The sequence below is a fragment of the Diabrotica virgifera genome, chromosome 9, assembly GCF_917563875.1.
Source record: "Diabrotica virgifera virgifera chromosome 9, PGI_DIABVI_V3a".
Classification (NCBI taxonomy): Eukaryota; Metazoa; Arthropoda; class Insecta; order Coleoptera; family Chrysomelidae; genus Diabrotica; species Diabrotica virgifera.
Window position 1 is genome coordinate 21,243,659 of NC_065451.1, and position 235,250 is coordinate 21,478,908.

Genomic DNA, 235,250 nt, shown 5'->3' on the forward strand with positions numbered 1-235,250 from the left:
TAATTTATTGTCAATGAAATTAAAAGGTAAAATTATTAGTTATGCAGATGACACAGCTGTACTGTATACTGCAGATAATTGGGAGAATCTAAAATTATTGGCTGAAGAAGATTTAAAAAATTGTTTTGATTGGTTTGCACACAAACAACTAACTGTTAACTTCACAAAAACTTTCTTTTTGCCTTTTGGATCTTACAAAACAAGTCTGCCTAACTACGAAACACTAATAATATCCAATGAAGGATATAAGGATCAACATATTCTGTCTGCTCATTCTGTAAAGTATTTGGGAATTACAATTGATAGTCATTTAAAATGGAACCTACATATTGCGAATGTGACTAAAAACCTTCGAAGTTTACTCTATAAATTTAAATACTTAAGCAATATTTTAGAACAGCGCCTTTTAAAAACTATGTACTTTGCCTTAGTAGAATCTAGATTATGCTATGGGATTCTTGGGTGGGGCGGGGCGTATGGCAATCATTTGGAACAACTAAATGTCGTCCAAAGAAAAATTTTAAAATCAATTTATCGCAAGCCCAAGCTTTACTCCACTGAATTATTATACAAGGAAACTAATATTTTTGATATTAGACAGCTTTATTTTAAAGCGGTTACTGTATATCAATATAAAAATAAACAAACACTACAGTTTCCCTTGCATGAATACTCCACCAGAAACAGGAATAAAGCGATACCCCCTAAAAGTGAAAAAACAATTGGACAGCGTTGTTTCACTTACCTAGGACCTAGGTCCTTTAACGTTTTACCCATAAATGTTCAGAATGTCAAGAACATAAAACAATTTAAAAATAAATTAAAGAAATATATTATAGATACGCCTCTTTCAGTAATACATGAATTAATTGAAGTTAGAAAATAAAACAAGTGTTTGAATATTGGACTCATAGTTGTTGTACTTAATTGTGTTTTTTTTTCTCATTTGTTGCTGTTATTTTTTGATAAATACATCGTAGGGATGCTGTATTTTTAAATTTTTTCCAGATTTTGAAATATAATTATTTTCTTTAATTATTTAAGTATTCAAAAAACAATGTAATGCTCTTTGCTTTTTCTTTGTTCTCTTATTATTAAGTAATAGATATTATATTATTGTATTGCCTGTGAAAAGATAGTGTGTACCTACTCAGGATATTTTTGTTACATAATGAACCAAATTGACCACTGCACAAGCATTCTGCTTCAAGTGGTATTTTTGTGTTTATTTATAGGGAATTATAATGATTTTAATGTATTACCATTGTATGTATTGTATCTTTTCTCTGAATAAACATTATTTATTTTTTTTTTATTTATACACAGATTACACAACCTATGACAGAAGCTCGAATCAAATAACAATCGATGAAAAGCCCTATTCAGACTGTGGACTTTGCTATTCTTTTTCTCATGATCATCTTTCAGTGCGTCACGGTTTTTCGATTTCTTTTTAACGCATTAAATTGTATGTGACAGAAAAAAACGCACGTCGGTGATTACATTTCGTCGGTGACAATTATAACATTTATTCTAGTTATTCTAGTTGTCGATAGATGGCGTCATAATAAAAAAAAATATTTTTTTTTTAATTAGATAATAATACAAATATAATCTGTATAATTTATAAGACTATACAAATCAAAGAAAATACCATTTTATAAATGCAAGAAACACATTTGATTTGTTTTTATTCCAAATTGAAAATAAAATGTGACAACTGTCAGATTTAACTAAAATGTCATGTTGGAATAAATGTCATAAATGTGTATTATCACGGACTTACCCTTTTTCCTATCATTTGTTACGCACTGAAAAATGCTCATGAAAAGGACAATATTACTTATTTTTGTGTTCTAAGCTATTGATTCCCTTAGAATTTGTGAAATATTTAAGACTATGAATTGATTATACATACAGTGTGTCAATTTTAAAACTTACAATGGCTATATCTCACGAACAAAAGCTGAAAACGAAAAATGCTTGAAACCGTTTTTAGGATAGTAAGGGGGAACTAAAATGACATGAAAGAGAACTCACCCCTATCAACCCCCTAGGCTCCACCCACCACAACCAAAAAAGTTTAAATTGCAAACCCCTACTTGTGATACATCATTGAAAAGGCTATAAAAAATGCTATCCAATGGTATACATAATAATTATACAGGGTGAAGCAATAATTGTGAAACTTTGGCTTAAATGAAAAATTTAATGAGGTTTTATTGAACTACAAATTTGATAAAAATGTCAATTAAGTAAATGTTCAAAGTAGGTTCCGTTGTTTTGTAAACAATAATACAGTATATTTTCAAATTCTGTACGAAATTTGACAAATGTTTTTCTAGTAATAGGGCGACATGCTTGAGTAATTATTTCTCGCAATTTCCCAAGTGACGCAAGTTAAGTTTTATAAACAACTGATTTAAGGCAAAAATGGCAAATTAAGTTTTAATTAACAAAAAAAAGTACGAGCGGACACTTACCATTTAAAATAATAGTCCGGGAGATAGCATTACAAATACAAAAGTCATAGTAAGCCAGCTGATATTAACACCCTGTATAATTATTATTTATACCATTGGATAGTACTTTTTATAGTAGGATAGTATATTACTTTTTTCTATGGGGTTACCCTAAATCAGTTGTTAATAAAACTCAACTTGCTTCACTTGGGGAATTGCGAGAAAGAATTACTCAAGCATGTCGCCCTATTACTAGAACATTTGCTAAATTTCGTGCAGAATTTGAAAATAGGCTGTATTATTGTTTACCAAACAACGGAATTCACATTAATATTTACTTAATTGACATTTTTAATAAATTTGTAATTCAACCAAACCTTATTAAATTTTTCATTTAAGCCAAAGTTTCACAATTATTACTTCACCCTGTATAATTATTATTTATACCATTGAATAGCATTTTTTATAGCCTTTTCAATGATGTATCACAAGTAGGGGTTTGCAATTTAAACTTTTTTGGTTGTGATGGGTGGGGCCTAGGGGGTTGATGGGGGTGAGTTCTCTTTCATGTCATTTTAATTCCCCCTTACTATCCTAGAAACGGTTTCAAGCATTTTTCGTTATCAGCTTTTGTTCGTGAGATATAGCCATTGTAAGTTTTAAAATTGACACACTGTATACCAATTATTATACATATATACCATTATTATACATATACCATTTATAGAAAATACAATATTTCTGAAATAGTTTTGTTTTATTTGAGCCCATCAGAATCAAAACCTGCTAAATCCTAAATATTTCGTTTTCCCCGTTTTATACAGTTTCAAAGTTCTAATCTACACTCATAAGTTTTCGGCTCAAATCAGCCACTTTATGACATTTATTGGTGCCACTTTGATTAAGCAATGCCGAATACTTTTTGGGAAATTTACATTTTTAATGTTTTTTAGTCTCCTTAAAATTGTAATAAAATGTATGTAGTAGGTTATGATGATTCTATAGGCCTCATTTGTCTTCTACCCTTTCCAAAACCAAAAAATGTTTAAAAATTTCGAAAAACATCGATTTTTTCTACTTTCTTTGCTTATAACTTTAAAACGATTCATTTTGGAACAAGGTCGTAGAGAAATAAAATAAAGATAATTGAATTTTGTATGATATACGACTGGTTAAAAATGTCTTAAGATTACCCTTTCTGCAAAATAGCAATAAATACAAAATTAGGGGGCAAAATAAGCCCGTTTTTTTTCAATCTTTTTCAACCACTTTGGTTGCACTTAGGACCTTAATAATTTGCATAGAAAATTCTTACACCATCATACTTAAACCTTAAACATACTTAAACCGTCCACCAAATTTCATTAAAATTGACCTAATAGATTTTGCATAATAATTTTGCAATCCAAATCTTTTTAATATACATAGTTCAAATTTTTTAAATACTTTCTGAACAAAAAGTAGACCATTTAGAATTTTTTTACATATAAAGAGGCTATCTACCTATCCATTACACTTTACAGAATTAAAATCGGATTATTTAAGCGGCCTCAGCACTGTTTTAAAAACAATTTTTTGGCTTATATACAATTACAGTGAGGAAGTTTGGGTGGGAATAAATTCATTTTCTCGAGAATGGGCGTCTCTGGAGATAAATCCCGAAACAGGTCGATTTTTGTTTTTAAATTCTAATTTTTTGAAAAATGAATTAACAATTTTCAATAACCAGAGAAGGTTCCCATTGTTTTCATTCTGGTGGGATGTTCTATATGCCATTAGAGTGAAAACTTGTCTCTTTCTAATTTTTTGGTATATATATCATACTAGTGACGTCATCCATCTGGGCGTGATGACGTAATCAATGATTTTTTTAAATCAAAATAGGGGCCGTGTGATAGCTCATTCGAAAGGCTATTTAATTTTGTATTCAATAATATAAACATTAACATAATTATTTATACAGGGTGCCCAAATTTTTTTTTTAATTTAATAATTGAGACAAAAAGAAAAATGTAGGTAATTTATTTAATGCAAAATAAATTTTACTGTAGTCAGAAAACAGAAAAAATGTTAATTTGAAAAATGAACATTGCTTTTCGCTTAAATTAAATGTTCAAACTGTTAAGAGGCTGGTGGGTGGCAACTTTAATATTGAATTTAAGCGAAAAACAATAGCTATTTTTCAAATAAACATTTTTTCCTGTTTTAGGACAACAGTAAAATGTATTTCGAATTAAATAAATTATATACATTCTTCTTTTTGTCTCAATTAATTTAATTAAAAAAATTTTTTTGGGCACCCTGTATAAATAATTATGTTAATGTTTATATTACTGAATAGAGAATTGAATAACCGTTCGAATGAGCTATAACACGACGCCTATTCTCATTTAAAAAATCATCGATTACGTCATCACACCCAGATGGATGACGTCACTAGTATGATATATATGCAAAAGAATTATAATTTAAAAATAAACATCGACCTGTTTCGGGATTTATCTCCAGAGTCGCTCATTCTCGAGAAAATGAATTTATTTCAACTCAAACGTCCTCAGTGTATTTGTTTATAAGCCAAAAAACTTTAAAACAGTACTGAGACCGCTTTAATAATCCGATTTTAATTCTGTAAAGTGTATTAGATAGGTAGAGCGCCTCTTTATATGTAAAAAAATTAGCAAACTTCTAAATGGTCTACTTTTTATTCAGAAAGCTTTTAAATAATTTGAACCTAAAAAAAATTAGATTGCAAAATTATTATGCAAAATCTATTAAGTCGACTTTACATTACATGATTTATCATGTGATTTGTCATATGATTTGGTCATGGAGTGAAATTTACATGTTTACACTGTGTGATTTGTCATATGATTTTGCATTGTTTATACGGCTCGTTTTGTCATAAGCATTGTCATGCGGCTCGTCATGGGAAAAATCATATGACAAATCACATGGTAAATCATGTAGTGTAAAGTTGACTTTAGGTCGATTTTAATAAAATTTGGTGGACGGTTTAAGTATGCTGTAATAATTTTCTAAGCGAATTACGAAGGTTCTAAATACAACCAAAGTGGTTGAAAAACATTGAATAAAAACATGCTTTTTGTCCCCTTATTTTGTATTTATTGCTATTTTGCAGGAAGGGTAATAATTTAAAACAGTTTAAACGAGTCGTATATCATACAAAATTTAATTATCTTTATTTTATTTCCCTACGACTTGTTCCAAAATGAATTATTTTAAAGTTATAAGCAATGAAAGTAGAAAAAATCGATGTTTTTCGAAATTTTTAAATATTTTAATTTTTTTATTAATGTTCCGGGCATATTTGAGAAGGAGCATAAGTCAATTATAATTATTGAAGTTGTCACCTAACTTTATCTACAAAAATCCGAATGCCACCTGCCACCTCTCACTTCCACCTCAAAACAGATCCGTTCTGGTCTATTAAGCACCAGGGAATGTTAGTCTGTAGTTATCTGATTCAAAACTAAAGAGAATGAATAAGGATTAAGCACCGAGGCTTGGGCCTCTTCTAGAGATTTGTTTCTTATTGAGTACCCACCACAGAATCCTTCGAGCAACTCAATATGCTTACAGTTTTACATTATGCTATTTTCATGCTAGACAAGAGCCATACAAGACAGATCGCGCTACTGCGCATGCCTACGCGCCATTTCCATGCAATTCCTGTGCTAGACGAAAAATTAAAACATGTTCTATTTTTCATGCTATTTTGATGCGAGTCCTGTCAAAATTCATGTTGTCAATATGACAAAATATATAGTTTAGAAAAAAACTTAACCTTATTGTGTAAATTTAAATGGTATTTATCGGATGTAATAATTTGTGATTTATATTTGAATATATTTAATTATTGACTGAAATTTCCAAGTGAAATATCTAAAGTTAATATTTTGATATATTTCTTCTATTGGCAACGATGAAAGTGGTATCTAAAATTGCACAGATATAGCTCTGGGACCAGAGCACGCCAAATAGAATTCTATCTTGCTGACGTCACAAAATAGAATTTCATAATGGGAGAATCGACGGTTGCTAGGCAACGTGACGTCACTAAAATAGAATTCTATTTGGCGTGCTCCCGCACCTGATGTAAAAAGGCCGCAGGCTAGGCAAGAGATATGCCATGCAAGACGGACTTGCATAGCATGAGACTTGCATAGCCTTAATGTAAAGCTGCTTTAAAAGCAGCTTAATAAGTTTGTTCCTACAGAAGTTTCCAACTGTCACCGACTGTCAGACGCATGCGCAATAATAATTTCGCCGTTCCAACAAGATTTTCTCTGATTACTAGTCAACAAAGTACACTGTTCCATGAAATATTTAATCAGTTTGAGATTAATTTCTGACAGTTTGAAAAGTTTCCGAACTTTTTGCAAACTGGTAATCACGGACATGCTCAATTAATTTAATTTTGATTCACTCACATATGTGCTCACACTTCACACTAAATAACTATTTATATCAAATAGGTACCTTTACCTTTGTTTTGGCTATTTGGTTGATTTAAGTACATATTGTATTTTAGTGTTTTTTTTTTATAGTCGATCGGATAGCCCAGTGCGACTAGCGGCTGATCCACACTTCACTTCGCCTTGAGGTATGTGAGTTCAAGCCCAGCCCATGATACTATAAATAAAGAGATAGTATTTTCCCGTAGCGCAAATACGTCCGAGCTCGCGCATTGATGATGTAACTGGAGACCGGAAATTGAATTTGAATTCTTGTTAAAGTTAAATGGGATTTGTATGCATTATGTGATGAAATTATTCAATTAGCAAAATAAAATTAAACTTCAATGTATTCGAAAAAAATTTAGTGTCGAGATTCCAGTCAAAATAACTGTCAAAGATAAATTATAAAATACAACCGCGAACAATTCAAAGTAATCGGACATTACGAATGATTACGAACTTGCCGGTCTCCAGTTACGTCACGACTTCCGGATGTGCAATATATTATTATCATGTTATTTATAGTATCATGGCTCAGCCCAGGCCATCGGAAAAACAAAAAGGCTAACGCGCCAGTATAAAATTCTAAATATGAATCTGGCGCTTAGACTGGAATATGCGGGCATCTGATCGACCTATGAGGGAGCAGTACGGCAAGGGATAAGGGCTTGCGGCTCGGTGATACTCCCCATAGATCCCTACCGAAGGGCGTTGACGCCTAAGAACGGTGTAATACAATACAATACTTTTTTATAATTTATGAAACAATGAGTGACAGTGAATATTTGTCATTATCCTCTATGAGCGGCTCCAGTGATGACTTTAGAAGAAATTTTATTGGAAGATACATGATACTATTCGCTCTGAGCGTTAACAAAGTGTCAAAGCAAAATCGACCGACCTGCTCATGGTGGCGGTTTTTTGAAACTTTATTAGGACGCTTTGTGTATGTTTAAATGAGACATTTAAAAAAATGCCGTGTCACGCTAGTGATATTGTATTAATATAAACAGAAAATAAAAACTCACTTAATCTGATATAAATTCTTCTATTTCCAATATTGATTATCAGTTTGATTTTGTATACATAACCTCACTATCGCAGTTTATGTCAATAAATCTTTATTAACGAAAAAGAAAATATTTTTGTTGCACTATAAATTACAGTATAAATTAATAACTAATGAATTCTAAGGTCCGCTTGCCACTATGCTAAATTTAGTACTGAAATTAGTACTAAAAATATTGTATCTACAAATTAGATGCGCGCGCCGATTTAGTACTAAAAATTAAAACATGTTCTAATTTCTTGTACTAAAATTGACACAATATTAAAAGTGAGGATATATTGTATATTACTTTTGTTTTGTTTATACATAATAGAAGTGTATCGTTTTTTTTTCTTAATTGCTAGCATCATTGTAATTACAGCTGCTGCAGATAATTTCAGCTTTCGCTTCCTGTTATTGTTCGCATTCATTATTTGCCTCTTTTAGCTCTTTATTTTGTTTACTCAAGAATAGATGCAAAAATAGGATTAGAAAGGTTTAAAATACTTCTTCAACATCAATATTATCAATATAAAATTAGTAGAGCGTATGCCTACATACTGATTATAATTCGGATAGTTGCAAACACAAACTTGACACAAACTGACATTTTTCATACTAAATCGACTCACGCAACTAACCAATATTTTTAGTACTGAAATCAGTACTGAAATTAGTATAATGGCAAACGGGTCTAACAATTGTATTCAGTTATTATCACTACAAAATAAAATATTCAAGTTTAACAAAATAATCCCATAAGACTCAATGTTAAAGCGTCCTGACAAAATCTGACAGCGTGTCACGTGACTGTAAGTAGAGGGGAGACGCACGGAGCCAATAAATAAAGAGATAGTATTTTCCCGTAGCTCAAATACGCCTGAGTTCGCGCATTGATTACGTAACTGGAGACCGGAAGTTGAATTTGAATTCTTGTTAAAGTTAAATGGGATTTGTATGCATCATGTGATGAAATTATTCAATTAGCAAAATAACATTAAACTTCAATGTATTCGAAAAGAATTTAGTGTCGAGATTCCAGTCAAAATAACTGTCAAAGATAAAATATAAAATACAACCGCGAACAATTCAAAGTAATCGTACATTACGAATGATTACGAACTTGACGGTCTCCAGTTACGTCACGACTTCCGGATGTGTAATATATTATCTTGTTATTTATAGTACCATGGGAAGATAGAATTCGTCCTAAAAATAGTTGAAAGTTTTCGTTTCCCTCGTTTTTCAGAAAGCTTACTTCTTCTTTCTTTTCTTTTCTCTGGGCACTGCCCTTAGGCAACTTGCCAGCTCGGTAGAATATTGTTCCAACAAAAATCACAAACTAGTTAGCGGCTGGTTGAATTCGCACATGCGTATTGTGCAGCAGTCAGAAACTGTCATGAACTAGTTTGTGATTCTTTGTAGGAACAATCCTAATAGGTTTGTTTATTGAGTGCCCACTACAGAATCCTTTGAGGAACTCGATATACTTTCTCTAGATCAGTGATACTCAACCTGCGGCCCGCGGCCGCATGCGGCCCTCTAGCGTTTTTTATGCGGCCCGAATGCTAACTAAAGGGCCCAGTGATCAAATGATTTGCCAAATTTCACGTGTTTTTTCAAATTATTTAATAGTGTGCCGATATGTTTGAGGCGTGTTTGGGAGTGAGGCAGACAATTTAATGACTTTAATTTTAAATATTATATTGAAATTTTTAAGAACTCTAATTAAAAGGCAATGTATTATTAACTTTTAATAATAAATTATTAAAGTTAATGAACAAATACTCATTTTACAAATAATCAATAATTATTTACTACATTGCAACGACCCATTTAGTAATTACAAGAAAAATTCAGGTCCGGATTAACAAAAAAAATTAAAATAATTGTGATCTTGAAACAACAACCTTATATTAAAATTTTCAAAATACGTCTGCACATTTAAAAAAAAAAGCATAAAAACTAAATTTAATTACTCGCTTCAATTTTTTGCGCCGATAATTTAATGACAATAATTTTGAAATACTTAATTATATCGAAATTTTTGTTTTGAAAGTATCGAGTACGAGTTCCTAAAAATTTCGACATAATTTTAAAATTAAAGTCATTGAATTGTCTGCGCAAAAAATGGAAGCTCAATTAAAGCTCTTTTCAAATATGCAAACGGGTTTTGAAAATTTCAATATACAGGTTGTTGTTTCAAGGTCACAATGGATTTATAATTTTGTTTAATCCGGACCTGGATTTTTCTTGTGATTAGTAGTTTGGTGGTTTGGGTTCTAAATGTGACATATCTGTACCAAATCTCAAAAATTATACAAGGTGGTTCTAAAGTTATGGGTCCGGAAAGAAATGGGCAAAATCGATAAAACACCCTCTAACTCGGTTATAAAGTCGGTGGAGCAATAAATTTAGTATGTCTAGAACCGCCTCATTTACCTCTATTCACGATTCAAGTATTTCCGTTTCCCAATGAAACACCCTGTATACAACTTCATCTTGATTGCGGCCCGCAAGCTGTGGCAATAGCTACTATGTGGCCCAGGAAAGAAAAAGGTTGAGTATCGCTGCTCTAGATCAATGAATACCATAATATGTTATAATAATACTCATATTATGACTGTTCGTTTCTTTATTCTAGTATCAGTTGCTTTATTACGACAATTTCATCTGTTAATTATTTATATGGGAAATAAGCCACAATTAAAATGAAAAAAATAATTTTATTAACGTTTCGACGCCCAAATCGGGTGCCGTTGTCAAAATACAAAATATTACTAAAATAAACTAAAGTGTTGTTGCTAAGCAAAAAAAATTCTTCTAATAATTTATTTAATCTCACTCATTTATATTGGCAATTCAGACATATATTATACATTTTAAAGTAGAAGACTTTAAAATGATATTGCCAATATTTATGAGTTGCGTTCCTATATATATATATATATATATATATAATATATATATATATATATATATATATATATATATATATATATATATATATATATATATATATATATATATATATATATATATATACAACGGCACCCGATTTGGGCGTCGAAACGTTAATAAAATTATTTTTTTCATTTTAATTGTGGCTTATTTCCCATATAAATAATTAATCATAAAAATGCCACAAGGAAATAGCTTCAGAATTTCATCTGTTGTTGATCTGACTTGCATAAAAATCCAATTTATTGATGTGGGACTCCCTCCCACATCACTGGATATTTCAGATGCATATTTATAAGTTTATGAACTTGGCAACGCTGTAACCAATCCTGACTCGTGACCAGCCAGAGTGACAGATGATTATCAAGGAACAACTTTGTTATACGTCAAATAAAATACGAAACGTCAGACCGCGTATTTTAAATTTAAGAAATATTTTCCAAAAATTTAATATTTCTAAACTAGACATTACGCTTTCGAGGTGTGAACAGTTTCTGTTTTGCAGCAGTTAAAGTTTGCCACTAGTTTAGGGTCTTAACCTAGCTAACAACCGCCGGTGTTGTTGCTTAAGTGTTTGCATATAGGTAAGTTGAGCATTTTTGCTTATATTTTTTTTTTCAAGCGGCTTTCTTTTATGCTATTTTGCTTGCTCTTTTTATTTCTTTTTGCTTTCTAGTTATTAATACTTCATTGACTGGTTTTTTCTTACAATGAGTGAGGAAAAGGGGGGCTCAGTCCCCCCTTATCCTGATACTTCTTCTCCGGCTAAAATTGCAATGACTAATATTTCCGAAAAAAATCAAAATCAGACTTCCGACAATAATTCTCAGGAAGAAAAAAAGGTTAATACATACTCCGAAAAAGATCATGGACCTTTTGTAGTATATCTTGAATCTACAAATATACCGAATATAAAAATTGGCACATTCAATACAATTAAAATAGCTCGAGATATATTCAACCTCAAACTTAATGACGTTAAAAAAATAGATAGTAAAGGGCTCAATAGAGTTTCAGTTGAATTTGCCAATTTTCACTCGGCTAACATGCTACTTAAGAACACTCAACTTCTAAATCAGGGATACAAGATATATATACCTTTTAACTTCGTAACCTGCAAAGGTATCGTCAGACAAATTGATACAGATATTGATGAAAAAGAACTTCTTCGGTGTTGCGATACAGGAAATGACATTGAAATTTTACATATAAAAAGATTAAATAGAAGAGTAATTAAAGATGGAGTAACTTCTTATGAACCCACAGGTACGACACTATTTACATTTCGAGGCGTTCTTATGCCCAAAACTGTGTTTTTTTATGGCATACCAAGACTAGTGGACACATATATTGCCCCAGTGACACAGTGCTATAACTGTCTTAGATTTGGCCACACAAAAACAAACTGTAAAGGGAAAGAAAGATGTTTTAATTGCGGGGAAAACAAACATGAAGACGTATGCATGACAAAATGTTTTTACTGCAAGGACTCTCACAAATCTATTGACAAGAGCTGCCCAGAATATACAAGGCAAAAGAATATTAAAGAACTGATGGCGTATGAAAATTTGACATTTTTTGAGGCAAGTGAAGCCATTCCAAAATCATACATCTCAAATAATAAATTTATTTATAACCCGAGAGATTTTCCAAATTTTAAAAATAACAGCAGGCCATTAGAAAATACTCCAAGTACCAGTACAAATAATTCTAACACCATAGAACCATCGCAACGAAGAACAAACAATTTTAGATCATCTACAGTAAAACGTTCCTTTCAACAGGTGGTTCTGAACTCCGACAACAAACGGAGAGTCGTGCAAAAACGTCAAGATAAGCAACCAAATGAAAAGAGTATATATACACAGCAATTAAGACCAGAAAAGCCAACCTCTTCCCCCACTAGCTCATTTTCTCGTTCAGAACCTTTCAAATCAAGAACCTCAGCTAATTTATCACAAAACTCCAATCAAGCCTGGCAATCCAGTGCATCGCAAAACTTTCAAAATATTGATACCTTTTCTTCAAATGACTTTTTAAACTCATGCCTAAATTTTATTAGTAATACATCATCAGAAAACTTAAATTTACTTAAAAACCATTTATTTTCCCGATTAAACGTAGAGTCCTATATGGACCAAGAGGATAAATCTGATTCTGATTTTAATTAATTAAACATATATCAAATCACATAATCATGAATTCAAAAAAGAAATTAAAAATTATTCAGTGGAATATTAGAAGTATTAAATCAAACAGGGAAAACATAACGAACTTAATTTTCAAAGAAGACCCTGACATAATTGCTATTAATGAAACTTGGCTTAAACAAGATTTTAATTTTTCTTTGAAGTATTATAATGTTGTCAGACAGGACAGAGATGACGGATATGGTGGAGTAGCTACTTGTATCAAGAAATCTATTATTTTTTCTACAATTCAGAAATACAACTCAGACCAAATCCAATACATAACAACAAAAATTGGTAACTTATACATAATAAACATTTACTCCAATACAAATAATGCCATAACTCTTCCTTTCTTGAGCTCAACAATAGAAAACATACCTACAGAAAACTTAATTATACTAGGTGATCTAAACTCTCACCATCCCCTATGGGATAAATGTCCTACCAATAAGGGAGGAAAAAATATTTATGATTTTATTTTTGATAAAGAATTAATTATCCTAAATGATGGGTCAGCAACATTGTTTCAACCTCCTAATAATAATCTTAGCGCTGTAGATCTAGCCATAGCAAGTAATAATATGGCTCTATGTTCTACTTGGGGTGTCATACAAGATTGTGGAAATAGCAACCATTTCCCCACCTTTGTCATAATAAACAACTGTGAGTTTAACAAAAATGATAGCATCTATACACAAACATACAAAATGAGAAATATTAAAAGAGCAGACTGGTATACATTCCACACTGGGATGATAACAGGAATGCTTGATTTACCGGTAAACTCTAATTACAATGAGTTTTTGGAGGTAGTTAATCAAGTAGCAGATAACTCAATTCCCTATAAAAACTGTAGAACACAGGGTAAACCTTCAAATCCGTGGTGGGATGAAGAATGTTCACTTTGGATTAAAAGCCGCAAACAGGCAATTCAAAACTTTAAACAATATGTTTCCTTAGAGAACTATATAAACGCTAAACGTATAATCGCCCAAACTAAACGAAACCTCAGAATTAAAAAAAGAAATAAATTCATAAACTTCTGTGAATCATTAAATAAGGAATCTAACACTACCTATGTCTGGAATAAAGTTAAAAAATTCTCAAATAACAAAAATTACGGCCAGACATTTCATAACCCAGCAGATAACATTAAAACAGAAATTCTACAGAACATGTCTGCAGTTTTTATTGATCCAAATTTTGAGCTTGACGATATAAACGAGCAAGTTTCCCCTTTTACAATCTGGGAACTTAACAATGCTGTAAATAATAAAAAAAATTCGGCACCAGGTATGGACGACATTCCTTACCTTATGATAAAACATCTACCACTACAAGCTAAACATTTTCTGTTGAATATCTACAATAATTGTCTAAATGGTGACAACCTTCCTGAAGATTGGAAAAACCATAATGTTATAAATATCTTAAAGCCACACAAAAATCCACTCTTGGCCAGTAGTTTCAGACCAATAGTTTTATCCTCATGTGTGCTTAAAACATTAGAAATATTAATCAAGAATCGCCTAGATTGGTCCTTAGAACATAACTGTTCATTCACCAACCATCAGACAGGTTTTAGAAAAGGAAGAGGCACTGCTGACAACTTGACCCTCCTTCATTCCACAATTGTGGAAGCCTTTGAATCCTCTCAATCGGTTTTGGCCATCTTTCTTGATATCAAAGCAGCATATGATAATGTCAATATATACAAACTTTATAGTAAACTAAAACTTCGAAATATTCCATCTGCAATAAATAATATTGTAAAACAAAAATGAATAACCATTTTCAATTTCGTTGCAAAACGAAAATACAGCCGAACCATATTCCAGTCCAATCAGAGAGTGCTGCAAGCACCTCTACCGGTTTCGAAACTTATTAGTCTCTCATCAGGAGGCACATATGCTGCTCTCCCTGATCCAACCAAAACAAACCCCAGCGTGCAGTCCCGAATTGCAACGAACGAAATGGCATAGATGCCCTAGCGGCAACTGCTAGCAAAAGACTAAGTTTTCACTCTAATGGCACATAACATATCCCACCAGAATGAAAACAATGGGAACCTTCTCTGGTTACACCTCCGAGGCTTCTACAATTTGCAAGCCATACGGATGCTGAGACTAAGGAAGATGAGGGAATTCTACAATTTACAATTCACGTCACATCTGCTCAGCGCGGTAAAGTTCCAACGAGACTGGTTCCCTTCATACTCCACAAAGAGTAAATGTAAATCAAAAATGAATAACCATTTTCAATTTCGTTGCAAAACGAAAATACAGCCGAACCATATTCCAGTCCAATCAGAGAGTGCTGCAAGCACCTCTACCGGTTTCGAAACTTATTAGTCTCTCATCAGGAGGCACATATGCTGCTCTCCCTGATCCAACCAAAACAAACCCCAGCGTGCAGTCCCGAATTGCAACGAACGAAATTGCAACGTTTCGTTCGTTGCAATTCGGGACTGCACGCTGGGGTTTGTTTTGGTTGGATCAGGGAGAGCAGCATATGTGCCTCCTGATGAGAGACTAATAAGTTTCGAAACCGGTAGAGGTGCTTGCAGCACTCTCTGATTGGACTGGAATATGGTTCGGCTGTATTTTCGTTTTGCAACGAAATTGAAAATGGTTATTCATTTTTGATTTACATTTACTCTTTGTGGAGTATGAAGGGAACCAGTCTCGTTGGAACTTTACCGCGCTGAGCAGATGTGACGTGAATTGTAAATTGTAGAATTCCCTCATCTTCCTTAGTCTCAGCATCCGTATGGCTTGCAAATTGTAGAAGCCTCGGAGGTGTAACCAGAGAAGGTTCCCATTGTTTTCATTCTGGTGGGATATGTTATGTGCCATTAGAGTGAAAACTTAGTCTTTTAAATAATATTGTGTTCAAAATTTTACAGAACAGACTTTTATATTCAAGATCTAATGATGGTGACTTTTTGGGACCTTTCATGGCAACTAAGGGGCTACCTCAAGGTTCTCCCTTAAGTACCATTTTGTTTAATATTTATATAGCAGAATTGTTTTGTATTAGCAATAATGAAGTTAAAATATGTGGATATGCAGACGACTTGGTTTTGTATATTAAGGGATATGATATCCAAAGCATGGTAAGTAAAATAAACAAAGAATTGGAAAACACATTACACTGGCTTGCAGAACATGACTTGTCCTTATCCAAAGACAAATGTGAAGCTGTATGGTTCACAAAGGGTAGGCGAAGAGATAATCTAACAGAAATCAAAATCAACAACACAGCCATTCCTCTAAAAAATGAAGTGAAATTTCTAGGCATAATTTTTCATAAGCATCTATCATGGGACTTACATGTTGACAATATTATACTCAAGGCAAAGAAAAATATTAACATCCTACGTGCAATATGTAGAGTCTGGTGGGGAGCTGACCCACGAACACTCCTAATGGTTTTTAATGCCTTGATCAGATCTCATCTCGATTATGGTTCCTTCCTATTCAACCCAATATCACAAAAATGCAACAACAAACTCAATGCAGTATTTTTTGAGGGACTTAAGATATGTTTGGGGTGCATGAAGTCTACACCAAATTTGGCAATCTTGGCAGAGTCTGCCCAAATGGACCTAGAACATAGAAGATTATTGTTAGCCTCTAAATTTTTAAGTAAAATCATCATTATTGAGAATCATCCCATAATATTACTCCTAATTGAAATACGTAAAAGACTTATAAACAAACCTAATTTTTATACAAGGCATAATGTACCATACTTGGTTTCGGCATTAGAATATTTTTTTCCATATTTTAAAAAAATATACAAAAGCCCAAATTTTCCATGCTATGAATTAGACTATGATACACTAATGAATCCACTTCCAATTCTAAATTGTAATATCAAAAAATATGACCCGATGATTAAAGAAAAATTCCTTATGACTACTGAACAATATGGAAAAGACCATACCTTTATATATACTGATGCCTCAAAAAACAAAGAAAGGGTAGGTTTTGGGATATGCATCCCGAGTATTGAATATAATTTCTCCTCAAGACTTCCTGGAGCTCTAAGCATAAGCAAAGCAGAGAGTATAGCAATACATCAAGCGGTGGAAGTCGCAACTACAAAACATCTAAAGAAAGCTATAATATTTTCTGATTCGCTCAATGCAATAACCAATATTAAAACATGTAACATATCTGCTTCAGCAGATATAAGGGCCCTAAAAACAAAGAAACTTATATCTTCAGCCAATGAGAATGGTACCAAAATTCTCCTTTCCTGGATACCTGGACACTCTAATATATTTGGTAACACCCAAGCTGACATACTGGCAAAAATAGGAAGAGACCTGAATGTACCCAAGGAAGTACAACTGAATTCCCAGGATGCCCTATCAGTCATCAGAGGAAAAATTACAAAAGAGTACCAAGAAAAATGGAAATCTTTAGTCCAGAAGAAGACTTCGCAATACAAAACAATTCAAGACTTCTTTCCTACAAAACCTTGGTATTCAAATTTTCCATATAGAAATAGAAGACACACTACCACCATCATTAGAATGCGCACAGGCCATTGTTTAACAAAACAACATCTGTATAAAATGAATATAAAAGATAATCCTTTTTGTGAATGTGGTCGTCTCGAGGATCTAAACCACATCTTTTTTGAATGCCCGATAAATGTGATTCCTAATTTTGATATATACACAAAATTTATTTCCATGAACTTCAAAACACCGCTCTCTATATACAATATTCTAAGTTGCGTAACGGAAGAATCAGTCAATGTAATTATGCGTTTTCTTGCAATTAACCAAATAAGCTTATAAACTGCAATGCGTTTTCTAGCAATTAACAAAATAAGCTTACAAATTGCAAGGCTCAACTGTTTATATGTATCCGTGTTATATTATGTTGCTATTTGTCATTTAATTTATGTTTTAATTTTTAATCATACTTAACCTGACCCAATTAATCTCATTTAATTATAATCATCACACCTCATCAAAAGCTTCCTTACAAGAACATAGTCGGCGATTTTGGTATGGCTTAGAGCCAGACTACGTCAAGATCGCTTATAAATCGTGCTGGTAATCGCCTTGCAGCGAAACCAAAAACAAAAAAGAAGAAGAAGAACTTTGTTATAAATGTCATTGTCATTTTACTTTTAATCTTTTTGTTGTTGTAGGCCCGGTACTTATTTATAATTATATAATTATACTTATTTATAATTATAATAATACTTCTAATTGCATTTATTACAACGCAAGAGACCCTAAAGAGCTCCCGATTAAACCTCCGTTAACTAACGGGATGTTAATCGAGACATAAAGTCAAAGTACCATAAAGTTGTAATTGTTATCGTTGTAGTTATGTAGTTGTAACTTGTAAATATAAAGTGTGTTTCCTTAGGGAATTGTTGTTGTGATTTCACTTTTTATGTGTGAAATTATTAATGAAATACATAAAATCAAATGGAGGTAAAACAAGAGATTAGTGATGAATCCTGTAAAGTAGAAATAGAGTATAATGACCTGGATGAAGCTCTTCTGGATGGCTTTAAATGTGAAATCAAGGAAGAATCCAATAGGCAGAGTACACCTGGCACATATGATTATTTAGACTTAAAGCAACACCCAATAAAAACTGAAATAGAAAAACATGGGAATAAACTTAACCCATTTGAAGGAAACCAACAAAATGAAACAGGTTAGTAATAATTATATTTCTATACTCCAATTCCAAAGTGTAACAAGTCAAAAATCATTCTCTCTCCTTTGGCGCTACAACCCAAGTCGGGCCCTGGCCTCTCCCAGCCTCCACCTCCAAGTATCTCTGGCTGCTCTCCTCCAGTTGTCCACCCTCAATGTCTCTTTAGCATCAGTTCTCCCTTCGTCTATCCACCTCTTCCTTGGTCTTCCCACTGGCCGACGTCCCACCATAGTTCAGCTAAGCGTTCTACTAGGGGTTCTGTTGTCCATTCTTATAAGGGGACCTGTCTAGAGCAATCTTTGTATTTTTGCATAATTTGCTATAGAGGGTTCTCTGTCTAATTAAATAATTTAGATAAGATATATTATGTTTAATATTATAAGATATATAACAGGGGTGGCCAAACTGTGGCTCGCGAGCCACATGTGGCTCTTTGAAGGATTATTTGTGGCTCTCAATGAATGTACTTGAATTACTTTTAATTTTTGTGTTTCAAAATGTCTTAAATTACTGACAACAAATATAAAAGACTAATAAGTGTAACAGCAGGACTCAGACAAAGAGGCACCTTATCACTGTTGCTATTCAATGTGGCCATAGAATATCTAATAATTGAAATATCATCTCAGTTGATAGGGCGATTTGCGAATCGAAAATCAAAACTATTGTTGGCCTTTGCTGATGATCTAGGTGTAGTCCCTCGTTCTACAAGATACGTGAGAGAGGTGTTTTGACAATTCGAGGAAGAAACAAGTAGTTTGGGCCTTCTACAAAACGAAGAGAAGACGAAATACATGCTAATAACCAAAAATCCAAGACCAAGAGTTAGGCAGAACATAACTATTAATGTCCACAACTTCGAAGTAGTAAAAGAGTTTAAATATCTAGCGGCGGCAACCACAGATGACAACCACATAAAAAAGAGGTCTCAGCAAGGATAGCTGCGTGGAATAGAGCATTATACTCCCTATCATCATTATTAAGATCTAAGTTGCTATAAAGAAAATCTAAAAGACTGTACATGCCAATTATTCGCTCAATTTTTACATATGAAAGTGAAACATGGACTCTACATTAGCGGAAAATAAATATTATGCTGCTGGGTTTAAAAGGAAAGTTCTCAGAATGATATTTGGCCCTCAAAGAGATGAACTGACAGGAGAATGGAGAAGGCGACGTAATGCTGAATTGGTGGCTGTGTATGGTACTGAAAACATATAAAAGCTAAGATAAGATGGGCAGGTCATGTGGTAAGATCAAAGGAACACAGAGTGTTTAAGACAGTGTTTTTTGAGGGACGGTAGAAGATCAGTAAGCCGTCCCAGAAAAAGATGGAAGGATGATGAAAAATCGAAGTATTTTGAATTAGTAACGACTACTTGTAGATTTATTGGCATATATTTGAAACAACGATTTGAACCAATTTATTTCACTTTAAAGTTCGTGTAGTAAGTTTTAACCAAACAGTAAGAGAAAAATTTAATTCCTTTTTTACACTTCTTTTTAAATAATTGTTTAATTGTGGCTCGCGAAAAATTTCAAATTTTGAAAAGAGGCTCGGACTATCAAGGAGCTTGGCCACCCCTGATATATAATATGGAAAAAACAAAAGTAATGGCAATATTGAAGAAAGATGTTAAGCTTAATATTAAAATCCAAGGCAAAACAATAGAACAGGTAGATACATTTAAATACCTTGGAATAATTTTAAATAAGAAGGGGACACAAGAAGACAAAATTGGAAATAGGATAAAAGCAGCCACAAGAACATATTCGCTGTATAAAAACTTCTTAAATAAAAAAGAAATAACTTCAACTTTTTTTTTATCAACAACAACCTACTTAAAAACATTTTAAATAACAACCTAAAGGATGGTTTATATGAACATTACAAAAACATATTCCAATACTCCCACCTTTTTGTTAAGTTGTTCAACCCATAAACAAACCTTTTAAATAAAAAAATATAACAAATGTTCACTTTATTGCACTCTGATTGTCTATCTCTTACTTGTCCAGTGTCCAAAACGTAGTCAGTGGTGGAACGACGAGTTTCTATATCACCTGCATAATCTGCGTCACTGTATCCATGCATGTTAACTTCATTGTATTTGTAGTAACAATAACTGATGCCATAATAATTATAGCGGCTGATTACTCCCACCGCATGTGCAATGTCAGGTCTTGACACTATGGCTGTTAAGTCAGCACTTACATCTTCTGGTATACTTACAGGATTTGCAATGTGTTGACCAAATCTATCTATTATTTGTTTTGTATACCTTGCTTGACTTAACATTGTACCAGCCTCTAAGTTTATTGTAATTTCTAGTCCGACAAAATAGTTCCCAACCGTCACGGTCATTTCAAAACATTGTTTTATCGCGCACAAAACTGTCTCCATTGCTAAATTTTTCTCAGAACATAACAAACCATCATCAACGTAAATGATTAAGATCATTTTAATATTGTCTACATGTCCAGTATAAACACACTGATTAGCTGATGATTTTTGAAAACCGTAGTTAGCCAAAAACGATTGGAATTTTCGATTCCAATACCATGGTGATTGTTTTAAACCGTACAACGACTTATCTAACTTGCACACTAGTCCGAGTTCACACTTTAGCTCCTGAGGTGGTGATATAAGAATGTCATCGTCAAGATGTCCATATAAAAATGCTGTTTGTATATCGAACTGCATGTCTTGCTTCTTAACCATAGTCCATGTTTCATTTTTCACTAGTGCATCAAACTCTTCATTTATGGCAGTTTTCCATTTTTCTTTGTCACTACTTGACACTGCTTCTTCATATCTCTGTGGTATATCAATTTCAGTAAAATTTACCTCTAAATCATTTAATCTGGCTGGTAAACGTCTATTTCGTTGTGGTCTCAAGTTGGGTATATTGTCAACATCTTGTAAAACTTCTATTTCATTATTAACATTTATTTGTTCTTCTTGTCTCTCTTCAAGTTCATTTTCTTGTATTTCAAAAATTGTCACATCATCTTCAGCTGCTATCTTGATCACATTGTTTTTCTTTGCACTGTACATTTTCTCATTGAAAAACACATTTCTAGATATCACTATTTTCTGTGTTGTTGGGTTGAATAATCTATAATTTGTGGAGTTTTTGTCATATCCAACAAATATAACCTTCTCACTCTTTGCATCTAGTTTCCTTCTTTTCTGGTCAGGAATATGTACATATGCATCACACCCAAACACTTTCATGTGGTCAAATACAGGTTTCTGCCCTGTCCACTGTTCATAAGCTGTAGAACCTGGTGTCTGTTTGCTTGTAATTCTGTTGCAAATGTAGATGGCAGTATTAACTGATTCTGCCCATAGTCTCTTATCTACTCCAGATTGGTATAACATACATTGAACCATTTCTACAATTAATCTGTTATCTCGCTCAGATCTGCCATTTTGCTCTGGAGTGTATGGTGCTGTGGTTTCTGACTCTATACCTTCTTGTTCTAAATACTCTTTGAAAGCATTATACTCAGTGTACTCAGTACCATTATCTGTATGCAGTTTTTCAACAGAATAGCCATACTTTGCCTTAATTTTTCTATTATATACTTTGAAACAATCTAGTACATCTGCTTTATGTCGAATAAAATATGCTACTCTATACCGGGTGTACTCATCTTTGAATGTTACAAAGTAACATGCTCCTCGTACAGATTCAGTTTGCATAGGTCCACAAACATCACTGAATATTCTTTTTCCAGGAGGTAACTTAGTGTGTATTCTATCTTTAAAAGTCTTCTTATGTTGCTTTCCCATCAAACAACCTTCAAACACAAAATCTTGTTTCTTTTCTGTAACACCTTTGATTAAGTTCATTTTTACCATTTCTTCTAAATATTTCTTATTAACATGTCCCAGTCTTTCATGCCATATCTTTAAATCATCTACTGAAGTCACACATGCATTATATATTATTGTGTGAAACATCATTTTATATGTGTTGTTTCTATCCTTTATACCAACTGCTGCTAGATTCTCATTTTCATATACTTTGGTTCATTGTTAATCTTAATTACACTCATACCTTTGTTTGTCAAAACACCTTCTGAAAATAAATTCTTTTTCAACTGTGGGATATATAGCACATCATTTATAGTGGATTTAAACCATTGTCCATTGATCAACTTCTCTATTTTAATAGTTCCCTTACCTTGTACTGGTAGTGTTTGATTATTGCCAAGTGATACCTGTGATGTAAAAGTTCTGTCAATATTAAAAAAATAATCTTCCCTGTAACACATATGTGCTGATGCACCACTGTCCATAATCCAATCATCACTTGTATCCACTTTTTCTAGCTGTTTTTCTTCTATGTTGAATGCATTCTCATTATTAACATTATAATATGCGCTACTCGAAGAACCACCATGCTGATTTTCTGTAGAGTTGCCAGCTTGTGCTCTGTCATTCTTTTTGTAACCTTTTCTGTAGTTACTAAAGCCACCTCTGCCTCGATTATGACTTCTATATGATCTGCTACTACTGTTTTCTTGTTCGTTCTTCTCTCTGCAAAATTTGACAATGTGCCCTCGGTTTCTACATCCAAAACATATTACACCCCTTTCTTGACCTTTCTGATCATATTTTCCTTTGAATGACATTGTTGCCAGTGCTTGTTCTGTCTCTTCATATGCAGTTAAGTTCATTTCTTCATCTAACAGTCTTGCGGTAAGGTTACCTATAGTTTGTTTAGCACTGTCTACGGACAACCATGCCTGTCTAACATTTTTGTACTTTTGGGGCAATGTACTCAGTATTTTTGTCATAATAGCAATATCACTCACATCATCACCTGCTTCTTTAATTCGCTTAGCAAGATTCTGCACTTTTGCTATGTGTTGAGCGATAGTATCTAGGCTACTCATCTTATATTGATGAAACCGTTCATGCAACATCATTTTATTTGATTCTGATTTCTGCTCATAAATCGACTCAAAGGTCTCCATAATCTCTTTAGCAGTATTACAACTTTCAATCAAAGTAATCTGATTTAAACTCACTGCAGATGTTAAAGTGAACATAGCCTGGGCATCCTTTTTAAACCATGCCTGTAATTCGTCTCCTGCTACTTCTGGTTTGATTAACGAGCCATCAATAACTCCATATATATCTTTGGCCCTTAAGGCACATTTCAGTTGGAACTTCCACTGTTGAAAGTTAACTCCATCAAATTTACCAACTGTGGATATATCTATTTTATCACCCATTATTTTTTTTTTGCTTCAAATTTCCAGCGACACACGCCACTCTAGTTCTTTCTTTGACTGGGTCTAGTTCTTTCTTTCAAACCCTTATACTTCGGACACACCGGCAAAGTCTTTAAATATACTTTCTTGCTTTTTCGGACACACCGATACTTTAAAATAAATATACGCAGTAGTTAAGTATGATCTTTGCCCATAACCTATTAGATTTTATATATTTAATTTAAGAAAGAACTAGAGATTTGACTTTTCATAAAAACTACTTTTTATTTATTCAACAACTTCAATTTTTTTTTTATCAACAACAACCTACTTAAAAACATTTTAAATAACAACCTAAAGGATGGTTTATATGAACATTACAAAAACATATTCCAATAAATTTACATACCTATCACTACATATGGAGCAGAGAATTGGGTATTGAACGACAAACAAGAAAAGGGATTGTAAGCCGCGGAAATGAGGTATTTAAGAAAAGTGGCGGGAGCTAGGAGAACCGATAAAAGACGTAGCGATGATATTAGAAGAGAATTAAAAGTAAAATCATTAAAGGAAAAAATTCATGAAAAGAAATTAAAATGAACTGGGCACTTATTCAGAATGAACGATGGCAGACAGGTTAAAATGACATGGGAACTGAGGCCGATAGGGAAAAACAGGAGACGCCGACCAAGGAAAACGTGGAATACCAGTGTGATGGAAATATTGCAGGAAAGAGGAAAATCGTGGCAGGGAGCCAAAGAATTAGCTAGGGACCGAAAAAAGTGGCGTAAGTTCGCAGAGAATAACGAGTAAAGAAGACACCTCGACACCTTACGGTATAAGAGGATAATCGATTATGTATGTATGTATTGTTATGCTCTACTTTATGCATTTATTTAGATTGATTAGCAAATTCTTAATTTACTGCCTATGTAAAAACTTCTACTTCTTAATTATTTACTGCCTATGTAAAAACAAAACTAAATTCAAATTAAATTTTACAATCAATTTTATTCTCAGGGCTAAGTTTGTATTTGATACAATACCTGTGATCTGTGGCTTCTAGTATTTCTAGTTGCTTACTTCTTCCAGGATGGAAACAGGAAGATTGAAAACACTCAAAATCATATAAATCTAATCTATTGTTTTTATCAAATAAGCCGTGTAGGTACATATGATTCAAAAAATACTAAAATTTACCGTTGTTGCAACAATTTCTAACTTAATAAATTAAACTCTAACTCTGATATCTCCTTGTTTTGACAAAAAAAATATTTAATTAATTTATTATTTACTCATACTAAATTTAATGAATTTTACTTTTCTTCTTTTGAATTGATTTCTCAAATTTGAAATGACTAACTGCGTTAAAAAAAATGTTCAATAAACAAATAAACAAATATGGTTTTGATGTAAACAAATTTTCTCCATTCCGACAAAAGATTTGAATAACCTTTTTATTTCTTCACTCCCTCGTTTTCTGGATTGCGCCGTCCTTGATTCTCCTAACACATACTCTCTGGATGTTGAAAAAAGTCCCCCTCGTCAAAACTGCTTCCAAGAAAAACACACAGGACTTGCTCGAATTCTATTACTCAGTTTTTCTTGTTCGATATCTTGTACACAAAAGGATAATAATCAGCTACTCATTCTAGACAAAACAAAGGAATCTCCCTCGGACCAGGAAAAATAACTCTTCAACCGGTCGACAATTTGGTTTCAACTTGATTCTGCTCGCAAAGGCTGATCACACCACTCTACACTTATTACTCACTTTTAAAAACTCAACTGCCTTCTATCGATGTTCATTACACAGTACCGCTTATTTCTCTCTCAAATCCAGACTCCAACATCCATTATCCCTTCTCCCGATATTTTCCATCCAATCAACAACAACCTCTCTCAAACCATTTATTTCTTAGGAAACCAAATATTCTTCCACATAACTTTTCCAATTTGTCAAATTTCAAGAAATATCATAATTAGTTCTTTTCTACTTTCTACTTTTACATCTAAAAACTAATACAATTTGTTTACCCAATTAAAACCTTCCCGGAAAGATCTTAAAAACGTTATTGTTCCCGTCAACGCTCTGTCCACTTTCTAGTCACCGAATTGTTTGTTAATGTCCCGTCCATTTCGTCGAATGATTATCACTAATCGTTTTTATTTTTCCGAAACACTTGTTTAATAGCAAAATTCAATTCTATACAATTTTGGTCATATATAGGGTGATGAAAAACTATGATCTTATGGTCTTTGATATAAATTTAAATTTTTTGAATTTCTTTAAAAAAAAAAACAATTCTACAACAGTATATTATGTATGTACTACTTACAGTGGAACCCCGTTAACTCGGATTAATTGGGACCGCGGCCGATCCGGGTTATCGAAAATCCGGGTTAGCCGGAGAAAATGGTAAAAATTAATAAAATATGGTATGCTTACAGATAAACCCCGTTATAATTGTCACACAGACACTGGTAAACCACGTTCGCATTCCACACAAAACCACACATACAAAGCGTCGTCAAAAGTCTCATTCTTAGCTTTATTAGCTTTGCACCGATTAAACTGTCTTTTGTTATCATTTTGAAAAAAAAAATTCTTCGATTTTAGTTCTATTTTTCTTCCAATCCGATACTGTAGATGTACCGACACCATAATATAATGCAGCAAGATTCACCTTTATCAATTCTACTTAATGCTTCTAGTTTCTTTTCCATTGTCACTACAACATTTTTACGTTTTGTTGCCCTTATAGACAAAAGACACGCAAACACAAAATCTGAATAAATTTACGAACGATTACAAAACGGAAGCGAACAATAATACGACTTTACTACACACAATACCGTCTCTGATGTTATGTTATTTAATAACAGTGATGACTAAGACCATTGTTAAAAAAAGAATTTTAATAGTCTTTTCTAAACAATGCTAACACAGACAGTTTCAAAAAAATAAAGGATAATACAGGTCCCTGTTGTTTTCGACAAGAATGTGGTGTATTATGAGTCATTTTTACAAATATTATATTACAGAGTTGGTACAAAACCTCGTGAACCTTGAAAATGCGTATGTATAACCGAAATAAAATGAAGCCAAAAACATACGACTATTTTATTTGCTGCGAATTGCGCGACAGGGTCCCATCTGCACCCTGATATTTTCAGTAATGTCGGATTCATCAATCGTTTCGTTCGTATATTGACGTCACCAAATGAATGAATTAGGTTCACGAGATTTTGTAGCAGCAATACATTTTTATTGTTGAAACGTTTGTCTGATAAAAATCGGTCCGGGTTAGCCGGAGTTCCGGGTTATCGGGGGCCGACTTATCGGGGTTCCACTGTACTTTGTTTCTGGCCGCATGGTCTAATCCTAAAGCCAATAAAAAAAGAGTTCTCTGTAATATAATATTGGTATAACTTGTGGTTGAACTTATTCTCCATATACTATTGTTGCAAATGGGTCCAAATATCCTCCTTAATATCTCTCTTTCAAAAGTATTAATAAGGTTTATTGTTCGTTCAGTCATGATGCACGTTTCTACACCATATGTTACTAGTGGCTGTTATGATTGTTTTATATATTTTAAACTTTACTTCCCTATGGATGTCTTTGGATCCGAACACCTGCGACAGAGAGAAGTATGCCTTGTTAGCAAGCATTATCTGTTTCAGTATTTCTTACTCCTCGCTGCCATTCTCATTTATCTGTACACCCAAGTATGTGAGCTGTTGTATTACTTCTACATTAGCGTCATCTATTGTTCAGTTCTGCAAGTTTCGTTGGTTAGGGCTTTAGTTTTATCAAATTGACGACCATCCCTATTTCTTTCACATTTTCTTCAAGCTCCACATATAATTCTATGACATCTCTTGCTGTTCTTCCCATTATGTTTACGTCATCTGCGTACATTGCAGTCTGCTTAGACTGATTAAACAGTAAATTTTTTGGGTTTATGGACATTTTTCTGATGACATATTCCATTTCATACATATAATAAACAGAGTCGACTTGCGCTTCTGTGTGAGTCATGGTGGCTTGAACTAACTTTACCAGTTTCGTTGGTATACCAAATTCTTGCATAATTACATATTTTTATCTCTATGTATGTTATCATAGGTTTGTCAAAAATCTACAACGATTTGGTAGATATCTATGTCGTGCTGCCAGGCTTTAGCTAATATTTGTTTCAAAATTCATTAGTTACAAGAAAACAGGGTAACAACTGGGAACTGTTAAACTTCGAAACTAATGCCTGGTGGCACCAACAAATCTTAAGCTCCAGCTTAGCCCAGCTCAGTTTATAGATAGGGCTGCTTTAAGTCTGACTTACATTACATCATAATTTTTTATTCTTATCTATGCAATCCACTTGGCAAACTGAAAATTTATCTAAGACTCAATGGTGCAATGTGTATGTTTCGTAAGCTGAGCTTAAGGCAAGTCTTAAGCTTAAGATCTGTTGGTGCAACAAGGCATAACATAATTACTATTTTATGACAAAATATATGTGTGACATCTTCACAGAACGTTATTATACAGGGTGATTGATTAGTGTGAGGAAGCTCAGTATATCTGTTATAGTAAAAATTACAAAAAAAAGTTATTGACAAAAATTGTAGGCAGCTTTAAACTCCACATTTTAAAATTAGCTACAATCTTACAGGGTGTTCCATAAGATGGTGGCAGACCAAACTTATGTTTTTTTAAATGGAACACCCTGTATTTTATTTTAAATTTGAAATCTGCTTCACTTTCACATCACAACAATGTAAAGTTTTATTATGTTATACCGGGTATTTAAAAAGTTATAACCAATATTACCTGAAAATCGTATCAAGTTTAACTCCCTGTATAATTAAAAAAGAGCATAGGAACATTGATCTATTGCAACCATAGTTTTTTAATAATTGTTAAAAATTATAAAACATATTCGTTTTCATAATATTCGTTAAATCAAATACAGGGTAAGTCAAAATGCACGTACATTATTCTCTTGGTAATTTTAAATAGAACACCCTGTATTTTATATCACTATCGAAAAGTACTAATATCGTACTTCAAATTTTATAAAGTACTCCCTATACCTAAAGTTATCAGTTTTCTAGATATTTTTATTTTTCCATCAAAGTATTAATTTGGTGGATATTTTAACGTTTACCAATAATTATTGTAAGTTGGCCATGATTGATTTGTCAGAAACTGACAGTTTGACATTATTGTTTATTAATTCAGTATTGGGGTACACCGCAAATTAGCAACAATTATTATTTAGTAATTCAGTAATTAATTCAATTTAAATTAGCAATAATGAATTTTACTACTGATGAAATGGTAGATATGATCTGGATTTTGGGGGAATGCAATAAAAATTCATTACTATCAGCTAGAATTTATCAAGAACGGTTTCCAGATAGGCGGCAACCTAGACAAGATACATTTGAAAAATTGAAAGATCGATTTAACCGCACTGGTTCAGTGAATTATGAAAAACATGAACGAACAAAAACTAGTGTGACAGAGTAAAACGAAATGAGTGTGTTGATGGCAGTTACAGAAAACCCACACACAAGTATAAGGAGTATTTCCAATGAACAAGAACTTAGTTACTACTCTGTTCAAAACATTCTATCTAAAAACAAGATGCACCCTTATCCTATTCAAAAGCACCAAGAATTAAATAATGATGATTTTCAGAAACGAATAGTATTTTGTGAATGGGCCTTAGAAAAAATTATTGAGCAGAGAGATTTTTTTGATTATGTCCTATTTGGTGATGAAGCTACATTCCATCGAAACGGTTCTGTTAATAGGCATAACTTTCACTACTATTCAACAAGTAATCTATACCACATAGTAACACATAGTCAAACAAGATTGTCTCTAAATGTGTGGGGAGGTACGGTCGGTAATCATGTAGTAGGACCATATTTTTTTGAAGATAATTGAAATGGTGAGATTTATTTAGATTTTATCGTAAATCAGTTACCGATATTATTAGAAGAGGTTCCACTTAATATACGTGAACAAATGTGGTTTCTACATGACGGTGCTCCTGCGCACCACAACGAATTAGTACGTGGTGAACTTAATGATCAGTTTGGTGAAAGATGGATCGGAAGGGATGGACCGGTAAGGTGGCCCCCAAGGTCACCCGAGGTTAAAAAAATGGACTCATTTTTTTGGGGTTACGTTAAGAACGAAGTATATAAAATACCTCCACAACAAGAGATGATATGAAAAATAGAATCCGAATTGTATTTCAAAATATTTCTTTACAAATGATCAGTAATGTAAGCAACTCTTTCAATGACCGCTTTCAAGTATGCATAGATGTTTTGCATGTTATAAGATAAGTTCAAATTACTGTTGTTTTTTATTTTTTTGTGTTGTTATTTTTCTTTAAATTTTCCGTCGGTTATTTTTTATAAATTTTATTTAAAATAAATTGTTTTCTTTTCTGTGTCGTTATTTCGTTACTGAATTAATAATAATGTCAAACTGTCAGTTTCTGACAAATCAATCATGGCCAACTCACAATAATTATTGGTAAACGTTAAAATATCTACCAAATTAATACTTTGATGGAAAAATAAAAATATCTAGAAAACTGATAACTTTAGGTATAGGGAGTACTTCATAAAATTTGAAGTACGATATTAGTACTTTTTGATAGTGATATAAAATACAGGGTGTTCTATTTAAAATTACCAAGAAAATAATGTACTTGCATTTTGACTTACTCTGTATTTGATTTAACGAATATTATGAAAACGAATATGTTTTATAATTTTTAACAATTATTAAAAAACTATGGTTGCAATAGATCAATGTTCTTATACTCCTTTTTAATTATACAGGGAGTTAAACTTGATACGATTTTCAGGTAATATTGGCTATAACTTTTTAAGTACCCGGTATAACATAATAAAATTTACATTGTTGTGATGTGGAAGTGAAGCAGATTTCAAATTTAAAATAAAATACAGGGTGTTCCATTTAAAAAAACATAAGTTTGGTCTGCCACCATCTTATGGAACACCCTGTAAGATTGTAGCTATTTTTAAAATGTGGAGTTTAAAGCTGCCTACAATTTTTGTCAATAACTTTTTTTTGTAATTTTTACTATAACAGATATACTGAGCTTCCTAACACTAATCAGTCACCCTGTAGATTTGTTACCCTTTGGAACTCTTAAATATTGGATATTGTTCACTTTCCAATACTTAACTGCAAATCACTAATGCCCGATTTCACCAACGATACCTAAATATTTAAAAATTACGTAAGTGGGTTTAAGTACTTCCTAACTCTAATGCCCGATTTCACCAACGATACATAAATATTTAAGAATTACCTAAGTGGGTTTAGGTACTTCCTAACTCTAAAACGCATTTCACCATACGATAAGAATTGCCTAAACCGCTTAAGCATTACCTTGCGTTAGGATACGGATTTCGATCTCCCTAAACTTTAGGTATTACTTATCGTTGACAGTCAGGTTATATTTTTACAATTTTGACTAATGTACTTGTGACGTTTGTCAATAATTTGCTTCTTACCTTAATTTTTCTGTTATTCTGTAATATTAGGTATATTAGTTGTAATTTTGTATTTTCTTTTATATTATTAATATAATATGTGTTGGAAAATATAGAAAATCCTTTGGAGTTTTTTACAGGTCTGTTGACAAAATTATGTAGTCTACCTACTACCTAACAAACTAGTGTTGTGTTTCAAAAACCGATTCATGATATAACTAAAAGTGTGTAATTAAAAAATTAAGAATAAAAAGCAATTTTCAACATATTATTTAATTTAAAATTATTTCATTAATGACAATTCAACTAACTTCAATTTTTCGTCATATGGGAAATTTACAACTCTTTTCTTTTCCTCCATTTCACTGTACATACACAAATAACATACCAGACTATATTTATTATATAGAAACTTAATGCACAAATAACTAAATACTAATTAAAAAAACTGTAACAGTACAAAACCGAATAAAATCAAATTGGCAAACAAACAATAATGACAAATAGTCGAAAAAGTAAGGAAATGTCATCTTATTCTTCTTTTTATTTATCAAAAATAGTTCAAACGTACCCTAGGTAATACCTAGGAAAGCATTTCCTAGATAAGCAATTCTTTTAGTTGTGAAATGCTATTGTTCCTAAGTATTGACTTAAGAAGTTCTTATCGATAAGAATTACTTAATAAGGCAACCGTTTAGGTATCGTTGGTGAAATCGGGCATAAAACGCATTTCACCATACGATAAGAATTAAATACCTAAACCGCTTAAGCATTACCTTGCGTTAGGATACGGATTTCGATCTCCCTAAACTTTAGGTATTACTTATCGTTGACAGTCAGGTTATATTTTTACAATTTTGTCTAATGTACTTGTGACGTTTGTCAATAATTTGCTTCTTACCTTTATTTTTCTGTTATTCTGTAATATTAGGTATATTAGTTGTAATTTTGTATTTTCTTTTATATTATTAATATAATATGTGTTGGAAAATATAGAAAATCCTTTGGAGTATTTTACAGGTCTGTTGACAAAATTATGTAGTCTACCTACTACCTAACAAACTAGTGTTGTGTTTCAAAAACCCATTCATGATATAACTTCTTCTTCTTCTTCAGGTGCCATCTCCGCTACGGAGGTTGGCAATCATCATAGCTATTTTAATTTTTGAGGCAGTAGCTCTAAATAGTTGTTTTGAGCTGCATCCAAACCACTCTCTCAGGTTCCTCAACCATGAAATTCACCTTCTTCCGATGCTTCTTCTGCCATCTATCTTTCCCTGCATTATGAGTCGTAGGATGCCATACTTCTCGCCCCGCATCACATGTCCGAGATACTGTAGCTTCTTTTCTTTAATTCAACTTCCTTTTCTTTACCTATTCTTCTCAGTACTTCATTGTTTGTAACTCTATCTACCCAGGAAACCCTCATAATTTTTCTATAGGTCCACATTTCAAAGGCGTTAAGTCGTCTCATTGTCTCTACATTTAACGTCCATGATTCCACTCCATAGTATAGAACACTGTAGACGTAACATTTTGTTAGGCGTACTTTAAGAGCTAATGTTAAATCTTTGCTACATAGGACCTTTTTCATTTTTATAAAATTAGGACGTGCTTTTTCGATTCTGACTTTTAATTCTGCAGTGTAGTCATTATTTTCTGTTATAAGTGTTCCTAGGTAAGTGTACTTTTTTACTCTTTCGATCTGCTGGCCCTGTACTATCAATATTTCGTTAGTATTATGGTTGTTTTTACTAATTTTGATAAACTTCGTCTTTTTGATATTGAGAGAGAGTCAGTACTCCCTACTACACCTTACTATTTTACTCATGAGTCTTTGCAGGTCTTGTAAACTATCGGCTATTATTACTGTACCATCTGCATATCTGATGTTGTTAACTAAGACTCCATTTACTCTTATGCCGACTGTTTCATCTTCCAGAGTTTCTCGCATTACCTCTTCAGAATAAGCGTTAAATAATAGAGGTGATAGTATGCAGCCTTGCCTGACTCCTCTCTTTATTTCCATTTCTTCAGATGTTTCTTTTTCAATTCTTACTATTGCTCGCTGATTGTAATAGAGGTGTGTTATTAGTCTTAAATCTCTTTCATCTAGGTTTTTATTTTTTAGGATTTCCATGAGTCGATCATGTTTTACTTTATCAAACGCCTTATTGTAGTCTATAAAACAGACGTAAAGAGGATGGTTAACATCCAAACATCTCTGTGTCAGCACGTTGAAGGAGAATAATGCCTCTCTGGTACCCATACCATTGCGGAACCCATATTGAGTGTCACTAATATCCAGCTCCAGTTTAGAGTGTATTCTGGCGTGGATAATTTTCAATAGAATTTTCAAGGTATGTGACATTAAGCTTATGGTTCGGTAGTCACTGCATTCTTTTGCATTCACCTTCTTTGGTAAACACACAAAGGCTGATGTCAACATTTCTCTAGGGATGATTCCTGTAGTATAGATAGCGTTGAACAGTTCTACTATTATGTCCAGGTTTTTCTCGTTGACCAACTTTATCAGCTCGCTAGGCAATTCATCTGGACCAGCAGATTTATTGGTTTTCATAGATTTTATTGCCTGACTAACCTCTGATTTGGTTATCTCTAGGCCTACATCTCCCGTTTGGCTATCTACGGATGTACTAGCTTCTCTCTGGTCATGAAATAGTTCCTCGATATACTCTTTCCATCGTCGTAGTTTTCGTTTTGTCTCCATTATAATATTTCCATTTTTGTCGAGCAATATATTTGAGGTTCTTCTATTTCCTATTCCGGCTAGTTCTTTGACTTTTTTATGTAGGTTGAAGTTGTCATATGTGTCTTGCAGTTCTTCTATTTCTTTACATTTTTCAGAGAAGTAGGTTTCTTTAGCCTCCCTAATTTTTCTTCTTATTTGGTTTTGAAGCTGTTTATAGCGGGTCTTATTAATGGTTTTGTTTTTTCTTCTTTCATTCATCAACTCTAGAATTTCCTCCGTCATCCATTCTTCTTCCTTACATTTGATTGTAGTAAGTACTTTCTTACTTGGTTCTAATATAGAGGTTTTGAAGAATTGCCACTGCTGTTCTACGTTGCAATTATTTCCTGGGTTTCTGTCTAGATTTGTGTTAATTTCGTGTTTCAGATTTTCTTTTGTTTCTTCTGACTTTAGTTTCTGTATGTTAAGTTTATTGTTGTTGCGGCTTTTTTGTGTCTTTTTTAGTTGAAGTTGAAACCTAGCAATAAGAAGACTGTGATCAGAGGATGCGTCTGCACCTGGATATGCCTTTACTGCCTGAATTGAGTTTCGATATCTGTGCTTTATTAGGATGTAGTCAATTTGATTTCTGACAATTTTGTGCTCTTTGTCAGCTGGTGATTTCCATGTATACAGGCGTCGCTTAGGTAATTTAAAGAATGTATTTGCGGCTATAACATTATGCTCCTGGCAAAATTCTATTAGGCGATCTCCTCTGTCGTTTCGTTCGCCAAGCCCATATGATCCTACATTAGGGTAGCATTTTCCTTCGCCAATTTTTGCGTTGAAATCACCCATGATCACTGTTATGTCTCTAGATGCTGTGAGATGTAATGGTTTCTGGAGTTCGCTATAAAAGTTTTCTATTTCTTCTTCATTTTTGTCAGCAGTTGTCGCATAAATCTGGATTAGGTTCATTTTTCCATGGGTTGTCAATAACTGCAACATTATTATTCTTTCGGACATCGGAACGAAGCCTGTTACTGATCTCGTTACTTTTTCGCTGAGGATCATAGCAACTCCATATCTGTGTTGGGTGTCGCTGCTTCCAAAGTAATAGATTCGTCCATTGTCTGTATTGAGTTCGCCAGAGCTGACCCATCTTGTATCGCTTATTCCTAATATATCGATATCTAGTCTAGTCGCATCATCTCTTGATCATCTCATGATATAACTAAAAGTGTGTAATTAAAAAAATAATAATAAAAAGCAATTTTTAACATATTATTTAATTTAAAATTATTTCATTAATGACAATTCAACTAACTTCAATTTTTCGTCATATGTGAAATTTAGAACTCTTTTCTTTTCCTCCATTTCACTGTGCATACGCGAATAACATACAAAACTATATTTATTATATACAAACTTAATGCACAAATGACTAACTACTAATTAAAATAACTATAACAGTACAAAACTGAATAAAACCAAATTGGCAAACAAACAATTTATGACAAATAATCGAAAAAGTAAGGAAATGTCATCTTATTGTTCTTTTTATTTATCAAAAATAGTTCAAACGTACCCTAGGTAATACCTAGAAAAGCATTTCCTAGATAAGCAGTTCTTTTAGTTGTGAAATGCGATTGTTCCTAAGTATTGACATAAGTTCCTATCGATAAGAATTACTTAATAAGGCAACCGTTTAGGTATCATTGGTGAAATCGGGCATCAAATTCATACTTGTTACTTTTTGGAACTGGTGTATCGATTTAATGTTCTCTCCCATATTTTAGAAGTACTTAGTATAAATATAATTTTGATCTTAAATACAATTTAAGGATGTGTAAGAAATAATTACAAATGAAATGCTTTGTTTTAATGATATTTTGTTAACAAAAAAAATATGAACCACATAAAATTATAAATCTATTATCTCCCGTGTATTTCTAGTATTTCTAGTAATTTCTAGTATTTCCCCCAAATAGTAATGTGTAAACCAGAACTGTTCCGCTTCATTTAGCCGAATCTTCAGAAATACATTCCAATACAATTTCCAATGAAAAAGGTAAGCCATTAATCTTCCAACTGAAGAAGAATGGACCATATTAAAAGAACTTTGCCATATTTTAAAGCCTGTTGAAGCAGTTACTGTTGAAATGACAAAAAACAAGTAACCCACTCCAAAGTTATACTCCTTATAAAAGGACTACTTCGTCTTTAGAACGAATTAAGGGGGGGGGTATGGTTTGAAATATTAATTTTTTTTATTATTTCCAATAAAAGTGTATACTTTCAAGAATACTCTCTGAAAATTTCAGATCAATCGGAGTAAAATTACCAGAGATACAGCGTGTTGAATATCCCCTACCTTTGATTCGCTTTGCCGCGTTTTCGCGCCAGCACGCTTGAGCGTAGTGAGAAAAGTTAAACAACTGTTTGTCTTCTCTTTTGTAGATTACTTCGCGATTCAAAAAACATATTAAAATGTGCATCACTTTACGATTTGGCAGACAAATAAGAAAATTAGGATGCCGTTGTCTAAACTTTAAACGCATTTTTCTCAAAACTGGTTTTTCAAATGCGGTGGACATTGTAACTGAAAAACTACTTGACCGATTTAGCTGAAATTTTGAATAGATTTTCTTTAGACATTTCATGAGGTAACAACGTCGAGATATTTTTCGTTTTGTGCCTATTTTTTCTTTAAAAATAATAAATCTGTTGATTTTCACAAAATTTTTACCAAAAATTTCGTATTTTTGATTTTTGAGTGATACCAAAAATTCAAAAATAATTAAAAATAAAAAAAAACTCGACGTTGTTACTTCGTGAAACTCATAAGCTAATTAAATCTTTTTGAATTTCTTGTTTCGTATGATCCAGTGATGAGTTCTGATGTCCACCGCAAAATCCATTTTTTTTAGCTGCCTGTCAAATTGTGTCACCAATGGCTTATTTTTCAATATTTTGGATTGAATTTTCTTTTAAATTTTCTTTTAATTGCACTGAATATGCTTATTTAATTTAAAAATAAATTAATTCTACCATAGCTTTGAAAAAAATTCACAAAAATGTGCTTGATATGTTGATTTCAAACCATACCCCCTCCTTAAAGTTAAAGCATTTAGTCAAACAGGAAGAACTGTAATAATTTCTCTGCTTGCCTCAATTATTGTCCGTTTTAAAGCTTCTTTCTTGGATTCAAGATTTACAACAAAGGCATTCAGCAATGAAGACAATTCAAAAAGAGGACAAAATCATATTCAGAATGAACTGGTTCATCTTATTGAAAAGCAATCTACTGAAAATGAAACTGTTAATGAAACAAATGAAAATATCCAGAATGTACTATTTAGACTATTGATTATGTTCAAAATAATGGAGCTAAAAGGAACTACAACGTTAAAGGGATTTTATTGTCTCATATCGCACCCTTAGTAAAGTATCGGCACAACTCCAAAATGTAAAATGTTGGGAAATCGCATTTAAAGTTTTGTGTGACTAGGATTTTAATGAAAATTCCCATAACGCCTGCGTATTATATAATTTTGAAAATATTTAAATTATCACCGTATATCATATATTGAATGTTAGATGTGTTTACAGTTATGATAAAAATAATATTTTTTACAAAAGAAATAATTTAATTTACCATTGTCCAAATAAGCCGTTTTATTACTAAAATGTTCGGATAGATATGGGTCTATATCGAATTGGGTCGATGTTTGATTACCTGGTGGTCTAACTTTGGTGTCACATTTCATAATAAGCCATTATAAGATGAAAGAAATAATGTTAAATACATTAATGGGCCGTATGTTGACATAAATGACAAAAAGAGTAGACGTAAGTACAACTTTATTGTTATAAAAAAATACAAAATAAACGTTGCTTAAAATAAAAACAATTTTTTTATTCAATTGGACGTCAGAAGACAAGTCAATATAAAAAATATAAAACTAAAACAGCGTTTAAAAATATTTTAAAAGGAACTAAATCATTACATTATTCTATTAAAAGACTAAAACCATTTATGAACAAAATTCTTATAAAAAAATACCTGTGAAAAAAAAACTTACAAAAATATTACTGTAACATTTTGTCGTAATAGTGAGCATAGTAAGGATCTATTAGTTTTTTGTTAATTTCTTTTGCAAGTTCTTTTAGATCCTTTTTTTTGCATCACTTAGGTTAAATGGTTCAAAATATGCTTTTTGTATAGATATCTCTGTGGCTTCTGACATTTTCTTTCTTTTATTTCTAACAGAAATTTTCTTTGAATTCGTCTTTGTAAGATGTTTTATAAAAAAACGAAAAGGGCTGTTCTTTTATGAATTTTAATACTTTGATGTCATTCCAAACTACACTGTTTTTTGCTTCATCAACATTAAAATTTTATCCCCAATTATCTTGTAGTCCTTTAATGTCATAAAAAAATCAAATGCGAGACTATGGACTGTAAAAGGAGTACCCGTTTTCCTTGCTCTTTTTATTGCATCCATGTATTGGACAGGAGAATAAATAGACCCAATTTTCAAGTCTCTGTTTATTTGTTTTTGTATTAGGCTGTGGACGTTATCAGCCTCGTTCTGTGTGTGACCTTTTGTCAGATAGGTACTTATGGGTACATACATACATACATAATCGGTTGCCTCTTTTACCATTAGGTGTCGAGGATTCCTCCTTTATATAATACTCTCTGCAAATTTACGCCACTTCTTCCTATCTGCTGCTAAAACTTTTGCTTCTTGCCACGATGTTCCTCTTTTCTTGAGTATTTCGTTTACACTAGTGTTCCAGCTTTTCCTTGGTCTACCCCTCCTGCTTTTACCCACTGCTTTGGCCTCCCATGTCATTTTCACTTGTCTCTCACCACTCATTCTTATCATGTGCCCAGCCCATTTTAACTTCTTTTCTTCAACTTTTTCGTTGAGCGATTTTACCTGTAATTCATGTCTTATATCTTCGTTTCTTCTTTTGTCTAATCTTCTTGCTCCCACCACTTTTCTTAAGTATCTCATTTCTGTAGCTTGTAATCTTTTTCTTTGTCTGTCATTAAGTACCCAGTTTTCTGCCCCATATATTGTAATTGGCATATATACAGTTTTATATACTGTCATTTTGGTTTTCCTCGATATTTCTTTTTTGTTTAGGAAATTTTTATACAGTGAATAATAAGTTCTCGTTGCCAATTTTATTCTGTTTCCAATTTCATCTTCTTGTGTACCTTTGTTGTTTAACATTATTCCCAAATACTTAAAGAGGTCTACTTGCTCGATTTTTTGCCCTTCGATTTCAATATTTACAGTTGCTTCTTTGTTGGCTGTTGTCATTACTTTAGTTTTCTCCATATTTATTATTAAGTTGTAGTTTTTTAGTTCTTCAGCCCAGATTCTAATGTTATCTGCTTATGGGTAATTGTTTTTAAATTTGTAATATTCGTTACGGCAAACATGTACAAAGAGGTTAAGTACTTGTTTTTGTTTTGGCCGCAACAATTGTCAGAAATGAATGTCACGTTTATTTCCTGATTACCTGCTTTTGCTGACACAATTTTTAAGTAATTCAGAACACAGCTTCCGATTTCCACAGCACCTCGCTTAGCTTGGGTCTCATCCCAAAAGTAACAATGTATGTCTCCGTAGCTTTTATAATCATCGACGTTATCGTCCTTCTGCTTATTTAATTCAGTAATTGTAAAGTTGTAGCTGTTTAGTTTGGACTTATAATAAAATTATGAAGTTTCACCATTTGGACTTTGCATAATTGCCTGAAGATCATAACAAACGCATAAATTATACCCATCTACGTTTATTCGGTCTCTACTTTTCTCTAATCGGCTCAATTTCTTTTCTTCCAAATGACTTTCATATGTTTCTGTAATATCACATCTTTGACTCCCTGATGAATTGTTAAACTGCAAACACAGATCACATTGATCATTTTTGGGCTGAAAAAATCCTAAGTTGAATTTAGTTGTAAATACTTCATAAAAAGTGTGGTAGAGCCCATTTTCTTGTCCTTTATGTCTCGGTATTTCTGTAAAATCTCTATACAAATCACGAATACTTTTACCGCTACTAATATACTCCAGGGTGGTGGCTGCTCTTAAATAATGAGACTCTATTCGAGGGATTGAGTTTATAAACTCTGTAATATCACTTATTAACTCGCTACTTACAGTTTTACGACTTGTATGCTTTCCTCTATTATCATTACCAGTGGCGTAGCTAGTATACGTGACACCCGGGGCGGTCATCGATGGTGTCACCCCAAATCCAAAAAATAAAGATTGTGAAAATCAACGAAAATCCGATAATTGTATGTTTTGAATAATGAAAAAAAAATAAGAATTATAGTTAACCCGGGAGCAGTCGCGCTCACTTCTGTAACGTAAGTAGTCGCGCGTAAAGAAAAAATCTCACAATATAGATTTAAATACGAATTTAAATGAAATTTCTATTTTATAATATTTTTATTTACTTATTATCTTAAAAATATCTATTTCTAATAATTTTAAAGCTAATTATTGGTTCTCACCAAAGCCATAAATTCCACAAAAAAAAATAAATAAAAAAATAAAAATTAATTAAAAAAAATGTCCACGCATTACGACGATCTTCCTCGAGGCACTTACGAGTGGAAAGCAATGTTAAACAATTTTTTATCAAGTTATCACGGAAAAGGATAAAATTCTAACGGCGCGACTGCTCCCGGGTTAATGAAATTGCACCGAGGGTATTTAGCCTTGTTCGAGTTATTGTTGCTGGCAAGTAATTCTTGATAATTTTAGTTACTAAAACTTCTCTTACATGAAGCAACCAATACTCAAATGACCATAAACAATTTTAATGCGATCATTAAGTATGGGAGAGATTTCATGAAATCCCATTCCGCAATGAATTTTAAAATGTCTACAGATAACCATTTGCCATTTAGTTTAGAGGCTGTAATATGGGCCGCTTGTAGATAAATGTCTTTATAAATGCTTCTAGCAGGAAGCCTGCTTCTAATACTTCTTCATGGTAAAAGTCACAAAATGTTGAAACAGCTAGTTTCAACTGTTCACTGTTTGTGAAAAGCAAAGTGTGCGTCTGCACAACCTCGAATAATAAAGCCACATCTTGAATGGATTTTAATCTAGTTTCGAGTTCAACATTGTATAGATCAAAACATTTCAACATATCCTTTTGAAGTTCGGCTTGAAGTGTGAGTTTTTCGCTGGGAATGTCTTCGTCCTCATATCTTTTCGTGGCAAAATATATTGCTTCATAATATGACGCCGTTTTTCTTCAATATAAAGACAAATTTCTCCTATTTTGGTCGCTGATTGATCAACGGTTATGCCTTTACTTTGCAAATAAATCTGACATAAATTGATTTCTCTTAGTACATCATTCCAAAAGAAAAGATAAAAAAGAAATGTGAAATTACACACAGTGGGCATAAGGTTATGTGCCACACCTCTGGTGTCTATATTTTCTCGTTGATGACATAATAATTCCTCAATTGCAGCAACAACAGTATCAAAATGGTTTGCCAATAGGTACATACTTTAACTGCAGCATAGTGAGCACTCCAACGCGTTGTAAATAGTCGCTTAACAGATGCTTTGCTGTGTTTAATGTTAATAACCACTTCCCAGCAGCTAGTGGAAGCAGAAGAAAAATTAAAACTTACCTCTAGTGTTCTGAAAAATGTTACACAAGATGTATTTTGTGCACATAAATTTACTAAATGATCAATACATCCAACGAAAATAGCCTTTTTGTTTTTTTCTTTAATAATAGCTTGTATTCCTCCATGTACGCTGCTCCTAACAGCTGCATTATCGTATCTCTGTGAACGGTACTTTATAGAGTCGAACCCGCTTATTAGAATCCCTGTTATAGGAATATCCCGGTTTATGGAATATAAATTCGAGTTCCCGAAACGTTTCCATTTACTCCTAAATAAATTTATCCTTTTATTGGAATAGATTCTAATTAGATAATACCGCTTATTCGCATATTTTGCAGGTCAATGACTATTTTTTTTTACAATTTACAAAAAATTTAAATTATGTTTGGTTATTATGGTCAGTCGTCAAGGGCCTGTAGTGCTGGATTAGATATTATTAGGGTAATAAATATTTATTACTTTGTTACGAGTACCAATTCGATTTTTAGCCGACAAATGCATGGGTCATAAAGTAATTTTTATTTGTCTACACAAAGGCACTGTTGCCTGCTATAAAATTGTTAGAAGCAGTTTATTTAGAATTCACCCAGAGAGTATTTACCTACCTGTTTGCAAGATGTGAATTATGGCTTTGTTAAATTCATCCATTTCTTGCCGCCAATAAAAGTTCCATTCAACCAATGGATTAAGGATGACCACACTGATTAACAACAAAAAGCTATAATTACCGATAATTTCTCAAGAAAAAATAAGTAATTTTGTTATATGCATTTTAATAAGAAAATATTTACATATTGCATACATTTTATATTAATTACCTACTGCTACTGTATTCATTCACATACATAATATAATGTAATTTGGTATTTAACACATACATAGATAAGTAGTAGTTACACTACTGTATTATTGACGTAAAAAGACCTAAAACCATTTACATATACTGATTATGTAGGTGTACATATATGATATACATACTGGCATATTATGTAAAACTACATATTGGCATAGTATGTTAAACTACACATTGGCATAGTATGTAAATAATATTATTACGTATATTCGGTACACTTATTTCGCCTAGCCACCAATGATCGGTTATTAGAATATCCCGGTTATAAGAATATTTTTGCCTGGTACAAAGGCTATTCCAATAAGCGGGTTCGACTGTATATCTAAATCATCAATTTCAAGCTTCTTGACAATTTCGTTACTTAGATCAACTACATTTTTGCTTTTAACGTAAAAAATCCAAGAAGAGCATCTTTGATCTCAAGTTCTCTCGGTTTCGTGTGTTCACAAAATAATATCGGATTGTATTTTGATTGTAAAGTGAGTAAAGTTACAAATTAACGATTCATTCTTTTGTGCTCGTGTCACCCTCGAACGGGTGACACCCGGGGCGGACCGCCCCCTCCGCCCCACAATAGCTACGCCATTGATCATTACCGATGTAGCGATCAGTATTTTTATTCTTCTGCACAACTGATCGAATCATTCTTTGTGTAATATCAAATGTATTGGTGAAGAAAGTCTTACACACCCTTATTTTCTCATTTCCACAATTCAAATAGAAAGCATTATTTGGTTGTCTTGATTGCTCAGCGTTTGTATATTTGTACCTAGGTGTGACTGGAGCAATACTAGATAATATAAACATTCGCTGTACTTGTATGTCTACTAATTTTCAAAACGAATTGAAATGTTGCAATCTTTGGTTTGCATCTATTTTGTCGTTGCATTTCAGTCTACATTTTTGTGAACATGGGGGTTTAATTTTTCTTGCTGCAACATATTTATTAGTATGGATAGATGTGTAGCTTTCAACTAAGTTTCGTTGAATTTTCTGAATATTATGTCTCCACTTAGTTGGATCAGCTTTGCGTTTTCTCGATCCTACTGCACTAACTGTAGTGGGTGTTTCAACATTATCATCATTGGAACTTATTGATGTTGTACTTGGCGAACTGCGTCTACTCATGGGTACATCGTTATATGTAAGATCATAATCACTAATAGTCTGGGCTGATTATCGGAGAATAGGCCATTTTTGGGAAAAGTTATTTACCAGCAATTTTATTGCTGGAATAGAATTATAAGATCCTATATATTAATAATATAGGTATGCAAAGTCCTCAGATAGTGTGCTACTTTTTTTATAAACAAAATGGCGCACGAAAATCGTGTTTCTTTCAATTATTGCTCTATAACTCCGAAGATTTTAACTTTACAACAAAAACACCAAAATAAAAATTCACTGTGATTAAATTCTGCATAGAGACGCCTTTCTCCCGATCTGCTTCGACGAAAATTTTCCTCGGAAAATGCGGGTTTTCCCAACAAAATCTTTAATTTTCAGATAAAGTTTTAGATAAGTAATTATCTACCAATAATTAAATAATTTGGTGACTTAAAAGCCTTTTTGGTTTATATTACAGTTACAGAAGCTGATGAAAATTAAACGAATATTTTAGCAACAATTCAATTGTTAATTAATAATTTACGGTCGCAATAATAACCAAAATAATTATGATACACTGATCAAGCTTTGAAATCTTATAAAGATGAGATGCCTATTTAATATTTTGTCGACAAAATATGAATTTTTTATTTTTTTGCATAATCTTTAAATGTTTAAAAAAAATAGGTATAAACAAATTAACGTTTCTCAGAAAGTTTTTATTATATTACAATTTTAAAAAATAGCTAAAATGCACATTTTAAATATCTTTAAAATAAATGCTTTAAAACTTTTTTGCAACCATTTGTAAAAAAGTTATGAAACAGCAAAATAAACATACGATTACTACTGTGTTTATAATTTTTTTTAATTCTTTCAAAGCGTAGAAGTGAGTTTAAAGTACAAGCTAATTATTTACAAAAAAATATCGGTTATCAGTTTAATAGTTATATTTTAATTAAAGATTATAAATATATTTTTTTGTAATTTACACGCGCGAAAGTAGAGTAACACAGTACTGTAGCTAAAATTTTCACTCGGAGCGACGACCGGCCGCATGATGTACCTACACTTTTAATAAATAATGCATGCTGCGTGTCAGTCGCTTCAAGTGAACATTTTAGCTCCGACTCTGTATCAGGCCTACGTTTGCGCTAAAAATTACAAAAAAAGTATTTTTAATCTTTGATTAAAATATAACCATTGCACTAATTTTCGACATTCTTTGTGAGTAATTAGGTTGTACCATAGACTAACTTTTAAGCTTTGAAACAATTAAAACAAATTATAAACAACGGAGATTTGCTATATTTACTTTGCTGTTTCATAACTTTTTTGCAAATGGTTGGAAAATTTTTTTAAAGCATTCATTTTCAAGACCTATGAAATACGCATTTTAAGTATTTTTTTAAATTAGAATATAATAAACAATTTCTGAGAAATGTTAATTTGTTTATAACAATTTTTTTTAAACATTTAAAGATTATGCAAAAAAATGAAAAATTTATATTTTGTCGACAAAATATTAAATAGGCATCACACCTTTATAATCTTTCTAAGTTTGATCAATGTCTCATGATTATTTTGGTTGTTATTGCGACTGTAAATTGTTAATTAACAATTGAATTGTTGCTAAAATATTCGTTTCATTTTCACCGGCTTCTGAATTTATAATCTATAACAAGAAAGCTCTTATTTCACCAAGCTATATAATTATTGATAAATAATTACTGGCCCAAAAAATTTATTTGAAAATTCGAGATTTTGTTGGGAAAACCCACATTTTCCGAGAAAATTTTCGTCGGAGCAAATCGGGAAAAACATGACTCTATGCAGAATTAAATTGGGGTGAATTTTTATTTAGTGTTTTTGGTGTAAAGTTAAAATCTTCGGAGTTATAGAGCAATAATTGAAAAAAATACGATTTGTCGGCGCCATTTCGTTTATAAAAGAAGTAGCACATTATATGCGGACTTTGCATACCTATATTAATAATATATAGGATCTTATAATTCGATTCCAGCAATAAAATTGCTAGTAAATAACCTTTCTTTGTACTTTACTAATTAGACCAGCGTATTATAACTATTTTTTTTTCAAAATTTAAAGATTATGCAAAAAAAAAAGAAAAATTTATATTTTGTCGATAAAATATTAAATAAGCATCTCATCTTTATAATCTTTATAAGTTTGATCAATGTATCATGATTATTTTGGTTATTATTGCGATCGTAATTTGTTAATTAACAATTGAATTGTTGCTAAAATAATCGTTTAATTTTCACCGGCTTCTGGAATTACAATCTATACCAAGAAAGCTTTGATGTTACTAATTTATTTAATTATTGATTAATAATTACTTACCTAAAACTTTATTTGAAAATTAGAGTTTTTGTTAGGAAAACCCGCATTTTCCGAGGAAAATGAAAAATGAGTATGAAAAACATATCTCTATGCAGAATTTAATTGCGGTGAATTTTTATTAAGGTGTTTTGGTTGTAAAGTTATAATCTTCGGAGTTATAGAGCTATAATTGAAAAAAATACGATTTGTCGGCGCCATTTTGTTTATAAAAAAAGTAGCACACTATCTGCGGACTTTGCATACCTATATTATTAATATATAGGATCTTATAATTCGATTCCAGCAATAAAATTGCTGATAAATAACTTTTCCATGAATTTTGCTAATTAGCCCAGAGTATAAGGTCTGCGTCACTTTCTCCTGAATTAATCGGAGAAATGCGGTAATTTACAGGAGGTCCTCGGGATGTAGAAGGTATTTGTTCTATATATTTTTCTGTTTCTACGTCGGTTTGCGATTGGACAGTACTGAGAGATTTAGAATTTTTTATGCTACCGCATTCTGTACTGCTAGAACTGCTACGAGATAAACTTGAGCTAGAAGAACTAGAAGACGAACTCGAGCTGCTGTACCTACTTTTAGATGATCGTGATCCACGGTGTACTGTTACGGATGTTACATTAACACTGTCACTAAGACAAGTATTTTGCTGTGAGATATTTTCACGCAAAGTTATATTAGAATTGTAGTAATGCGTCTGGTCTCTAATGATTTGTAATTCTTTTTCTGATGTTGTCTCTTCTATGTTCGTGTTGTTCCAATCAATATTCTCCTTTTCTTCTTCGAAGTCCGTAATAATCTGAAACAAATATGAAACAACATATACGGCAACACTGCCAAACGCAAATATTTGGTTTAATTTATAGCTATCTACACACAGACTCTCTAAATGTTATCCAATACTCAATTGCGTTAAAATTCAATAATTTAAGTAAAAACCAGTTTTGCAAACAAAATAAAAAGAGTCATAAATATATTCATTTCAGCGGGGTGTCAAGGTGTGAAATTCTATCAAAAGGGTTTACTTGTTTTATCAAATGATCCCTTGTTTATTTAAGAACACATTGTTAGACCTATTTACATTTTCATGTTCCGTTATTTGATTTGGTGTCACCAGGTCATCTGGTTTATCTAAAAAAATTAATAATTTTTTGAGCTCGTGTTCCCATAATTCTGCAACAATACATTAAATTGTATGTAGTTATTCACATTATGTATAATTATTTATGTATATATTTAGTAATATATAGGCACTAACCTTTATTTTTTATTACAAGTTTTATCTTACAGAGGCACAATCATTACTTGACTTTAAGTCTGTGGTTTTGTTTTTGTAATACCAAGACATAATTGAAAATACACGTAGAATGTGAATTAATAATTTGTAATATATAGAACCAATTTGACATACGAACACATTAAACCTGTAAGTTTCGTAATACAACAGCATAAAACTAAACACATCAGTTTAATAGAAAAAACAGAATGTGAACTTACCAGAGATTTCGTCATACACTGGCACAATGCTGAATTAGACAACACAATAACGGTTTGCATTCGACGAGTACTGATACGACACTGAATTCGTCGATATAGTAGGATGAGCGGGGGGAAAAATGCATAGTTGAAAAGAGACACATATAGGTTTCTCGCGAACTATTTTATCTTTCTTGCTTTCTGTGAAGGCCATTGGATAGAGTATTAGATTTTATGTCTATATCAGGCCAAAACTGGAAACTCGAAATTTTTGAGTTGTGCCTTTACTTTACTAAGGGTGCGATATGGTCAATGGAAATCTAAATGTGAAAAATCGCCAGAGTGCTACCATTTAAATGGATGCGTTTTTGAGAAAGAGGTGAATTAGTCCCTAGGCACAGGGTAAATTAGGCTGAGTTCTATCCACTTTTGGTGCAAACACGTCTACAGAAAAATTGTTTCAGGTTAAATTTACTATAAAAAAATCACATTTTAAAGTCAAAAATATTTTTTTTACAAAAATATATTGAAAAGAAAAACAAGAAAAAAACACGAAAGAAAGCAATTTTGTTTTTTGCCCCATAACTTTTTTCCACAGGGACATAGGTATGCATTGCTTCAGCTAAAAATAACTTCCATCCTTCATCTTTAAAATGGAGTTTGATAGAAGTCTCTAGGATTTACAGTTTCTGAAATAGGATTTTTCGAAGTTGGCCGCTCACAGCATTTTTGGGCCATTTTCTCCATTATTTCGCAAACAATGTTCTGTAACTTTTTTGTACGCATTTCTAGGTATATGCAGTGGTACATTTAGTAGAAAGAGAAGTCAATTACCTTTAAAATGGTCTATTGCTATTGTATAAGGTTATACGGCTCTTTTTAAGCAAGTTATGCTTTTTCAAGGTTTTATACTTTTAATGATTTTTGATATTTTTAATGATTATTTTTAAAATTTTTCATTTTGACAACGGCACCCGATTTGGGCGTCGAAACGTTAAAAAAAATCATTTTTTAATAATATTGTGGCTTATTTCCCATTATAAATAGTTAAAATTGTAAAAATGCCACAAGAAAATAGCTTCAGAACAACATTTAAATTTCTCATTATGACTTTTTTTCTTGTACATTTAGGTACACACACCCAAACTTATATGGAATCACCATATATTTCAAAGTAATATTTATTTCTTTTGAAAAAACTTGTTATTGTTGCGAAGATTAAAGGTTTTTATTGAAAATAAACAAATATATAAGACAATCGGATAGTACAGCCCGGTACGGTATAGATTATTTGCTTGAGTTGCAAGTTGAACGAAAATAAGTAAACTAACTTTTGCGTCCAAAAACGAAAATATGCCTCATGTGGGGTTATAAAACTTACAACGAGGAAATATTATTGGTCTTGTGGAGAAAGTAATGTTCTCAGATGGACATAGCTGAAGAGCTAGGAGTAATACAGGGCGTCTGTCCAAAACATATGCTAGGTAAAAGGAACTAGGAAAGCTCAAAAATAAAGCAAGGGAAAGTCGCCAAAGGTAATAACGGCTCTCCACAATCATTTAATTGTCCAATCATCTGTAAGACATCCAACCATTTCTCACCTGCAGCTCCAAAGGCAGATTTTGGAAGCTACAGGTGTAACTGTTTCAGTTGAAACGATAAGAAGAAAAGCTCGTACCAAGAAGTATACAGCAGGAGACAGTTATGGGTTCCCGAGTTATCCAGGCAGCACAAGATTGATCGCTTAAATTGGTGTCTTCACCACCAAAACTGGAACATTGGGAATTGACAAAATGTGCTATTTTCAAAAACAGTCAGGATTTAATGTAATCAGATGGAAAATCAGATGACCCACGAAATCGTGTACTTAGAGGTCGAGGAAGACAAGCAAGAACGAAAACTGTCAGATCTGTTCACAAATATACAAGGGGAAGTGTAATGTTCTGAAGAGGAATTATGATCCGTAAAAAAACTACTTTAATTTTCATCCAATCTACTTTAACTGCTCACAGGTATGTTGATAACCTGTAGTCAGGCTCTGGAGAGGTGCAACAGGAGAAAATTTAATTTTATTGCATGATAATGGACCTCTACATACCATTAGAGTGACTACAGACATCATTGAAGCAGAAGGTATCCCTTGTTTGGAGTGGCCTGCTTGCTCACCCGAGCTTAATCCTATAGAGTATTTATGGGATATGCTTAAAAGAAAAATTAGAGCTCGACGGGATAATCCACAAAACACCGCACGGCTAGTACAAGCTGCTTTTAAAGGATGGAGCAACCTACCACAACAAAATGTTGATAATTTGCTTAGGAGCGTGCCCACGCAACCTGAAGCTTGCATAAGGACTAGAGGTGATAACACTGACTACCACAAAATACAAAAAAAAAAACAAGTTAAACATCATTTGTTTTACATTGAAATTTTGTATGCTATTGACTTTAAAACAACTACTTTCAATTTGTTTGTTAAATACTTTATTGTTTTATTTAATTGTTATGTATTTGTTATTAAATTGCTTTAAAATAAATATTGTTTAACTTCATGTGTTCGTTTTTTTTTAAATTCGCACGGAATAGTAAGAAATATCAGATGATTTCATATAAGTTTGGGTGTGTGTATATACATTGTGCAATAGAAAAAAAGCTTATTTTCTTTACTCTAAAAAGGTGTATTGCCAAAAATTCTTGGACTGTTTTTAAAAAAGATATCCGTAGGATATACAAGGGTATCCATAAATTGAGAAAAATTTTTAATTTTTTTATTTTTTTCAATTAGAAGAATATAATTGCATATTATAACATAAATTTTAATTCCAAACAACTTTTCTTAATAAGACTTTTCGATATTGTGAAATATAAAGGTACTTTACACTTGAGCGAAATTCATATTTTTTAACATACCTCGTACACTATTGATACAATTTTATATCTAATGATTACATCTTAGGTTTTAGACTATACAGAGCATTTTATAAAGAATACTTTTTTTTTCATAAAGTTAATAATAAAAAAGTTTTCCATATCGTTCCAACCTAGTTGGACCTATTGCATGTGTATATGTCAAATTTTGAAAAAGCATATCTTGTTTTAAGAATAGTTCTAGAATTTTTTGCAATACACCATTTTAAAGTAAAGAAAATAAGCTTTCTTTTTCATTGTACAATGTACAGTGTGTCTGCGTAACTTGGAACCATATGGGAAACTTTTTTAATATCAATTTTACGAAAAAAAGTTATTCTTTATAAAGTGCTCTGCATAGTCTAAAACCTAAGACGCAATCATCAGATATCAAATTTTATCAACGGTATACGAGGTATGTAAAAAAATATGAATTTCGCCCAAGAGTAAAGTGCCTTTATATTTCACAATATCGAAAATTGTCATTGAGAAAAGTTGTTTGTAATTAAAAAATATGTTATAATCTGCATTTGCACTCTTCGAATTGAAAACATTTTTTTCGAAAATTTTCCTCATGTCACGGACACCCAACATCATTTTTATTTATGATAGCTCCGTTATTATTAATTTTACGGAAAAAAGTTATTCTTTATAAAAAGTTTTGCATAGTTTAATAACCAAGATAAAATTATAAGATATTCAATTTTGTCAATTTTATACGAGGTATGTCAAAAAATATGAATTTCGCTGAAGAGTAAAGTACCTTTAATTTTGACAATATTGAAATTTCTTATTATAAAAAGTTGTTCAGAATTAAAAACAATGTTTCAATATGCAATGGCATCCTTCTAGTTGAAATATTGTGAACTATAAAGGTATTTTACTTTCGAGCGAAATCCATATTTTTGACATACCTCGTATAGAATTGACTTGATTTCTTATGATTGCATCTTCGTTTTTTGACTATTTAGACATTTTTATAAAGAATAACTATTTTCGCAAAATTAATAATAACGGAGTTATCTTGATGTTGGGTATCCGTAATTTGAGGAAAGTTTTCAAAAGTTTTTTTTTTCAATTAGAAGAGTGTAAATGCATATTATAACATAATTCTTAATTACAAACAACTTTTCTTAATAACAATTTTCGATATTGTGAAATATAAAGGCACTTTACTCTTGAGCGAAATTCATATTTTTGGACATGCCTCGTATATTATTGATACAATTTGATACCTGATGATTGCATCTTAGGTTTTAGATTATGCAGATCACTTTAACAAACTTTTTTTCGTAAAATTGATATTAAAAAAGTTTCCCATATGGTTCCAAGTTACGCAGGCACCCTGTATATACCTAAATATACAATAAAATAAGTTATAATGAGAAATTTCAAAATAATCGAAAATATATCAAAAATCAACAAAAGTATAAAATTTTGAACAACCATATCTTGCTTAAAAATAGTCACAAAGCCTTCTACAATATACCATTTTAAAGGTAATTGACTTCTCCTCCTATTAAATGTATTGTATACAGGGTGTTTCAAAAAAAGGTACCCCCGTCTCTAGGGTAGGTAAAAAACTGAAAAATAATTGGGGTTTGCTTAGTAAAAAATTTTTGTAACGCCATCCGTTTTCAAGATACAGGGCGTTGAAGAAAAAAAATTTTACGCATTTTTTACGATTTTGCCGAAACTACTGGCAACATTATAATGAAATTTTATACGAATATGTTTTAGAAGCTGATACATCCCATGAATTTGTTTTTATATCTGATTCTCATAGAGGGCGCTTGTTACACGGATCGTACTAAGTATTATATAGTCAATATAACTTTTTTAAGAGTATAATAAATATTAATCAAAATTTCAAGTAAACTTAACGACGTTCTACACCTTAGTTGCGGGGTATGCCTCTCAGAGGAAGGGGGGGAAACTTATATGCAAGCGAAAGTTGGTAACAATGCATTTATAGCAGAATAGTTAAATCATGTTTCAGGATTGAATACTTTATAAAAATAAATTCTAATAAATTAGGCAAATTACGGAATAAATTACGGAATTAGTTATAATAAATAAATTAAAAATAAATGGTACCGTAAACAATCCTCATTTTTTAATGTTGATCCTTACAAAAAAACCTTTAATTTAAGCACAATAATTAAAAATCGTAAATTTGAGTCAAAAGTTATTAACTTTTTAAGAATTCCCATAAGAGCCCATGTTAAAATTTAACTTTGACCCTTAATAGTAATTAAACGGCACGGTAAAACAATTTTTAAAAAATCAAGTCTTAGTTTTTTGAAGTAAACTATAACATACTAAAATTTCATGCAAATCCTTAATTATTTGCCGAAGGTGTAGAACGTCGTTAAACATCATTCAATTTTACACGAAAAGGGTACTCTTGGTAAAACTCGATACTGTGTACCGTTTTCGGAATATTTTGATTTGCAAATTATGAAATAATAATTGATGCTGGTAGTAATGATAAAGTTCTAATAGGTATACCTCTATTTTCTCCAAGTGTGCCATGGAAATCTGACATTTATTGATTGTTTTGACGATAAATCAACAATAATTAGAGTTTTGAAACCTTGTTATTTGTAAAATCAAATCAAAATGTACTCAAATGTTGAATACACTGACATGTTATTAATTTTAGGCTAATGTTTAGGATGTTCTAGTGCAGCTGTGACACGTAATGCAGAAAAGTTTCCTAGAAGAAACTTACCAAGTAAAAAAACATTTAGAGCCGTTGAACGACGTTGTCGAGAAACTGGGAATGTGAGACCAAATAAAATAAATTCTGGTAGACCAAGAACAACAAGAACAATTAATAAAGAAAATAATATTTTAAATTTACTTGATCAAGATCCAACAGTTAGCGTAAGGAATATAGCAAGTCAAACAAATACTTCTTCTTCAAGTACTTGGCGGATACTGAAAGAACAGCAACTACATCCTTATCATTACAGACAAGTCCAAGAGCTCTTGCCAGATGATCTACCGGTTAGAGTGGATTTTTGTGAAGCATTGCAACAAAGGACAGCCCACAATCCAAATTTTTTAAAATGCATTCTTTTTACGGACGAGGTCACCTTTACACGACAAGGTATGTTTAACTCCCATAATGCACACTACTGGTGTGATGAGAATCCATGAGTCAAAACGGTATCACATTATGTACCAACACTCATTTAAAGTTAATGTTTGGGCAGCAACTTTAGGTAACAAATTAATAGGTTATCCTACCTATTGGTTATATTCTACCTGGAAATTTAAATGGTGATATGTATCTTGATTTTTTAAACAATTCCTTATTCGAGATATTAGAAGATTTAACGCTAAACGAGCGAAGATCTTTATTTTTTATGCACGATGGAGCTCCACCACACTTTGATAGAAGGTGTCGTAATTGGTTGAGTAATAATTTTCCGCATCGATGGATTGGTAGAGGTGCAGAAGCTCCGATTCATTGGCCTCCTCGGTCATGCGATTTTAACCCTTTGGACTACACAGTTTGGTCGTATATTAAGGAAAAAGTCTATGCTACAGAGGTAAATTCACGTCAAGAATTGGAAGAAAGAATTCAACGTCAATTTAATGACATCATAGCTGATCCCCTACCGTTTAGAAGATTAATGGAATCTTTAGAAAAAAGAATAGACTTGTGTATTCGCGAAAACGGAGGACATTTTGAACACTTACTGTAATTGAATTTTATTTTATGTTCTTAGTCATTAATTTAATTTTCTTCTTGTGAGTTTTGTTTAATTACTAACTACTTCATACCAGCATCAATTATTACTTCATAATTTTCAAATCAAAATATTCCGAAAACGGTACACAGTATCGAGTTTTACCAAGAGTACCTTTTTCGTGTAAAATTGAATGATGTTTAAGTTTACTTGAAATTTTGATTAATAATTATACAGTAGAGCGTCGATAATCCGAACTTATTGGTACAGGGGTAGTTCGGATTATCAAATTGTTCGGATTATCGAACATATGTTCAAAATATACATACAAAGCTCATAAACATTGTACATGTTATGTACATACGTTTTAGTTACAAGGAATAAAACACCTGCATAATAAACAAATATATTGTATGTATTTCTGCATAAACAAAACAAAAATCCGCGGTCATGTTTTGCCCATATTGTCATATTAAATCCAAAAATTCGGTCCGTGATCATATTTTTTAATTTTATAATTTTTTTTGCGTTCGGATTAGCGATCGTTCGGATTACCAGGGTTCGGATTATCGACGCTCTACTGTACTCTTAAAAAAGTTATATTGACTAATACTTAGTACGATCCGTGTAACTAGCGCCCTCTATGAGAATCAGATATAAAAACAAATTCATGGGATGTATCAGCTTCCAAAACATATTCGTATAAAATTTCATTACAATGTTGCCAGTAGTTTCGGCAAAATCGTAAAAAATGTGTAAAATTTTTTTTCTTCAACGCCCTGTATCTTGAGAACGGATTGCGTTACAAAAATTTTTTACTAAGCAAACCCCAATTATTTTTCAGTTTTTTACCTACCCTAGAGACGGGGTTACCTTTTTTGAAACACCCTGTATACCTATTCATTGTATATACCTAAAGCTATGTAGAAAAAAGTTACAGAACAATGTTTGAGAAGTAACAAGGAAAATGGGCCAAAATCGCTGTGAGTGGTGAACTTTGAAAAATCATATTTTGGAAACTGTCAATCATAGAAACTTCTACCAAACGCCATTTTAAAAAAGAAGAATGTAAGTTTTTTCTCTGTAAAGCAATGCCTATACATATCAAACAAACAAACTTGCTATCCTTCGTGTTTATTTCTTGCTTTTCTTTTGAATATATTTTTGTAAAAAAAATATTTTTGACTTTAAAATGTGATGTTTGGATATTAAATTTAAGCTGGAAAAATTTTCCTGTAGACGTGTTTGTAGCAAAAGTGCCTAGAACTCACCCTAATTCGCCCTGTGCTTAGGGACTAATTCACCCCTTTCTCAAAAAAGCAACCCCTTTAAATGGTAGCACTCCGCGGGTTTTTCATATTTAGAGGTCCATTGACTATATGAAATAATAAAACCCCGTTAACGTTGTGGTTCCTTTCTAAAATACATAATCAATATCCTATAAGGTAGTACGACTATTTTCAGGCAAGTTATGCTTTTTCAAGGTTTTATACTTTAATGATTTTTGATATTTTTTATGATTATTTTCTAATTTTCTCATTATGACTTTTTTTCTTGTACATTTAGTTACATATTGTGGAATGAAAAAAAGCTTATTTTCTTTACTTTAAAATGGTGTATTGCAAAAATTCTAGGACTATTTTTAAACAAGCTATCCGTAGGATATCCAAGAGTATCCGTAATTCCAGAAAAATTTTAAAATTTTTGGTTTTCATGATTGCATGTTCAACGGTTGAAAATAGTGTCGCGCCCACTTGATTAGCAATTGAAAAACAAAGGGGTTTTCGATATTGTATTGCAAAAAACTCTTCGGGATTTCATCAATCGATGTTTAAAGAATATCTACCTACCTTGGCAACATTGAAATTTTCAGTTTTTCACATAGTTTTTGAGGGTAAAAAATGGCATATTTAGAAATTTTTAATCGCTTATATGTCAAAAGCTATCAACTTTAGAGAAAAGTCAGTAAAGATCTTTTATGTTTGGAATGATCCAAAAAACATAAGAAAACTTTGTTAGTTGCAAAACAAATAATTTTAGGAAAAGAACAAAAAAAAAACTTTAAAAATGTTTGACCCACTTTTGGACCTGGCAACACGCAAATTTGTTAAAAGGGGTCCTTTTTGAGTAAGATTGTGCAAAAAATCTTAATCAGAATATTTTTCCTGGCGGATGCGCAGTGGCTTTCTGGACTACTATTGCTGCATTACAATCCCAATCTTTGCAGGCAATAGTAGTATCATCAGTAAAAAGAGTAAATGAACTGGTAAGGTCTGTCTGTGGAAGATCATTAATATTAATTAGAAATTTACGGAACGTTCTATTTAACGGAACGAGAAGTGATTTGGGCCAAATCTTAATATTTTGAGCTCTAGAATCTACAACTCATGAGATTGGATATTCCTAATAAATCACCCTGTACTGAATTTGTGTCCTTGAGTACATTTCAGCTGCCTTGAATTTTATTAACCTTTAATTTGATTATTTCTTTGTTTTTACATTTATTTTCCATTGTACTGAAATATTTATATTATAGGCAGTTTGATTTTTAGATTGTCTCCAAGACACCAAAATGGAAATCATGGAAGCACTAACTGAACATCCATCACACGAAGCAAATTATAAAAATCCTAATGTTGAAGGATTAACATTAACTAAAGACATAAAAGAAAGACCTAATAAATGTGAAATTTGTTTTAAGCAGTTTAGTGAAGCAAGTCGTTTAGAAATACATTTGAGAGTGCACACTGGAGAAAAACCTCACAAGTGTGAAATTTGTTTTAAGCAGTTTAATCTATCAGGTAATTTAAAAAAACATATGAGAGTGCACACTGGAGAAAAACCTCACAAGTGTGAAATTTGTTCTAAACATTTTCGTCAAGCAAGTCATTTAAAAACACATTTGAGAGTGCACACTGGAGATAAACCTCACAAGTGTGAAATTTGTTTAAAGCAATTTTTTCAAGAAAGTCATTTAAAATCACATTTGAGAGTGCACACTGGAGATAAACCTCACAAGTGTGAAATTTGTTTAAAGCAATTTTTTCAAGAAAGTCATTTAAAATCACATTTGAGAGTGCACACTGGAGAAAAACCTCACCAGTGTGAAATTTGTTTTAAGCAGTTTAATCTAGCAAGTTATCTAAAAAAACATATGAGAGTGCACACTGGGGAAAAACTTCACAAGTGTGAAATTTGTTTTAAGCAGTTTAGTGAAGCATGTAATTTAAAATTACATTTGAGATTGCACACTGGAGAAAAACCACACAAGTGTGAAATTTGTTATGAGCAGTTTACTTCGTCAAGTCATTTGAAATACCATTTGAGAGTGCACACTGGAGAAAAACCTCACAAGTGTGAAATTTGTTTTAAACAGTTTATGCAAACAAGTAATTTAAAAAAACATATAAAAGCGCACACTGGGGAAAAACCCCACAAGTGTGAAATTTGTCTTAGACAATTTATTGAAGCAAGTGATTTGAAAATACATTTGAAATTTCACACTGGAGAAAAGCCCCAAAAATGTGAAATTTGTTTTAAGCGATTTACTACAGTAGGTAATTTGAAAACACATTTGAGACTACACACTGGAGAAAAACCTCACAAGTGTGAAATTTGTTTTAAGCAGTGTAATCTAGCAAGTAATTTAAAAAAACATATGAGAGTGCACACTGGAGAAAAACCTCACAAGTGTGAAATTTGTTTTAAGCAGTTTACTGAAACAAGTAATTTAAAAACTCATTTGAGAGTGCACGTTGGAGAAAAACCTTACAAGTGTGAAATTTGTTTTAAGCAATTTATTCGATCTAGTGATTTGAAACGACATTTGAGAGTACACACTGGAGAAAAACCTCACCAGTGTGAAATTTGTCTTAAGCAATTTATTCGATCTAGTGATTTGAAATCACATTTGAGAATACACACTGGAGAAAAACCTTACAAGTGTAAAATTTGTCTTAAGCAATTTATGAGAACAAGTGAATTGAAATTACATTTGAGAGTACACACTGGGGAAAAACAATATAAGTGTGAAATTTGTTTTAAGCAATTTTTTCAAGCAAGTCGTTTAAAATCACATTTGAGAGTGCACACTGGAGAAAAACCTCACAAGTGTGAAATTTGTTCTAAACAATTTTCTGACAAAAGTCAATTAAAAAGACACTTGAGAGTGCACTGGAGAAAAATCTCATAAGTGTCAAATTTGTTTTAAGCAATTTATTCAATTCAGTCATTTAAAATCACATTCGAGAGTGCACACTGGGGAATAACTCCACTCGTGTGAAATTTGTCTTAAGTAATTTATTCAATCAAGTAATTTAAAGACATATGAGAGTGCACACTGCGGAAAAACTTCACTCATGTGAAATTTGTTTTAAGCAGTGGTAGTAGAGCAAGTAATTTAAAATACCATTTGAGAGTGCACTTGCCTGCCAAAGTAAAACAGTATATGTGAAAAAAATCGATTTTTGAATTTGCCGCCGAAACTGGATAATTTTTTCCGCTCTTATGCAATTTTTAGTTATTTCTATCTCATTTAGTTTTCAAAATGTGACACTGGTAAAATAGTATACCTCGTCCAATTTACTTACCGTTGCACGTCATCTGCGCCATAGCCTGTGACACGATACCAACACGAAATATCTAGGCGGTAGGTGTGTTCCCCTTTAGAATCATTTTGATTCTAAAAAATTACACACCTACCGCCTAGATATTTCGTGTTGGTATCGTGTCACAGGCTATGGCGCAGATGACGTGCAACGGTAAGTAAATTGGACGAGGTATATATGAGTACGTGTACTTGCGTCTCTGCTATGGTAAAACAGTATATTCGACAAACTCTACAAAGGCAGAATAGTATACATCATCATACACTGCTTATCCCTGGTATTATGTTATATCTATTTTTTGAAACTCTACTGGTAAAACAGGATATATGTGGTATATGCTGTTATACGGTAACGTATTTCATAAAAACGGTGTCCCAATTCCAATGGTAAAATAGTATAAACATTTCATATACTCTTTTACCGTAGTATGACCAATGGGAATTTTTATCTCCCCCGACGGTATATACGTATAAAGTCTTTTATATACTCTTTGGGTATACTGGAAAAATGGTAAAACAGTATATGTCATTTTTCAAGCACATTTGAAAAAACTATACATATTTGCTGTTATAATAATTATTATAATAACGTGCTTTTTTATATTCCAAATTTCACTTGTCTAACTTTATAAATCAGTCTGTTTCGGTTCCTCAAATTGATAAGACGTGCGATACTTAAAATCTAATTAAAGAAATCGGTGTTTTCACCTCGTAATTAAAAAACTAGTTATTCATATTAAAGTACACATATCGATATTAAAAAAGTGAAATCTAAGTGGTTTTAAATCATGAGCGTTAATAGCGGGGGTGGACAACCCCCCGATAAAGATGAGTTAGAGTGTGCAATGGATGTGTCCCGTCCGGATCATCCAGCTTCGCCAGTGCCGGATCTTCCAGCTTCTCCAGTGGAGGAATTTAGAGGATTCCAAAATCCCAATTCACAGATAAGTACTGTTAATGATTCTGATGTTTCCGGGAAAAATGTAGACGTAAATACGGTCATTAAAAATATTAATCAATATTCTTCTAAAGATAATGCTCCATTTTTTGTTTATGTTCAAAGTAAAACAGGGAGAATAGGGAATCTCCATAGGGTAGCTACCTCTAGACTGATTATTAATTCTGTTCCAGAAATTAAACAGGACATAGCTAACATATCAATAATAGGAGCTAATAAAATAAAGGTCGAATTAACTTCTTATACAAGCGCAAATAAATTATTAACAGCACAGACCTTAAAAGATAAATACGATACATACATCCCAATGTTTTTTACACATGTAAGGGGGGTCGTAAGACAAATAGACTTAGAATTATCGGAACAGGAATTAAAAGAAATTATTAAACCGAAATTGGGCAACAATTTTGAAGTAAGTCACGTAAAAAGAATTTCACGTAAAAATGACCAAAATGAAATTGTTCCAACAACTACTATTATAGTTACATTTAGAGGTCAACTTTTACCCACAAAGGTAATAATAGAAAAAATGGTGTATGATGTCGAAAAATACGTGCCAAGAATAATTCAGTGCCTGAATTGTTTAAGATTTGGGCACGTCAGTCTGCAATGTAGATCAAAAGAACGTTGTAAAAACTGCGGAGAAGATCATAAGGCAGAAAGCTGCCAAAAAAATGAACCAATATGCATTTATTGTAAAGAAAAGCATTGCGCTACTGATAAAAAAAATTGTTCAGAATTTATTAGACAGAAGAATATAAAAAGAACTATGGTATATGAAAACCTATCATACGCCGAGGCGTCTTCTAAGCATGAAACAAGTTTTTCAAGTGTAGCAAAAAATAACACAAATTCTAACCGTTATACTGTTACTTTAAAAAGAAGGAGGTTAGCTATGTCCCCAGAGATCGATGAAACATTCGAAAAACGTAAAGAAATAATTTCAAATCCAAAAACTTTAACAGAACCTGTTTTCAATAAGTTTAAAAATATACCAAATTATAATAATGGTTGTGATGACTCTAACACGGTAAATAAACAGATAAAAACTTGCGAATCATTATTAAACCTTATCAAAGATATTTTAACTTTTTCAAATGTAGAAATTAAAAATAGTACACTTATTGAAAACATAAAAGACAGTATAACGCAAATTTTATCTGACTATGAGTAACTTAAATATACTGCAATGGAATGCTAGATCAATTTTGTGTAATAAAGGTCACTTTGAAAAATACATTTTCGACAATAAAATTAATGTAGTTTTGCTTTCGGAAACTTGGTTAAAGAAATCTTCACATTTTTTTGTTAATAATTTTAATATATTTAGACAGGACCGTAATGACAATTTTGGAGGAGTTGCAATCTTATTAAGAAAATACTTTACCTTTTTTCCTAAGCCAAAATTTACTCCGATAAAGGATGTCGAATGTGTGTCGGTATCAGTTTCAATAAATAAAAATATAAAAATCCATCTATACTCTATATATGCCAAACCAAAACTAAACATTAGAGAAACAGATTGGGTTACCTTTTTTGATAGCTTAGAAAAGCCATTTTTGGTAGGAGGAGATTTCAATTGTCATCATACTGCATGGGGAAATAGTTATTCAGACATAGCGGGTTCAAGTCTTCTCGGTGCTATAGAGGAGTGTAACTTAAATTATTTAAATACAGGAAGCGAAACATTAATACCTAGATTTGGAAGTAATAACAAATCTGCTATAGATATTACAATATGCTCTAGAGATATAACTTTAAATTGTGATTGGAAAACTGATATTACACCATTAGGTACTTCCAATCATTTTCCTGTTCTAATTGAAACACATTTTAATACTACTAAATTATCCTTTAAGTGTAAAAACCAAGTTAATTTAAATAAAGCTGACTGGTCTTTTTTCTCTCAGATAGTAGATGAACAATTAGATGGAAGTAATAACGAAAGGTCATATAAAAGTTTTATAGAGTCAATAAATCATGCTACAAAACTAGCAATCCCACAGAAGAGAACAGAGATCAAATCAGAATTTAGCAAAGTTTGGTGGAATCAGAGATGTGCAAATGCTATTAAATGTCAACAAGAAGCTTTTTTGCTTTATAAAAGGCAGTCAAATTTAACTAACTATTTAAAATATAAAAATTCAGTAGCAGTAGCCAAAAAAATAATATTACAAAGCAAAAAAGATTCTTGGCAAGATTTTTGCAAACAACTTAACAGAAACACACCAATAAAAGATATATGGAAGTATATAAAGAAAATAAAAAATACATTTAATCCCCCAAGAAATAGGATCCAAATAGGTGAGTGGGTAGAAACATTCTTTAATAAAATTGCTCCAAGTTGGGTGGAAACAAATATTCGGCCGACTATTTCACTAAGCACGGATGATATAGATAGTGAATTTTCAAGTATGGAAATAAAACAAAGCCTTAAAACAAACAATAACACAGCACCTGGAGTTGATAACATTTATTATAAAATGCTCGCTAGTTTGTCAGAATCAAGTATTGAAATTTTTCGCAACATAATTAACTCAATATGGAATCGGGCAGAATTTCCAACAAGCTGGAAGGAATATAAAGCAATCCCAATTCTGAAACCAAATAGAGATGCGGAAGATCCAGAGTCATATAGAGCAATTTCTCTAGCTTCTTGTGTATTAAAAACTGTAGAAAGAATGATCAAAGTCAGACTAGTTCATTGGCTCGAAAATAATAAAAAATTACCTAAATTACAGTTTGGCTTCAGAAGAGGATGCTCAACTATTGAAAATATCGGCAACCTAGTAAGTGATATAAATATCGCCTTTACTAATAACAACTCCGTTCCAGCAATTTTCGTAGACATAGAATCAGCATATGATAACGTCATATTAGACATTCTCTATGAAAAAATGGAAAAAATGGGAATCTCCCAATCTTTGACCTCACGTATAAGATTACTATATTCCGATAGGTCAGTGTCAATAAATATAAATGATGAAACATTGGGACCTAAAACGACCAATATTGGGTTACCACAAGGAAGTATACTAAGCCCTGTACTATACTTAATATATACAGCAGATCTGGAAAGTAAAATTAAATGTAGTGAGACCGTTTCTATACTACAATTTGCCGATGACATTTGTATATATTCCCCATGCCAGTATATTGAAGAAGGGTGCAAAAAATTAAATATAGCCTATAAGAACCTTAATAAATGGTGCAATGAAAATGGCCTAAAAATTTCCAGGAAAAAAACAGAAGTCTGCATTTTTACGAGGAAAAGAAAACACATTCCAACAGAAATAACATTGGATACAACAAAGTATAGTGTACGGGCATCTGTAAAATACCTAGGAATGTATCTGGATAAAAAAATGACATGGAAAAACCACATAGATTATTTAATCAAGAAAACTGAAAAAGGAATTAACATCTTACGGTCAGTGTGTGGAACAAAATGGGGATCAGATCCAAACGTAGCAATCCTTTTGTACAAATCCTACATTAGGTCAATACTGGATTATGGTAGTTTCTTCTATGACCAAGCTTCCAAAAGTCAACTAGAAAAAATAGATCACGTAGTAAATAAGTGTCTAAGGCTATGCCTAGGGGCTTTAAAAAGTACACCAATTGATTGCTTATTTGCCGAAGTAGCAGAAACTCCACTAAAATATCGCCGAAAGATTTTAGCTTCCAATTTTATAGCTAAATTAAGTTCTAAAAATAGCAACTTAGTCCAAAAAATCAATATACTGTTTACATCGGATCTTACCCATAGTTATTGGAAGTTGAAAAAAAGTTTAACTATTACTGAGTCATATTATGTAATAAATAACGTAATAGAAGAAATATACTCTTCAGATATAGATCCATTATATAGCATAAATATTTATAACATCCATCCAATTAACTGTGTTTTTCTCCAAGACTATTCAAAATTTCACCCAAGGATTAGACAATACATATTTGAGGAGGATTTAGAAAAGTATCTTCCCAGATGTCAATATATATTCACGGATGCATCAAAGAACAACAAGAAAGTAGGTTGCGCTATATTTGATCCACATAAAAATCATAAAAAATCCTTTAAATTAAATGAAAAGCTTACAATATATACTGCAGAATTAATAGCCATATTAGAAGCTCTCCTGTATATAAGTAATATGAAAATTACAGCAGAATCATTTGCAATTTGTTCTGATAGTAAAAGTGCTATTATGAAAATAAAAAATATCCACCAAGTCAGTAGTAATTATATTTTGACTACTATAATTATTAAACTTCAAGAATTACAAACAAAAAAAATCAATGTATCATTAGTTTGGATTAAAGGACATTGTGGAATAAAAGAGAATGAAGAAGTGGACGAAGATGCTAAGAAAGGAAGTAGAACTGGAGAGCTTTTAAGTTATAAATGTCCCCACAGTGAAATTGCCTGCCACGTAAAACCCATAATACTAGCCGAATGGAGAGAAATGTATAGTAACAGTCCAAAGGGAAAATTTTATAAAAACATAGTTACCAAGCCTCCTGGCCAGTCTTGGTTCTCAAGACTGTCGGGAAGCAAGCGGTTTTTCTCTGTTTTGTGCAGGTTAAGGTTCAACCATGTTTTAACTCCCCAGTACAAATATAAAATAAAATTGAGTGATTCTCCTAATTGTTCATGTGGAGAAGAAGGTACAGCGGAGCACATGATCCTAGGCTGTTCTAGAATAATAAACGAGGTTAAATTATTAAATGAAGAAATGGCCAAAATACCCAAAATCACCAGACCATATAACCTAACTCAACTATTAAGAGCAGAAGATTTCAATGTTTATCAAATTTTGTACAAACATATTTTATGTATTAGATTAAGTTTATAACCTATGTTTTTTTTTTCCTTTCGTGTTAAGCCCTACGCCTATCCGAGGTCCACCTGTCTCGTCTAAATGCTCTGATCGACCCCTGAGCGTCAAATTGTGTCCTAGTCTAATATCCCAAATTATATTGAAAAAGACAATGAAAAATAAAAAAAAAATATATCAAAAAAAATATATATATATAAAAAAAAAAAAAATAAAAAAAAAAATAAATAAATAAAAAAAAATACATAAAAAAATGATAAAAAAAAATCAAAATGAAAAGAAATAATTCCAAATAAAAACAAAAATCGTTGAAAATTAGATATAGGTATATAAAATAGTTCTTTGTAAAATTGGAGCAGGATTGTGATTGGATACATACCTGAACAAATCAGTAGAAAGCAGGAAGCACTCCTTTGGAGCTTCCGCATAAATAATACAAATAATCCCAAAAAGGTAGGATGGCGAATGGACATTGACTCCGAAGCCAATAATGCTCAAACACACACACACACACACAACTTTATAAATGACAAAACGGCATAACAAAAGAACAAAAAGTCATTTATCTCAAAACTCACTTTTTTCACATATACTGTTTTACCTTTGCAGGCAAGTGCACACTGGAGAATGATCTGAGAAGCAATGTTGGCAAAAACCAAGGTTTTTTTTCCAAAAAAACCAGGTTTATTTGATACAAAGTATAATAAGTCTAAATACTTTAAAAATGAATAAATTATTTTTTAAAATAATAGTAATAAACACTGAAAATAATTTTTAGGACAACTTTTATTTTTATTTACACACACAAAAAGTTAACATAACCAAAAAAAAACATCTTCAAACATATTAATATTCAAAATCACTGAGTTCGAAAGTAAAAAAATAGAATTTATTTATCTTAATTTTCTTCATTTGTGGCAGCTGTATTAAAAACTTTAAATAAAAACACCAGTTTGGAAGCTCAATAAAAACACAGGTCTTAAAAAATCAGTTGGTTAAATCCTTGGTTTAAACCTACCAACCCTGCTTAGAAGTGTGAAAGTTTGTTTTCGGCAGTTTTATCAATATTTTGAAGTTCAATTTGCAATTTATATTAATTTTGCAATATATTGGTTTTGTTTTTTGCTCCACTTTTTTAACTTGAATATTTTTTTATATTGACGATTTATCTAATTTCAGAAAATTGTATTAAATACAATAATAATTGTATTAAATACAAATTGTATTAAGGGGATGGGTAAGTATTTTCGGTTGCAATGCTATTCAAATGGGGAATCATTTTTTTCGAATCCTGAAAAAACTAAAAGTTTTTTTGAAAATTTCATCGCAGAATGAAAGATTACGTTCTTACCGAGGGCCGAAAGTCCATGAAAACTTCTATAATGTTTATTTTAATAAATTACAGGGAAAACTAAGAGAAAATGTAGTGTGATTGTTAATTTCAAATATCTCATTCAAAAGAAACTTATTTATTCTAAGGGAGTTTCGGCCCTCGATAATAATTTAGTCTTTCATTCTGCGTTCAAATTTTTTAAAAATATTTATTAGTTCAGGATTCGAAAAAAATGGACACCATGTCCGTGGTGATATTTTCCAAATCGAATATTCGCTATCTTTGTCATACAACGCACTTAGTCAAATAGAATATGATGACAAGACACAGTGACAGTTTTAAATATTTGACATGGCATCGGGAATATTTTGAGTTGTTGATTAAATAATATTGAGAGTGTATTTTTGATAAATAATTGGTTTAAGACGTGAACTGAATAAAAAGTTATTTATTGTTTATTATTTATGTTCCAAGCAGAGAATACATCAGGATATATTCTGTGATCCAAGTATTTTTTTGTTAAAGATGTTCAAAATTGTAAGCGTTCCATAGTAACAATATATTATTAAAAAATCACTTTAACACTTTTCCTTTGATCTCGATTGAGTATTAGTTTTTTTGTACATATAAATTATTACAATCACTGAATACATAGTGAAAAATTATCTCATTTATTAACTGAATTAATAATTTGCAATTAGGGAGCGTTCAAGTATTACGTAACGCGATTTTTAAAGATTTTTAACCCCCCCCCTATGTAACGCACTCTTATGGGAGTTTAACTATTGCGTAACGCAATTTTTGAAGATTCTTGACCCCCCCCAAACCTGCGTTACGTAATACTTGAACGGTCCCTTATACAAATAACAGTTATCCAAGAACATTCAAAAGCCATCTCTTTAAAGTTAATGATGACATTGTCAAGTAGAATGACGTTCTAGTAATGTTTACATATCCATACCAGTGTGAATTTTACTACACGTAATTTGCCGTGTAAAGACAGAAAAAGTAGGGATAGCCGTAAAATATTTGCGAATTATGTACCGATGGTCTTAAACAACAACAAATTTTGTTATTTTTTTTTTGTGACTATGTTAAGCTTTGTCCATAAAATTGTATAATTTTCAGTGACAATAAAGCATATTAAAAAAAGAACAGAAGTATCATTTAAGTACGCACACTGGACAAAAACCTCAATAATCATCATCATCTTGGTGCTACAGCCCTTAGAGGGCCTCGACCTTCTCAAGCTTTCCACGCCATTCTGTTCTGTCTCTTCTCGACATATTGTGTTATCCCGTCCATCCACCTCAGCTTTGGTCTACCCCTTCTTCTCATTTCCACGGGTTGCGCTGTTAGAATCTTTTTTATCATGTTCGATTCAGGGACCCGGGCTACATGTCCTGCCCACTGCAGGCAGTTTCGCTTAATTATAGTGGTAAAATCTTTTCCACCAAACATATGCTTGTAGATATTCTGACGTTCAAAGTTATATCTACGCCTCCATATTCCGTTTTCACTTCTTCTTCTTATTATGCAATCCACTAATGGATGTTCGCGATCACGTTTGACCATTTTTCTCTATCCCTTGCAGTATGTATTAGGTCTCCTATGTTTTTTAGTCCTGTCCATTGTTTGACATTACGGAGCCATGACATTTTCTTCCTGCCCACTCCCATTCTTCCTTCGATCTTTCCTTCAATTAAGGTTTGCAGAAACTGATATCTTTCATTTCTAATTATGTGTCCCAGGTATGCCGTTTTTCTCTGTTTAATTGTGCACATCAGTTGTCGTTCTGTAACAATTCTTCTCAGGATTTCTTCATTTGTTATTCTTGCGGTCCAGGGAACTTTAAGGATTCGTCGATAGATCCACATCTCAAATGCCTCTAGCTTATTCATTGTGTTTATTTTTAAAGTCCATCCTTCCATGCCATATAGGAGCACCGACCATATATAGCATTTTGTGAATCTTAGTCTTGGGTTTAGGTCAAAGTCAGAGTTCGTAAAGACGTTTCTGAATTTCATGAATGCACTTCTGGCTCTTTCTATCCGACATTTAATTTCCATATCCGACATCCAGTCTTCACATAGCCAGGTTCCCAGGTACTTAAACTTTCTTACGCGCTCTACATCTTGGTTGTTATATGCTAGTCTTGCATTTTGATGTTGACATAATTGACGGCTGATTATAAGGAACTTCGCCTTTTTTATGTTGATGCTAAGTCCCATGTTCTCGCTATGCTCTCCAATTTTATTAAGAAGGTTTTGGAGGTCTTCTATATTGTCTGCTATTAAGACCGAGTCATCCGCATATCGTATATTATTGACCCAGGTACCATTTACTTTGATGCCGCTTTCGCATTCCTCAAGTGCTTCCTGGAAGATACTTTCTGAATATAGATTGAACAGTAGTGGGGAGAGAATGCATCCCTGTCTTACACCTCTGAGAATTTTTTTAGCTTGCGTTGTTTCATTATCCACCTTGACGACAGCTGTTTAATTCTAGTAAAGAGCCTCTATGCAACGAATGTCTTTTTGATCTGTGTCGAGTTGTTTTAGTATATGTACGAGTTTATGATGTTGTACTCGATCGAAGGCTTTTTCATAATCTATAAAGCACATCATTACATCTTTCCTTTGATCGTAACAGTTCTGAGCTAGCACTTGGGTTGCAACTAGTGCTTCCCTGGTACCCAGGCCTTTTCTAAATCCAAATTGTGAGCAACCAATAACCTTATCGCATTTTGTGGAGATTCTATAGTGAAGAACTTTGAGGAATATTTTTAAAGAATGGCTCATCAGACTTATCAGTCGGTGCTCTTGACACTTTGTTGCGTTGTTCTTTTTTGGCAAAGGAATAAAGGTAGATACAAGCCATTGTACAGGGAATTTTCCTTTTTTATAGATTTGGGTGAAAAATCTTTGGAGTATCGTAATTCCCTCTTCATCTAACAATCTGAGTAACTCAACAGGACTTTTATCAGGTCCAACTGCTTTCCCGTCTTTCGAGGTATTTATTGCTCTAGTAATTTCTTCAATTTTGATCTCGGGACCAGATAGGTTGTTAATATCTATCACTTGTTCCTGAACGACTTGTATCTCAGGCCTCTCGTCTGCAAAGAGATTTTTGATGTATTTTTCCCATGCGAGTTTCCTCTCTCTATCATCTTGTGCCATTTTTCCTTGTTCATTTTCTAAGTTAGAAAACTTCTTTTTTCTGTATATTCCAGCTACCTCCTTTAGTTTCTTATGTAGATTGTGGTCATCATGTTGTTTTTGTAACTCTCTTCTTATGCGTTGTTGTTGTTCTCGATATTTGTCTCGGTTCCCTTGGTTTTTATGATTTCTTCTTTTTTCGAACATTGCCAGGATTTCGTCAGTCATCCAACTTTTCTTTTGTATTTTTTGTTTATAACCTAATTCTTTTTTAACTGTATCCGTCATTGTTTCCTCTATGGCTCTCCATGTGTTATCCAAATTAACTTCTCTTTCTAGTTCTACTTTAGTATTCTTTGTTAGTTTTTTGTTTAATTTCGTACTTAATTCTCTTCTGGTATTCTCATCTTTAAGTTAAGCATAGTCTATTGTTGGTTCTGGTTTGCGTCTACTCATATTAGTGATTTTTATTTTTATTTCTGCTAAGAGAAGGACATGGTCTGATGGAACATCGGCGTCAGGGTATGTACAAGTTCTAGTTATTGATGATCCAAATCTTTTGTTAACCATTATGTAATCGATCTGGTTTCGAACTATACTCTCGGGGCGGTCCGCTGGGGCTTTCCATGTATATAAGCGTCTAGGTGATAGCTTGAACCAGGTATTAGATATTTTCATATCTTCCTCTTGGCAAAATTGATATAGTCGTTCGCCTCGGTCATTTCTTTCTCCCATGCCGTACGGGCCTAGTAAATCATCGTCTCTACCTCTCCCTATCTTGGCATTAAAGTCGCCCATTATGAGGTTTACTTCATGCCTCTTCACGTTACTAAGCAGTTGTTTAAGTTCTGCGTAGAACATTTCTATATCTTCTTCTGTTGAGTCCGATGTTGGGGCATAAACCTGAATTATGTTGATATCGACTGGACTGGCTTTCAGTTTGAGTAAGGCCATACGGTCTGAGAGTGGGAAGAACTGTATTACCGATGCAGATAATTTGCTCGTGATTATTATACCTACTCCCTTTCTATGGTTTTTATCCTGGTTTCCAGAATAGTACATAACTGCCCCTTCGACAGCACACCTTCCTACATCTGGCCACCATGTTTCTGCTATCCCCAAGACATCTATCTTCAATCTCTTTACTTCTTGGATTACGTTAGTCACCTGGCCACCATGTTTCTGCTATCCCCAAGACATCTATCTTCAATCTCTTTACTTCTTGGATTACGTTAGTCAGCTTCCCAGCTTCATACAAACTTTGCACGTTCCATGTTCCGATCTTTATTTTACTTCGTAAGTTCAATTGGGTTAGGCTTTTATCATTTAACTGTGTTCCCCCCGGAGATCCGATTGGGGAACTGTTTATAACTCCGGAAATTTTATAATAAATGACGTCATTGTGATTCTCTTGGGATAATAAGTAATGAAGGTGGTATCCCGTTGCCTTCCTTCATGCCATTTCTTGGCTTGAGTTTCGGCCGCCCACTCTGGGTCAGACGCCGTTTGTAACCGCCCACTCTGGGTACAGACGTTACAGTTTCACCATATCTGGTTACCCTCACTTAGTTTAGCCTGCAGACCAATGCAGTTGTCCGGGGTGTGGCACGTGGAGCCATAAGTGAGAGTTAGGTGTCTTGCGAGGACCAGTTATCACGAACCATCTCTTGTCTATGACACTCGATGTGGTCGTTCCGATAAAAGGTACTACCTCTGCAACACAACCCTACACCTCTCCGTTTTCACAGACCACTCCAAATATCTTGCGCATCTTTCTTTCAAAAATCGATAGAGCGGATTCATCTGTTTTAGTTTTACTTTGGGTAGAAGACAAATTGGGCCTATAGAATCATAACCTGTCAGATCCATTTTATGAAAATTTTCAGGAGACTAAAAAAGAATGTGTGTGTACTTTGTACGCACGTAAGAAGATATTCTTCTATTATATAATAGGTAATTTAAACGAAGTAAATATACTTAAAAGGTTATTTGTACTTATTTTATTTAAAAATCAAACTAACTTTCTTATCTACCATTTTAACTATTTATAATGGGAAATAAGCCACAATATTATTAAAAAATGATTTTTTATTAACGTTCCGACGCCCAAATCGGGTGCCGTTGTCAAAATACAAAATACTATTAACATAAACAAAAATGTTGTTGCTTAGTAAAAAAAATTCTTCTAATAATTTATTTAATTTGACTCATTTATATCGGCAATTCAGATACATATGATACATTTTAAAGTAGAAGACTTTAAAATTTTAAAGTAGAAGACACTTTTTAATGATATTGCCAATATTTATGAGTTGCGTTCCTGGGACGACTTTACTGAAAGATAGTTCATTCGATTACATGAAATCAAACCCAACTCAAGAATATCCGTCACAAAAAATCATAGCATGTGATCTGTCTTTAAAAAGACAACCACATGCAACGGTGACATTAAAATTCTCGCGTTAGAGATCTCATAGTAAATCACGAGGGAAAACCAGGAAAAACCTCGTGATACTATCCCGACATCGTAAGTATTTGGTCTTACATTTAATTTACTCTCAAAATTAATATCAAATTCTGACTTTACTATAATTTTGTTTAAATTATAAATAATATCAATAATACATGGATATATAAGTAATACTAAAATATAAAGTATGTACTAACTCGACTATTGACTTACTAATTGTGGTATTTTCTTTCTATTGACTTCCTCTTTCAGTATGGGTATCCACATCCTACTGCATTCCACCGAGGAATTTGCGACACAGTTGGTTTCGTTTAGCATAATTAGAGCCGCTTCTTTGATTTTTCTCTTTTTACTATCTGTTTCTTTCAGGACTATACTTGAATCTCTCCACTGAACTCTATGTTCATTATCCCATGCGTGTTGACATATTTGAGATCTATCAAATTCTCTATTTTTAATATAAGATTGATGTTCACTTATTCTAACGTTTATTGGTCTTGATGTTTCACCTATATAAAACTGTTCGCATTCACAAGGTATTTTATAAATTCAATTCTTTGTCCTATCTTGTTCATTGTTAGGTTTAGTTTTAGATAGAATAGATCTCAATGTATTGGTTGTTTTGAATGTTGTTGAAATGTTGAATTTATTTCCTATTGTTTTAAGTTTCTCGGATAGTCCTTTTATGTATGGTATTGATATTTTCCTCGTATTATTTCTTGTGAATGTTGTAGGATCCCGTTCTATGTTGTTCTGTTCCATTCGATCCAATCTTGACAATTCCTTATTTATAAACAATAAAGGATAATCATTTTTTAATAAAACAGATGTTAAGAATTGTTTTTCTTCTAAAAATGAATTTTCGTTAGAACAAGTAATTTTGATTATGATTCCCTTTTTAACGTTGATGTTGTGATTTGATTTGTAATTGAGATATCTGTTGGTTTTCTATACACTTGAGTCTCATATCCATTATCCTTCTTTAAGACTAAAACATCGAGGAAAGGCAGGGTGTTATTATATTCCTTTTCCATTGTAAATTTTATTGTCTCTTCTTGATCGTTTATAATATTCAGGAGTGTATCCAACAATTCTGATCTATGAGGCCATATTGAAAACACATCATCTACATATCTCCACCATACAGTGGGTTTTAAATTTTGTTTAGAAATGATATTAGTTTCGAAATCCTCCATAAATATATTAGCCAATAATGGAGATAAAGAGGAGCCCATTGCTAGACCAAAATTTTGTTTATAAAATTCATTATTTAGTTGAAAATAGGTATTATTAGTACATAATGTCAATAACTCCATTATAGCTGATACATTTAGTTTTGTCCTAGTTGTCAATGTATCATCATTCTCTAATTTCGTTTTAATTATGTTTAAAGTTTTATCTAATGGCACATTTGTAAATAAACTGTTTATGTCAAAACTTACTAAAATATTATTTGGATTAAACTCAATAGTTGATAATTTGTTTAAAAAATGTTTTGTATTTTTTATAAATGTGTCATCATTATTAGCAAATGGTTTTATAATGTTTAATAAAAATTTTGATAGTTCACTACAAGGAGAACTGATGGTACTACAAATGGGTCTAAGTGGTATGTTCGCTTTATGAATTTTCGGCACTCCATAAAAATGTGGTGACTTACTGTAATGAGGTGTCATTAATTTTCTTTGATAGTATGTTAGATCATTTTTAAATTTGAATAAAGTTCTATAGATTTTGTTTTCCAGTGTTTTCGTTGGATACTTCGTTAATTTGGTATAAATAGTTAAAATTGTAAAAATGCCACAAGAAAATAGCTTCAGAACAACATTCTTATCTACCACTTTCAAAAAAGAAGAATATCTTCAAAAATTATATACATAATAATATACGTACAATCATAAAATCTATAAAAAAAAAATAAAAAAATAACTTGCTTGGGGCTTTAACCCACTTCACGTCTACCGCGCCGTACGAAAGTTGACGGCATTTCAAACTGCACCACATTCGCGTATACGTCATGTGGGAATATACACAAACTAAACGTTTACACCATAAATTTATATGAATTTAATAAAATTATTAGTTTGATTTTTGTCGAAATAAAATACAACAAAATATAGAGTAAGAAAACGATATATGAGATGAAGATTTGTAGAAAGTTTGTTTGTAATCAGATTATGTAAATTAAAGCATTGCCTACTAATAGGTAACTACATTATTTTGTTTACATTTTCCAAATAGATAGGTATTGAAACTATTATGTATTTCCAACTGAAATATTTAGAATTACGTACCTGCGGCTTTTCAAAACTATTTAAAAAGTCACTATAATTATAAATTTGATTTTATTTCTGTCCACACATCAATAAAAACTAATATACAATATTTTTGTTTACCGATAACCTCCATATTGAACAATTATTATTGACAGATCATTTCAAAATTTCAACACCCAATCAGAGCCCGTATAACGACTAATACCATACTGTCGGTGTGCGCATGCGCGCGGATCAATCAAATTTTACCCTCAATCAATTCGCCGCCAAAGAAGAATATCTTCTTTGAAAAACATTAAAAATGTAAATTTCCCAAAAAGTATTCGGCATTTCTGAATCAAAATGGCATCAATAAATGTCATAAAATGGCTAACTTGAGCCGAAAACTTATGAGTGTAGATTAGAACTTTGAAACTGTGTAAAACAGGGAAAACGAAATATTTAGGATTTAGCAGGTTTTGATTCTGATGGGCTCAAATAAAACAAAACTATTCCAGAAATATTGTATTTTCTATAAATGGTATATGTATAATATATGGTATAATAATGGTATATGTATATAAATTCATAGTCTTAAATATTTCACAAATTCAAAGGGAATCAATAGTTTAGAACACAAAAATAAGTAATAGCAAAGTCCACAGTCTGAATAGGGCTTTTCATCGATTGTCATTTGTTTCGAGCTTCTGTCATAGGTTGTATAATCTGTGTATAATATTAGTATCGAATTATATGACATATGACAGAATCTCGAAACAAATGACTGAATGAAAAGCCCTATAACGCTAGGTTTACCTACTCTAAAACTGGTAATTTTGATTATTGTGCCTAGCATTTTTTAATTTGTAACGATATGATACCTCGACAACCGATGAGCTGCCTTACCAGAGACGACCGGAGGAGTGTCAGCGTTGGCACATAGCACCACTGGGGGAAACCGAAGGAGAGGGCATCGAGAGCATATTTAAGGCGAGCTAGGAGAATGAGAAAATCAGTCGGTGGTTAGCGTATTGAACTAACCATCGGCTCAACAGCTGCTGCTAGCGTGTTGAGCTAGCATTAGCTGGCTTGGCAAAAGATGCACCGTTTGTGAGGTGGGACTATGCCTAGGCGGACGCCACAGTAGTGACGTGGGTCTTGCCATGATCGTTATCGCAGTACGCGGTAGTAGCGAGGAATGATCTCCGGATCGGAATATAGGGCTATGTTGATTTAACGTAGCGAGATTGTTAATGTATATAAATATACTGTTTATCGTATTATTTTAATGTTGCTATTATGATCGGATAACTGTAATAAAGTTTAATATTGTTTTTCCTTTGCAGAAGACGGAATTATATTTTATTTTATTTGTTTTAAACTGTATATAATTACCTTAAATAAATTTACTTTATTTTTAACTTGTGTTTTACTGAGTCTGTCGTCTTGCAAGGACTACCCGTTACAAATTATTTATTCCTTATCAACCCGAATCCATAAATAACAAGATACATTAGATCAAGATCACTCAGATCAAGATACATTATGTTGTAGTCATTACATTGGCTATATACAGTGAGCACGTAAAGGTTGGAATAAATTCATTTTCTCGAGAATGGACGATTTTGGAAAAAAATCCCGAAACAGGTCAATTTTTATTTTTAAATTACGACTTTTTGGCATATATGTCATACTAGTGACGTCACCCATCTGAGCGTGATGACGTCATCGATGATTTTTTTAAATAGGAATAGGGGTCGTGTGATAGTTCATTTGAAAGGTAATTTAATTCTCTATTCAGTAATATAAACATTTACATAACTATGTACACAGGGTGTCTAAAAAATTTTTTTAAATTAATTTTATTGACATGAAAAGAAGAATGCATGTAATTTTTATTTAGTCCAAAATACATTTTAAGGTTCTTAGAACACAGAAAAAAAATGTTTATTTGAAAAATAATCATTGCTTTTCCCTTAAATCAAATGTTCAAATGTAAAAAAATTAAATGTTCAAAAAGAGGAAGGCGAGTGGGCGGCTAAAATGCTAAAACGATATTTATTTGTTAAATAAACTTTATTTCCTGTTTTCTGATAGCAGTAAAATGTATTTTGAGTTAAATAAATTACACACATTCTTCTTTTTATGTCAATAAATTTAATTTAAATAATTTTTTTTGGACACGCTGTATAAATAATTATAGTAATGTTTATATTACTGAATAGAGAATTAAATTACCTTTCAAATAAGCTATCACACGAGCCCTATTCTCATTTAAAAAAATTATAGATGACGTCATCACGCCCAGATGGGTGACGTCACTAGTATGACACATATGTCAAAAAGTCGCAATTTAAAAATAAAAATTGACCTGTTTCGGGATTTTTTTCCAAAATCGTCCATTCTCGAGAAAATGAATTTATTCCAACCTTTACGTGCTCACTGTATATAGGGTTTCCCAAAAGTTGCGGGATGGTCGAATATTTCACGAAATGAACATCGGATCGAAAACCCGAAAAACAAGTGTTTCATACTTGTTAGGTTGAGACTTTTAAATTCGTACATGTACGAATTTACAATAGAAAGCTGCAAGTGTATGAAATTAAACCGGAAGAAGGATACGTGATCGTCCAGATGGAGAGGATCTGGTCTGCTGCTATGTTTCTCCAAACATAACAGTGTTATGTTTCTCCAAACAGACCAGTGGGTGAGTACGAGAGGAAGATGGACGAAATCATGCAGGAAGTGGGGAACACAGGAGGAGAATGCGTAGTGCTGGGAGACTTTAATGCAAAAGTAGCGGAGTGGGGATCTCCTATCACCGACTTTGGGTACTGTGGATCTGGTAGTACGTTCGTTAGGAGGGGTACGGGTACGTACATCCACGTGACTATGGCGACACAAGTGATAGCGGCGAAAGCAAAAAGGCTGGAAGGTTTTGCCAGACTACACCGGAATGACTGGAAAGTATACGAGGAGCTAATCAAATGGAGAGTGAGCATGATGCAGGGTAATAAATCAGGCGACGGTCGAAAAACTTGGTGAGAGTACAAATTGAAGAGTCTCAGATGCAGAATCCACCAAAAATGGTAAATAGTTATTTAAATCTGAGACTATTCGTGTTGAAAGTTCTTTCTGGTACATCTTTAATCTGCGACTTTTTCAATTAATAAGACCGCAGACGACGAATATAGAAAACGAAAAGGAAACGATCACATTCCGTTTTCATTCGTCTAAGAAAAAAGGACAGAAGAGGAACTTGCAGTACTCAAATCCGAGTAAAGATAGAAAAATAATAAATGATGGTTTTGCTTGTTTTCGATTCAGAGGGTTGCACACCCGCTGGACAGGCTGTTTCTACCATTGCAGGCGTCATCAGCAGCGTTCGTTAGCGTGCACTCCTCTGAATCGAAAAACAGCCAGACCATCAATTTAAAAGGAATCTGAAAGATAATTCAAAATCCCCATTATGACGCGATACAGCGACATCTCTTAACAAATTGAAGAGTCTCAGATGCAGAATCCACCAAAAATGGTAAATAGTTATTTAAATCTGAGACTATTCGTGTTGAAAGTTCTTTCTGGTACATCCTTAATTTGCGACTTTTTCAATTAATAAGACCGCAGACGACGAATATAGAAAACGAAAAGGAAACGATCACATTCCGTTTTCATTCGTCTAGGAAAAAAAGTTCCTCTTCTGTCCTTTTTTCCTAGACGAATGAAAACGGAATGTGATCGTTTCCTTTTTGTTTTCTATATTCGTCGTCTGCGGTCTTATTAATTGAAAAAGTCGCAGATTAAGGATGTACCAGAAAGAACTTTCAACACCAATAGTCTCAGATTTAAATAACTATTTACCATTTTTGGTGGATTCTGCATCTGAGACTCTTCAATTTGTTAAGAGATGTCGCTGTATCGCGTCCTAATGGGGATTTTGAATTATCTTTCAGATTAGGTACCTTTAAATTGATGGTCCGGCTGTTTTTCAATTCAGAGGAGTGCACGCTAACGAACGCTGCTGATGACGCCTGAAATGGTAGAAACAGCCTGTCCAGCGGGTGTGCAACCCTCTGAATCGAAAACAAGCAAAACCATCATTTATTATTGGTGAGAGTAATTAAAGAAGCGATAGAGGGAAGCAGGATGGTTCGCCGAGATGTAAACAGGATGCCCTACTGGTGGAATGCGGATATCGAGGCACAAAGAAATGAATGTATAGTCATGAGAAGAAGGTTAACGAGAGCAAGGGACAGGAGCAGGAGTTGATGCTGATGTCATCGAGGAGATTGAGGAGTACCGCGTACGGAAGAAGAAACTCTACAGCAAAATTCGTACAGAAAAAAGAAGGCACTGGAGAGAACTGTGTGAAAAACTGGATGAGGACATCTGATGTCAGGGATAAAGGATCGCCATGAAGAAGTTCCGTGCATACCCCTCATATGAAATGGCTATAGATAAGAAACTCGAGGTAACACGAGATTCCAGACCCCAAAAAAAAGTTGAAACTTGTAAAGGTGGATAGTGATTCTCCGTTTGGATTTCGGATGGAGTGGGCACAAGGGAGGCATCATTTTCTTTTCACGCGCTAACCCAAAGATGCTTGGATGTTAACCGAGATCTTTATGTACGCTTTATAGACTACAACAAAGCATACGATAAGGTAAAATATGACCGACTTATAGAAGTATTTAAAAACAAGAATCTGGATGTGAGGGATGTAACATTGATATCAAATGTATACTACAGAAAACGATCGAATGTGAAAATTGGAAAAGAAGTGTGAGAAGAAATAGAGATAACGAGAGGGGTCGAGCAAGTTTGCATACTGTCGCCGTTATTGTTTAATGATTAACCTGAAGAAATAATATAAGAAACGTTGGTAAACGAGAGAGTCGGCATAAGATTGAATGGTAGTTTAATTAATAACATTAGATATGGCGACGAAATAGTCATAATAGCTGAGAACTTGGAAGATTTAGAAAGAATAATTAACAAAATGTTAAGATATAGTGGAGAATACGGACTCTCTCTTAAAATCAAAAAAACCAAATTTATGAAATTTAGCAAAAACAACAATACAAACGAAATATTAACGGTAGGCGGCCAGAACATTGAGAAAGTAAAAAATATATTTAATTGGGAACGATAATCAAAGAAAATAACGATTACACTGCAGAATTAAGAGTGCGAATTGAAAAATCAGGTGCCAACTTTGTGATATTGAAAAAGATTTTATTAAACCGAAATGCAATAAATCGACTTAAGTGGGAGTAGAGGGGGGTATGGTTTGAAATCAACATATTAAGCACATTTTTGTGAATTTTTTTCGAAGTTATGGTAGAATTATTTTATTAAATTAAATACATATTAAATACAATTCAAAGAATATTTAAAAAAAGTTCAATTAAAAATATTGAAAAATATGCCATTGGTGACAAATTTTGACGGGCCGCTAAAACAATGGATTTTACGGTGGACATCAGAACTCATCACTGGATCATACGAACAAAAAATTAAAAAAGATTTAATTAGCTTATGAGTTTCACAAGGTAACAACGTCGAGTTTTTTATTTTTAATGATTTTTGAATTTTTGGTATCACTCAGAAGTCAAAAATACGAAATTTTTGGTAAAACTTTTGTGAAAATCAACAGCTTTATTACTGTTGAACAAAAAAATAAGCACAAAACAAAAACTATCTCGACGGTGTTACCTCACGAAATGTCTAAAGAAAATCTATGCAAAATTGCAGGTAGATCGGTCAAGTAGTTTTTTCAGTTACAATGTCCACCGCATTTGAAAAAGCAGTTTTGACAATTGCATCTTCATCTTCTTATTTGTCTGCCAAATCGTAAAGTGATGCACATTGGAATATGTTTTTTGAATCGCGGAGTAATCTACAAAAGAGAAGGCGAACAGTTGTTTAACGTTTCTCACTACGCCCAAGCGTGCCAGCGCAAAGCCGCGGCAAAGCTAGTCGAAGGTAGGAATATTCAACACGCTGCATCTCTGTTAAATTTATTCCGATCAATCTGAAATTTTCAGAGAGTATTCTTGAAAGTATGCACTTTTATTTGAAATAATAATAAAAATTAAATATTTCAAACCATACCCCTCCCTTAACGCGTTTGAAATGTGGATATTTAGAAGAGTTATAAAAATTTCATGAGTAGATATAGTCACGAATATAGAAGTGTTAAGGAGAATAGGCAGAGAGAGGAAAATGAAAAACACGATAAAAGAACAAACTACAAAAAACTCGAAGAAGTACCACAAAGGTTTTTGAAGTTATTCTTCTTTTGGCGCAGTTGAGAGTAAAATTTCATAAATCTGCGCGCATGCGCACACAGACAGTATGGCGTTTAGTTGCTAATCTTTCAAGACAGGTATTATGTATGTATATTATGTATCAGCGCAAATAAGTCATTAACAGAATATATTAGTGTTTTTAGTAAATATATTATTTATTATAATTTTTGGATTTGTCTTTCTCTGTAGTAAGATAATAAAATATTATATACCTAGGTATAACATTTTTATATGTCTATTTGTCAGCGTGTTGTGTAATTATATCCGAAACTTACGTGTCAATTCACGTGGTTCGCTGGCGTAGTTGGTAGAGCGGTGGGTCAGAGAACGGAAGGTCGCGGGTTCCAATCCTGGACGATTCATATTTTTTTTTAATTTTTGGTTGTTTTAACAAAAATGTTTTGAAAGTGGTAGATAAGAAAGTTAGTTTAATATTTAAATGAAATACAAATAACCTGTTAAGTATATTTACTTCGTTGAAATTATATAATAGAAGAATAACTTCTTACGTGCGTACGAAGTACACACACATTCTTTTTTTTTAAAGATCAATAAAATTGAACGCGTTTCGGTTTAACAACCCACATAACAATTTCATGTTCTTAGTAGATTCATAGAACATACTTTTCAGAAAAAGTATATACTACATTACAGTACTTAAACGTTCTATGTATATACTTAGAATGTACTACCGCACTTCTTTTCAGTATATATCAAGAACATACTTTTTAGAAGATTCTAAGGAGGTGCTATAAACCTTCTATTTATATACTTAGAATGTACTATCGCACATATTTTTAGTATATGGGAAGAATATTCCAAGGAAGTGCTATATACCTTCTAGTTATATACTTAGAATGTACTATCGCACATATTTTTAGTATATGGGAAGAATATTCCAAGGAAGTGCTATATACCTTCTATATATATACTTAGAATGTACTATCGCACATATTTTTAGTATATGGGAAGAATATTCCAAGGATGTGCTGTATTTCTCAGAAGTATGTTTTCAACATCACCCAATCTCATCCTATAGGTTCTACCAAAGAATACTACCCACTGGGTGTGTTAGTATTCTTTGGTTCTACTAATATATTATATTTACATATTCCAATTGCATATGAGAATGTAGTTATTACATTCTACAATATTACGTAAAAAGTAAGTATAAAATATATAAACTTTAGTTAGTTATATAGGTACCTATGTATAATAAGTATTATATGGGTAAGTAGTCTATATATAAAATATAAGTAATATATTTAGTTATATGTGCACATCAAAATAAAAATGCTGCTTATATAATTATATAATGGCCAAATATATATAATATGTATGTAAATTACTAAAATTTATAGGTATCTATATACATTATACATACTTTTACTTACTAGGTATTTAGGAAATATTGAAGTACCAATATGAATTTATTATTTTCAAACTGCTTTTTATGTTCTTAAAAATGTTTTAGTCCTTGTAGCTAGAAATACTTGGTCCTACCTAACAGCGTAGACATAAATGCATAACTGTACACTGTACTGGAAACTATTTTCATATTTTGCTCTTTTGTTACCTACCCCCTTCCCTTGTGCAGGTATAAAATGCAATGCAAGGGTCAGAATGACAATGAATGGCCGTTTCCGGATTCCCGAAAATTATAGGTAAAAATACTTATGGTATAAACTCAAATCAAAATGGTATATTCATTTCAACTGAAAACGAAACGAGAATTTCTCATTTTTCTTCAATAGAATTAAGTTTTAAACTTTTTACCATACAATTAAAACGGTTTAAAAAAATGAATTAGATAGTTCACTAGTACCTACCAAAATACATAAATTTGATTAATTATTCTTAACGCGAAGTTGATAATCTATAGGCTAACATTATTCTTCTTCCTATAGGTACATACAGTATATTCTTTTTAAGATATTTTAAAAGTATATACAAGTATGTGTTAAGCATATACTTTTGCATATACTAAGAATATTCGATTAAGGTATATTCTAAGAATAAACTTTTACGAACATTCCGAGATACTACGTACCCGAATGTGCTCAGTATATTCGGTGCAAGAATATTCTTTGAGGCACATGCAAAGAACATGAAATTTAGAATGTTTTTTATGGTACATGCTATGCTTGTACTACGCATATACTAAAAAGGATATACTTCGACGAATGTTGGTAGGATATGCTTAGAACATGATGCGAACATCATTGTTATGTGGGAAGAACCATCATCCGCATATAAGTGCAGTAACACAAACATAAAGAACTGATCAGGGGAAGGAGGAAGAATCAACTAGTTTAAAAGACAAACATTACTGCACAAACATTCTATTGGTTTTGCTGTTAAGCGATTTTTACATTGCATTGTAAACAAAAAAGTAATTGTGTAAGTTAAAGTAATGTTAAAATAGTAATGTTTGTCTTTTAAACTAGTTGATTCTTCCTCCTTCCTGTTCTGGTCAGTTTTTGATGTTTGTGCTCCTGTACCGATATGCTGATGATGGCTCTTTTGAGCCGAAACGAGTCCAATTTTATTGATCTTTTTAATAAAAAAAAAACTGTGTGGTACTTCTTCGAGTTTTTTGTACTTTGTTACCTCGAGACCACATTTGTGAAATATGGATACTTCTCTTCACACAACAAAAGAAATGAAATTGCAATATCTCGGACATGTGATGAGAGGCGAAAGATACATCTTGAGACTCATAATTATTCAAAGAAAAATGGAGGGTGGGAGAAGCGTAGGAAGGAGGCGCGTTTCCTGGTTGAAGAACCTAAGAGGATTGTTTGGTTCCAGCTCAAGGCAACTGTTTAGAGCCGCTCCCTCGAAGGTCAGAATAACCAAGATGATTGTCAACCTTCGTCACGGAGATGGCACTTAAAGAAGAAGACGGTTTGTCTCCAGTGTACACTATCAAATGTTTTTTTTTAAATTACCTGCTTGACTATACTGCTTAAAACAAATTTCACACTTATGAGGTTTTTCTAGTGTGCACTTTCAAATGTTCTTTTAATGTGCCTGCTTGACTAAATTGCTTAAAACAAATTTCACACTTGTGAGGTTTTTCTCCAGTGTGCACTCTCAAATGATTTTTTAAAGAACTTAAAACACTAAATTGCTTAAAACAAATTTCACACTTGTGAGGTTTTTCTCCAGTGTGTACTCTCAAATGTGTTTTTAAATGATGTGCTTGAATAAATTGCTTAAAACAAATTTCACACTCGTGAGGTTTTTCTCCAGTGTGCACTATCAAATGTTGTTTTAAATTACCTGCTAGACTAAACTGCTTAAAACAAATTTCACACTTGTGAGGTTTTTCTCGAGTGTGCACTCTCAAATGTGTTTTTAAATCAATCGCTTGAATAAATCGCTTAAAACAAATTTCACACTTATGGGGTTTTTCCCCACTGTGCACTCTCAAATGGTATTTCAAAGAATTTGGTGAAATAAACTGTTTAAAACAAATTTCACACTTGTGGGGTTTTTCTCCAGTGTGCACTCTCAAATGTCTTTTTAAATGACCTGCTTGAATAAATTGCTTAAAACAAATTTCACACTTGTGAGGTTTTTCTCCAGTATGCACTCTCAAATGTTTTTTGAAAGTACTTAAATCACTAAATTGCTTAAAGCAAATTTTACACTTGTGAGGTTTTTCTCCAGTGTGCACTCTCATATGTCTTTTTAAATCACTCGCATGAATAAATTGCTTAAGACAAATTTCACACTCGTGGAGATTTTCCCGAGTGTGCACTCTCAAATGGTATTTCAAAGAATATGCTGAAGTAAACTGTTTAAAACAAATTTCACACTTGTGAGGTTTTTCTCCAGTGTGCACTCTCAAATGTATTTTCAAATCACTCTCTTGAATAAATCGCTTTAAACAAATTTTACATTTATAGGGTCTTCTTTTTATTATGTATTTAGTTGATGTTTTTCCTTCAGCATGAGCGTTTGGATAATTTGCTTCGAGAGATGAATGTTTTGTTAACACTTCCGTAACTTCCATCTTGGTGTCTTGGAGAAAACCTAAAAATCAAACTGACTGTAAAATATATAAATATTTGAGTGCAATAGAAAATGAATGTAAAAACAAAGAAATAATCAAATTATAGGTTTATAAAATTCAAGACAGCTGAAATGTGCTCAAGGATACAAATTCAGTACAGGGTGATTCATTAAGAATGTCCAATCTCATGAGTTGTAGATTCTGGAGGTCAAAGTATTAAGATTTGACCCAAATCACTTAAGACCTTGTTCCGTCAAATAGAAAGTTATTTAAAAACTGTTCCCGCTGGTAACGTGTTATTTTCAAGATTACTTTTATTAATAATTATTAATGATTAATATTATATACTGGGATTTTATTAAACACAATATCGCCGGTCCGGTATAAAAATTACGTAACTGCAAATTTTATCAATTCTTGTTTATTGCGTAATTAGCTTCTAAAATACTGTAGACAGATGATACAAAAGCGCAAGAACTGTAACTATTTGCTGAGCCACTACAGGGTAGTTGCGTCGTTATTGAAATACGCGCCATTTTAGACCTTGTTTTAGATGAATAATGACGCAACTGTAAATAGGTTTGAAAATGGGGGACTAAATTAAAATGATGAATTTCGGACCAGTAGGGATGAAAATAAAAGCCACCGCTGTAAGAATAAACGGCATACTAAATATTTAAAAATAGTTTTTTTGTAGAGAAAAATTTTCAGATCAAGAATGATGCAACTGTAGATACGGTTGAAAATGGGGGGGATTAAATTCTGATAATGAAATTTTAACCAATAGGGATGAAACTAAAAGCCATCATTGTAAGAATAAACGCTGTACCGATGCTCCGGACGGTTACTCTTTATTTAATCACTATTTTAAACATTTAAAAAGTTTTTAGATGAAGAATGAGGCAACTGTGAAAAGGGTTGAAATGGGGGGATTAAATTAAGATAATGAAATTCGCACCAAGAGGGATAAAAATAAAAGCCATCATTGTAAGAATAAACGCCATACCGCTGCTCCTGGACCTAAATGTTTAAAAATAGTTTTTTTGCTCTCCTGAGAAATTTGGCTTTTTGAAGTTAGTTAATTCTTATTCCGGAGCGGCGATATAAACTTCTGCAATTTCACAAAACAAGAGAAAAATGCAAAATAAAATATTATCAACAAATCGAAAAAACAAGAATTGCTTATTTTTAGAAATCATTATTACAATGCAAAAATACTTATAATAAAATAATATAATAATATGTACTTATATTTGAAAAATTCAATCCTATTTGTCATTGTAATAATGGAGTTATGATATTTACAGTATATTATTGTGTGACCAAGTCCGAAAAATCCGGGACATGGCCCGAATTACGAAATCGTGTCTCGGCGTCCCGGGCAAGGCTGCCGGGCCATCCGAATTTTCAACGTTTTTGGTAAAATCCTATTTTAAAATTTTGGATATGTTATTCTTCTAACGCTCGGTTTCATAATCAGTTGACTTTAAATTTTAAGTTGGTACCTTTATCAATGCAATTCATATGGGTAAATGTCAACTTTAAAGTGAACTTTAGTTAATTTCACTTTAAGTTGATTATGAAACCAGGCGTTAGAAACTGTATTTTAATTATCGTCGTCTGAAAAGACGAATCAATCAGCTGTACCAGGCATGCCGCATGCAACGATATAATGATTGCTGATAATTGTTTTTTTTTCGGTTTTGTCAACAATTTTAAGCAAACAAACTTCTTGGTTTCGTTCGCGCTATATTCATGAACAATAAAATCAATTCGATCGAATGATTTATTTCTAAAGCATTATGTGGTTTGAACCAAAATCAAATCTGCTGCGTTGCAATATGATTTTATTTAAACATTTACTTTATGTCAGTAATCATTTTGAACCCGCAAATAATCAAGTTACCTACATAATATAATCAATAAAATGAGGATATTAGTTCTATATTTCAAAAATGGCCCGATTTCCATTGAAAAGTCCCGAATTTCAGGTATTTTATTTCAGCCCTGTCCCGAATTCGACTGAATTGGAGTTTCTTCAAGTTGGAGGTTTTAAATAAAAAAATAGATGCTTTCTTATATTATGTATGGATTTAAAATTACACATTTTTCCTCAACAGTAAATTTTGTTTTTTTGCTCTTTTTCTTGGAGGCAAAAGAGAATTTCCATCCATATTTAAAACAACGGAAAATCTAACACAAACTGATTTTATTTAATTACGGTGTGTTGTGTACACGGCTTCTTCCGTTCGGTTTCAAACGCATGTCAGTCCGCAGACAGCCCATCGCAACCCTGCAATTCTGCGACACTCACCCGATCACGCGTCCTTGAATTTCTATCTATTGGATGGCCTGACTATAGTAGCTTTTCTACATTTTTGAAGTTATACTTCTTTAGGCGCGATTGAGAGTGAAATTTTATTATTCTGGGCGCATGCGCACACAGACAGTATGTAGTTCCTTGCTAATCTTTTAAGTTATGTATGTATCAGTAAAGTCATTAAAAGAATATATTAGTGTTTTTAGTAAATGTATTATTTATTATAATTTTTGTGTCTTTGGATATGTCTTCCTCGGGATTAAGATAATAAAATATCTATGATACCATGTTTATACTTCACTTGATCTATTTGTCACCGTGATGTGTAATTATATCCGAGACGTCACGTACACAGGGCTTGATAGCTTGGTTGGTAGAGCATTGGACCAGCGATCGAGAGGTCCCGGGTTCAAATTCCGGACGATTCATATTCTTTTTTTTTATTTTTGGTATTGTTTCAATAAATTTTTTTTGAAAATGGTAGGTAAGAAAGTTAGTTTAATATTTAAATAAAATGTCAATAAACTGTTAAGTATATTTATTTCGTTGAAATTATATAATAGAAGTATAACTTCTTACGTGCGTACGAAGTACACACACATTCTTTTTTTTTATTTTAATCTGTTTCTGCATTTAGTTACTATTTGACCAGCTTTAGAAATTATGTGTTCGCATGGAACAGAAGTGGCGCATACGCATACATAATTTGAACCAGGGATACACTCTTTGCCTCTGGCACCACAAAACAAAAATATCCTTTTTTTTCTAGGTTTGGCTCATCGGAAAACATTTTGATTTCGGCGATGGCAACTGCTATTGCACTTGGCACATGCAAAGAGTTTTTTACACATGTATCAAAATCCTGCCAAATCATCACATCAATAGGTCCTTCTGGATATTATCATTTGTTTCATTTTCAGTAATTGATTTTCTATAAGATAAACTAGGTCATTCTAAATATGATTTTGACCTCTTTTTAAATTGTCTTCGTTGCTGAATGCCTTTCAAGAGCGTCATTTGAAATTTTTATTGGGGTGGGGGCAAGCATTATATATACAATACATTATATATGATGTAATGATGAAAATTGATGTATTTTTTGTAAATATCAGTCATTTTCAGGGGGGCATTTGCCCCCCTGACCCTATCAAATGACGTCCCTGATGCCTTTGTAGTAAATCTCGGATCCAAGAAAGAAGCTTTATCCAGCATAAGATTGTTTTCAGGATTTCCAAAACGGACAATAATTGAGGCAAGCAAAGAAATTATTACAGTTCTTAATGTTTGACTAAATGCTTTAACTTTAATTCGTTCTAAAGACGAAAGTAGTTTATAAGGAGTATAACTTTGGAGTGGGTTACTTGCTTTTTGATGTCATTTCAACAGTAACTGCTTCAAAAGGCTTTAAAATATGGCAAACTTCTTTTAATATGGTCCATTCTTCTTCAGTTGGCTTAGCCAATTAATAGGTTAGCTTTTTCATTGGAAATTTTATTGGAATGTATTTCGGAAGATTCGGCTCAATGAATCAGAACAGTTCTGTAAATACTGTAAACTAGATTTGTAATTTTCCGTGGTTCATATTTATTTTATTAACAAAATATCATTAAAACAAAGCATTTCATTTGTAATTATCTCTAACACATCCTTAAATTGTATTTAAGATCAAAATTATATTTATACTAAGTACTTCTAAAATATGGGAGAGAACATTAAATCGATACACCAGTTCCAAAAAGTAACAAGTCTGAATTTTAGTAATTTGGAGTTAAGTATTAAAAAGTGATTCAATAACCAATATTTACGAGTTCCAAAGGGTAACAAATCTATAATAACGTTCTGAGAAGATGTCACACATACAGCGTGTCTACCTAAGTTGGAAACATATGGGAAACTTTTTTATTATTAATTTTACGAAAAAAAGTTATTCTTCATAAAAAGTTCTGCATGCTCTAAAACCTAAGATTTAATCATTCGATATCAAATTTTATCAATATTAAGTATACGAGGTATGTCAAAAAGTATGAATTTCGTTCAAGGGTAAAGTACCTTTATTTCTCTGAATATCGAAAATTCTTATTATGGAAAGTTGTTTGGAATTAAAAACTAAGATCTACATGCTTCTAATTGAAAAAAAAATTATAAAATTTTCTCAAATTTATGAATACCCAACATCGTTTTTATTTATTACAAATATGATAACTCTTTTATTATTCAGTTTACGAAAAAAAGTAGATCAATTTTCAGTTTGCCAAGTGGATTGCATAGAAAATAATCAAAGATTATGATGCAATATAAGTGAGACTTAAAGCGGCCCTATCTATAAACTGAGCTGGGCTAAGCTGAAGCTTAAGATTTGTTGGTGCCACCAGGCATTAGTTTCAAAGTTTAACAGTTCCGAGTTGTTACCCTGTTTTCTCATAACTAATGAAGCTAAAGCCTGGCAGCACGACATAGATATCTACCAAATAGTTGTAGATTTTTGACAAACCTATGATAACATACATACAGATAATATATATATGTAATTATGCAACAATTTGGTATACTAACCAAATTGGTAAAGTTACCATGACTCACACAGAAGGGCAAGTATGAGTTCAAAATGAATTGACAGATCCCTTTCAGAGAACATCTTCTCAAATGCCTCAAAAAATATGGGCCTGAAAGTAAACGAGGAGAAAACTAAGATGATGGCATCAACACCCAACAATAGAGCCAGAAACATCGGTCACCAATTCTCTGTTGATAACTCTACCTTTGAAGTCACCAATTCTCTGTTGATAACTCTACCTTTGAAAATTCACATACTTAGGCTCCCTGATCACCAAGGAGTATGTCATGACGGAAGAAATCAAGCGAAGGATAATCCTAGCGAACAAATGCTATTTTGGACTGAGTAGATATATGAGAAGCAGAAACTTAAGCCAAAAAACAAAAATACCCATATACAAAACCCTTATACAACCAGTGTTGACATATGGATCGGAGACATGGACCATCTCCAAGGCAGATGAAAACCTTCTGCTTATATTTGAACGAAGGATCCTGAGAGGCATATTCGGTGGCATCTGTGAAAATTGTATTTGGAGGAGGAGGTACAACTACGAGGTATACCACAGATATAAACATATATTTGGTGGTAAAGACGTAGTATCTCTTATAAGAATAGGAAGACTAAGATGGGCAGGACATCTAGCAAGATCACAGCATAACAACCCTCCTAGAAGAATCCTTATGTCACAACCTGTGGGAAGTAGAAATAGGGGTAGGCCAAAACTTAGATGGAAGGATGGTGTAGATGAGGATGGGAGAAAAATAGGCGCAGCAAACTGGCAACGGTTGGCAATGGATAGGACTGACTGGCGTAATAGACTTAAGGCTCTTTCATAGGGCTGTAGCACCACTGATGATGATGATGATAACATACATACAGATAAAATATATTATGTAATTATGCAACAATTTGGTATACCAATGAAATTGGTAAAGTTAGTTCAAGCCACCATCCATGACTCACACAGAAGCGCAAGTACAAGTTCAAAATGAATTGACAGATCTCTTTCGGAGAACTAAAGGGCTAAAACAGGGAGATGGGCTGGCATTGACTCTGTTTATTATATGTATGGAATATGTCATATAAATGGAATATGTCAAAAATGTCCATAAAGCCAAAAAATTTATTGTTTAGGGCCGGTTTTTCAATGCTGGGTTAACCTATTTATTTTTTGGTCACCGAAATATTCATGTTTAATCAGTTTTTCAGTACTAGGTTAGAGCTTAAACTCGTTTAAGGTAACCAAGATTTTAACCGATCCTCGTTAGATGGTTTAACTCCGAATTTTGCGGTTACGCTTGGGCATAGGTGCAGTGAATGCATCATGTTTATTTTTTTGAGTAGGTACCTGTCTGACAGAAGAGATTAGTTATGTTATGTTATTTTGTTTCATCGCGGGAAGTATTCTAATAAATCCTTATTATTATAAGGAAATTATTATTATCGAAAATATAAATTATTATCGTTACTATATAGGAAGGAATTATAAGGAAATATATTTAAATATAACAGTAACAGGTACATATGTTTACACTTACTGTAACAGGATTTAATGCATGATTCCTAGTAATATTTTAAAAAGGGTATTTTATATTTGTCTACACAGCAAAATAATTATTTACCAAACAGTTTGACTCCTTATTTCCTGGTCAATCTGTTCAAATAGTGATAAGACCGCGGTCTTTGACAAACAAAATCGGAAAAAAAGTCTAAGTCATCCCAGTAATTGTAATTCTCTTCTGTTATGAAACCGAGGTAGACGTTACGAACTAAACAAAGATTCCGAACTTGATATTGCATTGCATTAATCATTTTTTAAATTTGGTTATGAAATTGTTCCTTATCATTTTTTTATTTATTTTTCTGTCAAATTGATCATTATTTCTCAAATTGCGCATGCGCAAGTACAGTTACTGCTGCCAACAGAAGAAAAAAAGTATTTAGCTAACCCAGATTTTCTTAACTTGGTTTAAAACACTGAACAACGGTATGAGGGTTAAAATAGTGGTTAAAATTTAAACTAGGTTAGCTAACCAAAATTTTAACCGCTCACTGAAAAACCGGGCCTTAATCAGTCTAAGCAGATTGCAACGTACGCAGATGACGTAAACTTAATGGGAAGAACAGCAAGAGATGTCATAGAATTATATGTGGAGCTTGAAGAAAATATGAAAGAAATAGGGCTGGTCGTCAATGTAGATAAAACTAAAGCCCTAATACAAGCAAGGAACCAACGAAACTTGCAGAATTTAACAATAGATGAAGCTAATACTGCTGTGCTTAGCGAAAACGCCGTATCTGCAAAAATCTGAAAAAATGAAATTTTTACTTCTTTCTAACCCAAATGTGCATATCTATCTTATTTGCTTACTAAAAATGACATAAGTTAAGCCAAAACACATTAAACACCGCATCTTATGCTGTATCCTGTGTAAATGTATACGAATTCTTAAATTAAAATCGATTTTACTCGAATGTGATGTATCTGCAGATACGGCGTTTTGGCTAAGCACAGCAGAATATAGAAGTAGTACAACAGCTCACATACTTGGGTGTACAGATAAATGAGAATGGCAGCGAGGAGGAAGAAATACTGAAACAGATAATGCTTGCTAACAAGGAATACTTCTCTCTGTCGCAGGTGTTCGGATCCAAAGACATGCATAGATAAGTAAAGTTTAAAATATATAAAACAATAATAACAGCCGATCAGGGTTGGCAGGTTTAAACCAACATGCTTAAACCAAGGTTTAAACCAACTGGTTTTTTTCTTAAAAAATTAGAAATCTGGGTTTCTTATTAGTTTAAATCTGGGTTTTTTATTTTTTTACTGAGCCTCCAAACTGGTGTTTTTATTTGAAGTTTTTACTACAGCTGATTAAGATAAATAATTTCTATGTCATTTTGAATATTATAACGTTTGATGATGTTTTTTTGTTATATTAATTTTTTGTGTGTGTAAATAAAAATAAAAGTTGTCAGTAGTAATTGCACAAGAGCTCTGAAATTATTGAATTTTTCCCGAGTGACACTTTGACAGTTTTAATTTCACGAGCCGAAGGCGAATGAAATTATGTCAAAGTTGAAATTATTATCAACACGCATAACAAATACAAGTAAAACGTTAGTTGATTATGTACTTACAAATGAGGATCAAATCACATCCAACGTTCATGATTCTCCTAAAATTAGTGATCACTCAGTAATATCAGTAAATCTTAATAATACGAAATCCACATCTAATATGATTATTAAACAATATAGAAATTTAAATGAAAAAAATTATTTGAAAATAAAAACTAACTTAATTTCATATAACTGGAATTTGGATTCTACTGATGTGGATGTTATCTACCAACAAATACATGAAAATTGTAAAATTGAAATTGATAATAATGCACCTATTCAGACTTGTAAACATAATCCTAAATTACCATGGTTTGATAATGAGGTTTATAAAAAAATTAAAATTCGTGATGATGCATATAAGAATTTCAAATCATGTGGTCATGAAACACAAAAACAAGTTATGTGGAATAATTTCAAAAAACATAGAAATGATGTAGTTAGTACTTTAAAGTCCAAAAAATCTGCATACTATTATAATCAAATAGATAATTATAGATCAAATCCTAAAAAAATTGGTCAATACAAATACAAAAGATACACCTAAATGTGTTCAATTTCGATGTAACATCACTGGTGAAATAGCCGTTAAAAGAGACAGTATGGACATATCTATGAGTTTTAATGAATATTTTGTTGAGAGTATTTCTAGTATTGTAAGTCATACAGATTTTTTTAATGATTGGATAAATGTAAATTGTAATCTTTATTTGCCATTTGACAATTTTGTACAATTAACTTTGAAAGAGTTAGGTTCATTTATGAATGTGTTGGATAATAAATATTCTAACTATGAAATTTTAAATGGTAGAACGGTAAAGGAAATTTATGAGACAATTGGTCACATCATACTAAACTTAATTAATACGTCACTGGATGCTGGTAAGGTGCCAAATCAGCTTAAAACTAGTACAATTATTCCTATCCAAAAGATCAGTAATACAAATAAGGCTGAGGAATTTAGACCTATTAATACATTACCGACAATTGAGAAACTCCTGGAGATAGTTGTTTATGAGCAATTAATGGAACATGTAAAAAGGAATTCAATTTTAATAGAGATACAATCTGGGTTTAGAAAGAACCATTCTTGTGAAACTGCATTACAACTAACAATCTGCAAGCTAAAGAATGATATAAAAGATGGTAAATATACTATTGGAATTTTTTTGGATCTGAAAAGAGCTTTTGAAACCATTGATAGGAACATTTTATTAGCTAAAATTGAACAATATGGAGTTTCCGGTAAGGTTTTAGGTTGGTTTGAAGATTATCTAAGCAATCGCAGGCAAAAAGTATGTTTTAATAATACGGTATCGACTGAGAAAGACATTTTGGTAGGGGTACCTCAAGGTAGGGGTACCTCAAGGTAGGGGTACCTCAAGGTAGTGTCCTTGGACCACTCCTCTTCATACTGTATATAAATGATATAGATTTGTTTTTGGATTGGGAATTTATCAATCTTTTTGCTGATGATACTTTGATAGCATGTAGTGATGTTAAGTTAGAGAATGCTGTAGAGAAGATGAACAGAACACTTGATCGAGTTAATAAATACCTCAACATGAATAAATTGACTAAATATTGATAAAACCAAAGCTGTTATTTTTACTACTAAATATAAGTATAGTTTAATAAATTTAAATCTGATTAATTTACACATTAACAATGAAGAGATCAAAATTATAAGAACGGCAAAATATTTAGGTTTTCAGCTTGATAACGTGCTGTCATTTGATGGACATTTTGAGTATATAAGTAAAAAAATTTCAAAAAAATTGTACTTTTTCACCAGAATAGCTCAAAATCTGTCGACTGAGACTAAATAACTGTATATAATACAATAATACAGCCACACTTTGATTGCTGTGCATCGATTGTATATTTGTTCAGTCTTAATAAAATTAGTCAGTTACAAAAACTTCAAAATAGAGGGATGTGCATCATATTAAGAACTAGTAGAATAACGCCAATATTGACTATGTTAAATCACTTGAATGGTTGTCAGTTCGTCAACGTTTGCATTACCTAACCATGGTTTTTGTGTATAAAATATTGAACTCGTTGGCTCCATCTTACTTTCAAAAATATGTTTCTTTTCAGAGAGATGTACATGATTATAATACAAGGGGTACAAATAATCTACATATTGTTGAGTTTAAAAATAGCTTTATGATGAATTCTTTAATTTGCAAAGGGTTTAAAGAATATAATGAACTACCTCTCGATTTAAGAACTTGTAGAAACATTAATACATTCAAGTACAGTTTAAAAAAATATATTATAGAGAATAGGATATGTTGAATATATTTGTGTTGCCTTATATGTATACTTATTGTGCTTACATTAATCGCATTGGTATTTTATTCAAATGTTTGTGGCTTTCGATATTGACATTTTAATTAGTTTGAGTTTTTTACTTTTTAAATTTTAAATTATCAAATGTATGTGGCTTTAGGTATTGACATTTTAAATTAGTTTTAGCTTTTTACTTTTTTAAATTATGTTTCCCCGACGGGAAACAACTAGAGCAAGTGGAATATTTTAAATACCTAGGAGTAATAATCGAATCAAATGGTAAACAAGACATGGAAATAAACGAGAGAATGGGACGAACAGGAAGCTTATTTAACACTATAAAAACAACATTTTTTGGGAAAAAAGAGATACCGGAAAAAGTAAAAACGGCAGTCGTTAAATCGGTAGTTAGACCAACAATCATGTATAGCAGCGAGACATGGACATTGACGGGGAGACAAAAATCCAGAGTCAATGCTATGGAAATGAGGTTCCTGAGGAAAATAGCAAACAGAAAGAGGACAGACAAAATACGAAACGAAACAATTAGACAAAACCTAAAACTAGAACCAATCAATGAAAAAATAGTAGAAGGACAACTTAGATGGTTCGGGCACGTGTGTAAAATGTCGAACGAGAGGCTAACAAAACGAGTGTTCGAAACGAGAGTGCAGGGGAAAAACAAAAGAGGGAGACCAAGAATTATGTGGGTAGAGGAAATCAGGAAAGAAGTTGAGAAGAAGGGATTGACATTGGAAAGTGCAAGAAACCTAACGCAAGATCGGAAAGCATGGAGACTACAATGCCAAACTCAACTCCACCAGCCTTACACCTAAAGGTAGAAAGGCTTAGGACTAAGTAAGTAAGTAAATTATGTTATGGACTATATCAATACTTGTATTGTTTTGACTATATGTACTTTAGCATGTTTATATTAGGTTATCATATTTCAAATAAAGTATTATTATTATATATAGTGTCACGAGAGCAAAAATTCTATATTAATTTCAGAGCTAGAGTGCAATTTGTTGCGATTATTTCATGAATAAAACTGTTCAAAACCAAAATTTTATTGTAATTTATTTATGTAAGTACAAATTAGTACCATTAAACACACAGTTTATTGTCATTAATGTCACTGAATGTATTTTTTCGTAGCAACGAAGGGTATCTGACGTAATATACTTAACGACGGGATATTATCAAAAATTATCACCTTAATTTGCATTTCTGTAGCTTTCTATTGGTCAGAATCTCCTATGAATGAAATAATCTTAATCATTTTTTTCATTGTTTGTTAGTTAATTTTATAAAATAATTTATTCATTTTTAAAGTTTTTAGACTTATTATACTTTGATCAAAAAGACCTGGTTTAAACCAAATAAACCTGGTTTAAATAAAAAAACCTGGTTTTTTGGTTTTTTCGAAAAAAACTTGGTTTTTGCCAACCCTGCAGCCAATAATAACATATGGTGTAGAAATGTGCATCATGACTGAACAGACAATAAACCTTATTAATACTTTTGAAAGAAACATATTAAGGGCCGGTTTTTCAGTGCTGGGTTAACCTGTTTATTTTTTGGTCACCGAAATATTCATGTTTAATCAGTTTTTCAGTACTAGGTTAGAGCTTAAACACGTTTAAGTTAACCAAGATTTTAACCGATCCTCGTTAGATGGTTAACTCCGAATTTTGCGGTTACGCTTGCGCATGGGTGCAGTGAATGCATCATGTTTTTTGAGTACCTGCCTGACAGGAAGTGGGAAGTATTCTTCCTCCTTATTATTATAAGGAAATTATTATTATCTAAATTATAAATTATTATCGTTATTATATAGCAGGGGTGGCCAAGCACTTTGATAATCCGAGCCATTTTTGAAAATTTGAAATTTTTCGCGAGCCACAATTAAACAATTATTTAAATTTAGAAAGTGTAAAAAAGGTATAAAATTTTTCTTTCATTGTTTGGATTTCATGAATTTTAAAGTGAAATAAAATGGTTCACATCGTTGTTTCAAATATGGAAATAATTCTACAAGCAGCCTTTACTATTTCAGTATATTTAGATTCTTCATCATCCTTCTATCTTTTTCTGGGACGGCCTACTGATCTTCTACCTTCTCTCAAAAAACACTGTCTTTTACTCTCTATCTTCCTCTGATCTTACCACATGACCTGCCCATATCTTAGCTTTTATAAATATGTCTTACGATGTTTTTAGTATTAAAATACCATACAGTCACCAATTCAGCTTTGCGGCGCCTTCTCCACTCTCCTGTCAAAATTCATCTCTTTGAGGGTCAACTATCATTCTGAGAACTTTCCTTTTAAAACCAGCAGCATATTTATTTTCCTCTGATGTTTCATTTCCATATCTTAACAATGATGACAGTGAGTAAGATACTCTATTTACCGCAGTTATCCTTGCCGAGACCTCTTTTTATATATGTGGTTATGATCCACCAGTGATCCACATGGGTGATCCACCCCCAGATATTTAAACTCTTTTACTACTTCGAAGTTGTAGTCATTTTTAATAGTTATGTTCTGCCTAACTCTTGGTCTTGGATTTTTGGTTACTAGCATGTATTTCGTCTTCCCTTCATTTATTCGAAGGCTCAGACTACCTGTTTCTTCCTCAAATTGTGAAAACACCTCTCTCACGTCTCTTGTAGAATAAGCAACTGCTCCTAGATCACCAGCAAAGGCCAACAATAGTTTTGATCATCGATTCTCAAATCCCTCTGTAATCTCAGATGATATTTTACTTATTACATATTCTAAGGCCACATTGAATAGAAATGGTGATAAGTGGTCTCCTTGTCAAAGTCCTGATGTTACAATTAGTCTTTTGTATTTTTTGTTGTCAGTAATAATTACTTACTTAACTTATTTAAGACATTTTGAAAGAAAAAATTAAAAGTAATTCAGATATTTATTGAGAGCCACAAATAATCCTTCAAAGAGCCACATGTGGCTCGCGAGCCACAGTTTGGCCACCCCTGTTATATAGGAAGGAATTATAAGGAAATACATATATATTTAAATATAACTGTAACAGGTACCTATGTTTACACTGTAACAGGATTTTATGCATGATTCCTAGTAAAATTTTAAAAAGATTATTTTATATTTGTCTACACAGCAAAATAATTATTTACCAAACAGTCTGACTCCTTATTTCCTGGTCAATCTGTTCAAGTAGTGATAAGACCATGATCTTTGACAAACAAAATCGGAAAAAAGTCTAAATCATCCCAGTAATTGTAATTCTCTTTTGTTATGAAACCGAGGTAGACGTTATGAACTAAACAAAGATTCCGAACTTGATATTGCATTGTATTAATCTTTTTTTTAATTTGGTTATGAAATTGTTTTTTATTTATTTTCCTGTCAAATTGATCATTATTTCTCGAATTGCACATACGCACGTACAGTTACTGCTGTCAACAGAAGAAAAAAAGTGGTTAGCAAACCGAGATTTTCTTGGTTTAAAGCACTGAAAAACGCTATGAGGGCTAAAATATTGGTTAAAATTTAAACTAGGTTAGCTAACCAAAATTTTAACCGCTCACTGAAAAACCGGGCCTAAGAAGGACATTTGGACCCATTTGCAACAATGGTATATGGAGAATAAAGTTCAACCACAAGTTATACCAATATTACAGAGAACCCTCTATAGCTTCTTATATTAGGCCTCTTGGCCTGTGACCATGCGGCCAGAAACAAAGTAAGTAGTACATACATAAACATAAGATATATCTTATCTAAATTATTTAATTGGACAGAGAACCCTCTATAGCAGCGGTTCTCAATCTGTGGTACATGTACCACTGGTGGTACATTTCATTTTTGAGGTGGTACACAAAACGCAAATACAGCCAAAATCAGCACCACTATTATAGTTAATTAGATCACCTGGTTAGATATGTATTTCAGTTAGGTGGTACCAAAAATAATAAAAAGTATTTGGTGGTACATGGCACAAAAAGATTGAGAACCGCTGCTCTATAGCAAATTATGCAAAAATACAAAGATTGTGCAGGGCAGGTCACATCATAAGAATGGACAATGACAGAACACCCAGTAGAACGCTTAGCCGAACTATGGTGGGACGTCGGCCAGTGGGAAGACCAAGGAAGAGGTGGATAGACGTGAGAACCGATGCTAAAGAGACTTTGGCGGTGGAAAACTGGAGGAGAGCAGCCAGAGACAGAGATACTTGGAGGTGGAGACTGGGAGAGGCCAGAGACCGACTTGGGCTGTAGCACCAAAGGAGAGAGAATGATTTTTGACTTGTTACACTTTGGAATTGGAGTATAGAAATATAATTATTACTAACCTGTTTCATTTTGTTGGTTTCCTTCAAATGGGTTAAGTTTATTCCCATGTTTTTCTATTTCAGATTTTAAGTCTAAATAATCATAGTTGCCAGGTGTACTCTGCCTATTGGATTCTTTCTTGATTTCACATTTAAAGCCATCCAGAAGAGCCTTATCCGGGTCATTATACTCTATTTCTACTTTACAGGATTCATCACTAATCTCTTGTTTTACCTCCATTTGATTTTATGTATTTCATTAATAATTTCACACACAAAAAGTGAAATCACTACAACAATTCCCTAAAGTCGACTTTACATTACATGATTTATCATGTGATTTGTCATATGATTTGGTCATGAGTCATGGAGTGAATTGAAATTTACATGTTTACACTAGGTCTGTTCCTTTGTTTTAAGTGTAACACTAGTTCTTGAAAAGTGTAAGAAAAGTGTAAAAGTGTTACACTTTCTTGTTTCTTTGTTTTTCTAGTGTTTACACTTTTTTTCACGATACACTCAACTTCTGTCGTAGAACGCGTACAACTCGTTTCTTTGAAATGCTGTAGGAAAAAAAGTGTAACACTTTTCTACACCTACCTCCGAGACGGTGGTGGATATTACACTCGTCCTGCGCAGTATCATCCAACCGGAGCCAGCTGTTTAGCCGTTAAATGTGTTTGTTTACAAAAAAGATATATTTCTTTTTAGTTTAATTTAAACTAGATTTATAAATTGAAAAAACTAAAGTAGCTACAAGTTTTAATTTAATTTTGCTTAACCTCCGAGTGGCACTTTCCTGTAATTTTAAAATTATCACTTTTCAGTGATTTTTTTAATATGCTTTTATGTGCTTTAATATGCTTTTAAGTTCAACAAAGCATTTCCTTTAATTACAATTAAGCCAAAACATCGCAAATCCTGGGCCCTGGACTACTAAAGGTATCCGGTATCCGCATATCAGCCATGAATATGCGTTCACTACTCTACATCAAGAAATTTACTTTCCAATGGCTCTGTCACTGCATATATCAGCAAGTATAGGAAAACCTATTTAAAACTTATAAAGTCAGCTAAAAAATCGTACTATCAAAATTGTCTGAGAAGCTCTAAAAGTGTTGCAAAAGAAACTTAGTCCATAATAAACGATCTTCGAAATAAAATTCACCCAGCTTAAACATTTTTCCTTTCAGACCCTGGAAATCTAAATGAATACTTTGTTAATGTGAGTAAAAATATAACATCAACAGCTTCGTGCAATTGTACTTGAGACACTGTGTCAGGTGAGGTGTTTGAAAATTTGAGTAACTTGATTCTGGGGTGTGAATTTCTAAAACTTTTAAGTGTGGTTTTTAACCGTTGAGAAAAATTATTTATTTAGTGTTGTGTTTATAATTTAATATATGTTTTAAAATGAGTTTTGTTTTATTTTTTGAGAAAAAATTAAAAATACAGCATACTTACAGTACTTTTTTTGAAATGCTATTTTCCAAAGTTTATAAAATTTCTTACGCTCGATTTTATATTAATAAAGTTAAAGTGGACTTTAAATTTAAAGTTTTCTTTAACTGTAACAATTGCTTTTTTTAAGGTAACACACACTTTAACTTTATTATGAAATCGAGCGTTAGTCAAAATTCTAAATGCTCAGTAAATAATAACAACAATTAGGTACTTGTATTGAAAACAACATATTTTGTAATTTGAAAAAAAAAACAACATATTTGCAACATAGATAACAAAACAACATGCTTTGTTACATATTTTAAAAAACTCTCCATCATGCATGCTCCATGAGAAAAGAAAATATAAAACTAATTTCATCCTTATTATGTCTCAGATGGCGTAGCTACTTTTGCTATAACTACTCAATGCTTTGCTACTCTACCTACCTACATACAATTTGTATTGTTTTATCAAAAAACAAGCATTTACATACTCTGCAAATTGTATATTTTTTCTTTGCATTTTCATATGAAAAAACCGCGGTATTTATCTTGAACTTTTTTTGAACAAGGTGCAATACTTAGGTAATATTATTATTAATAAAACAAAGTATATTAAAATACAATGTTAAAAACTTTAATAATATTAGCAATATTTAAAAACTTCAATATATTATATTATAGTATACATATTATGAATCAGTAGAAACGATTATATTTAAATTTGGTAAATTATAACTCCAATCGACCAGAGCACGACCACACAACCCAAAACACAAGTACGCAAATATGGTTGTGTGAAGCGTGGCTCGAAGCCGTGCAATTTACGAGACTCGCTCGATCTGTAGATCCTTGTGTCCTCATCTCGCCAATTAATGATTCTTTTGAGAAAGGTAAATTTCCAGAGTACCTAAAGACAGCTATCATTATTCCTCTTCATAAGGATGGTGAAAAATCTAATTCCTGCAAGTATATACCTATTGCATTACTACCGGTACTCCAAAATTATTGAGAGACTCATAAAAGCATGACTTATGTCCTTTCTTGTTGAAAACAACATTTTATTACAAAAGTTCGGCTTTTTAAAGAATAAATGTACTGCTGATGCCATGTTTTCTGTACTACATGAGGTTTATCAAGCACTGAGCAATAATCTTCACACTGCCACTGTTTTTTGTGACTATGCCAAAGCTTTTGATTGTGTAAATCATGAAATTTTGATAAAAATAACTAAATTTATATGGAATTCGAAGAATTTCTTTGAATTGGTTTCAATCTTACTTGGATAGTTGGAAACAACTGGTTAGAGCAAATAATACAGACTTTAGTCTCCAAAATATTGTATGTGGGGTCCTCTACAAACCACAAGGTTCAGTATCAGGTCCTCTACTTTTCCTTACGTTTATTAATGACATCCCTAGTTTAAAAATTAATGGAAAAAATTTTCTTTTTGCTGATGATACCAGTATTACTTGGAGCAACTCAAATATTGCTACTATACCTTCTGATCTACTCACGATAAAAACCTGGTCCGATTCTAATTTACCTTTTTTTAACATAAAACAGTAGCATTATCCTATACAGGAGCTCGTCAATCTTTACCTCTTAACACATTCACAGACACAACTGCATATGAAGCCACTTACTCCATAAGATGTGTCTACATCTAAAGTGTGTCTGTGAATGTGTTAATAACAGCCAGATCAGTATCGTTGATTCTGTAAAGTTTCTTGGTATTTTTTTTAGATAGCAATCTTAAGGGTTAAAAGGGTCTAAAGGGATAAACATTCACTGAAAGCGATATTATCTTTAATACCCGTGGTGCCTTCAACATTTAATGTCTGACTAAATTATTCTTTATAGGCAAAAAAATTTAAGGAATTTTGAATTAATTAGTTTTTAAATAAGTACATTTACCAGCAACAGTTGTAACGTAATTGTGTCAACTCGACAGTATTTAACTAGTTATTTGAATTTAATACCCTAGCTAGGGCATTATTTTTCAAAATAAATATTGAAAAATAACGCCCTAGGGCATTATAATATAACTTACTTTGAAATCATGTACAGTGGAACCTTGATTATCCGTCTCTCCATTAACCATCACCTCTGTTAACCGTCAGGGTACATACAGACGTTGTATTGAGTTATACATTAGCAATCATTTAAATGCAAAAAAATAAAAAAAAAGGTAATTTGATTTGTGATGAGGACACAAACGGCTATCCATTGCTGACAGATAAAGAACTCATTGAAATGGCAACAAAGGCGGACCAAACCTATTCGGAAGCTGACACAGTAGCTATATTGATGCTTGGACACAAGGAAGCTTGACTGTAGCTATATTGATGAACCTATTGTAACTGACAAAGATTTGCGTAAATAATCTAGAGAAGCTGCATCGCATATGCAATAATTCATCGAGTGGTATTCTCAACAAGAAGAAGCCAATAAAGTAGATTGCATGATCTTATGCCTTATGCCGATTAAGAAATTCAGCCGTCGCAAAATATGAAGCAGCAGTAAAACAAACACAAATTTCAGAATATTTTAAATTGATTCGATTGTATGAACACAAATCCCTCTTATATTGTCAAACAAACCATACAAATGAAATTTGAGAGTTGTACTATGAATTTTTATTTTTTTTTAATGTTCTGTTAACCGTCTTTGCGATTATCCGTCATACCCTTGGTCCGGTGCCCTGACAGATAATCGAGGTTCTACTGTAATAATATTAATGTCCGACTGGTATATTATTTGACAAATAATGACATGATTTTGAAGTCAGTTTGATAAATAATGACATGATTTCGAAGTCAGTTAAGTATGATATAATGCCCTAGGCTCTAGGGCATTATTTTGAAAAATTACGCCCTAGGGTATTAAATTTAAATAACTAGTTAAATACTGTCAAGTTGACAAATAACAACCCAAGTAAAACTATGGTTACCACAATTACGTTACGACTATTGCTGGTAAATGTACTTATTTGAAAACTAATTAATTCAAAATTCCTTCAACTTTTTGCCTATAAAAAATAATTTAGTCGGACATTAAATGTTGAAGGCACCACGGGTATTAACGATAATATCGCTTTCAGTCAACTTATATCCCTCAGGCCAAAGGCCCTCGGTATATACACCATTGACCTCAAGTGTTATTATCCTTATAATACCCTTGGTACCTTAACTATAATCTCACAATCAGCCCATAGAAGGTGTCAAACAAATAAAATATTTGGGAATCATACTTGATAATTTATTAACAATTAAACGATTACTTTATTGATTACAGTTAATTTATTTAATGGAAATTAAGGTAATAATAATAATAATGTTTATTCAAAAATAATCAAATATAAAATCTTACTGAGACTAAAAACATATTTAAGTGTATAATTAATAAGAATTAACATGAAATAACTCCTGTTATTTATCCAAATCTTTACTAGTCAAACACATTTGTTTTGAAATTCCAGCAGTTTCTTCTTTTTATACCTTTTAAATATCTGGTGGTTGTTCCTAAAACAAAGACATAAATAAAAATTCTACATTGTGTACCATAAAAAAATCATAAAAATGTGGAAAGTATCACAAGAATAAAGAAAAGTCCCAGATATAAAATTCACTATTAAAATAAAAATAGTAAATAATTATTTATATCTGACACTTTTCTTATTGGAACTTCTTTCTGGTAACATCCTTAATCTCTGACTTTTACAATTTATAAGATAAGAGATGATGAATAAAGAAAGGGAAAAGGACTCTGCAGTATACAGTTACATTCTGCTTTCATTAATCTAGAAAAAAGATCAGAAAGATAATTCAAAGTCCGAAATTGTAAAAGTCAAAAAGAGATTAAGGATGTACCAGAAAGGGGTTCCAATAAGAAAAGTTTCAGATTTAAATAATTATTTACTATTTTAATAGTGAATTTTGTATCTGGGACTTTTCTCTTTTCTTTAAGAGATATCGCTGAAGCATCCTAATAGTAGATAACTATTTTTGAAATTCCACTTAAATAGACAATTTGATTTCGTTTTGATTCAGAGGTGTGCAGGCAGCTCCACTGGGGACGCCGTAAGGCAGAAACAACTGTCTGGAGATTGTGTATCGCCTCTGGATCGAAAGGAAACATAAACTGTCTCTTCACTATCACAAGAGTATTTTAATATTTTTATTGAATAAAAGTAGTCAAAAAAAAAGGACTAGTTGGTGGAGCGAAGAGATAAAAATAGCTGTGAAAGAAAAGAAAGTACCATGGAGAGCTTATCTAGAAAATAACAGTTAATAAGCAAGGAAGCTTGTGAAAGAAAAAGTTAAAAAAGCTAAATTGGAACAGTGGGAGAGATTTGGAGAAAAGATGGAGCAAGACAGTAGTAGGACAAACCAAAAATTGTTCTATTAAGGTCTGAAAAAATGAGAGGTAAATCAGGTAGTACTGTCGTGCAAATAAAAAAAAAATAAAATGGAGAAACACTTACCCAACCACAAGATATAGTTAATAGATGGAGTAAATATTCCAAATAGTTGAGTAATGAAATAACAATGGAAGAATTAACGGAAGCCATTGCAAAAATAAAAAATGGTAGTGGCAGGAATAGATAATATCAAAACACGATTGTTGAAATATATGGGGGAATCTGCATTACACTACTTACACAAATTACTGATAACAATTTGGAAACAGAAACGCATCCCAGAAGATTGGGCAACAGCAGTAATGGCTCTTCTGGTAAAGAAGGGAGGTAAAAAAGTAATGTTCAAATTATCGAGGTATTTTCATGCTAAGTGTACTGGCTAAGATTTATGAATGAACACTGGAGATGAGACTGAGAAAGAAAGTGGGACATCAACTAGACGATGCACAAAAAGGTTTCTGACCGGGCACAGTGTCCAAGATCATATCTTTACTATAAGACAATGGAAAAAGCCTTTGACAAGGTACCTGGACATCACATTTGGAAAGGGCTTGAACTGTTCGATGTTGGAGGAGAACTAATTGATGCAAGTAAAATTTATGTACTGGAACATTGTGCGAGCATTAAACTGTGAATCAAACAAATTTGCTAATACACAAGGAGTAAGGCAAGGTGGAGTTTTAAGCTCACTACTATTCATTATATTATACATATGAATGAACCAATAAAAAAAATGCAGTAGAGTCCCGAAAATTAGATTTAGGTTACCATTGATTAAAAAGTATAACTCTGAGTAAATGTGTATCTGCAGATGACATTGCATTGATACCAAGTTCAGAGAAATCTTTACAAAGCAACCTAAATTTATAGATGAGAGAACTTGCAGACAAAGGAATGAAAATAAAATTAGCAAAGACTAAAACTTTACTTATTTCCAAGACACTGAGAGAAATCCATATAAACCTAGACGGAAATTTAGTAGAACATATGAATGCTTTTGAATATTTATAAACTATAATAGACAAAAAATGCAAAAAAAATGAACAACAGAATTGCTAAAACATCACGATTATATCACTCCCTCACTACAGGTTTCATTAGCAAAAGAGAAATTAGTGAGAAGACAAAAGGGACAGTATATTATATACCTCCCTTCTCTGCTTCATGGAAGTGAAACATGGCTGGCTTTCCTAATAATTAAGCTTGAATTATCACATCTTTATTATTATTGTAGACATTTAAAATCCTTATTAATTGAATTACATTAAACTTACCACTTATAAAATGTTTACTTTTCATATTTTAATTTTAGTTCCCTTATATCTGTTCTTCTTGTGGCTTTTATCCATTGTCCCCGGCTTTGTTTGGATAATTCATTTAAATGTATTGCATGGGGAGCCTTGGGAACAGTACAAAATAAGACTTTTCCCTGTCTGCCCTGCTCCCACAATTTACAACAATACAAGTTACATGTATAAGCTTCCCAAGAAAGAAAAACTGATAACTGCTATGGACTAATTCAGTTCTGTAGGCGATAAACTACTTTATATTTGATTTGCTGCACACAATTTCGCTGCACAATCGACAATAAAAACAAACAGGATATTCTTTACAAATGTAAATATTAGGATTAGGTTATGTTATGTTATGTGCCCCCAGTTAGGCCATATTCGGAAGTTCCTTGTCCCTTTGCTTGATTGGCACACCGATAATTTTCGTTTAATACTGTCCGCTGTCATGAGCCGCTGTCACATCCGCTGTCATTTTACACTCAAATGTCCATAGAATTTCGTACACTTAGGGCCGGTTGTTCGAACGCTAATCAAAAATGATCATTATCAAATATTTAATTACTGTCACAACTGTCAATGTCAACTTTGATTTGGTTGCTGAAAACACAATTATTGATTACAATTATGAAATTAGTTAATCAATTATGTTAATAATTGTTATGTTAATTGATTAACTGATCTTATAATTATAATCAATTATGTTTTCAGCAACCCAGCCAAAGTTGACATTGACAGTTGTGACAGTAATTAAATATTTGATAGTGATCATTGTTGATTAGCGTTCGAACAACCGGCCCTATCACTCAAAAGTGTAACACTAAAAAACAAAGGAACAGACCTACTGTGTGATTTGTCATTATACGCACAGATCACTTAACTCTCTCACTCAGATTATACCATAGATAACACAAACCATACATACTCATAGACGTTTCACGTAAATTGTCAAGGTCAAGACAGCAAATTAGTTACCATTCCAATCCAGAGATGTCGCCGTCAGTCAATTCTCTTGTCATATTTAACAACTGACAGTTGACAATTAAATTAATTTGTTATTTACTTTTTATTTTACAGTTTGTGGCTTAATTATTTTATTATAGTGGTGTTACGTTTTTAATTAGATTTAATCACAATTTTAATAAGTGTATTAACCTCCTCTCCATTTTTATGATTAGAATTTTTAGTTTACATTGATCATCCCGTGTTGTGTTTCTCACATTAAAAAAAACAATATAATAGATCCTGAAACAGTTTATTCCAGTAGACAAGTGTGTCATCAACATTTCGGACCTATATATTTTTGGAAGTTTGTAAAAGATTATAAGGTAATATTTATCTATAGTATTTTTACTACAAAAACGTTATTACGTAGGTCAAAATTTTTGACGTAAGAGAATTGTCAAAACATTAGAATGTGACTTTTCATTATCGCCATGTTTATTATAAACATGCCAATAATGAAAAGTCACATTCTAATGTTTTGACAGTTCTCTTACGTCAAAAATTTTGACCTACGTAATAACGTTTTTGTAGTAAAAATACTATAAACAATCATCCTATGTACAAGATTCTTTCAAAAATTTTCATTCAACTCGATACACATCAGTGCTTTCACGTGACACTGCAGTAGTGTTTAGCATTTTGAAAACAAATTGGAATATTTGAAGTTTTCAGTAAAATATGGAATAAAACATTGAATTGTCTTTCTGTTGTTTTAATTTCCTGTGAAATTTCATCAAAAATCCCGAAAAAATTTATAATTTGAAATTCTCACGTAACTAAAATTTGTCAATTTAGTTCCCATTCCAATCAAGAGATGGCGTTAATTCGATCCGAAAGATTAACATGGTCGTGAAACGTCTATAAGTATGTATGGTTTGTGGTGAAACATCTAGAGGAGGTAGGTGATCTGTGGACTTGGCTGAGCACCAAGGTCCCTATACCATTTATGAACCTTGGCTGAGCACGGCCCTATACTGTGGCACGGCCTCAAGCCTCAAGCAGGGTTACCATGTCTAGGGATTTTCCCCGAATCTAGGGATTTTTTGGAGCTCTGGAGGGATTTTTTTTGAAATCTAGGGATTTATTAAACTGTGCTGCCGCCATTTTTTGTTGTTATTAAATATCTTTTTGTTCAAATATTATTATTATTGTCATTATTTATTGTTCCCTGACATAAATATTCCTAAGTAAACATTAAAACATTACCTAATCAATGATTAAAGTGGATTAAACACAGTGTTTAATAGGTTATAAATTAAATTGACAGCTTTCATCTGTCAATTTCTTCTTTTTTAGGTAAAATTAATACGATTTAGGGATTTCTAGGGGAAATTGAAGCTCCCGTCTAGGGATATTCTGAAATTTCATCTGGCAACCCTGGCCTCAAGTATGGCTTGAGTTTGAGTACCGACTATGAATACGGAGCATAATGTAAAAATGTAAATTATAATTTAATTATTGTAAACACAGCATTTGTCCATTGTAATATTTTGTAAATGTAATGTAAAGTTGTAAAGTGTGTTCCTTATTATTCCATAGGGAATTGTAGTGATTTCACTTTGTGTGTGTGTTAATTATTATTAATGAATTACATAAAATTAAGTGTAATAAAATGGAGGTAAAACAAGAGATTAGTGATGATTCCTGTAAAGTAGAAACAGAGTATAATGACTTGGATGATGCCCTTTTGGTTTTGGATGGCTTCAAATGTGAACTTAAACTTAAAGAGGAATCCAGTGGGCTAAGTACACGTGGCACTTATGATTATTTAGACTTGAAGGAACATTCCATAAAAACTGAAATAGAAAAACTTGGGAGCAAACTTAGCCCATTTGAAAAAAACCACCAAAATGAAACAGGTTAGTAAAATATTATATTTAATCCTTTCTTCCATATTTAGACCTAGTATAAATATAATTTTGATCTTAAATACAATTTAAGCACAGTCTGTCTGTATCCTTCATAGACCTGAAATACTGTTTTATTTAACCCTTCTTATGTAACGCCCTGTCTAGTGGACTGAAAAATATTATTTTTTAGTTCCTTCTGCTCGTTTATGAGTTAGCTGCCTTCCATTTTAGGTATTCCCAGAAAGTGTCAGTTTGTACCCAGACGGCTATAAACTGCTGTTGATGCGTAATTGTATTTTAAGTATTTGTAGTTATTTGTAGGTATTTGTAGAAGAAAAAATTTTATCCTTGTGTTGTATTGTGCTGAGATGACATTTTATAGAGAAATCAAAGAATAAGATACTCAGTCACCCATGACCTAGTTTACGAACATCTTTTCCGAAGAATCCAACAAAGCAACCTCCCAAGAGCTCTTCAATCTTCAATTTTGTCAGTGCTTGTGTAAATTCTTCCCATGTTATTGCAATGTCTTGCATTCCTTTTATGGTTTCTCCGGTATTTGACATGTTAATGGTATATTCTGGTGTTTCATTTTCTGTTGAGTTTTTGAAAATACAGTACAACCTGCCATACCCGGACCTCTCCATATCCGGACGGTTCTGCCGTCCGCATCTACCGGAATCTACCTAGAAAGGCAGTCCTGCTGTTGTACAATGCACCCTCTCGTCCCGACCCAAAAGAACTAAAAGTGTTAAATCAGAGGATTCCAAATATTCTTCTTATACACAGTATATTTTAGCGTACAACTTTATTAGTATGAAAGATATTTATTATACATTAAATTAAACAAAGCTTAACAAAATGACAACCATTATTACATTAAAAAGATCAGTCAAGTCAGACATATTGGATCATGTGTCAAAACAGTGTTACCAAGGTGACAGAAGAAAATTAATAAATTACTAATATTGTACCGCTTGTATTTAAATGTACCAACTTTAACACCCTCACTTAATTCATTAATTTTTTAAACCCAATCCTACTGCGCATGCCCAATGTTTCTTCTTTGACAGCACTTTAGTCAAGAAATCAGCTATCATTTCTTCACCTGGTAAGTAACTAACTTCGATCTCACCCCTTTTAACCCACTCCTTTATCTGGTGATATTTAACATCTATGTGTTTACTCCTGGCATGTGACGTATGACTGTTGCAAAGTTGATTTGCACTACTATTGTCATTATAAATAGTGACAGTTCCTGTAGGTGACTTCAGTTCTTTCATCAGCTGTTTAAGAAACATGCATTCCTTTCCACATTCGCTTATTGCCACATACTCTGCAAACGTAGTACTATCTGCTATTGTTACAGATGTTTGCTTTCTAGCTTTCCAACTAATGGCTCCTCCACCTAGCATGAAAACATAACCAGTAAATGATCGCCTATCTACAACACAACTACCATAATCTGCATCGGCATAACCAACCAAATTTTTGTCTTTCTTTGAATATGTGATACCTAAACTGGCTGTACCTTTAAGGTACCTAACAACCCGTTTAGCTGCACTGAAATGCTCCTTGCTATTCGAATTGTTAAATTGGCTGAGATAACTAACAGCGAAACATATATCAGGTCTAGTCCCAACTGCCAAATACATTAATGCTCCTATGAGCTTTTGATAATCTGGGTTCATTTCATTATTTTCAGGTTTTTGAAGTTTAATACCTGATTCTAATGGAGTTGAAACTGAGTTACAATTCTCCAATCCAAATCTTTTTATTATGTCTAAAGCATAGTTCTCTTGATCCATTTTTAAAAAATTATTTTTTCTATCCCTAGTAATTTTCATTCCAAGACATTCCTTAACTGCCCCTAAATCTTTAATTTTAAAAGAGCTTGATAATTTCCCTTTTAGAATTTTAATTTCATGTTTAGAGTTTGAAAAAATGTAAAAATCATCAACATGCAAACCTATAACTATGAAAATACCATTATCCTCTTTTATATATACACAAGGATCCATTTTTGATCTTACAAATCCTATTTCTAATAAAAATGTATGAATTTTGTCATTCCATGACTTAGCAGATTGCTTAAGACCATACAACGCCCTCTTCAATTTGCATACTTTTTCATTTTCCTTTATGAACCCTTCGGGTTGCTCCATGTAAATAGTTTCTGTTAATTCCCCATTCAAAAATGCAGTAGTTATATCTACATGATCTATTTCGTAATCATTTATCGCACTCAACGCAGACAACATTCTTAATGAGGACAATCTCACTACTGGTGCGAATGTTTGATCATAGTCTTTTCCAGGGATTTGTGAAAAACCTTTGGCTACAAGCCTTGCCTTATAACGTTTAGACCCATCTATTGCATTTTTCAATTTATATACCCACTTGCACTTGACAACGTTTCTATTTATTGGTCTATCGACAAGTTCCCATGTATTATTTTCACTTAAAGATTCTATTTCCTCAGCCATAGCATTTTCCCATAAGGATTTATCTGACCTTTCACAGATTTCAGCATAGGTCTTTGGGTCATTAGGCCCAACAGAAAGAAATGAATACTCAAAATCTTCATCCCTTCTAGCTGTTCTAATCCTATTAGGATACCGACCACCAAATGTGGGAGCTATCTGTTCACCCTCACTGACATCATGGACTGTGACTGAATCTTCACCCTCACTGACATCATGGACTGAGATTAAATCTTCACCCTCACTAACATCACCATTCGTATAATCAGGAAATATTTCGTTTTCCTCTTTTTGACCACTTATTTCAGATAATATACAACCTTGGCCATCTGAATGGTCCAAAGTTTCAGATCGATGTGGATTATCTTTACAACTTTCATGAATATTAATATTTTTACTATCAATATTTAATAATTTTGGAGAAAAGTTACTTTTAATTTCATTTTCAAGAAATACTACATTGCGTGCAATAGTTACATGTTTTGGATTGCTTTCAGATACAAACCTATACCCTTTTGTTTCTTCACTATAGCCTACAAAAATCATTGTAGAGGATTTTTTATCAAGTTTATGTCTTTTTACATCAGGAACATGTATCTGTGCTTTGCAACCAAAAATACGTAAATGCGACAGATCTATTTTTTCTTTCCGCCATACTTCTTCAGGAATACCTCCCTGCAAAGCTGCTGTTGGTGAATGATTTTTGAGATAAATCGCTGTATTCATAGCTTCCGCCCAAAAGCGCTTATCTAAATTAGAATCAAATAATAGACAACGTGTCTTTTCAGTTATAGTTCTATTAGTCCTTTCTGCCACCCCATTTTGTTGAGGTGTATAGGATACTGTTAACTGGTGAATAATGCCATTTTCCTTAAGAAAATTTTCCATTTCCCTAGAAGTATACTCACCACCACCATCTGTCCTAAGACATTTTATAGTTTTCCCGGTTTGATTTTCCACCATACTTTTAAATAAGCGAAATGTTGAAAAAACTTCACTCTTATATTTTAGCATGTACCCAAAAACCTTCCTAGAATAATCATCAACAAATATAAGACAATATGCAGCACCTCCCCATGATAACACTTCAAAAGGTCCTTGCAGGTCACTGTGAACGATACCTAAAAGATCCTTTGCCCGTTTACCCCTTTTCGGAAAAGGTTTCACAGTTTGCTTGCCTTCAAGACAAGTAACACATACCTGGTTTGGTTCGTCAACAAAATTAATCCCACCTGCTGTATTTTTTAGCAATCTTAACCCTTTACGATTCAAGTGACCAAGTCTTTTATGCCATAATTCTTGGTCTGATAAAAATCCCTCTTTTACTACCATCATTGATTCTTGTTTCAAATTATGAATACCATACAAACCGTCTTTTTTATTACATGAAAATTCTACTTCACCCCTAACTGAAAAATCAGAACTAGCATATACTGTGCATGCATCTTTATCAAAAACAACAGCATAACCTTTTTCTGTCATTCTTCCAACAGACAACAAGTTAGCTGACAAGTTAGGTACATATAAAACATTAGTAGCGGTTTTAATTAAATTGTTACCTTGTTCAAACTGAATGACAGCCTCACCAATACCTTTTGACTTGACTTCAGAATTATCAGCAACACAAATAGAAGTAGTTGTACTGGAATTCAAATTATGGAAAACAGTCTCATCACAGGCCATATGGGAAGTAGCACCACTGTCAATTATCCAAGATGAAGGGGAAACTGATGTCATCATTGCTCTAGTTAAAAGAGTAGTATTCTTTACACTTTTGTTTGAACTGTCTTTATTTTCTTCCTTCTTCTTTTGGTAAAAATTTGAAGTAGAACCTTGACACAATTTTGGGCAATCAGATTTTTTATGATTAGGGTCACCACACTCATAACATGCAAATTTCTTGGTTACTTTATGCTTATTATATTTCTTCTTAAAAGTTTTATTTTGCAATAGAAGAGCTGTCGTTTGTGGTAATTCTTCCTTAACTCTTCGTCTCTCACTTTCACCAAGTAAAGCATTTTTCACATCTTCAGATGTTGATTTGTCACTTAATTGCTGATTTAGTGCAGCAATAAAACTTTCGAACTCCTCAGACACTCCGTTCCTCATAACAAAAGATATCCATTTATCTTCTATGGCCTCACCTATGTCTGCCAACTTTTGTACTGTTACTAAAATATTGTTTAAATATTCTTCCATTGAGGAACATGAATTTTGGCGCATATTGAAGAATTTTCGTGTGAGTTCATATTTCGTCGCCATACTATTACCTTCAAAGGCTTTTTTAAGATTATCCCATGCTTCTTTGCTACATTTAGCATTGTGAACATGAACATAACAACTTGGTTGGATGCAAAGACATATTTTTGCTAATGCTCTTTGATCTCTTGCTTTGTCAATATCTGATACAATTGGTAATGAACCATCAGCATACCCATAAATATCTTCCAAGATTAAACTCATTCTCATGGCAAATTTCCAGCTACCATAGTTTACCTGTCCTTCAAGTTTATCAATGTTTGGTACGTTTGAAGAAACTGAAGTTACCATTGTTGTGGAATTATTTGAATTACTTGGAGTTGTCATATTGATTAACAAAAACAAGTTAATAAAAAATATCTGTGTGCTTGTAGGAACTGAATGACAAAAATTAGGTTTATCACTTTACAACCTACACTCTTCTACCATGTTAAATCAGAGGATTCCAAATATTCTTCTTATACACAGTAAATTTTAGCGTACAACTTTATTAGTATGAAAGATATTTATTATACATTAAATTAAACAAAGCTTAACAAAATGACAACCATTATTACATTAAAAAGATCAGTCAAGTCAGACATATTGGATCATGTGTCAAAACAGTGTTACCAAGGTGACAGAAGAAAATTAATAAATTACTAATATTGTACCGCTTGTATTTAAATGTACCAACTTTAACAAAAAGATGGCGAAATAAAGTGTCTTTTTTGCCCATCCCTTTGTCAGCATATCGATCAAGGTATTATAGAATCTATAAAACGTGTCTATCAACAAAAAATATTGACGGCATTTATTACTGGAATGTATGAAGGAGAAAACGTTTATAGAGACTATAAAAGAAGTGGTCTTGATATCCGGATTTTTTCATGTCTGGTTCGGTTTGTCGCCACATTGATCCGGATATCGCAGGTCTTACTGTACCTTTCTATTATTTTTCTTTGTGTGTCAAAATATTTCCTGTTTCGTCTCTAATTTTTAATTGAACTCTTTTATTTCCCCTTCTTAGAGTTTTCATGGTCTTATAAAACAACTTTTGGTACTTTTACTATCTTCTTCTAGTTTTCCCCCAATTGTTTCCAACTTTCTTTTTTTTGCATCTTTTATCAAATTTTTACTATTTTTCTCTGTTCTTTATATTACTCATGTTTCAGTTGTTTTGCTTGATAGGTATATTTTCTGTTCTTTTCCTTTATTTCTGATTTAATTTGTTCATTCCACCATGCAGCACCGGATTAACCATAACCATGGGGCTTAACCACTTGATGGGGCCCGCATCCCGCTCAAATGTATTAATATTGAATCATTTAAGCAGTAATTAAAAAAATGTAGAATGTTAAATAAATCCAATAGGGCTAACAGAGACAAAAAAAGATAATGGTTAATTTATGATTTCCAATCAAACTCAGTTTTTTGCTTTGTCTTCTGTCAAATATTAGGAAAATACAACCAACTTCAAGACAAATTAAGCAGTTATCTTCAAAGGCATTTTTATATTCCATGTTTTAATCATTCCCTCAATTTGGTAATCAGTTTTGCTTAGAAGCTGGTAATTATTTGGTATTATTTCTCGGGGGTGAAAAAATATACCGTCAAAATATGTGCGGAAGTAGATAAACTGACTAATTCTAAGCAAGTTTTGTTCAATAGTTTTTTCATCAAGTCAATATATTTCGTCAAACACGTTTTAGACGGTTTTTCGCAAATAACTCAAAAAGTAAGTATTTTATCAAAAAAATATTCTGAGCAAATGTATAGCTTTTAAAAAATTGAAAAAAATGGTGTATGTGTGCAGTCGGTAGACCCAGAAGAAGCAGAGTTGTAGCTAATGAAAAGTAGGTTCTTATTCGTCAAATTCCAAATCGAATATTTCAACGTGAAATAATCAAAAAATGAAGCACTTTTCATGGAAAACTGATCATAACTTTTTTAAATGTTAGAAAAAGCATTATCCTTGTTTTGTTTTAATTTCTAGCATAACAATTAGCAAGATACGCTCAGAATAAAGTTGATCACTCTTTTGGGTAAAAAAAAAACTGGTGAAAATAAGCCCCTAATTAGTATCCCAAATGAAATTAATCCTTACCGCTTCATAAGTTATTTTACTTATGTATTGTTTATACGCTCTGTTAAAACCGATAAAACTTACTTAAGTTTTATCGGTATAAAGTGCTTATTTATAAAAGGGCTGTAGTAGAAAGGGCTTGAACAAGTCACTACTCACGAGTGTATGCAATTTTTTTTTATTTAACTTAATGCCTCGACAACTAATGACCATTGCCATGGTACAGTGGATTTTTCCAATCAGGTACCTAGTGTAATGTGTAATGTGTAGTGTGTGTTGAGTAAATGTGTTACTTAGCAAAGTCGACGTCATTGTTTTTGCAAAGAGACGCTAATTGTATCCGAACGTCTGCGGTCCTTCCAGTGAGTACCGATCCCACAAGGATAAAAACTATTTTCATTTATTAATTTTTAATAAATGAAAAATACTCTACCCAGAGTATGTAAATTTTGAACAGTCATATCTTAACCAATTTTTATCTTCCAAAAAAGCAAATATCTGATATTCAGAAAAGAAAACCTAAGTACATTTTTTTACTCTTTAAGATTTTCGGTATCACTAATAATTTTTAAGTAACATATTTTGAAAAGAAAGACATTTTTTTTCATAATTTAAAAAAAATTATTTTACTTTAAATTCCAATGTTTTGATATTATAAGAAGCACTCTGAACCGGTGAAACTTACAGATCATATAAATAATATATAAGTACAAACTAGGCGTGATTTTCAAGATTTTTTTGCAAAAAAAAGGAATCAACAATATTTTGAGCTTTAATTGCTGAATTTTGATACTAGAAACTTGTTAACCAAAAACAAAAATTAAGCTTCTTTAACACTTTGTGATTAGTTTTCACCGAAAAGTGCTTCATTTTTTGGGTATTCACGTTGAAATATTTGATTTGGGATTTGTAGAATAAGAATCTACTTTTCATTAGCTCCAGCTGTGCTTATACTGGGTTTACATACTTCACACATACACCCTTATTTTTACTTTTGTATACGCTATATTTCTCCTAAGAATATTTTATCGATAAAATACTTAATTTAGGAGTTATTTGCGATAAACCGTCTAAAATTGTGTTTTTTTTTGTTGAAAAATAAACATATTCACTCGCAAATAACTCAAAAATATTGATTTAGTGAAAAAACCCTTATATTGAATGTATGTTTTTTCACCCTTAACCATTAGTTATGTGGTACAAAATTTTAGAACGTTTTAGTGTTGTTAGTAAACATTAAAAGATCCAACTATAAATTTATCAGGTAGGCTTAAATCTTTAGCAAAGTAACAGAAGTAAAAAAAAATAAAAATTATCTTTTTTACATTGTCGTAATATAATTTTGGAGTAACTACTTTCCAAAACAACATAATAAACCGGTCTATATAGACATTTGAAATAACAAAAATTGCCGGAGAGCCAAATTTTGGTGGAGAGCTAGGGTATACCATAACAAATAAAGCTTTAAAAGTCCCCATCGATCCCATGTGTGCAACAAAAGTTATTTGGGGTCAAAGGTCAAAATTTGAGATTTTTTGGATTTATTTCGAAAACGGTAAGTTTTATCAAAAAAGAACCTTAAACCAAAGTTGTAGATCTTAAAATTCTCTACAAAAATAGTCCTTACTATTTTTTTCCTCATTCCTTAGATATCGAGATTCTAAAAGTCACATTATACATGATATGCACACGTTTCCACGCCACCTGTGAGGTAGTGTACTCGCCGCTTTTTTTTACTGTGGTTTCCCCTGTAGGCCTACTCCACTAACTCTTTTGATAATTTTAGGATAATTTAAGGAAACAATACCAGTCAAGTTCTAGATATTACCATATTATTGATATTGATTATTGATATTGCTATTGATTATTAGGTTAACTATTATTTGATTTCTTTAGATATTTTAATCAGATTCATATTCTTGAAAGTCTACTTCAACAGTCAAGTCTTCTTCGATTTCATCTTCCTCTTCCTCTTGCTGGATGTTCAAAAATTGTTCAAATGTGACTGAGTTATTGGTCTCTTCATTAAAATCACAGGAGTCTTCCTTTGTTGTACTAAACTGGACATTTGAGCAAGACTAACCTTGGCAGTTGGTACACGCTAGAGAACACAGCAACCCGACTTTTTTAAATCCACATTAGGCACTACAACCTTTTTGGCAATTGCAAAAAATAGTGTTAAGGAGTTTTTCTGGAGCAGGTGGGAGTAAGGTTTTAATTTTAATCGGTTCCAGAGTATTATCTATTAATTTCCAAACCCAGTCTTCTGGATTCAGTTCATTGCCTATCCATGTTTGAACTTGATAATATACTCGATACAAATGTTGCAAAGCAGATGCTGATGTTGGAGGAAGACATGATAGTTGTACAGTGGAACCCCGATAAGTCGGCCTCCGATAACCCGGAAGTCCGGCTAACCCGGAACGATTTTCATCAGACAAAACAAACATTTTTTCACTTTAACTGAGTTTTTTATCAAGAAAAAAACAATACGTATAAAACTGTACACCATTTAGATGTACTGTGCATATGTATTTCATGTTTTGCAATAATTATAATGGATTTTATCTGTAAGTATACCGTATTTTATTAATTTTTACCATATTTTCCGGCTAACCCGGATTTTCGATAACCCGGATCAGCTGCAGTCCCGATTAATCCGACTTATTGAGGTTCCACTGTACTTGTTTCTTGTTTCGCGTATTTTTTACAAAAGTTAAGTATCAGTATTTATCAAGACAACTAATTTTTTTTGGAGCTCCATAAACCGCAAGAAGAAAGCGAATTCCTTCCGTAATTATTGTTTGCAGTGTGGAATCAAGTTTTGTAAAAACTTTACAGCAGTCAGTTAAATCTTTTTCGAATAATTTAAGTTACCGCATGTAAAAATAAAATGTACTTTTGGCATTTGGGATAAAAGTCGATAAACTTTTCGAAGAATATATTTCTGTTCGCTGTTGAGCCCTTCCAGGTTTCAGAAAATAAATAACTTTATTTACAGGAGTCCTTGCAGTAAGCAGTACTAACAAATCAACATCTTCACCAACTACAATAGGGAACTTGCACTAAAAAATTTTTTTGCATAAAATTGTTAATTTATGTTTAAAAATGTTATATTCAAAATATTACGTCTTAACAATGAACAGTGTACGTACAACATCTGATCAAAGTTCTGCGCCTAAAATTTCTGTTTCAAACAACTTCAAAAGCGCGAGCTTGGGTCTGACGTCACAGACCACCCTTATCGTTTTTGCCCGTTCGGTGGGCTATTGATTTGAATGCAGTTTGCCATTGCCAGTTGTGAGTGTCGAATAACTGTGACGTTTGCTCGGTATTTATGTTATTGTATTTAGTGTAGTTTAGTGTATTTATTGTGTAATATACTTTATCAAAATGGAAAACAAATCTGCGCAATGTAAGTACTGTGTAGTGCCGGGATGCAAAAGCACAACTGTCAGAACATCCAACAAACATTTTTTTACTCTACCAAAAGAACCAAAACGTCGATTAAAATGGCTAAAGGCATGCAGGCGAGATAAAAAGGATATTTCACAAAAAAGCATAGGTCTTTATGTCTGTGAGGATCATTTTGATGTAAGTATTTATCTAATTAGGTACCTATTTTCTACTTAAAAAAAATATTAGTTATCGTTTCATGAAAAGTGCCTACTTATACTTGTTTGTTTGTTGCAGTTGGAACAAGATATGGATAACTATATAAAATTCAAGATTATGGGTGGTCCCAAAATTATTAAGTCAGGTGTTGTCCCGCACATATTTGATTGTCAACCAGACAGAAAACGAGCTTTTTCTCAGCCTGTGAGGGAAGCAGCCCTTAAAAGGGTTAAACGACAGCTTCTTGAAGATGCCGCTTCTACATCTAAGTCTGTTTTAGAGGACAATGATGATAAGAGACAATGTGATCCTAGTTTCACAAACTTAGTACAATCAGGACCTGAATTAAACCAATCAGCTTTACATCAAAAACTGAATAATGCATCAACACAGACTCACATCAAAATAAGAAGTAAAGGTATTCAGTGCAAATTTTAAAGGAGTGTTACAGTCGGGTTGTCGCCATTGAAAATACATAATAAGGATGCAGGAACTTCACCTATAAAAGACTTGCAAATATTTGAAGATACAAAAAGTGAATCAGGAAGTTCTGTATTTGAAGAGTATAGTGAATATAGTGGTAGTGACGACTGTTGGTACAGTGAAAGTGATTCTTTATCTTGTGATGAAGATACGAAAGAAGAGGAAGCAAAACAATTTAAAAGTTTGCCTTTGAAGTGTACAGTGATGAAGTTACAATACAGACCTAGACTGTATATGGGGCTACCAGAATATGCATTTTACACGTTTCAATTAATGGAAAAATATTGTAAGACTCAAACAATGCATCTATTTTTAACTCTTAAAAAGATAAGAACAGGACAAACATTTATGTCTCTTAAAGATGATTTCGGCATAAGCGAAAGCAATGCATCGAGAATATTTGCAAAATCTGTTCCATTACTTAGTAAATATTTAAGATCTTGTATTTTTAATCCACAAGTGAATTCAGTTAAATTAAACTTACCCTTAGCATTTCGAGCTCGTTATAGTAAAGTATTTTGTATTATCGATTGCTTAGAAATTGAAATTGAAAAACCCTCAGATTCTGTTAAACAGTCCTTAACATGGTCTGAATACAAAAAGTTCAATACTCTAAAATATTTAATTGCTTGCACTCCTGATGGGATTATTAATTTTATTTCTACTGCTTTCGGTGGAAGAACGTCGGATGCAGTTATTCTTGAACATAGTGGTTTTTTAAATGTTCTTCCACCGAAAGTGGCGGTAATGGCTGACAGGGGTTTTAAACCCATAGAGCATTTGTTTGTTAGCAGAGATTGCCAATTAATTAGACCACCAAGTGTATCTTCAAGTACAAAACTTACAAAAAGTGAAGTATTTGAAACAAAAAGAGTAGCTAGTTTAAGAATTCACATTGAACGAGTTATACGTAGATTAAGAGAATTTGCTTGCTTAGCCCCTCATACCTGTATTGATAGCAAATTGATATAACATACAGATAATATAACAAAAATTGTTTGTGCACTCATAAATTTACAGTCAGGAGTAATATCGGGAAAATAATTTTAAATTGATTTTTTGGTATGTCTACTCAATGATTTTGTGATCGAAATACAAGGAAAATACGATCGAAATACTAGGAATTTTCAATTAAAGACGATTAAAATGTACTATTGTACTTAATCGCTTTCTTTTGAAAACCCCTCGTGAGTAATACTAACTTATACGTTATAAACACATTAGTAATTTCTAAAGATTTATAAATTTCAGTTTAAAGTAAATAAACTGATTGTAGAACTATGCAAGAATACAAATAATAGCTGGTAATTTCCATTTAAATACGATTAAAATGTAATATACCCGTAATACCTAATCGCGTTGCTTCCGACTGCTAGCTAGCCACGGTTGACCGTGGCCTCTGACGTCAGACGAATAGAAGGACGTTCAAGAGCCTCCTAAGATATTTGAATTTTATAGCATTTTCAAAACGTCGTAATTAGCGTACGGGTTAAAAATATTTGTTTTTTTCGCATGCAAGCGTTTTAAGATCATGTTACCTTATGTTTTTTAATATTATTTTAATATTTAAAAATTTATGCAAGTTCCCTATTGGTGTGTTTGTTGCCTTAAATTTTTCAATTGCTGTCTCAATTATAAGGACATCTGCGTCATTTTTAGCTTGTTTCACTTCAATATTCGCAGCTGTTAATTTGTCAGTTAACATGGAAATGAAACGAGATTTATTATTAATGTTAGCGAAAAATTGTTGTTGATTCGCTAGAACTGTTATATTTTCATCAAAGATAATCTCGGAACCCGATGATGTTTTTGTAGTTCGACGACGTTGTTCTGTAGCTTTAATATTCTTTGTCGTCACTGTAGCCGTCAAATGCCACTCACTGTAAGCCAGTAATGTATGCTAAATGGTAGACGCTTGTAATAAGTACATACTTATATTCACTTGAACTGAACCTTTAGCACTAAAAGAAACAGATAATATTATGAACAAGACCTACGGACAATACTGTAGCCATTGTTTACAATAGACAATCTGTTCTTTTTTAAACAGTGGTATAGCCAAATGTTTTTCAAGGCCATGTGGATAGAGGAAATTCAGTTTTGGACCGATTATCTTTTGAACAAATATGTTCAGAATAGTATTATATATTACATATATAAAAGAGACACAAATAGGCATTTATACTTGTCTTAAGTGCCACATTATGTATATACGTGGCTTAATGTGCATATAATGTAGGTAATAAAGTTTAAAATCGCGATATCTCAGGAATGGAATCTCTTAGGAAAAAAATTGTAGGGACTATTTTTGTAGATCATGTTAAGATCTACAACTTTGGTTTGATGTTTTTTTTGATAAAACTTGCTGTTTTCGAGAAAAATCCAAAAAATCTCAAATTTTGACCTTTGACCCCGAATACTTACCCTACGAACTTTTGTTGCACACATGGGATCGATGGGGATTTTAAAACTTTATTTGTTATGGTAAACTCTATCTCTCCACCAAAATTTGGCTCTCCGGCAATTTTTGTTATTTGCCAACTATTTTGATGTCTAAGTTGACCGGATTATAAATATCTGTAAATTTGTATTAAGTAAATGGTCGCTATAAAGGGGCCTACTTCTTATGGTCGCCTAGGGCCCCATGATGCCTTAAACCGTCACTGCCACCATGATGTCTGTTTCTTGTTGTTAGTTGTTCTACTTAAGCCGCAAGCCTCCTTGGATGCCTCAATAATAATTTCTTTTATACTATTCCATGATTGGTCCACATCTGCATCTCTCATTTTTAATTGTCTTTTTTCAATTTCTCGATTTATTATTTCTTCATATTTAGTTCTCACATTTTCTTCTGCCAACTTGGATAGAGAAAAATGGTCAAACGTGATCGCAAACATCCATTAGTGGATTGCATAAGAAGAAGAATTTCTTTTCTGTTCCTCGTTCTTTATAATTTGGTGTTTATTTTTTGTTACAACAGATAGTGATTACTATTGATTTCTGCACCTCTTCTTACTTTGGAGTCGTTAATGTTTGCCCTGTAGTCTTTTTCCACTATTACATAATCTATTATTGATTTTTCTCTGCTTATAACTTTCCGTGTGTATTTGTGAATATTTTTATGTTCGAAGAATGTGTTTATTATTAGATTATGTAGTTGACAGTATTCAAGCAGTCTCTTGCCGTTATTGTTCCTCGTATCTTCCCCATGTGCACTGATTACTTTGTTATATTTGTGATCTTGTTTACCAACTCTGCTGTTAAAGTCTCCAGCGATGAATATTCTTCCTTCGCATTCTTATGTAATTATTGTTAGCTCGTCCCAAAATGTATCTTTTATTGCTGAGTTCTTGTCTTCGCTTGGTCAATATACAGCTAATATTGTGCAGTTTTCTACATGAATGCCTGTCAATTCTACTTTTAATATTCTTTCGTTAATTGCCTCCCACGTGTTGAAAGTGGAAAAAAAAATAACTTTGGCGTTAATTTGATTAGTTCTTTGTTTTTACATTCAATTTCTGAATGTAAATATTGTACTGAAAAATTTATATTAGTCAGTTTGATTTTTAGATTTTCTCCAAGACACCAAAATGGAAATCATGGAAACACTACCTGAACATTCATCGCACGAAGCAAATTATACAAATCCTCATGCTGAAGCAAAAACATTAACTAAATACATGAACGAAATACCTTACAAATGTGAAATTTGTTTTAAGCAGTTTAGTGAAGCAAGTCGTTTAGAAGTACATTTGAGAGTGCACACTGGAGAAAAACCCTACAAGTGTGAAATTTGTTTTAAGCAGTTTACTCAACCAGGTATTTTAAAAAGACATTTGTTAGTGCACACTGGAGGAAAACCGCACAAGTGTGAAATTTGTTTTAAGCAGTTTAATCTAGCAAGTTATCTAAAAAAACATATGAGAGTGCACACTGGAGAAAAACGTCACAACTGTGAAATTTGCTTCAAGCTGTTTAACCAATCAAGTGATTTGAAAAGACATTTGAGAGTGCACACTGGGGAAAAACCTCACAAGTGTAAAATTTGTTTTAAGCAATTTATTCAAGCGAGTGCTTTGAAAATACATATGGGAGTGCACACTGGGGAAAAACCCCACAAGTGTGAAATTTGTTCTAAGCAATTTATTCAAGCAGGTCAGTTAAAAACACATTTGAGAGCGCACACTGGAGAAAAACCTCACAAGTGTGAAATTTGTTTTAAGCAATTTAGTCATGCGATTGATTTGAAAATACATATGAGAGTGCACACTGGGGAAAAACCCCACAAGTGTGAACTTTGTTTTAAGCAGTTTAGTCTAGCAGGCAATTTAAAACGACATATGAGAGTGCACACTGGAGAAAAACCTCACACGTGTGATATTTGTTTTAAACAATTTTCTGAAACAAGTCATTTAAAAACACATTTGATAGTGCACACTGGAGAAAAACCTCACAAGTGTGAAATTTGTTTTAAGCAGTTTAGTGAAGCAGGTAATTTAAAAAGACATTTGAGCGTACACACTAGGGAAAAACCTCACGAGTGTGAAATTTGTTTTAAGCAATTTATTCAAGCACATCATTTAAAAACACATTTGAGAGTACACACTGGAGAAAAACCTCACAAGTGTGAAATTTGTTTGAAGCAATTTATTCAATCCAGCCATTTAAAATCACATTTGAGAGTACACAGAAAAACTCCACTCGTGTGAAATTTGTCTTAAGCAATTTATTCAATCAAGCAATTTAAAAAAACATGAGAGTGCACACTTGTGTAAAACCTCACAAATGTGAAATTTGTTTTAAGCAGTTTAGTAGAGCAAGTAATTTGAAATACCATTTGAGAGTGCACACTGGAGAATGATCTGAGTAGCAGGGTTGGCAAAAACCAAGGTTTTTTCCAAAAAAAAAAACGGGTTTTTTTGGTTTAAACCAGGTTTATTTGATGTAAAGTATAATAAGTCTAAATACTTTAAAAATAATAGTAACAAACAATGAAAAGAATGATTAAGACAACTTTTATTTTTATTTACACACACAAAAAATTAACATAACCAAAAAAAAACATATTCCAACGTAATAATATTCAAAATAACTGAGTTCGAAAGTAAAAAAATAGAATTGATTTATCTTAATTTTCTTCATTTGTGGCAGCTGTATTAAAAACTTTAAATAAAAGCATCAGTTTGGAGGATCAGTAAAAAACCAGGTCTTAAAAACCAATTGGTTAAAACCTTGATTTAAACCAAGGTTTTAAGCATGCTGGTTTAAACCTACCAACCCTACTTAGAACTGTGAAAGTTTGTTTTTGGCAGTTTTCTCAATATTTTGAAATATCATTTAAGTAGGCACACTGGACAAAAACCTCAATAATCACAAAACGTAATTAATATTTTTTATACAACCCATATCGTCGGTACTGCGAAAACCAAATAAATGACAAATTTTCAAAAATATTGAGTTAAGTGTACCAAAATTCTCAGCTTTTTACGCTCTACATACAAGTAAGTTGAATGTACGTTCTATGTAAATGTTGCTCTACGTAAATGTTGAATAAACATTAAATGTAAAATTTAAGGTAAAATAAATCAGGGTTGTTTTGTTTTAAACATTTTGTTTTAATAAACTGTTTTAAACATGTTTAAAACACTTAAATTAAACAAGCGTTTTTTTCATTTTCTTTGTGAATATAGGCCTCTGAAGTTATAGGTACAGTGAGGACGTTTGAGTTGGAATAAATTCATTTTCTCGAGAATGAGCGACCGACTCTGGAGATAAATTACGAATCAGGTCGATTTTCATTTTTAAATTATAATTTTTCAGCATATGTATCATACTAGTGACGTCATCCATCTGGGCGTGATCACGCAATCGATGATTTTTTTTAAATAAAAATAGGGGTCATGTGACAGCTCATTTGAAAGGTTATTCAATTCTCTATTCACTGATATAAATATTAACATAATTATTTATACAGGGTGCCCAAAATTTTTTTTGAATAAAATTAGTTGAGACAAAAAGAAGAATCTATATAATTTATTTAATTCGAAATACATTTTACTGCTGTCAGAAAACGGAAAAAAATGTTAATTTGAAAGATAAACATTGCTTTTCGCTTAAATTAAATGCTCAAACTGCTAAGAGGCAGGTGGGTGGCAGCTTTAATATCTATTGAATTTAAGCGAAAAACAATATTTATTTATTAAATAAACATTTTTTCCTGTTTGCAGACAACAGTAACATGTATTTCGAGTTAAATAAATTACATATATACATTCTTCTTTTTGACTCAATTAATTTAATTAAAACAAAATTTTTGGGCACCTTGTATAAATAATTATGTAACAGTTTATATTAATGGATAGAGAGTTGAATAACCTTTCAAATGAGCTATCACACGACCCCTATTATTATTTAAAAAAATCATCGATTGCGTCATCACGCCCAGATGGATGACGTCACTAGTATGATATATATGCCAAAAAATTGTAATTTAAAAATAAAAATCGATCTGATTCGTAATTTATCTCCAATGAATTTATTCCAACTTACACGTCCTTACTGTACCTATAACTTCAGAGGCTTGTATTTTGAAACCATGATTTTTTGGAGCTACGCGCCCATTGAGACTTTTATTCTACACATCAAGGACTACCAGAACCCAAAGTTTCAGAGCATTTGACAGAGAGCCATTTCCCATAAGGTTTCTGCGGGGTCCTTTGTCAAAAAATGAACCGGGATCAATGCCATTTCCATAAGCTCCTTCACTTTATTCGTAACATTTACCAAAAACTCGCTATTTGCATGTTCAGGCTGAAATGCTTCCAGAAGTTCTAGTCATATCTCTGTAGCCTCTCCTTTAGTGCAAGTATTTGGACTTTGTCCCTGCAATATACTTTATTTTTATAAATACCTAGTCTTAGGCATTTGTCTTTAAATTTGTATCATTTACAAGCTTTATTACATCTTTGTCAATACTGTTTGAGCAAACGTGAAATAATATTGGCCAGTTTTCCAACTAACTTTCTAAGCATTCCCATAAAGTATTCCAATGAACATCCTGGTGCAATACAAGAGCAGAATCACCAGCTTCTCGGCATTTTGTGCTAGCAAAATGTATTTTTTATGTACATTTCTGAAATATTTGCAACTTTTTTTACTACTCTTTATTCCTGGCACTTCTATATCATGGGCAAGTAAGTTCAATATATGGGCCGAACAGTCATAAGTTATTATATGTATCTGTGCTGCCTAATTCCTCAAAAAGATCCTTCTCATTTTAAGAAAATATGATTTAAACAATGTTTTTTCTACGTTTTATTTGTTTAAAACATGTAATATAAAAACAAAAAAAAAACATGTTTAAAACAAAAAAAACCGTTTAAAACGAAAAAAACGTTTGTTTTGTATAAAATAAAAAAAACATGTTTTTTTGCAACCCTGAAATAAATGATGCAACTTACCATTGAGTTGATAATTTTTGTAATAAACAAATAAGTTACACCTAACCAACTTTTCGTTTTTAAATCATCATCATCAACGGTGCTACAGCCCTATGAAAGAGCCTTGACCTTCCCAAGTCATTACTCCAGTCAGTCCTATCCATTGCCAACCGTTGCCAGTTTGCTGCGCCTATTTTTCTCCCATCCTCATCTACACCATCCTTCCATCTGAGTTTTGGCCTACCCCTATTTCTACTTCGCACAGGTTGTGACATAAGGATTCTTCTAGGAGGGTTGTTCTGCTGTGATCTTCATAGATGTCCTGCCCATCTTCGTTTTTAAATAAAACAATATATTGCTACTTCAACAATATATCGCTATATTAACAATATATCGTTTAAGTTTAGTTTCAAACTTCTTAAAATATTTCTCACATTTTCAAATTTTATTTACCCGTTTTCGTCATAGTAGGCACTGCCAATGTTAGTCGCTTAAGTGGTTCCGTTAGTAGATCGAAATAAATTATTTTAAACAATTTTATTTGGAGGTTTAGTTATTCCGTCTGTGTTAACTGCTCAAAGGCGATTGTAAGTACCTATTTCCAGCTTAATTTTTTTTCATTGAGGTAACATTTTTTTTCTTTCGTTTTCTTTTAGAGAAAATCGCCAATCAGGTTAGGGGCGTGGGTGGGCTCTTATTATAAGGTTGTTAAATTGCCTAATTCAATTTTTGGGGATGTTTGGAGGAATGATACCTATTACCGCTAATTAAATTATGGATTTAGCGACGAATGCATCTAATTCGGACATTTGAGTTTTTTTGTATTATGGTTTCCGTTTTCTACCTGGTATTCCCGTATGGAGGAGATTCCGTAGGAGTTGGTTATTTTTGTTAAATTTGGTTCGAGCTTTATGGTCTCATCCCGGCTTTCAGCCGGTTTTTTTATTGATTGGCTACATCCACGTGTCATGGTTGGAGAAATAGGAGCATGGCAATACTAAGATAAGTACTTTAGTGCAGGGGTTCCCACCGGTGGTACGCGTACCACTGGTGGTACGCGGGAAGATTTCAGGTGGTACGCGTCGCGTTGGTGAAACAAGCGATTACGCTGGTCTGCGAAACTGTCAGTGCAGTTTGTCGGGTCGGGTACTGCTTTCTACGCTGTTATCCAGTGGCGGCTCGTCAGAGGAGGCAAGGAAGGCTTAGCCTCCCCATAAATTTTTTACACACGCGACACTGTTTTTTTTATCATGAATCGCGAAAACAACAAGCACTCTCACTATTATACAACGTGTATATTCCATATTATCACTAAATATCCATACGCACGGAGCATTAGCATTAGAACACATGATTACGTCTCAGTTTTTTTATTATTATTGTAGGCAGGACCCTGGGTTATCCCGAGATGCATGAACGGAGCCGAGAAGTGGAGCAGCCTCCGTAGCTGAAGCACCACGCAGCGCAGCAGGCGTTTAAGGAGACGCGGTCTCCTAACAGTGGCATCTACGGTGCCATCACACGCTGCCCGGAGATATACCAAGGGAGGCTAAGTAGCTTCTCGGCTCCGTTGCATGCATCTCGGGACAACGAGTTTTAGGGTCCTGACTAAAAATATTCAAAAAGCTAAAAGTGCGAATTTTGTTATGAAATTTGGTATGAGGAGTTAGACTAATATTTGGAACAACTTGTTTAAATAACTTTTTCCGATATCTGTAACTCAAAGCAAAATATCGGTAATTTATCGTGTTTTTGAATTCGCAGTAGGCCGCGTTTAGAATTAAAAAAATTCAGTTGAGTATCTTAAAAAATGTGAAGCTTCATCCTGTATGGACTGCAAAACTTCAAATCTGTATTTATTTTGATATATATATATATATATATATATATATATATATATATATATATATATATATATATATATATATATTATATATCTACTTACAAAGATGGAATTGTTAACAAATAAACGACACAAACTTTGGTATTAAACTTTTACAATTAGACTAACTATTTTTAAAATATGTTATCATGAAATTATAATTATCACGATATTATGAAATGTAAATAAAAAAAATGGGGCCCTAAATTACATCTTTTGGCGCATTTTTTTGCTAGTGCAAATTTATATAGTATCATCATTTTTTTGAAGAAAACGAAATATCTCCAATAACAGGTGTGGTTGCTAATATAATCATTATTCACTTGGAATCTCTTCCAGAAAGATTTAATAAATATTTCTCTGAAGATTATTCCAAACTTGACTGAATTTGAAAACCCCACCAAATAATAATATAATATCGTATGGCATTTTTGCCGGGGAGATCCTTTCGGATAGTTCCAGCGCCAATTACATCTTTAACCCTGTTTCAAGTAACTAGTGTCGATGTACACTAGCCCAGGGGGACCGACGGCTTAACGTACTCTCCGAGGCACGGTGAGACGGCTCGTGTCATTATTGGAAATGAAAATGGTTTGTCTTTGGCAGGGATCGAACCCACGTCTACTGGCGTATGAGGCCAGCGTTTATGCCGTTACCCACGGCCGCTCACGTACCCACGGCCGCTCACACCCCACCAAATGAGTTGGAATTACAGGAATCTTTCATCGACCTAACAGAAGACAGTTCTATGGAGAGTATATATTCTTTGGTTCTATGAAAGACAGTTTTAAAGAGAAATCCTTAATTGACTTCTGGATGAGACGTAAATCCGCGTATCCAATGTCCTTCCGGCAAGCTATGCTGTTTTAATGCATTTTGTCACTAGTTACTTGTGTGAGACTGGTTTTTCTGACTTATTGTGTATAAAAAATAAATATAGAATCAGACTAACAAGTGTTGGAGAGGACTTAAGAATAAAATTAAGTTCAATAAAATTACTCCTGCAATTGGCACTTTAATCATAGGCAAACTGCAACAAGTTTCGGATTATTCTCGATATATGTACAATGACTAATGTAGATTTTTGTTGATTTGTATTATTTTTGGATGGTAGTTTGTACAAATAATTTTTTAACACAGCACTATATTTTTGTATTGGGACCGTGCAAGTTTGGCAAAGCGACACCTGGTTTCTACGCTCCGCAACATTTTTCGCACTTAATTATATTGGCCAATTATATTAGTCCTGGTTACTGGATAATTGTCAAAGCCATAGTCCAAAAAATAATAAGAAAAAATACGATTCAGGTTATGTTATTTAAAAACGTAAACAATTGTATGTAGTAAATAAAATTAGTTATTAAAATGCAGTACTGCAAGCAAAATACAATTAATTAAATTTACCTTTATATAATAATTGCATATCATATCAATATTGTGGAGCAATGTATAATTTTTCTTCTTCAATGACAGTAGGTATGAAATATACGTCAATTTGACAATTTCAATTGACAATATGAATTATTTAAGAATGTTGCAATATTTCAGAAACCAGTACTAGGTTATCGCTTAAACCCGTTTAAGTTGACCAAGATTTTAACCGATACTCGCTATCATAGGTGGTTTAACTCCGAATTTTCCGACAGACGTTTGTATTTGCTGAAAGAAGAGGTTAGTTAAATTATGACATTTTGTGTTATCGCGGGAAATATTGTATTATGTATTATTATATTCTTGATTATATCTTCATCATCAGATGAAGAATCGGAACTTGAATGCATTAATCATTTTTGTAATGTTATGTTATTTGTTATTTATAAAATAGGTTATGAAATTCTATTTTGTTTATTTTTCTGTCAAAAATCTATAGAATTGCACATCTTGGTTTAAAGCACTGAAAAACGATATAAGGGTTAAAATATTGGTTAAAATTTAAACTAGGTTAGCTAACCAAAATTTTAACCGCTCACTGAAAAACCGGGCCTATGAGTAATAAATTATAATGTGCATAATTATTATTCTATTTTTCCTTTATTGTCAAAATTTTATTAAAAAACGTATATCTGTTCATATTTTTAAATAAAATTTAGTAAACATAGACAAATAGGTGTCTTGATAAAGGCTTGGAAAAGTGAATGAATAAATAAATATAGAGTTATATTAGTTATTTAATTGAAATAAAACAAGCCAATGGGCATGTTTCTGATAGTCAATATGTTTCTAAAAAAATAGGATCAGGTGGGCTTCCTTCCATTCCAGCCCACCCGGTGTTTGGTGGTACGCCAAAATCTTCAAAATACTTCAGGTGGTACGCAGTTGCTAGAAGGTTGGGAACCCCTGCTTTAGTGTGTTAATCTGTTGGGGATTTAATTTGGATTCAATTTACAAATTCTTTTCAACATATTATTTATATCTGTTCCGGGCCATAAATGCACTAAGCATATTGGTACATTTTTTTATTCAGTTAATTTCGATCGGGCGACCAGGCAAGAAACTATCTGATAATTTTTTTTGTCTGGTCATTAGCAATCGATTCCAAGGTTCAATGTATATCTGAACCGCTCAACCTTGTAATTACCTTCGTTAATATAATATAATAAAATATTTGTAAATTTTTATGTTGAGGCAATACGTAAAGTATTCTCAACAATGATAACCTGTACTTATTGTACGGTTATAGAGTATATTTCCATAGGTAAGCTGGTTAAGAGTAGATAACGATTTTTCAAATTTAATTTAAAGTATTATCTGCATAAATGGCACAAAGAATATTTGCTACGAGAGGTATATGGTTCAAAATGCATACAGTATCACGACTAATAAGTTATGTTAACATATATGTAGAGTACTCACAGTTTTATTCCTTGATGACGTCACATCAGAGCTCTGATTGAATTCCATAATCCATTTGGTTCATTTGTAAGGCACTCACTAATACGCTAAATAAATCATCGTCGATAATACTGAGCAAATTGAGTTATCTAAGCGGTATTAAAACGAATAGCAAGAAAGACCGGTATGCGGCCTTTTTCAACGAATAGCGGGAGAACGATTATGAGAGATGATTTTAGTTTGGAAGCTATTTACGATCTGCCCCGGCGAGGGGTTGAAATGCGAGTCTCAACAATAACCTGGAGTTTCCAGAAAGGTCTACATAAATACTACTTGAATTTTAAGTAATCAGTAGTACAGGGGCGTAACTAATTATTTTAGTGAGCCGTGTATAATATATTTATTGTACATATTGCCGGGGGCGACAGGCGAGGGAGATGGCCTATATCACCTCGAAGAGAGGGGATTGGCAAAGATGTGCACAACGATAAGAAATGTTTGAAGAAATTAGAGTTTATATACACAAGGGGTAACAACGATAAAATGGAGGAAAACGATAAGTTTTCCCCCTAGGGATACATTTTAATCTTCCAGGGGAATCACAGCGATTTTCGTAATACCACGAAGAAAATCACCGTGAGTAGTGTGAATCTTGACAGTACGAACTAGACCATCCTTACCAGGCAATACATCTATTACCCTGGCAGTTGGCCATAAGAGTGGAGGAGTACCATCCTCCTTCAACAGAACCAAATCCCCGATCTTGACAGGGTCAGTAGGGTCGGTCCATTTATTTCTTTGCTGCAGGAGGCAAAGATAGTCTTTTTTCCACAATTTCCAAAATTGCTGTTGAATTTTACTAATACGCTGAAAAAGATTCAACCTATTTTCAGGTATCTCTGAAACACTTGGTTCAGGGGGCGCGGTTAAACTTCTTTGAACTAAGAAGTGAGCTGGAGATAGGAAAGCGAAGTCATTGGCGTCAGACGACATCCTAGTGATGGGTCTCGAATTTAGAATAGCCTCGATTTGGCATAATACTGTGTTAAACACTTCAAAGGTGAAGTGGGAATTTCCTATAATTCGATAGAGGTGATACTTCACACTCTTTATTCCTACCTCATGGAGGCCGAATTGATGGGGGTTGCGGGGAACACCCATCTTGAAAGTTATGGAGTTTTGAGTACAGAATTCCTTAATCTGTTCCGAATTATTTTGATTTAAGAAAAAATCATATAATTCGCGCATTTCATTTTTTGCCCCATGGAAATTTGTGGCATTGTCGCTCCAAATAACACTGGGCGTGGATCTTCTGGCAATAAACCTTTTCAGAGTAAGAATATAGGCTTCTGCGCTTAATCCTGTGACGAGTTCGATATGAACACATTTAGTGCTCATGCAAATGAAATAGGCTACGTATGCTTTGTAAAGCGGTGCCTTCCTCAAATGTGAGGACTTAATTAAGAAGAACCCCCCATAGTCCACCGAGACGACTTGGAATGGCCTAGTGGGGAGTACACGATCGGGATGCATATCTGCCATCTGTTGAACAGAATTGGGTGTCATGAATCGGAAACAGTTTACACACTTACGAATTAAGCGTTTAATCTGTCTTAATCCGTCAATTGGCCAGTACTTCATTTTGACATACGAAAGTACTGTTTGCGCGCCTGAATGTAATAACTTATGATGAGCTTGAGTCAACATTAGTTCTACAACTCGACATTTAGAAGGAAGTAGAATGGGGTGTTTTTGATTATATGATATGGGGGCGTGTCGGAGACGTCCTCCCACACGAATCAGCCCATCATTATGTTGTAGGAAGGGGTTGAGTTTACGAATGGCTTTATTGGTCACGAGTTTAGCATTTTTCAATTCAAGAATCTCTTTTTTAAAGTAGATACTTTGGATATACCTGATGATCGCGTGATCAGCGATCTCCATTTCGGGTGGCGTCAATATATCCGTATCTCGTGGGGAGTTATTCATTTTCTTTTTAATATTACTGATGAATCTAAAAAGATAAGCGACAATTCTTTGAATTTTACGAAAAGAAGAAGATTTAGCGAATAGATTTTCAAAGGTGTCGTTGAGTTCGTGATTTGTTGCTATGTTTGAGACAACTGACTTCCTTAATTCAGGAAGATCATCCTCAAGATGAGGAATTTGATGAAGAGAAAAATCGATGGGATTGTCTCTAATAAAGCTAGGTCCGCATAACCAGTCTTCGGTGGTCTGGGGATTATCAAAGACATTTATCCCTCTGGAAGCGGGGTCAGCGATGTTTTCGTGACTTCTGACGAAATAGAAATCACAAGGAAAAGTTTCCAACAAGGAATTGACCTTTTGAATTCTGTTTTGTACAAAAATGTTCCAAATGTGTTTTTTAGAAAGTATCCAAGACAAGGCAATTGTAGAGTCAGCAAAGAGATGAGATGAAGATATACTCAAATTTTTCTTGAAGATGTGAAAAAGTCTATGAGCCAGAGTGACTCCCAACACTATTCCACAAAGTTCCAATTTGGGAATAGTGCGTTTATTTTTTAGCGGAGAAATTTTGTTTTTAGAAGCGATAAGCCGCGACGATACAGAAAAGTCTGAGTATGTCGCTTTGAGATACACACAAGTGCTGTATATTTTTTCCGATGCGTCGGTGAAAATAATTAATTGAACATCAACAACTTTCTTTTGTAAAAGTAAGCATCGAGGTACCTTGACCTCTTCTACAGTTTTGAATGTCGATAAGAGGTTTTGCCAATTTTTCATAATGATGGGTGAGTCAATGGGTTGATCCCAGTCCAATTTCTGGGACCATATTTCTTGTATCAAGAGCTTAGCGTTCACAAGGACAGGGGATAAACATCCTAGCGGGTCATACAAAGTAGCAATGTAGGAGAGAATAGTACGTTTAGTAACAACATTAGCCAATTTGAAGATAGGAGTTTTAAACGAAAAGTGGTCGTGTTCTGAATCCCAGAATATGCCTAAGACTTTATCAGATCCCGTGAAGTTAAGACTGACTTCAGAGACGGGATTTAAATTGTGTTGAGACAGAAATTCTGAAGAACTGCAGTTCCACTTGTGGAGGAGGAAACCATGGGTTTCTAGCAAAGAAGTTAATTGTTCGAAAAGACAATTTAATTCATGAAGACTATCAGCACCGCTGATCAGGTCATCCATATAGATAGATTCTTGCAGAACACTAGTAGCAAGTTCGTGGGTATGTTTGTTGTTGTCAGCGATGTGCTTGACAACTCTTTGAGCGATAAATGGGCTACTTGGGAGCCCGAAGGGTAATCTTTGAAATTGATAGCACCGTAAAGGCTGCTGAACATTGTCCCTAAAGAGAAAATTTAACAGAAATGTTTCAGTGGGACAAATGGCGATTTGTAGGAACATAGCCTTGATGTCGCCTACTAGTGCGAATTTAAACTGACGAAACTTAGCGAGAATGTCAAAGAATTCATGTTGGACGACATAACCTTTGTCTATGACGTCACTGAGGGAGATTCCCGTAGACGATTTATTGTTTGGATCGAAAACTATACGAGTGGAAGTAGTAGAGTTGGATTTGAAAACGGGAAAGTGAGGGAGAAAGTAATTAGGTTTACCTGAGTCATTTAGCATTTTTAACGGCACTTGAATTATTTGTCCGTTATTGAGATATTCCGATATAATGTCCTGATACTTTTCCAATAAATCAGGGTTGAGTTGAAAACGTTTCTCGAGACTTAGAAAACGTCTTTTTGCCGAGAGAAACGAATTTCCCATGTCTATATCTTCGATAGGGAGTTTGAGATTGAGTGTGGACTCATATCGTCCATTGGGGAGAACATTAACATGCTTTACAAAATTAATTTCAGCGGGGTGAACATTAACGAGATCGGTGTTCTGAGGAGCGGCTTCTTCCAGCTCCCAGAATTTTTGTAAATGATCGAATAGTTCCTCGTTGGACACTAACGGCTCATTTACGGCGGAAGGAATGTTATGAGAACAACAAGTAACGAGAGAGTTTGAATAAAATTCCAAAGCCTTTTTAGTATTTTTCGACTTGAGAGCAAAGTCTGGAACTGACCCTGATATCGTGTACCCGAGTAGAGTGCGTTGAAGAACGGGAAGACCTTTTCCCAAACGAATTATTTCAGGTTGAATGATATCGTTATACAGGTCTGCACCGAGCAGGATACCAATTGGGGATGTTACATGGAACATCGGATCACCTAATGGTATCTCTGAGGGTATGTTTAGTTTGCTCGCCGAAATAGAAATTTGAGGAAGCGGATTTGTTATCTTTGGGACTACATAAGCGATTTAGAGTTGGCGTACCTTTGTGTCAGGTTATCCCGGGCTGTTTTGTAATTGTCACCTGTGAGTGGGATATGCTCGAGAAGCGGCAAAGGCTCGGAAGTTAGAAAACTTTTGAGGTAAATGAGTTTTTCCAGATCACTTAATGTAGTATCAGATCCTATTATTGTATCAAAGGTCTCAATGAATGAATTGTATTCAGTAACTAAGCCACTAAATGGTTTTAACTGAATACGAGGGAGGTTTACTGTTCGTTGCCTAGCCATAGACTGTGAGGTTAGAGAAGAATTAGGGTCAAATTGGAGGGAGGGGGTAGCAGTCACATTAGAACTTTCAATGACCTCTAATCTTTCTTCCAATAGAGAAATTATATCCAAATATTTATCAAAAACCATAGAGGAATCAGTAGAGGGGGTAGGTTCCTCGGGAATCGTCTCCAGCACATTTTGAGCATCGCGGAAAAGTCCGTAAGAATGTTTGAGTTGTGAAATTATTTCACGAATTTTATATTTGTTTAGAGAATTAAGAGTTGTGGGAACCGAATCAGCCAACTTGGTTATATCAAGTTTTGCGGTGAGCCTCTGTCGGTTATATTTTGATCGGGTCAGCCATGTTGCGAGAATGGGAGATTAGATAGATTATTTGCAAATGTCTAAACCTATAAATCTATGCGAATATGAGAGAATATGTACAATATATTATATATTACACGTTTAATAGTGTGAGATTGGCTTAATAGTATCACCCTGTATGAGTGCAGATTAGTATATGAAATGCAAAACTATAAAATTTCAAAATATATGCAATTTTCCAAAATGGGTATTTTTCAGCAAGTGTGAGACACCCTTAACAAGTATTTAAATTAATTAAATTGAAGGAAAAAACAATTATTTATTTTCTATAGTTTTCTAGAAGTGTAAAATGAGCTTAAGCGAAGCTAAATGCAGCAAAAACTTACAATTTATGCAAGAAAACAAAATTATTTTTAATAATTTTTGTAACCTGTGAACCAGGCTTAATTGGATTCAAAATTATAAATTTAATTTAAATCAAAAGGTTGAACAAACAATGTTAAAATTATAACACCCGTACTATCAGCCAAGAAATGAGTACACTTTTTGTATACTATAAACAGAAAAATATATTTACGAAAATAAAATAAAGTAATGTGCCCTGTAAATATTTTTTCATACAAATAAAACGACTCCTTTATTTGAACAAAGCAAGTAGTTTCTGAAATTGCACGTGTAGACCGGGCTTAACAACCTACCAACTATTGCAGAGACGTGCTGGGTTAAATACTGAGAATTTGACTGCAGAAAGAGAGGAATATTTTATTTTTGTGCCGGCGCGGCGTGGCTTGGAAATTTCCAAATGCAACAGAAAGACACTATAAATGAAAAACCGTTATTCTCAGAATAGAGATTATCAAAATATGCAAATACGAAGGACCTTGAGGATTTAATTAATAAATAATTAATATGATACGGCTCGATGGATCAGAAATGTTGAGGCAATACGTAAAGTATTCTCAACAATGATAACCTGTACTTATTGTACGGTTATAGAGTATATTTCCATAGGTAAGCTGGTTAAGAGTAGATAACGATTTTTCAAATTTAATTTAAAGTATTATCTGCATAAATGGCACAAAGAATATTTGCTACGAGAGGTATATGGTTCAAAATGCATACAGTATCACGACTAATAAGTTATGTTCACATATATGTAGAGTACTCACAGTTTTATTCCTTGATGACGTCACATCAGAGCTCTGATTGAATTCCATAATCCATTTGGTTCATTTGTAAGGCACTCACTAATACGCTAAATAAATCATCGTCGATAATACTGAGCAAATTGAGTTATCTAAGCGGTATTAAAACGAATAGCAAGAAAGACCGGTATGCGGCCTTTTTCAACGAATAGCGGGAGAACGATTATGAGAGATGATTTTAGTTTGGAAGCTATTTACGATCTGCCCGGGCGAGGGGTTGAAATGCGAGTCTCAATAATAACCTGGAGTTTCCAGAAAGGTCTACATAAATACTACTTGAATTTTAAGTAATCAGTAGTACAGGGGCGTAACTAATTATTTTAGTGAGCCGTGTATAATATATTTATTGTACATTTTATTTGAATAATTTGATGATTTTGTAACTTTTTATATTTTTTGACTATTAAATTATTTATTATATATTTATTATATTTATTATTTTTTATAAATATATACCTTTTTTATATATTTGATGATTTTGTAACTTTTTTTTTCATTCAGGAATTTATACTTGATCATTAAGAGGATATTTTTATTGTTCAATAAATATATTGTTCGTTGTCTATGAAGGTATTTGTTTTATTTTTTATTTATCTAGCCCTGGACGTATTTGTGCATTATGGATAAATATTCTTTTTGGGTTTAGAGTAGGAGTAGAGATTTAGTAAATTTTAAGTAATATTTTTAATAATTGAATACCTCGCGCCCTTGAAGAATATTTATTGGTGAATGGATTCTTTTGAACCTCTCGAGGAAGAAGCAATTTCCCTAAGAGTATACTCCCCTTGGAGATGTAAGAGTACTCAGTAAACTTTCAGTTTTATAGCCGGAGCTTTTAAATTTTTCAGTTTTGAGTATGTAGTAAATTTTTTTATTCTGTAATAGTCTAACATCCGAATAGGAGGTCAAAATGTACCAATCTGCTTGCCGGATGAAACATTTTTTTATTAAATTTCATACATAGACAAATATTTCTAGCATGGGTTGCCTATCAAAATTGTGTCATAGCTATCCTTAAGGGGGGCCGAAGCAGTTGAAATCAATATTCCAAACACATTTTTTTTAAAGTATGGTAGAATTATTTTATTTTTAAATTAAATAGGCATATTCAGTACAATTCACAGATTACTCAAGAAAAAATTCAAGCAAAAATACTGAAAAATAAGCCACTGGTGGCAAATTTTTAAGACACCTCAAAATATATTGATTTTTGCGGTGGACATCAGAACTCATCATTGAATCATGGTAGACAAAAAATTCAAATAGATTTTATTAGCTTATGAGTTTCTCGAGGTAACGCTGTCATTTTTTTAGTTTTATCTAATTTTGACTTTTTGATACTACTCAGAAGTTAAAACAACGAATTTTTTTGTAAAAATGGTGAAAATTAACATATTTATTATTGTTAAACAAAAAATAAGCATAAAACAAAAAATATCTCAACAGTTTTACCTCAAGGAATGTCTAATCTAAAGAAAATATATACAAAATTCCAGGTGGGTCGGTCAAGTAGTTTTTGAGCTACAATGTCTACAGCCTTTGAGAAAGGAGTTTTGAGGAAAACGAGTTTAAAGTATTGTAAACTTTTATTTTCAATTTCTTTTTTGTCTTTCAAATCGTAAAATGATGCACACCGGTATATCATTTTGAATCACGGAGTAATTTACAAAAGAAAAAAAAACAGCTGTTGACACAGCCTTTGAGAAAGGAGTTTTGAGGAAAACGAGTTTAAAGTATTGTAAACTTTTATTTTCAATTTCTTTTTTGTCTTTCAAATCGTAAAATGATGCACACCGGTATATCATTTTGAATCACGGAGTAATTTACAAAAGAAAAAAAAACAGCTGTTGACGGTTGTTCACTACGTGACGCTGTTGACGCAAAAGAAATTGAAAATAAAAGTTGACAATACTTAAAACGCGTTTTTCTCAAAACTGCTTTTTTCAGGCTGTAGACATTGTAACTCAAAAACTATTTTACCAACTCACCTGGAATTTTGTACATATTTTCTTTAGACAGTCCTTGAGGTAACGCTGTCAAGATATTTTTGTTTTATGCTTATTGTTTGTTTAACAATAATAAATATGTTGATTTTCACCCTTTTTTGCAATAAAATTCTTTGTTTAGATTTCTGAGTGATATCAAAAAGTCAAAAATAGATAAAACTAAAAAACTTGACAGCGTTACCTCGAGAAACTCATAAGCTAATAAAATCTTTTTGAATTGAAGACCCTGGTGCAAGAAGGGGATAAGTACCAAATTCTACAAAAGCGATATAGGTGTTTATTTAGGCTGAAAAAGTAACTGTTCTTGCCTGGCGCAATTATAGGATATGTACAGGTAATATAGATACTGAAATTATAAGAGAAAACTACTTATCCCCTGGTATGGTCTGGTGCAAGAACAGTATAAGAAATGTGTAACTTATCCCGTTCTTGCACCGAATTTTGAATTAATTTTTATATGTGTGTTATTCTGTCCCACTATTGCACCGGTGGCTTGCCGCTATTGGGTAAGGTACTGGTATCTGCACGAGCCACAAACTCGAACGCAAAATATCAAAATGTAATGTTAGCTAATGAATATGTCGGAAAGAACGAAATGTATTTTTATCAATCTCTTAAATCAGACAAAGATACATTAGAAGAGATAGAAGTTGATTCAGATGTCACGGATACATATAGCTCTGTCGATGATGAGTCTGATTAATTAATTTTATTTTATTAAAACGTTTATATTGGATACCTGTTTGTAAAAGAAATATACTTTATGTTAAAATTTGCGTTGCTTTATTTTATATTCATTTTTATTAATAAGTATTCCACATTTAATAATAAAGTATTTCTTCTGAAAATGGGTTTTAATGTAACTTATCCCCTTTTTGCACCTGCTGTAAACTACAGTACAAAAAAGGTTTAAACTTATCCTGTTATTGCACCAAAATTTTGTTTCCTTAATAGCATTGCTGTTTGGCTGTAGAATGGCGGCAAAATCATATATCTGTTGTATTAGTTCGGCCCTACTTCATGGACAACATAAATTTTAAATTAAAAAACAAAACTTTTTTTGCTTCTCCTGTAAAATTTACATATTGTTACTTATCCCCTTCTTGCATCAGGGTCTTCAATTTTTTGTTTACAATTATTTAATGAGTTCTGATGTCAACCGCAAAATTCATTATATTTTGAGGTGCCTTTTAAAAATTTGCCACCGTTGGCTTATTTTTCAGTATTTTTCCTTGAGTAATCTATCTATGAATTGTACTGAATAGGCCTATTTAATTTAAAAATAAAATAAGGAAAAATAAATAAAAAATAATATCTCTAAAATAATTCTACCGTACTTAAAAAAAATGTGTTTATTTCAACCCCTTCGGCCCTCCTTAAGGATAGCTATGACACGATTTTGATAGGAAACCCATGCTAGAAATATTTGTCTATGTATGAAATTTAATAAAAAAAAATGTTTCATCCGGCAAGCAGATGGGTACATTTTGACCTCCTATTCGGATCTCGTATTATAATATAATAGTAAAGTTTTTTATGCCGTAACACTCCATAAAATTAAAGTTTTGTTGCATATAAAACAAAGGAAGCCCACATATCTTATTTTGTCGGGCAATATATTTATACTATTGTATACCATATTCAGTAAAAAGGTGATAAATGCCTTTAATACATTTTACATGTACAATTTATTAAAATTTCTCTTTTATGTCGACTGGTAAAATCGATAATATCAACTACGTTTCTTTGAATGGTTAGGAGATACAGGCATCTTAGAAGTTTTTTGTAAGACATTTTGTATATCAGCATCGTTAATACAATATGTTGTAAGAAAAACAGATAATCTAGGTTACTGATCAGATATGGATCACAGAGGCAAGCATATACCGCCAAATAAAACAAGCAATGATAACCGAAACGTTGTGAAGGCTCATATTAAGTCTTTTTCAACCATGGGCTCACATTATACTGTCCAAAGTTCGAAGCGTAGATATTTGGACAAGAATTTGAGTATTAGAAAAATGTATCAACTTCATATAAATGACTGTGAGCAGAAGAAACCGGAAGATGTTAGCGAAATTAAATACCGAAGAATGTAACACTGGAATTTGATCTCCTTAGATGGATAAGGGAAACAGCATTGCCAGAAGATGTTAATATGTCAGAAGGGGATGAAATTGTGCCATAATTGAGAATGAAACAAAGGATCTGATAGCTCAGAATCGGAAGAGATATGGGGTGGACTTTTTATCGTGTGTTTCCTAATATTTTCTTATTAGCTTACAGGTGTAAAATTTGTATTAAGCAATTTACGCGAGTAAGGGAATTCATTTTCTATATAATATATATTAATTTAGGGAATAACGGAATTTTCTTCACACTGGAGAAAAACCTCCCAAGTGTGAAAGGACCAGGCAACACTCCTTATGGAAGAATGGTCCCGGTCAAATTTAATGAAAGTTTGGTCAATGATACTTCTTGATGTGTAGATTAAAAAAGTCCATGGCACCTGGGTCTGAATAACTACTATTCTCGAGTTACAGCCCTGTGAAGTTATTGGATTCGAGTGCTCGGTTTACGTTAAGTGCACTAATTTACGGTCAAGTGAACGAAAATATTTATTATTAGAAGAAGAGAAACTCATCTTCTTCATACATACTGGCTTGTATATGAATTCGTGGTCAAAAATAGTTGGATCGTATTTTAGTCTTCAGAAAACCTCCGAAAAGTCTTCAGAAAACTAAAGAAGTGCGGTATAAAATGTGCTACTAGATCGATATAAGCATTATCATGGTTTCAGGAATGCTTCTCAGTTATGGAATACCAGCAAAACTACAGTTCCGCCTTATCTTTGGAAAACTACTGAACAGTGGCGGATCTAGGGGGGATGGGGTAATTCCACTCTTAACATGTTCCAGAATAATTAAAGAAAAAATTGTTGAAACATAAAAAAATACATGAGTTGACATGAAACTTGTGCCGCATATCAGATATAAGACAGGTAGAGAACATGGACTTGATTTCAATAGAAAAAAAAAACAAAGTAAATGGTAGTTTGTAAATGCTAAATATTAATTACAATTGTCTATGGAAAAATCGGGTTTAAATCATCTTCGACTATTCGTATGTTAACATTTTGCTGATTTCGGTTAGATGCATCATATGTCGTGTTAACTTTAACTAACGACCTATCAGGATACTTAACATTGGGTTGATGTCGTGCAAAGCCTAAAAACCATAACACACTGGTGATATGAGCACAAGTACCTACAGTTCTCGCACCAGATTGACAGGTACAGTAGTACCCGTTAATCGGTTCTTCTACAGGCTCATCTTCATCATTATCTTCATCAACCGTATAGGAAATGAATACTTGGTGTTTTGTAGCTTGCCGAAACCTAGAAAATATTCGAACTCTTATGAATCCCGGTTCATCCATATTCTCACCGATTTGAAACTCTTCGTCATTTTCTCTTATTATTTTATCTTGTATGTAAGATGGTGCCAGTTTAATTTGATATATCCCAATCGTAAGGTCTTTTAGGTACTCTAAGTCGAAAACAGGAAAGTTGGCAAAATCATGATTATGAAGCCTTCTCCATTGACCATTTCTTCTATATGATTATACCTCAGTATGAATATTATAGTTATTATAAAAATAACCCTACAAAATTATTCTCCATAACATTTTGTATTAAAAAGCTCATCATCATTGGCTGTAGAACCCCTGGTGGACCTCGGTCTGTTCGAGAATCAGCTTCCATTCCATTCTATCCTCCGCCTTGGTTTTACAATTGAAGACCCTGATGCAAGAAGGGGATAAGTAACAATATGTAAATTTTACAGGAGAAGCAAAAAAAGTTTTATTTTTTAATTTAAAATTTATGTTGTTCATGAAGTAGGGCCGAACTAATACAACAGGTATATATGATTTTGCCGCCATTCTACAGCCAAACAACAATGCTATTAAGGAAAAAAAAATTGGTGCAATAATAGGATAAGTTTAAGCATTTTTTGTACTGTAGTTTACAGCAGGTGCAAAAAGGGGATAAGTTACATTAAAACCCATTTTCAGACGAAATACTTTATTATTAAAATCTCCATATTTTACTAAACCGTACCTCTCGTACTAGCACTATGTTAACTCTCCAGTTTCTCGGTGACTACGTGACTTAGATCGCGTTCGTGGCTCGTGCAGATACCGGTACCTTACAAAAATCGCGGCAAACCACCGGTGCAATAGTGGGACAGAATATCACACATATAAAAATTAATTCAAAATTTGGTGCAAGAATGGGATAAGTTACACATGTCTTATACTGTTCTTGCACCAGACCATACCAGGTGATAAGCAGTTTTCTCTTATAATTTCAGTACCTATTACCTATACATATCCTATACTTGCGCCAGGCAAGAACAGTTACTTTTTCAACCTAAATAAGCACCTATCTCGCTTTTGCAGAATTTGGTACTTATCCCCTTCTTGCACCAGGGTCTTCAATTTCGTCCTCTTAACACCCGTAACTCATCTTCTCTCGTCCTTAAATCGTATTCTGGGCCATGGGCGCCCATACCCATGGGCAGGGGGGGCCGTGACCCACTGGCTTTTCGGGTGCTTTGATTTATATATAAGCCTTACACCTAAAGGTAGAAAGGCTTAGGACTAAGTAAGTAAGTTGAATTATATATGGTTATTCAAAGTATACAAAATATATAATGTGCAACATCTTCACGTTTGCCACCCCCCTAAAAATTTTTATATGTGCGCCCGTGCTCTGGGCTTACGTCTTTTCGTCACACTATATCCGCTCTTGGTTATAAATGTGTTTTGATGGCTCCATCTCGTTCATTTTCGTTAAATAAAGTTATTTCATTAATTCTGGAACATGTTACCGGTGGAATTACCCCTATCCCCCCCTAGATCCGCCACCGTTCAGTAGTTTTCTAAAGATAAAGCCGAACTGCAGTTTTGCTGGTATTGCATAACTGAGAAGCATTCATGAAAACATGATAATGCTTATATCGATCTAGTAGCACATTTTATACCGCACTTCTTTAGTTTTCTGAAGACTTTTCGGAGGTTTTCTGAAGACTAAAATACGATCCAACTATTTTTGACCACGAATTCATATACAACAAGCCAGTATGTATGAAGAAGATGAGTTTCTCTTCTTCTAATAATAAATATTTTCGTTCACTTGACCGTAAATTAGTGCACTTAACGTAAACCTAGCACCCGAATCCAATAACTTCAGAAGGCTGTAACTCGAGAATAGTAGTTATTCAGACCTAGGTGCCATGGACTTTTTTAATCTACACATCAAGAAGTATCATTGACCAAACTTTCATCAAATTTGACCGGGACCACTTTTCCATAAGGAGTGTTGCCTGGTCCTTTGTTTTAAGCAGGTTATGCAAACAGTAATTTAAAATCACATTTGAGAATGCACACTGGAGAAAAACCTCACAAGTGTGAAATTTGTTTTAAACAATTTTCTGACACAAGTAATTTAAAAAGACATTTTTGAAATTGCACACTGGAGAAAAACCTCACAAGTGTGAAATTTGTTTTAAACAATTTTCTAACACAAGTAATTTAAAAAGACATTTGAGAGTGCACACTGGAGAAAAACCTCAAAAGTGTGAAATTTATTTTAAGCGATTTGTTCTAGCAAGTCATTTAAAATCACATTTGCGAGTACACACTGGAGAAAAACCTTACAAGTGTGATTTACTTTCTTATTCTGTGAGTGTTCAAGCCATCAATACAAGCGGACACAGGCGGTTTACCTACTGTTACTTTTCTAATAAAAATTTTTTTATGACAACCTATCAAGTGGCTTATTATGTTATTTAAGGTTAATTATTCACAAGTTTTAGGCACTAATACTTTCTGGTTTATTTGCAATATACTTCTATAAAAATATGTTCCAGTGCACATTGGGCAGCATATGTGGGGGGGGGGGGAATTAATTTTAAATATGATTTTTGCTTACCTGGGCCCTAAAACAATAAAATGCTAAAAATAAATTATCATAGGTTGAGGTTTTCTTCGCTTGGGCAAAAGAGGAGGGTTAATATTAAAAACAACTTCAAAAATTCTTTTATATATTCTTTGAAGAAAAAATAGATAAGTACATTCGATGATTAATATGTTAAAATCTTAATCATTAATATTATTAATAATTATTAGAAGTGGCATTCACTGATTGTTAATAATAACAGGTGAATCAGTGAAACGGTACGAAACACAAGAGTGTTAAAAGTTGGTGTGAACACAAGTTGATTTGCGCTCTGGTGGAAAAAGTTGTTTTAGTACGGAAGTAAACATTGGTTTTTGGTGAAATTTTCACAAAGTGTGTGGTGAATTCAACATTTCAACTGTAAGTCAACTTTTTGTTAATTTGATGCACGTAAGAGAGGAGATTTGCAATAATATTATACAGAACAATATTTTTTTAAGTTACAAATACAACAAACATTGAATATAACAAAAACGTGTATAATTAAACATTAATGAATATTTAATTACTGAAAGCCATAAATAAATTAGCAAACAGAAGTACGGCCAAATATTCTGCGACGTTGCTGGCGTGTGCAAAATATCTGAGACCTTGCCAAAACGTAATTAAAAATAAGAAGATAATAATAATAATAATTACTATTAGACACAGGTTACATTTTCCTATTTTTTGTGTATATTATAAGCTTTAAGTGAACTAAAAATATATTTTTCTCGCATTATATTGATAAAGATTTTCAGTCTAGAAAACAAACAACAAGACAAATAGATGAACAACGAAGAAAATAAAAAAGAAGGAAAAAGACACAAACCGGAGCACGACAGCTCGATTGAAGAAGACAAAGAAGAGCAACATAAAAGCAAAAAAGCTCCAGACACGCGCATAAAAAAAGTAAGTACAATATTAACGGACATGGAGGAGATTAAGATATTGCTGAGCCAGATGAGGCAAGAAATTAAAGAAGATATCCTGGAAAGCAAAACAGAGATTAAAGATGAAATCAAGGATATGAAAAACGAACTGGAAGATATTAAGCAGAAGCTTAAGCAAAACAAAGCAGAAACAGAAAATTTAAAAAGAGAAGTAGAAAAAAAAGAACAAAAATGGGAGAAAGAAAACGAAGAACTCAAAAAAGCGTTAACACTCATGGAGAATAGATTAGAGAAGATCGATAAAGAAAAAATACGCAATAAATTAATCATAACAGGAATTCAGGTAGATCTGGAAGATGAAGTTAGACTAAGAGAAAACATACAAAAAATGATGGAAATAGAGCTGCAACTGAAAATAGAAGTTAAAAGTGCGTTTAAGATAGGATACAAGAAATGTATAATAGAAACGAAGAGCTGGGAAGACAAACAGAAAATACTGCAAGAAAAAGGTAAACTCAAATACACAAGAGACTGTAGAGAAATATACATAGATGCAGCGCTGACGTTCAAGGAAGCAAAGATACAAAAAGAAATCAGAGACATAGCAAAACAACAGAGAAGCAAAGGAGCAAAAGTAAAAATCAGATACCAGAAATTAGAAATAAATGACAAAGTGCTAAAATGGAATGCAAGAGAAAATAAACTTATAGAAATTGAAAATGTCCCAAAAAACTAGACAAAAGAGAATGGATGGATGAAAAGGAAACAGACAATGCAAACGAAGAGGTAAATGAGTCACGGTATATTCAAAATAATAAGAAAAATACAAAAAAAAAGGAAGAGAATTAAAAAAATGACAAAAAAAATTGGAACATGGAACGTCAGGACACTGCTAGAAGAAGGAAAAATGGAAGAGCTAGCGACACAGTTGAAACAATACAATATAGATATTGCAGGAATTCAAGAAACCAGGTGTGGGGGGGGGGACATGGAAAAATCGAAAAAGAAAATTATACAGTATGGTATGCTGGAGAAGAAAAACAAGGATATGGAGGAACTGCTTTTATTGTGTTAGGGGAAATGAGGCATAAAGTTATGGAATTTAAACCCATAAGTCAAAGATTATCATACATAAGAGTAAACAGCAAACCGAACAAGTTGTCCATAATAAATGTCTATGCACCCACAGAAAACAGTGATGACTTAATAAAACAACAGTTCTATGAAACACTAGAAGAAAATGCCGAAAAAATCCGGGGAGAAGATATATTAATTATTATAGGCGATTTCAACGCACAAATAGGTAAAGAAAAATGCTTTAGGGAGGTTGCAGGGGAAAACTCATTACATAGCACAACAAACAATAATGGAGAAAGATTATGTAATTTAGCAGCGGCATTAAACATGGACATAAGTAGCACGAGATATAAACACAAAAACATACACAAGATAACATGGATGAGACCAGGCAGTCTGGAGGGGAATCAAATAGACCATGTACTTATTAAAAAGTCACACAAACAGTCGATAAATGACGTGAGATCTCACAGAGGGGCAAACATCGATTCGGACCATATGCTAGTGATTGCAAAATGTAAAATAAAAACAACAAAGAATGAAAGACGAAAGGCACAGGGAAGATGGGACGTAGATAAATTGAAAGATAAAGGAGTAAAAAGAAGATTTGTAAAAGAAGTAAATGTAGAGATGCAGTTCAAGGAGGAACAAGAAATGGAGGAGCAGTGGAAAAAAATCAAACAAGGAATAAACACTGCAGCAGAGAAAGTAGTTGGAAAAATGCAAAAAGAAAGAAGAAACAATTGGTTTGACGAAGAGTGCAAACTAGCAGTGGACGAAAAGAATAAAACAAGATTGAAATGGCTAAGCACAGGTAAAGAAGAGGAACGAGAAAAATACCAAGATCAAAGGAAAAAGACAAAGAAATTGTTTAAATCAAAGAAAAATAAAAAAGTAGACGAAATTATGAACGAGATCGAAACAGAAAATAAGAGACACAATTCAAAACCACTGTACCAATACTTAAAGCTAGGTAGTAGAAAACGGACAGCTAATGTAGCCATAGAAGCAGAAACATGGCAGAAGTATTTCGAAGAAATGTATCAAGAAACGGATGTAGAAGAAGAAAGAGAAACAATAATGAACCCGGAACAAGGTGAAGAAGAAGAATTGACCTATACAGAAGTAAAAGATACAATATGCAAACTGAAAAACGAGAAAACAGCGGGAGACGACGGAATATGTGCAGAACTTATAAAATACGGGGGTGAAGCACTATACAGAAAGATTTATGAACTAATACAGAATATATGGAATAAGGAAACAATGCCCGAAGAATGGAAGAAAGGAATTATTGTGACAATCCCAAAACAAGGAGACCACAGGATATGTAAAAACTACCGAGCAATTAATTTACTGAATGTAACATATTAAGTACTGACTGGTATAATTAGAGACAGACTAACAATATACACAGAACAAAGCATAGGAGACTACCAGTACGGTTTCAGAAAAGGAAGATCCACGATAGATGCTATCCATACACTAAAACAAGCGATAGAGAAAACATACGAGTACGACGGAGAAGCACATATACTTTTTCTAGACTTTAAACAGGCTTTTGACAAACTAAGTAGAAGAAAAATGATCCAAGACTTACAAGAGAGCAAAATACCAAATAAAATTATAAGAATGATAGAAATGACAATGCGAGATTCCCAAGCAACAATAGACACCGGAAGAGAGAGAACAGAAATAATAAAAATTAAAAATGGAGTAAGACAAGGAGATGCGCTCTCAACTGTACTATTTATTCTATCATTAGATAAGATAATAAAAAAGTTGTCAAACGCAGGAACTATAAATAAAAATACAGTACAAATAATTGGATATGCGGACGATATAACCATAGTAGCAACAGATAAAAAGGCATTAAAGAAAACCTTTCAAGAAATAGAAAACGAATCCAAACTAAGAGGACTGGAAATAAATGAAAATAAAACAAAATACATGAATGTAAGTAAAAAAAAGAAGACGCAACTGACAGAAATGACAATAGACGCACACAGCTTCGAAGAGGTTGAAACATTCAAATATTTGGGAGTATTAGTCAACAGAAGAAATGAAAGTGTAGATATGAAAAGAAGAATTCAAGCAGGAAACAAAGCATTCTACAAATAAAAAATTTTTCAAAGATAAGAAGATAAGCCGAAATACAAAAATGAAAATCTACAAAACGACCATAAGACCAATAGTGCTATATGCTTTGGAGACATTCACATTAACAGCAAGAGAAGAAGAGCAGCTGAAAGTTTTTGAGAGAAAAATTATGAGAAAAATTCTGGGACCAAAGAGGGAAAACGAAGAGGATGCAAGGCTGCAATGGATGGGTCAAGAGAACATAGTAAGAGCAACAAAAGCACAGAGAATTAGATGGTATGGACACATAATGAGAAGAGAGAAGAACAATCCGTTAAGAGTTATAACCGAATGGATACCACCAGGTACAAGAACCAGAGGCAGGCCTAAACTCAGATGGAGACAACAAGTGGAAGAAGACTTAAGAAGTATGGAAATTAGAAATATAGGAAGCAAAATCAGAGAGAGAGAAGAATGGAGAAAGGTAGTGGAAACAGCGAAGTCACACCAGCAATTGTAAAACCAAAGTCAGAATGGGATGATCCCCCACAAAAAGGATCTTCAAGTGAAAACAGCTTCAGCTTCCTCGGGAGCGTACAGCTTGTATATATATATATATATATATATATATATTGATGTGATCTTGATTATTGATATGAGATAATATTCTTATATGTTACTTAATTTAATCAATGTATTAATACTAATCCAATTAATTAACCAGATCACATATCAATATGTTTTCAATCTCAGGGCGAATTATAAATTAATTACTTACTTCCGTGGCTTCTAAATATTTCTTAATGGTTCCTAATCGGGATAGAAAAGAAAAGAGTAAAAAAAATACACATATGGGTTACAATTATAATCAAAATATTTTTTATTTTATTTAAAAGGCAATCAATGCTTAATATTTGCTATTTCTTATCATTCTTAAACATAACATTTACAAATGGGAATCTTATTTCCTTTTGGTTTTCAATTGAAAGTTTTTATTAACATTTAACTATTAGGAGTTATTAGGAACAACTCTATTTAAGTTTGATGAAGCTTTTCTGATATTATTGATTATGTTATTCAATTTTTTATGTGGAATTTAATACGAAAAACCCATATATTCATGTCCAAACAAATGAGACTGACCTTTTCCTGGTGAACTGAAAATGTCCTCACACAAAACCCTTTCCTGCTATCCTTGGCTGCGATCAAACCTCGTCCTGGCTTCCAGTGATGTTCTCCTTTGAAAAACTAGCTCGAATAGCTCTCGTTCCTGCTTTTGTCGTGATGCTGTGTTCTACCTTTTTCGAAACTGCTATCAGCTACCGGGACACTCTGGGCTCAAGGAGGTTCTTTTACTCTCGACCTGGCCTACTTCTCGTTCCACGATAGATACTCCACACTCACGGAACTACACCGGCTATCTCACTCCTCGAACACTACCGTCTACTACTCGACTTCACTTCTCGACAGCTCAAAACATTCTGATCTCACTTTGTCATCCATTCCCCTACTTTCTAAATATCCCTTCCAGATTCACAAATCAATCTTCCACCACCAACTCTCATTCGTAATATTCCTCAAAACCAATTTTTAATCTTTCTAAATATGCTTAATGGATTTCAAAAGAAAATATTTAATTCCCATTCTAAAATACTTTCTAACTATTTACAAATTTTAATGACCTATTCTCTCTTTCAAATGAGTCTTATTTAGCATAGGCTAATGATCGTAACCTTCCGCGAAAAACGATAATGAACTATCATCTATTTCACTGAGTTTTATTTAGCATAGGCTAATGATCGACCTTCCGAGAAGAACGATAATGGTACGCGTCATTCACTTTGTTTATCTAAGCACATTGTTCCGAGTTTCGTACGCTTATTCTAATCACTTCTTAAAATTAAATATAACAATTTGTTGTATACAGGTTGTTCTAAATTTATATGCCCGTGGTTGAGAAAATTGAAAATATTTTATATTAAATTGAACTCTGTTTATAATTATCAAAATTTAATTTTCATATCAAATAGAAATATAACAATATATATATATATATATATATATATATATATATATATATATATATATATATATATATATATATATATATATACATTCGATGATTAATATGTTAAAATCTTAATCATAAATATTATTAATAATTATTAGAAGTGGCATTCACTCATTGTTAATAATAACAGGTGATTCAGTGAAACGGTACGATTTGGCAACGCTGCTGACGATAAAATAGAGATGTCCCGGGCTTGAGACGTAAACGTTGTGAATCTAGAGAGTGGGAAGTTTAGTTATCATGGAGACGTGGTCGGATGAACAGCGCGCATTTGCTGTGAAAGATTATTACAAAAATGGTGAAAGCTTTGTGCGTGTGCAACGAGCGTTTCGTTTAGACTACCATTTGTCGCTCCGCGCTGCAGTTCCGTCTAACATGGCTATTAAGACTTGGGTTAAGAACTTTTAAAGTAGTGGTTTAACATCACAGAAAAGAGGTGGCAGCGTCAGAACTGCTCGTACACCACATTAAAGAGGTACAAAATTCATAACACGCAAGTCGTCACAAGTCAAATGTTGGATCGGAAATAATGCCAAAAGTAACAATTTTAGAGGTAACTACATAATTGGGAAACATGAAGAGAAATAAAGCTGCAGGAGAAGATAGGATTACCACAGATATGATATTAGAAGGAGGTAAGGAACTCACTGCAATTGTAACTAAGCTTATAGACAGTTGTTTACAGCAGAGCAAAGTCCTTAAGAGCTGTACCAACTCTAAAGTAATCTTATTACACAAGAAAGGTGATAATCGAAAGTTGGAAAACTACAGGCCCATCAGTCTATTGTCACACCTATTTAAAATACTCACCAAAGTCATAACTACCCGACTAACAAGAAAATTAGATGAATACCAACCATATGAACAGGCAGGTTTTGAAAAGGCTATTCAACTTCCGATCACCTGTTAACCACAAAAATATTAATAGAAAAATGTAACGAATACAAGTTTGCAGTTTTTATAGCATTTGTAGACTACGAAAAAGCTTTCGACACTATAGAACACACGGCCGTAATAAACGTAATGCAAAATTGTAGAATAGACAGCAGATACTGCAAGCGCCAGTTAACTTGGCGACAGCGAATACGCACAACGACACTGAGACTGATGATCATCCCATAAGCCACTGTGCAATGCGTCTCGCCAAGTTAACTGGCGCTTGCAGTATATTAACTTAATAAAAGAAACTATGAACTAAGCTACAGCTACATACTACCTAAATGAAAATGAATACACGAACCCTGTACCATTAAACAGGGGAGTCAAAAACAGGGAGACACTCTATCACCCAAACTGTTCACCTTAGGTTTGGAGGACGTTTTTAAAAATCTAAATTGGAAATATAAGGGAATAAACATCAATCGCCGCTACCTCAGTAATCTACGATTTGCGGATGACATAATCCTGATAGCCACTGACCTACAAGAACTGCAAACCATGCTTTCAGAACTACACACAGAATCTTCTAAAATAGGACTGAAAATGAATTTAAACAAAACAAAAGTCATGCACTTCGCGAAGAAACGATGATAATAATAAACAACAAAGTTATAGAAAAAGTTGAAGAATATACAGGGTGTCCCGAAAAGATTGGTCATAAATTACACCACACATTTTGGGGTCAAAAATAGTTCGATTGAACCTAACTTACCTTAGTACAAATGTGCTCATAAAAAAAGTTACAGCCCTTTGAAGTTACAAAATGAAAATCAATTTTTTTCAATATATCGAAAACTATTTTTTATTGAAAATTGACATGTATCATTCTTATCGCAGGAACATCTTAAAACAAAATTATAGTGAAATTTGTCCACCCCATAAAATTTTTATGGGGGTTTTGTTCCCTTAAACCTCCCCAAACTTTTCTGTACGTTCCAATTAATTCATTATTGTGATACCATTAGTTAATCACAACGCTTTTAAAACTTTTTTGCCTCTTAATATTTTTTCAATAAGCCAGTTTTTATCGAGATGCGGCTTATTTTTTAATATATTTACATAAAAACTTTATGGAGGTTTTGTTCCTTTAAACCCCCAAATGTTTGTGTACGTTCCAATTAAACTATTATTTTGGTACCATTAGGTAAACACAGTGATTTTAAAACTTTTTTGCCTCTTAGACTTTCTTTGATAAGTCACCTTTTATCGAGATGTGGCTTCTTTTTCAAAATATACCTAGTAAAAAAATCCCGAGGAACTGCAAAGAGTAAAACAAGTTATTGTAGAGGTAAAGATGGTGTGCTTTTAGGAGAAACAACAGAAAAATTGAACAGATGGGCGGAGTATTTTGAAGAACTATTAAATGCAAATAAACAAGCAGAACCCCAGGAAATAAAACAACATGAACAGGATAACACAGAACAACAACTTGAAGAAGAACCTACACTACAAGAAGTAAAAGAAGCAATATTGAATCAAAAAAATAACAAAAGCGCAGGAGAAAGCGGAATTCCGGCAGAGATTTTTAAAGCAGGAGGAGAAAAGCTGCAAGAAAAAATTTTCCGACTAATATTAACAGTCTGGCAAAAAGAGGAAATGCCGCAACAATGGAACAGTGCACTCATCTGTCCAATCTACAAAAAAGGTGATGAAACAAGTTGCGAAAATTATAGAGGAATATCGCTATTAGAAGTGGCCTATAAAATACTTGCAAAAATCATCCGAAATAGATTGCAAAAGGAGGTAAATAAGATCATTGGAGAATACCAAGGAGGTTTTAGACCAGGAAGATCAACAACAGGTCAAATATGTTTATTAAAACTAATACAGAACAACAGCTACGAACAAAATTTGGGACTACACATGTTGTTCATTGACTTTAAACAGGCTTACGACTCAGTAGACCGAGATATGCTGTATGAAGCAATGAGATCCTTGGGTATTTCAGGAAAGCTGGTTAAATTAGTGAGAATGACGCTCAACAATACAAAAAACAGGATAACACTGGAAGGAAATTTTTCAAAACAATTCACAGTGAATAAAGGACTGAAACAGGGTGACCCTCTATCTACAGACTTATTTAACTTGGTACTAGAGCACATAGTAAGAAGGATAAAAATTAGTACAAGCGGTACCATATTTAACAACAGACAGCAGTTTATAGCTTACGCTGATGATCTAGTCATCCTAACAAGAACAAAGGAACATCTCCAAAAAATATTCCAAAAGTTCGAAGCGGAAGCAAAAAGGTATGGATTAAGAATCAACCAAGGAAAAACACAATACATGGTAATGAAAGGAGATATAAATAAAGAGGATAACTATATAAAAATGAAAGGAGGAGATGAATATAAATTTAAGGAAGTAGCAGAATTCGAATACCTGGGAGTGACCGTAACCAGTACTGGAAGGGAAGAAAAAGAAATAGATAAAAGATTATTGAAGGGAAGTCGAGTTGTGGGTGACTTAAACACGATATTAAAAGCAAAAAATGTATCAATAAACGCGAAAATCAGAATGTATGAAACGATAATACGGCCCACAGTGTTGTATGCGAGCGAAACGTGGGTAATGAATCAACAAGAGGAGAAGAAGATACAGATATGGGAAAGGAAGGTCCTGAGAAAAATTTTTGGAGGTATACAGATAGCGGAGAAAACCTGGAGGAGACGAACAAATGAAGAAGTAATGAGGATGTATGGGAGACCAAAAATAACGACAAAAATACGAGCCCAAAGAGTTAGATGGCTGGGACATATTACTCGAATGCCAGAAACTAGAAACGTCAAACGAATATTGAATGACAGAGCATTGGGAAAAAGGAGACGAGGTCGCCCAAGGAAGAGATGGTTAGAGGCTGCAGAGAGGGATTTGGAAGAAATCGGGGTGAAGGACTGGAGAAAGAGTGCAGAGGACCGAAAAGAATGGAGAAATATTATCCAGAATTTAGAAGCCGTAGGCCTATAAGGCCCGTTAGCGCTGTTATATATATAGAGACGTGTTTTTCCTGATTCACTTCAACGAAAACTTTCCCCGGAAAAAGCGGGTTTTTCCAACAAAATCTTTAATTTTCAACTAAAATTTTAGATAAGTAATTGTTAATCAATAATTAAATAACTTGGTAATGTAAAAGCCCTTTTCGTATAGATTATAATTCCAGAAACAGATGGAAATTGAGTGAACAGTTTAGCAACAATTAAATTGTTAATTAAAAATTTACGGTCACTATAATAACGACAATAATTATAATGCATAAGAATAACTATGATTTTTCATAAATAGACACTATACCTATCTAATGTACTTTACAGAATTGAAATTGGACTATTTAAGCGGCCTCAGGAATATTTTAAAATTGTAAACAATTTTTTGGCTTATAAACAAATAGAATATCTCGGAAAATATTAAACTAAATTAAATTTTGAAAACGGTATTCTAAAAACAGCGGCAGGGCGCTTCTTTTAAAAGAAAAAAAAACGTTTAATTACGACGAGTGGTTCCTGAGATACAACCGGTGAAAGTTGACCGGAATTTACGGCAAAGATATAAACAATAGGATCATAATTTTCAAACCATCACCTTTTCATTTTGTCCTCTTTCTCCATACCAATTTTCATATCTTTAAAATACTCATAACATATATTATTATAATAAAAACTATGTGTGAAAATTGCCAAAAATAGCAAAATTCTAATCAAAAATTAGGTTGCAGAAAATGTAACCCTCAAAGTTCAAAATCGGTATACGTTAAAAAAATGCATTTTCTCGGCTTCCCATGCAGCAATTTCCTTCATTCTTTTTTTGTTCCCTAATAACTCGAGTAGAGCCATCGAACTAACGCATTATTAAATGTCAAACTTGCTTTTGTTTTGTTATAATAGATTAATTTATTTATAAGAACAGAAAACTACATATTTTTTTCAGTTGTAGGCTTTTTCTTAGATAAACTTACTACAAGTGTACCTTTTAAAGTTAAAAACATAAATATTCTCATTTGAAAGCTGTATAATTATTTAAACAATTTTTATTTAAACAAATTAAAATTTTGTGTTATAATAAATAAATTAATTTATTATAACAAAACAAAAGCAAGTCTGACATTTAATAATGCATTAGTTCGATGACTCTACTCGAGTTACTTGGGAACAAAAAAAGAATGAAGGAAATTGCTCCATGGGAAGCCGAGAAAATGCATTTTTTTAACGTATACCGATTTTGAACTTTGAGTTTTACATTTTCTCCAACCTAATTTTTGATTGGAATTTTGCTATTTTTGGCAATTTTCACACGTATTATCCATAGTTTTTATTATAATAATATATGTTTTGAGTATTTTAAAGATATGAAAATTGGTGTGGAGAAAGGACAAAAATAAAAAGGTGATGGTTTGAAAATTATGATCTTATTGTTTATATCTTTGTCGTAAATTCCGGTCAACTTTCACCGGTTTAATCTCAGGAACCACTCGTCGTAAATAAACGTTTTTTCTTTTAAAAGAAGCGTCCTGCCGCTGTTTTTCGAATACTGTTTTCAAAATTTAATTTAGTTTAATATTTTCGGAGATATTATATTTGTTTATAAGCCAAAAAATTGTTTACAATTTTAAAATATTCCTGAGGCCGCTTAAATAGTCCAATTTCAATTCTGTAAAGTACATCAGATAGGTATAGTGTCTTTTTATGAAAAAATCATAATTATTCTTATGCATCAAAATTATTGTCGTTATTATAGCGACCGTAAATTTTTAATTAACAATTTAATTGTTGCTAAACTGTATACTCAATTTACATCGGGTTCTGGAATTATAATCTATACAAAAAGGGCTTTTACATTACCAAGTTATTTAATTATTGATTAACAATTACTTATCTAAAAGTTTAGTTGAAAAATAAAGATTTTGTTGGAAAAACCCGCTTTTTCCGGAGAAAGTTTTCGTCGAAGTAAATCGGAAAAAACACGTCTCTATGCAGAATTTAATGGCGGTGAATTTTTATTTGAGTGTTTTTGGTGTAAAATTAAAATCTTTGGAGTTATAGAGCAAAAATTGAAAAAAACACGATTTTCGGGCGCCATTTTGTTTATAAAAAAAGTAGCACACTATCTGCGGACTTTGCATACTTATATTATTAATACATACAATCATAAGCTTCGATTCCAGCAATAAAATGTCCTATTCTCCGATAATCAGCCCAGACTATAATCTATTATTGATTTTTCTCTGCTTATAACGTTCCGTGTGTATTTGTAAATATTTTTATGTTCGAAGAATGTGTTTATTATTAGATTATGTAGTTGACAGTATTTAAGCAGTCTCTTGCCGTTATTGTTCCTCGTATCTTCCCCATGTGCACCAATTACTTCGTTATATTTGTGATCTTGTTTACCATCTCTGCTGTTAAAGTCTCCAGCGATGAATATTCTTCCTTCGCATTCTTATGTAATTATTGTTAGCTCATCCCAAAATGTATCTTTTATTGCTGAGTTCTTGTCTTCGCTTGGTCAATATACAGCTAATATTGTGCAGTTTTCTACATGAATGCCTGTCAATTCTACTTTTAATATTCTTTCGTTAATTGCCTCCCACGTGTTGAAAGTGGAAAAAAAAATAACTTTGGCGTGAATTTGATTAGTTCTTTGTTTTTACATTCAATTTCTGAATGTAAATATTGTACTGAAAAATTTATATTAGTCATTTTGATTTTTAGATTTTCTCCAAGACACCAAAATGGAAATCATGGAAACACTACCTGAACATTCATCGCACGAAGCAAATTATACAAATCCTCATGCTGAAGCAAAAACATTAACTAAATACATGAACGAAAGACCTTACAAATGTGAAATTTGTTTTAAGCAGTTTAGTGAAGCAAGTCGTTTAGAAGTACATTTGAGAGTGCACACTGGAGAAAAACCCTATAAGTGTGAAATTTGTTTTAAGCAGTTTACTCAACCAGGTATTTTAAAAAGACATTTGTTAGTGCACACTGGAGGAAAACCGCACAAGTGTGAAATTTGTTTTAAGCAGTTTAATCTAGCAAGTTATCTAAAAAAACATATGAGAGTGCACACTGGAGAAAAACGTCACAACTGTGAAATTTGCTTCAAGCTGTTTAACCAATCAAGTGATTTGAAAAAACATTTGAGAGTGCACACTGGGGAAAAACCTCACAAGTGTGAAATTTGTTTTAAGCAATTTATTCAAGCGAGTGATTTGAAAATACATATGAGAGTGCACACTGGGGAAAAGCCCCACAAGTGTGAAATTTGTTCTAAGCAATTTATTCAAGCAGGTCAGTTAAAAACACATTTGAGAGTGCACACTGGAGAAAAACATCACAAGTGTGAAATTTGTTTTAAGCAATTTAGTAAAGCGATTTATTTGAAAATACATATGAGAGTGCACACTGGGGAAAAACCCCACAAGTGTGAACTTTGTTTTAAGCAGTTTAGTCTAGCAGGCAATTTAAAACGACATATGAGAGTGCACACTGGGGAAAAACCTCACAAGTGTGAAATTTGTTCTAAACAGTTTAGTCAAGCAGGTTATTTGAAATGCCATTTAAGAGAGCACACTGGGAAAAAACATCACAAGTGTGAAATTTGTCTTAAGCAGTTTCTTCGAGCAGGTCATTTAAAAAGGCATTTCAGAGTGCACACTGGAGAAAAACCTCACACGTGTGATATTTGTTTTAAACAATTTTCTGAAACAAGTCATTTAAAAACACATTTGATAGTGCACACTGGAGAAAAACCTCACAAGTGTGAAATTTGTTTTAAGCAGTTTAGTCAAGCAGGTAATTTAAAAGAACATTTGAGAGTACACACTAGGGAAAAACCCTATAAGTGTGAAATTTGTTTTAAGAAATTTTTTCAAGCAAGTCATTTAAAATCACATTTGAGAGTGCACACTGGGAAAAACCTCACAAGTGTCAAATTTGTTTGAAGCAATTTATTCAATCCAGCCATTTAAAATCACAATCAAGCAGTTTAAAAAAAACATATGAGAGTGCACACTTGTGTAAAACCTCACAAATGTGAAATTTGTTGTAAGCAGTTTAGTAGAGCAAGTAATTTGAAATACCATTTGAGAGTGCACACTGGAGAATGATCTGAGTAGCACGGTTGGCAAAAACCATGGTTTTTTCCAAAAAAAAAACAGGTTTTTTTGGTTTAAACCAGGTTTATTTGATGCAAAGTATAATAAGTCTAAATACTTTAAAAATAATAGTAACAAACAATGAAAAGAATGATTAAGGCAACTTTTATTTTTATTTACACACACAAAAAATTAACATAACCAAAAAAAAAACATATTCCAACGTAATAATATTCAAAATAACTGAGTTCGAAAGTAAAAAAATAGAATTGATTTATCTTAATTTTCTTCATTTGTGGCAGCTGTATTAAAAACTTTAAATAAAAGCATCAGTTTGGAGGATCAGTAAAAAACCAGGTCTTAAAAACCAATTGGTTAAAACCTTGATTTAAATTAAACCAAGGTTTTAAGCATGCTGCTTTAAACCTACCAACCCTACTTAGAACTGTGAAAGTTTGTTTTTGGCAGTTTTCTCAATATTTTGAAATATCATTTAAGTACGCACACTGGACAAAAACCTCAATAATCACAAAACGTAATTAATATTTTTTTATACAACCCATATCGTCGGTACTGCGAAAACCAAATAAATGACAAATTTTCAAAAATATTGAGTTAAGTGTACCAAAATTCTCAGCTTTTTACGCTCTACATACAAGTAAGTTAAATGTACGTTCTACGTAAATGTTGCTCTACGTAAATGTTGAATAAACATTAAATGTAAAATTTAAGGTAAAATAAATGATGCAACTTACCATTGAGTTGATAATTTTTGTAATAAACAAATAAGTTACACCTAACCAACTTTTCGTTTTTAAATCATCATCAACGGTGCTACAGCCCTATGAAAGAGCCTTGACCTTCCCAAGTCATTACTCCAGTCAGTCCTATCCATTGCCAACCGTTGCCAGTTTGCTGCGCCTATTTTTCTCCCATCCTCATCTACACCATCCTTCCATCTGAGTTTTGGCCTACCCCTATTTCTACTTCGCACAGGTTGTGACATAAGGATTCTTCTAGGAGGGTTGTTCTGCTGTGATCTTGATAGATGTCCTGCCCATCTTCGTTTTTAAATAAAACAATATATTGCTACTTCAACAATATATCGCTATATTAACAATATATCGTTTAAGTTTAGTTGCAAACTTCTTAAAATATTTCTCACATTTTCAAATTTTATTTACCCGTTTTCGTCATAGTAGGCACTGCCAATGTTAGTCGCTTAATTGGTTCCGTTAGTAGATCGAAATAAATTATTTTAAACAATTTTATTTGGAGGTTTAGTTATTCCGTCTGTGTTAACTGCTCAAAGGCGATTGTAAGTACCTATTTCCAGCTTCATTTTTTTTTCATTGAGGTAACATTTTTTTTCTTTCGTTTTCTTTTAGAGAAAATCGCCAATCAAGTTAGGGGCGTGGGCTCTTATTATAAGGTTGTTAAATTGCCTAATCCAATTTTTGGGGATGTTTGGAGGAATGATACCTATTACCGCTAATTAAATTATGGATTTAGCGACGAATGCATCTAATTCGGACATTTGAGTTTTTTTGTATTATGGTTTCCGTTTTCTACCTGGTATTCCCGTATGGAGGAGATTCCGTAGGAGTTGGTTATTTTTGTTAAATTTGGTTCGAGCTTTATGGTCTCATCCCGGCTTTCAGCCGGTTTTTTTATTGATTGGCTACATCCACGTGTCATGGTTGGAGAAATAGGAGCATGGCAATACTAAGATAAGTACTTTAGTGCAGGGGTTCCCACCGGTGGTACGCGTACCACTGGTGGTACGCGGGAAGATTTCAGGTGGTACGCGTCGCGTTGGTGAAACAAGCGATTACGCTGGTCTGCGAAACTGTCAGTGCAGTTTGTCGGGTCGGGTACTGCTTTCTACGCTGTTATCCAGTGGCGGCTCGTCAGAGGAGGCAAGGAAGGCTTAGCCTCCCCATAAATTTTTTACACACGCTACACTGTTTTTTTTATCATGAATCGCGAAAACAACAAGCACTCTCACTATTATACAACGTGTATATTCCATATTATCACTAAATATCCATACGCACGGAGCATTAGCATTAGAACACATGATTACGTCTCAGTTTTTTTATTATTATTGTAGGCAGGACCCTGGGTTATCCCGAGATGCATGAACGGAGCCGAGAAGTGGAGCAGCCTCCGTAGCTGAAGCACCACGCAGCGCAGCAGGCGTTTAAGGAGACGCGGTCTCCTAACAGTGGCATCTACGGTGCCATCACACGCTGCCCGGAGATATACCAAGGGAGGCTAAGTAGCTTCTCGGCTCCGTTGCATGCATCTCGGGACAACGAGTTTTAGGGTCCTGACTAAAAATATTCAAAAAGCTAAAAGTGCGAATTTTGTTATGAAATTTGGTATGAGGAGTTAGACTAATATTTGGAACAACTTGTTTAAATAACTTTTTCCGATATCTGTAACTCAAAGCAAAATATCGGTAATTTATCGTGTTTTTGAATTCGCAGTAGGCCGCGTTTAGAATTAAAAAAATTCAGTTGAGTATCTTAAAAAATGTGAAGCTTCATCCTGTATGGACTGCAAAACTTCAAATCTGTATTTATTTTGATATATATATATATATATATATATATATATATATATATATATATATATATATATATATATATTATATATCTACTTACAAAGATGGAATTGTTAACAAATAAACGACACAAACTTTGGTATTAAACTTTTACAATTAGACTAACTATTTTTAAAATATGTTATCATGAAATTATAATTATCACGATATTATGAAATGTAAATAAAAAAAATGGGGCCCTAAATTACATCTTTTGGCGCATTTTTTTGCTAGTGCAAATTTATATAGTATCATCATTTTTTTGAAGAAAACGAAATATCTCCAATAACAGGTGTGGTTGCTAATATAATCATTATTCACTTGGAATCTCTTCCAGAAAGATTTAATAAATATTTCTCTGAAGATTATTCCAAACTTGACTGAATTTGAAAACCCCACCAAATAATAATATAATATCGTATGGCATTTTTGCCGGGGAGATCCTTTCGGATAGTTCCAGCGCCAATTACATCTTTAACCCTGTTTCAAGTAACTAGTGTCGATGTACACTAGCCCAGGGGGACCGACGGCTTAACGTACTCTCCGAGGCACGGTGAGACGGCTCGTGTCATTATTGGAAATGAAAATGGTTTGTCTTTGGCAGGGATCGAACCCACGTCTACTGGCGTATGAGGCCAGCGTTTATGCCGTTACCCACGGCCGCTCACGTACCCACGGCCGCTCACACCCCACCAAATGAGTTGGAATTACAGGAATCTTTCATCGACCTAACAGAAGACAGTTCTATGGAGAGTATATATTCTTTGGTTCTATGAAAGACAGTTTTAAAGAGAAATCCTTAATTGACTTCTGGATGAGACGTAAATCCGCGTATCCAATGTCCTTCCGGCAAGCTATGCTGTTTTAATGCATTTTGTCACTAGTTACTTGTGTGAGACTGGTTTTTCTGACTTATTGTGTATAAAAAATAAATATAGAATCAGACTAACAAGTGTTGGAGAGGACTTAAGAATAAAATTAAGTTCAATAAAATTACTCCTGCAATTGGCACTTTAATCATAGGCAAACTGCAACAAGTTTCGGATTATTCTCGATATATGTACAATGACTAATGTAGATTTTTGTTGATTTGTATTATTTTTGGATGGTAGTTTGTACAAATAATTTTTTAACACAGCACTATATTTTTGTATTGGGACCGTGCAAGTTTGGCAAAGCGACACCTGGTTTCTACGCTCCGCAACATTTTTCGCACTTAATTATATTGGCCAATTATATTAGTCCTGGTTACTGGATAATTGTCAAAGCCATAGTCCAAAAAATAATAAGAAAAAATACGATTCAGGTTATGTTATTTAAAAACGTAAACAATTGTATGTAGTAAATAAAATTAGTTATTAAAATGCAGTACTGCAAGCAAAATACAATTAATTAAATTTACCTTTATATAATAATTGCATATCATATCAATATTGTGGAGCAATGTATAATTTTTCTTCTTCAATGACAGTAGGTATGAAATATACGTCAATTTGACAATTTCAATTGACAATATGAATTATTTAAGAATGTTGCAATATTTCTCCGCTATTCGCGTACCATCGTTTCTCGTATCCCCTCCAAGTAATTGCACACCGCGGCTATGGGCCGGTTTTTCAGTGCTGGGTTAACCCAGATTTTTCGGTCACCGAAATTTTTATGGTTAATCAGTTTTTCAGTACTAGGTTATCGCTTAAACCCGTTTAAGTTGACCAAGATTTTAACCGATACTCGCTATCATAGGTGGTTTAACTCCGAATTTTCCGACAGACGTTTGTATTTGCTGAAAGAAGAGGTTAGTTAAATTATGACATTTTGTGTTATCGCGGGAAATATTGTATTATGTATTATTATATTCTTGATTATATCTTCATCATCAGATGAAGAATCGGAACTTGAATGCATTAATCATTTTTGTAATGTTATGTTATTTGTTATTTATAAAATAGGTTATGAAATTCTATTTTGTTTATTTTTCTGTCAAAAATCTATAGAATTGCACATCTTGGTTTAAAGCACTGAAAAACGATATAAGGGTTAAAATATTGGTTAAAATTTAAACTAGGTTAGCTAACCAAAATTTTAACCGCTCACTGAAAAACCGGGCCTATGAGTAATAAATTATAATGTGCATAATTATTATTCTATTTTTCCTTTATTGTCAAAATTTTATTAAAAAACGTATATCTGTTCATATTTTTAAATAAAATTTAGTAAACATAGACAAATAGGTGTCTTGATAAAGGCTTGGAAAAGTGAATGAATAAATAAATATAGAGTTATATTAGTTATTTAATTGAAATAAAACAAGCCAATGGGCATGTTTCTGATAGTCAATATGTTTCTAAAAAAATAGGATCAGGTGGGCTTCCTTCCATTCCAGCCCACCCGGTGTTTGGTGGTACGCCAAAATCTTCAAAATACTTCAGGTGGTACGCAGTTGCTAGAAGGTTGGGAACCCCTGCTTTAGTGTGTTAATCTGTTGGGGATTTAATTTGGATTCAATTTACAAATTCTTTTCAACATATTATTTATATCTGTTCCGGGCCATAAATGCACTAAGCATATTGGTACATTTTTTTATTCAGTTAATTTCGATCGGGCGACCAGGCAAGAAACTATCTGATAATTTTTTTTGTCTGGTCATTAGCAATCGATTCCAAGGTTCAATGTATATCTGAACCGCTCAACCTTGTAATTACCTTCGTTAATATAATATAATAAAATATTTGTAAATTTTTATGTTGAGGCAATACGTAAAGTATTCTCAACAATGATAACCTGTACTTATTGTACGGTTATAGAGTATATTTCCATAGGTAAGCTGGTTAAGAGTAGATAACGATTTTTCAAATTTAATTTAAAGTATTATCTGCATAAATGGCACAAAGAATATTTGCTACGAGAGGTATATGGTTCAAAATGCATACAGTATCACGACTAATAAGTTATGTTAACATATATGTAGAGTACTCACAGTTTTATTCCTTGATGACGTCACATCAGAGCTCTGATTGAATTCCATAATCCATTTGGTTCATTTGTAAGGCACTCACTAATACGCTAAATAAATCATCGTCGATAATACTGAGCAAATTGAGTTATCTAAGCGGTATTAAAACGAATAGCAAGAAAGACCGGTATGCGGCCTTTTTCAACGAATAGCGGGAGAACGATTATGAGAGATGATTTTAGTTTGGAAGCTATTTACGATCTGCCCCGGCGAGGGGTTGAAATGCGAGTCTCAACAATAACCTGGAGTTTCCAGAAAGGTCTACATAAATACTACTTGAATTTTAAGTAATCAGTAGTACAGGGGCGTAACTAATTATTTTAGTGAGCCGTGTATAATATATTTATTGTACATATTGCCGGGGGCGACAGGCGAGGGAGATGGCCTATATCACCTCGAAGAGAGGGGATTGGCAAAGATGTGCACAACGATAAGAAATGTTTGAAGAAATTAGAGTTTATATACACAAGGGGTAACAACGATAAAATGGAGGAAAACGATAAGTTTTCCCCCTAGGGATACATTTTAATCTTCCAGGGGAATCACAGCGATTTTCGTAATACCACGAAGAAAATCACCGTGAGTAGTGTGAATCTTGACAGTACGAACTAGACCATCCTTACCAGGCAATACATCTATTACCCTGGCAGTTGGCCATAAGAGTGGAGGAGTACCATCCTCCTTCAACAGAACCAAATCCCCGATCTTGACAGGGTCAGTAGGGTCGGTCCATTTATTTCTTTGCTGCAGGAGGCAAAGATAGTCTTTTTTCCACAATTTCCAAAATTGCTGTTGAATTTTACTAATACGCTGAAAAAGATTCAACCTATTTTCAGGTATCTCTGAAACACTTGGTTCAGGGGGCGCGGTTAAACTTCTTTGAACTAAGAAGTGAGCTGGAGATAGGAAAGCGAAGTCATTGGCGTCAGACGACATCCTAGTGATGGGTCTCGAATTTAGAATAGCCTCGATTTGGCATAATACTGTGTTAAACACTTCAAAGGTGAAGTGGGAATTTCCTATAATTCGATAGAGGTGATACTTCACACTCTTTATTCCTACCTCATGGAGGCCGAATTGATGGGGGTTGCGGGGAACACCCATCTTGAAAGTTATGGAGTTTTGAGTACAGAATTCCTTAATCTGTTCCGAATTATTTTGATTTAAGAAAAAATCATATAATTCGCGCATTTCATTTTTTGCCCCATGGAAATTTGTGGCATTGTCGCTCCAAATAACACTGGGCGTGGATCTTCTGGCAATAAACCTTTTCAGAGTAAGAATATAGGCTTCTGCGCTTAATCCTGTGACGAGTTCGATATGAACACATTTAGTGCTCATGCAAATGAAATAGGCTACGTATGCTTTGTAAAGCGGTGCCTTCCTCAAATGTGAGGACTTAATTAAGAAGAACCCCCCATAGTCCACCGAGACGACTTGGAATGGCCTAGTGGGGAGTACACGATCGGGATGCATATCTGCCATCTGTTGAACAGAATTGGGTGTCATGAATCGGAAACAGTTTACACACTTACGAATTAAGCGTTTAATCTGTCTTAATCCGTCAATTGGCCAGTACTTCATTTTGACATACGAAAGTACTGTTTGCGCGCCTGAATGTAATAACTTATGATGAGCTTGAGTCAACATTAGTTCTACAACTCGACATTTAGAAGGAAGTAGAATGGGGTGTTTTTGATTATATGATATGGGGGCGTGTCGGAGACGTCCTCCCACACGAATCAGCCCATCATTATGTTGTAGGAAGGGGTTGAGTTTACGAATGGCTTTATTGGTCACGAGTTTAGCATTTTTCAATTCAAGAATCTCTTTTTTAAAGTAGATACTTTGGATATACCTGATGATCGCGTGATCAGCGATCTCCATTTCGGGTGGCGTCAATATATCCGTATCTCGTGGGGAGTTATTCATTTTCTTTTTAATATTACTGATGAATCTAAAAAGATAAGCGACAATTCTTTGAATTTTACGAAAAGAAGAAGATTTAGCGAATAGATTTTCAAAGGTGTCGTTGAGTTCGTGATTTGTTGCTATGTTTGAGACAACTGACTTCCTTAATTCAGGAAGATCATCCTCAAGATGAGGAATTTGATGAAGAGAAAAATCGATGGGATTGTCTCTAATAAAGCTAGGTCCGCATAACCAGTCTTCGGTGGTCTGGGGATTATCAAAGACATTTATCCCTCTGGAAGCGGGGTCAGCGATGTTTTCGTGACTTCTGACGAAATAGAAATCACAAGGAAAAGTTTCCAACAAGGAATTGACCTTTTGAATTCTGTTTTGTACAAAAATGTTCCAAATGTGTTTTTTAGAAAGTATCCAAGACAAGGCAATTGTAGAGTCAGCAAAGAGATGAGATGAAGATATACTCAAATTTTTCTTGAAGATGTGAAAAAGTCTATGAGCCAGAGTGACTCCCAACACTATTCCACAAAGTTCCAATTTGGGAATAGTGCGTTTATTTTTTAGCGGAGAAATTTTGTTTTTAGAAGCGATAAGCCGCGACGATACAGAAAAGTCTGAGTATGTCGCTTTGAGATACACACAAGTGCTGTATATTTTTTCCGATGCGTCGGTGAAAATAATTAATTGAACATCAACAACTTTCTTTTGTAAAAGTAAGCATCGAGGTACCTTGACCTCTTCTATAGTTTTGAATGTCGATAAGAGGTTTTGCCAATTTTTCATAATGATGGGTGAGTCAATGGGTTGATCCCAGTCCAATTTCTGGGACCATATTTCTTGTATCAAGAGCTTAGCGTTCACAAGGACAGGGGATAAACATCCTAGCGGGTCATACAAAGTAGCAATGTAGGAGAGAATAGTACGTTTAGTAACAACATTAGCCAATTTGAAGATAGGAGTTTTAAACGAAAAGTGGTCGTGTTCTGAATCCCAGAATATGCCTAAGACTTTATCAGATCCCGTGAAGTTAAGACTGACTTCAGAGACGGGATTTAAATTGTGTTGAGACAGAAATTCTGAAGAACTGCAGTTCCACTTGTGGAGGAGGAAACCATGGGTTTCTAGCAAAGAAGTTAATTGTTCGAAAAGACAATTTAATTCATGAAGACTATCAGCACCGCTGATCAGGTCATCCATATAGATAGATTCTTGCAGAACACTAGTAGCAAGTTCGTGGGTATGTTTGTTGTTGTCAGCGATGTGCTTGACAACTCTTTGAGCGATAAATGGGCTACTTGGGAGCCCGAAGGGTAATCTTTGAAATTGATAGCACCGTAAAGGCTGCTGAACATTGTCCCTAAAGAGAAAATTTAACAGAAATGTTTCAGTGGGACAAATGGCGATTTGTAGGAACATAGCCTTGATGTCGCCTACTAGTGCGAATTTAAACTGACGAAACTTAGCGAGAATGTCAAAGAATTCATGTTGGACGACATAACCTTTGTCTATGACGTCACTGAGGGAGATTCCCGTAGACGATTTATTGTTTGGATCGAAAACTATACGAGTGGAAGTAGTAGAGTTGGATTTGAAAACGGGAAAGTGAGGGAGAAAGTAATTAGGTTTACCTGAGTCATTTAGCATTTTTAACGGCACTTGAATTATTTGTCCGTTATTGAGATATTCCGATATAATGTCCTGATACTTTTCCAATAAATCAGGGTTGAGTTGAAAACGTTTCTCGAGACTTAGAAAACGTCTTTTTGCCGAGAGAAACGAATTTCCCATGTCTATATCTTCGATAGGGAGTTTGAGATTGAGTGTGGACTCATATCGTCCATTGGGGAGAACATTAACATGCTTTACAAAATTAATTTCAGCGGGGTGAACATTAACGAGATCGGTGTTCTGAGGAGCGGCTTCTTCCAGCTCCCAGAATTTTTGTAAATGATCGAATAGTTCCTCGTTGGACACTAACGGCTCATTTACGGCGGAAGGAATGTTATGAGAACAACAAGTAACGAGAGAGTTTGAATAAAATTCCAAAGCCTTTTTAGTATTTTTCGACTTGAGAGCAAAGTCTGGAACTGACCCTGATATCGTGTACCCGAGTAGAGTGCGTTGAAGAACGGGAAGACCTTTTCCCAAACGAATTATTTCAGGTTGAATGATATCGTTATACAGGTCTGCACCGAGCAGGATACCAATTGGGGATGTTACATGGAACATCGGATCACCTAATGGTATCTCTGAGGGTATGTTTAGTTTGCTCGCCGAAATAGAAATTTGAGGAAGCGGATTTGTTATCTTTGGGACTACATAAGCGATTTAGAGTTGGCGTACCTTTGTGTCAGGTTATCCCGGGCTGTTTTGTAATTGTCACCTGTGAGTGGGATATGCTCGAGAAGCGGCAAAGGCTCGGAAGTTAGAAAACTTTTGAGGTAAATGAGTTTTTCCAGATCACTTAATGTAGTATCAGATCCTATTATTGTATCAAAGGTCTCAATGAATGAATTGTATTCAGTAACTAAGCCACTAAATGGTTTTAACTGAATACGAGGGAGGTTTACTGTTCGTTGCCTAGCCATAGACTGTGAGGTTAGAGAAGAATTAGGGTCAAATTGGAGGGAGGGGGTAGCAGTCACATTAGAACTTTCAATGACCTCTAATCTTTCTTCCAATAGAGAAATTATATCCAAATATTTATCAAAAACCATAGAGGAATCAGTAGAGGGGGTAGGTTCCTCGGGAATCGTCTCCAGCACATTTTGAGCATCGCGGAAAAGTCCGTAAGAATGTTTGAGTTGTGAAATTATTTCACGAATTTTATATTTGTTTAGAGAATTAAGAGTTGTGGGAACCGAATCAGCCAACTTGGTTATATCAAGTTTTGCGGTGAGCCTCTGTCGGTTATATTTTGATCGGGTCAGCCATGTTGCGAGAATGGGAGATTAGATAGATTATTTGCAAATGTCTAAACCTATAAATCTATGCGAATATGAGAGAATATGTACAATATATTATATATTACACGTTTAATAGTGTGAGATTGGCTTAATAGTATCACCCTGTATGAGTGCAGATTAGTATATGAAATGCAAAACTATAAAATTTCAAAATATATGCAATTTTCCAAAATGGGTATTTTTCAGCAAGTGTGAGACACCCTTAACAAGTATTTAAATTAATTAAATTGAAGGAAAAAACAATTATTTATTTTCTATAGTTTTCTAGAAGTGTAAAATGAGCTTAAGCGAAGCTAAATGCAGCAAAAACTTACAATTTATGCAAGAAAACAAAATTATTTTTAATAATTTTTGTAACCTGTGAACCAGGCTTAATCGGATTCAAAATTATAAATTTAATTTAAATCAAAAGGTTGAACAAACAATGTTAAAATTATAACACCCGTACTATCAGCCAAGAAATGAGTACACTTTTTGTATACTATAAACAGAAAAATATATTTACGAAAATAAAATAAAGTAATGTGCCCTGTAAATATTTTTTCATACAAATAAAACGACTCCTTTATTTGAACAAAGCAAGTAGTTTCTGAAATTGCACGTGTAGACCGGGCTTAACAACCTACCAACTATTGCAGAGACGTGCTGGGTTAAATACTGAGAATTTGACTGCAGAAAGAGAGGAATATTTTATTTTTGTGCCGGCGCGGCGTGGCTTGGAAATTTCCAAATGCAACAGAAAGACACTATAAATGAAAAACCGTTATTCTCAGAATAGATATTATCAAAATATGCAAATACGAAGGACCTTGAGGATTTAATTAATAAATAATTAATATGATACGGCTCGATGGATCAGAAATGTTGAGGCAATACGTAAAGTATTCTCAACAATGATAACCTGTACTTATTGTACGGTTATAGAGTATATTTCCATAGGTAAGCTGGTTAAGAGTAGATAACGATTTTTCAAATTTAATTTAAAGTATTATCTGCATAAATGGCACAAAGAATATTTGCTACGAGAGGTATATGGTTCAAAATGCATACAGTATCACGACTAATAAGTTATGTTCACATATATGTAGAGTACTCACAGTTTTATTCCTTGATGACGTCACATCAGAGCTCTGATTGAATTCCATAATCCATTTGGTTCATTTGTAAGGCACTCACTAATACGCTAAATAAATCATCGTCGATAATACTGAGCAAATTGAGTTATCTAAGCGGTATTAAAACGAATAGCAAGAAAGACCGGTATGCGGCCTTTTTCAACGAATAGCGGGAGAACGATTATGAGAGATGATTTTAGTTTGGAAGCTATTTACGATCTGCCCGGGCGAGGGGTTGAAATGCGAGTCTCAATAATAACCTGGAGTTTCCAGAAAGGTCTACATAAATACTACTTGAATTTTAAGTAATCAGTAGTACAGGGGCGTAACTAATTATTTTAGTGAGCCGTGTATAATATATTTATTGTACATTTTATTTGAATAATTTGATGATTTTGTAACTTTTTATATTTTTTGACTATTAAATTATTTATTATATATTTATTATATTTATTATTTTTTATAAATATATACCTTTTTTATATATTTGATGATTTTGTAACTTTTTTTTTCATTCAGGAATTTATACTTGATCATTAAGAGGATATTTTTATTGTTCAATAAATATATTGTTCGTTGTCTATGAAGGTATTTGTTTTATTTTTTATTTATCTAGCCCTGGACGTATTTGTGCATTATGGATAAATATTCTTTTTGGGTTTAGAGTAGGAGTAGAGATTTAGTAAATTTTAAGTAATATTTTTAATAATTGAATACCTCGCGCCCTTGAAGAATATTTATTGGTGAATGGATTCTTTTGAACCTCTCGAGGAAGAAGCAATTTCCCTAAGAGTATACTCCCCTTGGAGATGTAAGAGTACTCAGTAAACTTTCAGTTTTATAGCCGGAGCTTTTAAATTTTTCAGTTTTGAGTATGTAGTAAATTTTTTTATTCTGTAATAGTCTAACATCCGAATAGGAGGTCAAAATGTACCAATCTGCTTGCCGGATGAAACATTTTTTTATTAAATTTCATACATAGACAAATATTTCTAGCATGGGTTGCCTATCAAAATTGTGTCATAGCTATCCTTAAGGGGGGCCGAAGCAGTTGAAATCAATATTCCAAACACATTTTTTTTAAAGTATGGTAGAATTATTTTATTTTTAAATTAAATAGGCATATTCAGTACAATTCACAGATTACTCAAGAAAAAATTCAAGCAAAAATACTGAAAAATAAGCCACTGGTGGCAAATTTTTAAGACACCTCAAAATATATTGATTTTTGCGGTGGACATCAGAACTCATCATTGAATCATGGTAGACAAAAAATTCAAATAGATTTTATTAGCTTATGAGTTTCTCGAGGTAACGCTGTCATTTTTTTAGTTTTATCTAATTTTGACTTTTTGATACTACTCAGAAGTTAAAACAACGAATTTTTTTGTAAAAATGGTGAAAATTAACATATTTATTATTGTTAAACAAAAAATAAGCATAAAACAAAAAATATCTCAACAGTTTTACCTCAAGGAATGTCTAATCTAAAGAAAATATATACAAAATTCCAGGTGGGTCGGTCAAGTAGTTTTTGAGCTACAATGTCTACAGCCTTTGAGAAAGGAGTTTTGAGGAAAACGAGTTTAAAGTATTGTAAACTTTTATTTTCAATTTCTTTTTTGTCTTTCAAATCGTAAAATGATGCACACCGGTATATCATTTTGAATCACGGAGTAATTTACAAAAGAAAAAAAAAACAGCTGTTGACGGTTGTTCACTACGTGACGCTGTTGACGCAAAAGAAATTGAAAATAAAAGTTGACAATACTTAAAACGCGTTTTTCTCAAAACTGCTTTTTTCAGGCTGTAGACATTGTAACTCAAAAACTATTTTACCAACTCACCTGGAATTTTGTACATATTTTCTTTAGACAGTCCTTGAGGTAACGCTGTCAAGATATTTTTGTTTTATGCTTATTGTTTGTTTAACAATAATAAATATGTTGATTTTCACCCTTTTTTGCAATAAAATTCTTTGTTTAGATTTCTGAGTGATATCAAAAAGTCAAAAATAGATAAAACTAAAAAACTTGACAGCGTTACCTCGAGAAACTCATAAGCTAATAAAATCTTTTTGAATTGAAGACCCTGGTGCAAGAAGGGGATAAGTACCAAATTCTACAAAAGCGATATAGGTGCTTATTTAGGCTGAAAAAGTAACTGTTCTTGCCTGGCGCAATTATAGGATATGTACAGGTAATATAGATACTGAAATTATAAGAGAAAACTACTTATCCCCTGGTATGGTCTGGTGCAAGAACAGTATAAGAAATGTGTAACTTATCCCGTTCTTGCACCGAATTTTGAATTAATTTTTATATGTGTGTTATTCTGTCCCACTATTGCACCGGTGGCTTGCCGCTATTGGGTAAGGTACTGGTATCTGCACGAGCCACAAACTCGAACGCAAAATATCAAAATGTAATGTTAGCTAATGAATATGTCGGAAAGAACGAAATGTATTTTTATCAATCTCTTAAATCAGGCAAAGATACATTAGAAGAGATAGAAGTTGATTCAGATGTCACGGATACATATAGCTCTGTCGATGATGAGTCTGATTAATTAATTTTATTTTATTAAAACGTTTATATTGGATACCTGTTTGTAAAAGAAATATACTTTATGTTAAAATTTGCGTTGCTTTATTTTATATTCATTTTTATTAATAAGTATTCCACATTTAATAATAAAGTATTTCTTCTGAAAATGGGTTTTAATGTAACTTATCCCCTTTTTGCACCTGCTGTAAACTACAGTACAAAAAAGGTTTAAACTTATCCTGTTATTGCACCAAAATTTTGTTTCCTTAATAGCATTGCTGTTTGGCTGTAGAATGGCGGCAAAATCATATATATCTGTTGTATTAGTTCGGCCCTACTTCATGGACAACATAAATTTTAAATTAAAAAACAAAACTTTTTTTGCTTCTCCTGTAAAATTTACATATTGTTACTTATCCCCTTCTTGCATCAGGGTCTTCAATTTTTTGTTTACAATTATTTAATGAGTTCTGATGTCAACCGCAAAATTCATTATATTTTGAGGTGCCTTTTAAAAATTTGCCACCGTTGGCTTATTTTTCAGTATTTTTCCTTGAGTAATCTATCTATGAATTGTACTGAATAGGCCTATTTAATTTAAAAATAAAATAAGGAAAAATAAATAAAAAATAATATCTCTAAAATAATTCTACCGTACTTAAAAAAAATGTGTTTATTTCAACCCCTTCGGCCCTCCTTAAGGATAGCTATGACACGATTTTGATAGGAAACCCATGCTAGAAATATTTGTCTATGTATGAAATTTAATAAAAAAAAATGTTTCATCCGGCAAGCAGATGGGTACATTTTGACCTCCTATTCGGATCTCGTATTATAATATAATAGTAAAGTTTTTTATGCCGTAACACTCCATAAAATTAAAGTTTTGTTGCATATAAAACAAAGGAAGCCCACATATCTTATTTTGTCGGGCAATATATTTATACTATTGTATACCATATTCAGTAAAAAGGTGATAAATGCCTTTAATACATTTTACATGTACAATTTATTAAAATTTCTCTTTTATGTCGACTGGTAAAATCGATAATATCAACTACGTTTCTTTGAATGGTTAGGAGATACAGGCATCTTAGAAGTTTTTTGTAAGACATTTTGTATATCAGCATCGTTAATACAATATGTTGTAAGAAAAACAGATAATCTAGGTTACTGAGCAGATATGGATCACAGAGGCAAGCATATACCGCCAAATAAAACAAGCAATGATAACCGAAACGTTGTGAAGGCTCATATTAAGTCTTTTTCAACCATGGGCTCACATTATACTGTCCAAAGTTCGAAGCGTAGATATTTGGACAAGAATTTGAGTATTAGAAAAATGTATCAACTTCATATAAATGACTGTGAGCAGAAGAAACCGGAAGATGTTAGCGAAATTAAATACCGAAGAATGTAACACTGGAATTTGATCTCCTTAGATGGATAAGGGAAACAGCATTGCCAGAAGATGTTAATATGTCAGAAGGGGATGAAATTGTGCCATAATTGAGAATGAAACAAAGGATCTGATAGCTCAGAATCGGAAGAGATATGGGGTGGACTTTTTATCGTGTGTTTCCTAATATTTTCTTATTAGCTTACAGGTGTAAAATTTGTATTAAGCAATTTACGCGAGTAAGGGAATTCATTTTCTATATAATATATATTAATTTAGGGAATAACGGAATTTTCTTCACACTGGAGAAAAACCTCCCAAGTGTGAAAGGACCAGGCAACACTCCTTATGGAAGAATGGTCCCGGTCAAATTTAATGAAAGTTTGGTCAATGATACTTCTTGATGTGTAGATTAAAAAAGTCCATGGCACCTGGGTCTGAATAACTACTATTCTCGAGTTACAGCCCTGTGAAGTTATTGGATTCGAGTGCTCGGTTTACGTTAAGTGCACTAATTTACGGTCAAGTGAACGAAAATATTTATTATTAGAAGAAGAGAAACTCATCTTCTTCATACATACTGGCTTGTATATGAATTCGTGGTCAAAAATAGTTGGATCGTATTTTAGTCTTCAGAAAACCTCCGAAAAGTCTTCAGAAAACTAAAGAAGTGCGGTATAAAATGTGCTACTAGATCGATATAAGCATTATCATGGTTTCAGGAATGCTTCTCAGTTATGGAATACCAGCAAAACTACAGTTCCGCCTTATCTTTGGAAAACTACTGAACAGTGGCGGATCTAGGGGGGATGGGGTAATTCCACTCTTAACATGTTCCAGAATAATTAAAGAAAAAATTGTTGAAACATAAAAAAATACATGAGTTGACATGAAACTTGTGCCGCATATCAGATATAAGACAGGTAGAGAACATGGACTTGATTTCAATAGAAAAAAAAAAACAAAGTAAATGGTAGTTTGTAAATGCTAAATATTAATTACAATTGTCTATGGAAAAATCGGGTTTAAATCATCTTCGACTATTCGTATGTTAACATTTTGCTGATTTCGGTTAGATGCATCATATGTCGTGTTAACTTTAACTAACGACCTATCAGGATACTTAACATTGGGTTGATGTCGTGCAAAGCCTAAAAACCATAACACACTGGTGATATGAGCACAAGTACCTACAGTTCTCGCACCAGATTGACAGGTACAGTAGTACCCGTTAATCGGTTCTTCTACAGGCTCATCTTCATCATTATCTTCATCAACCGTATAGGAAATGAATACTTGGTGTTTTGTAGCTTGCCGAAACCTAGAAAATATTCGAACTCTTATGAATCCCGGTTCATCCATATTCTCACCGATTTGAAACTCTTCGTCATTTTCTCTTATTATTTTATCTTGTATGTAAGATGGTGCCAGTTTAATTTGATATATCCCAATCGTAAGGTCTTTTAGGTACTCTAAGTCGAAAACAGGAAAGTTGGCAAAATCATGATTATGAAGCCTTCTCCATTGACCATTTCTTCTATATGATTATACCTCAGTATGAATATTATAGTTATTATAAAAATAACCCTACAAAATTATTCTCCATAACATTTTGTATTAAAAAGCTCATCATCATTGGCTGTAGAACCCCTGGTGGACCTCGGTCTGTTCGAGAATCAGCTTCCATTCCATTCTATCCTCCGCCTTGGTTTTACAATTGAAGACCCTGATGCAAGAAGGGGATAAGTAACAATATGTAAATTTTACAGGAGAAGCAAAAAAAGTTTTATTTTTTAATTTAAAATTTATGTTGTTCATGAAGTAGGGCCGAACTAATACAACAGGTATATATGATTTTGCCGCCATTCTACAGCCAAACAACAATGCTATTAAGGAAAAAAAAATTGGTGCAATAATAGGATAAGTTTAAGCATTTTTTGTACTGTAGTTTACAGCAGGTGCAAAAAGGGGATAAGTTACATTAAAACCCATTTTCAGACGAAATACTTTATTATTAAAATCTCCATATTTTACTAAACCGTACCTCTCGTACTAGCACTATGTTAACTCTCCAGTTTCTCGGTGACTACGTGACTTACATCGCGTTCGTGGCTCGTGCAGATACCGGTACCTTACAAAAATCGCGGCAAACCACCGGTGCAATAGTGGGACAGAATATCACACATATAAAAATTAATTCAAAATTTGGTGCAAGAATGGGATAAGTTACACATGTCTTATACTGTTCTTGCACCAGACCATACCAGGTGATAAGCAGTTTTCTCTTATAATTTCAGTACCTATTACCTATACATATCCTATACTTGCGCCAGGCAAGAACAGTTACTTTTTCAACCTAAATAAGCACCTATCTCGCTTTTGCAGAATTTGGTACTTATCCCCTTCTTGCACCAGGGTCTTCAATTTCGTCCTCTTAACACCCGTAACTCATCTTCTCTCGTCCTTAAATCGTATTCTGGGCCATGGGCGCCCATACCCATGGGCAGGGGGGGCCGTGACCCACTGGCTTTTCGGGTGCTTTGATTTATATATAAGCCTTACACCTAAAGGTAGAAAGGCTTAGGACTAAGTAAGTAAGTTGAATTATATATGGTTATTCAAAGTATACAAAATATATAATGTGCAACATCTTCACGTTTGCCACCCCCCTAAAAATTTTTATATGTGCGCCCGTGCTCTGGGCTTACGTCTTTTCGTCACACTATATCCGCTCTTGGTTATAAATGTGTTTTGATGGCTCCATCTCGTTCATTTTCGTTAAATAAAGTTATTTCATTAATTCTGGAACATGTTACCGGTGGAATTACCCCTATCCCCCCCTAGATCCGCCACCGTTCAGTAGTTTTCTAAAGATAAAGCCGAACTGCAGTTTTGCTGGTATTGCATAACTGAGAAGCATTCATGAAAACATGATAATGCTTATATCGATCTAGTAGCACATTTTATACCGCACTTCTTTAGTTTTCTGAAGACTTTTCGGAGGTTTTCTGAAGACTAAAATACGATCCAACTATTTTTGACCACGAATTCATATACAACAAGCCAGTATGTATGAAGAAGATGAGTTTCTCTTCTTCTAATAATAAATATTTTCGTTCACTTGACCGTAAATTAGTGCACTTAACGTAAACCTAGCACCCGAATCCAATAACTTCAGAAGGCTGTAACTCGAGAATAGTAGTTATTCAGACCTAGGAGCCATGGACTTTTTTAATCTACACATCAAGAAGTATCATTGACCAAACTTTCATCAAATTTGACCGGGACCACTTTTCCATAAGGAGTGTTGCCTGGTCCTTTGTTTTAAGCAGGTTATGCAAACAGTAATTTAAAATCACATTTGAGAATGCACACTGGAGAAAAACCTCACAAGTGTGAAATTTGTTTTAAACAATTTTCTGACACAAGTAATTTAAAAAGACATTTTTGAAATTGCACACTGGAGAAAAACCTCACAAGTGTGAAATTTGTTTTAAACAATTTTCTAACACAAGTAATTTAAAAAGACATTTGAGAGTGCACACTGGAGAAAAACCTCAAAAGTGTGAAATTTATTTTAAGCGATTTGTTCTAGCAAGTCATTTAAAATCACATTTGCGAGTACACACTGGAGAAAAACCTTACAAGTGTGATTTACTTTCTTATTCTGTGAGTGTTCAAGCCATCAATACAAGCGGACACAGGCGGTTTACCTACTGTTACTTTTCTAATAAAAATTTTTTTATGACAACCTATCAAGTGGCTTATTATGTTATTTAAGGTTAATTATTCACAAGTTTTAGGCACTAATACTTTCTGGTTTATTTGCAATATACTTCTATAAAAATATGTTCCAGTGCACATTGGGCAGCATATGTGGGGGGGGGGGGGAATTAATTTTAAATATGATTTTTGCTTACCTGGGCCCTAAAACAATAAAATGCTAAAAATAAATTATCATAGGTTGAGGTTTTCTTCGCTTGGGCAAAAGAGGAGGGTTAATATTAAAAACAACTTCAAAAATTCTTTTATATATTCTTTGAAGAAAAAATAGATAAGTACATTCGATGATTAATATGTTAAAATCTTAATCATTAATATTATTAATAATTATTAGAAGTGGCATTCACTGATTGTTAATAATAACAGGTGAATCAGTGAAACGGTACGAAACACAAGAGTGTTAAAAGTTGGTGTGAACACAAGTTGATTTGCGCTCTGGTGGAAAAAGTTGTTTTAGTACGGAAGTAAACATTGGTTTTTGGTGAAATTTTCACAAAGTGTGTGGTGAATTCAACATTTCAACTGTAAGTCATCTTTTTGTTAATTTGATGCACGTAAGAGAGGAGATTTGCAATAATATTATACAGAACAATATTTTTTTAAGTTACAAATACAACAAACATTGAATATAACAAAAACGTGTATAATTAAACATTAATGAATATTTAATTACTGAAAGCCATAAATAAATTAGCAAACAGAAGTACGGCCAAATATTCTGCGACGTTGCTGGCGTGTGCAAAATATCTGAGACCTTGCCAAAACGTAATTAAAAATAAGAAGATAATAATAATAATAATTACTATTAGACACAGGTTACATTTTCCTATTTTTTGTGTATATTATAAGCTTTAAGTGAACTAAAAATATATTTTTCTCGCATTATATTGATAAAGATTTTCAGTCTAGAAAACAAACAACAAGACAAATAGATGAACAACGAAGAAAATAAAAAAGAAGGAAAAAGACACAAACCGGAGCACGACAGCTCGATTGAAGAAGACAAAGAAGAGCAACATAAAAGCAAAAAAGCTCCAGACACGCGCATAAAAAAAGTAAGTACAATATTAACGGACATGGAGGAGATTAAGATATTGCTGAGCCAGATGAGGCAAGAAATTAAAGAAGATATCCTGGAAAGCAAAACAGAGATTAAAGATGAAATCAAGGATATGAAAAACGAACTGGAAGATATTAAGCAGAAGCTTAAGCAAAACAAAGCAGAAACAGAAAATTTAAAAAGAGAAGTAGAAAAAAAAGAACAAAAATGGGAGAAAGAAAACGAAGAACTCAAAAAAGCGTTAACACTCATGGAGAATAGATTAGAGAAGATCGATAAAGAAAAAATACGCAATAAATTAATCATAACAATAATTCAGGTAGATCTGGAAGATGAAGTTAGACTAAGAGAAAACATACAAAAAATGATGGAAATAGAGCTGCAACTGAAAATAGAAGTTAAAAGTGCGTTTAAGATAGGATACAAGAAATGTATAATAGAAACGAAGAGCTGGGAAGACAAACAGAAAATACTGCAAGAAAAAGGTAAACTCAAATACACAAGAGACTGTAGAGAAATATACATAGATGCAGCGCTGACGTTCAAGGAAGCAAAGATACAAAAAGAAATCAGAGACATAGCAAAACAACAGAGAAGCAAAGGAGCAAAAGTAAAAATCAGATACCAGAAATTAGAAATAAATGACAAAGTGCTAAAATGGAATGCAAGAGAAAATAAACTTATAGAAATTGAAAATGTCCCAAAAAACTAGACAAAAGAGAATGGATGGATGAAAAGGAAACAGACAATGCAAACGAAGAGGTAAATGAGTCACGGTATATTCAAAATAATAAGAAAAATACAAAAAAAAAGGAAGAGAATTAAAAAAATGACAAAAAAAAATTGGAACATGGAACGTCAGGACACTGCTAGAAGAAGGAAAAATGGAAGAGCTAGCGACACAGTTGAAACAATACAATATAGATATTGCAGGAATTCAAGAAACCAGGTGGGGGGGGGGGGGGACATGGAAAAATCGAAAAAGAAAATTGTACAGTATGGTATGCTGGAGAAGAAAAACAAGGATATGGAGGAACTGCTTTTATTGTGTTAGGGGAAATGAGGCATAAAGTTATGGAATTTAAACCCATAAGTCAAAGATTATCATACATAAGAGTAAACAGCAAACCGAACAAGTTGTCCATAATAAATGTCTATGCACCCACAGAAAACAGTGATGACTTAATAAAACAACAGTTCTATGAAACACTAGAAGAAAATGCCGAAAAAATCCGGGGAGAAGATATATTAATTATTATAGGCGATTTCAACGCACAAATAGGTAAAGAAAAATGCTTTAGGGAGGTTGCAGGGGAAAACTCATTACATAGCACAACAAACAATAATGGAGAAAGATTATGTAATTTAGCAGCGGCATTAAACATGGACATAAGTAGCACGAGATATAAACACAAAAACATACACAAGATAACATGGATGAGACCAGGCAGTCTGGAGGGGAATCAAATAGACCATGTACTTATTAAAAAGTCACACAAACAGTCGATAAATGACGTGAGATCTCACAGAGGGGCAAACATCGATTCGGACCATATGCTAGTGATTGCAAAATGTAAAATAAAAACAACAAAGAATGAAAGACGAAAGGCACAGGGAAGATGGGACGTAGATAAATTGAAAGATAAAGGAGTAAAAAGAAGATTTGTAAAAGAAGTAAATGTAGAGATGCAGTTCAAGGAGGAACAAGAAATGGAGGAGCAGTGGAAAAAAATCAAACAAGGAATAAACACTGCAGCAGAGAAAGTAGTTGGAAAAATGCAAAAAGAAAGAAGAAACAATTGGTTTGACGAAGAGTGCAAACTAGCAGTGGACGAAAAGAATAAAACAAGATTGAAATGGCTAAGCACAGGTAAAGAAGAGGAACGAGAAAAATACCAAGATCAAAGGAAAAAGACAAAGAAATTGTTTAAATCAAAGAAAAATAAAAAAGTAGACGAAATTATGAACGAGATCGAAACAGAAAATAAGAGACACAATTCAAAACCACTGTACCAATACTTAAAGCTAGGTAGTAGAAAACGGACAGCTAATGTAGCCATAGAAGCAGAAACATGGCAGAAGTATTTCGAAGAAATGTATCAAGAAACGGATGTAGAAGAAGAAAGAGAAACAATAATGAACCCGGAACAAGGTGAAGAAGAAGAATTGACCTATACAGAAGTAAAAGATACAATATGCAAACTGAAAAACGAGAAAACAGCGGGAGACGACGGAATATGTGCAGAACTTATAAAATACGGGGGTGAAGCACTATACAGAAAGATTTATGAACTAATACAGAATATATGGAATAAGGAAACAATGCCCGAAGAATGGAAGAAAGGAATTATTGTGACAATCCCAAAACAAGGAGACCACAGGATATGTAAAAACTACCGAGCAATTAATTTACTGAATGTAACATATTAAGTACTGACTGGTATAATTAGAGACAGACTAACAATATACACAGAACAAAGCATAGGAGACTACCAGTACGGTTTCAGAAAAGGAAGATCCACGATAGATGCTATCCATACACTAAAACAAGCGATAGAGAAAACATACGAGTACGACGGAGAAGCACATATACTTTTTCTAGACTTTAAACAGGCTTTTGACAAACTAAGTAGAAGAAAAATGATCCAAGACTTACAAGAGAGCAAAATACCAAATAAAATTATAAGAATGATAGAAATGACAATGCGAGATTCCCAAGCAACAATAGACACCGGAAGAGAGAGAACAGAAATAATAAAAATTAAAAATGGAGTAAGACAAGGAGATGCGCTCTCAACTGTACTATTTATTCTATCATTAGATAAGATAATAAAAAAGTTGTCAAACGCAGGAACTATAAATAAAAATACAGTACAAATAATTGGATATGCGGACAATATAACCATAGTAGCAACAGATAAAAAGGCATTAAAGAAAACCTTTCAAGAAATAGAAAACGAATCCAAACTAAGAGGACTGGAAATAAATGAAAATAAAACAAAATACATGAATGTAAGTAAAAAAAAGAAGACGCAACTGACAGAAATGACAATAGACGCACACAGCTTCGAAGAGGTTGAAACATTCAAATATTTGGGAGTATTAGTCAACAGAAGAAATGAAAGTGTAGATATGAAAAGAAGAATTCAAGCAGGAAACAAAGCATTCTACAAATAAAAAATTTTTCAAAGATAAGAAGATAAGCCGAAATACAAAAATGAAAATCTACAAAACGACCATAAGACCAATAGTGCTATATGCTTTGGAGACATTCACATTAACAGCAAGAGAAGAAGAGCAGCTGAAAGTTTTTGAGAGAAAAATTATGAGAAAAATTCTGGGACCAAAGAGGGAAAACGAAGAGGATGCAAGGCAATGGATGAACCACGAAATACAAGAATGGATGGGTCAAGAGAACATAGTAAGAGCAACAAAAGCACAGAGAATTAGATGGTATGGACACATAATGAGAAGAGAGAAGAACAATCCGTTAAGAGTTATAACCGAATGGATACCACCAGGTACAAGAACCAGAGGCAGGCCTAAACTCAGATGGAGACAACAAGTGGAAGAAGACTTAAGAAGTATGGAAATTAGAAATATAGGAAGCAAAATCAGAGAGAGAGAAGAATGGAGAAAGGTAGTGGAAACAGCGAAGTCACACCAGCAATTGTAAAACCAAAGTCAGAATGGGATGATCCCCCACAAAAAGGATCTTCAAGTGAAAACAGCTTCAGCTTCCTCGGGAGCGTACAGCTTGTATATATATATATATATATATATATATATATATATATATATATATATATATATATATATATATATATATTGATGTGATCTTGATTATTGATATGAGATAATATTCTTATATGTTACTTAATTTAATCAATGTATTAATACTAATCCAATTAATTAACCAGATCACATATCAATATGTTTTCAATCTCAGGGCGAATTATAAATTAATTACTTACTTCCGTGGCTTCTAAATATTTCTTAATGGTTCCTAATCGGGATAGAAAAGAAAAGAGTAAAAAAAATACACATATGGGTTACAATTATAATCAAAATATTTTTTATTTTATTTAAAAGGCAATCAATGCTTAATATTTGCTATTTCTTATCATTCTTAAACATAACATTTACAAATGGGAATCTTATTTCCTTTTGGTTTTCAATTGAAAGTTTTTATTAACATTTAACTATTAGGAGTTATTAGGAACAACTCTATTTAAGTTTGATGAAGCTTTTCTGATATTATTGATTATGTTATTCAATTTTTTATGTGGAATTTAATACGAAAAACCCATACATTCATGTCCAAACAAATGAGACTGACCTTTTCCTGGTGAACTGAAAATGTCCTCACACAAAACCCTTTCCTGCTATCCTTGGCTGCGATCAAACCTCGTCCTGGCTTCCAGTGATGTTCTCCTTTGAAAAACTAGCTCGAATAGCTCTCGTTCCTGCTTTTGTCGTGATGCTGTGTTCTACCTTTTTCGAAACTGCTATCAGCTACCGGGACACTCTGGGCTCAAGGAGGTTCTTTTACTCTCGACCTGGCCTACTTCTCGTTCCACGATAGATACTCCACACTCACGGAACTACACCGGCTATCTCACTCCTCGAACACTACCGTCTACTACTCGACTTCACTTCTCGACAGCTCAAAACATTCTGATCTCACTTTGTCATCCATTCCCCTACTTTCTAAATATCCCTTCCAGATTCACAAATCAATCTTCCACCACCAACTCTTATTCGTAATATTCCTCAAAACCAATTTTTAATCTTTCTAAATATGCTTAATGGATTTCAAAAGAAAATATTTAATTCCCATTCTAAAATACTTTCTAACTATTTACAAATTTTAATGACCTATTCTCTCTTTCAAATGAGTCTTATTTAGCATAGGCTAATGATCGTAACCTTCCGCGAAAAACGATAATGAACTATCATCTATTTCACTGAGTTTTATTTAGCATAGGCTAATGATCGACCTTCCGAGAAGAACGATAATGGTACGCGTCATTCACTTTGTTTATCTAAGCACATTGTTCCGAGTTTCGTACGCTTATTCTAATCACTTCTTAAAATTAAATATAACAATTTGTTGTATACAGGTTGTTCTAAATTTATATGCCCGTGGTTGAGAAAATTGAAAATATTTTATATTAAATTGAACTCTGTTTATAATTATCAAAATTTAATTTTCATATCAAATAGAAATATAACAATATATATATATATATATATATATATATATATATATATATATATATATATATATATATATACATTCGATGATTAATATGTTAAAATCTTAATCATAAATATTATTAATAATTATTAGAAGTGGCATTCACTCATTGTTAATAATAACAGGTGATTCAGTGAAACGGTACGATTTGGCAACGCTGCTGACGATAAAATAGAGATGTCCCGGGCTTGAGACGTAAACGTTGTGAATCTAGAGAGTGGGAAGTTTAGTTATCATGGAGACGTGGTCGGATGAACAGCGCGCATTTGCTGTGAAAGATTATTACAAAAATGGTGAAAGCTTTGTGCGTGTGCAACGAGCGTTTCGTTTAGACTACCATTTGTCGCTCCGCGCTGCAGTTCCGTCTAACATGGCTATTAAGACTTGGGTTAAGAACTTTTAAAGTAGTGGTTTAACATCACAGAAAAGAGGTGGCAGCGTCAGAACTGCTCGTACACCACATTAAAGAGGTACAAAATTCATAACACGCAAGTCGTCACAAGTCAAATGTTGGATCGGAAATAATGCCAAAAGTAACAATTTTAGAGGTAACTACATAATTGGGAAACATGAAGAGAAATAAAGCTGCAGGAGAAGATAGGATTACCACAGATATGATATTAGAAGGAGGTAAGGAACTCACTGCAATTGTAACTAAGCTTATAGACAGTTGTTTACAGCAGAGCAAAGTCCTTAAGAGCTGTACCAACTCTAAAGTAATCTTATTACACAAGAAAGGTGATAATCGAAAGTTGGAAAACTACAGGCCCATCAGTCTATTGTCACACCTATTTAAAATACTCACCAAAGTCATAACTACCCGACTAACAAGAAAATTAGATGAATACCAACCATATGAACAGGCAGGTTTTGAAAAGGCTATTCAACTTCCGATCACCTGTTAACCACAAAAATATTAATAGAAAAATGTAACGAATACAAGTTTGCAGTTTTTATAGCATTTGTAGACTACGAAAAAGCTTTCGACACTATAGAACACACGGCCGTAATAAACGTAATGCAAAATTGTAGAATAGACAGCAGATACTGCAAGCGCCAGTTAACTTGGCGACAGCGAATACGCACAACGACACTGAGACTGATGATCATCCCATAAGCCACTGTGCAATGCGTCTCGCCAAGTTAACTGGCGCTTGCAGTATATTAACTTAATAAAAGAAACTATGAACTAAGCTACAGCTACATACTACCTAAATGAAAATGAATACACGAACCCTGTACCATTAAACAGGGGAGTCAAAAACAGGGAGACACTCTATCACCCAAACTGTTCACCTTAGGTTTGGAGGACGTTTTTAAAAATCTAAATTGGAAATATAAGGGAATAAACATCAATCGCCGCTACCTCAGTAATCTACGATTTGCGGATGACATAATCCTGATAGCCACTGACCTACAAGAACTGCAAACCATGCTTTCAGAACTACACACAGAATCTTCTAAAATAGGACTGAAAATGAATTTAAACAAAACAAAAGTCATGCACTTCGCGAAGAAACGATGATAATAATAAACAACAAAGTTATAGAAAAAGTTGAAGAATATACAGGGTGTCCCGAAAAGATTGGTCATAAATTACACCACACATTTTGGGGTCAAAAATAGTTCGATTGAACCTAACTTACCTTAGTACAAATGTGCTCATAAAAAAAGTTACAGCCCTTTGAAGTTACAAAATGAAAATCAATTTTTTTCAATATATCGAAAACTATTTTTTATTGAAAATTGACATGTATCATTCTTATCGCAGGAACATCTTAAAACAAAATTATAGTGAAATTTGTCCACCCCATAAAATTTTTATGGGGGTTTTGTTCCCTTAAACCTCCCCAAACTTTTCTGTACGTTCCAATTAATTCATTATTGTGATACCATTAGTTAATCACAACGCTTTTAAAACTTTTTTGCCTCTTAATATTTTTTCAATAAGCCAGTTTTTATCGAGATGCGGCTTATTTTTTAATATATTTACATAAAAACTTTATGGAGGTTTTGTTCCTTTAAACCCCCAAATGTTTGTGTACGTTCCAATTAAACTATTATTTTGGTACCATTAGGTAAACACAGTGATTTTAAAACTTTTTTGCCTCTTAGACTTTCTTTGATAAGTCACCTTTTATCGAGATGTGGCTTCTTTTTCAAAATATACCTAGTAAAAAAATCCCGAGGAACTGCAAAGAGTAAAACAAGTTATTGTAGAGGTAAAGATGGTGTGCTTTTAGGAGAAACAACAGAAAAATTGAACAGATGGGCGGAGTATTTTGAAGAACTATTAAATGCAAATAAACAAGCAGAACCCCAGGAAATAAAACAACATGAACAGGATAACACAGAACAACAACTTGAAGAAGAACCTACACTACAAGAAGTAAAAGAAGCAATATTGAATCAAAAAAATAACAAAAGCGCAGGAGAAAGCGGAATTCCGGCAGAGATTTTTAAAGCAGGAGGAGAAAAGCTGCAAGAAAAAATTTTCCGACTAATATTAACAGTCTGGCAAAAAGAGGAAATGCCGCAACAATGGAACAGTGCACTCATCTGTCCAATCTACAAAAAAGGTGATGAAACAAGTTGCGAAAATTATAGAGGAATATCGCTATTAGAAGTGGCCTATAAAATACTTGCAAAAATCATCCGAAATAGATTGCAAAAGGAGGTAAATAAGATCATTGGAGAATACCAAGGAGGTTTTAGACCAGGAAGATCAACAACAGGTCAAATATGTTTATTAAAACTAATACAGAACAACAGCTACGAACAAAATTTGGGACTACACATGTTGTTCATTGACTTTAAACAGGCTTACGACTCAGTAGACCGAGATATGCTGTATGAAGCAATGAGATCCTTGGGTATTTCAGGAAAGCTGGTTAAATTAGTGAGAATGACGCTCAACAATACAAAAAACAGGATAACACTGGAAGGAAATTTTTCAAAACAATTCACAGTGAATAAAGGACTGAAACAGGGTGACCCTCTATCTACAGACTTATTTAACTTGGTACTAGAGCACATAGTAAGAAGGATAAAAATTAGTACAAGCGGTACCATATTTAACAACAGACAGCAGTTTATAGCTTACGCTGATGATCTAGTCATCCTAACAAGAACAAAGGAACATCTCCAAAAAATATTCCAAAAGTTCGAAGCGGAAGCAAAAAGGTATGGATTAAGAATCAACCAAGGAAAAACACAATACATGGTAATGAAAGGAGATATAAATAAAGAGGATAACTATATAAAAATGAAAGGAGGAGATGAATATAAATTTAAGGAAGTAGCAGAATTCGAATACCTGGGAGTGACCGTAACCAGTACTGGAAGGGAAGAAAAAGAAATAGATAAAAGATTATTGAAGGGAAGTCGAGTTGTGGGTGACTTAAACACGATATTAAAAGCAAAAAATGTATCAATAAACGCGAAAATCAGAATGTATGAAACGATAATACGGCCCACAGTGTTGTATGCGAGCGAAACGTGGGTAATGAATCAACAAGAGGAGAAGAAGATACAGATATGGGAAAGGAAGGTCCTGAGAAAAATTTTTGGGAGGTATACAGATAGCGGAGAAAACCTGGAGGAGACGAACAAATGAAGAAGTAATGAGGATGTATGGGAGACCAAAAATAACGACAAAAATACGAGCCCAAAGAGTTAGATGGCTGGGACATATTACTCGAATGCCAGAAACTAGAAACGTCAAACGAATATTGAATGACAGAGCATTGGGAAAAAGGAGACGAGGTCGCCCAAGGAAGAGATGGTTAGAGGCTGCAGAGAGGGATTTGGAAGAAATCGGGGTGAAGGACTGGAGAAAGAGTGCAGAGGACCGAAAAGAATGGAGAAATATTATCCAGAATTTAGAAGCCGTAGGCCTATAAGGCCCGTTAGCGCTGTTATATATATAGAGACGTGTTTTTCCTGATTCACTTCAACGAAAACTTTCCCCGGAAAAGCGGGTTTTTCCAACAAAATCTTTAATTTTCAACTAAAATTTTAGATAAGTAATTGTTAATCAATAATTAAATAACTTGGTAATGTAAAAGCCCTTTTCGTATAGATTATAATTCCAGAAACAGATGGAAATTGAGTGAACAGTTTAGCAACAATTAAATTGTTAATTAAAAATTTACGGTCACTATAATAACGACAATAATTATAATGCATAAGAATAACTATGATTTTTCATAAATAGACACTATACCTATCTAATGTACTTTACAGAATTGAAATTGGACTATTTAAGCGGCCTCAGGAATATTTTAAAATTGTAAACAATTTTTTGGCTTATAAACAAATAGAATATCTCGGAAAATATTAAACTAAATTAAATTTTGAAAACGGTATTCTAAAAACAGCGGCAGGGCGCTTCTTTTAAAAGAAAAAAAAACGTTTAATTACGACGAGTGGTTCCTGAGATACAACCGGTGAAAGTTGACCGGAATTTACGGCAAAGATATAAACAATAGGATCATAATTTTCAAACCATCACCTTTTCATTTTGTCCTCTTTCTCCATACCAATTTTCATATCTTTAAAATACTCATAACATATATTATTATAATAAAAACTATCGATAATATGTGTGAAAATTGCCAAAAATAGCAAAATTCTAATCAAAAATTAGGTTGCAGAAAATGTAACCCTCAAAGTTCAAAATCGGTATACGTTAAAAAAATGCATTTTCTCGGCTTCCCATGCAGCAATTTCCTTCATTCTTTTTTTGTTCCCTAATAACTCGAGTAGAGCCATCGAACTAACGCATTATTAAATGTCAAACTTGCTTTTGTTTTGTTATAATAGATTAATTTATTTATAAGAACAGAAAACTACATATTTTTTTCAGTTGTAGGCTTTTTCTTAGATAAACTTACTACAAGTGTACCTTTTAAAGTTAAAAACATAAATATTCTCATTTGAAAGCTGTATAATTATTTAAACAATTTTTATTTAAACAAATTAAAATTTTGTGTTATAATAAATAAATTAATTTATTATAACAAAACAAAAGCAAGTCTGACATTTAATAATGCATTAGTTCGATGACTCTACTCGAGTTACTTGGGAACAAAAAAAGAATGAAGGAAATTGCTCCATGGGAAGCCGAGAAAATGCATTTTTTTAACGTATACCGATTTTGAACTTTGAGTTTTACATTTTCTCCAACCTAATTTTTGATTGGAATTTTGCTATTTTTGGCAATTTTCACACGTATTATCCATAGTTTTTATTATAATAATATATGTTTTGAGTATTTTAAAGATATGAAAATTGGTGTGGAGAAAGGACAAAAATAAAAAGGTGATGGTTTGAAAATTATGATCTTATTGTTTATATCTTTGTCGTAAATTCCGGTCAACTTTCACCGGTTTAATCTCAGGAACCACTCGTCGTAAATAAACGTTTTTTCTTTTAAAAGAAGCGTCCTGCCGCTGTTTTTCGAATACTGTTTTCAAAATTTAATTTAGTTTAATATTTTCGGAGATATTATATTTGTTTATAAGCCAAAAAATTGTTTACAATTTTAAAATATTCCTGAGGCCGCTTAAATAGTCCAATTTCAATTCTGTAAAGTACATCAGATAGGTATAGTGTCTTTTTATGAAAAAATCATAATTATTCTTATGCATCAAAATTATTGTCGTTATTATAACGACCGTAAATTTTTAATTAACAATTTAATTGTTGCTAAACTGTATACTCAATTTACATCGGGTTCTGGAATTATAATCTATACAAAAAGGGCTTTTACATTACCAAGTTATTTAATTATTGATTAACAATTACTTATCTAAAAGTTTAGTTGAAAAATAAAGATTTTGTTGGAAAAACCCGCTTTTTCCGGAGAAAGTTTTCGTCGAAGTAAATCGGAAAAAAACACGTCTCTATGCAGAATTTAATGGCGGTGAATTTTTATTTGAGTGTTTTTGGTGTAAAATTAAAATCTTTGGAGTTATAGAGCAAAAATTGAAAAAAACACGATTTTCGGGCGCCATTTTGTTTATAAAAAAAGTAGCACACTATCTGCGGACTTTGCATACTTATATTATTAATACATACAATCATAAGCTTCGATTCCAGCAATAAAATGTCCTATTCTCCGATAATCAGCCCAGACTATAATCTATTATTGATTTTTCTCTGCTTATAACGTTCCGTGTGTATTTGTAAATATTTTTATGTTCGAAGAATGTGTTTATTATTAGATTATGTAGTTGACAGTATTTAAGCAGTCTCTTGCCGTTATTGTTCCTCGTATCTTCCCCATGTGCACCAATTACTTCGTTATATTTGTGATCTTGTTTACCATCTCTGCTGTTAAAGTCTCCAGCGATGAATATTCTTCCTTCGCATTCTTATGTAATTATTGTTAGCTCATCCCAAAATGTATCTTTTATTGCTGAGTTCTTGTCTTCGCTTGGTCAATATACAGCTAATATTGTGCAGTTTTCTACATGAATGCCTGTCAATTCTACTTTTAATATTCTTTCGTTAATTGCCTCCCACGTGTTGAAAGTGGAAAAAAAATAACTTTGGCGTGAATTTGATTAGTTCTTTGTTTTTACATTCAATTTCTGAATGTAAATATTGTACTGAAAAATTTATATTAGTCATTTTGATTTTTAGATTTTCTCCAAGACACCAAAATGGAAATCATGGAAACACTACCTGAACATTCATCGCACGAAGCAAATTATACAAATCCTCATGCTGAAGCAAAAACATTAACTAAATACATGAACGAAAGACCTTACAAATGTGAAATTTGTTTTAAGCAGTTTAGTGAAGCAAGTCGTTTAGAAGTACATTTGAGAGTGCACACTGGAGAAAAACCCTATAAGTGTGAAATTTGTTTTAAGCAGTTTACTCAACCAGGTATTTTAAAAAGACATTTGTTAGTGCACACTGGAGGAAAACCGCACAAGTGTGAAATTTGTTTTAAGCAGTTTAATCTAGCAAGTTATCTAAAAAAACATATGAGAGTGCACACTGGAGAAAAACGTCACAACTGTGAAATTTGCTTCAAGCTGTTTAACCAATCAAGTGATTTGAAAAAACATTTGAGAGTGCACACTGGGGAAAAACCTCACAAGTGTGAAATTTGTTTTAAGCAATTTATTCAAGCGAGTGATTTGAAAATACATATGAGAGTGCACACTGGGGAAAAGCCCCACAAGTGTGAAATTTGTTCTAAGCAATTTATTCAAGCAGGTCAGTTAAAAACACATTTGAGAGTGCACACTGGAGAAAAACATCACAAGTGTGAAATTTGTTTTAAGCAATTTAGTAAAGCGATTTATTTGAAAATACATATGAGAGTGCACACTGGGGAAAAACCCCACAAGTGTGAACTTTGTTTTAAGCAGTTTAGTCTAGCAGGCAATTTAAAACGACATATGAGAGTGCACACTGGGGAAAAACCTCACAAGTGTGAAATTTGTTCTAAACAGTTTAGTCAAGCAGGTTATTTGAAATGCCATTTAAGAGAGCACACTGGGAAAAAAAATCACAAGTGTGAAATTTGTCTTAAGCAGTTTCTTCGAGCAGGTCATTTAAAAAGGCATTTCAGAGTGCACACTGGAGAAAAACCTCACACGTGTGATATTTGTTTTAAACAATTTTCTGAAACAAGTCATTTAAAAACACATTTGATAGTGCACACTGGAGAAAAACCTCACAAGTGTGAAATTTGTTTTAAGCAGTTTAGTCAAGCAGGTAATTTAAAAGAACATTTGAGAGTACACACTAGGGAAAAACCCTATAAGTGTGAAATTTGTTTTAAGAAATTTTTTCAAGCAAGTCATTTAAAATCACATTTGAGAGTGCACACTGGGAAAAACCTCACAAGTGTCAAATTTGTTTGAAGCAATTTATTCAATCCAGCCATTTAAAATCACAATCAAGCAGTTTAAAAAAAACATATGAGAGTGCACACTTGTGTAAAACCTCACAAATGTGAAATTTGTTGTAAGCAGTTTAGTAGAGCAAGTAATTTGAAATACCATTTGAGAGTGCACACTGGAGAATGATCTGAGTAGCACGGTTGGCAAAAACCATGGTTTTTTCCAAAAAAAAAACAGGTTTTTTTGGTTTAAACCAGGTTTATTTGATGCAAAGTATAATAAGTCTAAATACTTTAAAAATAATAGTAACAAACAATGAAAAGAATGATTAAGGCAACTTTTATTTTTATTTACACACACAAAAAATTAACATAACCAAAAAAAAAAACATATTCCAACGTAATAATATTCAAAATAACTGAGTTCGAAAGTAAAAAAATAGAATTGATTTATCTTAATTTTCTTCATTTGTGGCAGCTGTATTAAAAACTTTAAATAAAAGCATCAGTTTGGAGGATCAGTAAAAAACCAGGTCTTAAAAACCAATTGGTTAAAACCTTGATTTAAATTAAACCAAGGTTTTAAGCATGCTGCTTTAAACCTACCAACCCTACTTAGAACTGTGAAAGTTTGTTTTTGGCAGTTTTCTCAATATTTTGAAATATCATTTAAGTACGCACACTGGACAAAAACCTCAATAATCACAAAACGTAATTAATATTTTTTTATACAACCCATATCGTCGGTACTGCGAAAACCAAATAAATGACAAATTTTCAAAAATATTGAGTTAAGTGTACCAAAATTCTCAGCTTTTTACGCTCTACATACAAGTAAGTTGAATGTACGTTCTACGTAAATGTTGCTCTACGTAAATGTTGAATAAACATTAAATGTAAAATTTAAGGTAAAATAAATGATGCAACTTACCATTGAGTTGATAATTTTTGTAATAAACAAATAAGTTACACCTAACCAACTTTTCGTTTTTAAATCATCATCAACGGTGCTACAGCCCTATGAAAGAGCCTTGACCTTCCCAAGTCATTACTCCAGTCAGTCCTATCCATTGCCAACCGTTGCCAGTTTGCTGCGCCTATTTTTCTCCCATCCTCATCTACACCATCCTTCCATCTGAGTTTTGGACTACCCCTATTTCTACTTCGCACAGGTTGTGACATAAGGATTCTTCTAGGAGGGTTGTTCTGCTGTGATCTTGATAGATGTCCTGCCCATCTTCGTTTTTAAATAAAACAATATATTGCTACTTCAACAATATATCGCTATATTAACAATATATCGTTTAAGTTTAGTTGCAAACTTCTTAAAATATTTCTCACATTTTCAAATTTTATTTACCCGTTTTCGTCATAGTAGGCACTGCCAATGTTAGTCGCTTAACTGGTTCCGTTAGTAGATCGAAATAAATTATTTTAAACAATTTTATTTGGAGGTTTAGTTATTCCGTCTGTGTTAACTGCTCAAAGGCGATTGTAAGTACCTATTTCCAGCTTCATTTTTTTTTTCATTGAGGTAACATTTTTTTTCTTTCGTTTTCTTTTAGAGAAAATCGCCAATCAAGTTAGGGGCGTGGGCTCTTATTATAAGGTTGTTAAATTGCCTAATCCAATTTTTGGGGATGTTTGGAGGAATGATACCTATTACCGCTAATTAAATTATGGATTTAGCGACGAATGCATCTAATTCGGACATTTGAGTTTTTTTGTATTATGGTTTCCGTTTTCTACCTGGTATTCCCGTATGGAGGAGATTCCGTAGGAGTTGGTTATTTTTGTTAAATTTGGTTCGAGCTTTATGGTCTCATCCCGGCTTTCAGCCGGTTTTTTTTATTGATTGGCTACATCCACGTGTCATGGTTGGAGAAATAGGAGCATGGCAATACTAAGATAAGTACTTTAGTGCAGGGGTTCCCACCGGTGGTACGCGTACCACTGGTGGTACGCGGGAAGATTTCAGGTGGTACGCGTCGCGTTGGTGAAACAAGCGATTACGCTGGTCTGCGAAACTGTCAGTGCAGTTTGTCGGGTCGGGTACTGCTTTCTACGCTGTCATCCAGTGGTGGCTCGTCAGAGGAGGCAAGGAAGGCGTAGCCTCCCCATAAATTTTTTACACACGCTACACTGTTTTGTTTATCATGAATCGCGAAAACAACAAGCACTCTCACTATTATACAACGTGTATATTCCATATTATCACTAACTATCCATACGCACGCAGCATTAGCATTAGAACACATGATTGCGTCTAAGTTTTTTTATTATTATTGTAGGCAGGACCTTGGGTTATCCCGAGATGCATGAACGGAGCCGAGAAGTGGAGCAGCCTCCGTAGCTGAAGCACCACGCAGCGCAGCAGGCGTTTAAGGAGACGCGGTTTCCTAACAGTGGCATCTACGGTGCCATCACACGCTACCCGGAGATATACCAAGGGAGGCTAACCCACATAACAATTTCATGTTCTTAGTAGATTCATAGAACATACTTTTCAGAAAAAGTATATACTGAGAATGTGCGTAATTACCATTGCGAATGTGCAGAGCAGATACTGAGTATATACTACATTACAGTACTTAAACGTTCTATGTATATACTTAGAATGTACTACCGAACTTCTTTTCAGTATATACCAAGAATGTTCTTTTTAGAACATTCCAAGGATGTGCTATAAACCTTCTATGTGTATACTTAGAACATACTACCGCACATCTTTTTAGTTTATACCAAGAAGGTACTTTTTAGAATATTCCAAGGAAGTGCTATAAACCTTCTATTTATATACTAAGAACGTACTACCGCACATCTTTGTATGGGAAGAATATTATATTTTTAAGAATATTCTAAGAAAGTGCTATCAAGTGCTATATTGCTTAGAAGTATGTTTTCAGCATCACCTAATCTCATCTTAGGTTCTACTGGTTCTACCAAAGATCTATTTACATATTTTAATTGCAAATGAGAATGTAGTTAGTACCTACATTCTACAATATTACTTAAAAAGTAAGTACATTTTTATAAATTTTAGTTATTTATATAAATCATTATATAATATTTAGCTAAACTAAACTATGCATAATAAGTAACTAAAATTTATATAATACTTATATGTACTTACCTATTTAAGTAATATTGAGTTATCAAAATAGATTATGTATATGTATTTTGAAGCACCGCAAACAAAATAAACAGATTATGTATGTTCTTTAGTCCTAGTACTACATCATTCACCTTCATCCTTAACACTGCATAGATCCATAGATGATACAAATAATGAAATAATGCCTGTTTTCTTTTTCATATTTTACGGTTTTTTCCTATCCCTGATCCATTCAGGTAAGAATAGAAATGGTCAGAATATGATGGGGGGGGGGGGGGGGGGGGTTATGAATGTATTGTGGAATAACAAAATCGGTGGTCAGTGTTGCCAAACGGAGAGAAATTTCCCTTTTTGCGGGAATTTTCAACATAAAAGGTGATAAAGGGAAAAAGTTAACTCAAAAGGGAATTATTGTTCCAGTCCAAATTGTAAAATATTAAGAAAAAATCAAAATATTTGAAAATAATTCAACATATCTTCTCAGATTTTGTAAACAGGAGGGAAGATTTTTTTTATAAAAGTGGGAATTTTTAAGGTAAGTTGACGGAAAAAGCTTACTCGACGGTTGGCAACGCCAAAGCCTTTGGTTGCTTTGGTTGTGCAGTTTGGCACGTTTTGGTTCTGCGAAATGGCCTATTGAATTGAATGTACCTAAATTCAAATTCCAAGGATGTAAAAATACTAATGATTCATGATAAACTCGAAATGGTAAAGTCATTTCAATTATGAAAACGAATTTTTAATAGTATCTATGTAAACGTTAATACAATTACTGTTTAAACTTTTTTACCCTACAACAATTTTGAAATGAAATTCGTCCAATACTACCTACATACATAAATTTTATTAATTATGTATTCTAAAAAATAACGAAGTTGATAATGTATAAGGCTAATATTATACTTCCTATACATACAAATTATTTTTAAGATATTTTAAAAGTATCTACTTATAAGTATGTGTTAAGAATGTACTTATAAGTATGTGTTAAGAATATTCGATAAAGGTATATTCTAAGAATAAACTTTTACGAATATTCCGAGATCCTACGTACACGAATATACTTAGTATATTCGGTACGAGAATATACTTTGAAGTATATGCAAAGAACATGAAATTTAGAAAAAATGAATAACCATTTTCAATTTCGTTGCAAAACGAAAATACAGCCGAACCATATTCCAGTCCAATCAGAGAGTGCTGCAAGCACCTCTACCGGTTTCGAAACTTATTAGTCTCTCATCAGGAGGCACATATGCTGCTCTCCCTGATCCAACCAAAACAAACCCCCAGCGTGCAGTCCCGAATTGCAACGAACGAAATGGCATAGATGCCCTAGCGGCAACTGCTAGCAAAAGACTAAGTTTTCACTCTAATGGCATATAGCATATCCCACCAGAATGAAAACAATGGGAACCTTCTCTGGTTACACCTCCGAGGCTTCTACAATTTGCAAGCCATACGGATGCTGAGACTAAGGAAGATGAGGGAATTCTACAATTTACAATTCACGTCCCATCTGCTCAGCGCGGTAAAGTTCCAACGAGACTGGTTCCCTTCATACTCCACACAGAGTAAATGTAAATCAAAAATGAATAACCATTTTCAATTTCGTTGCAAAACGAAAATACAGCCGAACCATATTCCAGTCCAATCAGAGAGTGCTGCAAGCACCTCTACCGGTTTCGAAACTTATTAGTCTCTCATCAGGAGGCACATATGCTGCTCTCCCTGATCCAACCAAAACAAACCCCAGCGTGCAGTCCCGAATTGCAACGAACGAAATGGCATAGATGCCCTAGCGGCAACTGCTAGCAAAAGACTAAGTTTTCACTCTAATGGCATATAGCATATCCCACCAGAATGAAAACAATGGGAACCTTCTCTGGTTACACCTCCGAGGCTTCTACAATTTGCAAGCCATACGGATGCTGAGACTAAGGAAGATGAGGGAATTCTACAATTTACAATTCACGTCCCATCTGCTCAGCGCGGTAAAGTTCCAACGAGACTGGTTCCCTTCATACTCCACACAGAGTAAATGTAAATCAAAAATGAATAACCATTTTCAATTTCGTTGCAAAACGAAAATACAGCCGAACCATATTCCAGTCCAATCAGAGAGTGCTGCAAGCACCTCTACCGGTTTCGAAACTTATTAGTCTCTCATCAGGAGGCACATATGCTGCTCTCCCTGATCCAACCAAAACAAACCCCAGCGTGCAGTCCCGAATTGCAACGAACGAAATGGCATAGATGCCCTAGCGGCAACTGCTAGCAAAAGACTAAGTTTTCACTCTAATGGCATATAGCATATCCCACCAGAATGAAAAAAATGGGAACCTTCTCTGGTTACACCTCCGAGGCTTCTACAATTTGCAAGCCATACGGATGCTGAGACTAAGGAAGATGAGGGAATTTTACAATTCACGTCCCATCTGCTCAGCGCGGTAAAGTTCCAACGAGACTGGTTCCCTTCATACTCCACACAGAGTAAATGTAAATCAAAAATGAATAACCATTTTCAATTTTGTTGCAAAACGAAAATACAGCCGAACCATATTCCAGTCCAATCAGAGAGTGCTGCAAGCAGCTCTACCGGTTTCGAAACTTATTAGTCTCTCATCAGGAGGCACATATGCTGCTCTCCCTGATCCAACCAAAACAAACCCCAGCGTCCAGTCCCGAATTGCAACGAACGAAATGGCATAGATGCCCTAGCGGCAACTGCTAGCAAAAGACTAAGTTTTCACTCTAATGGCATATAGCATATCCCACCAGAATGAAATTGCTTGCAGGCTTACCAGGCTTGCAAATTGTAGAAGCCTCGGAGGTGTAACCAGAGAAGGTTCCCATTGTTTTCATTCTGGTGGGATATGCTATATGCCATTAGAGTGAAAACTTAGTCTTTTGCTAGCAGTTGCCGCTAGGGCATCTATGCCATTTCGTTCGTTGCAATTCGGGACTGCACGCTGGGGTTTGTTTTGGTTGGATCAGGGAGAGCAGCATATGTGCCTCCTGATGAGAGACTAATAAGTTTCGAAACCGGTAGAGGTGCTTGCAGCACTCTCTGATTGGACTGGAATATGGTTCGGCTGTATTTTCGTTTTGCAACGAAATTGAAAATGGTTATTCATTTTTGATTTACATTTACTCTGTGTGGAGTATGAAGGGAACCAGTCTCGTTGGAACTTTACCGCGCTGAGCAGATGGGACGTGAATTGTAAATTGTAGAATTCCCTCATCTTCCTTAGTCTCAGCATCCGTATGGCTTGCAAATTGTAGAAGCCTCGGAGGTGTAACCAGAGAAGGTTCCCATTGTTTTCATTCTGGTGGGATATGCTATATGCCATTAGAGTGAAAACTTAGTCTTTTTCTTATGAAATTTAGAATGTTTTTTAAGGTAGATGCTATGCTTGTACTACACATATACTAAAAAGAATATACTCCGACGAATGTTGGTAGTATATGCTTAGAACATGATGCGAACATCATTGTTATGTGGGTAGCTTCTCGGCTCCGTTGCATGCATCTCGGGACAACGAGTTTTAGGGTCCTGACTAAAAATATTGAAAAAGCTAAAAGTGCGAATTTTGTTATGAAATTTGGTATAGTTCGAGAAATTTATATTGTGAAACAGCTTTAAGGTCGGCAAAATTTGGTATTCTTTGTCAAAGATGTTTTAAGAGGCGGTTCGTTTGATGACATCTGTTTTTCACACCCACATAATTGGTCCCCTCAGACATTTACAAGTTTTACAAAACTTTTAGTTCAGTAGTATGTCTTACTGGAGTATAGGTGTGTGATTTAAAGCTCGATAATGGAGTGTAAAATGTTGTTTAATTTAAGATTAATTAATTAATTAATAATTAATTTTAGCACATACGATATGTCCTGCTTTAACGGTATATCTAAGTAAAAATAAATATTTTTAATTACATATTTAATCACCAGAAAAAAGAACCAGCCTCCGAACTATATTAAAGGGGAACTAGCAGGACTTACAAATCTGACCCGTTTCACTGTATTGGTTACTTAAACTATATGTGGAGTTAGACTAATATTTGGAACAACTTGTTTAAATCACTTTTTCCGATATCTGTAACGCAAAGCAAAATATCGGTAATTTATCGTGTTTTTGAATTCGCAGTAGGCCGCGTTTAGAATTAAAAAAATTCAGTTGAGTATCTTAAAAAATGTGAAGCTTCATCCTGTATGGACTGCAAAACTTCAAATCTGTATTTATTTTGATATATATCTACTTACAAAGATGGAATTGTTAACAAATAAACGACACAAACTTTGGTATTAAACTTTTACAATTAGACTAACTATTTTTAAAATATGTTATCATGAAATTATAATTATCACGATATTATGAAATGTAAATAAAATAAAATGGGGCCCTAAATTACATCTTTTGGCGTATTTTTTTGCTAGTGCAAATTTGTCTAGATATTTTACAGTTATTGTAAAAATCACGAGCTATTGTAAAAAATTGTAAATCTATTGTAAAAAATTGTAAATCTATTGTAAAAAATTGTAAAATAAATACCTATTGTAAAAATCACGAGCCGCCACTGCTGTCATCATTTTTTTGAAGAAAACGAAATATAGAAAACCAATACAGAAGTAAAAACTTCGAGATGTATTCTGGTATAAAATCGTTTATTTAAAAACTATAAAATGTCATCGATTGCATTCGATGCAATCGATGACATTTTATAGTTTTTAAATAAACGATTTTATACCAGAATACATCTCGAAGTTTTTACTTCTGTATTGGTTTTTTAAACTATGGTATACAGCCAACTATTGGGATTTTCCCATTGAAAACGAAATATCTCCAATAACAGGTGTGGTTGCTGATATAATCATTATTCACTTGGAATCTCTTCCAGAAAGATTTAATAAATATTTCTCTGAAGATTATTCCAAACTTGACTGGATTTGAAAACCCCACCAAATGAGTTGGAATTACAGGAATCTTTCATCGACCTAACAGAAGACAGTTCTATGGAGAGTATATATTCTTTGGTTCTATGAAAGACAGTTTTAAAGAGAAATCCTTAATTGACGTAAGATGAGACGTAAATCCGCGTATCCAATGTCCTTCCGGCAAGCTATGCTGTTTTAATGCATTTTGTCACTAGTTACTTGTGTGAGACTGGTTTTTCTGACTTATTGTGTATAAAAAATAAATATAGAATCAGATTAACAAGTGTTGGAGAGGACTTAAGAATAATATTAAGTTCAATAAAATTACTCCTGCAATTGGCACTTTAATCATAGGCAAACTGCAACAAGTTTCGGATTATTCTCGATATATGTACAATGACTAATGTAGATTTTTGTTGACTTGTATTATTTTTGGATGGTAGTTTGTACAAATAATTTTTTAACACAGCACTATATTTTTGTATTGGGACCGTGCAAGTTTGGCAAAGCGACACCTGGTTTCTACGCTCCGCAACATTTTTCGCACTTAATTATATTGGCCAATTATATTAGTCCTGGTTACTGGATAATTGTCAAAGCCATAGTCCAAAAAATAATAAGAAAAAATACGATTCAGGTTATGTTATTTAAAAACGTAAACAATTGTATGTAGTAAATAAAATTAGTTATTAAAATGCAGTACTGCAAGCAAAATACAATTAATTAAATTTACCTTTATATAATAATTGCATATATCAATATTGTGGAGCAATGTATAATTTTTCTTCTTCAATGACACTAGGTATGAAATATACATCAATTTGACAATTTCAATTGACAATATGAATTATTTAAGAATGTTGCAATATTTCTCCGCTATTCGCGCACGATCGTTTCTCGTATCCCCTCCAAGTAATTGCACACCGCGGCTATGAGTAATAAATTATAATGTGCATAATTATTATTCTATTTTTCCTTTATTGTCAAAATTTTATTAAAAAACGTATATCTGTTCATATTTTTAAATAAAATTTAGTAAACAGACAAATAGGTGTCTTGATAAAGGCTTGGAAAAGTGAATGAATAAATAAATATAAAGTTATATTAGTTATTTAATTGAAATAAAACAAGCCAATGGGCATGTTTCTGATAGTCAATATGTTTCTAAAAAAATAGGATCAGGTGGGCTTCCTTCCATTCCAGCCCACCCGGTGTTTGGTGGTACGCCAAAATCTTCAAAATACTTCAGGTGGTACGCAATTGCTAGAAGGTTGGGAACCCCTGCTTTAGTGTGTTAATCTGTTGGGGATTTAATTTGGATTCAATTTACAAATTCTTTTCAACATATTATTTATATCTGTTCCGGGCCATAAATGCACTAAGCATATTGGTACATTTTTTTATTCAGTTAATTTCGATCGGGCGACCAGGCAAGAAACTATCTGATATTTTTTTTTGTCTGGTCATTAGCAATCGATTCAAAGGTTCAATGTATATCTGAAACGCTCAACTATTATAATAAACTTTGTTAATATAATATAATAAAAGATTTGTAAATTTTTATTTAAATAATTTGATGATTTTATAACATTAGATTTTTCATTCAGGAATTTATACTTATCATTAAGAGGATATTCTTATTTTTCAATAAACATATTGTTCGTTGTCTATGAAGGTATTTGTTTTATTTTTTTATCTAGCCCTAGACGTATCCGTTCAATAGGGATCCAGGAACCATAAATATTTTTTTTGAGTTTTGGTTTAGAGTAGAGATTTAGTAAATTTTACTTGCCGTGATGATATTCTCAGGGTACAATCTTTTTAATAATTGAATACCTGGCGCCCTTGAAGAATATTTATTGGTGAATGGATTCTTTTGAACCTCTTGAGGAAGAAACAATTTCCCTAAGAGTATACTCTCCTTGGAGATGTAAGAGTACTCAGTAAACTTTCAGTTTTATAGCCGGAGCTTTAAAATTTTTCAGTTTTGAGTAGTAAATTTTTTTTATTCCTTAATAGTAAAGTTTTTTATGCCGTAACACTCCATAAAATTAAAGTTCTGTTGCATGTAAAACAAAGTAAGCCGACATATCTTATTTTGCCGGACAATATATTTCTACTATTGTATACCATATTCAGTAAAAAGGTCATAAATGCCTTTAATACATTTTACATGTATAATTATTAAAATTTCTCTTTTATGTCGACTGATAAAATCGATAATATCAACTACGTTTCTTTGAATGGTTAGGAGATACAGGCATCTCGGAAGTTTTTTGCAAGAGATTTTGTATATCAGCATCGTTAATACAATATGTCGTAAGAAAAACAGATAATCTAGGTTACTGAGCAGATATGGATCACAGAGGCAAGCATATACCGCCAAATAAAACAAGCAATGATAACCGAAACGTTGTGAAGGCTCATATTAAGTCTTTTTCAACCATGGGCTCACATTATACTGTCCAAAGTTCGAAGCGTAGATATTTGGACAAGAATTTGAGTATTAGAAAAATGTATCAACTTCATATAAATGACTGTGAGCAGAAGAAACCGGAAGATGTTAGCGAAATTAAATACCGAAGAATGTAACACTGGAATTTGATCTCCTTAGATGGATAAGGGAAACAGCATTGCCAGAAGATGTTAATATGTCAGAAGGGGATGAAATTGTGCCATAATTGAGAATGAAACAAAGGATCTGATAGCTCAGAATCGGAAGAGATATGGGGTGGACTTTTTATCGTGTGTTTCCTAATATTTTCTTATTAGCTTACAGGTGTAAAATTTGTATTAAGCAATTTATGCGAGCAAGGGAATTCATTTTCTATATAATATATATTAATTTAGGGAATAAGGGAATTTTCTTCACACTGGAGAAAAACCTCCCAAGTGTAAAAGGACCAGGCAACACTCCTTATGGAAAAGTGGTCCCGGTCAAATTTAATGAAAGTTTGGTCAATGATACTTCTTGATGTGTAGATTAAAAAAGTCCATGGCACCTGGGTCTGAATAACTACTATTCTCCAGTTACAGCCCTGTGAAGTTATTGGATTCGAGTGCTCGGTTTACGTTAAGTGTACTAATTTACGGTCAAGTGAACGAAAATATTTATTATTAGAAGAAGAGAAACTCATCTTCTTCATACATACTGGCGTGTTGTATATGAATTTGTGGTCAAAAATAGTTGGATCGTATTTTAGTCTTCAGAAAACCTCCGAAAAGTCTTCAGAAAACTAAAGAAGTGCGGTATAAAATGTGCTACTAGATCGATATAAGCATTATCATGTTTTCAGGAATGCTTCTCAGTTATGGAATACCAGCAAAACTACAGTTCCGCCTTATCTTTAGAAAACTACTGAACAGTGACGGATCTAGGTGGGATGGGGTAATTCCACTGTTAACATGTTCCAGAATAATTAAAGAAAAAATTGTTGAAACATAAAAAATACATGAGTTGACATGAAACTTGTGCCGCATATCAGATATAAGACAGGTAGAGAACATGGACTTGATTTCAATACAAAAAAAAGTAAATGATAGTTTGTAAATGCTAAATATTAATTACAATTGTCTATGGGAAAATCGGGTTTAAATCATCTTCGACTATTCGTATGTTAACATTTTGCTGATTTCGGTTAGATGCATCATATGTCGTGTTAACTTTAACTAACGACCTATCAGGATACTTAACATTGGGTTGATGTCGTGCAAAGCCTAAAAACCATAACACACTGGTGATATGAGCACAAGTACCTACAGTTCTCGCACCAGATTGACAGGTACAGTAGTACCCGTTAATCGGTTCTTCTACAGGCTCATCTTCATCATTATCTTCATCAACCGTAGAGGAAATGAATACTTGGTGTTTTGTAGCTTGCCGAAACCTAGAAAATATTCGAACTCTTATGAATCCCGGTTCATCCATATTCTCATCAATTTGAAACTCTTCGTCATTTTCTCTTGTATGTAAGATGGTGCCAGTTTAATTTGATATATCCCAATCGTAAGGTCTTTTAGGTACTCTAAGTCGAAAACAGGAAAGTTGGCAAAATCATGATTATGAAGCCTTCTCCATTGACCATTTCTTCTATATGATTATACCTCAGTATGAATATTATAGTTATTATAAAAATAACCCTACAAAATTATTCTCCATAACATTTTGTATTAAAAAGCTCATCATCATTGGCTGTAGAACCCCTGGTGGACCTCGGTCTGTTCGAGAATCAGCTTCCATTCCATTCTATCCTCCGCCTTGGTTTTACAATTGAAGACCCTGATGCAAGAAGGGGATAAGTAACAATATGTAAATTTTACAGGAGAAACAAAAAAAGTTTTATTTTTTAATTTAAAATTTATGTTGTCCATGAAGTAGGGCCGAACTAATACAACAGGTATATATGATTTTGTCGCCATTCTACAGCCAAACAATGCTATTAAGGAAAAAAAAATTGGTGCAATAATAGGATAAGTTTAAGCCTTTTTTGTACTGTAGTTTACAGCAGGTTCAAAAAGGGGATAAGTTACATTAAAACCCATTTTCAGACGAAATACTTTATTATTAAAATCTCTATATTTTACTAAACCGTACCTCTCGTACTAGCACTATGTTAACTCTCCAGTTTCTCGGTGACTACGTGACTTAGATCGCGTTCGTGGCTCGTGCAGATACCGGTACCTTACCCAATCGCGGCAAGCCACCGGTGCAATAGTGGGACAGAATAACACACATATAAAAATTAATTCAAAATTTGGTGCAAGAATGGGATAAGTTACACATTTCTTATACTGTTCTTGCACCAGACCATACCAGGTGATAAGTAGTTTTCTCTTATAATTTCAGTATCTATTACCTATACATATCCTATACTTGCGCCAGGCAAGAACAGTTACTTTTTCAACCTAAATAAGCACCTATCTCGCTTTTGCAGAATTTGGTACTTATCCCCTTCTTGCACCAGGGTCTTCAATTTCGTACGCTTAACACCCGTAACTCATCTTCTCTCGTCCTTAAATCGTATTCTGGGCCATGGGCGCCCATACCCATGGGCAGGGGGGGGCCGTGACCCACTGGCTTTTCGGGTGCTTTGAATTATATATAAGCCTTACACCTAAAGGTAGAAAGGCTTAGGACTAAGTAAGTTGAATTATATATGGTTATTCAAAGTATACAAAATATATAATGTGCAACATCTTCACGTTTGCCACCCCCCTAAAAATTTTTATATGTGCACCCGTGCTCTGGGCTTACGTCTTTTCGTCACACTATCCGCTCTTTGGTTATAAATGTGTTTTGATGGCTCCATCTCTCATAATTATTTCATTAATTCTGGAACATGTTACCGGTGGAATTACCCCTATCCCCCCCTAGATCCGGCACCGTTCAGTAGTTTTCTAAAGATAAAGCCGAACTGCAGTTTTGCTGGTATTGCATAACTGAGAAGCATTCATGAAAACATGATAATGCTTATATCGATTTAGCAGCACATTGTATACCGCACTTCTTTAGTTTTCTGAAGACTTTTCGGAGGTTTTCTGAAGACTAAAATACGATCCAACTATTTTTGACCACAAATTCATATACAACACGCAAGTATGTATGAAGAACATGAGTTTCTCTTCTTCTAATAATAAATATTTTCGTTCACTTGACCGTAAATTAGTGCACTTAACGTAAACCTAGCACCCGAATCCAATAACTTCAGAAGGCTGTAACTCGAGAATAGTAGTTATTCAGACCTAGGTGCCATGGACTTTTTTAATCTACACATCAAGAAGTATCATTGACCAAACTTTCATCAAATTTGATCGGGACCACTTTTCCATAAGGAGTGTTGCCTGGTCCTTTGTTTTAAGCAGGTTATGCAAACAAGTAATTTAAAATCACATTTGAGAGTGCACACCAGTGGCGTGCTGGCAATATAAATGAATCGGTGCAATCACCGAGAGGCCGCGGCCTCTTGAGGCCGGTCAAATAAGTTTTTTTCACAAAAAATTTTAGATATAACAAATTTTTTTTTATTTCTAATTGAGTGATATTAACAAAACATTTCAAAAATATTTTATTTCCATATATAGTGTTCGAGCCATTTGAATAATATTGCATAATTCCAGTTGTATGTTTTATACACACCCTGTATTTCAAAACGGTTAAAATTAAGACGTTCAATTGAGTCATTAATAGGAGAATAGGTATTATTCGGCTGATAATATAAACACAGACTTTTTAACAAAATACGACTCGGCAACTGTATATATTTTGTTTAGAATATGTGTTTCTGGGAAAAGTTCCTTAAGTATTTTTGGATGTTTTCGATTTTGCTGAGTGGACAGAACCATGCAATGTATCGCGGTTATCTTGAAATTAGCGAGGATAGATCCATTAGAATAGAAATATATGATGTAAAATATAGATTTTATAATATTTTATATAAATGGACAAACAACTTAAAACAAACAATGCAAACAGACGATGCAATACTAATGTCTCAAAGTGAAGATGATTTACAACGTATCTCTCTCTCTCTCTCTCTCTCTTGTCATTTCCTTATTACTTAGGATCGTGATTTCTTCCAATATTCCTCCTAATAATTTTATTCCATTGGTCTCTATCTTCAGCTGCTCTAACGCCGATAACAGACGGGCGACTGGCCGGCCACTCTGTGGATCCACAAAAGTAGTTTCCGATTTCCGATGATTGACCCATGACCGTGGGTTCTTATGTGGAGTGGACGTTGCATCACAGACGAGCGACTGTGGTCGGCCACAGTCGCTCGCATAAGAACCCACAGTAAACTACTTTTGTGATCCAGAGAGTGGCCGGCCACAGTATCCCGTCTGTTATAGTTATGGTGCTAAGAGCTTCGCAGAATGACTTTCCAGCTGAATTCTTAATTTGGTCGGACCATCTAGTTGGTGATCGTCCTCTTGATCTTCTTCCCGGAACGTTCCCAGAAACAATTAATATCTCCAAACTATCGTAACCTCTGCGAACCACGTGACCAAAGAATTGCAGAATTCGTTGCAGACATATTGTGGACAGTTTTTTTTTAATTTCGGGTTGGTTTAGAATGGAAACGTTTGTCCTATGAGCTATCCAAGGTATGCTCAGCATTCTTCTCCAGCACCACATTTCAAAGGCATCCGCTCTCAAAAGCACCACACTTAGACTCAAAGAGTCCAAGTCTCTGACCCGTATAGAAATATTGAGAATACATGGGCATTCACCGGTCTCATATTGATATTTTGAGAGATAGATTTGTTTTCCAAACTTTCGTTAGGCGACTCATCGCATTTTTTGCCATACCAATACGTCTCCGAACTTCTGCTTCACAGTTACCTTCGTCAGTTATACTAGACCCAAGATAGACAAAGGTGCTTACTATCTGGTATTCCTGTAACATTTCTGACGTTAGTCAGTTGAATAGTGTCGAATCTGTTGGCCAGCATTATTTTTGTCTTAGCTTTATTGATTTTCAGACCAACTTTATTACTTTCATACTCAACTCTTCGCAGGAGATCAAACATTTCTTACAACGTATGCTGCACCAATTTAACATAACCGCCAGAAAATTTAAGATGTTAATTTCCCCAAAAAATACAAAATGCATGGTTATAACAGCAAATCTAATAAGATGTAAATTGGAGCTGGAAGGCTAATAGAACAAGTGATGGAGTTATAATATCTAGGCAACACGCTATCTAGCTACGGAAGGCTCGAAACAGAAGTGGAAGATCAAGAGAATAGAACAAAAAGAGTCGCAGGTTTTCTAAATGACACACAATATGGAGAAATAAAAATGTCGGAAAAGAAATGAACGGCAGAATTTACAAAACACTCATCAGATCAATAATGACATACGCGGCAGAAACACGACCCGACACAGAGAGGACAAAAAAAATTGCTCGAAACAGAGGAGATGAAAACCCTTCGAAAAATCGATGGTAAGACTCCATGGTACACAGAGCTAGAAGTACATATATACAACGGAGATTCAAGGTGGACAATATTAATAACTTGATAAGAAACAGAAGAATCGAATGGAATGACCACATACGCCGAAAGACGATCAGAGGGAAGACCACGAAAACGATGCGCGATGGAACAACAACTTACTAGAGGCACATTAAAAAACAGAGTCATGTTTATACAAATAGAAGAAGAAGTATTTTTGTTTTATAAATAAGAAATAAAAGTTCTGATAATAGAAGATAAAATAAGGATGGGAGGCCGCTTTTTTATAAAATCACCGGGCCGCTTGAAAAGTTCCAGCACGCCACTGGTGCACACTGGAGAAAAACCTCACAAGTGTGAAATTTTCTGACACAAGTAATTTAAAAAGACATTTTTGAAATTGCACACTGGAGAAAAACCTCACAAGTGTGAAATTTCTTTTAAACAATTTTCTAACACAAGTAATTTAAAAAGACATTTGAGAGTGCACACTGGAGAAAAACCTCAAAAGTGTGAAATTTATTTTAAGCGATTTGTTCTAGCAAGTCATTTAAAATCACATTTGCGAGTACACACTGGAGAAAAACCTTACAAGTGTGATTTACTTTCTTATTCTGTGAGTGTTCAAGCCATCAATACAAGCGGACACAGGCGGTTTACCTACTGTTACTTTTCTAATAAAATTTTTTTATGACAACCTATCAAGTGGCTTATTATGTTATTTAAGGTTAATTATTCACAAGTTTTAGGCACTAATACTTTCTGGTTTATTTGCAATATACTTCTATAAAAATATGTTCCAGTGCACATTGGGCAGCATATGTGGGGGGGGGGGGGGAATTAATTTTAAATATGATTTTTGCTTACCTGGGCCCTAAAACAATAAAATGCTAAAAATAAATTATCATAGGTTGAGGTTTTCTTCGCTTGGGCAAAAGAGGAGGGTTAATATTAAAAACAGCTTCAAAAATTCTTTTATATATTCTTTGAAGAAAAAATAGATAAGTACATTCGATGATTAATATGTTAAAATCTTAATCATTAATATTATTAATAATTATTAGAAGTGGCATTCACTCATTGTTAATAATAACAGGTGATTCAGTGAAACGGTACGATTTGGCAACGCTGCTGACGATAAAATAGAGATGTCCCGGGCTTGAGACGTAAACGTTGTGAATCTAGTTGTTTAGTTATCATGGAGACGTGGTCGAATGAACAGCGCGCATTTGCTGTGAAAGATTATTACAAAAATGGTGAAAGCTTTGTGCGTGTGCAACGAGCGTTTCGTTTAGACTACCATTTGTCGCTCCGCGCTGCAGTTCCGTCTAACATGGCTATTAAGACTTGGGTTAAGAACTTTTAAAGTAGTGGTTTAACATCACAGAAAAGAGGTGGCAGCGTCAGAACTGCTCGTACACCACATTAAAGAGGTACAAAATTCATAACACGCAAGTCGTCACAAGTCAAATGTTGGATCGGAAATAATGCCAAAAGTAACAATTTTAGAGGTAACTACTTCATTGGGAAACATGAAGAGAAATAAAGCTGCAGGAGAAGATAGGATTACTACAGATATGATATTAGAACGAGATAAGGAACCCATTGCAATTGTAACTAAGCTTATAGGCAGTTGTTTACACCAGGGCAAAGTCCCTAAGAGCTTAAACAACTCTAAAGTAATCTTATTACACAAGAAAGGTGATAATCGAAAGTTGGAAAACTACAGGCCCATCAGTCTATTGTCACACCTATTTAAAATACTCACCAAAGTCATAACTACCCGACTAACAAGAAAATTAGATGAATACCAACCATATGAACAGGCAGGTTTTGAAAAGGCTATTCAACTTCCGATCACCTGTTAACCACAAAAATATTAATAGAAAAATGTAACGAATACAAGTTTGCAGTTTTTTTAGCATTTGTAGACTACGAAAAAGTTTTCGACACTATAGAACACACGGCCGTAATAAACGTAATGCAAAATTGTAGAATAGACAGCAGATATATTAACTTAATAAAAGAAACTAGGAACCAAGCTACAGCTATTCTTTTTCTCATGATCATCTTTCAGTGCGTCACAGTTTTTCGATTTCTCTCTAACGCATTAAATTGTATGTGACAGAAAAAAAGGCAGGTCTGGGAATACTTCGGTAATTATTCTAGTTCGGTGATTATTCTAGTTGTCGATAGATGGCGCCATAATCAAAAAAGAATTATTTATTAAATAAAATAATAATATTATCAATATAATCTGTACAATTTATAAGACTATACAAATGAAAGAAAATACCATTTTATAAATGCAATAGACACAATTGATTTGGTTTTATTCCAAATTGAAAATAAAATTTGACAACTGTCAGATTTAACTAAAATGTCACGTTAGAATAAATGTCATAAATGTGTATTATCACGGACTTACCTTTTTTTCTATAATTTGTGACGCACTGAAAAATGTTCATGAAAAGGAGAATACATACTACCTAAATGAAAATGAATACACGAACCCTGTACCACTAAACAGGGGAGTCAAACAGGGAGACACTCTATCACCCAAACTGTTCACCTTAGTTTTGGAGGACGTTTTTAAAAATCTAAATTGGAAATATAGGGGAATAAACATCAATGGCCGCTACCTCAGTAATCTACGATTTGCGGATGACATAATCCTGATAGCCACTGACCTACAAGAACTGCAAACCATGCTTTCAGAACTACACACAGTATCTTCTAAAATAGGACTGAAAATGAATTTAAACAAAACAAAAGTCATGCACTCCGAAGAAACGATGATAATAATAAACAACAAAGTTATAGAAAAAGTTGAAGAATATACAGGGTGTCCCGAAAAGATTGGTCATAAATTACACCACACATTTTGGGGTCAAAAATAGTTCGATTGAACCTAACTTACCTTAGTACAAATGTGCTCATAAAAAAATTTACAGCCCTTTGAAGTTACAAAATGAAAATCGATTTTTTTCAATATATCGAAAACTATTTTTTATTGAAAATTGACATGTATCATTCTTATCGCAGGAACATCTTAAAACAAAATTTTTGGTGAAATTTGTCCACCCCATAAAATTTTTATGGGGGTTTTGTTCCCTTAAACCTCCCCAAACTTTTCTGTACGTTCCAATTAATTCATTATTGTGATACCATTAGTTAATCACAACGTTTTTAAAACTTTTTTGCCTCTTAATATTTTTTCAATAAGCCAGTTTTTATCGAGATGCGGCTTATTTTTTAATATATTTACATAAAAACTTTATGGAGGTTTTGTTCCTTTAAACCCCCAAATGTTTGTGTACGTTCCAATTAAATTATTATTTTGGTACCATTAGGTAAACACAGTGATTTTAAAACTTTTTTGCCTCTTAGTCTTTCTTTGATAAGTCACCTTTTATCGAGATGTGGCTTCTTTTTCAAAATATACATAAAAATGTAAATTATAAATAAATTTTCAGATTGTTAACAGGTCTCTATAATCCTACTTAACCATATACAAATATGTGGTGGATTCGACAAATATTCAAAATATCTCGATAAACAGTGGCTTATCGAAAAAGTACTAAGGGACAAAAAGTTTAAAAAACATTGTGTTTCACTAATGGTGCCACAAAAATAATTTAATTGGAACGTACACAGAAGTTTGGGGGGGTTTAAGGGAACAAAACCCCCATAAAATTTTTATGGTTTGCACAAATTTCACTTTAATTTTTATTTAAGATGTTGCTGCCATGAGAATGCCACATGTACATTTTCAATAACCAACCTCTAAGAGTTTTCCATATATGAAAAAAAATCGATTTTCATTTTGTAACTTCAAAGGGCTGTAACTTTTTTTGTGTGCACTATTGTATATAGGTAAGTGAGGTTCAATCAACCTATTTTTGACCGCAGAATATGTGGTATAATTTATGACCAATCTTTTCGGGACACTTAGGACAAAAAATAATACTAAATAGGGAAATTCAAACGGAAGAAATAAAAAGAAGAAGAAAGTTAGCATGGGCAGCATTCGGCAAACTGAACTATATACTCAGAAATCAGCAAATTCAACTACATCTTAGATCTAAAGTTTTTGATGCATGCATTATTCCGATATTAACATATGGGGCACAAACATGGACAATCACAAAAAATAATATGAACATACTCAGAGTCACTCAACACGCGATGGAAAGAGCAATTCTTGGCATATCACTTAAGGACAGGAAAACAAACACATGGATAAGACAGAAAACCAAAGTCACCGATGTGGTACAAAAATCACTAAAATTGAAATGGGACATGTAGCTAGGAGCGATCTTAACAGATGGCACAGAACAATAATTCTAACCTGGAGACCATACGAACACAAAATACCCAGAGGCAGACCTCCTATGAGATGGACAGATGATCTGAAACGAACTGCCGAAAAAAATTGGCTACAAGTAGCGTACAACAAAAAACAATGGAAAGGAAGACTTGAAGAGGCTTATGTTCAGATGTGGACGTGAATGGCTAGACGAAGAAGAAGAAGTCGTCACAGGGAGCTGCGAGGACTTGCGTGTAATGCATTTTGCACAGCTTCAATATTCTGTGCTGCACGAGTAGTTCTGACATTGCCACCCCTTTTCTGTGATGTTAAACCACTGCTTTCAAAGTTCCTAATCCAAGTCTTAATAGCCATGTTAGGCGGAACTGCAGCGCGGGGCGGCAAATGGTAGTCTAAACTAAACGCTCGTTGTACACGCACACTGTTTTCACCATTTTTGTGATAAGCTTTCACAGCAAATGCGCGTTGTTCACTCGACCACGTCACCATGATAACTGAACTTCCCACTCTCTAGATTCACAACGTTTACGTCGCAAGCCCGCGGCTCCTCTATTTGATCGTCAGCAGCGTCGCCAAATCGTACCGTTTCACCGAACCACCTTGTATAATATGGAAATTCATTAAATATTAAAATTGTTAAATGTGCAACATTTGAAATATGGATAATTTGTGCTTTTAGTAAATATAGAACGCAATCGCGCGGAACAGGTTTATTTAAAATATTAAATTTTTAGAAAACTTATTCCTAGTACGATATACTGTAATAGATCAGACCTAACAAAACAATAATTTATTAAAAATGTAATTTGATTAATATTCAATTTGTATTGATATTTTCCTCTCTACTATGGACAAAATTAACAAAATTCCACATTACGACAAACAGTACACCGTTAGAAAGAGTGGAGAACATATACTATTTGGACTGCAATATTGCTATAGCATAGTTACGAAATAAAAACTCGTATTGAAAGAGCCAGGGCCTCGATTTTTGACCCTTCGCTTAAGTCCACTTTACATCGGCAATAAATTGAACAAGAAATTGACAAAGTTATTCAAGGCCAAATTTGCGTGTACAAAATGTATGGTTTGTAAAAGAAAATGAAGGAATTTGATGAAATAGAACAATTGGATATGTTTTATTTTGTCAAATTTCTTTATTTTCTTTTTATTCACGGCAAAATTGGGTGTTTTGTATAAGTCAAATTTGACCTTGAATAACTTGTCAATTTCTTGTTCAATTATTGTTGATGTAAAGTGGACTTTAGGAAGATTCTGTGCAACTTATCTTTAAGTATCAATCAACGCATAAGAATTCTTAGATGTTACGTCATAGTGCCCTTCTTTACGGAGGACACTAATGACGTCTTACAGAAGATGGTATAAAACTGTTAGAGGCATTTGAACTGTGGTGCTACCGACGTGTGTTAAGGGTCTTATATACAGGGTGTTTCATTAATAATTGTTTATATAGTAACTGGAGAAACCTTAGCACAAAATACGAAGATTTAACCTAAAACACTTAAATAAAATGTGGTTCCTTACTGAGTTACAGGGTGTTTTATCTAAAAATTTAAAAACTATTTTTGCTCAACATTTTAAAACTATTCGACGTATCCTTTTCATACTTGGCAGAAAGTGCGACTACTATACACCCTACTAAATTATGATAAACAAGCATTTATATCTACTACCAGAGACGTACGACAGGGGATAGTGAATGGTTGACCTTCTCAAACTCTACGCCAATGGAGGAATTACTATTTTAGTGCCATTTTTAGATTCTCCAATACTTTCTACGTAAATCTCCCCAGTGGCAACGATAAAGTCATTAGCTTCCGAGATATTTGAAGTTAAATATAAAATGGCACAGTTATTTTGATTAATTTATGATAATATGATTCATATGATTAAAATTTAAAAATTATTTGTACCCAGTACTTTAAAACTATTTGACGTATCCTTATCATACTTGGCAGAAAGTGTAGGTACTGTACACCCTACTAAATTAAGATAAATAAACGTTTCTAGCTTTTACCAGAGCCGTACGACAGGGGATAGTGGCTGGTTGACCCTTCCTAAATTCTGCGCCACTGACAAAATTGCTATTTTAGTGTAATTTTTTGATTTTTCAATACTTTTTATGTAAATAATATACTGTTCATTCGTAACGATAAAATGATTAGTTTTCGAGATATTTGAAATTAACAATGAAGCGACACAATACATTAATCAAAATAACCGTGTCGTTTCATTTTTACAGTTGAGTCCGCGAGTCTTTACCCGTGCATCATCATTTAAAGCATACGAAATAAGTCGGAAATCTATTTCACGCAACAACAAGTGACAGAAAGTGGCTACTGTTCCGATTACGGGTTTTATTATAAAATTTGACGTTATCAAATATATAGAACGTCAAATGTAAGTTTTGCTTCAAATTTTTTGTGCAGAATTACAGCTACATTTGAAGTAGCTTAATAAATTATTTTATTATTATTGATTAATAAATAAATAAACAATTTATAAAAAAATTCAATAACATATTATATTTTTGTTATTTTATCCACTTTGACGGAAACCTAAACACAGTCATTACTTTACTGTGTGAATGACGTTAGCTTTGTATGTTTTAAATATTATTTGCCAAAATATAATTGTTTACCTTAAAATTTCAAAGCCCAATATAAAATTAGTTGTGAAAACAACTGTTTGTGTAATATAAAGAAACTTCCAAACGCAAAAATTCGACAAAAACAGCAAAAAATTTAACTGACTGACAGCCACAAAAGTAAACAAAGCAGAAACGTCAAACAAATTGTGCTTAAAATATGAAAACATACCGAATCGTCTTTTTTTGTACCTATCTCTTTTCAATGCACTGAGTCTAGATGGTTCATAAAAATAACATGTGTTTTTACTTAATAACAAACGGCAGCTGGTTTGCCACGAGTTTCATGCGTGGAAGAGAATGATGCTAGATAAAAAGTATGTGTTTTGTCTCGCCAGGTATTAATGATCTCGAAAACGAAAGATCTCGAAAACTAATGACTTTATCGTTACGAATGAAGAGTATATTATTTTCATAGAAAGTATTGGAGAATCCAAAAATTGAACTAAATAGCAATTCCGCCAGTGGCGTAGAATTTGGAAGGGGTCAACCATTCACTTTCCCCCGTCGTACGCCTCTGGTAATAGACACAAACGTTTTTTTAACATAATTTAGTAGTTTGTACAGTACCTATACTTACTGCCAAGTATGAAAAGGATACGTGGAATAGTTTTGAAATGCTGAGTAAAAATAGTTTTTAAATCTTTAGATAAAACACCCTGTCACTCAGTAAGGAACCACATTTTATTTAAGTGTTTTAGGTTAAATCTTCGTATTTTGTGCTAAGGTTTCTCCAGTTACTATTATGGACAATTATTAATGAAACACCCTGTGTACACAATCCAACTAACATAACTATTCTCCAGAGAAAAAGAAATTATTAACACCGTAAATAACAGAAAATTGTCTTATTTCGGCCACATTATGCGTAATAATAAATATGGATTTCTACAGTTGATTCTGCAAGTTAAGACTGAGTGCCAGAGGGTCCCTGGTATATACTGGACAATCTTAGGAAATTTATTGGTCTAACGTCAACTGCTCTATTTTGAGCTGCTGTGAATAGAATAAGATTGGTCAATATGGTCGCCAACACCACTAGAAGATAGGCACCTTTAGAGGAAGAGAAGACAGTAACTCTACGATCCTTGGGAGATAAACCATGGGATACGAGAATCAACCATACCTCTCCTATCACGATATGAAATAATTTTTCAAAATCTACAAAATATACACATATTTCCCATTTCTCTAACTTTAGAATTACTTTTTTCACTCTATTTAATACTATTTTGCAAGTTATCCTCCTGGCTGGCTACGTCCACAATGTAGTAAATAAAACAGACAATAAAAAAGAATGTGTGTGTACTTTGTACGCACGTAAGAAGTTATACTTCTATTATATAATTTCAACGAAATAAATATACTTAATAATAAAATTATAAACTAACTTTCTTACCTACCACTTTCAAAATGTTTTTATTAAAATAATATCAAAAATTAAAAAAAAAAAGAATATGAATCGTCCGGGATTTGAACCCGGGACCTCTTGATCTCTGGTCCAATGCTCTACCAACCAAGCTATCAAGTCCCGTCTACGTGACATCTCGGATATAATTACACATCACGGTGACAAATAGATCAAGTGAAGTATAAAAATGTTATAATAGATATTTTATTATCTTACTCCCGAGGAAGACAAATCCAAAGACACAAAAATTATAATAAATAATACATTTACTAAAACACTAACATATTCTTTTAATGACTTATTTGCGCTGATACATAACTTAGACTTAGAAAGATTAGCAACGAACTACATACTGTCTGTGTGCGCATGCGCCCAGAAATATCGCTCTCAATCGTAAAGAAGTATAACTTCAATAATATGATGAACAACGGTGATAGATATTGCGAATTTAAAGTTTTGATCTAATGTATTTATGTCCCATTTGTAGCTCAATATGTACACAGTATAACCTTTTAATGTGAAAATACAAATGAAGGCACGTTCACATGACAAATGCTTAACCCACCATTTGATAACGCGCGATTACAACTACATTTTATTCTGACCGTTCATGCCTTTTAAACGCGCATTAGCATTAGCATGTGAACGGCCTGAATAAAATGTAGGTATGTAGTTATAATGCTGACAGAGGCGGCTCTAGCCCATGTAGCGCCCGTGTGCAGTCTATGCTCTGGCGCCCTTTAGTAGACGCGCAGTCACAATGGAATAGTCGAATAGGTACCTACCTATTCCTAGTACTAATACATAGGGTATTAGAGGGTATTAGGTACACTTATATTGTAAATAAAAATCCAAATGTAAATAGTCCAATATTAAATGATGTCGGGAGCCAATAGGTATTCACGGCGTCAGAACAACCTACCCAAAAGAGTACCTGCAGACTTTTTATCGGCAGATAGTTTGCCTTCAAACTAATTTGTCGGCCAGATATCGGCCGACAGTTTAATCAGTGTGAGCTAACTAGAACTTGCGCACACACGACGATTGTTTATCGGTCGATAGTTCAATTCTCTCCTAGTTTTGGTATCCAATACTTGTGCAGTGCGAATATTTTGCGAAAAAATGGCATGGTCTAATTCACAATCGTTAATTGTAGAAACCTGCATGGCCCAATTAGTATGACTAGTTCATTGAAGGTGACTAAGATCATCCGATAAAAGGCGACAAACTTTTTTGGGTAATCAAGTAATTTAGAATACATTGTGTAGAATTTTCCACTAAATAATCTATCACTGAGAATTCATCATCAGCATTATCAACAGCTATTCCATCCATCGCCAGAAGGAAGCCTTCCTTAGGTGTATCCATTCATTTTAGTTTCTTGCTTTTTGCATCCATTCGTGACCAGCCATTCACTTGATGTCATCAGTCCATCTTGTTTGAGGTCTGCCTCTACTCTACTTATTTTGCTAGTCCTTGGTCGCCATTTAAGAATTTGCTTCGTCTAACGGATGATTTCCATTCTTCATATGTGTCCTGCCCAGTTCCATTTTAACATGACAATCTTCTGGATCACGTCTGCTACTTTTAACCGTCACGTCGTCTTATTTCTTTCACTGTAAATTATGACGCACTCAATACTCTCGGAATCTCTTCTTGGATTTCCTCCTCCGTTATATGAGAGCGATAATAACATGTCTGGATAATTTTTTCATTGTGCGACTACTAATTTCAACAGTCAAATAAGAACTTTAGTACTAAATCGTTCGAGAATAGTCGGTCGGTGTTGATAGTGTGCGCCCTCTTCACCAAGTCGACTGTTTAGTTGGCTCAGTATGCGCACTAACAGCCCATCCCGACTATACTATCTGCCGATAAAAAGTCTGCAGTATGCAGGGCTCCGCTTACTGCAGTGTTTTATCCTTCCAGTGTTTTAATTTTTGAAGGAACGAAAAAGTGTCATTATTTTGCTTAAAAAGTTCGAAGCATTTATCATATTTAGTAATTGCGGTATCTAATAGGTAATAATAAAAGTTTACTTTAAAATGTATTTTCGCGTCAGTTACTGATTCATCTTCCGCCTCCTATTTAAAAATTTTTCATATTTTATGTTGAAACAAAGTAAAGGACCCGCTCTTTGGTGCTCGGCGCCCCTAACATCCCGGCGCCCGTGTGAACCGCACACCCTGCACAATAGGTAAAGCCGCCCCTGAATGCTGAACAACTCCAATTACTACTAAACAAAACAAACAGTTTCTGTGAAGAATATGGACTAAAATTGAATATAAAAAAGACCAAATACATGATACTAACTAAGAAAACAACCATACAATACAAACAGGCATACATTTGGGAAATGTACTGATAGTAAGGGTTGATAAATACAAATACCTAGGAACCTGGATTTCAGAGAAAAATGATCAAACAACAGAAATAAGGACCAGGATAGAATTAAACAGCAAGAAATGCGTTTGTAAAAATGAAAACAATCCTCTGCAACAAAGACCTTAGCTTAGAAATGAGAGTAAGAGCTTTGAGATGCTACGTGTTCTCGATTCTGCAATATGGACTTGAAAGCTGGACATTGAAGGAAGAACACATATATAAGCTACAGTCATTTGAAATGTGGTGTTACAGAAGGATGCTTAGAATGACATGGACACAGAAGAAAACGAACACGGAAGTATTGCGAGAAATGGGTAAAGAATGCGAAATAATAAACACAATAAAAATAAGAAAGTTACAATATCTGGCACACGTAATGAGGGCACAGCGATATGAAATGCTAAGACTGACAATACAGGGAAAGATAAGAGGCGGAAGGAGTATAGGAAGAAGGAGAGTGTCATGGTTAAAGAATTGAAGGGACTGGTTTAAATGCAGTTCTCTAGAACTCTTCAAAGCAGCGGTAGATATAGTAAAGATAGTGATGATAATATCCAACCTCCGATTAGGAGACGGTACTTAAAGAAGAAGAAGAAGAAGCTTTAACCACGCGTTACCAAAATGCGTGTTAAGCGCTTGTCAGGTGAACGTGCCCTAATAGCAGTCAGAAAGATAGTAGTAATAGTAACGTAGGTCTGATCTATCACAAAAACGTAAGTATTTACATAAAAATATAATCCTTAAATGTTTTATGTAGACCAATCCGCCAACATTATAATAAAAGCCTCTGAATAAATTTTGGTTTGCCGAATATTTCCAATGTTATTTACATGTTTGTTAAAGTTTCTTTTATGTTACAGAAGCGTTAAGGGCACATTTTTGTTGTTGTTTTGTCTTGGTTTTAACAAATTTTACTAATATCACTGGTAGATTTGCTGTGTAATAAATTTATTTCATTATATTTTTACATTATTAATATATTTATTTATAATCACTTTTTTTATGAACTCTATTTTAGTACAAAAGTAGAGAATGAAGACAGTACCTTTGTCTACGTATACCGTATACCTACTGCATTTTTTAAAGAAGAATAGTAAAGAATAATTTATTCATTACGTTGACCAACTATTCTTTTTTAAACAATGCCTACTAGACTGTAAACTGTTTTTGACACAAATTAACAGAAATATACATTACATACATATATTCAAGCTAGAAGTAAAATAATATACCATTTCAATATATTGCTTCACAAACTTATCTGAATACTTTTTTTAAAAGGATAACATGCAAAAGAAATTCAAGTATAGTATACATATACCTATCAAGATATTTTAGGAAACCGTATTTAATCATATTACAAAGTCATTTGTATTTGAGTTGTCTCGGTAAATTTCGAGAGGTGGAACATACTGAATAGCAGGTATACCTAATACCGTTGACTGATAAATATACTGGAAGATACGAAACTAAATGAGCGTTTATGTACGACACCAGTGGTTTTAGAAATAGATGGCGTTAGCAGCTTTCTAGGTGCGAGATTGAATTTACCTGAGACAACGATGAGACGTATTCAGGTAGCTTTGGTTATCGGAATTTGGGGTCGGTCGGGTCGATCGGATTAAAATAAAAATTATTTAATTCTTTTGATGCATTTAAATTTGAGTTCTCATTCAACGATAACAATGGCAATCTTTAAAATAATTATTGGAGTGTACCTATGTATTACTTTCTAAACTCGTTTTTAAATTAGCAAGAATAATTTTGTAGTTGTAATTTGTCTTCTAATTTGAATTCTTGAAACAAATCATTAAATATTCTAAAGTGTATTTAATAATTTTATATAATAATATAATTTATTTAATAAAAAATTTATTTAACGAGAAAAATACTCACTCGGTGATTTTAGATATTGTACATTTCTTATTTGCCTCATAATTTCGATAAAAAATAGGTAGTTATTTTCGTTAATTACAGTCTCTTCTGATAATTGTATATTTTGTTTGGAGATATTGCAAACGTATTTACTTAAATGAAATTGACTTATTAACCCGCTCGGCCACTTTAAACTCTTCGAGAGAAACATGGTAAGGACTCATGAATGGTTGCAATCGCGATTTCCAACAATTTCTTCCAAGTTTTTTCGTGCCGTCGATATTTTCCGAGTTAGGGGGAAAATAGTGACTAAGTATAATTATTGAATTATTTATTATTAACTTTACTTCTTAAAGGTGCCGTGTATTTCTGCGTAGGCGTCCACCGTGCATTGTATTGTCAGGTGAGATATTAGATAGTCACGATTACATTATTCTATTAAGAGTAATTTCATTAATATCATTTGGCGAATATTACCCAGCCATGACATCTTTTTCTAGACCTCTCTTACCCTCTATATTTCCTTCGAGTTCCAGTTGCCGACAAGTATATCGTTCTCCTCGCAATATGTCCCTAAGTATGTTCATGATATTTTAAGCATTCGGTGCAGGCACCTCATTTCAAAGACTTCAAGTTTGTTAGTGGAGCTGGCCTTTATTATCCATGCTTTCATTACATACAAGAGAACAAGCCAAACGTAACACTTTAGCGTATTGTACAGTAGAAAAAATGAAAGAATACCCATGAACGAACATAAAAAACACGCTGTATTTTCCTGTCACCGTGTCACACAAAAAATTGGCCAGCACAGGTACATGTAATAATTATTATTACATGTACTTGCGCTGGGTAATTTTCTTTGCGACATGATGACAGGAAAATACAGCGTGTTTTATATGTTCGTTCATGGGTATTCTTTCATTTTTCCGACTGTATCTCAGGTTGAAACCCAAATTTCAGTGAACAGTCATAAGAGTTTGGACGTCGACATCCCATTGTTTATGAGAGATATTTTTCATTAGGTTGAGCCCGTTTGAGCTGACAGTCGGAGTGAGTGTATATTGTCTTACCAAGATAGACGATTATCCAGTTTTATTCCCAAGAAGTTAATCAATTCTGAATAATTTATTATAAACTCTTTAGAAACTATTTATTAACTTTTGCTCTCAGAACGAATTTCGAATAAACAATACGTTCTTCAGACACAAAGATCAAGAAAAATATACATTCAAAAATACAAGAGCACACAGATCCGATATTGATTATATATTGACAAACAGAAACGTCCATCATTCTCAAGTACTAGACATAAGATGTTTAAGTGCAGCTAATATCGGAAGTGATCACAACCTAGTACTTGGAAAAATCAGAATACATCTACAAAAAAACAGGAAAAAAGACCCTATTGAATGTGAGACAAGAATAAAGGTAGAACAGCTACAAGACTTGTCAACACGAGATCTATACCAGAGAAGACTGCAAAAAGTACTGAACGAAAACTACACAACACCAGATGAAGACATAGAAGAAAGTTGGAGGAAGATTAGAGATAATATCAAAATGGCAGCAACGGACGCACTTGGAGAACGTAAGATAAGTAAACATATACGAAAGAAAAGGAGAACACCCCATGGATCTGTGAAGAAATAAAAATAAAATGCCAAGAAAAAAGAAAATCTAGCTAGAATACAAATTCAAAAGAACGAGACAAACATATGTGAAGAATATAAAAGAGTTTAAAATGAGTTAAACTCAATAGTAAGAAGGAAGAAAACAGAACATTGGTAAGCATTTTCAAAAGAGATGGAGCACGACTTATACGGGATGCAAAAGGAAATGTGGAAAATGATAAGAGGTCAAACAGCAGAGATGAAGGAATTGATAGAAGTAAAACATATTGATACAAATACATGGACAACTTACCTAGAAAACCTGTATCAAACAACTAATCATGAAGAACTGGAAAACCAGGATTAGAATCGGATGAGCAAACAGAAATTAAAGAGGAAGATATAACGAACGCCTTAAAACAGATGAAAAATCGAAAAGCACCAGGGAAAGATGGAATAGCTAATGAACTTTTAAAATACGGAGGAGAGAGACTTCACAAAGAACTGAATATCCTGATAAGTAAAATAATAAATACAGGAAGAATTCCAGAAGAATGGAGTACCACTCAGATGATAGCGTTATTTAAGAAAAGTGATAGGACAGACACCAATAATTATAGAGGGATAAATTTACGGAACACTATACTGAAACTCCCAACAAAAATACTGATGAAGAAAATAATGGCGTGCATAAATATATCGGTTGAACAACAAGGATTTAGAAGGGGAAGATCATAACAATGCAGTTTTTGTGATAAGACAAATAGCGGAGAAATCATTAGAGTATAACAAGCGAGGGTTTTTCTCAGCGGCGGCTCGTGGGTCAATCTTCAGGGGGGTCATTTTGGTTTGAAAACTTCAAACTGTTGATTTTTTAAAGTATTTAAAAGATCTTTTAGCATTTATATTTTAGATAAAAAATACAGACTTAGATAAAACTCAATACTATTTACCCTAGTTTTCCGAAAATTAAATTTGTCTTTTTTTAGAGTAAATCTTTTAAAAAATATAGGAAAAATGGTATGAACAGGTTATTGACTGATATATAGATAGGAATATTTATAGTATAATAAATTGTAAATTTATTAAAACGAAACTTACTTTAAATATTTTTATATTTTAAGTCAATTCTTCTATCCTTTAGTTCTGCAAAATAGTCTATGACCTTCTCATTGAACAAGCAGACGGTAACTAACTAAACGTGAGGCCGTCGACTCTACTACAGGTATACGACGGAAAGGTCACTCCCACTCTCGCCCACGAAATTGCTATCTGCCGTCTCTTTTCTATTTTACATGCATTTGTCCATAAGCCATAAGAACTGTATGTAGACAATTTAAAATACGGCCCAGCCACGGGCTTGTGTATAGCGCGAGGCGCGACGTTATTATATCTATTATATTTGTTTTGCCAATGCAGACTGCTGAGAGTATTTCAGAGTGAAGTTTTAGATAAAAGATATTTTTAATAAAATTGGTATTTTTATGAGATTATTTTAGGGGGGTCATTGACCAATTGACCCTAAGGAGGAGCCGCGCTTGGTTTTTCTGTTTTATATACCTAGAGAAAGCGTTTGATAGAATACAATTAAAAGACGTGATACACCTACTATATGACAAAAATTTACCACTGGATATTATAAAACTGATAGAAAACATTTATGTACGAAATAAAATAGAAATGAGAGTCAATGGAATAATAACAGAACCCATATAGAAGCAAAGACAGGAATCAAGCAAGGAGATTCACTAAGCCCTCTACTGTTTAACATAACGCTGGATGCAATGATAAAACAAGTGAAGAAAAAAAGAGGGTAAAAAATGGGCGATAAAGAGATAAAAATACTCTGTTACGTTGATGACACCGTGTTAGTAGCAGAGTGCGAAGACGACCTACAAAGATTACTGCACGAATTCAACATTAACGCAAAAGAAATGAATATAAAAATATCAGCCCAAAAAACAAAAAGCTTAGTAATATCCAAAGAACCAATAAGATGCCAATTGGACTTAGACAATAAAAGTAAATACCTGGGAATTAATCTATCAGTCGACAATAATATCGAAGAAGAGGTTAAAGACTAATAATAATTAAAGCCAGTAGAACGGCCGGATGCCTAAACGACACAATTTGGAAAAACAAATACCTTAGAGTGGAAACAAAGGACCGAATATATAAGACATTTGACTGAAGTTATTAGACCAGTTATGACTTACACTGCCAAAACAAGACCAGATGCAAGCAAAATACAAAGACGTCTGGATACCAACAAAATGAAGGTTTTAAGAAGGATTGCTGAAAAAGGACTACGGCGGACAGGGTAAGAAGTGAGGAAATCAGATGCATATGTGGGGTAAACAATATAAATACCTGGGTAAAGAATAGAAAAGAAGAGTGGAATCAACACATAAGCAGGATGTCTGAATCAAGGATAATAAGAATAGCCAGGGACAAGTCACCGTTAGGCCGAAGAAGTATAGGACGCCCAAGGAAAAGATGAAATGACAATTTAGGGACAGAATGAAAGGCACCGTTGAAGAAAAACAGGCAGTACTGCCTATATATAAGAAAAAGTAGAAGAAGAAATTCTTTAGGTAGATTTTTGGTAGTATAATGTGCTTCTTTGGAGTTTTACTGAAGATTATTGTTTTCGTTTTAGTGGGAGAAAATTCTAGGCCAGTAGTGTTTGACCAATTCTCTAATTTCTAAATGACTAGTGGGTTAAGTGATTTAGCGATGTCATTGATTGCAATAAGGAAAAGTGCAACGAGTAGACCATTGAGGAATGTCATTTAAGTGGATTTTTGAGTCTAAAAGAACGTTATCTATTCGAATAAGTTTCGTCTATATAGGAAATTATTAAAAAAATTTATATTTCCTGGAATTGGCCAACTTAATAGAATTCTTATATCTAATCCCCAAATGGCACGCGTTATAAAATATAATAAAAGATAGCCATAAGCCAAACATACTTTATCACATCCAAATGGCCTATGAATTACAGATTCAATATCCACTAGGTTGTCTAATGTAGATGTGGACTTTCTAAATCCACTTTGTATAAGGCTAGGTAGCTATAATATCAATAAGTCTAATACTATCTAGTATCTATCAAGTGGATAAACTGATTAATTGTAGCAAGTTTTGTTCCATTGAGTTTTTTGACTAAGCTAATACTTTTCGAGTTATTTGAGAGTGAATATGTTTATTTTTTAACAAAAAAAAAACACGTTTTTAGACGGTTTTACGTAAATAACACAATAAGTAAGTATTTTATCGAAAAAAGTATTCAATAAAAATATACTTTATAAAAAATTAAAAAAAAATATCTGTATAAAGTCTTTATACTCAGTATAAGCAGAGTTGTAGCTAAAAAAGTAAGTTCTTATTCGTCAAATTCCAAATCGAATATTTCAACGTGGAATAACCAAAAAATAAAGCACATTTCTTTAAAAAAGCTTTGTTTTTGTTTTTAAAAAAGTTTCTAGCATTAAAGTAAGCACGTTACGCTGAAAATAAAGTTGGTCCTTTTTTGTAAAAGAAAGTTTTAAAAAAGCGTGGAAATCACCCTCTAAAAGGGAACTTGCATAACATTTTTATTTCGAAAGAGATGCTATAAATTTGCTAACTCATCGCAACTTTTTTAAAGTGTTTAAAAAGCTTTGTTTTTGTTTTTAAAAATGTTTCTAGCATAAAGTAAGCACGTTACGCTGAAAATAAAGTTGGTCCTTTTTTGTAAAAATAGTTTTAAAAAAGCGTGAAAATCACCCTCTAAAAGGGAACTTGCATAAAATTTTTATTTCGAAAGAGGTGCTATAAATTTGCTATAAATCACAACAGAACACGATTTAAAAAGAAAAAAAGTAGTTTGTGTTTTTCGTTTGGCCCCTCAAGACGAATAAAATCAAATTATTGTTACCGCTTCACAAGTGACTTTACTTATGTATTGTTTATAATACATATGATCTGTAAGTTTCATCGTAAATTTAGTTTTACAGTATTTTTTTTTATTTTGAAAAAAAGCCTTTTTTTTAAATAACTTGTGATACGAAATATCCCAAAGTGTAAAGGTTTTGGTTTTCTGAATATTTTGTTTTTCTGTAATACAAAAATTGGTTAAGATATGGCTGTTCCGAATTTGCATATACTCGTGATTAGTGACTCATTGAAGCCCTTTTAACTACAGCCTTTCAAAAATAAGCACTATGAACCGATGAAACTTACAGATCCTCTATTCGCGGTGTGCAAGTACTTGGAAAGGGAAACGAGAAACGACCGTGCGCGAGTCGCGGAGAAATATTGCAACTATGTCAAATAATTCATATTGTCAATTGAAATTGTCAAATTGACGTATATTTCATACCTTCTGTCATTGACGCAGAAAAATTATATATTACTCCACAATATTGATATGATATGCAATTATTATATAAAGGTAAATTTAATTAATTTTATTTTGCTTGCAGTACTGCATTTTAATAACTGATTTTATTTACTATATACAATTGTTTACGTTTGCTAAACATAACCTGCATCTTATTTTTTCTTCTTATTATTTTTTTGGACTATGGTCTTGACAATTATCCAGCAACCAGGACTAATATAATTGGCCAATATAATTAAAAGTGCGAATAAAAGTACAGAGCGTAGAAATAGAGGTCGCTTTGCCGAACTTGCACGGTCCCAATAATAAGCATACATACGTAAAGTAACTTATGAGCGCTACTAATTAATTTCATTTGAGATGCTAATTAGGAGGTGATTTTTAGATTTTTTTTTTTACAAAAAAAAAGGATCAACTTTATTTTGTGCGCAACTTGTTTACTTCTGATACTAGAAACTCATAAAAATAAAGCTTATTTTAAACTTTTTAAAAAAGTTATGATGAGTTTTCCCCGAAAAGTTCTTAATTTTTTGGTTATTTCATGTAGAAATATTCAATTTTGAATTTGACAAATAATAAGAACCTACTTTTCATTAGCTACAACTCTGCTTTTACTGGGTCTACGACTTCATAATATATCATATTTATATAAAACATTTTTTTCACTTTTTGATAAGCTGTATTTTTGCTATGAATGTTTTTTTGGTGAAATACTTCCTTTTTTAGTTATTTGCGAAAATCCGTCTAAAAACGTACTATTTTTTGAGAAATGAATATATTCACTCGCAAATAACTCGAAAAGTATTTACTTGTGAGGTCAAGACTAGTGGAAAAAACTCTATAGTCAATTTATATTTTCAACATTTTTGCAGAAACAAAAACAAAAAAAAATTAATACAGATTAATATGATAGTGACTGCTGCGTTAAAATTTTGAATACGGGCCAAGTAAAATAACCGCGTGTTCTTGGCTAGTTCCTTGAGTAGGGAGAATTTTACACTTCCCTCTAAGGCTAGTTCCCACAAATTTAAGCTAGGCGCGCCACTATACGGGCAGGTTTTAAAGACAACAAAATAATGCATAGGGTTTCGTATCTTTCCGTATTTATCAATCAACGCTAATACTTAAAAGTATAATAGATTAAAATTTATTAATTCCTACTTGGGTCGAAAACTTAACCACACCTTTTAAATACAAATGACCTTGTAATAAGCTTAATATTAAGGTTTTCTAAAATATCTTGATATGTACTACACTTCTATCAAAGATGATTTACAGATATAGTACCTACCGTGTTATTTGTTCTGTGGTTCAGAAGCACATGTGAAAGTATGCCTAGTGGTGTTAGATGTCTAAATCAAGTTCATATTGTTTTGAACAGATACTAATGAAAATAATGGTTACTTTTAAAATTCTTTGAATATTTAATCAATAGCATTAAGTAAGATTTAATTTTTATGTATTTTAAGATGTTTGTCGATCAAAAAAATACTCAAATAGTAGTTAATCATCTCTATTCTGTAACTTTTAACAAATCGAATAGAAATGACCAAGTCGAATCGTAATTACCCGAAATTGGAATGTGCATATCGATCGCGTCGTTTTCGTGTTTAGATTAGCATTCTGTAACTCACATCGTAATCAGTGTAAATCGAAAACGCCAACTTCTATTTGACGCGCTCAGGAGGTGGTGGCAACCCCGCACTAAAAAGTAACATAAGTGTTCTGTGACGTAATGTTGATGGTAAGGCTAGTGCGGCGCGAAGAATTCATCAAAAAGAGAAGAAATGTTTTTTTGTTTTGGTTCATTTTGACAAATTCAACACAAGAATAAGAAATGACAAGAAGAACACTAAAGAAAAAACATTTGCTGAGCATTTAAATTACATAGTAGACTTTATCTCTGAACAAAAAATATTATTGTACGGTAAACGTAAGTTTCTTCAATAAGAAAAATTTTGGATTTTCGTTTGAAATATATTATTATAAATACGTTCAAATGTACAGATTCTACCAATAAATTAATTAGAACAGTGGCGGCTCGTGACCTCAGTATGCTGGTAGGTGACACATATTAGTGTATAATATAATATCTACATTGTACATACCTACATAGTTACAGGGAGTTTGGTTAAGAATGGATCCTACATTCCTGAGCTTAAAATTGGTCGATTTAAGCTAACTTACCTTAGTACCAAAGTTGATAATAACCGAAATACAGGGTCAAACTTAAACTTTTATTTTATTTATTCTTGAATATTTCCTGACAGGCATGGGATGACAACACGAAAGGACATCGCACACATCTTATGGAAAATATAATGTCACTCAAATTCAATAAAATTTATACTAATAGATTCGTTTTAAATTAACGGTCAAATCTTGTCATTGCGCCAACTCTTAATTATGATTAATTACGGCGCAAATTGCAATTAAAGTTTATCGAAATCAAATTTTTTAGTCAGTAAAAGTGTCAGTTTACAATCACTATTGCTCTGGGTGCTATTCAAAAGAGCTTTAAACCCCGCTGGGCCTAAGCGGATTAGTAAAACTAATCCGCTGATTTATGGAGTACCGACAATTTGGGTATTATAAAATATTTTTTCTCTCTCTAACTTATGTACGTATCCATTTGATTTCAGATTTATTTATATCAATTTCTGCTCTTATTATTGAAAATATGGAGTTGGCGCAATGATAAGATTTGACCGTTAATTTAAAACGAATCTATTCGTATAAATTTTATTGAATTTGAGTGACATTATATTTTCCATAAGATGTGTGCGATGTCCTTTGTTAAGCGGGGGTTTTTTGGGATGAGAAATCTAAATTTGCCACCAAAAATGATGTATTACCCAGAGGGCGCTACATGTCTTTCACCGCTCATTTACTACGTTCAATTTTTTTTATCTCCCAATCCACGTACTTTTTGAATCAACATTTTTATTCTCTTAATATTTTTACTTAAAAAGGTATACCACATTCATCTCGCTAAGCTCAACTGTTTTCGAGATTACAACATAATTTTTGCATATTGTAGTTAGATCCGAAAAATAAACTTAAAACTATAATAATTGTGCCAGTTCTCATATTGATGTCATTGCATCGCAAACTCCATTTGAAGAAATTTGAGATACATTTTTGTAGATTTTTAAGATTTTAATTTATTTTTCGGGTGTAACTACAATGATATTATGTAAAAAATTATGTTGCCTCGCAGATTTAAAATGCGTTTATCTCGAAAACGGTTGAGTTTAGCGAGATGAATGTAGTATACCTTTTTTCAGTAAAAATATTAACACAATAAAATTTTTGATTTAAAGAGTATGTAGAGTGGGTAATAAAAAAATTGAACCTATTAAATGAGCGCTGAAAGGCGTATGTGGCGCCTTCTGGATAATACATCATTTTTGGTGACGAATTTAGATTTCTCGTCCCAAAAAACCCCGCTTGCCAAATTTTGTGTTATTATCCCATGTCTGTTAGGAAATATTCAAGAATAAATAAAATAAAAGTTTAAATTTGACACCTTGTATTTCGGTTATTATCAACTTTCGTACTAAGGTAAGTTAGCTTAAATCGACATATTTTAACCTCAGGAATCTAGGGTTAAGCTATGGCCCATTCTTTACCAAACACCCTGTATACAGTGTGTCGCATTTAAGATGGACCCTTATATTTCGGCTATCAAAATAAATACAGATTTGAAATTTTGCAGTCATTCATTTTGATCGTTTACATTTTTTAAGATAGTCAACTAAAATTTAAATTTTAAATGCGGCCTACTGCGAATTCACAAACAGGACGGATTTTCAACATTTTGTTTGGCGTTAGAGATATCACAAAAAGTTATTTGGAAAAATTGTTAGAAATATTATTCTAACCCCACGTCGTTTTTTTTTCAGAATTGGTAGTCAGGATCCTAAAACATGCAATTGGCAGTCCCGATATGCAGCTCGGCACAACCAATGTCAAAGGCGCAAAAAAATCTAGTCTACCTATAGCCCGAAAATATTATTCGAAATGCTCGCCACGACCCACTACGGCCAGGCAAGCGACAATTTTACAGCGCTGTGCTTAGCGTAAAGAGTGAGACAAAATGCGAATTCTGTTCGGTTACTTTTAAAAGCGCCTGCCCTAGGCTGTGCCCTAGGGTAGAGCCGTCGCGTCGCGTCGTAGTAATGCTACGCTACGGGGAGCTTACAATAATTATTACAACTTCGGAGATGAATTAAAAAGTACCTTTGTTTTATTTTAGATTTTTAGATACTTAGGTATTGTATCAAAATTTATAAATGACAGTTTTGAAATAAGTAATTTATATTAATAAATAATTTATTATTGTACATTTGAAGAGGTTAGGCGGCGTCTACCTTGCCTACCCTGATGGGCCGCCCCTGAGTTAGAATAGCAATTCTTAAAATGTTTAATGATTTCCATTAACCTTAATCCTGTATAATTATTGGTTAAATAAAATTAAATATACAATTATTATCTAAATAAATTACAACACAGATTAAAATCGCTAATTATTTAACAAATAAACGTCAAAACAAAAATAATACCAATTTCGATGTTGAAATGTGATATCGACATAGCTTGTATTAGGGGAGTGCAATTAGAACGAAAAAATACAATGTTTCGGAAAAAATCAAACAAGATTATATTTTTCTAAAACTTTTTTTGTTAGCTTATAAATATGTTAAAGTAAAAAGTTCTACTCACAAACTTCGCCGCTAATTGTTTATTAATTGTTTAAACAATAACAATTGTTTTGTATAAATAATGTTAAGAATATGGGTGAATTCAACATTTTATTTTGATAAAAAATGTTTTTATTTTAGTTTTGATTATGCTGAACCCGAATCTGAGATTACAATTTGCAAATTCAAAATGGCGGATTCAAAATGGCGGATTTTTTCCTAAAAATCCTTAAAAGTAGTTGTAAAATCCGATTTTTTTTTTAAAAAACGTGTTTGTTTACTTATATATGGATATTTTTGAGAGGTTGCTGAACCTGAATCAAATTTTGATAATTTAAATTATAAAATGGCAGATTCAAAATGGCAGATGACTTAAAAAATTGTTGTAAAATCATAATTTCTTTACAAAAAGTATTTATTTCTACTTATATTTATTCTTGAGAGCTTTGATAAACCTAACTTAAATGTTAACATTATAAACTATAAAATGGCGGATACAAAATGCGTATTTTCTAAAAAGAACATAAAAAAGAACATTTTTCTAAAACATTTATTGTCTTTATTTTTAACAGGTTGTTGAATCTGAATTAAAGAATAAAAATTTAAATTTCAAAATGGCGGATCCAAAATGGTGGATATTTAAATGAAAAACAAGTAGAATCCAATCAAACAAATATGGAATTTTATTCTTAAAAAAAAGATTAACAAATAATTTTCACAATAATATTAAAAATTAAAATGTGTTAAAAAGAATATTTAAAAAAAAACAAATTTTCGATTAGAAGGATATAATTACATATTGGAACATAGTTTTTAATTCAAAACAACTTTTCTTTATAAAAATTTTCGATATTGTGAAATATAAAGGTACTTTACTCTTGAGTGAAATTCATATTTTTTGACATACCTCGTACAAAATTAACAAAATTTGATATTTGATGGTTAAATCTTATGTTATATATGATGCAGAGTATTTTATAAAGAATAACTTTTTTTCGTAAAACTGATATTAAAAAGTTATCAATAGGTTCCAAGTTATGCAGACGTACTGTATAACAGCTAAAAAAAATTTTTTTTGTTGAATATTTATTATTGTTGAAGCTTATTATTAAATGTATTTTAGGTAAGTTTTACAGAAAAAAGTTTTGATCACTCTGTATATACATTTTTTCAGCTGGTAATTTTCGGTTTTTGTATTACATTTTTGTTATCTTTCTTAGTTTTCTCAAAAAGAAATTGTTTATTTCATTTTTAAACTAAAATATTTCAGTGTTTTTTAAATATTATATCCCAAGCTTTAAAAAAATAGCAAACAAATTGTATTAGATTTATTCAAACTTGAGTAATACCGCCTTAAAATGGTGGGAATTCTGTAAAACTACGAAGTTTTCAAAAATTCCATTTTTTGAGACATCGTATTATTTGAATTAAATTTTTGAGATTTTTTTTTAATGAAACATCGTTTAGTAAGATGATTTAGAGGTAAGTTGTGCAAATTTGAGAGTTTTATAAGTAATATTGTATTAGTTACACATTTTTAAATCATTTTTAAACAAAATTCATGTAAGGCTCATTTTCCGCCCACACCGTATTTATATCCATACATTTTATTTCTTTTTATTACAACCATAAGATAGCATATTTCATCTTCTTTCATGTCCAATTTTTAAAATTTCTTTTGATCCATCAGTTAAAGAATTACATTAAAAAAACCCAACCGTGCACTTCTTCCAACGCTAGTTTACAGTGCGCCAATGTGTGTGAGGAGGGTGACTTTAGAGTTAAAAATAAAAAATTACAGAAGCTAGAGATTTAATTTTAGAAAAACCTTTATATAAGGTTTTTTTTTGTAAAATTTTCTGAATTTTCCAATGGTCAAGTCAGTTTTTTTCTAAAAATTATATTTTCGGAGTTATTTAAAAAACATCTTATTTCGCTGTTCATTTGTTTAATAAAAAATGAAGCACCCACTTCTCGAGTAGAACTTTTTGATATGTTGTTTATTAAACATTTCTTAATGAAATTACAAAAAGTTTTAT

At 33.1% G+C, this 235,250-nt stretch overlaps 4 protein-coding genes across 6 annotated transcripts; 3 read left to right on the forward strand and 1 right to left on the reverse strand.

Moving 5' to 3' along the window:
• The first annotated feature begins 18,269 nt into the window (after positions 1-18,269).
• On the forward strand, positions 18,270-58,971 carry LOC126891699 (zinc finger protein 271-like). Its single transcript, XM_050660961.1, has 2 exons — positions 18,270-18,834; positions 56,959-58,971. Exons 1-2 carry the CDS (start codon positions 18,600-18,602, stop codon positions 58,596-58,598), a joined length of 1,875 nt encoding a protein of 624 aa, XP_050516918.1. The 5' UTR covers positions 18,270-18,599; the 3' UTR covers positions 58,599-58,971.
• A 15,565-nt stretch (positions 58,972-74,536) lies between these two features.
• On the reverse strand, positions 74,537-99,905 carry LOC126891701 (zinc finger protein 420-like). Its single transcript, XM_050660964.1, has 2 exons — positions 99,002-99,905; positions 74,537-84,376 (listed from the first exon to the last, which is right to left on the reverse strand). Exons 1-2 carry the CDS (start codon positions 99,219-99,221, stop codon positions 83,322-83,324), a joined length of 1,275 nt encoding a protein of 424 aa, XP_050516921.1. The 5' UTR covers positions 99,222-99,905; the 3' UTR covers positions 74,537-83,321.
• Positions 99,906-108,523: 8,618 nt separating this feature from the next.
• Positions 108,524-165,708, forward strand: LOC126891700 (zinc finger protein 235-like). Of its 2 annotated transcripts, none has more exons than XM_050660963.1 (2): positions 108,524-109,001; positions 123,468-138,654. In XM_050660963.1, exons 1-2 carry the CDS (start codon positions 108,755-108,757, stop codon positions 124,604-124,606), a joined length of 1,386 nt encoding a protein of 461 aa, XP_050516920.1. In that variant the 5' UTR covers positions 108,524-108,754; the 3' UTR covers positions 124,607-138,654. The 2 variants fall into 2 exon arrangements, with proteins under 2 accessions (XP_050516920.1, XP_050516919.1); XM_050660962.1 differs by lacking the exon at positions 123,468-138,654 and adding an exon at positions 158,905-165,708 and having other exon boundaries at positions 108,525-109,001.
• On the forward strand, positions 119,003-121,080 carry LOC126891703 (uncharacterized). 2 transcript variants are annotated; one of them, XM_050660965.1, is made up of 2 exons: positions 119,003-119,393; positions 119,493-121,080. In XM_050660965.1, the coding sequence occupies exon 2, from the start codon at positions 120,102-120,104 to the stop codon at positions 120,867-120,869; it is 768 nt and encodes a 255-aa protein (XP_050516922.1). In that variant the 5' UTR covers positions 119,003-119,393; positions 119,493-120,101; the 3' UTR covers positions 120,870-121,080. The 2 variants fall into 2 exon arrangements, with proteins under 2 accessions (XP_050516922.1, XP_050516923.1); XM_050660966.1 differs by having other exon boundaries at positions 119,023-119,393.
• Positions 165,709-235,250: the final 69,542 nt, after the last annotated feature.

What these genes read in the sequence shown, in the direction of transcription:
- LOC126891699 (XM_050660961.1), top strand. Translation starts at nt 18,600, where the DNA reads ATGGAGGTAAAACAAGAGATTAGTGATGAATCCTGTAAAGTAGAAATA. An exon ending in AAACCAACAAAATGAAACAG is followed by an intron (nt 18,835 to 56,958) that starts GTTAGTAATAAT and finishes TTTGATTTTTAG; the next exon opens with ATTGTCTCCAAGACACCAAA.
- LOC126891703 (XM_050660965.1), top strand. Translation starts at nt 120,102, where the DNA reads ATGAAGTTACAATACAGACCTAGACTGTATATGGGGCTACCAGAATAT.
- LOC126891700 (XM_050660962.1), top strand. Translation starts at nt 108,755, where the DNA reads ATGGAGGTAAAACAAGAGATTAGTGATGATTCCTGTAAAGTAGAAACA. An exon ending in AAACCACCAAAATGAAACAG is followed by an intron (nt 109,002 to 158,904) that starts GTTAGTAAAATA and finishes TTTGATTTTTAG; the next exon opens with ATTTTCTCCAAGACACCAAA.
- LOC126891701 (XM_050660964.1), bottom strand. Translation starts at nt 99,221, where the DNA reads ATGGAGGTAAAACAAGAGATTAGTGATGAATCCTGTAAAGTAGAAATA. An exon ending in AAACCAACAAAATGAAACAG is followed by an intron (nt 84,377 to 99,001) that starts GTTAGTAATAAT and finishes TTTGATTTTTAG; the next exon opens with GTTTTCTCCAAGACACCAAG.